This window comes from Calonectris borealis, chromosome 2 (genome assembly GCF_964195595.1).
Source record: "Calonectris borealis chromosome 2, bCalBor7.hap1.2, whole genome shotgun sequence".
NCBI lineage: Eukaryota > Metazoa > Chordata > Aves > Procellariiformes > Procellariidae > Calonectris > Calonectris borealis.
Genome location: NC_134313.1, coordinates 128,863,374 through 129,151,731, shown reverse-complemented (window position 1 = coordinate 129,151,731; position 288,358 = coordinate 128,863,374). Strand labels below are relative to the sequence as shown.

Sequence of the window (288,358 nt, the reverse complement as noted above, 5' to 3'; positions counted from 1 at the left end):
TGCCCCTTATTTTAGGGGCACCAAGCTCCCTCCTCGCAGCCGGGTGTGATAGGGACTGGCCGAGCCATGCCCCAGCTGCCCTGCTACAAGTCCCAGCGCAGGGGCACCTTACTGCATGTACCAAGGCAGTGCCTTGTCATCTTATTTACAATTAATTAGTCCAATTGTTTCTGAGCAACAGTAGTTAATTTCTTGACTTCCTTCTATTTTTACTCATGTCTTTGCTAAAATGTATTTACACATCAGCCAGTCTTTGGGGGCTTCTGAAGCATGTCTAGTGGAAGAGCTGACATACCTATAATTCCAGTTGATTTTTTGTTTGTTTGGTTGGTTGTTTTAATGGCATATTCTTGAAATAGAAATTAAAGACCATGTAAGTAGTTTTTTCTTAGTAATTAAGAAATCTTGAGATCAAAAAGGGTTGGTTTTTTTTTGTGTAGGGAACTAAAATGAGAAGGCTTTGCAGTCTTTCAGTACAATTCATCAAGTAACAGTTTCTTCAAAGCAACGATGCTCACCGGTCTCTTTCTTGAAGGCTGCAGTTGTATCTTTATTACCCTTCTTTGTTATCAGTGAAGCAAAATGCCATAGCTACATTTGAAGCAAAAGAAATTCCCTTTGTGAGAGGCAATGATTTCCAGCAGATCCTGAACACCTTTGTGCTTGACTTCAAGGAAGTAAAGGTGGTCAGCGTTCTCTGACAAGTCTGTGTATTACAACGTCGTAGAAATATGGGCTGTTTGAGGTAATTCCTGCTCAAAAATAATTCACATACATACACGCAAAGAAAGAAGGAAAAAAAAAAGAAAGAAAGAAAAAAAAAGATCACAAAAAACAGGAGCGCAAATGACACCCTGAAAAACGAATGGGTAGGAGCAAATTTGTCCTAGGGTCAGATCCATGCAACTCCAATAAATATTGCATACATGTATCATCCCAGAGCAGCACTGGCCAGCCTGCCTTTTATTGATGATTTCTACCTGCTTTGCAGAGGGAGGGAGAACCTAACTGGACAGCACTCAGCCCCTCGTACTTATAGGCAGATGAAGCTGATGAAGCTCTCTCACATGCATAAACATGCACATACCACACACAGAAACATCCTCTGTTACAAAAAAGGTCTTATCAAAATGAAAGCATGTAAAGAAAATATTTTTTCTGAAATTGTCTATATTTTTCCTCAAAATAGAAATGAAATATTTTCAGTGGGGGGAAAAAATAAACCAAACATGTTTAAATAAGTGGGTTTTTTTCTTTCTTTTTTTCTTTTTTTTTATTCTTCTCCCCTTTTTCTTCCCTTGAGCAAAAAAGGAAAAACAAAGAAGACCTTTTGGTGGGAAAAATCAATCCCTTCACTGATGGGCTGGCTGTCTCCCTGTCTGCACAGGCTGATGCTCCTTTGTTCCCAGCCCTGTTCCCTGGCCTTCCAGCTGAGCTGGTGCCTCGGAGGATGCTTCCTGGCTCCCTCCCACAGAGCACAGCCCGGGAAGGCAGCTCACTGCCCACCCTTCTTACCCCTGTTGTGACTAAGGCCTAAAACCTCTCTTGCCACAGACACAAAGCTGGCAGAAGCGGGACTTTCCAAAACACTCGTATTCCCCTTTCCCTTCCCTCCCCACTAGAAAAATATCGAAGCGAGCATTTTGTTATTATTTCAGGGCATTTTTTCCTCCCTATTACAGCCCATTTACAATGCAGTGTGGAAGCACTGCCAGGGTGGCAGGCAAGAGATGAGTCTTCCTCACCAAAAGATTTTCAATGGCAACTTCTGTTTTGGATAAAAGCTTGAGGCATATGACAGCAGCAAGGCCGAAGGTAGAAAGTTATTTTGTGTGGGCAAGAGTGTGTAGGTCACCAAAGAGAGCTGTGGGGTAATAGGGACCATTCAACCAGGAGGCAGCTGGATGTCGGGCTAAAGCTTGCACTGTCCCTACCACAGCTCGTGGCAGCTCCAAACTGCCTATCTCCCTAGCACAGCCTCAGCAGCGTTGGACTCAATGCAGTCCCCTCAGGGCTATTCACTCATTTTCAACCCTAATCTAGTCTCCACCCTTCTGAGTCTGTCCCACACAAGCTGGCATGGGATGCCGTGGGGCTGGGGCACACTGCTGCAGCTGGAGGTCACTCCACATGGTGCCCAGGGCCACCCCACACGGCGCCCGGGCACAGGGGCCAGCATGTCCATCAGTCACGGGCACTCACACCCCCCCCCCGGATCTCCTCCCATATAATTACACCACTTCTTTTCAAGCCCAAAGTGAATTTTCTGCTAGCACAGCTGTACAGCTGAAAGCCCTCTCAGATACCTCAATGGAAACGATGGTCAGCAGAGCCAACTTCTCTGTAAGCACACCCAAAGCCGCATTAAACAGCCCAGGAAAGGCATAGAGAGGCACAAAAAAAAAAACAAAACACCACACACAAGAAAACCCACCACACAAAAAAAAAAACAAAACAAAACACAACCCACACCACAAAAAAAACTAGCCTCCCTCCACTGCTCTGCTTGCACGAAAAAACAGGTTACAGCCTAGAGGTGCAGTGCAACAGCTTGCCCTCTGCCATCCAAAGAAGTCACAGAAGTTAATACAAATGCCGTCAGGATATTTTTAGGGCGTGCATTCATAGCTGCACAGATGAACAATAGGATTTTGTATTTAAAAGAAAAGACAAAAAAAAGGAGGAATTCCCACTAAGTGCTTCAGCCTGGGTGTTTAGGCGGCTTGGGAATCCCTCCTCAATTTGTGATACACATTTTGTCACTTACATTCAAAGATCTACAAATAGTGAGAATAAAAAGAGCAGACAGACAGAAACACCAGGCAAAATCATTCCCTACCTCTAAACCAAATACCATCTGTAAAATATCTTTATATACAAGTGAGAAGAAATAAAATAGCAATTTATTCAATGGTTATGAGGGCAAGATCTGTATCAACTACACATTTGGTCAATTCCAAGTCATCAGAAGCCATAAGCTCTCCCCTCCTTTCCTCAAAATCATGAGCAATCTTCAAAAATGACAGAAGATACTACACATGAACTGTTTTCAATCACATTTCCAGATGAATAGATCACCCTGTTACTTTAAAAACCACTCTGCATCACTGGAAAGACAGACAGCTGGTGAAGAGAAAATGGAAACCAGCGTTTGTGTGGCAAGGAAAAGAGGAGGAGAAAAAAATCCCTAGATAATTATGGGGACCATTCTTCAGGCTTCGTCACTTGGACTTACTCAGCTACAAGTCACTGAGCCTTCCCCCCCAGAAAAAGCATTTTTCCTTCACTGGAAAAAGAAGCAGCGTTACATGTAACCGGTGCTACACGCCAGGCTCACTGACATCAAAGTGTAGTTATGTGAGGTAACATTGGTGCAATACACTTGATCAACAATTAAATTACCCCTACATGAAAAAATGCACAGGTGAAGGAGACAAGGAACTTGAGGAGAAACCCAGTAAACCAACACCATCGATCAGAGGCAAACAGGGACTCCCAAAGCTCACAGCGAGAAGGGAAATTTGAGGAACAGGCAGAGAAGCAGCAATTACACCAAACGCTTCTCACGGGGGTCCATCAGGGCAGGGCCCAGCAGCCAGGGCCCGTCCCACCGCCCCAGCCAGGAGCGGGGCACCCAGGGCAGCCCCAGGCATCAGGCACCTCCCTGGGGACGGGCCTAAACTGGGCCAGGCTGTGGGCCCGCGGGTGGGCCCAGCTCGGCGGCGCCCATGGCCAGGCCAGGTCGTGGGCAGCTGGAGACCGGCCCTGCTGCAGTGTCGCTGGGGCAGGGACTGATGGCCTGGGGGGGCTGGCATGGGGTCCTGGGCAGGGTAGGGGGGAGCCCTAGGGGGCCAGCCAGGGACATTGGGGCTGCTGGTGGCCCCAGAGCCCTGAGACCCGGAGTCTCCCGGCTGTGGCCAGCTGAAAGCAGCATATAAACTCCTCTTGCAGAGTCAGTAGTTGCTCATGATGTTGGGTATAATGGATTACTTACATTAAAATCTATTGCAAAATAAAATTATTAAGCAAAAAAAGGTAACATGAATCTCCAGTGATGGCACTTCTGGGTGAATTGCCGGGTGATGGCACTTCATCAAAGAAGACCTGAGATGTTAGTCAGGCAACAGATTTTAAGAGGTGAATCTCCTAAAGAGAGTTCAGAAAAATAACTCATAGTGACTGAGGACCAAATTCTCTACTTATGTCCAAATACGGAAGTTTAACTGGATTTTGGGAAAGTTGCAGGGAAGCACTTGAGAGCTAAACTCAGTCCCAAGAGTACAAGACTCAAAAAATGCGCACAAATAGGGTGCTTTTGTTTTTTGTTTAAAGTACCAAATTAAAGGCTGCAAATAAACCCAGAGTAAGATTAGTTGGAAATCAGACATTGGACCTGTTACCATAAAGTTCTATTCAATATGACTAATATGCCTGTGTTATTAATAAAAGCCTGTGGTAGTCATTAAAAAAATGCAGAAAGAATGCGCTAAGCAATTCTTAGAAAAGAACCGCAGAACCAGTTTTGGAGTGAGAAAGGGTAACACTAAATATCAGGCTTTAGGGGGGAAAATAAAACCTGCTCTCAGTCAGATACCAACAGACACATTCTCAGAAACTACAGTCAGAAAAAAAAGTAATTGTTATCCCTACTGTCTGTCCAAATGCCATTTGTGAAATAACACATGCACACACACACAAGTCTTGGGAGGTTGATGGAGGAAAGGAGAAACTTAGCTACTTTCCTACAAAGCAAAGAGAACAGATGTCCTATTCCATGAATATCCGAGACTCTTTATTATGAGGAAGAAAATATAATGAAAGAAAATACCCCTGTTCACCCTTACAAGACGCACAGTCTCCACCTTTGCTGCTCTCCTGCGTCTGCCACGCCAAACCAACACGCACACCATCCATACGTGTGCATTGCAGGATTCAGCTGTGAAAACAAGAAAAGAAACAAAATGCTGCTTGGAGGAACATGTACCTGCAGAATTGCCAGTAGGAGGTGAGACCCAGTACCAGGTCTGGCTGCCATCATTCCCAGTCACCTCTATTTGAAGGTACTCAAATTTTTGTTGTGGATTCCTGCTGAGGACAAGCAGAGTACCAAGGCTCAGCAGAGCTGGTCTCAGGGATAAGCCAGCAGGAATTTAAAAAGGATGGGAAACTATTCTGTAGAAGGCAGGCAAATCTATGGCAGACTGATTTCTAGGGATTTGTCAGCATGCCAGACAAAGGCTGGAAGTTTGTTGGCCCGCTGGAAAAGTAGAGTAGGCAGCTTTAAGCCAGGTAAGCACGGACTGTCACTGCAAACACACACACAAAAAAAAGACTGTCCCTTTTCCCCAGTTTTTCAAGAATTTGTGTAACCTTCCTAAAATTCACCTGAAAGGAGAGCAAAATTCTCCTCAAAAGCTCCTGGAGACCTAAATCTAATTATATGCCTTGGGGATCAATTTGGACACCAGTTACTGGGCAATACCTGATATTGCTTCCAGTTTAGCACAGACCTTGAAAGTCAGCTGTAGAAGAGAAAAAATCATACTTTTGGGAGTATCGCAGCAACAATTTACACAACTATTTCATATGAAAATAAGAAAGTATAATCCAGAGAGACTTCTCGATCATTAAAATCTGATATACAGTGAATGTAGTTGTTTAAGTCGAGTACAAAATCATTGGGAAATAATGAGAGGGAGGAAGACTTACGTTGCTCAGCTCAGGCACACACAGATATTTTTTAGACCTTCAGCATAAACCAGAATTGCTGCTGTAAGATGGCTCTAAATACGTGCCGTTGTGCTGTTATCCTGCAACGTCAACTCCTCCAGCACAGCGCCTGGAACAGTTTCTGCATAACGTGTCACCGCAGCTGGGGCTGTATATTTGGCTTGAAGTTCCACCTCTAGGGAAACCCATGCCAAACTATTTATAATAATGGGCTGCAATTTACGTGAAATGATTTTGCACCCTTGCTACATGAGAAAGATTCAACATACCAGTCCATTCATTAATGCCTCATTAGTTTAAAGGGGTCCTTTATAAAGCAGTAATACGGATACTTCGCTTCTCTATGGTGTCTTTCTGCAAAGAATGTCAAAGTGTTTTCCAAATGTAACCAAATATTTAACAGCCTCCAAAATCAATGTGGAAGATGGGGAAAGAGGATTATGTCTGTAGCTAGTATACCTTCACATTACTGAAAGAAGGAAGCATTCACAAGTCAAAAGACTGTGAGTTCCTGCCAGGCCTCTCTGTCCTGGGCTTCATGTTACACTACTCCTGGAAAGAAGAGGGAGAAAGGCATGTCACAAGCAGAGCTGTAACACAGGGTCAGGAAGAAAAGCTCACCCTGTCGGGGGAATCAGGCTTCCTGGTGTAAAAGCTGTGTGAAATGCTCTACCTTGTGTGTGGGTTGTACAGTTAAGGTTTTATCTGTGTAGTTGATGAATGGCTTGCAAAATATTACAAGAAAGTTACAACCAAATCTCAAAAAGAACCACAGGCTCAAGTCTACAAAGCACTTAAGCAAGAGATTAAGCTTTCAGCATGGGAGTAATTGAAAACAATGCAATGTAACCTGTTTTGCCAAGTCAGGGCCTAAAGTAAGAATTTGCTGTCTCCTTTAATATCTGGTGGGGGTCAGTGAAGGCTGGCACACAGATACACAATCCTTCCACAAAGTTCGCTGTTCGCTATATTAGCTACCTCAAAGTGGCCAGATTTAGACTCTCTCTCAGCTATGAACTCTGTTCTCAGATAGAGGTCATCCCCAGCTTCACAGTTTTGAATGCTGATGTGGTTTGAATGTTGCCAATTTTCCTGAAAGCAAAGAACAAATTGCTCTCTGCACTGCCCATCTCTTTCAGCATTTTCCTCCAAGGGATAGTGGAGACTGATAATAGGAACTTCTGGATGCAAGCAAGTAGGGAGTATAGCAAATCTCCACTCTTCTCCCCAAAGCCAGTCCCATTACTTACATTGCTTATTTTTATTCACGCTAAAATAAAGTGGACCACTAAGTAACCTAGTTTCTGTGAGCCAGACACCCCTGCCGAGCAAACTCACAGCTATCTAATTCAAATCACATATTTTCTCAGAGCCTGCCTGTGACCTCCTACGGAAGCTACAGAATATGTTGGTTCATCTTTGTCTCAAACTAACAGTGATAACTCAAGCTGAGCACATGGTCATCTTTCCTGGTCAGGAGATTTCCTACCAAATTCCTTCAGCTCACATATCTAAGCCACTTTTTACTCTTTCATTCAGAACATCTTGAGTTCTCTCTTTCTGAACACAATGACATTTACATCCGTAACGTCCTTGGCATCTTCTGGAATGAGATAAGCGATCGTCTATGTTTTGTTGTTGTAGTGTATCTAATTAGCTGGCAGACAAAAAAAAAAACACCACAAAAAACCCAAAACAAAACCAAACCAAAACAGCAACCCTACCTCCACAATAGTTTCGCTCTTTCCTATGCAATTTACCTCTCTCTCTTACACCCACTCAAATTTACCCCATTTAGGGTGAATGATTGAAATGATTAATCCAGTGCTTAAGCTAAAGGTATGAGAAGGAGACCTGGGCCATCTGTAAAGATCACCAGGACTCTGCTGCAAGCCTACATTTTGACAACACGCATGTTCCTGACAGCTTAGATAATTGAACACTCTGCATACAGGCATCTTCCCTAGGGGGTATGCTGCAGAAAGGAAAAATACAACCCCAGACTGTAAACCCTGCCAAGTACAAAGTACTCCGCTCATCCATTACTCCACCTTGTTCAATTCCCTACCTCCTCCTCACAGGCAGAGGAGAGAGAAAAATCCTAGGAGGAATATTAAAATCCACAGCTTAAATCTGAGTCATTATCCAAGGATTTATTTGCCTAAATATATTACATTTTTGAAAATTACGCTGTTCCTGGTCAATAAACATGCAACACATTGCCTGTGACCACCACTGACGACACAACACTCCATCACACAGCAATTTCATGACGGCAGTCAGAAGTTTGATCTTCTGTGTAGTAAAGTCTCCAAATCATCACAGCCCCTCAATAGCAGAATACAGTTTAAAGGATTATGCTCACAGTACAAAAATGCAGTTAGTTTTTCCAGTTAGCCAACTTTCCTGTGAGTAGTATGTCACATTTTCGTAAAGTTGTCCACAAGTCATTCTCAGACCCCAACTCAGTAAGTTTTATAAAACATATGTTAAGTCCCATTAATTTTACTGAAGTAATCCTATGCTTTCTGTTGGCAATATTGACAAATGCAGGTATTCAAAAAATCTTGAGTCAAGATTTATGTTCCAAAGTAATGGGGCAGTATTTTCTTTAAGATATTATTTTGCCTTGGACTCATATTTTCAAGCTGTAGTCCAGAACCACAAGGACTACAGAATTGGGTTTTAATTTAAAGCTGAGCATTTGAATCTCAGTTCCCACGGCTAAAGCCTTAAGATCAACACAAAACATATGAGAGATGGCAATACCGAGTTAGATAGGCACATGCTTAAATGATTTGTTTTGTTCCCTTCTCGAAGGGAAGGGGTTTGGAGGAGAGAAGAGTCAGAACTTTAACCTCCAACCCTTTCACCTTTGAATCCTTACTCAAAGGCTTCCAGGAAGGAAAAAGGACTTTGCAGCATGTCTGGGAGTTTAACAAATCCAGGCTCTGGTTAATCAAATAGAGAAGCCCTAGGGCTGTACTAATTCCTAGACCCAATGAGGCCCCTCGGAATAGAAGGAAACTGTGAGCATAATAGGTAGTAGAGCTGTTTGAGTTCATTTACATGACATATCCCTGGCTCCTAACCTTTTCTAATGCTTCTGACTGAATACACAAAAGGAGGTTTCCCCACCCAAAACACTGATCTGGTCCACTCAGGGCACAGCTGACTACCGTGACCCCTGGATTTCATGCACTACAAAGCGCAGTATATATTATGGGGTGAGTGAGACTCCAGGAAATTCTCTTTTGAGGAAGCTAGGATTATATCTACGAAGTGTGCTAGCAGATAGATGTGTGTACCAGATCTGACACTGCCTGTACAAAGACAGAGATTCAGCAAAATAACAAACAAAGTAGAAAAAGCTAGACTACTGATTATAGAAGAACAGACACTTCACAAACGTTTTCTTGCAGTCAGGTTTTCTTCCTGCTCTCTCAAAGGCAAGCTTTTCTATTATTTCATAGCAAACTCAGTTATAACTAACTAGCCATCATGCTTTACATCAAGATCTCTCTGGTGGCTGGGAGTTAGAGTTTGATGCAAGGCATCCAGAATTTAGAAAGCAATTTAAGGATCAAATGATTCAGTGTAATGTTTCTGCAACCTGTAATTTAAAGGGCTAAAAGTCTTTCTGCAGCCACCAATGCTTTCAGGGTCATGAGTTTATTTTTACTCTGTTATTTCACTTGGTAAATGGACTGTAGGTGTTTAAGGGGATGACTGATCCTAAAACAGGAGCTCAGCCTTTAAAAACTGTTCATCATGCATAGTACTTTGGTTTGCAGAATAAAAAAAGAGGGGGGAAGCCTAACTCAGTTTTTACTATTGCCAATTTCACGTAAGTAAAAAAGAAATTTCTCTAATTACTAACAGGCAATCTGCACTAGAGAGTGTAGCAATATTTTTAAAAAATGACATGATTAAGGTTCACAGACTTTGCAACAGAGATGAAGTTTCAAGTCTGCAATTTTCTGTAATTTATCTAAAACAGATCCTTTCTTACCTCATAACAAAAAAAAACCCAAAATTAACTAAGTTCTTTACTTCTCTTCAGAAATGTAAGTAGCCCAAACTCAGAAATTGAACTGAGAAAAATGAGAAGCTGATTGGACTCATTATTGTAGGACAGTTCAGTTAAGTATTACGCTATGTACATAGATTATTTTCTTAGTTTTTAGTAAATAGCTCACTAGTCAATCTTGACCCTCATTAATGCCTCTCAATTGCAGATTTGCTATATATTCCCAGTTAATAATTTTCAGCCCATTGTTTATTGCGAGTATCTAGGATTTGATAAACTTTTCATATAAATATCTGGAAAAAGAACCGTAACACTACAATAACAAAAAGTACCTTGCAATTAACTTTTGGGCAATATTTTTGCCACACTTGCTGAAGTTCTTTCATAGTCTGGAATATAATGAACCCCTGAACAAAAGCAAACCAGATCCATGCTTTAGTTTGCAAGAAGAAAATTAGACTTAGTGAGGACAAAGGCTACTTAAAAAAAAAAACCAACCAGATTTTAATTCAGGCATTCAGTAATTTTGCTAACAGAAAGAAAGTCCGAGTAGCTCAGAGTTTGGTAATGATACGAGATGACATCATTAAGTTGTTAGTTCAACTTCAACCCACATTATAGCTAATGAAATTTATTGCAGGCAGTGGCTGCTTGATCAACCTAAGTATGCAAAGCAGCCTTTTGGTTTTAAACCTGTTCCTAGGTGCTCAAAACTTGCATGAAAATCAATATGATAGCTATTATTAATTGCTCTACTGCAACCTAGGCAAAGGAAATTGTGAGTGAAGTCCTCTAAGTGAAGGGAGAGACCCTGCTAGCACAGTTTTTTCCCAAAGCCATATTGTACACTATCATAATTTATTTAAAAAAAAAAACTCACAAACAAAAACCACAACAAAAAAAACCACTATGAAGCAGCAATTAGAAAGATGAGGGAGGGGGGTAGCAAAAGCTTACAAAACCAACTTTCACCTCAATCTCAGTTCTGTCAGATTTCAGACATTTCAAAACCTTCCTGACACTTTATTTCCATGCTGACTAAGAAGACACGTGAGTGCTAGAACAGCTAAGTCATTAATTTCTCTATCATCATCTGATTAATTCTAATTTCCCACCTCTAGCTTAAAGCTTTCTGGATGTTTCTGCTCTTTAGAGCAGAAGTTGCTTAGTTAGATTTCTTGCAACACACACAGATATGTAATCATTTGGATGACAGATTAACTCACCCAATGGACGTGGACGTAGCACATTGTGGGACACATAGCCACATGGGGAACTGCCAGATTTATCACTTTACGTAGACCCCTTCCAACACCATTATATGTGCATGAAGTCCTAAAAATACATAAAGAGAAACAAAATTCTGGAGAGTGATCAAGATGCCTTGAGAATATTCTGTTCATACTTATTAATTAGAATTGTTAGTACTTTAAAGGGTTTTTTAATTGTTTATACATTGTCAACATGAAAATAAATATATCTTCAATTTACAAAATGCGACAAGCATTTGGGAACCCATAGAAACAATAAAGCACAGATTCCATGTAAAAGGGAAAACAAATGAGGGCTAATTACAGGCCTTAGATCCACCCACCAATTCTAGCAAGAAATATCAGAAATGAGGCTTAAATTTCTTGAACAATTACCTGTTTCCCTTCTTTTCAAATGAAGGAGAGAATGAACCAGCTCACAGAGCTTTCCTTTCCCTTCCCTTCCCCTTGGAAAGAGCAACAGGTTTTTTTCCTTCTTCAGACAGTAACAGCTCCTACTGCTACCAGGGCTGGGATTTTACTTCAGCCAGCAGCTGAACTGGTTCTGAGCCATTTCCCACCAGTGGAAGTTAATATGTCACACCCGTCAATTATCACATTTCCTGGCGTGGGCTGCCATGTGCTTAAATAATAACATGATAGTGCATGCATATGCTTCTGTATGCAAACAGCAAATTTACACTTGCATGCTGAATGATTTATTTTGGATGAAGGGGAAAAAGACTAGAGTGGGGAAAAAGTAAATCATTCTGTGTTGCCTTCGTAACACACAGTATCAAACCCTCACTCACAAAATGGCACCTATCCCTACAGACAGTAAGGACTCTGAAATTTAAAGGTCTGATATGCAGAAGAGAAAATCCCAACATTTACACACTAGTCACACCTTTATTCTATGATACCAAACAATATTTGAGAGTGTTGTTACTTCTTTTAAATATGCCAAGAGCAATCACCTCTGTTGCGTCTGCGCTTGGTGCTGTGCCAGGCTATAAGGGGCACCTGAGCCACTCTGGCGTACAGCTTTAACCACAGCATCCGTGGGTAGCTACAGGCCATCACTATTTCGTGAAAGACAGCTGAAAATACTTCCTTAGTTGCTAGCAACATACAGCTGGAGCAAGGAATGGAGTGAGACTGGATATAAATTGTAAATAAAACTCACTCACCGATACCCTGAGGTTTTCTCTCGGCTTAAGACGTGCACGTGTACACACACACACACATACACACACTCACATACAAAGAAAGCCAGGAAAGGCCAATATGATATTTTATTCTGATTTTCAATTAACTTCAGTGAAAAAATAATAAAATCATTTCAGTTTACACAGAAGGCCAAGTTCTCACATGTAAGACAGAGTACTCCTTCAATATACCTGTGAAAAGCACTGGCTCATCTACAAACTAATGATCATTTTCCTACCTTACTATTCTCACACATTAATTACTTTGATTTTATGACACACTGACTGCTGAGAGGTCCTGCTTTTGTGGCACAGGGAAAAGCCCAGCCTGCCAGCCTTCATCCCACCCTCAGTCAGAAAAGGGGGGGGTGAAACCAAACTCAGTTACCCACCAAAGGGGGAACAAGAATTGGCTGTGAAAGCCCTTGGTTTTTTAGTTTTTCCTTTCAAGGGAAAGCTGAGATAGCTCTGCTTTTATTTGCCCTCATATATGAAGCTTGTGCAGAAAGGAGAGCTGCCCTAGACTCAAGCTTCTCACCTCAGATGGGAAATGACAGGGGTCAGGAAGGGGGAAGGACCGAGCTGCTGTATTGGGTTTGCATGGCAAGGTTTTAGTAGATGTGGGGCTACAGGGGTGGCCTCTGTAAGAAGCTGCTAGAAGTTTCCCCCATGTCCGATAGAGCCAATGCCAGCTGGCTCCAAGATGGACCCACCTCTGGCCAAGGCCGAGCCCTTCAGTGGCGGTGGTAGCACCTCTGGGATAACATATTGAAGAAGGGGAAAAACACTGCTGCGCAACAGCAGCAGAGAGAGGAGTGAGAATCTGTGAGAGAAACAGCCCTGCAGACACCAAGGTCGGTGAAGAAGGAGGGGGAGGAGGTGCTCCAGGTGCCAGAGCAGAGATTCCCTGCAGCCCATGGTGAAGACCATGGTGAGGCAGGCTGTCCCCCTGCAGCCCATGGAGGTCCACGGTGGAGCAGATATCCACCTGCAGCCCATGGAGGACCCCATGCCGGAGCAGGTGGATGCGCCCGAAGGAGGCTGTGACCCCATGGGAAACCCACACTGGAGCAGGCTCCTGGCAGGACCTATGGACCTGTGGAGAGAAAGGAGCCCACGCTGGAGCAGGTTTGCTGGCAGGACTTGTGACCCCGTGGGGGACCCACGCTGGAGCAGTTCATGAAGAACTGCAGCCCATGGGAACGACCCACATTGGAGAAGTTCATGGAGGACTATCTCCCGTGGGTGGGACCTCAGGCTGGAGCAGGGGAAGAGTGTGAGGAGTCCTCCCCTGAGGAGGAAGGAGCAGCAGAGACAACGTGTGATGAACTGACCACAACTCCCGTTCCCCGTCCCCCGGCAGCGCTGAGGGGGAGGAGGTAGAGAATTCAGGAGTGAAGTTGAGCCCGGGAAGAAGGGAGGGTTGCGGGGAAGGTGTTTTAAGGTTTGGTTTTATTTATTACCCTACTTGATTTTGATTGGTAATAAATCAAACTAATTTCCTCAAGTCGAGTCTGTTTTGCCCGTGATGGTAATTGGTGAGTGATCTCTCCCTTATCTCAACCCACGAGCCTTTTGTCATAGTTTTTTCTCCCCCTGTCCAGCTGAGGAGGGGAGTGATAGAGCAGCTTGGTGGGCACCTGGCATCCAGCCAAGGTCAACCCACCACAGCTGCAGTAGATATTTGGAAGCGGAGGAGGTGTATTTTGTTTAAGGAGGGGAAGTTAAGATCTCCTTCCTGTCTTCCACATCTCATTGAGGCATAAAAAAAAGGTAAGAGCCACACAAATGAAAGAATTTGGGATGTGGGATCCCATGGGAAATAAGAGAAGCAAGTAAAACATGAGCTATAGAAGCCTGGGCTCTGATGGTTTGGCAAAAGCACTTCTCTTTTGGAGGGAGCTATGGTTCCTAAATATACTGCTGTTGGCCTTTTCCATAGCTTTTCTGAGCTGGTAACTGTCAGCAGCCTGTTCTGCTCTCTCCCCTATCTCGCACTGGAGGCTTCAGCCAGCTATCTTGACTAATATAATTTAAAACAGAAAATGTCTATTCTCATAAAACTTTACTAGAATGAAATTACACATTATTGAGCTCCTTTATCAGAAAATATATTTTAAAATAAAGAACAGCTTTTTTATATTAAGTTAAAAACCTATTAAATGAGTTATTTTTAATATGCTAGCCAATTTATATGGAGACTATGAGTGTCTTCTCATGCTTCTGAGGCCTCCACTGAATCCAGGAATGTGTTGAAAAAATGGGTGAATACGTTATCTTTCAAATGCTATACAGAATAATAATGTAGAGAAACAATTATATGTTATAATTATGTGCTATTTAGAGTCCTTAGCTAGGTAGACAGTCACAGTGAGGAGCTATAGATAGTACTGTTATTTTCAGTGTAAGATCATCATCTCATTCAGCTTCTATCTGATGTGATTTTGATCATGTCTCAGAAACCTGATTTGTTGGAGGTTTTTATATCACGTTTCCCTATCAAAGTTATATTTTTTGTTACTAAGATGATACTTACTATTCAAGAGGTCTGTAAACTTCCCAGATCAAATTAATCAACTGAGCAGCTCCCGGAATTTTAAATATGGTCCCTATGGCAATAAATAGGTTTCACTGCTGATTTTGATTTACAAGAAATAAAGTAGATACTTACTTCATTCTACAAATTGATCATGACAGCCAAACTTCACAACATGGCATTTTGGTGCTGTCCTGTGGCTCTTGTGAATGAAAAACATATCACATATGATGTACCTTCTAAGAAGTTAATGTCTTTGCTATATAATGTTGCATTGAAATATAATGGTGTGCAGACCAGAGCACAAAACGGCTTGGATTAAATATCTGGGAAATGAAATCCCTTTGGGTGACTGTCAGGACTAGTCTGCCTCCATTATCCCAAGACACAAGCTGGCACATTATCATTTTTATCCATAGTTAAATACCCAGACTCTGATTTCATTAATCATTCAGTTAGGGCTGCAAACTCATGAGGCAGAGGGCATTCCCTGTCTTCACATGAAATGCTATTTACTAAAATACTATAGAAGTATTGCATAATATAAATGTCTGATATTTTAGCAATAATAATTGCACTTGAATCAAAGGTGGTTTTTCCCTTCAGTCCCCCTGTAGCCTGCATACATTTTAATTTCTGCAACTCCTACTCCTCTAACAGATTCATAGAGGCTTTCTTAGACCAAATTAGATCAAAAAAAGATTTATTTATTTTTGAGCACTTCACACCACTTTAACCACAGGAACCTCCAGAAGTGCAGAGTTTTGTCTCTATCACACGTCAAAGAACCAGTCCTATTTCCTTAAAAGCCAAGAAAGAAATAAATATCCATTATCTGCAGAATAAGCTGGATTAGCCTCCAAAAGATGATGCCAGAGGATTAGAACCTCCTGTCTTGCAAAATGGATCCACTTTCACAACACTGGAGACCCCGCCTGTCTCAAGCCAAGACCATGGTCGCACCACAACTCTTCTGTAAGCTGACTAAGCAGATGCACAAGTGGTCTACTCAGCAACACTCATTCTCCATTCAGCATAAAACTGCGCTCTGAAATTTGCCAGTTGAGTCATTATCAGTCTCATATTTATAACATAAACTGTGATTCATTCCCAGTTTTTCTCTTGTTCTCGGACTTCATGCCAGGACCAACTGGAAGAGTTATGCCCTTCCAAGATGTATTGCAAGGGGTTAGAAAGAATTTTGGTGCCCTGTGTAAGCACTGTACCATTATGCAGGGTTGATACTTCGTATGTGACTATTGCGGCATTGTAATATTTTCCATTACTAGACAATGAAATAACTTGTACACTATTTCAGGCAAATTTTCAAAACACAGGCCCATTTTCATTTGCATTCTTTATGCAAAAAAAAGGTAGATGCAAGTCTGCACTACAAAATTAAGTCATCGCAGGTATAAGTCCTTTATGTGTACAATCAGATACTTTAATGTTTAAATTAAAAGAGAAAAATAATTACAGATAATTAGTATCATCTGGCAGGCGTATTTTGTGAGATCTCTTTCTTGATAGCCAAACTACCATCCAAACTTGGGAAGAAATATTGAACTGCTACTACATATAAGTTTTGGGGTAAGTTAGTTTATTATTTTAAAACTGTTTCCTGTAAAGGAAATAATCATTGTACCCGACTCTATACTTTGACCAGGGTCGACCCTTGTGATTTTCAGGAAACTAGATCCTGGAGCTATGCTAAGATGCCAATCATAACAAAAATACTTTTTTTTTTTTAAAGTTCGATCTAGACTATACACACTGTTATCCCAGTCTGCATCTGCTATTGTTAAGCAGACACATGATGCTTTCCTCCAAACTGGATGAAGAAACAGCTATCACTGGTAATCACTACATGCAGGCATGGAGTTATGGTTTAAGGCGGGTCTGAAAAATGAGCCTTACCATACAGGAGCTCAAGCTGTTGATTATTTTCTAATTCCCACTGAGATTCTCCCACTCTTCTTTCCTTGGCGTTCAGTCTCCTTGTTCAAGAGGAATCAGCGATCCATAAAATTAAATAACATATTGCAGCCAAATTCTGCTTAAACAATGGCGCTATTCAGGAAAGTAAGGCAAACAGGATTTGGCCCTAGCTGTGAGTGCAATATTGATCCTGGATTGTGCATATCTTAACAGGCTAAGGCTTTTGTATGCAGTCTCTAAAAAGGGCTCAGACAGAGCAGTGAGGTATGAAAATGTGTTATTTTGCTATCACTGGAGGTACACACTAGCAGCATTCTCCCTCGACCCTCTCTCTTTCTTCTTCCAGTTTACTGGATGTCCTCTCCCACTAGTACAGTTTTTTTCATCCAGTCATCTCCACCTCCTTTTGAACATTTCCTTCTGTGATCACTTAGCCCAGTTAATCGTTTCCTGACTTTTCTTCCAATCCTTTCTCATCTGTTCTTCTTTTCTAAATCCTAGCACAACATAATCTTTTTTTGGATTCATTTCCATGCTGTTGCCAGATAAGCTACTCGAGATTATCCCCGTTCTACAGCATCACAGAGCAGGCCCTGTTCACCAGGGCGTACAGCTTGGAGGTGGGACACTAGGACCTCCAGGAATTCATTCATGTTACAGTGAAATTAAATAAGGGTGTTAAAAAAAAAAAAAAAAAAGCAGTTTGCAGACAAAACTTTCCTCAGCAAATACCATTAAGAGTATTGTGTTCTAGCTCCAGATATATTTCTCTCATAAACGTGACTGTCAGTCCCTTGGTTGATTTGTAAAGTAATCATATCAAACCTGCCAGGGGTAAGTCATTTTTATTCATAGCAAGTAACACTCAAGCAAGTTTTCTGCTTAATGATGATCCAGAAACATTTTGTAAAACATCTTGTAGCAGCCTACATTGAACATGTCAGTGCTGGATCCCTGATTTTGCGCTAAGAATCCTGTTCATCCTTCCTACAGTCCCATTGAAATCCCTCTTGGCGGGACCGTGAGGTACTCCATATGCTGCAAAGACATACCACTTTAAAAGAAACAAACATTTGAAATAGTGGAATCTTACTACTCTTAAAATGTCTGAGCTTTGTATATCCCCAGGGTCTCTCTGCTTGCATCTCCTTAAACAATACAAGCCATTATTAAGAACATGAATAATGTGGCATGCTATCATATTAGGATATAATTAAAAACAAGACAGCTAAGCCTCAAAGCTGTACTGAACATACCACACATATTGTGGTCTTCTGCATTTGTTCTGAATTAAAATCCCACTTCTTACTTGAAACCTCACCTCTGTTTTCCTCACACAGCAGCTAGTGCCTATTTGGACAACATTCACTTTTGGTAAAAAAGCTGCACCCACAGCTGGGGACGGTGGGGGGCACCCACCTGCCTCCCCGAGCACCCTCCCTCTCCGGCTGTCGGGGAGGGCTCAGGTAGCCGTGGGAGCAGGAAAACCTCACTCCCCGCAGAGCACCCGTGACGTGGTCGGACCGACATCGCGCTGGAAAACCCAGCCCTGCCAGCCTCCCCCGTGGAGGCAGCGTATCTGCCCCCTCACTCCCTGAGGTGGCAGCTTCCAGTCGGCAGGAATTTCGTGGAGGCCTCTCCCACAGCAGAAGGACTAAATGTGCAACTGTGATCATAGCCAGGACTTCCTTAGGACCATGGGGACCCGTATAAAACCAAATCAGGGCACCCACGCCTTCTTCCATCAAGCACTTAGTTCTCAGAGACAGTTTTCTCTCGCTAATCTATTTACCTAACCTCAAATTTTATGTTAAAAGCCAAGAGCATGTTGACTCAAGAACATGTTGGCAGGTGACCTAATTTTACCCAGCTATCAGCTGACTCAGGGCCAGGAGTGATGCCAGGCAAGCACAGCCTGCTGTAGGAGCCAGCGCTTCACGGTAACTCCTCTTTCCCCCTTCCCCTGCTGTTGCAGCTGGTTGCCACTGCAGAGAACGGCGAGCAGAGGGCCTCTGTGAGTGGCCAATATGCTCTGCCTGCTGACTGTAACTTGCAATTCCTCCCTCCCCGCCATCTTGAAGAGTAACCAGACTATCATCTGCCTTAACCACTGTCCATATTGCCAACCTAAAACTCCATAATCTCCTCAAGTTTGTCAGACTGTGAAGAAAAGAGCAGGGCTTTGTTGGCCTGGAAAAACGGAGGCCCTCAAGGATAAGTAGGAGCTCTAGGAATTTTTCAGAGAAGAACCTGGTGGCTGCAATTCTTCAGCCAGGAACAGGGGAGTTCAGAGGCTTTGGGGATGACTGATACAACTATTTGTTGTATTCATTCCAGAAATATGTCTGGAAAAGGTCTTCCCAGACCTGCCTGGGATCGTTTCCAAAGCCAGCTATGGACTCATACCAGACCTGAAACACTGGAAACCTGCTGAGCAAGGATGGAAGCTATAAACAATTTAGGTGCTTTGATGAGTGTTTGGTGTCTAGCTTTTCTTTTGCGGTCTCATCTGAAGAGGTGAGCGAGCTGATGTAGTTCTTTCCAGATAAAGTGGCTCAGCACACAACCCTTTATCTAGTCTGAAGGCTAACCTTCACACAATGACCTATTGCCCCCTTTGACAGGATTCAGAGCTGTTTAAAACGAAATGCTGTTGGAGTAGAGGTACAAGTAATACTGGGGACACCCAATAAAAGGGTTTCTAATGCCTTTGCTTGCATTCATGGACTCTTTTAGTTTAAGGACCAGGCAGTGAAGCTCTATCTCTTCTTTAAGTGCTAGGTTACCCCAAATATAGCCAGAAGATCAGAACTCAGTCAGGACCATTGAGCGGCTTCTGGAGGAGTATCAGACCATCAGAAAGCCTTCCCCCACGCACCATGACCTGTATCAGTGAGATGGGTTTTGGAAGGGGGGGGGTTGGTTTGTTTTGGGGAGTGGTTTTTGTTCTTTCTTAGTCATGGAACCATTAGACTTCTCAGGAATAAAATATATGGCAATTGATGAATTTGTTTTGTCTCCTGTCATGCTGTTCTTAGCATGAACTGCAGCTCGGATTTCAAATCTGTCAACCTGTGCCGTGGCCTTTTGGATTCTTGCCAACTCTGATGAACCCGTGAGCTCTAGCTGAGGAATACTTAGTCCTTTCCTTATGAAGCAGAGAGACCATGGGCACAGTGATATATTCTCACGCCGGGATCCAGGAGAAGAGACATGCCAAGCTGCCCATTCAAGCAGAGAGGAGGCCTGTTTTCAGATATGAGTTTTCAGATGCGGGTAGAGACAGTCTCTGACAGAGCAGTAAACACTGTCAAGATCAGCTCTTGACAAAGCTTTCTCCGAAATCTGGGATGCTGCTACAGAGTTCATCCTCGGAAGCAGGCTCAGTGTCTCTTTTCCAGAGCTTTCAGGGTCTGCCACTGGAAAGCAAAGCGATCTTTAAATTTTTTCGTGTTGCCTGACCTGTTGCTCTATACATTGTTCCTGCCACACCAGGGCAACAGCTTGGTTACTATCTGTATTGGTTCAGCTAATTATTCTATTAATGATTCAGCTAATATAGTTTAATACAGGAAATGTAGATGTCACATCATTAAACAATTATTTATGTATCCTAGACCTTTACCATAATCCATCTTGAGATGTGTTAATTTATTTCTCCCCTGGTGTTTATAAGGTATGACATCCTGCAAGCAACTAATTCTGGATCTCTGTTCTCTTTGAGATTTAATCAGCATTTGAGACTTATACCTGGTATTATGCCAGGATAACTAGAAAGCAATGACGAGCAAGCTTTCAAGCATTTGGCAGTTCCTTTCAGACAAGCAGAATTTTACAAGTTGATGTAAAACATATAAAAAACTTTCAGAAACTAGCAGTTCTTTCTCACTTTCGGAAAAAAACCCTAAAATAAATAAACCCATTGCTTATACAAGCTCAATTGAAATAGCGCTTAAAAGTTCATTAACAAGCCACACACTTATATTCTAGTTTCTCTCAAATAAAAGGAAAGCTAAGTGAAACTAATTGCTCTCAGTAGCACAATGCAACTGTGGATCAGTGTGTCCTGGATAGCTTAAAATACAGATCCAGGGGAAACAGTCACAGATTCCTTTGACTGAGAAAAGGAGCTTGTCATTTTACATCTCCAGATAACCAAGGCCATGAAAGCGTCATGGATGATGTGGCAGAGAGACTGACTTCATTATTCATATTTTCTTATCTATTTTATTAGTCATATTAATTAACATCAAGTTGAATAGTACCTTAGACTTTGAAATTTATGTGTGACTCAGTTCAATTATTTACAGAATAATTACGGATTAAATAATGTACTTCATTTAGAAATAGACACATCTGTAAGGGCAGGTAGTTGCCACTTTACAATGAAATCCTCTTTTAAATTTGAGCGACAAAAAAAATGAAAGTGAAAAAAGAGGAGAAGAAACATCAAGGGGGAGACATGGCTTGGAGAGACACAAATATTCCAGCTGAAGCCAAGCAACGCTGAGTGCAGGTTTCGTAAGCTTCTCTGGTTGAGCTTCTGCTAATAGGATTGGCCTTCACACTCCAGCCTTAAATCGTTAGATCCTTTACCTGACAGTAGAGAAGAATTCATTTGGGTATCACAGCTCATAGAGCCACCCTGCTCCTTTGAACCTCCACACAAAAAGTGTTAATTCAGAGGTCTCCTACCCGGAGCTTCCGGATTTGGGCCTGCAGCTCCAGGCTTGGTTTAGCTACGTGACCTACCCCATTATGTGTCTTGGTTCACTTCACCCCCCTTGGGAAGTAAGCTAAATAGGCCACAGGTAGCAGAGGATCCCTCAACGGACCAACCACCACATTGAAACCATTTATATACACACACATATATATACACACACACACACATATGTCATATAAAAAGGGATCACGGAGCTGGAGCGTGGGAGATGTGAAGAGAGGGTGGAAGGCTGGAAACATTTTAGAAACTTCAGGTGTTAGAGAGGCCACAAGAGAAAGAGGGAGAATGAGGTGGTGGGTACCGGGTTAGGGAGGATAGCAGTAGCAGGGACAGTGTCTCTGGAGGTCAGGAGGAGGAGGAGAAAATCATGGTTTGTGCAGGATCTGAAGTTGTCCTAGTGGAGATAGAAGAGACAGGAAAGTGGAGGGAAAAGGAGGATACTGAACCATCAAAGAGGAAGCAAAACAGATCCGGAAGCAGGCACAGGACCAGAGCTAAAGCAGTTTAAAGTTGTGATTGAGACGGGGGCTGTGGTAAGAGTGAGTGGTTGGTGGCTGGTAACCATAACAACGACAAAATTCTTTGAAAAATAGTGTAAAAGTACAGCCCCAGCAGGGCCCTCTGCAGCTGGGAGAGCATCACCACACCTGCAAGGGAGCAGAGACGGTAACTCAAAGCTTCCCAGTGAGCCCTTCTGTGCTTAGGTAAGCTTTTCTATGAAATATAAGGCATTTGATTGCCACATAAAAGCTTCACCTAAGTCTGATAGTTACGATTCTGGATAATTACATCTCAGACAGCTGGCCAAGAAAAAAAAGAAGTAGATTTAGCATAAGCAGGAAAACAAAAGAGGGTCTGTAAGTGTGCTCTACTTGCATATCTGTTCCAGGTAATTTACTAAGGAACAGGACTTCCGTGGATCTTTTCAAGACCTACTTAAGAGAGTAAGCATTAAAATATCAGAGGTACAATCAGAGTACTACACAACTGCAACATAAAAATTGTAGACACAGATAAAAATCACACAAACTGCTATTTTACTGTGCAATTGTAACTGGTCAGATGCAGTAGGGCATGACAGTAGATGACAGTAATCAAGGCGCTCTGAAAGCAATTACAGTTATAGGATAAGGTAATATGCAAAGTACATTTAAACCTTAGTAAAATTCAGCATGAAGCAGAAAGCCTTCAACAGTTATCCTATGCAAAGAACAGAATAAAAAAGTCAGCACACAGGAGCACAGAAACTTCATTTTGTTTCAAAAAAACCTCAACAGAATCCAACCATTCTCCAAAACAGGAATTTTATGCTAATTACCAGTGTGAAAATGAGAGTACAAAGCAGGTACTTTATTCCTATAAGCAATCTAATATGCCACCAGACTCTTTTTTTTTCAAACTGGATTTACCTGGCTTAGTGTGAAACAACACATACATTTCATTACTAGCTGTGCTTTATTTGCATATCAATGCAGACATGAACCAGAATACATTGTTGGCCCACTTTTTTCTAGCACCTGCTCAAACCTATGCAGCCAACCCTTCTGCATCCTATCACTTGCTAAAACACCAAATGCACAAGCACACCAGTCAGAGGGGAGCAGAAATAGCTATGGGTATGATAGCTTTGGTTTCTTTGTTAGTTAGCACAATGCAAACACTCAACACATGTGACTCAGTTGTGTTTGCAAGTCCTCTCTTCCCACCCACATTTAGGTCAGATGTGCCTGTCCCAAATAGCCATCCCCAGATACAATGTCAAACATAAGCATTTTTTCTTTAAGGGGCACAAAATTCACTGCTTTTCTGACTTCAAGGCATTTCTTTGAAATAGGAACTGGAGTAGCTCTATTCCTTCACAGTCTTTCCTGACCTTAAAATTCATCAAGGACTTATTTGGATGGGGATTTTAAGGCATAATACTCTATCTTGATCAAATAAACACCTTCAAAAAGCTTGGACAAAAGTAAAAGTCAAATTTTACCAGTTATTGAAATGGCTCATGTGAAGCTTTGATTCCACCCTATGGCTTCAGAAGTTTATTATCCTCACTTTGTTTTAATTAGAGCTTCAAACCAGCACTATTTAGGCTGAGCAAGCTGGGTCTGGTCCAGCTGGGCCACAACTAGCACACAGGTTGTTCCCATTGCGCGGCTGGGGCAGGCAGTACTGCCTTGCTTGCTGGGCTGGCAGCAGGGATGAGGGACCCACTGCAGCCTGAGAAGAAGGCGGCAGCAGCAGCTCTTTGCCTGGTCATCCTCTTCCCTCCTCAGCCTCATCTGCAGCAGCAGCAGCTGCTCTTTTGGTCCTGAGCCCTACTGACTGTGCTCCTTAGAGGATTGTTGCTGCAGCTGTAAACGCCAGAGGTGCAGAGCAGGGAGACTTAGCAGCAGTGAAATAGCAACCCCACAGCAGATCAAACGGGCCTGTGTACTCTTCTGCCAAGGATGAGACAAAAATTAAACATCCTCCAAGGGAGGGTTTGCAAATCCCCCTGAAAGGCCTGCGGCATTTATCCTTCCTTCCCTGGCTTGCAACCTCAGAGGGACTGGAGCACTTCATGCTCCTTCACATCCTGTATTCCTGCATCAGCCCACAAGCATTCCCTGAAACCACCATCCTGCCTGCAGCAACAAGAAACTGAGACCACCTGGGACTAGTCAGCACCCTCTGTCACTCCAAACTTTAGGCTCAACATGGTTTAAAACTGTTACTCTGTCCTCCAAAAATACTGAGCACACAAAACAGCTCCAGAACCCATCCCTAGAAGTAGCAGCCTGACTGCTCTCCAGCACCGTAAATCTTCTTCATCCTAATCCTGCCCTACAAGATGTTCACACCTATGGAAATTACGTGTTGTGGAGATTACACAAATCTGCCTGAGGGGTGGCCTATCTTAAGTACAGCAAGACTGTCTAAGTGTAGTGGTACGTCTTCTGTAGCATACTTTGTTCCACCCTTATTTTTTTTAAGTGACTCAAATCCTTTGACAATTTAAAAAGAACAGGAAAAACATAGCCTTATGAGCGCTTTCACTCAGACTGCAGCAATTTAATAATGTATAAAATAATAATAATGTAGTAAAGCAGTCTCAGTTTTTCTAGGCTCCTTTTTACCACAGTCTGCAGTGCTCCCGCTGCAGGTTGTGAACTCATTGGCTTTCACAGGGTAATCATGAACAGGTTGAGTTGGTATTTGGATAGGAAATCCACGGGGAAACCATAGCAGTCGTTTAGATTATTCAGTTACGGAAAGAACACTTTTCTCTTTGTATTTATAAGAATTCTTCCACATATCTTGCGAGACAGCCCTGTCTCTCAGATAAAGATTATCCAAGAAGCTATAGGCCAATGATTCTCAATTTTGTGGCTCTACATTTTTTTTTTCCTGTGGAGGTGTACAGCTCTGTGTAATGAATGGAAGTCTACAGACAGAAGGCTTGCTAAGTCAGCTTTCATAGATCTCTTAGTATTCCACAAAAACAAAGGTGTTTATGGACTGAAAGTTACCCCCAAAAAATCACCATTTCAAGACTCTTGAGTTTGTCAGTGTTCATTTCAATCTTGGTATCTGAGTCAAATTCAGCTGTCGAAAACTACATTTTGAAAACTTCCAAGAGCTGTCAATAAAATGCTGTGTTCTTTGCCCTCTGTGTGTGTGTATTATGGGATAGGATAGCATTGTTAAGTCTGATTAAACCACTGCCATTTATTTCCCAATGTAGATATCCCCAGAATAGGCTGCATTTCAATCATCAGGGCTGCCTACCTTTTTTGAGAGTTCAGAATCAAAAGCACAAGAAAGAGGAAAAATGCAAATCTCAAATGGCTACCCTATTCAAGGTTTCCATTCACCTGATGGAAATCTGGAGAGACAGCAGGTAAGTAAAAAGCATTGGGCTGTTTCTACTCTCTTTACCCAGAGTTACCTGGCTACCAGGCTGGGCCTCTGAACAAGTCATAACTTTGCCAGTCGGCCTCTTCATTGCTTGAGAATGCTGCTATAATTTACCCCAGCTGCCAATAGCAGGCCAGCAGGTAGAAACAAACCCTAATGCAAAGGTATTTTGGTCATACCCTTTTTTCTGAAGCCAAAACTCCTACACTGGTAACCAGGATAAAGGAATAAAGTAGCTGCCACCGTGTAACTCAAGAATCTACTAGGTGCCAATGGCTGCATCTGCCTATTTTAGGGTTGCTTTCTTCTAAAGGAGCAGAGCAGAGCAGACACAGCAGAGCAGAGAATGAGAACCAGTTAATTTCAAATATCATTAATATAGAATATTCAGGAAAGCAAATGATGCAAAACGCAAAGGAGTTATTTGCCTGGGTTTGGTACAGTGCTGAATGAAAATAAAATTCTCACACTCATTCGTCAGTGAAATGAACAATCACTGTCAATTAATTCTTGCATTCAATACTTAATAAAATTATTTTACAGTACTCTGTCTTCAACATTACTACTAGTCTTATTTTGTTTAATCTCATTCAAATTCTGCCACTTCTGTTAAGTGCTTTTTATGAGTTATTGATGCTCCATTGTTTTGCATGTACTTCATTCTTTACCATCTGTGACAAGATTTTTAATCTTTATACACAAGAAACCAGGCTCAAGCAAGAATGACCTGTCAAGAATACTTATGGCTTTGTGGTTAACTCTCTCCTGAGTGCAATTTAATCGACGTGGTGCTGCCTGACAACATACAAGATTCAGCAACGTAAAATCTAGATGTTAACCATTTGAGACCATCAAAGAGGAAGGTATAAAGGTTTGAGGATTTGCAACAGCACAAAAACGGGGTCATCTGGGATGTCCAACTTTCTTCTTTAACAGTTTCAAGTGGGTTTGAACTGTGTTTTAGATGGGGCAACTGCAAGTTCACATTTTAATGCTGCTTGATACTTATATTGGTATTATAACAGACTGTGGACAGCAACGACAAAGATTTCCAGGTGCAGTTCTGTCACTGGGCCTAATCTTTATATGAAACAATCACTCCAGAAGTCAGATCAATTTAAACCATCTTTTCAGGCAGTCTTTGACCTCACTGTTGAGCAAACACGGCACTTGCTGCAATGCTCATTTACCCCGTATGAACTGAACCAATGCCACTAAACCATATATAACCTAGAAGACAGCATTCGGACACTGCTCTGATAGATATTTCAGGACAGACACTGTAGGAAGGAAACTCAGGGAGGCTATCAATGTGGAGCCGTGATAGGAAGAGAGATGGGCTACTGTAGTGATGAGGAATAGGCGACTTGGGACTAGGTAAGAAACCTTCTGCAGTGCTTATGGAGTAATCTTCTCCCGACCTTTCATTCTGCTCCAGTGGTTAAACACTCATCCAGGCTTGGCTGCTTTATCACTGAAAGCTACCTGCCTCCCGTCAGTCTGGTCCACCTGGCAATGGGACCATGCTCTCCCTAACACACTGGTGCCGACCTCGCTAAGTCAGCTGAAACACTTCAGTCATTTAAGTCCATTTTAAATCAGTCCACTAGCTCTCCTTTATCCGCCACATTAGATTTAGACCTTCTGCTCTCACCTTCAGCGTACCGCATAACTGTGCACTTTCTGTGTGTACAGGTTTGCTCCTTCCACTTACCATTGACATCAGTCTTGATGTCCCACTTATCTACCTCTCCTGCAAGCTCTTCTGTGTCATTCTGTCCTGTTTGTGAGATGCAATGCTGATTCTGGTTCACTGAATTTGAACTTTTCATTCAAATCCCTCCTTTTAAGTTCATTTTGGTGGTGCCTACAATTAGTAGCTCACTGATCATAATTATTTTAAATAAACCATTTAGTTAAGCAATCGAGGTGTTTACAAGCCCCAACAGCTTAACAGCTTGATCTTACTGCTGTAATGCGCGAGGTAATTCCTCACTCCATCTTCTCCTGCTGTTTATTACTCTCTTTCTAATCTAAAGTTAGATGGTAAATTCTTCAGGGAAGTGATTATATCTTTCTTTTTGTTCAGTGTAGTGCCTGTCATGTTTTAGGGCACAATAAAATGTGGTACAGAATGTGCACAAACTGATACCTGTAATCCAACGCAGACTCAAACCTGTTAATACAATTAAGAAAAGGTACGTCTTAAAACTCAAATGTCACAGTATGCGTTCTGTGACCAGTAAAAATAGCAGAAATCCATAAGAGTATAACCGTCTTAAGTGAAAGGCTTAATTTCCAAGTCTCCCTAAAGAAGCAATGCCACACTTCAGGAAAATCGGAAAAATGTTCAGCTGAATAGTTCTACAGAGGTGCTTAAAACTCAGTAGATTGAATGAATGTGAGCTGCCTATTTTAGTCTATGTAAGCAGCCAAGAATGTCTGTCTAGAAACAGTTTTCCAGGACACAGCTGTCACATGCTTCAGATGAATGCTGTGCTTACTTCTAGTAGAGCTGAAGTCTGTGACTTAATCTTATCTGTTTAACATCCAAGAATCCAGTTTTAGATTTTTGGCAGCTAGCATATGCTCCCCCTGTGGCAACTGCATAATAACATAATATAGTTAAAAAAATCCAGATCCTTTAAGGCTCAATTACCTCATGAAACTATTTTAAAATTCAGGGTGAACAAAACTGCAGTATTTCAGTTTACAAGCATCATTTTAGTTTACAGCTGTTTTAAAGGACCCATTCTAATGTTTTATGTCTTTCACCACCTGCAGAACTGAATGAAAATATTTATTCTATTTTGCAGAGGGCTACCAGAACCAAGAAAGCAGAACTGAGTGAAAAAGAATAAAGTATTTTAAAATAAAGATAAGATCCAGGATAGCTGACTTTATTACCACTCTTAACACTGAAAATCTTGCAAAGCCAGAATAAAAATAACCTATAGGCAAGTAACAATCTTTAAAATGGCCTGTTGCCTAAATGAGTATTTATATTAGTACTTATAATCCTCATACAACCAAATTAGATTCTTAATATTTTTAATTACTGTTTTAAAAAAAATATATGTACATAAAAGGATCGGTCTGTTTAAGCTGTGGAATTAATTCGCTTACATTCTAAATTCTTTGGGTAGGAAGTCTCTTTTCAGTGATTATCAATACCAACTGGAGGCTTCGTTGAAATATAAAATAAAGAATAAGAACAGGAGGGTAGAATAAGCCAGACCTTGAAAGAGCACTGCCTGGGGCCAGGAGAGGCAACCTCCTCCCCAAAATAGAAAAGGCTAAAGAGAAAGGAAATCAATCACGAAGAGGAAAAAAGAAGCAAGTAAAAGAACAAGGTGAGGGCTGCAGCAGGGGAATAGTGGAGAGGGGAGGCAGGAAAGACAACAGAGTTGAAAGGAATCGGTCTCTTTGGATTGGGGTTAACTAAAGGGTTAACTAAAGGGATTATGTTAGCACTAGAGGAAAGGGAGTTGAAGGTTTAAATAAATGTCCTGGACTGGGACACCAGGGAGAAACCCCAGGCAGTGCCAGCTTCTCTGCAAAAGAGTCAAAGGATGTGGTGAGCCATGCCCAAAGAAGCTCTGCCCAGATGCAGGAGAGAATTAGGGATGGAAACAGTGGGTCTCCCTCCCCATCTTTCTTTTTGTGAGCAGTTAAGGGATGCTAAAAGGTACTACGTGCTAGCTTTGTTCTGCCAGCACAGCAGGTACAGGTGTTGCCCTTCACACCAGAAAGTTCATGCTGTTCTATTAATGTCTATTAACGGCAGCTCATACCAGAGGGGCCAATTCGAGTACAAAGTGAGCAGGCAAGCGTCCATGTCCTTTTCACCTCTTTGCAAAGATAGCCCTAAGATGGACCACTTGCAGTTTCATCACCAGTGTACCTATTTACTAGGAACCAATACGAGACCATAAATACACCTCATTCAGAACAGCTGTCTGGCTGCAAGGCTTTCAGCAGAGCTGGGAAAATGATGGGCAGGGGGGAGGGAAATTCTCTATGAATTATGGAGCTGGTCAAACACCAGAAAAACTGGTGTGTCAAATAAATGATTTGAGGAAAAACAGCCACATTCACGGAACAGTGAAGAGTTTCTTCACGTTAGAGCATATCCATCTGAATTTCCAAGCTGATTCTGAACCAGACATAATTTCCATTCCTTCATGTCTCTTCATGGCAGGCACTGATAATCTTTTCATAAATAGTTTTAGACCAAGAATTATTATGTGAGGAAATGTATGAATAACTTTGAATTACAAGTAAGTTAAAGAGTTTCACAGTCTGTCCATGAACCATGTGCTAGTGAGGAAAAGCAGCTATCTTCACTGAATAAATAATTTGTTCAAAATTATTTGCTCAGTCCAGACTTACAGACTTACCAATTTGGCCTGGATTCAAACCAGTCATTAAGTGAAAAACTGCTTCCTGAAACTTATCCAACAAAAAGGTCAATTTTCATAAAACTTATATGTATTTAGCCGCTTTAGATAAAACATGATTTTTTGTAAATAGCTCATCAGCACCATAGGTCTGAGCAGTGACGTCTGCCTGCATCTGCAGACAGTCTGGATCATTAACTTTGGGAAACGTGAAGTGCGCTATGAATCTCAATAGTGTGTTAACAAAGTGCTCCCGGGATCCTGTCAACAGCCCCTCGGGAGGAGCGTGTATGTGACGAGCACTGTGGCAGGTCCAAGCCGGTCGCCTCAGAGAAGGTAAAGACTGGGAGGCTTATCTACAACCTCCCCTCCTTCCAGGTGCTTTTCTCCAGGGAGAAGGCTGCTGCTACAGCAAAGAGCCCTCCTATCAATCCTGCAGGAGCCGAGAAAGGAGCCTGTTGGTACTCCTGTTTCACACAAGTGAAGAGGGATCCCCTTGCCACTGGCACTCCAGTTGGGAGCAAGGCCACGGGTATGGACGTCGAACGTGTTATTTTGTAACTGAAGCCCATTTCTTTTGGCAGCTATGCCAACTTAGGTAATTCCTGCTTCTTGATCCTGTAGCAATGCCTCGGTTGGGTCGATGCAAAGGCTGTATGGTGAACCAGATCAGGGACTGACCAGGAGCTAATATAACCTTGTAAATAAAAGTTATTTTTAACCAAGATCGGAGGGAATGGGGCAAAAGAGCTTGCAGTTACCAATAGCTTATTGCCTGGCCTCTGGAGTTAGCGAGAAACCAGCATCCACATCCTTCCAGTGCCCACTGAAACGTACGCAGGGGTGCACTATGGTGAAACCATCCTCAGAAGCACAAAGACAGGGACAGAGGCCAGTCAGTCCGTCTCCACCCACCTCCCCAACTCCCTCCCGCACCTTTTATCCATGCTGGAGATCCAGTTCATTGGTTGAGTTTCATATAAGTGTGCTTGACTGGTTTTCTCTTTTTTTTTTTTATTCTCCATTTAGTTATGTGTTTGCTCAACAATTTAAGAAGGTTATTTAAAGCATATTTTTATTTACATATGAACTGTAAAATATTCAGTACAACTATGCTTAAATAACTTGAGGCAAAGTGATAAGAAAATCAAGTATGTGTTTGACAGCTGTGGAAAAGGGACAATGTTAGAGCTACATTTTAGCAAAAACAGTGTTAATGTTTTATATCTTCATTATACCCTGTAAACACTTACACACTTTATAAACCTACTCCTACTTAAACCAAGGAAGCTACTCACATGCAGAAAGTAAAAGGATACATAAGAACATGGTGGATTAGGCCTAAGTTGGCACAGAATGTAATAACACATCCCACTTTAATAGATTTACCCAACCAAGGGCTCTGAGTGGAAAAATAATATTATCATCAGAATGATAAACATTCCACTAATTAACTCCAGTTTTAGATTATCCCTAGATATATCTCATAAAGAGACCGTGAGATTTCGCAAGTCTCTCAGAAATACAAAAAGGCCTCCACAGCATTTTAAAAAGAGATTATAATCTTCAGGTTTTTTTAAAAAAAGGTTGTACAACTAGCAAAGAGACCTGCTAATAATTATGTAAATTATTTGACTCCGTATGAACTTATTTGTTTAATATGTACCATGCTGTTATGCATATGATAAGATTTAATATTGAAGTGTTGAAGCAATAGGAAAAAATCCAATTTCTTAATGAATCTGAACACTGCCATTCACTGACCTGATTTCTTAATGATTCTGAACAATACCACACTGACCAAAGATAACTAAGTTTCAATGCAAAGCTGCATAGATAGAGGAGTTTAAAATACGATTCACTGACTGTGGCCCTATATGAAGTCAACTTTAAATGACTGTGTCAATAAAACTGAAGGGCTAGCATGAATGAAACTGCAATACTTTTACATAAAAAAAAAGAAGGACCAAGCTTCAGATATATGCATTTTCCCGAAGTGAGCTACCATCCAGCTGTCATCAACAGAAGTTTGTGTGAGGTGCTTGTTGCCCTTATCACCAGCAGGAAGACTAGAACAGATACAGTGCAATTCCTCATCCTCTGCTCCCCATACACAGACCACAAATGTGGCCCTGGAGACTGAAGGATAGGACAGCAGATGACAGTGATACTGCGTAAACCTGTTGCAGGATAAACAGAAGAAACAGCGGAGAATAGGAAGATTTGCCAGTCTTAATTCCACTATAACTTCACTACACACCAACTGCTAAGGCCAGAGAGCACGACAAATTAACAGGATATTTTAAAGACCACTGTGCTGTTTCCACAAACCATCACTGTAGGATGCAGAAATACAGACAGCTTTCCTCCAGGACTCATCTCCCTCCCATGTGGTAGTCATTTCTGCACAACATAGTTTCGTTCCAGTAGTAATAGCAGCATAGGAGTATTCCAGTATTCCCTGCCTGGTCCCTTTCCATAGCCTCTAACTACGTTACCAGCTATTGACTTATGTCAGCTCTGAGCTATGTCATAAATTTATAGGCAGGAATAAAAAGCAGTCAATCGAAAGCAATCCTTCGCATGACACTGCCTTTTTCATGTAAGAAATATGTATATTTTAAAAATAATTGGAATAAAGCATATCACAATCCCTCAGCTTGGCATGTAGTTTTCAAGAGAATGGAAGGAGCATTATTACAAAAATTCTAGGTCTTCCTGGAAGAAATAGTACACGCCTGAAGGTAGGGAAGGTGAAAATCTCTGAACCAGCCAGTTGAGATGATACATTGAAAATCCACACTGAGCTCTGGGAACTCAAAAGACACTCTGAACTCCTTGCAAATTCACATTTTCATGGATTTTTTTTTGTGAATCGTTGTGTTGGTATAGCAGCCTCCTTAAATCAAAGTCATGAGTACTGACTCAACTACAGCAAACGTAAATTTTTGCAAACCATGAGATAGGATTCTGTCAATGAAATCCTGGCCTCTTTCCAGCACTTCCCTGTGTCATGTAAAACAGCCTCTAGTGAGGAGTCACCCTAAGTCACCCCTGCATTTAGGGGTTAACTGAACAGATGCAAAACAGAGCTAAATAAAAGACATTGCAAAAGAAGAAACAGGTTTTTGCCTACAAACTTCGATTTAACCTTAGACCCAAATCCTCCTAAATAGGCCTAGGGCAGTAGCCATAGTAACACAACTTGTTACCCCTCTTTCTTCAAGGTCTATATAAATCTGAGATTCTCCCCACAGTCTCAGAACATCTGGAGCTGATGACTTCAGGAAAGCACTAAACAGCACTAAAAATGTTAATACTCAGACTGCCAGCTTGGCTCTGCAATGCTACCAGCAGAAATCTTCTTTTGGGGCTGCAGGGAACTCGGTTGAGCAGCAGAGCAGCATGGCAGGAATTCCTGCAGGCAGCAGAGGAAGAGGAGAAGTGAAAGGAGATGGAGCTCCTCTTAGCACCTCCTGGCAAAGCACACACATCATTGCCTGTGTGACAAAGGATGGTTATGCTGCTCCGTGTCCTCCTTTCATGTATTTTGCACCAATATTTGGTTCTGGCTTGAAAAGCTTCAATGTTTCAAATCTGGCTAAATTGAGTGCCCTGTGAAATTTAGCTGGCAGCGATGTTTCCTGTCTGATTTACAACCAAATGGATATCACTAGACAAAAGTGACAAGAAGGCTGAGGCAGGTGAGATAAAGATGGGCTGGGTGCAGTTTTACAGTGGTAACTGAAGTGGATTTTAAGAGGGTTGTATCTCATTTGGCCATATTCTCTGTCCCAGTCCTCATGACTGATTCCTACAGTCATGGTCCAGCATCTGTGGTAAGTGTCTCCAGAAAGAAGTTTGGCAACCCTCAACTGTCGGATTTGTTCTGCTTTTAAAACAAACCTTTCTGATAAAATCATTGCCCATTTTTCAGGTTTTATTAGTATTTTATAATGGCTTTCCTCAATACAGATTTTTTGGGTATTGCAGGTTGAAAATCACATGGCATTTGGCAAGTGTGACAAGCTGTTTTAAATCTACATATTTCAGTCCATACGACTCCAGTGGTGTTGGCTCAGCCACGCTCATTCCTGTAGGAAATGTAGCATTCCTGAAGAGCAGTTCTCTCAGACACTAGAGAGAGAGAGATGGGAGGGAACAAAAGCAGCAAGTGGGTGCGCATCGATTTCCCACCGACCTCCTACATTATATTTTAATTTTCTGCTTCTTTCCGTATGTTTCTCCTTCCCTCCATATCCCTCTTCCTGCAGTTGGATCCCAAATTAGCAAGGGACCACCGGTTAGCTTCCAGTTACAAAAGCAGTCCTAGAGAGTGGTGAGAAAGTAAGAGCGCACAGCTTTTGGGCAGGGGGCTTCTGGCGTGGACTAGGGGACCTAGATAAACTGCTGAGCATAGAGCCTTCCACAGGGCAGGTGAACCTCCTTACCTCCTAAGAGCAATAAGGAAGCACACAGGAGAACAAATCTCTGTGTTATGCCCTAAAATAACCCTGAGCGGCGCTTTCTAGTGGGTTTTAGGACGAGGCAATCAGTCCCATTATTATTTTACTGCCATAAGGGAGCTCTCTTCAAATGTATGGTGATAGAGCAATAATCTACAATGTACATCCTTATCATCACTCGTAAGTGAATCATATAAAACTCCTCCATTATCATACACCATAAAAAGATTAAGCCACATGCACATCTTAAAAGGTAATTATTACATTTAAAGAAATGAAACCGCATTCTGAATGATCTCAGTACCCTATTTAGCACAAGAGACTGCACCAATTTTTTTTTCTATTAAAGCAGTTTTTCACAATTCCTTTTTGTTAGAAAATAAAAGCTTAAAGCCAAGCACAGCTGCTCAAAAGCATTAATGAAACCTGTGTCTGCATAGCAGAATCAAAGCAGTAGGAGAGGTGGCAGCTAGCCACAGAAAAGGGCAGATGAGATAGGGAAAGCAGTAACAAGGGAGGCATGAGATAGTAGGAGATAGCAAAGATTTACAAGTGAGTTACTTGTTGCCATCCATCTGCATCAGGGAAAAATGTAGTTTAGAGGATTCACAGTTTTGAAAATGTCAGTGCATTATGATAATATCAAAACTGAACACCAAAATCTTCAGCGTGACTTACAAGCGCATTACATAGAGCAGGGTATACGGGATCTGGTTAAATCCAAATGAACATGCATTTGGAAACTGTCGTTTATGTGATTGGGTACTTTCTCAAAGGCATATGTATAGACTGTTTTTAATCTTTGGAAATAAACTGTTTCTTACAAATACAAATTAATATACTACATTTTACATTTCCAAATTAAGTTATATAAAAAAATGCATCCTTTCAATCAAGGTAATGCAAGCTGACATGTGCTTTCCTTTGTGAAACAGATGTTTTAATTGTTAGATAAGTGTCTAATAGTTTGCTTTTTTTGAAAGGAAAACAAAAGTATATGAATGACCTCTCCTTCCCCATGGCTTTCAGAACAGCTACTTTTCTTGAAGATTAGGAGTCTCTTGGACTCAAGCCCTAACTCCTCTTGTATCTGCAAACTACAGTCTGAATTAGTTTTCTCCTTTAACAAAAACTCCTGCTGTGCTGGAGAATCTCTTAATTACTTTTCAAGCTTCTCCTGTTATTGTGGAACTCTATGAAAATCTGATTACAGTGCTAATAAAATGAGTGAATAGCATTTTTTTCTGTTTCCTCTGAAGGCTTCAAAATACAAAGATACACGAAGTCACATAACAAGATTGCATTATAAAATGCATAAATACATGAATGGTGCCAAATGAGAACCTTATGACATGAAAATGTAACTGAGGGAACTATTCAATCCACATCCGATAATGTGAAGTACTAAGGAACAAAATTTGACAATTCAGGTGTTCAGAATTCTTTATCGAGGTAGTTTGTAAGACGGAAGTTTTGTCCCCTCTGAGAGCTAAGAAAAAACAGTGCATTTCCCACAACCTTTAGCAAAAAAAAAAGGGGATGGAGGGAAATCTAAGGTCCAAGAACCCCCAACCGGTTTGAACTTCTACAGCTGATAGCGGTGCTTCAAAGGCCACCAGCAGCTTCCAGTCTGCCACCAGACATAAAGATTCTGAACACACAGTCAGAGTTGCTTCAGTGGGAGCTGCTGTCTTTTTGATAGCAAACACAGACTTAAAAATTTGCCCAGCCAAAATTATATAGTACAAGGCTGAAAAGGAAAACAGAACTCTACAGCAGGGAATTGCAAATCTGTTATGATTTAGCGGGTACTTGAATAAATCTTCATCTCTTCTGTATTAGACATCTTTATCCTGGGCTAAAAATTTCTATATCCCATACCAATGGAAGAGAAATTCACAAGCCTCCAAACCACAACCGAGGCAACCTGACTTGAACAGTGGGCCAGGATAGAAGTGTTTCTTTTTTTAAAGATACTGATGTGTCTGTGGGGGAGTTGAAGAAAGCTCCTGCAGGAACAGCCCCAGATGATGAGACCCTTCACCACCTCATTGGTTTTGTCTGTGAGGGAGCTCCTTCCCCATTACTTTCTTTTTAAACTCTGCCTCCTCGAGTCAATTTGGGATGTGCATTCCTCCAACATTTCTTGCTTCCATGGTAATTCATCCTTTGAGGTGAGTAGCTGGATATACAGGAAGACTTATGCTAGTCAATATTGGAAATCAGTGGGGAGACTATAGAGAGCCTCACCTTAAAAATACATGTGCCGAATCATCATAAAAGCATAACAGCAAAAGGGTGTTATGCCAGATTTTGGAATCGATGATGCTGACATAAAACCAGAGAAACATGGTTGAATTCTATAGGGTTTTTACTTTATTTTTAGAGAAAGTAAAGTGAAGGGATGGTGCTTCAATAGGGATAGGGTTCTGGGCCTACATGGTGTCTGTCAAACCAGGCTGCTCTGCACTGCCTGCAGGAATTCAGCAGGAGCTGAAGCCATTGCCTTGTTGGGAGCAGCTGATCAGCTGCACCCTGCCTCCGGGCTGAGCTCCTGCAGGCACTCCTGCAGAAGCCAGACATCTGCCTTCAAAAACGGCACTTCAGTGTTATTCAAAATAAAGGAATGAAGGCAAGGCATATCACTCTCTTCAAGCACCGGGTATCTGCATATATACGGTGCCTGCACTCTCACACTAGTCCCATGAGTTTTATGCCAGCATTCAGCCACTGCTCCCCTGGTACTGAGAGATACCTAGGTGCACAGGCTGCTACATGCAAATTGGTACTGCTTGGAAGAGCAGTAGCTTCCTATGCCTCCCCATGGAGAACTGGGCAGCTTTTCAGGGGCGTTATACTGACTTTGGCTTCTTGCATTTCTGTACTGACGGAGCCCTTCTTCCCTGCCTGTGAGCCCCAGGTACAAGAAGCCATTGTTGTCACAAGGTATCACATCATAGCCCTCTCTCCTGCCGCATGGCATCTGCAGGCACTCTTTATATGAAGTCACTTGTGATACGGCTCCGCAGTCCTCAGTACACAAGCCAAGGCAGCAAGGGGCTCCCAGATATTGTTGTTTAGTTCTGAAGATGAAGTGGAAAACATGTGTAAACACTAGTGTTTTGTTAACATTTAAATCTGTCTGCTAAAGCTAATGTGCCAGAAGAGGGGAAAAAAAAAGTAAAACAAAGGCTGGTTGCTGTGCTGGCTGTTTGTCCTCAGGAGACTGATTTCCTGACGTCACCGGCACCAACACGGGCAGGGCAGAGCACAGCGTTCCTCTTTTGGTTCTTTTGCTGCCGTTCAGATCGGCAGTTCACTGCTCAATACGCTGCTGCAACAAATGGGAGGCAGAGCACTTTTTTTTTTTCTCCTGTAAATTCAGAGTAAATTAGATTTGGTGCTCTGCCAAGAACAAAATACTGTCTACTATTGTAAGGATTGTTATGGGCCAGATCTTCAAATCTTTACTACTGGCAAAGTGTGTTTGTCCAACTATTGAGTTAGTAAAGATATCTGATTTGGCCCAGTATCTTTTACATCTATGCCTTTAACTTCCTTTCCTCCCAGAACATGTAAGTGAATACAGTCTTTATAATAGAAAAAAATTGGATCCGCTTAAATAAGCAGTTCAGGATTCTCTACTATAACTATACCTGGCCTGGCTGATTAGAGATCTTTGTTTTAAACAGTGCACTTAATTTCTATAACATATAAATATGAGCTCTGATGATCCCAACATTATTTGCATGGGTGGAATAAAACAAATCCAATGTGAGCACCCAAGAGGAGAATGGAGGTCTAAATAATGTAATATCTAGCGGCCACAATAATAACTGCCATGTGGAAAGTTGGAAATGACTTCTGTTTTCCTTGCTGCTTTTTCTAATGCTTTTAATTTTTTGGCTCCAAAGCATCTTAAAGTCTAAATAAAAGAATACTTATGACATTTGTTAAAATTTCAAAGTGGATCTGTCCACAAGTCTTTCATGTTGGCTTTCTGTAAACACTGCGCATTTCTAGCCAAAATCTCTCCTTTTGCACTTCACAAAGGGGAAGAGCAGACAACTTAATCTAATCCCAAAAGTGCAAATTTCAGACTAATTTATTTTTTGATGAGTCTCACAAATAATTTTAAATAATTCCAAAATAGCTTATACATGTGTGATATATGTCCAGACACTAAAATCCAACAAGAAGAATTCAGTAAACAAAAGTTTCATTATAATTGATTTTCCTATCTCTGTCTCACAAAATTTTCCCAGCGTTGTCTGGATGCAATGATGGCTGCTGTCATGAATACGAATTACATGGTTTAATATCTTCTCTTTGCTGTGAAAAAGTGATTGAAATAGAATTTTAAATGGAATCAGTTTATAAAAAGGATACAAGTTATTAAAGAAAATGTATTTTTACTCTGGAATTATTTTTAAATGACAGGATATGGGATGGAGAGGCATTCTAGAAGGACCAGAGAGTGGTGGAGGAATTCCATTATTTTCATGTGAAAAACCTGGTGCTTTAGTAATAGTCTTCTTCGATAATGAGATTTGTTTTAATTAATAGTCTATTTAACATGTGCATTCCATTATCAGGAATTATTGTGCTTCAGAGACCTCTCAGTGGAAGTAAAGACACAGTGGAGGGCAGTGTAAAGATGTTTGAGGTAGAGGAAGCCACACTGGTTCCACAGCTGGGAGGAACAGATTCATATTATCATGGTGCTGTGAACGACAACTTCTGCCAAGGAGCGATTTAGCTTGGAGATAGAGTCTCTACACAAATGGGATCACCCGTGCCAGGCAAACATTACCCACTATAAGATACGGACAAACCCATTTTCAACCAGAGTAGAAAATAATTTGGAATCATGTTGCACAGTAATATAGATGACCAAATCCACAATGGCCCGGTTGAACTGGGTAGCAGCTAAGAGTAAAAAGTTGTTGAATTGTTTGTTTGTATAAAAGTGATAGAAAACAAGAAATATTACTTTCTTCTTTTTCATACCCTTTCTACTCTTACTGCTTCCATAACTGACCTCACAAAATAGTCACACTAGACACTATTTTGCAGCTATTTCTGCTGTCTTAATGCGTTCTGAAGAGACTTGAGGTAAGAAAGGGTCAAAAAAGCTAAGGTTTACCCTACATGAAGGAATAAATATTGGTAACTGATGCCCACTGGAAGCGAAGCTGAGTGCTTCACTCTGGCGGAGGAGATGCCAAAATCACTCTGCTATTTTCTTTACTGAGAGTACCATCCTGGTGTTAACTATGATGTCGTGTATCTCACGGAGTCAGCTAAATTAATCTGGATTTACACTGGTGTAATTGATCGTTATATTCTGCTAGCCTTAGTGATGCCGAGAAGTGTATTACTTTCCTAGGCCCAGATCCCTCCAGAAACCATGCTTAAGAATGTGTCCTTGTACCCACTTTCTAGTACCGTTAATTACAGAGATATGAACTGTCCCTGAGTGATCATGCTAATTTCCTTCAGTAAGTGGATGTAGAAGAGTAGTCAGCCTACTGAAGGTAATGTCAATCCCATCTGAGTTTACTGAGTTTATGTGTTAAATCACTTTGCGACTGCAGAGTATTGACTATAAAAAGATTGAGGCTCTTCTGGGTGATCACCATCTGGGATTGCTGATCTGAGACAAGGGTGTGAAAGCATGCAGTCTGTGTGAATTGTCTGTATCCTCCCAGTTGCTGCTGCTCTGCGTCATTCTTTGAAGTATTCCCCAAGGAATGGCATACAACCCAGCTGAATCAAGCACGGCTAAGGCTTGCCATAATATCACATTTCCAAAACTGGTCTATTTCAGCTTGAAATGAGTTATGTGCCCTTTGTTTGTATATCTCGTTTCTAAACATAAAAATGTTTCTTTTACAGAACAGAAAGTATCCCCCCCGGAAAGTGTGCTGAAGGAGATGTGATAAATCAATTAGCAATAAGATACTTAGGGCTAGCTTGTTCAAACAATTTTCCTCTTGACCTATGCTTACTCTGTGAGTCTTGCTGAAATTTAATTAAAGAATATTCCAAAACACTGATTCTGGAAACATGGTTGGTGTTTTGTGTTTAATCAAACAGATTGTTCTGCATGTAAACTGACTTTAAGAAATCACTTTATTATGGCTCAAAGTTAAAGGAAACTCTTTCTCAGTATTTCACAACGTTTTCCTCCTTAGTAAGACTGATTTATCAAAGCATTCCAGCTCAGCACTAAAAAGGTGCCTTAGATCAAAGCATTTGTGCTAAGCTGTAAAATTACAGCCTGGATAATGGCAGAACACACAGGTATGGCTTGAAGGGCAGTAGAGGAAAAGACCCAGAGAGACAAGCGTCCTCATTATTTTCATTGCCCTAATACTGCTGCCCTGTTCAGTTTGCTGACCAGTACATTGAAGGGAGCAGAGAGTCTCCTAAGAGTTGAGACTCTTCTTGTCTTGGGCAGTGCCCAAGAAAGTAATGAAAAGGTAAGGCAGTTACCTTTGCTTTGGCCCTTCAGATCCGCACAGCTCAGATCAAATGTATAGTTTATGTCAGGCGCATTACCCATGTAATCCCATAATATTATAATTAGTTACAAAAGATCCTCTTCTGACAGTACTATTCTTATTTTAATCAAACTCTTCCCCTTATAGTACTTGTAATATCTTTGGGAATTGCGGCTAATCTAGTAAGGTTTTCCACTTCTGAAATTGGTCATTAATGAGATCTGCTACTACTGTACATAAGAATCCCATCTATAGGTTTCCAGATACATTAAAAGTATCAGTCGAGGCCACCATGAGGTCTTCAGACTAAAAAGGAAGACTGCCTATTTACAAATGCCATATTTTGAGAGGTTGGGGGGCCCTGTATCACTAGATTATTATATGCCTCAATATAGAGAGGGCTGCAATTTCAACTACTGCCTTGGATTTTTAGAAACTCTGACTTTTAGTGTGGATGGCATCTTAGCAGAGTTCATGCAGGGAGCATAAATATCTGCTCTTATTCACATCTGCATAGACCTCTACCCTCATGATGTTAGAACAACATCTACAGTTATGCAGGAAATAATACTAGATAGGTATCTGATGTGCTTTGTCTTTGAAGGTAGTTTAGATACTCAATACCTGGAAGAGTTCTCTCTGATTAACAGGCTCCCGATTCGCCATCAACCAACAGTCTGTGAGTTACTGTTTGCGAAGTGAGGGACTAAGGCACGCACTTACACATCTGGAAGGAAAAAATGCACAACAGATTGGATTGGGGGAGGGAAGATCATCCAGGGACAAAGTCAAGAAAAAGAAAGTGTGCGAAGAGACAATGGAGAAAAATAGAGTGGCTGGAAAAGGAAAGGGAAGAAGGTAGGGAGAAAAATAACAGTTCAAGTACAAAAGCCTTATTCAAAGAAAAACAGGGGGAAAGTAGAAGGTAAAAGTAAGTGACAAAAAAAGTGAAACAAAAGCAAAGACAAAGGCACAGAAATGTGTGAAAAGATAATGGGAGGCTTACTCAAAAAGAATTAGACTATGAGGTGCTCTTATTACTCACCATAGCTTTCTTCTCCCTAGTACAACTCTTCTCCACTTGCTGTAGGGGCCTTTTTTTTTGCTTTAGTTTTGTGGGGTTTTAAAGCTTAAAATACTCAGCTCCATCAGTTTTCTCAAGATAGTTAATGAAAGAGAACTTCATTCCAGATGCCAAAATCTGTTTGCTACTAAATAAATAAATGAATAAGGCCATAAGTTGACAGACAAGTCAAATTTATAATACATTATCATCTGTTCACTGAAGGGATAGAAGGGATAAAATAGTTTATTTGTGCAAAGACACATTTTGCCTTGGCTCACAATCTTTTAAAGCGACATCATGTGGAAAGCAGGCATTATACAGAGCTGCTGTAACAGCCACATTGCCTGCAGAAGGCCAGCTATGAAAGCAATCCCTGTCTTCAAACGATGAAGTGCGAAGCATCGCAAGGAAGCACAGGGGAGTGAGACAGGGCTGCAGCTTTGCTACTAGGGTAACTATGTGAAGAGTCCTCTGAAGCAGAGAGCAGGCTACTTGGTGCTTTGTGTAGCTGGAAAATCTAAAAGAGACTGTGAGCAAAAGAAAAGGAAGGTTTTGCTGAGGCACGTGCCCTCCCAGGGTGCCCTTGGTATCATGAGGCTCTGCAATAGTATGTGGCTTTAGAACATAAACTGTGGCAGAAGTGAGGTTTGGACACAGAGAGATTTCAAAAACCATTGGATTGATAGGAAAGACTGGCAATAAAAAGAAAACAGAAATAGGCTTCATCTGGAACACTGTGATATCCACTATGGACAAAGGTGACAGACCTGTACATGGGACCTGCCAGGCACTCATGCAGAAGGGCAGTATCTGGCAAGCGAAACATGTTTGCAGGTGGTTATTGTTTTGAAATACATCTTTTCCATAATAATTTTTTCCATCAGTAAGTAGTAAAGTTGGCTGGTTGTTGATTAATTCTATCTTTGTCCCTGAGATTCAAAGCCAGACGCTGATCTAAACTGAGACCCCCTGGGATAACACATTGGGGCATGCAGCCATAAATCTTTGCTATGAGCAGCGGGGAACACAGGTCCTAATCTTGATCCCACCTAAAAGAATATTATAGCTAAAGATCTACAGCTTGCGGTAAATAGTGGGAAACTAAACTGAAGGGGTTGAAGTGTTGGCTGCTCTTCTCCCAGGAATCCTTATAGAGGTTACCAGACTTCTCCCAGAGGTTGCCACCTCCTAAGAGGGGGGGGAGCTGAACAGCTCATGAATCAGCTCTAAACCACCGCAGCTTACAGCTTGGCCTATTAAGGTAAACCAACATTGATTTTGGTTTATGCTAAACTGTAAGGTTCAGGAGCTGATTCACGAGCCATTCAGCCACCCCTGCCACAGGGCAAGATGCCTTTGGAAGACAGCAGGGTTGGGGGCAATAATTGTTTCAGCCACTGAGTTGTAAACTGTCATTAGGTGTGCGCCAACATGTTTACGGGGAGTTCCCTGTGGAGAAGACCACAAAAAAACCAACCAAACAGAAAGTTACAGCTTAGTCTGAAACTGTGATAATAATAATTTGTAGTTTCCTTAGGATGCCTGTCTTCCCATATCATTTTTAAAACTGTACATTATTGTTGCTACCAAGAATACAGCTGCGATCTGAGATCTCGGATGTATGTTTCCTTCTATTCCTGGAGTGAAAAATGATACCACAATTCACCTTTACAGCTATGCTGGGGAAAATGAAAGCTCTTGTAGTATTCACTGGTGCTTTCAAGAGTTATGTTAATATTTTGCATCTCAGCCTGAAGGACTCATAAATCTATACAAATATCAGGGGATCTGAGCTTTTTGACATCCATGTGACTGTTATGTATATTTTGTGAAAGGGAAACTGAGGAAAAGTTACTCAGTTTGTGTAGTTAGACAAGTCATCTTAGCTCTCCTCATATAAAGATATTTAACAAAGATATGAAGATATCCCAAGTTTTACCAGAAAAGGCCACTCTTCCTCCAAGACACTCATAACAAAATCTGAAACCACATGAAACTAGGCTGGTTTAGGGTTTTAGAGTAAGTTTAAAACTTAGCCCATTTTTAGAAAAAGCCTCGCCATGAACTTTTGAATGAATCTAGATACCGTTCTGAGCAAACTTGCCTATAGATCTGGTTTGGTGACCAAACTATGTAAAGTACATGAAACCAGATCCCCCAAGCTTTGATGCTTCTCAGTCAGTTTTGGTTTGCATTTCGAGTTTCAGACCAAAGCCATAGTTGAGGGAATGAACTGTTATGAATCAGAATAAAGAAAATGCTTATGTGAGGTTCTCCCTAAAGAAACCCACAGACCTTTGCACAGTTCTCTATTTTCCCTACAAAATTAAATAGTGCTTTAAGCTTTCCTTCAGAAATAAAGTAAGACTAAATTCTCTTGTCAGAGGGCTTACCCTGTTACAGTTTCAAAAAAGATATCCATTTTAAGGAGCACATTCCCTATGGTACATTCAGGACCGCTTTATTAAAATACATACATGGCAAAAAATGTATGGCATCAATAAAAAAGGGTTTATAGTGGCAATTAGGATTTCTTCCAAAGTCGATTAATGTCAATGGGAATGGTTCCACTGATGTCAAAGGAGTTTGAAGTAGGTCCACATCAAAACAGGTGTACACCCGTTTCTAGGCCTATCCTAGTCCGCCCAGGTGAGAGGAAACCTCTGCGTGTTTCACATGCCTCCCTTACCTTCTGGGCTCTCACCAATGGATTTTTAATTACCAGTAATGGCCAGACCATTATATGCAAATTGCCAGCCAATTTCTGGCCCATTGTTTCAGATCTGTGGGCTCTGTGAGCAGATGCCGAGGCAGCTGTGCAGCTCACAGCTTCCGTGGCATTTCACCTCACGGGAGATGCGGCATAGCAAACCGTTTAGCTGGCGTCCCCCGCAGCCGGGAACTCCGGTGCGGTAACACAGCGCAACCCAAGCTGCCGGCGCGCAGGAGTGAAAAGCTATTGTTGAAACTCTTCCAAAACCAAACTATATCTTCCATTGTCTCAAAGGAATAATAAACCCCGGCTGGCTGATTGTGGAATATAATACTCATCTAGCTGAATTAGTGGGCATTCCTGGGAGTGACTGATTTCTGCTTTTCCCAAACAGCATTTTTTTTTCCCAAGATAATAGTTCTTCTTACCTGAAAAACAGGATTTCTCTATACATAACTACATGAAAACTAAAGCTAAGAAATTTAGAAACCGTGAGATTCAGAAGTACGCTCCTTGTGTGTTCATAGTAAAAATAAAATGCTCTTTAGCAAAAATATATGGCTGTTGAAAGAGGTTTCCACTGATGCAGTGTCAGGGCCCTGAGGGCACTCGCCCGCCTGACTGTCCTTGTCCGGCCTCCCCTGGGGATTCCCCCACCCTGCCCAGGGCCCAGGGCCTCTCTCAGCCCCTGCCCCGGCCGTGCCACAGCAGGGCCGGTCTCCAGCTCCCCACAGCCCTGCCCGGCCTGGCCGTGGGCCCTGTGGAGCCAGGCCCACCCGCAGGCCCATGGCCTGGCCCGGCCTCGGCCTGGCCCCGTCCCCCGGGAGGTGGCGATGCCCAGGGCCGGGCAGTCCACGGTACTGAAAGAACTTTCGAACAGGGATGTCTTCACTGAGACCGAGCGCTCGCCTGTCGCATCGGGTCTGTCAGTCCCACTCGCTCTGAACGGGATGCTTGAAAACCTCAGCGCTGCATCAGCGCACAGTTGCACAGCGTGTTTGAATCTGTAACACGCGTTTTGTTACTTCAGTATTTTTTTCCAGGTAATGGTGAATTGTGGCGTGTTCTGGTTTTAAGTCCTATCTTTGGTCTTGCAAGTAGAAACTCAAAGTCTTGACGGCACCGAGCTATTTAACACCTGTTTGTGATCCTGACAACCGTGATTCACAAGCAAAGGATTCTGCTCTCTCGCCTGCGGATGTTGGCCCAGCAGAACAAGCGATCCCGCCTTCACCAAAGCAGAGGCAGAAGCACTTCATCGAAATGTGAAGCAGTTAGACCTTTCACCGAGGGCGTCAGGGACATGGGGAGAAACCACCTGTTTTCCTGAAGGGACACGTTATCTCGGGTTGCTGCCTTGCAAACAGGCAATGGCGTGGGAAGGGGACAGGGGACTTCTTAATCTCTCTTGCTAATGCTGTTCCATTTTGAATGGGATCATTAAATATTAAAAGAGTGAAAGATCAAAAGATAGAGAATGCCTTTTAGCCTGTTTGTTAGGCCTCTCACGTTTGCAGTTCCAATCCAGTGTAGACGTAGGTATTTTTTAGAGAGAAGAAGAGATGCAACGAGAGAGAACAAATAAGCCAAGCTCCAAAATGCTGAAGTGGTTAGGACACGCTTCTGGGAGTTAGAAACTCTGTGGGTTTGTCCTTTCACTCAGCAGACGGAATTAAATTTCCATTTCCCACATTCTCAGTGATGCCTCCATCACCAGAAAATTGAAAGGGCAAGGGTCTTCTGCTAGATCCAGGAGATGGATCTAGGAACCCCAAAGATAGAAGCCCCAACCAGAGACAGGTACTTATATTTGCAAAAGACTCTGAGCTGGTGTCATCTCTCTCCTTGCCACTTCCTAATGACTAAAATCATAGAATCATAGAATCATTAAGGTTGGAAAAGACCTCTAAGATCATCAAGTCCAACAGTCAACCCAACACCACCATGCCCACTAAACCATGTCCCTAAGTGCCTCATCTACACGTCTTTTAAATACTTCCAGGGATGGTGACTCAACCACTTCCCTGGGCAGCCTGTTCCAAGGCCTGACCACTCTTTCAGTACGGAAGTTGTTCCTAATGTCCAATCTAAACCTCCCTTGGTGCAACTTGAGGCCATTTCTTCCAGGTTATGTGGCTCACTCCTCAGCCAAATATTTGTGGATCTCCACTGTCTAAATACCTAGCTCTGCCAACGTATTTCACTTGAAATGTATGCCCTTCCCTGAGAATTGTGAACTTCACTAGCCAATACAGCATCAGTAGTTAGAAATTGCAGTAGAGGTACCAAATTGCCTTTGTGGGCCTAGTCCTCAGCTATGCCTTGGGTTCAAGTTCAAAGAACTCTGCCGAACACAGGAAACTGAGACAAAGAAATGTTTCAAAGAGAAACCGTGGGCTGGATTCTCTAATTACATTTCCAAATTAACTGTAAAATGCAAGAAGCATCCACTTTGCAGAGGTAGAAATGGCTATGCAAGATGCAAAGCTGGTCAAAATAAGGGTCTACTTGGATTAAAACACAGTAATAAATATAGCTAGGTAGGCTCTGAACTTAGTTATAAGGTTAAGCAAAATTCCTGAAAACACTCATGATGATAAGATTAGGATGTCCAAGAGCCCACTTGTGCTGCTCAGGGCTCTGAACTGCGGTAAGGATACTCAGGAAAAACGCCTGCTTACTTAGGAAGTAGACATGTGTTCCTGTGCTGTGCCTTGCAGCTTTTTTAAATGAAGTGTATGCCTCACCTGCGTCCTCCCCACCGCCTCCCCATGACTTTGCAGCCTCAGGAACAGTTCCAGTGTGATTAAGAGTGCCTGTCCCTTCCCTGAAGTTGCTGCTTCCACTGCTTGCCTGCTTCATTTCGGATAGGCGAGGAAGATCAGCATTAGCTGTTCTGTTTCCTGCTCCCTGAGGTTCTGCAGAAGGAGCTTAGGGAAGAGCAGACAGGAGTTTGTCAGGCTCTGCCTAGACCTAAAGCCAAAAGATGCCATTTATTCCCTGCAACAGTTATCGCCAAGGATGAGACAAAAGATGTTTGGTTTTTTTCTTCCTCTGTTTGTCCTTGGACTTAGCCACTGGTAGCTGCTTTGTTGGCACTAGTTGGGTGTAAGGTTCCATAAAGCAGAAGGGATAATTTAGGTTTATCAAACTGCAGACATTCCCCTTTATCCCTTCCAAGCACAGCCTAAATCAGGCTCTTTGGCCAGGATCTTCAGGAAAGAAGTGCAAAACATGACTAGTCTGACTTACTGCTGCAGGGGACTTCCATTTCACTGGGGGAATCCCCCACAGAGAACATGCGGTAGTTTCCACTCTGTACAAGGCAGACAATCTGCTTCAGACTGATTGTGATCCCTTGGGTTCCTGAAATATATTTGGTCATTCATATTGAAAGGACTGAACAAGCCTGCTATACGGGGTTTGGTTTGCTGTGGTGGATGCAGTAGCCTACTCCTTAATCATACATTAAGCATAGACGACATTAGCCCACATTCTTCTGGAACCTTAACTTTATTAAAAGGCAACATGAGTGCCCATGGCTTCTCTTTCTGTGTAAACATGTAACTTTCCCTACAGAACCACAAGAGATGCTCAGAATTTTACCCATCTTTAATCAGAAAACCAAGTTCTGATCCTGTGAATTAAGATGTTATGAAACCAACAGAAAATAATAGGAATGCGGAGGTGCTGAAGAGCATGTGGAAATAACACCTAAAAACCCCCAATTTTCTTTTCTAACCTATCTTCACTTTTCAACATTATCTCCCACGTATGGTGATGAATTAAGACAGGCAATGCAGGGAATTCTTCCAGTTACAGGTCACTACATTACAATAGCTTTGGAAACAAAGATTCTTCCCCTCAGCCCATACAAGATGAGATTTTTAAAGCAGTAGCTTAAAAGTGGATTTCTGTCTAGAAACTATCAGAGAATTATCCTGTGCAATTATCTTAAGTTGGGCTCTAAACCAGCACATAGAAACAAACCTCTATTCCAGACACTATGCAGTGATTTATTCCCGATCTTAAAGAAAAGCCAGGCTTTCATTAAGGACACAGAAGCAAGTTATTACCTCTCTCCCACCCATCCCTAATATGTTTTATCTTTATTCTTTACAATCCTGGATAGCGAAGCAGCTGAGAACCATAAGGATCTCTGATGCCACACGGTTATTGTCCCAGCTGTTTCTTCTGGTTCCAGCTGAATGATAGTGGGAGCTGTTCTGCTTCTGAGCAAAGGGGAGGAGGAAAAGCTGCAAATTCTTGGGTTTTGTAGGTTAGAGTGAAAGAGATCTTAAAAGTTGTTTGCCTCACAACTTACAAGTTTTTTCATATTTAATGGCTTGAAAAGATTTGGGTGAATAAATTTAATGATTTGGGGGTTTACTCTGTTGTAGAGCAAATAAAGTAGTCAGGCTAGTAATAACTTGTCTCTGTGCCCACACAACCATTTTACTTCAGAATGCCATGAAAATTCTTTAAACAGATTTCTGCCAAGGCACTATTTGAATAATAGGCTTATCTGGTGTTCAGGATTCAAACATGTTTTCCTTGATATAGGATGTCATTTTTTAAGGGATGAGGACATACGCAATTAGCTGAAAACTCTAATGAAATTTCTGCTGCAGATACCTTCCTTGCTACTCCACTTCATTCTACATGCTGATAGCAGGAAAACATAATGAACATGAAGAATCTTGATCTCTGAATCACTCAAATGCTGTGTCTTCAGACACAGCTGGTGCTTCAGAGATCAGGGTACCTGTGAATTTCAGTTTACACTTGCCAACATACAGAGCGGGATTCATCCAAGTGGCAACAAAAGCAAAGCAAGATTGTAGAAAAAAAATAAATCAGATGCAGTGTGTGAATAAACTATCTACAAATGGGAGGAAGAGAACTATCAAAGAGGGAAAAAGAGCAGAGAACAGGCCAGATCCTCTGGACTACCCTTTTGGCTTTGTGCCATCACAATACTATAAGGAATAAGTAAAAAGGAGCAGAATCCCGTAACAGCATAAAGCTACTGCAAAGACTCATGCCGTTCTGTGTCCCCGCCTCAGCTCAGGATGGAGGACAAGATTGGGAAAGAGAGGGCCTGCTGCTGAGAGCAGCCTGCTATCTGCTCTCCGAACAGTCCCATGGGGCCCAAGACTCAGCAGGGAAGAAATGGGGGAGTGACACAGGCTGGGATAACTCCTGTGGAGCTGAAAAGTGGAATCAGATAAAGACTGAATAGAGGCATCTTTGTCCCCATTCCTCCAATCCTCTGCTGATAATAGTTCAGATGGACAAAATGATCTGGTTCATTATGATTTGGTCGAAAGAGATTGATAGAACAACAGGGCACACCATGGACAACTGAATATTTCCATCTCACTTTTTAATATAAAATATTAAAGTTTTGAAAGTGAGATATGCTATCACAAGAGAGATACTGTTATGTTTTCAGCTGTATCACAGTTGAGATAATTCCTCATCTTTTCTCCACCTCAGAAAAACAATCCCTTTTTATCAGTTATAACTTGACGACAATGTTCATTTAACAACTTAAATAGCAATATTAAAATGACATGTCCTTTTGAATGGGAATGAACAAATAATTCATAAATAGAAATGCAGAAGAAACCTCAAAGTTGCATTTTCCTATTTCTTATCTTGACGTGTAACAATAATTTAATTTCCCTGTTTTTTAACTGAACAGAAATGGATAAAACTTGCCATAAACGAGATCTCAGTACAGCTAAGTAAGTCTAAAAATCTAAATTGATCCAATACCTCTTTAAATTAAACACTCTTAAATGGAAACTTGGCTCAAGTTTCTCCAACTTCATGGATTTTGATTGACATATCTGTCCTTAGACACTCTAAATCAAGAGGCCTTAACAGAAGTGTCCTCAACTATAACAGTCTTAAAGCGTGACTGTCTGTGCCAGGTGAGCCAAACTCAGCGTGTCTCTCCGAGGAAGCTGCAAGCTTCTGTGAGAGTAAAGAACTCGGGTTGTTTTGGATGCGTCTGGTGTTGTAAATAGTGTCAGCTTTTAGAAATCGCATAAAACTAAGCAGGGGGGGGGAAAAGTGTAATGCGTGTGCCTTAGCACTCCAGCATGGGTGAAATCTAACACTGGAGTATTGGCACTCACTTCCAAAGGGTCAGGATTTCACCCTACATGATCCAAACTTAGAAAAGTCTTCCAAAGGATTTTAAATAATACAATATTATGCATTCTTTAACATCCAAGGGCCAAATACGTTATTCTGAAAGGTCAAAAGGATAAAACTGGGAGCAGTTGACTACCCTGCCCTACTCTCTTTACACCGCATAGGTAGGGCTCATTCAAAATCTCCACTTTTAAAATCACAGGGCACACCTCAGTGTGCATGTTCTATTCATAAGGCAGTACAAACCTTCTCCCTAGTTTAGTTGTTCTTCATTTCAGCCATTTAGGGCTTTGAGCCAGAGGTTACACACCAAAAGAAAAATCAGGGCCTGACTCTCGATGACTCAAACCCTTCACTTGGTGCTGGAACACTTCAGCGCTCCCTTGACTTTTTTGGCACCAGGAATTTATGATCCAGATTCTGGGACACTGTATGGTCCCATCCTGCCCCTCTCTGCATTAGGCTGTTCACTGAGCTTCTTCCTCTGTGCTTCCTGCGGATCCTATCAGAAAAGAAGAACTATAATGAAGCACACCGGACTGTCACTGAGGTGAAGTCCTGACACGGGCTGAGGAGTTTCAATAGATGGGGTATTCAAACAGGAAAATCTATGCCCCCTTTAAGGCACCTTTAAGCAATCAGAGCAACACTAAGGAAACATGGTAGACGACTCATTTAGAAGTGAATTTCATCGCTTCCTGGATGGTTTTCAGGAGGTCTGTTTTGGAATGGCTGAAAGGAGAAGGCATGATTTCGGTGATCTTAGAAAAGGGGATCGTGATGTCACGAGCGCGCAATGCAGCCAGCAGCCTTCCAGCACGATGAGAAGCATTACTTGCAGGAGATTTGCATTCTTTAAAGATTTTTACGCATCATATTCTGTTAATTACTTAGTTATTAGTCCTTGTGAGAAGCCAATGCATGCTAGCAGATAGAAACCCACCTACCTGATGTTAGGAGTTTTTCTCCACGAATTCATCAGAAGCAGGAAAGTATCTTGTAAACGCACATGAAATAGGAAGAACTAGCTGACTGCAGTATTTTTAAGTTTAGGTGAAAATGTCACTGGGATTATTTAACAAAGAAATAGGAAGAGACAATAAAGCAAGTTATTTCAAAACAATTACTCAACAAAGAAAAAGATTATTTTTATGCACAGGGAAACTGCAAAAATCACTTCTGTTGTCTGGATGTAACATGCGAGCAGGTGCCAATAATGTTTCTAATCCTTAAATCTCAGCAGTGCTTCAGGTTCTCAATTTCTGTATGTTTGGTTGCACGGACTCCACCTACACCGTAACCATGAGTCAGAAAAAGTACAATACTTCACAGCTCAAGCAGGGAGAAACTTTTCCTTGTACGTGTGGAATGGCGAGAACACATTTTCTTTTTCAATTCCCTTTAGTTGTTAAAAGGGGGAAAATATTTGACTTGCCATTACCCCTTTACCCTTGCCCTGTATATTTCCCTGTTAGATGAAGAAAGGTTTGAGGTGATAGACGTTTACATAATGTAGCTAAGCATAAACTGCATGTTACGTAAAGATTAAAGCAGCAGGGTCAGCACGGGGACATAAGTATCTCAGTTAGGCCAACGCAGCCGGTTACCTGACAGCCAGTTCTCTTAGAGGTTTGTTTTGTTCCAGGTTAGCTAGTTACGTTATTATGTTAGTTATTCATACTCAACATGTAACATTTAAGCGTGGCTCCGTCTTGGCCTCTCCCATTCCTTATTGCGATGCTTGCCACGGAGGTAATGCCTACTTGCGTGGGAGGCGAGATTCATTTACCTGACTACAATCACGCTACAGCACCTATCTCCAACTGGGATGCCGTACGTCACCCCATGTTGTTAGTGGCCGGGGGCTGTTTGTGCCATCAAGCTGTGCTAATGCGACGCAGCAGCCTTGTGGTCGAAACTGCCCCGATAAACACAAAAGTATGACCGTAAAGTACCGGCCTCGGCCCTCTCCCCGCGCCGGAGCAGGCACCCGGTGCCCTCGCACCGCCCCTCGCCAGGTAACGCGCCCCCCCCCGCCCGGCCGCCGCCGGACCCTCCGCTCCCCCGGGGGCACCCGGCGTGTCTCCGGCTGCTCCGTCAGCGGTGGCTTCGCCGAGACAAAGGCCGCGGGGAGGTGCGGGCGGCGGGCCGGCAGCACCGGGGGGGGCGGAGGAGGGGGCGACCGGCGGAGGGAACAAAGAAGCAGAAAAAGACGAGAAGAGCAAAGAAAGTTGATGCCGGCCCTCGCCCGCCCCTGCTGCCGCCGCCACCGCCGCCCCCCCGGCCCCGTCCCGGCCTGCCCGGCCGCCCCCCGCCGCCCCGCTCCCGCCCGCACCGAGGACTTTCGCGGGGGGCCGCGGTGCGAAGGAAGAGGGCCGGGTACCCTAGCCTCCATCCCCCTGCGCTGCGCAGCCCCGCCGCCCCCACCAGACCCCCGGCCGGGGCTCCCGGCTCCCGGCTCCCCGCTCCCCCGTCCCCTCACTGCTCCTTCCTACTCGGCCCCGCTGACCCCGCCCAGCCCCCGCCCCCCCCGTCCTTCCCTTTAACGCGCGCTCCCGCCGGCGGCGCTTCCCCCTCCCCCCGCCCCGGCCCGGCGGCGCGCGGCCTCCGACGGCCCCCGCGGGCGCGCGCGCCCGCGCCCGCGCCCCATCCCCCCCCCCGCCCGCCTGTCACTTTCCCCCTCCCCCCCCCGCCCCCTCGCCGAAAGCGCGCGCGCGCGCCCGCCCACCCCGCCCCTCCCTTGGCGGACTGCGAGCGCCCGGGCTAATTGGCTGGCGGGCGCGCGCGCGGCGCTGGCCGGGCGGGCGGGGGCGCGCGCGCGCGCGGAGGCGGTGGCGGCGGGGGCGCGCGCGCGCGCGCGGCAGCGGCTTCACTTCTCTTCGGGCAGCGGGGGCAGGAGCGGCGGCGGAGGGAGAAGCAGCAGCGGCCGCCGCTGCTGCTCGGGAGAGAGGGGGAAGAAAGAAGAGGACGAGGAGCGCGGGGCAGCGGGCTCATGACTCAGTGAGCGGCTGCAGCCCCTTTCCAGCCCCGCGCCCGGCCGGAGTCGGGGCGACCGCGTCGGATTGTCCCGCAGCCTGTGCCCGGCACCAGCGAGAGAGAGACAGAGAGAGAGAGAGACCTGCGCTCGCCTGCAGGTAGCAGCGGTCCCCCCTTCCGCCCGCCCCGTCCCGTCCCTCCCGAGGTACACCTCTGCCCCGACTTAGGTCCCCGTCTCCCTCCCCTCCCCCCGCCAGGCTCCTACCCCCCCGCCTCCCCTTCCCTCGCCATCCCTCCCTCACGGCAGCCCCCCCCGCTTCCCCCCCCCGGTTTAACTGCAATCCTCGGTCTCTATCCTTCACCTCCCCTCCCCCCTCCGCATCCCCCCGGCGCTGCCCGGTGCCGCCTTCCCCCCCCTTGTCATCCCCGGCCGTGCCCGTTCTTAGCAACAGTCTCGGCCGCCCCCCCGCCGCCCCCTGCCACCTCGGCATCTCTGCCACCGCTCCCCGCTGCCCCCGGCTCCATCCATCCTCCGGTCATCGCTCCAGCCTCCATTGCTCCTCAGCACCCCCACGCCCCTTCAACAACTCTTCCGTGTCCATTTGTCCTGCTTGCCCCGCTGCGGGCGGGAGCAGCGGCCACCCCCGCTCCCCCCACCCCCTCCTCCCGCCCGCCCTGGCCCCCCTCCGCGCCGATCGCGTGGTCCCCCCTGCGCCCCTGGGTCGCTGCAGCGCTGGGGTACCCCCTGCCCCCCGCCATGACCGAGCCTCCCGGGTACAACATCCCCACACCCTCCGCAGCGGTGGGCGTCCCGGGTTGGAGCCCCTCGGGAGGGGCACTACCCCCCCCCCGCCCCGGAGCACCCCGAGGAGCCCCGCAGCCCAACCCCCTCCCTTCCCTCATGTGCCCCCGACGTCTTCCTCTCGCAGTCTCCTCCTCCTCCTCCTCTCCCCGGCTGTCTCCTACTTCTCACCCCGGCCCGGCCGCCGCCTGCCCGGCCGGGGGGGTGCGGTGTGCGTGTGGCGTTTGGGGGTACCCATGCCCCCCTCCCTCCCCCGGTACGGCCCCATGCCGCACGCTGGGTCTCCCCAAGGGGCGGGGGAAGACGGGCGAGTCGCCCGTTGTGCCCACCCGCGGCGGTGGGGCCGTGGGAGCCCGGGGCTGTCGTCCTGTCCCTCCGGCTGCCCCTCTCAGAGGCGGACCCTGCCCGGCCAGGAACCGGGCTCCTTCTGCCTCCCCTCCTGTGATGTTTTGGTCCTTTTGCCCTTTACGGTTTTTAATGAAGATGAAGTAAGGCGGCTCCTGCTGTTGCTGCTCTTCGTGGACCCTGCAGAAATACTCAATTTATCTTGGCTTATAGGAAATTAAGACCGCTTTAGAAAGACATCATCACTAGCTCTGCCGCCCTTGGGACCCAGCTGTTCATTGCCAGGATCTCTCAGTCCCTGACTGCTGGATAATTTTTTTTTTTGAGGGGGGGTGGTGGTTGGTTTTTTTTGTTGTGGTGGTTTTTTTTCCTTTTGAGGAGGGAGGGGAAGGTGCCGGTGGATGTATATGACAGGAGCAGAATCCTTTGGACACTTTTCACTTAGAATTGATAGTTGTAGTTACACTTGTAATCTGTGTCTCTGCTGAATCATCTCACGTTAAGGGAGAGACTTTTAAGTCCCCTTTCACTATTTCCTCTGTCCCCTCTGCTCATTTTTCTCAGCATAACAGCAGGGAGGTTAGCAACCCTCGCCTGAATGTAGAATAGCCTGGCAGCCGGGGACCTGGACATCGTGTGTCTTTCCGTATGACAGTTGCAATGACACTCATGGCTGTCCAGATTCGAGGGGTATCTTGTATTTCTCTGTCTGCGTTCGTGGCAGTGAAATGTTTTCCTAACACTGTCATCCCCTCGGTTGATTTTTTCTTTTTGTTTTTTTTACATTCTTTTATTTGTTCGTGTGTGTTTGTCTTTTAAGTTTGACCATGTCTGAAGTATCTAACTTCAGGCCCTTCAAAACACACTTTTACTGTGATATTGAGCATCCCTCGGACTATGCAAAATTCCTAAAATTGCAGATATCGTGAGGAGAGGGCATGGAAAGAACTGCCTGGATGTCAGGAAGGGGAACAGAGAGAGAAGGAGAGAGGGAAAAAAACCCAAGAAACTAGCCAGACATCAAATGACAGATTTAAGCATTTTCCTGTTGTAAATGCTGGCGTTACATGTTACAGTAATTATATGCTCTGGGCTACTGTTACAGTGTTTGTCTGCTGGATAGTAACCTGAACTTATGAAGTGAATACAGTTGTTTTTGGATAATAGTAATATTTATAGCCAAGATTATTCACAGCAGATGTCCTGTGCATATAGGCTTTATTAAATATGCTTTTAACATGCTGGCCTGCAGTGTTAAAGCCTATGTACATTGTGAAGAGAATTTTTCTCTTTAAAATTAAGCAAAGATCAGAACTAAAATCTAGAGTAAATAAAGGCCATCAAAAGTATTATAAAAAAAGATGAGATTGTATTTTAGCTGTATGTAGAAGCAAAGAAAACAAGTACCTACTATCAAAATTGCATTACAGTTATTAAATGCATATTTTGACTTGTCAGAATATGATACTTTTGTGTTTTATTACCTCTAAATCTTCTGTTGCTTTTATCTTAAATCTGACAATCAGGATGTAAATATCTAAACATTAATCTGTATAAATATATGAATTATGTTAAATATAATGTTGTAGCTATACTGTAGGAAAAATTGTTCTCTAAGAATGAACAATTTTTGTATTTTAATTTTAGGACGCAAACTATGCCTTATTTCAGTTGCTTCAATGAGCAGGCTAGGTGTTGTGTTTTTATATAAATTTATATATGAAAATATATTTATAAAATACTCTTTTCCATAATAAAATCCAAAATGTAGCTTAAGCTGGTTAAGGGAATCCTAGTCCCATATCCATGACTTGCTATTTCTTTCAGCATTTAAACATTTTGAAGGGATCCCATACTTCCAGATTTCCTTTTCAGTAAAGCTTCATAAATTAGACAAAAAAGATCTAATTCCTCCTGCAGTTAGTTGGATTGTGTCGATAATGCCTGAAAAGATTAGTTCTTCCGCTCCATGGTGTGTACTCATTGATAGCATTAGATCTTGGTAAAGCTTTTGCAGAATAGGAGTAAATTTGTTTTCTTACATGCAGCTATAACCAGAACACAAAAAGCATCCTTTTCAACATAACCCTGTTGGCATTGATGTTACTTTACTTTGCTGTCTCTTCCCATAAATATGTGCAGGGAGATGAACTTTGTTTAATCCACTGAATGAGCATGGTTGAATCTGAGCCTGCAATCTCATTATTCTCCCTTGAGAGAGTATTAAAACATGTAATAGTCAAGGTGAATCGTTCTGTTCTTAATTGTGATGGTGTCTGTACATAGGTAAGAGGAAAAGCAAGTCGAAGTTCACAGCAATTTAAAACTCTTTGTGTATGAAAGAGCAAATTCTTGATTCGGACAGATTCGATCAGAAAACCACCCAGATATATGGGGATTGCGTGGGTGTAAGCAAGTAACGTTTGGGCCTGTGTGCTTTGAAGGTGGTTCTTTCATTAAAATCTCTAGGAGAGGAGGATATATAAAATACGTATATAAACTACAGATTTGGAGTTAAAGGAAAGACCTTCTGGGTTTGAGTTTGGGGTTTTTTTTTGTAAAATTTTCTAACAGTCATTGCCACCACATATGCTAATTCAGTAAGAGTTTTTCATGGACATCTGCCCTTCATTAGAACAGTTTGAGAAGTCATGACAGCTGTAACAGTGGGCTTGTAATTCCTCATCTGTCGGCATATTGTTATACTATTTAAAATGAAGGAAGAAATGAAAATAGCTAACTAATATCAGAAGTGTGCGAATAAAGCATTAACTTGACTTCTGAAATGTACTGAGATTTCTTGTCGCTCGTGTTCTCTGACAGCTGTGTTGCCTCACGTTGACTGAACAGAATTTGTCAGGAAAAAACTTCCTTATATCCTCTAGCAGCATGCTTACCGCTCTAGAAGGGTACCGTTTCAGTAAATACAAACAGTCCTGTGTTAGTGCCTTTTGGTTCTGTGAATGTTTCCATCCAGCATGCCAAGATGTGGATTTTGTAATGTGGAAACCCACATTACAGACTTGGAATGAGCCCACAGATTTATTTCATATAGGATAACACAGAGTCTTAAGATAGTAATAGCTCTCAGTTTTTAACAAACCATGCTAGATTTGAACCGGTGGCGTAGTGATGAGATAGCTAACTCTGTGATACTGTCGGGCGGTTGAAAAATGTCATTCATAGTGAATGGTATTATACTTGCAGAATTATGTTTCCCGCTTAACTACAATAGCTTATGCTTTTCATATATATATATAAAAGGGTTTATTATTTATTTGATACGGGATTTAAAGTGACCAACTCCTGAATTATTGTTAAGATGCTTATGACAAAACTCTTCAGTACTAAGATTACTGAAGTACTGTAACACAAGCATTATGTATTAAGACAACGACATAAATCTCGCATGTTATTTCCTTAAGGCATGTAAGAAATACTGTTGGACAGTTTCTTCTGAAAAAGCTAACTTTTGTTGTTTGTTTTTTGTTCAGTGCAGCATCTGCCATGTCTACAGAGGGGCAGAGAGTTGATGATAGTCCAAGCACTAGTGGAGGCAGCTCTGATGGAGATCAGCGTGAAGGTGTTCAGCAGGAACAAGAAAGGGAGCAGGTTCAACCCAAGAAAAAAGAGGGCAAAATATCAAGCAAAACAGCTGCTAAACTGTCAACTAGTGCTAAAAGGTATGGTGTTCTTTCTGGCTGTTTATTTTCCTTTCTCTTTTTTCAGCTGACCATCAGATGTATGTATTGACTCAGTATATTAATTTTCTTATTGTTTTATTATAACACTACTATGTCAGTGTAATAGCCTTTTGGGACTGGTCACAATAATGAGACCTATATACTTTTTTCCTTTCTTTGACAGATTGGCTCTTTCACATGGTTTTAATAGTAGCTTGCATGATAAAAGCTGACATTTTTTTATTGCTAGTAAAACTCAGACAGTTTTGTAGCCTTATAAAATATATCTCTGTATGTGTATGTGTGACTGATGTTGAAACTTGTCAGTGTAACTTACAGTTAATTAACCATAAACATTTCAGACAGTTCAGTAACTCAGCATGTTAGGACTACCGTAATACCTATTGCTGTAAAGTACTGCGTTTCCTTTTCCCAGATGGTCAGGTCAGAAATATTTGAGTGAACACCAAATGCATGTTGGTTTCATTACTTTAAACTGTGGTCTGTTTAAATACCCATTTCTTTCCCTTCTCTTTTCTGCTTGAGAGGAAAGGTGGGTTTGTAGAATAGCTATTTAAATTATTCTATGCTATCATGTCAGTCTCCAGATAACAATTGTCTTGCTTGGACCATACAAGGAATTTACAGCTTAGTTTTGTTCCATTAGTACACGTAGGGGTGTTAGTATAGACAACGGAATTCAAATGGGATGATAGTGATTGAAGTTAAAAAACATTTTAAAATATTTTTAAAATATTTTTAAAATATTTTAAAATAATCTGACAAGAGACCAATTCTGCAGACTGTCCTGATGCAGAGTTCCCAGATCCTGTTTCTTTGCTAATTCAAGGCCGTGTAAACTACAAGAAAAACGACTGGAGTTGTGCTGCTGGGGTAAAGGAGAAGCATCAAGGCCCTATTGCTGTAATTTATAACATATCCATGTAGCAGGAGTCCGTAAATACAAGTATATAACGTCTGTGTACATCTCTTCAGGATTCAAGTCTTTGTCTTGGCTTAATCTGTCCCTTACCATTTGCATACTTTTCTGAACTGAAGTCTTTTCTATCTTTCCAGTGAGGTATTGTCATGTTTTTCTTCTGCCATAGACACCTTCCTTACAGCTAGCCTTTCTTGTTTTTTTTTCTTCCCTGGTGAAATGCTTTCTGAAGACCCATTCCTACTATGACGCTATTAGGAGATTACCTAGCCATATCACTTAAAGGATGGCCAGCAAATCTTGCCCATGTTTCCTTTTATGACTAAAAGGAAAAAAACCCACTAGCTTTCACTTCAAACCATAATGTTGTTCATGTAGTTAATCCTCACAGCCATTATGGTTTCTGGCTTTCTTTTCTTTCGTCTGCTTCCTGCTATTGTTATTTTTTAAATATTAGGAATATTGGACTAGTCATGACTTTTAAGGTCATAAACACCAGTTTTTAACATCTTTAGAAAAGAGTCTGTGTATTCTGAACTTTGTACAATGCCTAATGTAATGATGCCACAATTCTGACAAGGGCCTGTGGACACTATCCTATTAAAAAATTAATAATGATATGTCAGAAATTGGTCTATTAATCTTAGCTTTGTATCTTTAAAGCTTAGAGCTTTTATCAACGTGCATTTCACAGTGATAAAATTACTTAAACCTTTTAAAGTTTAATCATATCTGCTTATGGTTCTGCTGAAACTAATTATGCCAATTGCTGACATCAGTATGTTTGCCAGTTAGACTCTAAAGCCAATTTCATATGTGTACTAATATTGAAGGAAAGCCTTTGATTATGCATTTTAAAAGCTGAGTTGATTTATAAGAGTTCTGTAGATATGTGCACAATAAATAATATTTTTGAAAAAAATGTATTTTAGGAGTGCTGGATGTCAGAGCACTTTGTGGAAGGATCACAGCAACATAGTTTTTATAGTAACAGGGTTTTCTAATAGTATCATAGTATTTTTTCTTTTTTTTCTTTTTCTTTTTTTTTTTTTTTTAAAGTATTCAGTAGTTTGTCACTGTGTTAGAATTGGGATTACATTTCTATAAACATTCTTAATCTGGCCAGGTGTTCACATTACAGCTTTTGTTTCTTTGCTTTTTAATTAAAATCAGTAATGCTTCAAGAAAGGAAAATCAGAAATTAAAGTAGAGGATAAAAAGGAGAGGAGTAACATGAAGGAAGGAAAAATGGCGTAGATTCCTCAATATGTGATAAGTATTACAGAAACTGTCTATATAAAATATCTTCATAGTAATACTATTATTTTTGTTCATTAGAAATGAAAAATAGTGCAGCAATAAGGCTATACTCCTTCAATGGAAATGTTGTTCTTGACCAGGTTAAAAAAGTGATCTTTTAAAAATTGAAATAAATTGAAGTAATTCAGCTGTCCTAGTGAAAAAAGACTGGATATATGCTTAGCAACTTTTTCCTTTTCTAGTTTTTGAATTCTGTGGGTTTGTATGGCATTACTCTACAGTCACAATAATCTTCACTTAAGTGTTTCACTATGCAATTCCCTCTAATAACTGTATTATAGTTAAAGGAGTGACCTCTGCTACAATCAGTAAAAAACCCAAACAACAGAGTGTACTGCAGTTGAGGCTTTGGTCAAGATTCCTTAATTCCTGTTCAGAGTAGAGAACACCAGCAAGTTAACGTAGCACCGGAGCCAAAGTCACAGACTACAGACTTGATTCTAACCTGAGTTTGGAAGTCGTGTTTTCTCACTTGGAAAGCTTTTTCATGCATATGGAATTGTAGTCACAGTATTTTTGGATTACATTATGATACCTACTGTATATCTTGGATTAGAATGAAGATCTGTACATCTGTATTTGGAATACTTATGTTCTGCTTTTTATTTGTATGTTTATGTAGTCAGTTAAAGAATTTTCAGTAGCACTAGGTTTTCTATAAATCAAGATTTAGCAGTGTGCTGACTTTAGCTTGTGTAAAAGTAAACTGCTACCACGTCTTACGTATGAATATACTACTCCTGCAGCTTACTGCTTTCCAAAATGATCTGATTAGGGAGGCTGTATGAAACCACTTGAATTCATATTTGAGTGAGATTTTTGTTTTTAAGATACAGAGTTTCTTCTGTTAGCATTGCTATAGATGGCATCACACGCTGTCCTTCTCTGTTAATACTTTTAGGACTAGCTGCTATACAGGTGTAATAGCTTACAGCATATGTCATACAGCGTACCGGTCCTTCAATTTTCCTCACCCAGAGGGCATCACCTTAAATAGCAACCTTTCTTACCTAACATGTCAAGATTGAGAAACTCGCTGCATATCACAATTACAGTTCAGACACGGAATTGAATTGCTGTCCTTGAAAACAGCAGGCATCTTGTTACCTCTTAAGTAGCAAATCTTAGCGTGACCTTTGGATTGAGAGAAGTGTAACCATTCTTGGCTGACATAGTAGCTCAACAAATAAATGTATTGTTTTGCTTGGCTCCTGAAGTTGATAGTTGAAAATCTGTCAACCTTTGTGTCCAGTCCTGGAATTTTTTTATAAATATCTGTGCCTACAATGAATTGTGAACTTTAAAACTTTAGTTGTAATCTTTTCTTTATTGAAAGAAGTTACAACCTTAAGGAGTAGCAAATAGGTAATGGATTAAATTTGTTTGAAATTCAACAAAATAAAAATGAGCACTTTTTTCCCCTCTCTCTTTTTTCCTCAGAGAAGTTTATCACAGCACGATTTTCAAGGAATCTGGGAATGATATTTAGCATGTTGAAAATGATGGCAAAATATGGAGTGCTTTTTGTTATAAGAAATATCCTTGTCATTTGTTCTGCATCTAGTATGGAGGCAAGAATATTTCCTCCAGCATGAATCTAACCATCTTTAGATCCATTTCCTGCTCAGTCACAGTTTATGTAAGATTGAAATACATACCAGCGATTGCATTTCTTAGTATTTCCTAAATAGCATATTCTTCAGTATGGCGTATTGGTTCACCTGGCTTTTATGGGTGGAGGCATGTATTTTATAAAGGTAGATGTGGTAAAAATAGCTCATTGTCATATAGTCCTTTATTTTGCTTCTTTTCCTATTAATCATATTGGGAGATCCTCTGACGTGTTCAGTTCTCTGTTACCTTTAGAGAACTTTTAACTGTTTCATGAAGGAAACAATACACAGTCCCCCTAGGCTTGCACAGTAGTAAATATATGTCGGTGAGAATTAGTAATATTTGAAATCCACAATGTACTTTCATGCTTCTGAATTTAGGGGTAGATTAACCTTTGCACTATTACTGGAGGGCAACTGTGTTTGTTCTTTTCTGTTAGTAAAATGGAGGGGAAAATATTTTTATATGTATACAGATATATGAGAGAGAGAGGGGTCAAATGGCTTCTTTAAGACCAAACAAAGAGTATCAGATCTGACATTGCAAATTAAATGTCCTATGTGTAGAGCCCAGGGCTTTGATTACCAGCAAGGGCTTCTCCCCCTGCCGTCACCCCGCTCCCCAATATGTAGTAAACAAGTATGTCATTAGTTTAAATATAAACTGGATATATATAATGATTTTAATTGAGAGTCCTTTTTCCTCTCTGACATAGCTAAACGTAACTGTACTGAGGCAGAAAATCTGAAGAAAGAGATGCCAGAAAGGACCCTGCAAAAAACGTTTTGTTGCCAGAGGCCACATATTCTCGCGGTGAACCCTCTGTGGTCAGCGAAGGAAATGAGGCACATCCTCTCCTATGCCAGATTCTGAGGGCAACTCAGTGGAGATATGAAACAAGTGCCAGAGCAGTGGAATAACTCGTGCAGACAAAGGCCAGCTTGCACATTGGAGGTCTCTATCAGTGCAAGGCTCTCTGGGATGTTGTCTGACGATTTAATTGTAACTTTGAATGCTGTGACATGTGAACAAGCTATTGCGTGTCAGCTGCTCTGCAGAAACTGTTTATGAATGTGCTCTCAGCATGAATGCAAGGTAAATTAAGGTTGCAACAAAAGAGGTGTAAGGTGTATATATTAATTTTAGTTTGGGATGCCACAGAGTAGGAGAATAAACACGGACAGCTTGCTGAGGAGCAATTGGTGGACAGTATCATATTAATATGTTGTATCTTGTTTGTATAAAAATAATCATGAATGAAACATCTCTTTATCTTAGATGCTTGCAAAAGCAATTGGGACTTTTGAACATAAATCGAAAGTACCATCTGATCAATTTTTATCATTTGAAGCAGAAAGTTCTTGTTTGCTCAATCACAGGAAAAGCTTGAACAAGGACCGTTTTAGTGCTCTTAGCATTAGAAGTTAGAAATTTGGGGCTGAACTGAAACAGAGGGAGAAAAAGAGAGAACTCTGTACCCTTTTGTTTTCAGAATGGAAGGGACATGGGTTAGGATTTAGGAGGAAGAATATAAGGTTTTTGATCTAGGACTTAAGCTGCACTTGTCAATCTATTCTCGGTGTGTCTCAGACTCATTGTAATGCAATGAAATATTAACTGCTCTTACTACTGTATGTAAAGCAAAGGAATAATCCCCGACTCTATAGAAGTTCAATACTATCATTCTGTAACTTCCCAAAAGGCAGAAAAAGCAAAACAACCCATAAAACATGAAATTGAAGATTCCATGCTACCTAGGTTTTCCGTGATTTGAATTTGTGATAGTATAATTTCAAAAACACAGTAGAAATTTGTCATATGCAGAAGATATATTTTAAGCATCTCCCACACTTATAAGATCTCCCTTCTAAAAGGTGTGAACTGTTAGGATTGTTTAAATGGAGTAACTTTTTTAAAGCAACATGTTTGTTGTGCTTAGACTTCACTAATCAGATTTTCGCTTTTAAAAAATGTGGTGGATTTTCAGTGTTACTACAATGACGTGCTGCAAATATTGATTAAGCAGCCTGTGCCTGTATTTTTACAAGAAAGGAGTGATATTTATTGGGGAAATTCTATATACTGGAGTTGTAAATATTTCAGTGAGTAGAAAAAGCAAATAAACATCGAATTTCCCCCCTTCTGCGGGAGTAACTAGTGTGTGTGTGTGTTGTGTTGGGATGCATAGAGGTTAGAAGAAAAGCTAAGCATCTGAAAGAGTGTTTTTATCTTTTCAATGATATCGGCTGGTCTAATAAACGATTGTTACCTCTACCTACACGTCTTGCCCAATATGTCCTAATTATTTCAGAATGTGGATGATAAAGGATTGGAGTTTCTGGTTCAGGCCAGTTCCTCTACTGCCTTTGGTTCATTTATTCATTATAGCCATAAAATCAACTCATAGTGGCATAAGGGGAATTTTGATAGTGGCTGTGAGACTCCTTAGCATGTAAGATTGTGTTTGGATCGTAACGTTATATAGAGAATTAAACTGCTCATTTTTATGTTATATATGCCAATATACCTGAATGTTTATTTTGATAAACCATTTTGTTTGCCTGTATTTATGTGCAAAATGGGTGGCAGTCATTTTGAACAAGATATGTGTGTACTTCAGGTCAGGCCTGAACTTTTGGGTTGTGGCTTGAGCACGTATCTCAGGAATTTGAGTGGTATTATCGTGCAGGTTTTCTTTCTTGGTGTAGGGAATAACAGGAGTAGCAATCTGCTCCTGTACGTGAAATCCTGTGAAGGAGAAGGGAGGAAGAAAATACTGAGGGTACATTGAATTGTTTTTCTTTTCCTTCCTCCTTCTAAATGTTCCATGTTTTTGCACTGAAGTAGCCTATAAAAAAGCCTTGGGTGTAGTTTATAGGGAGGGTGGCCATCGCAGTCCTGCTTATGGCATCATACTCTGGCAGGTCTTTGGGAACTGTAAACTCCTACAAGTTCCTTTGGGAACTCTGTAAACTCCTACTCTGCATGTTTAAATTTCTTCGGGGGGGATATACTGGCTCTCATGCAGATGCTGATATAATGGAAAAGAGCCCCTATTGACAGATGTGGCAGAGATCAGGGATTCAAGGACTTGGCATGGGAGCGTCAGCCTGGGAATGTCCAGAAATCCTTAACAACGGCGTTGCTCTGCCTGGAGGAAGACCTCCAGCAGGATGCCCGTAACGAGTGCAATGCTGCCAGGATCTGTGCTAGACCTGCCCAGCTTCACGTCTGTAGCAGTGACCTAGAAGATACGGCAGAACGCCCTCTCTCAAGTTTGCAGATGACAAGAAGTTTGGGGGGAGCAGTTGGTACACACAGGGGCAGGGCCACTGCTCAGAGGGACCTCGGCAGGCTGCAAGAGAGGGTTGACGGGGAAACTTGAGAAATTCAGCAAGGACAAATGCAACATCGTGCACGTGGGAAGGACTAAACCGTTGTAGTGATACTGCCTGGGGAGCAGCTCTGCTGAGAAGGACGTGGGGCCCCGGCAGACAGCAAGCTCAATGTGAAGCAGCAACGAAGGCTAACTGCCTCCTGGGCTGTATTAACAGGAGCATAGTCAGTAGGTGGAGGAAAGCGATTTATCTCCCTTTACTCGGCTCTCATTAGACTGCATCTGCAATAATGTGTACCTGGTTTTGGGTCCCCGAGTACAAAGGCGGCACGCATTGGAGCAAGTCCAGCGGCAGGTCCCCAGCCTGCCCAGGGAGCTGAAGCACTTCCCTTTGAGGATAGGCTTCGGGGGGACCTGATAGCAGCCCCTCAATACCTAGGAGGGGGTTATGGAGAAGACCGGGATGGGCTCTTTCCAGGAAGGTGAGAGATAACTATCCTCTGAAGTTGTTTTTTTTGCCCTGCCAGTATGAGATACATAGAGAAGTTAAATATTCTGCAGAGCAAGAGCTATGAGGCATATAAGCAGAGAGGAAATAGAGAAGGAGGGTATCTGAGACATTTAATTGTTGTGTAAGTGAGCAAAGGATCTGAGAACCCTGACCTGTAGAAAAAGTGGGATTTTCTAGGTGGCTGCTCATGGCATAACTTGACCCAGATTGGAGGCTTGTTTTTCAGAAAAGATTTGATTTTTAGTTCAACATTTTCTTGAGCAGTTTCATGAAACCTTATAGCATCAGTTTTCCATCAGAAATTATAAGAATTATATTTTATTATTATTGATTGCTGTAGAAATGTTCATAAAGTTGAAAGAAATATATTGCAAAAAAGTCCTGATAATTTTTTTTTTTCTCTCTTAAGAATTCAGAAAGAACTTGCAGAAATTACATTAGACCCTCCTCCAAACTGTAGGTAAGTTCACCTGGATTTTATTAATTTGGAATATGGAAATGGAATATATGGAATTATGGAAATTGCATAGGGGACTGGAGTAAATTTTAGCTATTCCGCTGTGCTGATTACTTGGTAATTTTGGAATAAAAGCTGGTAGATGATGTTTGCCTACGTACAAGGAATTGATGTGACATACTTCCTGGTAACAAAAGCAATGGTAAAAACTGATGAACTCTACGATGCGTTAATGGATACAGAGTAAAAATAAATCACCCTTCATTTGAGGTATTAAATCAGTAGCATTTTGTTTGATTCTGTAAAATGTGATCTCGGTGGCAGTTGCTGATATGTTTGATTCCTTTTTCTTGCAAATCGTTAACACGCTGTGAATATAATGGAGAAGGAAAAATGTTATAGGCACAAACTGTTATTAATCTTCCGACTGTGTTTCTGGTGGTCAGTTATGATATTCAGTGGAAACTTTCTGCAATAGCGTATATCATTGCATAGCCTTTCTAATAATGACTTTGTGTTGTGTTTTGGTTTGGTTTGGTTTTTTTTTTCCTCAGGTACGTTTACTTTCGGTGTGCTTAAAATTGGCTTTGAAATGAGTAATGAGGTCGGCCTAGAAACCCTTGCTGCCTGTTGGCCCGGGCGGTATACAGTTGTTTTCAGATGGCTGTCTCCGGCTTCTTATCTGTCGGCTTGACATATGGTCAGTGTTGGAGCTGGGCCAGGGCCGCACAGTGCTGCTTAAAGGAGCCCCTGCCATGCACCTCTCGCGGTGAGAGGTCGGGCTTGGTGCGGGGGAATAGCTTCCACCCGGTCCTGCCAACCCGTTTCAACTGATGTGGTTAGTAGGATTCATTCTATTAGTGCAGTAAAAAGAAAGACTGATAGAAATGGCTGATTGCATGCAGCTTTTGTAATGAATCCCAGTACGTTTCAGTATCGAATTAACGAAGCAACTGATTGTAAAAATGACAATCAGCTTTATTGTTTTGGTCTGTTGACAAAAGTATGTGTGAGAAAATATCCTAACAAGATTTGATGTGGCTGTGCTGGATCTCAAGATATAAGTCAAGTGGCTATGTACTAAAGCGCTGCGTAGTGAAGTAGCCGTGCAGTAATAGCGTTCAAAGAGTATTTCAGTCAATTAGGATGAACAGTTCTTTGCTAGATAAAACATTTTAATAGCTAAGCTGTTCTGTCATACTTACGACTGTGTGCGAGTCTTCAATCACATCAAAGCTGTTTCAAATGGCAGATCTTTACTTAGGTGTTGATGACTGATGCCTATTAGCGGATTGATTTGCTGAGATGAATATAAAACTTCAGTCTGTTGTAGAAGAATGCATAAGTCTTTGAACTGAGTCTAAAAAGCTTATAGTTTTTACAGCAGTGTCATTTGTTCTAGTTTTCTGAATCCTTCCCTTTGTAACAAAGCAGTTGTTTCAGTATACAAGATACTCTTACTTGATTTTCTTTTGCTAGCAAGTGTAAAGCGAGCATTGGCTGTCTTAGTGAAAAGCCCTTTGGTGACTTGCAATTTAAAAAAAAGAAAGTGAGCTGGAAATTTCCTGGGTTTTTTTTTTAATTATTTACACTAATGATAAAATAGCAATAAAGTGCACTGCATGATGCTGTTTTGCAAAATCAAAAAATTACATCTAACTTCGTGTATCTGCTGCTTTAACACAGTTCTTAAGATGCAGAATTATTTCATGTTGTGATCTTGATAGATAACCATTAGTAACTTTACTATTAGCAAATATGTTTTTATAGTCAGTACAGAATCACTTCATTTAGTTTTATGCTCTGTTGACATAGTCTAAACAGTGTTTTCATTTGAACTTCATCTATTTTCTATTATAGTTAAACATTACAAAATAAATACATCAGCCAGACATGATTCTTTAGCAAAATGAAGAAAGCCAAGCTATAGTACAGTATATCTTACCTTAAAGTATTGATACGTGCTTTCTTGTTTTTAGTGAAATTTAGATCATTGTTATAAGAGGTGTTAGATTTTCTATTAAAAAAACAGATTTCATAAAGATAAGTTCCTTACAGATGTAGGCTACTTGAAATGGTTGTGATTCCACCTTACCTTCACTATGTGTCCTCTTTTATGTATAAAATAAATCATGATTGGGCAAAAGGAATGTGATAAATCTTAAAACTAGATGTCACAGAAGATATGGGGGAAAGCTGTATTATTCAAGAATACTCTCTAAGTAGTTATTTAGGAGCTTCTGATAGGCAGGATATTGAGCTGAATTGGAACTTGGGTGGAATATTGCAAGATGTGTTGCAAGACTTTCTGTTAACTACAGCAGGTCAAAGCTTCAGGTTTGTCTCATTCAGAAAAAAACCCAACATGGAACAGTATCGGTAGTTCAGTAGCATCCCTTAATGGCATGCTAGGCTACACAGTCGGTACAAGCTCCACGGGAGTTGCAGCTTCCACTTCTGCAGCAGCTGCAATCTTAACGCTTCCCTCGCCTCATCCCTACGAGGAGAATAGGCTGTACAATCTTCTCATTTGTCTGGAAGACAAAAAAAGTCTTGCTCACACATGTGCCTTCTAATTGGCAGATTATCACTGCTGCGACTTGCAGCATCTTTCCAAGACTGTGGAAAGCTGTGGATTTCAGAGTTCCCAAAAAATCTGTCACGTTTGGCTTTAAAAGAAGATTTAATGTTATAAGAAATAGGAGTTGCCTGCCTCCCTAGGTATTGTTGTATTTCATATTCTGTAGTTGGGGTTCTGGGCAATGGAAAGAGTCCTCTTGACTCCGCAAACTTTGGATCATTCCTCAGGACTGAGAATGTGTAATGTTCTAAGTGTCAAAAAGGCCAGCTGGAGTGTGTGGGGGAGTTGAGCAGTGTAATCATTGCTATTTTTGGAGGAAGGCATGTCATAAAAAAGCCTGTTATACTTCACATTTAACAGAAAGAACTGGATGGGTTTTGGTATGTGTAGTGTCCCATTCCCCCCTACCCTTTTCTTTTGTATAGAGCTGAATTTACTGTCCAGGCGAGTCCTGAATGCTAAGCAGGTACATTCGTATTTTAAATCTGCAGCATTGTGAAATTTTAGTTTGTCAGGAGACAGAATACCTAAATTGTAGATGTTTGCCACTCTTCTCTTTTTTTCCTCCTCATTGAAATACCAAGGCTTGATTGCTAGAAATGTTGCACGTCATACTTTTGAGTAGTGCAGACTATACCTTTTCTCAAAGGTGACAAAAACCTCATCTCTGAGTATCATTTTCATATATTGCCTCGTTGGAAGAGGGGAATAGTCGGGAATTCTTGTGGCTAAAATAATGCCTTTTCAAACTTTCCCATATTTTGGACTGCATCTTGTCCAAGACAATACATTTCATAGAATACAACTTCTATTGTCAGCGTTGTATACTATTTCCCTTCTCACTGGCAAGAGAACAGCATCTCTGTGGCAACTTATACCAATTGCTTACATGGGAAAATAATATTTGGAAAGTATTTAATGTATTTTTAGCTCCTTTCAATGTGAACTTAGCAGCTGGAAACAAGGAGAGCCAGCACAGCAGCTCTCTGTGGACACCACTTGGAGCAACTGCTCAAAATTTTCCTATTAAGTCACTGTTGTTCCTTATCTTCCTCTTTGTGTTTTCTTTTGATGTTCTCTAGCGTATTTGTGACCATTCTTCTCTCTTCTGTGTATTTACTGCAATTCCTTTTATGTGTATACGTTTTATTTCTTTTTCCCTGTAGCAATATGGGTGATGCTTGAGGCTCAGAAATATACTTTAAAGGGCTGCACAGCTTAGTGGGCAAATTGACTGGTTCTCATTCCAAAACAATCAATTTAAAACCCTGCATGTAGTCTTATCTCTTCTATCAGTTTGGAATCATTACATTAATTCCTTGCTGCTTATACTATCTGCTAAATTGATAAACAACCAACATATCTGATCCTAGTCTTTTGCTTGTGAAAACTAATCGCACTGAAAAGACTTAAAACACAGTTGTTTTTTGGGGTGATGTAGAGAAGAGCCAAGTGGAATGGCAAATTACTGAACTCGGCTTAGGGAGGGAGGTCAGCGTGCCTCATGGATGCCTCTTGCACTACTAATGACTGTATGGAGTCTGACATTCCTGTTCAATATTGCTCTGGCTCTGTTTTTGCTGAAATGGTGAGGCCGGGATCTTCACAACTCTAAGGGATTATGTGAATTCCATCAATTTAAGCTGTTGTTCTTGGGGCCATTTGTTTAAACTCTTGCCTAGTGCTACCTTAAAGCTAAGAAGATGGCACAAGTGTCAGGAGCAGAAAACAAATGTTAGCACGATTTCATGGGAAAACTGGGAGGGAGGAGATTGTCAGCCTTGCTCTACGATGCAGAGACAGAAGTGTAGGGCCTTAGAGCAGCAGGTACAGCAAGTATCTATTGTCCTGCCCTGGCCTACTCGAGTCTCCTTCCTTCCCTCTCGCTTGAGGAAGTTGTTAAGGAGGTCTTACCCTCTTCCCTATGCGTGCTCACACACACAAGCACGCGGACACTCGCATAGCTTTCCAATGTGAGCAAAGAGATGCCTTACAGTTTTTTAGATCATGTGCTCACAACATCAGTTTGACTTGGGGGTGGGGGCGTCCCGAATAATCTTGGTTATATATTTTTCCTTAAAATATTTGAGTAAATGTGAAAATATTTGGAGAAAGCAGAGCAATGTCTTCTCCAAATGCAAAATGCAAAAACAATTCCTCTTGGGTGCTGGAAGGATTCTGTTTTTAAAGCAATTTGCTCAACCTAAATTTGCTTCTCTTTTGGTTAGTCTGCTTTAGCTTGCACAGAGAGTTTATGTAATGATTTTGGTAGCACCAAGCGCTTGCTCAGTAACACTGCATCTGCTTAGGTAGTCTCTACTATTTCACTACCTTTAGATGCATGTTGAGTTCTTTTTACTGTTCTGCAGCACGCACAGGCTACTTCAGTGAGGTGCTTCCTTGCTCTGTAACCAAAGAAGGAACTTGAAGGCAGCATAGGCGCAGAACAGCCTGTCTTTGTTTGCTGGTTCCTTCATAAAACTCTGGAAGTGCAAAGGGTGATTGGCATCATACTCATGTTTGTCGTATCACTTAAAAGGAGTATGGGAGTATAGTGGCTCCTCTGGCTAAAGAAAGGCTTACTCCTATTGCTTCTGATAGGGATTTCACCGAAGGAGGACCTAGGCACAAAATTCAAATGGAAGAAAAATCCCCAAGACCTAGCAGCTTAAAAGGAACTGTGGTCAGTGATTTTGATTGCTTGAGTTAGGGATGCGTGAGTCTGTTGCCATAGGCACGTGACTGCGATGCATGTGATGCTAATGTGTGAGCGGGATGAAAACCGGAATAAGGAATGCTTTCTTTGAACGTTTTTCCTCACAAACATTTCCAGCCTCCTTGGTATGAATCTGGGCTCTCTTCGCGTTACTTTACGTTAGCCATGGAGTTCACCTTCTGCCTGTATAGGCTTACTTTGATCTGCTGCTAGTTTTCTGTAACCTTCTAGAGAAAATGTGACACAGAAAATTGTGTATAACTTTGCCTGACCAGGCCTCTTAAGAGTTTACAGTAAATAGCAAAACTTAATCAAAAAGATACACATAGAAGCAGTTGATATTAATGTGCAGAATCCTGTTGTTTTTAAATCTATGATGTATTATCATTCATTTGAGGGTAAGAATGAATGTAAAATGTATTTGAGTGCTCATTGCAACTGCTTTATTTTTTAATTTTGATTCCCTTTCTGCTTCAAAAGCAGCAAGAAACATGTTCCAAAAACATGCAAGTTAACAATTGCACTGGGATTATATTTTATAATAGCAACTATACTATATTTTATCACTTGAATTAGCTTGCCTGTTTTTTATAACTGGTGGGCTTTTTAGATTTATTACCTTGGTACCTTGAAGTACCTCGGATGAAAAGTGGCAGGTTACTTTTTAATATGTAATCTTTTAATTCCTTTAGCTATTTTCTTTTAAGACAGTGCGGGACAGTGTCACTTGTGCTTTAAGGTCTGAAGCATGTAGTTGTACTAAAACATTTCTTTAAAATACCTGTTTGTTTTCACTATAAAAGTGACTCTACACCTTTCAATGTCATATTGTTCACAAAGCATCTGTTTTTTAAAAATAACGCACAGATGTTTCTTTTTGTGGGTCTTCCATGTGTCAAGATGCAGTGTACTTGGAAGGCTATCTAAAATATAGCTGATGTTTCTTTAGTGATCTGATATCTTTGAAAATGTATGTTTGATATGAAAAATTATTAGACAGCGCTGAGCTTTTTTTTTTTCTTCCCACGGAATAAACTGAATTCTGAATATCTACTTGATTCCCTTACTGCTTGCGGTCGTGGGGTGATTTTAGGATTGATTAGATGCAGCACTCAAAAAGCTTCAGGATGTATTGCGGGCGTTGGTGGCTAGAAACCTTCGCAACTTTCATGAAGATGGGAGGGGGAAAAAAAAAGGGCAGTAAAGGGAGCCTGCCACTGGCTGCTTGCCAGGACCGGCAACTTCACTCACTGATGATGAAGTAAGGAACTGGCTGACAGCACTCATTAATACCTCCCAGCATAACAATACCTCCACATGATTTCTGCCAGTTCCCCCAGTTTTCGAATGATGACAACTGCTCTCCCAGGAGGAAAAGAAAAGAGAAAATAGTATTAGAGAAGAATAAGAGTTCTTCAGCGAGCACTGTGTGAGTGCAGATTTGGAAGGTCAGGGGGATGCCAGAGCGCATCCCATGGGACAGCTGAAGCAGGGAAATGCATTGAGATTGGGGCATAAGGAGGGGTCGTGACGATCACACATTCCTTGAAGCAGGAAAGGGCAGAAAAGTGCCCAAAAATGAGCCTGTGATGGACATGGAAGGGATCCTTGATATTTGCAATGTGCTTAGTGTACAAGACTAGTAAAGCTCTAGTTTAAATTGCAAGTGTGTGGGGAAGGTGGAGTGGAGGACTGTAACAAGGGTAAAAAGAAACACTTTGATGCTTTTAGCATGGGGAATTCTGAACAGAGGAATTGTCTTCCAGTGGTTTCATATCGAGTCGCAGCTGGTCTTTGTAAGTCAGTCTCTAGGAAGTACAAGGGCAGTCCCCAATGCTATCTGCTCCAGAATTTTTCAGCCTGCCCTCCATAGACATTTCTTTTGCCCTCTCCTACATAGCTAAACAAAGTCTTGGGGTTTTTTTTTGTTTCCCCTGTGAGCCTGAATTTGGTTTATAACGTAAAATTGATATTATATATGCATGTTTTTGTAATCTCCTCAATACAACCAAGAAAACCTCTCCCCCCACCAAACCCTACTGTAAGTGTGTTAAATAAACAGTCATTGCTTGCCAGTGAGGGAAACAAAACCACCTTGGCTGAGACTTTGCATCATTGTTAAGAGACTTTGCAAAGTAGTATCTAAATGTGTAGCTTTTAAATTTAGTTAGCTATTTCTATGGGGTTTTTCTACTATTTTTTTTCTAAGTGTAGACTAATGTCTTGTATAAAAACTACATAAGGATCAATTTCTTTACAGAAATTTGATAGAGCAGAGTTATTTGAAACCGTGACTGTAGTAGGTACTATTGCACTGAACAAGCAGTCACTGCCATTTCATGATAATCATGTAAGAAACATGCTTTTATTAGCAACTCATTACCCTTTAGTAAATTACTCATTATTGAATAAATGGGGGAAATGGAAGGTACTTTGTCTGTTGGTTGGGACTGACAGCATTACTGATAATGAAGTATTTGTTTCCTTAAATAAATGGCACATCTCAGAAGTGCCTAATGCTGTTGTCTTCAGTACACACACATTTGATCAGAATTTGGACTCTGATCTTCTATGTAATACTTAAAAATTATTTCCTTTTTAAGAAAACTTTAAAAAAGCATTTGACAAATTCATGTTATATCCTGAATGCCATTGTGTACCTCTTATTCCTTCCAAAGAAAAAATAGTGTTTTCCTTTCTCCTTGGAAATCTATTTTAAAAAATCAATCTTTCTCAGTTCCAATACCACAATTCTACAGCTTTTTAACAGCTGTTAACTTACGCACTTTATTCTTTTTTTTTTTTTTTTTTTGCTTTTTGTTGTTGCTGGTTTTGTTTTGTTTTTACGTAGGCATGACAGTCTAAGGCAATGCTGTAATTTATCTTTTACTCTTGGTATAGACGGAATGTGTACAGATTTACACTTAATAGTCTGAATTTAATGAAATTGTTTTCCAAAATCTTCTGGCAGAAAAGCCGCAGTTTAAGACTAAAAAGTCATGAACTAGTAACAGAGCATGCTTTACAGCATTTCGGAAACAAACTATGAAATTGATCTGGGTGCTGTTTTCTTGGTGTGCAATAAAACTTATTTATGCCGTAGTTACACATTTGCAGCTTTGTTACAAGCTTTTTGGGGTATCTAATTGGCTGCAGCTTTGATTCATATCATAACACATGCCAAATGTTGCTAATTACAATTAAGATATCTACTTGAAATAATCTTTGTTTTCATTTTCTCTGACAATTTATTTTTTCACTTATTTACATGCCTTTAATTTTTCATTTTAACAGTTCTTGCAGCACTTTAATTTATTTTTGTTTCAAAGCTGTGGAATTGGATTAAACAGAGGTTTTTTAAACACTTCCATGTTGCTTGGAAAGAAGCCAGTTACTGTGTATCGGCTTAATAGAAACCATGCTTAGCAGTCCCTCACATATGGCAGCTCATGTTTGTGTGGTAAGGCATTATGTATTTTAAATATTACCTTTTATACGATAGTCAAATTTATGCCAGAATCTGAAGTTTCCTCTGATTAATGTTAACAAAAATAGCAGAGAGCCAACTGTTTCTGTTTTTTAGGGAGAAATATGTAATTAAATATATAATTTACTGTCTGCTCTGCACAAAAGCTATATTTATGTGGCCTTTATTAACTTGAGATGCATACTGTGCCTAGAGGAGGCTGTAGGTGAGTGATAATATGCTTTCTTGACACTTTTAGCCTTTTAATGTTGTAAATATTGTGGAGGCCAAGATGGTGACTCTGTAGCTAAGATTGAAATATAAGGGTTTGCGCTTAATTTAGGAGATTGAGTTATATTTGAAGAATAAGCGGTACACAGTTACAGCAATTACTCTTTGAGTAACGCTTGACACAGCTGAGAACTTAAAGCTTAAATTTCTCAAGGTTTTTTCTGGTTTGGGTGTTGGGTTTTTTTTTATTTAAAACTTAGTATAACCTCTCTGAAATTTGGAGCATAGTATAGCCTTTATGAAATTTGAAGCTTTTAAAAGCATTTTGTTCTGTATTGTCTGGCTGTAGTCTTTTTTGTGTAAAATTCAGCAGTGACTCTTCATAATGAAATTTCTTTATTAGAAAATAATATAGTTCTTTAGTGGAGAAATAGCAAATAATTTCATTCTTTCAAAATAAGTGCCTCATTTTTAGTATAGGTTGGTTTTGGGGCAGGAGGGCTTTTTTATTTCTGCAAGGTTAGGTGATGTTCGATTTAACTTTTGTTTGCAAGGTATTGACAGTAATCACCACTGAAAATATAAATCATAAATCTAATAGAAATTATTAGCCTTCTTATTGTAACTTTAAAATTGCCAAAGGAAATTCTTTGCTTTCTATGACACCAGGGCAGTATCTTCTACATCAATCATAATTATATGGGTAATGCATATAAACTTGTAGTAACAAATTGGATTTATTTTACATTTTACATTTACATTGGATTTATTTTACATTTATTTTAGATTTTATTTTACATTTACATTTTACATTTATTTTACATTTTTACATTTACATTACACTAAAATGACAAATAAGTGTTTTATTACACTAATTTATGATTAGTCTGTTTACACATAAGAAGGCAGCATTTAGGACTTTATACTCCTGAGGTAAATAGATTTTTTTTTTTCTTTTTTTTAGATAATTACAATATGCTTAGAATAACTATATGATGTCAACTATAAGGTCATTTTACCATAGATGTGATCCAGAGAATTTAAAAATGCTGTATGCTCTCACTATTTGGTATCTTAGGTAGCCTAAACAGGATAAATATATGTATTACCTATAAAATTAGGCATGTTATAACCCTTCAAAAGAGGATGGATGGAATGTGAGTAATGCATTTAATTTTCAGAGTTTATGATTGAAAAATTAGATGTCTGCCTGGCATGCAATTTCAGATTTGTTGACATAAATAATTGATTGCTAAGCTCATAGCTGTGGCATTTATACTAGGGTTGCAAACCAGTGGGGAAAAAAGTTTCAAATTTGGGGCTTGCAGCCAGGGTGGGTTCACAGGAAAACTGGTTTCAGAACTGCTACGGTTAATGCAGTGCTCGCTTTTGCAGTAACATAAAGTAAGAGTGGATGGGATTTGTGAAGTGTTCTGGGTTAAAGTGTTGGCTGGAGTTAACTGGGCTTGAACGTTGCACAGGAATTTTGACTGAGTCTCTCGCGTGAAAATGGACCATTCCCGTTATTTCAGATTTGGTTGGATAGCTTGAAAAGAAGGGCTTTCTTGACTTGACTTTTTATGGAAGAGTGTCTGGCTTTTGATTACTGGATAAGCGTTAGCCTTGATCCGTGTTGTATTGGAGTAAGTTCATTTTTCTGCAGCAGGCATCATAGGAGACACTCAGGGTCGCTCATTCAAAATACTCTGTGGGAGTGCACTTTTTGGCACTGCACCTCTCCCATCCCGGAGGACTGATTTTGCTGGCTGGGTCAGAAACACAACCATGGCTTCTTGTATCTCCTGCATACAATCTGCCATGTTGCCTGCCAAAAACAATCCTCTGGAGTCGCTTTGTGCCTAGGGTACAAAGAGCAGGTTCTTTGTCTTGCCTCTCCCTTTCCTGAGGTACTTGTATAAGATCTGCCATAGTTTGACTCAGAGAAAATAGCCAGCTCTAGTGGGGGGAAAAAACCAACACCCAGCGTGCCCCCCCGTAATTAGATGTTTGTCTTATTTGTGTTCTGCTACAGATGAAATAAGACCTGTCAGTATACAAAAATATTTCTAAGAGGGCTTGCTTCACTGCCATGTCTTATTCACAGCAATGTCCTGTCGGTAGCAGCAAGAACAGTAAAACACTTTGACGCACGGTGTGCACGTTACAAAAATGAAGTGTCATATCAAAAATGGCTGTAAACATTTTCACAGTCACTTGTCATTGCATGTTTGAAAGTGGGAAATTTTTAGAGAAGATGACTCAATTTTCTTCCTTCCCTCCATGTCTGGGCTGCCTAGAAGGGAAGAAGCATTTACTTAACATGGGATTTCAGTGGGCTGTTGTGGGCGCAACTACTATAATCCTGGTTGTCTGGGTACATTCCTCAACAGTCTATCAACACAGCGATTAGGCATCAATGCAAGAGGACTATTTCCTATTTTGATCCAGCATTAACTGAATTATAGTTTTGGGTTTTGGTGGTTTGTTTTTTTTTTTTAATTTGTAAACTGTAGTCTTCGAAGAGTAAGATCGGGTGATCACGAATATCATTGGGATGGGAAACTGTCTACTGATAGGCATCGCATAATCAACTCAAATCTCACTTGAGTCTGGAATTACTGTAGTGTAAATCAGATTTAAATTCATGATTCAAGTATAATGACCTCCTGCATTACGAACCTCCCTGAGAGATATTTAATTAATAATGTATATTAACTGTGAGTGTTCTGGCATATATGTTTGGCATAGATTTTCAGGTAGCCACAAATACAGCCTCAAAAGCCCACAACGTGGTGGCTGTAGGATGATGCATTTTTAAGATGTTCTGCAACAACCTGCTTTGCTCCTTACTGAATACAAATAGCTGAGGGATGACAGCTATCTCAGTTTCAGTAGAATCTTTATGATTTATATGATAATGATAATTTTATTCTGCTGCCAGTACAGAGCACTTTGCAGACTGATATCAAGGTTAATTGTCACTTTGAGAAGAAGTGAAGCACAGTCTGCCAACCTGATGCTCTGCTCAGCTGAGAAAGATAATTGTTATTCAAGCAGTATTTAAATGAGCCCAAATGCTGATAAATACACAACCAAAATATTTAATTTTTTTCTCTCATGTTCATTCACTGTGCTAGAGAATGAGGTCATCACTGTGTGTAAATATCACTAATGGACGCTGTAGTAAAAACATGCTGAGTATTTACAGAACTTACAAGGAGTGGCTTTCCCCCAGTGTGGGCTGTGGGGAAATACTTTAAACTTGAGTTCCTCTTGTCAACACATCCTAATTCTTTTATGTCTGTGGTTGCTTTTAGCAGTTGTACTGTTACCTTATGGATGACTCCTTATGCACTATGACCTGACCTTATTGATGCATCTGAGAGGTTTACAATTTGTACTATGCCTTGCAAGTTCTTAGGGTTACTCCATGCTCCACATATACTCCATGCTTGCATTGATTCTAAAGATAACTTTCATTTTTTCCCCTCTAGATTTGGGGAATTGTAAGCAGCCCAGTGGCCAGAGAAATAATGCAGAAACATGTAAATATTACTATAAATTAGCAGGTTGGGGTTTTTTTGTATTGTTGGTAGCTGCACAACTTTTTACAGTATGCAACAGTGTAGTCCTATATACCAGGGAGCCACGAGGCTGTCCCAAATTCTGGGACTGGCTTTGTTCAATTTACATAACCTCTTTCACCTTAGGGTCTTCAAAATTAAGATTTTACTGTGTAGCTTTCCCTCTTTTTGAAATATTTTAATTGAATAGAATGCATGCTCTTTGTTCCACCTGCTGCCCCCCCCGGAGCATTTCTTTTTTTTCCTGTGCTGTTTAAAAATTATTAGCTGCAGGGGTCTCTTAGCCTTGAGAATTTTTAATTTATTTTTGTGCAGTGGTAGCTGTGTCTTGATACTTGCACTTGCTATTCTTTTCCGCACTGCCAAACTGACTTTTTCCTTATTCATGTGAAAACTTCTAGTTTTATGTTTAGTGATTTGTTTGTTGCTAATCTTTCAGTGAAGTGGGTTTGTTTGGGGTTTTTTTATTATTTAGAATGTTAATTTGATGCAATTTTTGGACTAAATTAATAACTGATGTAATTCTACTGGACAGACTATATTGTAAATACGTCTAAAATTTGCACGAAGCACAGTAAAATGATAGAATAGTTACTTTTAAGACCTCAAGAAGTAAAGATAAAATAAACTTACCGTAGTGGTTTATGTAAAGGGAATGATTTTTGCCATGACCATCCATAAATTCCTGCTAAGGTGTTTGCATATTATTACTTTTGTAGGAGGACTGTTCATTACTTACTGGTAAGAGACCACTTACTTGTTAATTTAATTCTGTTATTTAATATGCATTATAGTCCTGCGGCTAAGCATAAATTCTTAAATGGATTGTTTTCACTTCTAAACACTTCCATACGTTTTTGTAACATTTTTAGATTCTGTATGGCTTTCCACATGACTAATGAAGATTTTAACAAACAAAATGGAAAAGGGCCAACGTGTAATTGTTAGTGCAGTAGCATAATCAGCCATACACGGTTTGTTTGTTATAGCTCAGCAATAGCACAATGTTTCAAAGAGAAAACACGCAGAGATGATTAGTAAGTACCACAGTGGTGTGAGACTGTCCAACTACAGAAGCAGTCTAGCTGGGTTATTCATATGAATACTTCAGTATATGCTTTCATTTTTCTTATCATAAGGGGCACTGATAATGTCTAATTTTAGTAGCCATTTACACTCAGTTACTAAGAAGAAATAAATGAAAGGTTTTTTTTCTTGGGTAAATGGATGTGTTGTAGAAGTGTAGTGAATGCTACATGTTGTACAAACTACCAAACCGATTGGAGCTTACTTTATGCAAATATGAAAAGGTGAAAAATATCTGTCAGGAAGACAGTTACTTTTAAACAATAAAATGTTTATCAGATGTTTATCAAAGATATAGTTAAATAACTTCAGGATTTATATTGTAGCAATTACAAAGGCTGCAAAATGAGCATCCTTTCTGACTGTGTATTGATTGAAATAAAGAAATGGAATTGAAAATAGCAATGCAGTGTGATAAGTAATGGAGAGAAGACTCAATTGCATAATAGTTGTTGTTGCTGCTTTTCAATCTATTTTTCTGAATTTGTTGGAATCAAGCTTTAAAACGGAAAAACAAAACCCAAAACACAGCCAGTAAATAAAAACCAAAACAAAACCCAAAATTGTTGCTGAGTTTACATAAGAATCCGAACATATTTGATTCATAAAACTGTGCTGTTGCTTGGTCAGTTGAATAAATATAAAACTTCTCATATTTCACTTTCAGAATTTTCATTGTGCCTAACTATTTCAGATATCATTCTGAGTCCTTCTACAGCAAGTTTGAAGATAGCATTCCACCGTAAATTCTTTCTGGCTTCATCTCGATCCTAGAAAGTGGTCATGCTCTTGAGAATTCAGCATCAAATACAGAATGCTTGTATAGTGAATAGAAAAAGGTAAATTTGCTGCTTATCTGTGGAGAGACAATATATTAGTGTCTGTTTTTCAAGAGTAAATGCCATTCAGTCCTAAAATTTCCATTGAGTTTACAGTTTAATTTTGCTCACCGTTTCACTCACCCTTTAGCAAAACAATTGGCTTGCAAGCCTTATGCTGTTTTCTTCCAGCTTCTGCTACGTGTTCTTTCATCCCCTTGATACAGTGACTTGTATCATCAGCGCTATCTAAATATGCAGGCTACGAAAGCTGATGAATTGGTTGAATTAGTTTTAAACTGATTTTAATTAAAAAGTGTCCAGATAGATTTTTGAATTCTTTAGTTTCTGTCTTATTTAGGGTTATATTAAGTCTATTGATTTTTAAACTGAATCAATGTAAACCTAGTTTCTAAATGTTCCTGCAGCTTTTTGACAGATTTAGCTAAAAATAGTCTTAAATCATGTGTTTCTCTTGAACAGTGCAAGTTTATGCATAGGCAAGCCTTCAGCTAGGTGTTCATTTTGCTTCTTTCTTCCTTAGTTCTTCCTGAAGAAAAAACAGAAGGTCCAGGAACTAAGTAGTGAGTTGGAGAAATATCAACTAACTGTAGTTAACTTACTCGCCTTTACAAATTTTATCGGTTTCAATGATTTTATTTGACAGGAGCCTTATTTTAACACAAAAGATACTTTTTGGAGGCAAGGTCAACATATATCATACAAGATAATTTTTTATGGCATCTGCTGTACAGTTTCCGTTAAAACGAAATTCTCTAGAGAAGAGAAGGCTCAGGGGGATCTCATTAAAGTGTATAAATTCCTAGAGGGTGTAAAGAAGACGGAGCCAGGCTCTTTTCAGTGGTGCCCAGTGACAGGACGAGAGGTAGTTGGCACAAACTGAAACACAGGAGGCTCCACATCTGAGCATCTGAAGACACTTTTTCACTGTGAGGGTGACCGAGCACTGGCACAGAGGGGAGGTTGTGGAGTCTCCATCCTTGGAGGTATTCAAAAGCCATCTGGACAGGGTCCTGGGCAACTGGCTGTAGGTGGCCCTGCCCGAGCAGGGAGGTTGGACCAGATGACCTCCAGAGGTGCCTTTCAACCCCAGCCATTCTGCGATTCTGTGATAATTACAATGTAATTTTTTTTTTCGTGCTGAAAAGCTTGAATATTCCAGCATTTTTGAGTTGACAGGTCATTAAAAAAACCTAAGAGTCAGTTTTTTTTTTTTTTTTTTTTTTACTGAAACAATGAAGGTGAGAGGCGGTTTAAAAATAGACTGTGTGTGGTGGTTGGCTCACATTCTGTGAGTTTTTTGGCCTGACATTTAAATTCACTAATTAAATCTTTGACTGAAAATTTTGCAGAACTATTTTATTTGAGCAACATGCAACTACTTTACTGACCTGGATTCTACTATTTTATACTTAGACTTCTAATAAATGGAACTGGCCGGCTGTTGTCTTTTAACAGCGAAGTTTAATGCTGTTAAGTGCTTTCACTTGCTTGTTTCAGTGACGTATACAGTCATGAAGAACTCTGTTCTTTATCCTGAATAATTTTTTTTTCCACACTTGAAAGTAACTGGACTCCTTTGCATTTATTGCATTTCCTTTGGAATCAAAAATGAAGAGCCAGCCAGTTCCTTAAGGCTTTCTAAATCCATGCAGCTGGAATCCCTCTTAAACATGTAACCCATTTCATATACTCAGACACATCTAACTCCAGATAAAGGAAGAATTCGATCAACGACTAACCTCGGAACGATCCTGCAGAATTGCCAACCCCCTGCTACCAGCAGTGGTGTAGCTTCTGGTCTGCATGACGGAGGATCCCTGCCTGCCCTAGCAGTCTCTCCCTGGCATGTCAGAATGGTAGTAAGTGGTTTAAAAAAAGCCCACCCATATTACTCAAAATGTTCTTTTATATCAGAACAGTAAACATTCTAGTCTTTTTATTTGCTTCTAAAAGCAGTAACTAAATAGCTCAGCAAAAAAGGAGTAAATGATATGCTTAAACTTTAATTGCCTAACAATGGTATTCAATCAGCAAAAAAGGCCTTGCTGATGAGACATCTTGTAGGTTATATGAAGAACTGGCATTGAATAAGCAAATGAAAAGCCTGGACCTGTACTGGCTCTGTACAGAGTCATGTCACGTGCCACTGTAATAAGTTTCTGAAGATGATTCTTAAGAGGCAGGAGTGGCATTCCCAAGATGGAAAATAGAAGCATCTTTCACCAAAGACAAGGAAGAAGAAATGATCTGAAGGATGTGTGGAACACTACTGATTTTATAGGGAGAGATTCACCTTCTGAAAGGTTGGGAGACACTCATTTAGCATACAGACTACATTTAAAAAGATACAGTTATGCAATGATTTTTTTGTTAGACAGATAATATGCACACATCCATTTGAAAGACTGTTTCAGATTAATATAATATACGTGTAATTTGGGGGTGAAATTTATTTAAAAGTTTACAAAGCTTACGAAAGTTTAAAAAATGATGGCCATTTATTTTTTTTTAAAACAATGTTTCTTTTGTTTCAGCACTTTTTGTTTTTTTAAAAAAAAAAAACAACCAAACGAACATAATTTTGGTGGGATTTTTTTTTTTTCTTCCTTCAATTTAACTTAACCAAATAAAAACAAAAAATCAGTTGTTCCTTGCAGTCCATTAACTTTATAAACCACTTGGATTTCATTTGTGGACAATTTGGTCCATTCTTGCTACTGCAAAGCTTTGGCTCTCTTAATTTTCAAGGCTTGACAGTTAACAGTTGTGACTCATTTGATTGTCATGCTCCCAGTAATTTTATTATTAAAGTTGGAATTTTATTATTTAATTACAGTTTATGGAGAGCAGACAGAGTAATTTCAACATTATTTTAGATAAGGGTAACACTGGGAGAGGGATGTCCTGTTGCTGACAGTCCAAGTACTGCTTAAAAGAGAGATTTTCCTGAGTTAATCCTGTCTAAAAAGCCACATGATTCCTCATGTAAGAAGTAAAGATTCCTGAAAAAGCTTTTGAAAATAGCTTTTAAATTGCCACCCAATTTGAAGTAACCGATCCAGAGGATAAATTTAACAAGAATAACTTTGCTGCCAATTTGTTCTTGTATAAACATTCATATTGTAAATAGTCATACGTTTAAGCAAGAACTCTATTTAGACCTTGTGGTTAGTGAACCTGTTCATCATTAAAAATGCTAGTAATAGAGCATGTGACATAGCAGTGGCCTTTTCATACCACAGAAACGAAAAGAAACTACGTTCACCAAGTAATACAGCTAGATTTCGAAAATAGAGGGAAAAGTGTGAGTGTATTAGTTGGAACTTCACTTGGTTCTATGGACTTGGCAAGAACTTCAATCTAGATCAACCACTGAATTGTAGATGCATTTAGACCGTAAATTGTCTGCAACAGAATTTGGGAAAAATACCCCTTGTAATGGTAATTCCCTAAAATACCAATGACAATCAGACAGAAAAAGAGATCTTGGGTACCCGAAGCTGAAAGCATCCATCTAATTCTAACAGCTTCTGTTCTTTCTTCCTAAGTACTTGTAAAACTAGCTATTTAACGTCTTTGGTAACATGGTGGCCATCCCTTGTGTTGTTTCATGGTTTATCCTAGCCCCTTCTGTTTACTTATTTATTTATGTTCTCCTACTTCTTGTTACAAAGGGGAAGTGAGCCCTCTGGACTTGTCACTTAGGTTTATATGGGTAAAATGAACAATACCAGAGTGCATTCTTGGACTATAAAACTCAGTTGTTTGTATTACTTAGTTATTAGAACAATCTGGCAGGGCTTTGGACAGCATCAACCAGTATTCTCCTGAACAAATCCTGAGCATGGCTAGGGAGAAGGCAGGCTGAAAGACATTCCCATCCGGCAGTTGCATACTTTGAAGGGTAAGGGAGTACAGACACAGGCTGTGCTGTGCCAGCTGGCCGTAGTGCCAGCAGACAGTCCTGGCATGTTTAATTTACTATTATAGGCACAGTCTTTGTCTTATACACCACCACGCACAGAAATCGTGCGAATCTGGGCACGTTTCCACACTGAGGGCATATATATGAGGGGGTTATATATCATTTGCCTATTAGATTACTTCCAGGTTTCCCCCATACTGCTGGGTGTTGTTGAAAGAGTAACTTTTGAGGCTGTGTTTGGGGTGTATTTACTCAGAGCGAGGGCCACCAGGTGACGCTGGGAAATACCTCGGCGGGCCGTGGTTTTGCATAATTGTCTAGACAGGATGTTTTGGGAATGTAACCCACTCCTCTGAATGCAATGTTGTGTTAGTATTTTGGTATTGCTATGCAGCAATAATATAGTTATTCATGTCTCTTAAAACATGAACTTAATAACACTGACGTTAAAAGGTGATAGAAATGTTATGAAAATGCGTGTAAATTAAAAAGGACCCCATGTGCTGAAAGGGAAGAGGGAATTACGTGCCTGGCTTGTACCGAGAGATCAGAAGTTTGGCGTGTGAAGCCCAGCTGGCTTCCAAGAAATATCACCCATACCCCATTTCATTATTTGGGGCTGTTGGCAGATAACGGTCACTGTTGCTGGCCTTGCAATGTGAAAGAATGTTCCAAGGCTGTCACTTTAGGTATGCCTCTGTCAACTTTTCAGATTACGTCAAAAGGTGATATGAGGGGAAGGGGAGTGAGGGGAGAGTACCGGTATCACACTTTTAGCTTTTGTTGGCCAGAAATACGAGACTTCGCTTTGCAGTAGCAGAAGATGATTCTTTTGCAAGTTTAACTTCTCAGATGTGAAATGCTAGAGAAGAGCTTCCATCCTCTCCCAAAGCAGAGCGGTTGTTAACCTGGTCAAAAGTTACCAAAATGTGCATTATAATTCTTTAAATGGCTGCTCAGTGACTTCTTACATGGGAGCATAATTGATGGTGTCAGTTTTAATAAATAATTCAGTAGTTCTTTCTCTTTGATTGTGTAGCAGGATTTGTGGATAATAGAGGTCTGAGGACTAAGTGTGACTGATGAGAATGGATGGCATATTGCTATCAATCTTGTCACTTTTTACCACATGTAAAAATTGAATTTGAGTTATTGACCATCCCACAGCATATTTGTCCTCTCACTGTGTGTGGACCAAAAACATGCTCAGAAGGCGATTATTAAATTTCATGTGCCTGGAATAACCATTGCTAGTTACACAGCTCTAGTGTTGGCTTTACTGATTTTGTTTATTTATTTGCTGCATGGAGAGTGTGAAACTCGCTTGTTTAATTCTGAATTTCATTGAGTTTAATTTTCTTGTAGTTTAGCTTTAAAGGAAATTTACACATGTATTTATGGTTCTGAAGTCAAACTGTATTTAATCCTTTCACGTATTGAAAAAGAGCTTCTTTGGCTCTGATAATTATAATGAATGCTTTGTAGTAAAATGACATGGTCAATAAATTAAGATGTTATAATAGCACTTATTCTTCTGTGTGTCTTTGCTTGACATAAGGATAACTATCTTTGGCTAAATTTGGCTTATTCTCCCTAACTACCATTTTTTTTTCTTTCTCCCGTTTTTGCCTGAGTTCTAGTTCCTGATTCATCAGCTTGGAGTCTCTTCCACTCTCTATTCATCTTCAGTTTTAATAGGAATTCTGATTGACTGTTCTTGATTCCTAGACATACCTTTGTGCATGGTGATGTCCAGCAATCAAAATATTGTTAGATGTTTCTTTATTTCGGTGTGTGCAGGGAGAGCAAGAGACCATTTCTTTCCACCATATTTCTTGTTTGTTTTTCCTTGGAGATTTTTTTTTTTTATCACTTTCCTTTCAGGGTTCACTGAGCCCTGAATATGGTTGGAACATGGTAAATATTATCTCTGCCCTACCAACCTTTCCCCTAACCTAAAATAGATCAGTCAATGATAATACCATGTAATTGCAAGTAGAACAAACTTTTTCTCCTTTGAGAAAGAATATATTATTACTATTTTTGGGAACTGATTTGATCAGGGAGTATAATAGAAGCTTAACATCCTTTTAGGTATTTTCCCATAAAAGAAAAGAGAAGCTCTGCCTGAAGATGTGGAGTGGAAAGCTTGGCTTCTTCCTTGTTCCAAAAGATTGCACATGGAGTGATTCCCCCCCACCCTCCCCCTCTTCCTATATCAACGCTATTCAATCCAAAAGTTCTCCCTCTCAAAATAAACCTGAACTCTTCTCTACACCAGTTATTCCACTGTGCTGTCTGTCTGTAGCCCAGGGGATACTGCTAGGAACGCTCCAGAGCATGTAGCTCTGCACTTTAGACAGCAGGCTTCAGCCTAACTCCTAAGTCTTGCTTCCAGATCTCTCCCAGACCTTCCTCCATTGTCAATACTCTTAGGACCCATGGGGACTAGTTCCCCCCAAACACTCTCTGGGATACTACACAGGTGCCAAGTCAGGTCTGCTACTTTGGTGCTTAGAAAGCTAGTCATCATACGGCCTACACTGGCATTATCAAACTAGCTGCGTGTTTGATAATTAGCCCCCTGTCCCCTTTCTTTCCCACTGCAAGACCTTTTTTCTCCTGAGCATCAGCAATAGGAAATAATATCCTGGACGTTGATTGCTCTGTGCTGTCCCTGTAACCCTCTTGTTGATGTATCTCTCCGGCTATGTGTGTTTGGTTTTGGGTTTTTTGGTTTGGGGTTTTTTTGTTGAGTTGGTAGTGTTGTTTTTTTTTTCCATTTGGCCAAACTATCTTCAAGGGAGAGTATTTTTATCCCTGGCATCTATAAGCTGCCTGGAACAGGTGCATACATGCTGTACATGTTACACATGCTATATTAACTGAGAAATCTTCAATTGCCAAGTTAGTCTTAAATGATTGTATAATGCCATAGCACGCTCCAGAAATTATTCCTGTTCACAAGTTTAAACTTGTTATGCCTATGTGTGTTCCAGTAGAGGCCAGAAGGTTAGTGCACAGATAATGCATAAATTTTTGTCGTTTGAATGGGTTGATGCTTGATTGCCTCCCTTCACCGTGAGGGATGCAAAGTACTAGGGCATACTACAAAACTTCTGTTAAAGCCAAAACAAGCTTGACTTTAGGATTAGGTTTTGGGTTTTATTAATGAGAAATCTGTGAAGTTGAACTTCACATTTTGATGGGGAAAGGATGGGAAGGCATTTTGGTAGACAGCTGAAGGACCGTTAAAATAATTCAGAACACTGGCACAGATGAATAGACAGTATTGCTAAGTTAATTGCTACATGATGAAACTTTTTCAATTAAATAAAATGCCAAGCATGTGCTGTTTGCATCAGTGGATAAGGAACTGTGTCCTGTTTAAAACAACCAACCTCCCCCACCACCTGTCTACACTCATTCAACTTTGTCTACAAATCCGATGTATGGTTTATATCCTCTTCAGACCAAGTAGCAATAAAGCATAAATATCTTGAATAGAAGTAATCATAATCCATTTCAAATAAGTTCATTTCTAACATGACTATCTGGAGGCTAGAAGCATTTTGTCAGGTATGGACCTCAACACTGTATTATTTTACTTGATGTATTGTTTCATTCACAAAAAAGCATTTGTATTGTTTGCAGACATCCTAGCATAATATTGGGTTTCTAGAAATAGCAAATAAGATTATGTTTTTGTATGTCAGTCATATATGCTCTGTACTATTCTCTGGAAGGATAATGGAATACTACTCTGTGGCTTAAACAGGCTTAGCTTCTGAACTCTTTTAAACCTTCATAGCAGTAAGCTTGTATGCTGTAATATATGCTCATTTCTGTAATGCTAAGCTTACATTTATTAAAGCTCCAGCTTCCAGTAAATATTCCTGTTTGTGAAAGCATCTCCTATAACTTCCCCTTCTTGCCTTTCTGAAGAACAGAAGTACAGTTTTTATGTTATTTTTGTTTACCTTTTAATCTGGTTTTCAACGGCAAAAGATTATACAATCACAGTGTTGTTTCTGAAGTTTTTAGAGAGGAAGCTTAGTGGCTAATTTCAACCAATTTGACAGGAAAGTAGGAGTCTAAAAAATGCTAAATTCCTACAATAAGCCTACACGCCATATGGCCCAGAGCCCACATGTAATCCTTGCAGCTATTGCTTTCGTGTGCCAGTGGCCAGGGGGCAACATGTTCCCTCTCATCACATATTCAACAAATCGCCTGGAAAATGAGAGAGACAATTTCTTCCAACAGCTTCTCTAGTGAAATAAGCTCAGAAGCTACACAAAGGGTCAAAACATGCTTCTCGACTTTTTTTGGATAGGCAGCAGTTCCTGTTTAGGGATGTGGTTAATATTAAGAGGGAACTGGCTTTTGGAAGTACCTCCATCTATGCTCACCACACATAATATTAAGAGGGATATATGGAGAGAGCTGGAGGAGACAATTTCCCTGGTACCTTCTCTCTCACTCTCTGTGCCAAATACCAGGTATTGCGGGAGGACAGTGAGCTGACTGGTATTCTTTTGGTGTTAATGAAGTTCTTTAACTTTATCCTTCAGAGATACGGTAGTGCTGTTATTATGCAGGCAATAGTTTTAAGAAAAGATGGGCTTTTGTGTGGGGCTGCAGACTCCAGGCTGGTTTCTGGTAAGGCAATTGACTGTCAGTGAAGTGCCTGATTCAGGTGAGATTCACAATTCCTTTGGTCAACAAGGATGGGAAGATATTCATTCCTGCAGAACTGTGATCACTCTGTAAGTTCTCTAACTATTTTTTTTTTGACAAAAAGACTTTGCAGTGTCTTTCTGGATCAACAGTTAAGTGACATACCTCTTGGTATGCTGTAGCCAATGAGGTAAAAGGGCCCTCCATCACAATTTTCATACTTTCCAAAAAGCTTGACTGGAATTAATAGTGTACTATCCCTACATTTGAGCATATGTGCAAAACCACATTTGTAACTAATTTAGCTGTCAGGTGTGGAATGAATATTCACCTTCTAAGTCATATAGCTATATCACTTTAGCATAGACCACATTTAATGGTAGAACAGAGAATAAAAAAAATTGTGTTATGTTGTAGTGGTTGGTGCATTCTGGAGAAGGAAGAAGAGCCAGCAAGGTGCTTATTATTATTAAGGAAACTGGAATTTCAGAATATGCTTCCTAGTTAGTCTATCTATTGTGAAGGGAACAGTTTTACTGGTGTTAAACCAGTAGTTAAACACAGTGAGTCTACCTGGACTTCAGTAAAGCCTTTGACACTGTCTCCCACAGCATTCTCCTAGAGAAGCTGGCGGCTCACGGCCTAGGCAGGTACACTCTTCGCTGGGTAAAAAACTGGCTGGACGGCCGAGCCCAGAGAGTTGTGGTCAACGGAGTTAAATCCAGTTGGCGGCCGGTCACGAGCGGTGTTCCCCAGGGCTCAGTACTGGGGCCGGTCTTGTTCAATATCTTTATCAACGATCTGGACGAGGGGATCGAGTGCTCCCTCAGTAAGTTTGCAGACGACACCAAGCTGGGCGGGAGTGTTGATCTGCTGGAGGGTAGGAAGGCTCTGCAGAGGGACCTGGACAGGCTGGATCGATGGGCTGAGGCCAACTGTATGAGGTTCAACAAGGCCAAGTGCTGGGTCCTGCACTTGGGTCACAACCACCCCATGCAACGCTACAGGCTTGGGGAAGAGTGGCTGGAAAGCTGCCCAGAGGAAAAGGACCTGGGGGTGCTGGTTGACAGCCGGCTGAACATGAGCCGGCAGTGTGCCTAGGTGGCCAAGAAGGCCAATGGCATCCTGGCCTGTATCAGAAATAGTGTGGCCAGCAGGACTAGGGAGGTGATCGTGCCCCTGTACTCGGCACTGGTGAGGCCGCACCTCGAATCCTGTGTTCAGTTTTGGGCCCCTCACTACAAGAAGGACATGGAGGTGCTGGAGCATGTCCAGAGGAGGGCAACGAAGCTGGTGAAGGGCCTGGAGCACAAGTCTGATGAGGAGCGGCTGAGGGAACTGGGGTTGTTTAGTCTGGAGAAGAGGAGGCTGAGGGGAGACCTCATCACGCTCTACAACTACCTGAAAGGAGGCTGTAGCAAGGTGGGTGTTGGTCTCTTCTCCCAAGGTACCTAGTGATAGGATGAGAGGAAATGGCCTCAAGTTGCACCAGGGGAGGTTTAGATTGGATATTAGGAAAAACTTCTTTACTGAAAGAGTGGTCAGGCCTTGGAACAGGCTGCCCAGGGAAGTGGTTGAGTCACCATCCCTGGAAGTATTTAAAAGACGTGTAGATGAGGCGCTTAGGGACATGGTGTAGTGGGTATGGTGGGTGTTGGGTTGATGGTTAGACTCGATGATCTTAGAGGTCTTTTCCAACCTTAATGATTCTATGATTCTAAACTAAGGAAGTCCTCAATTCTGGTTTTCTTTTCTTACCTTTGGTCTGTGTGGAGGTGTGAATTTTTAATGTCTTGCTCAGATGATGTGATTTTGGGTAAGTGTTCTTGTGAAATGCAATTTATGCACTTAGTTTGCCTACATATCCCTGTTAATCCTGTCAGCTGCACCTTTCTTCCCAATACTGTCCCCTCCCCCTATCACTGGCCAAATTTCAACCAAAGTTGACAGAGGGAAAGAGGTTTCAGATATATTAAATTCATATGAGGTTCCTGAAAATAAGATGACTGATAAAGAAGAGACTTTTGCCCTGTGGGAATATTAATATGCAGTACAACCCACATTAGACATTAGAGAATCCACATGGGAACTCAGCCCTGAGGCACAAACCCATAATAAACTGTTGCTTACTGGCACTGTCTTGCTTGTTTCCTATTTTTACCAGTTGCTCTCCAGTTTGTTTTTTCTGTGAGAGAAGGGGAGAAAAATGAGGGGAAGAGGATGCTCTGTAAAAATAAAAAATTCTGTTTCACTTCTGTTCCTTTTAAAATTGTAGCAAGTTTTGAAAATGTTGTTGCTGTTTTTTAAGCACTGGCTAAATCTGCCTTTTCTTCTAAAAGGCAGTATGATAAGGATTGGATGTCCCTGATTAAACATAGGTTGCAGTCTTTTCTTTGAAAAATCTTATACTTTAACCTTTCTTTGACAGTTGTAACTGGAAATACCTGTTGCATCTCAGCTCTTGAACTAGAGTTAATCCAGCAGTTAAGCAGCATTGTGATTTATTTCTCTTTTATTCTTAAATGGGGAAAACAAAATAAAAATACTGCAATTAAAGTGCAGCTGAATATTAGGAAACAAACATGGGGCAGAAAAACCTTCTAAAAGAAAAATGGTGGAAAAAGAAATGTTATGCTGCTAAATTCTATGTTTGTGATTTGCAGTTATGGAAAGTGCTGGTTATATGTGTATAAACATATGGATATATTTCAGACTGGTCTGTAATGACTATCTTGCCCTGCACCAAAACTGAGAGCTTCTTCCTAGTCAAGGTATTGTCTTAATGCACAGGGATCTTGAATCTACCAAAGACACATACCACTGTATGTACATTACGTAACACTATCTAAATAATTTCTGCTTCTAGAGGAGCATAGGAAGATGCTGCATAAAATTTTTACCAAACTATAGATACTCAGTCTTTAAGTTTGTGATATAATAGTCTGCCCCGCCCCCATAACAATTTAGGCAGTCTGTTTCGTGACTAGATCTGGCCTACATTTATGATTCTTAGGTGTAGGTGTCCTGCAAGCTACTGATTATTTCATTCTGGATTGAACATTAGCTTGATAGGGGATATCAATAAAATAGATAGCTATATAGAAGGGATAATTGATGTTACTTACAGTGCTGAACCAAGTCAGGAACAGTTCAATAGACTTCATTACAGGTATTTATCTGGGACTCTTGCACTTCAGCTGGGAACCCAGGAAATTATCAGTAGGTAGAACAGGGATCAGCCTCCAACTTCTCTTGGATCGTAAGCCACTAAAGGGATTGCCTTTCCACCAGTTCTAGGAGAGGGGTTTGTCTCAACCTCTCTTTTATGGTAGATGTAATTACTGAATCCTTAGAGTTGCAACTTGTGTTTCATTGGCCACCTTTCTTTTGCCCTTATTTCCCCCCCCCGCCCCCGCACCCCCCTTGCATGTATGCTGTCTGTTGTTCTGAAATAACATGGTGTGTCCTTCTGTCCTCTGCAATTTTTCACACATTTTGCAAAGGAACTGTACTGGGTCAGGTGTTACAAAGCCTTCATCTGTTAAGAAGCTGATTAGCATTAGAGCTAATGATAGAAGTTTTTGTTGATAGTGCTGAAATCCAAAGACTAAATGCAGTTCAGTGTAAATTGATATGACTTTGCTTTTTAATATAATGTAAACAGAAAAGAAGCAGCTCCCTTTGAAAATGCAAATGATTTCAGCATTAGGATGTATTAGTGAAATGGTAGCACAGAAGCAATGTCTGCTGACTTCTGAGTAGGTCAAGTAGTATGTAAGTGTTTTGAAGGCCTGTGTTTTTTGTGCATGAGTATGCCTCAAACTGAGACATAGCTTCTGTAAAATGAATTTATTCTAAAACAAACAGACTTTCTTATTTAGAAACAAGTTTGCATTGATCAGAATGATATATTAAGCTGCACTTTATTGCTCTAAAATTTTAAATTTTTTTGTTATTCCTAAACCCCTAAAATAAATGAAGGTCTCTTGTATTAAGTAGCTGTATTTTAGCAGGAATTAACATACAAATGTTTGAGACTGAAAGTTTATAATGCCTTTTATCCTTTTTATGCTTATCTATTTTAAGTAGCTTCAGTGCTCTGTGAAGACAAAGGGACTGGTGTACATGCCATTGATAATGGACAGTGTGACCGTATCATGTATGCTTCCTTAATGATGTCTGACATTATCAGATTGATTAACTCGGCAGGGGGCCTTAATCAGATTTAACTACTGTTGGCAGCTGTACACTGGCAGAATAGTAATACATCAGGGAGTAATATTGAACTTCTTTTATAAGCTGTATTAAACATGAAACTCAAAAATGTACCATAAAAATTATCATTATTTCTAGTACTAATGCAATGAGAAGTGAAACCTGCACATTGTTCACACAATCTCAGATCTCTTTTAGATCGTGTTTTCCCAGATTTTCTGTTGTCATCAGTTCCAAACACTAATCCTCTTCAGGTTCTCCTTTGGTAGTTAATGGGAGCGTATTTTAAATATAGCTACTTCTTTTAAGATTCAAAGACCAGTAAATCATTTGAGACTCAATGGCTTAAGCAGAAAAATAATAAAAACATTTTGTAGCTACAGGTTTAAGCATGTGTGTATGAGACAAAGGAATGATAGTTGGGTTTTCTGCTTTCTCCTTTTCAAGTCAAATGCCATATTGTGACACAGTGCTTTAGTTTCATTTGATGCAGAGTACTTGTAGTATTAATAAATAAAATGCAGGCCTCAAAGATGTTAATGTAGCATTCATTCATAGATGAATAGGTCAGGCGGGACAACTGTGATCATCAAGTGTGACCTGCCTATCGCATGACATTAAGACTTTTCTGAGTTCATTCCTCTTTGAACTAAAGCATGTCTTCTTGAAAAGATTGACTTCTGGTTGAAGCAAATTAATGAAGGGGACAACCATAGTCCTTGGCTATTTGTCTCAGCAATCAGTTATCCTTCAGGTAAATCACAGTCTGGATTTGTTTAACTTCCAGATACTACATTTCTTTCTAACTTCCTACCACAGTTAAAATACAGTAAAAATATGTTATTTTATAATTAGTTTAGTTAGGTTATAGTGTTCTTGTTCTAAAGTAAGCTTTTTAGGTTTTAACTATTATCATGTAAGGTGCTAGTGTTCAGCTGGTTGTTGTGGCACATTTATGAGTCTTCCTTCCCAAATCAGATTTTCTTGTTATTCTGAAAGTACGGGCTGCATTTTTGTGTCTTCCATGTAAGACTTTGTGTTTTTTTCATATTCCAAATCCTGTTGTTTGCTTGTACTTATCTTATCAAGAAGTTCAGGTTGCCTTACCTAGGCAATTCAGTGTTTTCCATTTCCTCCATCTCTGTTGAAACTGTAATTGTTATCAGTGATCCTTTAGTTTACTTCAGGTCATGAATATAAATGTGAAACCGCAGAGCACCAAGACCTGATCTTGCAGGTTGCTCCTGTTGAGCAGTCCAGTTGAAAGACTCTTTCAATTCCTCCTTTTTCGACAGAGCAAAAAGCCCTGCCATCTTATTTTCTGCATTTCTGATATTGCGAGAGGATTGGAAGAGTACGGCCTTCTCTCTCTTCCTTCCTCTCCTCATAATGTCTTCCAGATTGCGAGTCTTGGATGGTTGACGTCCCATAGCTGATACGCTGGACTGAGCTGCGCTTAAAGAATCATGTCCTCATTAGAATATTTTTTTCAAATTTTGTGGAAAATTATTTATAAATAGCCTTCACATTGCTAAATATATAATTGGAAGAATAAGTTAGTCTCTAATTTGTGGAGTCTTTAGTGGCGTGTCTGGTTTTTTGTTTCTGTCTCAGATTGTGGGTAATAGGTGAGTGAGCTTTATAGAAGAGGGAATGAGGCAATTAACCGTTGCTTGGACAAATCCTTACTGATGTTTCGATAATCTGGCAAATCATCAAATTATGAATGGTTCAAATATACCTGTACTACCATTGCTGAAACAGAACAAAATCATTGGGTTTAAGTTGTGTGAGGAAATTATTAAAAGTGCTCATAAATAATAAAATTGTAAGGAAATGTGTGAATTACTCTATAGAAATCTAATTTAGTTTTTTTTCCAGAATACCAAACTTCTTGCTCCAAATGGTAGTGATGATTGCTGAAGTGATATTGCAACTACTGCAGTGATGCTGAGTTTGATAATGGAAGTGTCTCAGGCAATGACAACTGTGTGCGCTTTATTATATATCACAAAGAAATTCCATTTATATAGTGTAAGCAAGCAAAGAGAAATTGTTTTGAATATATTTGTAATTGCACAGGAAAGCGCTGTCAGAGACCTATAAAACAGATGAGCATTGATCACTATAGCAGAGGTGAAAGAGAATCAATATTAACATACATTCAGACAAATCAAACTAGCATTTGAGCACTTCAAAAATATTGTGATTTCAATAAGATGCAGTAGGAACCGTCAAAAGTGCTGATAGTTCTCCAGTATTTCTGCATACTTGAGGGGGAGGGAGGTGGGAAAGATAGTAAGTTGATGAATATGTCAGGTACAAAGAGGAAATACTTCTGAGAACAAGCAAATGTTTAAGCAGAATGTTACTAACATTGCAGTAGACGTTGGCATCTGGCAGTCATGTAATTTATGACAATGTATATTTAAGTAGCAATTGCCCAGGAAGGCAGCAGATTATGAAATCCCGCATAAATTTTTTTTTTTTTGATTCTTGTTGTGCTTTTGTTGTTGTGGGTTTTTTTCATTTCACATCCATCTTTGTTTGCCAGTTTAGTACCTCTGGGGCTGCCTTGCAGATCATGAAGGTGTTTTGAAACTGCTGTTGGGTGACATCGTTTTACAGATTACTTTCCTTGCATGTGACAGAAAATTATAGTTCCATGGCACTCTTATGATAGATAAAATTGTTACCAATCTGGTGTTCTGGGAGTGTTTATATGTATTTACTGTGAACTAGAGAAAAGGTATTATTTATAGTTCTCATTTGTTGTTTCATGTCTTAATTCTCTGTTTTACTTAAGGCCTAATTAAATTGGTTTGTGGGTCAGACTGAGTCCCCCAAAATAATACAAATAAGTGGCGATTCAAACAAACCTTTTACAGACATATATTTCACATAGTGTCATGTGATTGCTGTACCTAAATCGGTATTTCCAGTTTGTATAGCTACTCATTTGACTTGTCCAGGATAGACTTGAATAGCCCTGACTGTTTAGGGTCTCCTCACTAGTATCTGCACGGTATTGTTATCAGGTCAGACTGATTTCATTTGGCACAGGAAGCTACATTGAAGGGGTTCAGATAATCCAATGCGGTGTAACGTGGATTCAGTTGTCGTCAGGAAGGCAGAAGAAAGAACAGATTCTCTGAAAGGATAGAGGAGGTTCACTCGCTACTTCGTAACGTAATGTATGGGACGCAAAGATCGCTTAGTCACGTTCTGTACTTGCTGGTAGATGTTTTGCACCATGTCCCCATGAGTATCACCTGCTCTGGAGAGAATAAAATAAATTGCATTACCAGGATAAATTTAAAAAAAAACAAGTCAGTAATAAAACAGTAAATTCAGTTATTGCAAAAACAACTTCATGTATGCATCACACCAGCCAAATAACTAACCAGCTGCTTAAAATTACTGAAAGATAATGTATTATCGGTACTAATAGGAGATTTTAGGGAAATGCCCAATTAGAGACTTTCCTTCCTTGCTGCTTAAATTTTTTTTGTAAAGAATTTTTGCCTTTCGTATCAGTCTCTGAATACAAAGTATCTTACGAATTTGAAGCTCCACTTGCCTCTAGCAGCTGGAAGGAACAGGCTGTCCAAAGTATTTTGGAGCCTGTGAGGCTGAATGCTAGGATTAGATTGCTTGCTTCTTTTGCAGCCTGCCTGCTGTTGCTTTAAAAGGGGATTTTTAAAGTCTTTCACACAGTTCCCCAGGGTTATCTGGGTTATCCTGAGTTATCTCTCTTTCCAATGAGTCATTGCTACTACTCATGATAACGTTTTTTTTTCGCCTGGTGAAGTGCAATTCACATACTTATTGCTAGTTTGGTTTTGGCATATGACTGAAGAAAAGAATCACTAAACAATAAAAAAAAAAAGTTAATTTTCATTCTGCTCCTGTGTGCAGCCAGATAGAATTTTCTTTAGGCATGGGAATACAGCCTTACTAGTTTACAGTTGGTTATTAAGTTCATAATTGGAAAATTACATTTTTACCCTAGAAAGAGAGGAAGCTATTTTTGCTGCAAAATGTAATTATTTTTCATAAAAACAATTCTCAAGTTAGATGATAAAGTGGTTATAAACCATTTTCCACTTGTCACTACTATTCAGAAGAGTGGGTTTTTACAGCCCTATTGCCATGGGCCATCAAATTTTGTTCTACGCGGTTGAGTTGGGACTCAAAGATAGGGCAAATAAATCCTGCAAATGTAATCCCAAATAAAAGATCATACACTTTCTAGGAGGATGGAGGGCTCAATTTATTTAGTGTCTTTAAAAAAGCAGAACTTTATATCTGATGACAAAGCTTGTAATTGTCAGAGAAAGCAACAGTAGTCTCTTGTATAAGATCCAGAGAAAAAATAACTGAATATGAAAGGACAAAGAATGAGAGCAAACAGCTCTCATCAATAGATGTGTTATAGTGAACTCAGCATGCTGGTAGATCTGTAGAATAGATCATCGTTCCTCTAAAAAAACTGGCATTTTCACTCCAATACTGAAGCAAACACAATAAGAGATACATTGACAATCTACTTCTTATGGGAGTAGGTCTCGCATCAAAAGAAAAGATTTTCCTTTTGCTATGAATTATATCTCTAAAATAACTAGAAATAATTTCTAATAATTTGGGTCAGATCATTGCAGCAGAATTATTAGTTTTAATATTCTTTTAGAAGTACTTTAATCCACATTAAAGTTGTGAAGCAATGGAGCAGTCGTGACTGTGTCAAACATTGTTCCTCAAGTTTGGGCATTGAACAAAAGTGAAAAAAGTTTCTGCTGTTCTAAGGGGGTGGGGATTACTTTTATTTTAGTAGTATGGCAGTCCTGAAGCTAAAATGCTAATTTTTATTTGGAATAAAGAAGCTGTTAATTGTTTTGTAGAATACTATTGAAAATCCATTAATGTACGGGAGAGCAAAATCGATTATGCATCTGTTCACATGTTTACTGATCCTTGGGAAGAATGTCACCACAGATTAGAAGAGTTCTGTCATGGGATCTAAAAAATCTGTATTCTTCAAGCTTTATTTAAAAAAGGAGAGAGAAGATGGCTGGCAATGTCAGTCAAGACACGCCATAACCATTAACTTTGCAAAAAGGACATTGGAATTATGTTGTATTATCATAAAAAGCGCTAAATTGTTCCTCTCTTGGGAAAATGTATCAAGAATTTGGTGGCATTTTACCTCAACTAAATAATTGATTCCTCCCTTCAGTGGCTAGGAAGCTTACTCGTATAGCTGGCTCTCAGCGAGGGTAAGCTGATCTGATCTCAGCATTGTACAGAATTATGTGTTTGAAAGATTGCAACTGTGGCAAAATACACAGCTAATAGAACTGTGTGGGCGAGAAGATGATTGCAAATGCTTAGGGAGATAGGTAGACATTGAGGACTTCTCTTTATGTGTTTTTATTAACCATCTTGAACTTTGTGAGAGTCCTCATAGAACTAAAAACTGTGTCCATCCAGGAAGGAGTCAACATTTTTATGTAAAGTGATGGAGCTAGACAAGGATTCAGGGAGAGATAGGCATGGGTGCCTGAGTACCACACTGATATCGGTTGCTCCAAATTTACACCAATAAAAGTGCTTTAAGAGAATGAAAATCATAGCAGGAAATGAAAACTGTAGTAGCATGTCTAATATAGGCATCACTTCTGGGTTTTTTGTGTATACCTTTTTAATTCAAATCTCAGCTTGCTTCCCTGCAGCTCCGTGAAGGTCCAGGTCGGCGTTCTAGAGTTCTTGATCGGGATCGTATTTTAATCAACCATTTATCTTAAATGAGCATATTCAATCTTGGACAATTCTAAGTAGCTTACTATATGTAACATTGTTATTATATAATTTTATATTGCAACTATTTATTTAACTTTCAAAGCTCAGCTTTTATATGCTGTTGTTTTAAATACTGAAGAAAATAAACAAAGATTTTAATAATCATCTGAAAATGTTAATGAATTGATTTTTTTTCATACACTGAAAGACACACTAATAAAACCAAAAAGTAACATCTACAGATGCAGGTCTAAGTAGCTTAAACAGTGCTTCAAATAGTTACAGCTTCTAAAAATATACTTTAGCCAAATTCAAGTACTTTTTTCAATTAAACGTTCTAAGCACCAATACTGTATTGTTTGAGGCTTTGAATGTTAAGAATTTCTTATAAATCACATCGTTACCCTTTTTTTTTTTTTTTTTTTTTTTTTTTTTTTTTTACCCAAACCATTGGCAGTATTCAGGGTTGCCAAGATGCCTTTTGGGAAAAATTCGTGTTTCTTTGACACCACTTTATTTACAAATCTTGTAAATAAGCATCTCAACAATGAGGAAAACATTTTCAATAATTACAAGTTTCTCCCTATTTAATTCTCTTCCACAAAATTGTTCTACTTTGACTTTCTAGGCTCCTGTGGCAATCCTAAGAATTGTTATTCTACTCAGTACTGAGGATTGCCCAGGTCTCTCTGGGTCAGCATGCAAATTTAACTAACAGATTCATTAAGAGGGCAGGTTGCATCCCCTGCTGCATTTTGCCTCTTTGTTCAGATGAAAACTGCAAGACAGTGTTGGGATAAATTTTTGTGATGGATATTGTTACTAGGCTTCGGGGGAGGGTGGAGTTGCTTTAGTTTAGTTTTTAAACTTTGATCCTGTTTCAGATGGAATATCAGTGGACAAAAGGATGTCAATTATCTTGTACAAATCAACTTTTCAAGTTTCATCCTTAGGGAGAAGTAACAAAAGCAAGTATTGATTGCCTGGTTAGGCTAGTCAGGGGACTCAGCTATGAAAATAGACCTTGGAAGAAACGGGAGGCAGAAAAAGCATGGACAAAAGAAGGAACAGACAGGAATGTTTTCTTTGCAGATGAGTGCTTGTAATTGCATAACAAATCACAACAAAAACTGGCAGCCGAGAAGAGAGGGGGAGAGAAACAGCAATGTGTATAGACTAGGATCCTGTTTTCTGAACCTTAAAATTATTCCATTAGGAAATAGTGAAACACGTACAGGGAGGTGGGGAAGTGGGTGTTTCACTGCTTTGCCTAGAGCTGTGCATATCCTGTGCTATCTAAAATACAGAGAGAATGATTTCTAGAGGGCTCCGTATAGTACCCAAAATGTCCATTTGCTTAACTTCTGCGTGTACATGTCTCAAGAGAGATGAGCTTTAAATGCAGTGTCTGCAAGGATGAAGCTCTGTGAAAGGGAGATTAGACTGCTGAAGCATCTGTGAGCCAGCACCTAAGGTGGTCTTTTCTCGAAGGATTTTCAGATAGAGCCTGTGTCTCCAGGAAGCATGCCAGAGAGGACAATTCTGTAGGCCAGAGCGCACAGTCCCAGCTGCGCTTTAAGCAAAGAAGTTTCATCAGGACTATGGGAAGCACACTATTTATGCTTTTCTTAGAGTATCCATAGCACCCCGACATTTTCTCTGCCAATGACCACAATATCAATGTCAAACCATGCCTGGATCCTTAAAGGGGCATTCAACCTCCAGCCAAAGCCCATTCAGCTCCACCTCTAGTCAGCTTTTTACAGGCTGTGGTTGAGCCAGTGGTTCATTTTGTTCTCAAATTGCTCACTTCGGGAAGCTTAATTAATTATCTCTTGCATTTATTCCAGGTAAAGAGAGTATGCCTTGCCCACCAGCTCATACAAGATTTCACCCAATTTTTATCATACCAGGATGTCTTCAGAGTATAATAATTAACATAGGCATTATAGTTGAAGGCCACAAAGTAATCTATTTGTCTAGTGATGCAGCAGTGCCTTGAGATGGAAAAAGTTCCTCCTTGCTGCATTAACCTCTTTTCTTACATACGCTAAGGACACTAAAATCAGTTGTTTCAAAAATGAAATGTTAATTTTGATCTTTGTGCAAGTCATACTGCTGATGATTCAACTGGATTTCAAGACAACAAAACAGTAATGGCATCCTAGTTAATGCAATAAACATGCCGCTATAAAAAGCTATGTTCTTGCAATCAATAATTGGAGTTATTCTATTGAGTATACCATGATTTTTCTTGGTTCTTGTTAAGCTTAGACTCAGGTAGGGGTTTAAGCACCCTTGTAAAGTAGCATTCATCTTATGACTCTGTCTTGAATTAAGAGTATTGGAAAAATGAAACAAGGTATAGGGGACAAATGTAGATATTAAAATTACAGTGCCAGTTTTGCAAAGCATTGTTCAAACTCTGAATACACGGTTATATGGTGTCAAAACTAGCATTTATACACTTAGTTTCAAAATGTGATGCAGCAATTGCATGTTTTGTGTTGCAAGCTTTATGCCTGAACTCAACCTATATGTAATGTATATTCTTTAAACGAATGGATTGAGAAACGACTGCCTGAACATACAGGGGTTACAGAATTAGTGCTTTTGAGAGAAGTGATCTAACCAAAGGACTAAAGCCCTTGCTCTCCCATACTTGGGTAATTGGATTCAGTCATACTTTCTGAGACAATATTAAAAGTATAATTGTCTATTTATAATAGCCCTTAGATTTCATTTGTTAAGCACTGATTCAGACCAGCGGGAATGTCATTTCAAAATACCATGTAGTACTACATGTTACTACTGTGTAACAAAAATGGAAAAATGTATATAGGCATGGGCTGCATCAAAAGAAGCGTGGCCAGCAGGTCGAGGGAGGTGATTCTGCCCCTCTGCTCTGCTCTGGTGAGACCCCACCTGGAGTACTGCGTCCAGCTCTGGAGCCCTCAGCTCAAGAAAGACTTGGACCTGCTGGAGCGGGTCCAGGGGAGGGCCACAAAAATGATCGGGGGGGATCTTCTATAAGGGAAGGCTGAGAGAGTTGGGGTTGTTCAGCCTGGAGAAGAGAAGGCTTCGGGGAGATCTTATTGTGGCCTTTCAGTACTTAAAGGGGGCTTATAAGAAAGATGGCGGCAAACTTTTTAGCAGGGCCTGTTGCAACAGGACAAGGGGGAATGGTTTTAAACTAAAAGAGGGTAGATTTAGACTAGATATAAGGAAGATATTTTTTAATATGAGGGTGGTGAAACACTGGAACAGGTTGCCCAGAGAGGTGGTAGATGCCCCGTCCCTGGAAACATTCAAGGTCAGGTTGGACGAGGCTCTGAGCAACCTGATCTGGTTGAAGACGTCGCTGTCCACGGCAGGGGGGTTGGACTAGATGACCTTTAAAGGTCCCTTCCAACCCAAACTATTCTATGATTCTATGATCTCCAACAAAACCCATATTCCTTAAATGTACCAAATATTACCATGTTTATTTTTAAAATAGTAATTAATGCATAGTATTGTACACTGTCGTTATATTTTCACACTGGCTTGCAGTTCAGCTGTTCACCTTGCTTTAGGCTGGGTTAAAAAAGTGTGAATCTTTTTTTTAGTAATGGGTGGGGATTTTTTTGGTACTGCAATTAAAAAGCATACATGATATTGTGAATCTATCCCGCTTAGTACCTTCAGGAAAGTAACACAGAAAAGAAACATCCTGTTTTCAAAAATGGAGTCTGCAAATTCTCTCTAAGGACTTTTTATAACAAAATTACTTAACATATTGTAAGAGTTTAAAAAGGCTTTGGTATTGTGTAAATAAAGTAGATGGCTGGAGTAAACGAACTAGGTTAGCTATGGTTAACTGGCCCAATAAAACAACTTCATGAACTCTAAGCAAATATTTACCTGGCCTTTTGCTCTTCTTTTGTAAATAAAAACTGAAAAATGAACACAAGCAGTGGAAATAAATAATAAACTTTTAAACACTGGTTATTTTCAGGCTGCATAAATGTTCTCCTCAAAGTACTTTGTCATGTGAGAGGAATTGTGTCTTTTATGCATGAATTTAATGAATCATGGACAAACACGTGGATCTGTAATATCACCCATTCTCATGGAAATTACTTTCCCCTTTATACTGATAACTCTGATATTGTGGACTTGCCTAATACCTGGGAAGAAGCCCATTAGCAGCCTCGAGCAAAGAACATGGGAAGCATCTGCTCCGTGTGGGTTTTCCCTCCTTGTGGAGCAGGTACAGCAATGGCTGGTGCCAACCGAGGAGAGAGGCTAGGGCACAAAGTATAGAATTACAAAGGTATATATTTATTCATGCGCATGAGGTGTCCCAGCCAAATTGGGGCACCCCAAATGTACTTTTACACATTCAAATGTTCAGGTACAACATGATTTGACTAATCACTAGCCCTCACACTAATAATAGTATAATTAATCATAATAATGATTAGTAATAATAGTAAAACTTTGCAAAGCAACTTTATTTCTGCAGCGTTCTTGCTGCTTATCTATTGATTCAGACGTCCCTGGATGTCTCAGTCGTGCTAGAGTTACTTATCTATGACACCAGATGACGCTGGGATGTGTTAGAGGGGCTAGGATGGTGGCGTTATCTTGGTTGTCCACAGGTATCCTTTATCCTTCATGGACAGCTCTAAGCTTCCAAGAAGCAAAGTCCTTATTTCCAGAGCCAGGCTGTTCTTTAGTTTGTTTCGCTTTAGCGTGAACAATACCAAAGTCTCCAGTAAAATTCCACTACCTTATTACACGAGAGTGTATAATGTGAACTAATACATATGTTAACAAAGTTAATACACTTTCGTACTATAAAGACTCGTTGATATAATAGTTAGGGAAGGGAATTTTTCATAACACTGGTGTGAAGTAGTTCTCCTTTCTTACCTGAAAGAAGAGTGTACGCACAAGAGCATTTTGAGTGCGGTGGTAGCTTGTGTCACCCCTTCTCACAGAGCCTACAGCTTTCACAAGACCAGGCTGAAACCTGGAAGCAGTCGATCTAAACAAAGGCCAGCAAGCAGAGGAGTCTCACAGACCAGGAGAGCCTCCAACAGCGGACCTAACCTGCTGGGACTGCTGGATCATGTTGTAGTTGTCTGTGCTCTCTCCCTCGTTGTCCTGTGAAAGTATTTAGCTCTTTGGAGTGATTATTTGGATAGTTACCTCTCTTCTGAATTTGTTGCAATTTTTTGGCTTATTGCAGTAGCCTTGCACCTTCTGAAGGCGATGAAGCAGGCCTTTCTAACTTCACCTGTAATTCACAAGTAAAACTGGAGTTGGATCGGACTGTGAATATAAAAGAGATGGCTCACCTGATAAAACAGGTATTCCCTCAGTTTCTGTATGACATTGTTTGCTACTCCAGGCTCTGGCTTTTGCTTAACTAATCCATGAAGATTTTACTTTTTTTAATACCAATCACAAATGTCAGATAATGCACCAAATTTTAACTCTGATTTGAATCACTCCTCAAGTAACAAACAAAAAATGACTGCACATGAAGTGCTGTATGTTTACATAATTTCTCAGTACAGTGTAACTATTTATACTATAGTGATATATATGCATAGTTCTGCAGTAGTGTGTCTGTATAAATGTGGGTTTGTAGCCATTCTTCAATCCCAACAGTAATGAATTTATTTAAAAAAAAATAACTGGGCATTTTGCTTTAAGCCTTCAAATAGACTTTACAAATCTACACTGAAGGTTCTTCGGTTTTATCATTTTCCAATCCAGACATTTATTTTCCTTCCTTTTTTTTTTTTTTTAATAATTTAAGGCAAGATTATTGCCCCTGACACACAAGATCTGGCTTGTTTTGGCTGGCTGCAAATTCTGCCTACCCTGTTAGAGGAAGAAAACTTCATATTCACTTCAAAGCTGCTCCCCCACCCCATGGTGCCTGGGGTGGAAACGTGTCTGCAGTGCTTTTGACCTCTGATTTTAGCTGCCTGCTACAAAAAGAAGGGTGGGGAGAGAAGGGCAGGGGCTTGTCATCTGTTGTAGGTCAGAACAGTTTCCAGACATGTTTTTTGGGCTAGAGAGATGTAGAATAAAGAAGGTACTATTCCAATCTGTGTGCTGCTACTCTGAACAGGTGCATTAGAGAGCTTGTACACTAGTGAATGCCATCATTCCTGGGTGGTATTAAAGGCGTTCATTGGAGTAGGGAACCAAGACTGGTAAAGTCCCTTTCAATGGTCCATTCTGTTGATAATTGCATGCATGTGTATATGTGTACACATATATACACATGTATTTCAGCAGCTCATTTGCTGATGTACTTATTGTACATAGGTAATGAATGCCTTAGCCATAGTTAGTATATTAATTAACCGTAGCTATTAGCTATACTTTGTTACAAAACCTGCTTTGCTAATTCACCTCTGTTTTAATCCACTCTGTTGCAAGTTTCAGGCTTATTTTGTTTGGCTTTATATAACAAAATTATAGTTGGTAGCTTGATTAAATCAAACAACCTAATTTCTTATCAGTTGTCAAGTATTTGTTCAGTTACCTTTTCTGCACGATCATCTTTGAAGATGCTATTTGTCCAGTAGATGCCCTTTGGCAAATAAAAATACAATGATGTGAAGTGGTGTAATTTAAAGATGATGTATTTTTGCCAGACCTGTGACCAGTCATTCAGTCTCTTCCTTCTGTTTGTCACGAAGGCATTAGGGTAGCAAAACCGGGGAACCTCTTTGTATATGTATGTAGGTAGTACTAGTGAAACATCTAATACTTCCTAAATCTCTGATGTGTAAATTCAAGTGATTTAAGGGTATGGTTTTACAGGGTAAATGGTTTCAGAAAAAGATAGCTAGGGTGGAAGTAATTTATTTTCTCTTCTTTTTATCTTTGCTTACGTGGGTATAACTTCAGAATAGAGCTTGTGAATGCTTCTTATAATTTAAAGCGTGTTTTACAAAATTTGCATTTAAAATGCTGTAATATTAATTTACTGTTCTACTTATGATAAGAAAGCAAATCTGTCCTACTTGCCTGGTAGCATGATAGACAATCATTCTGAATCTGAAGTGGACATCCTCTGATTTCTGACAATAAATCTGCTATAATTACCCTGCTTTTCTCAGAGAATTCTTAACAGGTGTTGGTTTAAAAAAAACAAACGCGTGTGCAATCCATCAAAAGAAGAGACCATTTATGGAGATTTATGGCTTTAGTTCCTCTGAAATATTCACACCTTTACACTACATTTTCATAAATCTGTGTTTGGGGACTTCAAGATGCTGGTTTAGACAATTTGGTGAAGTGGACTGTTACAAGGTCGTGGTAGGTGTTTTCTGGCTGGTCCTGCTCACTCTCTGCTCCTCGGGCAGCTCTGGTGGGGCTGCCTGCCCCGCCGCCTGCCCCTGGGCTCCAGCAGGGCTGCGGGGCTTGGTCCCCCTCCCCGGCTGCTTCCCTTGCTGCTCCGGAGCACAGGGGTGGCGATGGGGAGGAGGTGCCCTGCTGCTGGGCCGCGGTCTGCTCCCCTAAAACCAGCTCTGCTTCATGAAAATTAATTGAAATAGCTCTGAGGGAAGAGATGAGTGACCTATCATGGCCTGCATTAGCTTTCCTTTTCTATTTTAGGGGTGGAGGTAGGAATCTGGCTGAGAGAAACCCTTTTACTGGGACTTCATCTTTAACTTTTGCTTTTAGTTACAACTGACAGTGAAAGCCGAGAGGTTGAGGGGGAAAAACAGCCTTGAAAAGGACGTTGCATCCCTCAGGCCCATGGAATTGTACGCATCTTGTCTGACCCGCATCTGGAGAGACGACGGCAGCTTCCCTGCTGCCTCCGGACTCTGACAAATGAGTTCTGGCAGATTGTAGCTCAACAGCTTAAGGTGTTACCATCCCCAGATGCTTCTGATCTCTCTGCTAGCACTTACTACCTGGGAGAGGGCTGCCCTTTGATAAAAATGATTTTTTCACCATGATGCCGTGCTGTAAAATGCAGGAGTCGGTATGTAGACACATGCCCTGTTTTCCTGTGGCACTGACAGGCGGGCAGAGAGCTGGGGATGAGTTTGTCTCAGACTCTTTCTACTACATATACGCAAGTTCATTTGGTAATAGATATGCAGCTAGACCTTCACTAGGAATTTACCTCTGGTCTTCTGTTAGAAGTGGGCACTTACTTGACAGCGCTCATTCACATAAAATGACCTATCTAATTTTCTGGCATTTAGCCGTTTTGTATCATTAGTCCAAAGTCCAAACTTCGTATTTGCAGAAAAATAAATATAAGTTAAGAAATGTATGCGCCTTTGCTGGGATTTTCTTTGCCAAGAACAGAAAATATATTCAAGTAAAGAGAATACCTGCATCCCTCAGAGATGATAGAAGTGTTCTGGTTCACAGTAAACATGGCAGAAGGTTACTAATCAAAATAGGAGAAAAAGAAGTGGCTAGATTGCATAGTTCCAATAATTTCATTTGCTCTGAAAACTTTGCTGTCATGTCGTGGCATTGATGTATGTTCAGGCATACATTTTCTCAACTTCACTACTCCTGGTTCGCTGCATCATAGCACTGTTCCTTCATCTATAATGATAAGCAAGCAAACAAATTTGGAAAACTACTAACGCAAAGCTAGAATGATTCAGACAGTCTGCTACTGCTTTATGGACAACTGGCTTTCTCATTTTGCCCCTGATGGGGAAGTGCATCATTCCTCCACAATGTTCAGTTCTTGTTCCCTTGCTACACTTGGTAGGGTGTCTGCAGCCAAGCCAACATGTCATCAGATCATCTGCTGTCATAATGTTATTAGTTTTTTTAAAAAAATTTAATTCGCAATTGATTGTTTTAATACATAAGAGACTCTTGCTAATATTTTTTTCTCTAACATGCATACTCTTCTGCATATGTGAGTAAGTGTAACCTTTTAGGAGAGAGAGGTTGTTGTGTAGAGTGTACAGCAAGAAAATACATGAACATTTCAAAGCCTAGTTTCAAGAAAGGCAGTTTTAAGTTGGAATAGTGACTACTGCTTATCATGTTAAATTATAAGTGGTATTATTAAAATAAGTTCAGAACATTATATTTAACTTCCTGCTTTTTTCCCCCCAACACAGACAGGATGAAAGACAGGACAAAAGGATAAACTGAAGTGATTAATGCTTCATCTGCAGCCTGTTCTGTTTTTCTGTTATATAATTGCCAGGAAGGTTGCTGTTGACCACCTTTACAGCAGTGGCACATTAAGGTCTACTGAATTAGCCAATTAAGCAATTTATATTTATGTAAAGAATGCAACTGGATATGTAAAATGTAATCAACTGATGTTGTGTGCTGCTTGTCTCTTTGCTTTCTTAATAATTAGGCAACATCCATGCTTTCAGTGCAAAGTGAATAAATAATTGAATAAGGTAAACAGTGAAGCCATTATGCAATTACTCACAGTTTGGGTATATTCTCAGGTTTTTTGCAAGACTATTCACCTACTAGCTGCTGTCTACACCAGTATTAACCCTATATATTCTTCTTTTTATGTCAGTCTCCAGATTTAAAACTTTGCTTCATGTTTTTCATATTCATCAGACAGAGGAATATATCTCGTTTTCTGTGTATTTTGAGAAGTTTTCAAGATTTCAATTTGTCTTGCATTATAGCTTGCATGAAAAAATTTTCATGAAAATGCTACTCATTTTTAACAGATCCACATCAGAGGTCGTGAGCCAAGAGAAGTGAAATGATTTGCTTGTATTAATATTTGGGTTTGTGAGGCTATTTGAAGTGGGTTTCATAATCAGAACTGTGGTCAGAACTGAAAAAGCTTGTTATCCTCTGTCCTCCAGAATTAAATTAATTTAAAGAGACAGGCTGTCATACTAACTTGTGAAATAACAATAATAACTATTTTATTTAATTTTATTATTGGTGCAGGAATAATGAAACTGAAAAAATAATGAAAGGATCATTCAACTTCAGTTCTGTTTCATACACCAAGAAAACTAACACCCCCTTACTTACCATTTTTTGTGTAGTACAGAATTCTATTCTAATCATGTTAAGAGATTTCTGTGATGCCACATCCAATAACTTGCATTGCTATGAATAATCCTCACCCATTTTGGAGTTCAGTTTAATTTCTTTGGCACTAATATAAATTTTACTTGATTCTTTGGAGGATTTAAGAGATTCAAAACTTTGAACATACCAACTGTTAAAATATAACTTTTAACTGTTATTTTAAACTTCGTGTTTCTAGCACTGCAGATGCTCAAATGAGTTTGTGAATTAAGGTCAGATTTCTAAGTTCTCCTAATGTATTCTCGAAAAGTATGGAACAGTTTCCCCCAATTAAACAAGACCTGAATAAGGTTGTTCAGTGTGAAATAAGGACTACCAAAGAGCTGATATGATGGAGTTGTGTAAGATCATACGTTTCATAAGGAGGTAGTCGTTCTCCACATTTGCAGATACAGGAATTAATGAACGTCAAATGAAATTAACAGCTGACTCATTTATGGAGGGTTTCACAGAATACCTATGTAAGCTAGGGAAGTCTTTTCTGACAGTTGCTGTGGATGCTATCACTTCACGTGGAATTGAGGAGAGACTGGAAAAGTGCCCAGAAGATAAATTCTGCTACATCCATGATGTGTGTAGAAACCATGTTTGCCTCAGCTGCAGAAGGTCCCTCGGTTGCAGAATGGGAAGCACTGGAAAACATATTTTATATAGTGACCCTGCTGTGATCTCTTCTGTGGACATCCCTTTTGGCCACTGTCAGAAACAGGATCCTGACCTAGGCTGGCTGCCTTTATGCTTATAGGTAGAGATGAGAGTATATTCAAATATTCACTGGTGCACATTAACACCAGTGGGAGTTCTGTGGATTAAATGGGAAAAAAGGTCACTACTGACCATAGTAGTCTCTACAACTTGAGAGCCATATTCCGCATTTGCTAGATTGCTTTTTGCTAGAAAATACTAACTTTGGTGGATGAAATCAAACTCATAGTTCTGGGATTTTTTTGATTCACGTTTTGGGGGCAGAAACTTTTATGAGCTTATCCTGTGAGGTTTCTGATTCGGCAAACCTTTATTGTGTTGTCTTGCACAGTAGCACATTATCTTGTCATTTAACGTGGAACAAATTGTTAACTTAGGAGGTGTAGTTAAAATAGAAATTGTAGAAAGTATTTGCTTAATTGAGGCCTAGGCCTTGCTTTTTGTTGGCATGAGTGGGAGTAGAGCAAAATCCTGACAGTCCCCGCAAAGTATCCTATTTAAATCCCAGTGACACAAAAAAATGCTAAAATTGACCAGGAGGCATTATGTGTGTATGGATACAGGAGCATGCTTAGACTGTCTCGTACAGCACTTAACGTTGGAGTTTTCCTTCTCTGCCGTATTTCTAGAGGTTTGCAAGCTCCTTTCTTAACCTCCTTGTCGTGGTTTAACCCCAGCCGGCAACTAAGCCCCACGCAGCCGCTCGCTCACTCCCCGGGGTGGGAGGGGGGAGAGAATCGGAAGAGTAAAAGTGAGAAAACTCGTAGGTTGAGATAAAGACAGTTTAATAGGGAAAGCAAAAGCCGCGCACACAAGCGAAGCAAAACAAGGAATTCATTCACTGCTTCCCATCGGCAGGCAGGTGTTCAGCCATCTCCAGGAAAGCAGGGCTCCATCACGCATAACGGTTACTTGGGAAGACAAACGCCATCACTCTGAACGTCCTCCCCTTCCTTCTTCTTCCCCCAGCTTTACATGCTGAGCATGACGTCATATGGTATGGAATATCCCTTTGGTCAGTCGGGGTCAGCTGTCCCAGCCGTGTCCCCTCCCAACTCCTTGTGCACGCCCAGCCTGCTCGCTGGTGGGGTGGGGTGAGAAGCAGAAAAGGCCTTGACTCTGTGTAAGCACTGCTCAGCAGTAATGAAAACATCCCTGTGTTATCAGCACTGTTGCCAGCACAAATCCAAAACACAGCCCCATGCTAGCTACTGTGAAGAAAATTAACTCTATCCCAGCCAAAACCAGCACACACCTGCAAAAGCCACAGCAGCTGAAGCGGGTTTGCATCATCCAAGTGGAATGACCCAGTGCTGTGCAGAGCTCTTCACAGTTGCGTATGTAAATGGGGCTTCTGTGGTTACCAATAGTGCCAGCTTCCAGACATTTGTATGAAAGAGGGATACCTTTTTAGTTTTACTTTTTCATTATTTTTGAGAAGCGAGCTCACTTTAACTGCCAAAAGAAAGAATAATCTGTAAGGAAGTCAGCATAGAAAAACTGGCAAAAGAGAGGATAAGTAAAACACAGAAAGTAGCTCATATCTTAAGCTTACTTTGACCATTTGAATTTCTTTTCTATTATAATTTCTTGCCATCAAAATTTGAAAGTTTTAATGTAGCATCTTGGATGAGTGGCAGAAAGCATAGTTCACAAAATCTCAAAATGCCTAATGAAAATGTTAATGTCAGGTTGATAGCAGTAATAAAATTTAACATCAAGCACACTCACAAGAATTAGTTTAAAGTCTACTGTCATGAAATATCAGAATACAGTGAGGTACTTGATAGCCTGCATGAGCTACTGGTAGGGTATGCAAACATCTTCCCTTAACCAAAAAAAAAATCTATTGAGTAAATTCAACTCCACCGCATCAGTACCAGCAACCACTATTATTTGATGCATTCTAGGAAGACCAACTTTATTTTGGTGATAAATCATCCCGAGTTATTCCACAGTGTTATCATTCACAAAGCATATCCCATGATTTTATATTAATTCATTGTTTGGCTTCACTTTTGTGGTATCTTGCCTGGTTTCCAGCATCTATTTTTACTTGTTCTGTTTTTAACTAAGAACAGAATTTGGCTAGGTTTACAGAATCTGTTGCAAAAATGAAAAGTAGGTGATTTTGCAATTTTTGAAAGTTAAATCCTTCTTTTGCTGTGTTGCCTTTTTTTGCCTTCCTTTTCCTCCCTACCCCTGCCTTCTCAAAATAAAAGCTTTACTGAAATTAGAGCAGGCAACAGTAATCAGAAGAGAGAAAATATTTGGAGAGTTTGGAATTTTCATCTTTCCCCGTTTTCTGCTTCTTAGTTACATTAGATTACATTAGCACCAGAACATCACCTTCTACGTATACAGTAGGTTTTTTATCTCCTCCTCTGCTCTGTAAGGCAACATTTCTTTTTCACATAAGGTATCTTTCCACTTGCCACTTTACATTTAGTTTAGGTGGAATTTTGTATTTAAAGAACACCAAGAATTTACAACCAAATACAGTTTTAACAATGTGTCTTCCCAATTAAATTGATCTTCTGGTAATACGATATTTTCACAGCCAGGGGAAAAATATTTACACGTATGGAGATGCTATGGTTTTGGCAGAGAAAAGACCACGAAACGTATGACAAGTTTGCATGAAGAGAAGGGGCTGCTGTCTGAAATGAGATATCCCATGTCATTTTTTTGGTTTTCAGAAGGAGCAAACGAGGTAATTCAGCAATACCATGGGAACAGTTGTAGATTTGCCACGGTGACAGCATTATAAGCCGTTTTGTATCATTTAAGAAAAACATCAGAACCGAGTATCAGCGAACAATCATTACCAGAGTCTCTCTCATTCCATCTTGTGAAATGAGTTGCTTTGGCCTAGACCTTTCTTTCGAGGGTTTCAGTTCTTCTTCCAGCCAAGCTGCCTCGGCTCGTGCCTCCCGTGGGATGCAGAGGGCCTCCTTTGCATGGCCACGTAACGCACCGAAAGCCAGGCACTGGAACAGGTACTTCCGAAACTATAAATTTAAATAGTGTAGTACTGGACCAGAAAAAGTCGTGTTTTCTTCTCCCACATTTATTCTATACTCTGCTTGTGGATACCTTAATTACTCAATTTTCTCTTCACTGGCATTTGTAACTAGCAGATGCTTATTCCAAGGTGTATGTTGCCTTGTTAGTAAAGCAGAAGCCTCTTTTCCAAGGAAATTCCAAATCTTTCCTACTTTTGTCTGTTTGTCTCTTTTGTCTCATCAGTTTACTCCCTGTGTTGTTCTTTACTATATGTGGTAGCGTATTTTCTACTTCCATTGCCAAAATCTCTCTCTGAAGTGGATCTTGTTCTCAACAAGGACATTTTTCTTGAGGACTTGTATAGTCCTTATTGAAGTAGGAACATTTACATAGGAGAAAAATGGTTGCTTGTCTAATAGTCATGAGGGTTTTAGGTACTCCACTACAAAGCTCCGCTGGCAGATGGCTTGTCAGGTGGACAAAAAGACGACTAGGAAAATGAAAGAAGATGCACAGGGCTATGGTGGTGGTTTTTTATTGCTGTGATGGCCATTCTACTTTGTGGCAGAATGAATGCCTATCATTAGTGAAGAAATGTTTTTATTTAAAAAATTAATATAATGAAGTGTAGTTAGCTAATGTGATTATATTATTTATGATGTAAATCGGGGAAAGAGAGAATCAAAAAGGTCAAATTGATTCTAACAGACCCAAAATTATTTGGTGAGTCTTACAATTACTGGCATATGGAAACTGTAGTGAATAATGTATAGAAAATATTTATGCAATTTGTAATTAGTGCAACTTATATACTACAAATGTGTTCATAATGACAAATACAAAGGGAATATTGCATTGACTACAGATGAGTTTTTTTCAGCTCATTGGTACAAGAAAAGCTTTATAAGGCCTGCTATTATTTCACATTTTTCATAGAAGGGAATAGAGATTAAGTACCATATTAAAAGGCACACATAGCTGAAAAAGACTATAATTATGTGTAATTTCATAAGAAAATATTTTTACAAATCCTGTATTTCATATTTTATGTTCATCCTAATTAGTTCAATAGAGAAATATTAAATACTAATTTTGCCATGCCTGCCGAGATACCTGAAGGGTTATTTTAAAATATATTATTAATGGAACTGGATACAATGTGTGTGGTTCCTTAATGATAATTAATTCACTCAGGAGACAGTCCTAATAAGCAGATGTGAAACCAGAATTTGAGACAGAAACATTCTGTTTGGTTGTGAAGTTCATCTCTTTTCTAATATAAGTTTGCTTCGTAGATAAGTAATTCCAATCAAACTGTTTTGTGTACCTATCAAAAAGTGTTTTATTGGTATGCCTTGAACCATAGGTGAAATTTTATCATGAAAAATTACACATATACTTCATAAATATTCCCAAGATTAAAGCTAATTTTGCTAGGCGCTTGGTATGATCACAGTTCATTTACTTTGATTGCACTTATTTTTTTCACTTTGTACCCAACTATTTCACTGTTATGTCAGCTAGGTAGTATTGATTTCTCACTGCAACAGTACTTAAAAGCTTTTGTGAAAATTAAATGAGTTTTTATACACAGCTGCCAATTTCATTTGGACTATTTTTAAGTGTCTACTAGACTAACAGGAGATAACTTTTATTTCACTGAAAATATTAATTTGGTTTTATTAAAGTTTAGCAGTTTGACAAAAAAGAAGCCTGGAGGATATTGCATTAAATATTAATAGGTTTTCCTATCAGGGTATTGGGGCTTTTGTTTTGCTTTTAAGAAACACCACATCCTTTTAAACTGCTAAATCATTCTTATGGATGCTGTTGTTTTGTCCTCAGTTGAAGTATAAATTCACAGTATCTGTTCTCATTGGCTTATTATGTTACATTATTTCAATAATGATTTCTTTTGTACTTCTGATTTAGCTCTAAAGAAAAATGTAGGTATACAAAATAAAAATAATTGTGTTTGAAAAATAGGCCTATTAAATAACAGTAGCTTTAGTTATCTATTTAACTATCTACTGAAAAATAATTACAGTAATTTTTGAAGGGTTTACAAAAGGGGAAAGAAAGCTCAGTCATACTTGCTGCACTTGTTGTGCCCCAAATGGTAATGCTGAAAAATCTCTGATTCATTCTGTAGATAGCTGCCAGCTTCTCCTACCTAAGACAAAGCAGGAAATTATCCATATTGTTTGTTGTAGCACTGTTAAATCAGCTAAATGGATCCAAGTCTTAGTCTGAAATAAGGTCATACATGAGTTGTCTTTTAGAGCATCTCAACTGTCATGTGCTCACTGTTTATGCCCAAATATGCTATTAACTCTCCTGCCCCTGACAAAAACAACAAAAGCATGTGAACAGAAATGATTAATCCACAGAGTATTCTTTGGCTATGAGATAAATAAGTTTCTTGATTAAAATTTTTGCCCTCATTTTTTAATGCCTTAATTGAAAACAAACCCAGATTTTGGAGTCAGGCAAAATCTGCCCTGATGAAGAAGATAAAATCTTGCAGTGATAATTTCAGAGCTGCCGGCTCTGGAGCCCGTACCAGCTTCTGTTCCACCATGATAGCTGTTTGCCAGCAGGCAGCATCAAATCCCTTAAAGTACCTTCTGGGCTGCTTTCATACTGTGGTTTAAGTAGTTTTGGAATACCAGCAGGTTTTCTCATGGAATGGTGCTTTTCCCAATTCTGAATGTCTTTTTGATGTATTTTTTGTAAGTAAAAGTTAAATAGGGTTCTCTTTTGGATAATTTCTTCATAATGCTAGGAAAGCTGTAGCCTGAGCAGCAATTTTCTGTTATGTTTTAAAACTAACGAGGCATTTTTAATCTGGTTCGATTTGCAAGTTTGTTCCAGACTCCCTCCACTGTGAATGTCTTCACTTGCTGTCCCATGTTTTGTGCCAGTTTTCTTAGTTGCGTTTGCTGAAAAAACTACACGCTTTGTTCTGGTAGAAGTAGATACCTTTGTAGCTAGTGTCACGTCCACTGGGGGCTTTGAAAGTAAGGACACTCGGCCTAAGATTTGGCAAATGAAAACCAGTAGCATCTAATGGAAGATACATAGTTCTGGATTGCTGTGTCGAAAGATGGTCTGGAAAAGTGCTTATATTTGGGACTCGGTATTCACTCTTAAATAAGGTGAATATTTCACAGAATCACAGCCTGACTGGGTTTGGAAGGCACCTCTGAAGATCATCTAGTCCAACTTCTCTCCTCAAAGCAGGATCAGTTAGAGCAGGTTGCCCAGGATTGTGTCCATTTAGGTGAGTGTCCCCAAAGATGGAGACTCCATAGCATCTCTGTGCAACCTGTTGCTGTGTTCGACCACCCTCACAGTAAAAAAAGTATTTTCTTGTGTTCAGATTGAATCAAGGTGAGGCTGACCTGCTTGTAGTTCCTTAGATTCTCCTTCCTGCCCTCCTTCAAGATAGGAGTGCACTTTGCTTTCTTCAGTTGTTCAGTTGTCAGTTGTCAATCACCGTGACTTTTTAAAGACAATTTTGAGAGTGGCCTTGCAACAACATCTGCCAGTTCCCTCTGCACTCTTTGTTGCGTCCCGTCTGGTCCCATGGACTTGTGTGTCTGGTTTAAGTGTTCTTTAACCCGATCATTCTCCACTGAGAGAAAGTCTTCATTGCTCCAGACTTTCCCACAGTTGCAGGGGCTTCAGATTCCTGAAGACCATCTTCCCTTCTTTACCAAGGCAAAGAAGACATTGAGTACCTCCGCCTTTTCTATATCCTTTGTGACCAGGACTCGTGCCCATTCAGCAGCAGGCCCACATTTTCCCTTGTCTTCCTTTTGCTGCTCATGTAGAAGCCCTTTTTGCCCTCCATTTCCCTTCGCCAGACTCAATTCTGTGTTGCTTTATCTTTTCTAGAGTGTCCCCGTATTTCTCCTGGGTCACCTTGACCCTGCTTCCACCTCTTGAACACTTCCTTTTTGTGCTTGAGTTTTGGCAGGAGCTCCTTGTTCATTCATGCAGGCCTCCTGCTGCCTTTGCTTGTGTGAATTGCAATAGTCCAGACTGGAGGTAACAAATGAAAAGATCATTGCAACCATTTCCTTATGCAAAGATGTAAGTCTGAGTGGGGATTATAATGGAGAAAGAAAGTTAAGAGTGAAAGAAGAAGGGATTTTGAGATACTGCTGCAGGCAGTGCAGTAGAATATGCTATGAAAATCTTTAAATAATTCAGTACACATACACTAATAGTTTATTGTAAACATAACCCTCTAGAAGGTTATAAGGTATTATATACAAGATTTAAAAGTGTTTTAAAATATTTTCTGTCCTTTACTATGTGACTTTCAAATTCTTAACTGAAAATAGCTTGTCTTTATTTCAGTTGAAAAGGCTTCATAATAAAAGCAACCAGTGTTGAGGTGGGTGAATGAGCAATATTTAATGAACCCGTCACCAGGTTAGCACAGGCTGTCACCTAACCAAATACAGCATACCTGCCTATGATGCAAAAGAAAATGCGAAGATTTAAATGATCAATGATGATTGCCAGCAGCGGTTGGAATACCAGATTTAAAAAACAAAAGTAGGACATATTTGCCAGGAAATGGGCAAGGTACAGTCAATTTGACTTTTTTTTTTTAATTAGTTTGAGATCTGTTCTATTACATCTGCATGGCAATCCTCAATGGATGCCATAGAACTAACATTATTTATTTTATCACAGTGCTAGGTAAGTGTGAGCATGAACTAGCACCCTAGACAACAGCACTTGGGAATTTTACAAGTGAATGATGGAGGAAGGTAATATTGGCCAGTTGGAGATAAGAGCTGATAAAAATGAGAAATGGTCAAGTGGAAATAGGGCATGAAGTGAAGACAAATAGTTGGTATTTAATAAGATGGAGAAGCAGGTGTTAGTGGGAGGAACTTATAAAGGGGGTTACATGGTGATTCAAAGAGCTTAGGAAACTGATCCTTGCAGGTGCACTCTGAGCAGTTGTGAATGTGGTAAAACTATATTTGCTAAAGAAATGAGAAAGAAAAAGGCCAGAGAAATAGAAGGTGCAATAAAGAAATGTGACATTATCAGATCCCAAATGGGAATATGCTTGGTGAAGGGTGGGAAAATATAAATCGTGCGGCAATGACAAAGAAAGCATTTAGATATGATTCAAATACAAAGAACTGGAAGGAGACCCAAATAAAAAACATCGCCTCAACTATCAGCTTGCATAATAGCAGGGTGAGGATAGCACTTGGAGAGATGAAGGAAGGAGACAGGGCTGGTGGCTAGATATGAACAGGCAGATGTTTAGAGAGATGGAGGTGTATTTTGATTTGGTCGAGAGAATGCAGGATATCTAAAATAATGGCAGATGTCCGAGTGGTCTCTGAGAAGTGGTAGTTGAGTTTGTTTGGTGGTGGCTTTATCCAGGGATAACGTGCAGAGAGTGAAGGGAATTAATTAGGAAAAGACTTGTAGAATGTGTCCTCCCAGCCTGAAGGGCAGCTTCAGTTCTTGAGTCCAGGTGGAGAAGCTCTTCCTAAGGACATTCTTGAATGATTGATTAAAGAAGTAGGAAATCAGGAGATGTGGCAGCTTATGTCATGTGTCACCTGCAGTATTGCGCTGTGATCTCATTTTACATCAGTTCAAAAGACCAAAATGGGAAAGGAGATGAAAGTATTAATATTTCAACAGCCAATCAATCATTTTTTACACTGGTGGAGGCTAGAGGTGATGAAAGGCAGAATGCAAATCTATATGTAAGAGGGGCAGGAAGATTCCTTACTTGTAAGACTTGTCATTTGTCAGTCTATCCTTGTGGAGGAGAGTATTCTGAGGGACAAGCAGATGTGGAAAGGTAAGTTTCTTGCTATACTACTTAATGAAAAATGTGTGACATTTATTTTTTAAGAGAAACAAAGATTAGAAGATGGAGAGGGAGATTGGGGGGGTGGGGGCGCAGGGAGGAAAGTGTGAAAGTGTGGATATACAATTCATCTGTCCATCTTCCCCATCCGTGTTATCTCAACAACCTTGCTTTTCACCATAAATTGGTCTGATAGAGAAAATGGTGAGGTACCAGGAAGATGTAAGTGTATAATTGTCCATGTGTATAAAATAAATGAGAAGGCTGAAGAAGGAAGAGACTGTATTTGGGAGTATATTTTACATAAAAAGAACAGGACCGTGAAGTATTTCATTAGTAACTGTCAGGAAAATCAGCAGCTAAAAGAAATATGCAATTCTTTTAAATGGATTTCTTTACCTTCCTCCTCTTCCCTTCCCCAGCTACAATAAAAAGTGATGCATAGGGAGAATGTTATCACATATATCAGTGAAGCATATATTACAGTGATGCTCATGGTTTGCAGCCTGAGGGTTGAACATACTCCTCTTTTCGAACGGTTAAGAGACCACAGAGTGTATTTTGACATACTTTCTCTGCCACGTTTTGTCTTACTTTTTGCACAAAATATAAAAGGAATGCGAGTTACACCGAAGAGCCCAACAAGGATAGCTAGACCCGCAGTGCAGAGCCAGCACTGCTGAAACCCAGAAGTGGGCAGAACCCCGGGTGCTGTGGGAGGAAAGCATCTCGCTTTTTATCCACAGCTTTCTGATGACCTAAGGTAGAATAATTTCTTCTACGGCCTGACTGGGAAGGAGGAGGGGCAATGCTTTTTGGTTCCCAGATTCCGCACTGGCCTTCTGCTAGGCTGGCTATGTGGTGAAGTAGGAAACAACTCATTGCAGGGAAGCACGTGCTGTAAGCCAGCGGTGCAGGACCCAGCGGGAGTCGCGGGGCTCTGCGAGGCAGCGGAGCAGCTGGGCTCCCCCTCGCCGCTCCACTGCGGCCAGCAGAGCCTGTTGAGCAGCTGCGTTCGGGACAAGGCAGCAGTTGCTCAGATGGGTCAGCCCAGACCCACTGCCTTGTCTATGACGTAAGACGTCTTTCATGCAAGTAATTCCACTTTAGGTAGTGAATTTATACTGCCTCCAGCTGTAGGGTTGAGTTTAAGTTATGAGAAATACTCCAGTGTGCTTGAAACTTGACATTTCTTCCTAAATATTTAGGCATAGCTACTGATTTTGAATAATAAAGTTCGCATTCTTTGGGCTTGCTGTAGATAAACTACTCAGAAGTTGTGACATAGGGTACTGAGCTTAACAATGTCGGCAAACAAAATTGACAGTGTTCTGAGTCATCAGATTCTCAGCTGATGGTATCACTCGGAAAACATATCATTGTTTAGGAGTTTGTTGTTCTACCAAACCAAGACATGGTTGCTATTTTTGTACTGATTCAGAACTTTGTCATCTGTCGTAATCAACAAAAGCTTAAAACTGAAATATTTCCCTGATTTTTTTCGTGCCCTATATTGCCTATATAAGGTTTTGTTGCATCTAGGTTGTGCATGAGAGTTTGGCTGCTGGTGTATTGGTATTTTTTTCAGAGAAAACAGTTGAAGTATTTTGCATTAAGAAACAAGGAAAAATCCGTCAATATGGTCTTTTTTGGATGGATATACTCTAGGGAAGGAAAGTAACAAAATGATGGTGCGTTTATCTTATTTTTCTTCAGTGTTACAAAACATAAATCACCAGTATACACAGCCCTTAAAACTGAGGACAACTTGAAATCCATTAATGAGTTGCTAAGGATCTGGAAATTTTTAGAAAGAATTAAGATGATCTAAATCATCTAGGGTTTCTTTTGAGCTTACAGTGGTGGGGTTTACTAGGTGACAGAGCTCTGTAAATGACAGAATTTCCAAAAGCAGGTGATGTAATGAGGAAAACCTGCAGGTTAATCCCTGCTACCCAGCATCGCTACATCCTAAAAAAACTCTCCAGAATGTAACAGGCTTCTAGTACTTTCTCTAAATAACTCCATTTTCTTTGTATGACCAAGACTGTGCTTTGGACTTTTTCTGTTAGGTGCAGATTAAGTATTTGATGTGGTCAAATAACTCTAAACTCAGTGTTTGAAGTTTTATATAAATTCTGCTTCACTGAATTAAAAAGAGAATCTCTTGCTCTGTTCAGAATCCAAGGCAGGAGAACATCAGCTGTAGGATTTTTAGGTCTTTCTTTTTCTTATTATTCCCTGGCAATAACTTGGACCGATGGTAGACAAAAGCCACAGAAAACATAATGGAAAGGGAGAACAGAGAGTGAATGAGACTGTGCTCCTTAAACTGAATCTTCTCCCAGCTTTTATGATCAGGCCTTGGCCCACTTCAGTTGTTATATGGATCCCTTAGGTGTATTTCCCTATGGGATGAGCGTACACAGGTTAAATTCAAGGTATAAGGCGAACTACTCTACTGCTGCTGCTTCACAGCACAGTGAAGGATGTCCAACATCATCCTTCGGATAAAGGTTGTCTCATCACATTTTGTAAGCATAATAAATACACAGCCAAAGATTTCTTCTTTTCTTGAGAATTTTAGTGCTCTTAGCTGGATAAGATAATCATATAGAGACATTAAAAAATAATATTTTGAGGATTGTTTGATGTGAAATTATCTTTTCATTTTGGTAGTGTTAGAATTATTTAGTGATATTTCAGAGCAGGACATCTCACAGAGGTCTGCTTCCTTAGTTGTCAGAATTCTAAAGGACTTTGTGCCACCAGGATACTGGGTTTTGACCAGCAATACCTTACAGGTACAGTACCCCCACTCAGGCATAAAATAAAATGCTAATTAAAAATCACCATTAGTATAACACAGAATTCAAAATATTTTTTAACCAAACAAACCAAAGAGCAGCATAGGGAATGCTCGGGTGTTGGATTTGTAGGTCTTCATTGTAGACAAAAAAGATAAATAGGTACATCCATCGTCATGGTCTCTGTTGGGGCTCAATGGTCTAGACCTTTTCAGGCAAACTGAGCTGCTGAGCATTCTGTATCTCCCTCTCTTCTGAAGTTTGTAGAAAGGGTTGATTATTTTTTCGTTGTTCAGTCCTGATCGGCAGTTACACTAGCATCTGTTAGTGCACATCTTGTGACACCTCTGTTGCTCATGGCCATTGTTTCCTTCTGAAGAAACACCATTGTTTCCCTACAGCAGCAGCAACTTGCAGGATGCCATCCTGTGCTGATGTTTCTGCTTTGCCTTTTCTGTGGTGTGTATATTTGCAACCCTTCAGTGACTGGAACATCCGTTTCTAATTTAGAATTAATTAATTGCTGTTTTCAGTTTTTGAGAATAAAACAGCAGCAGGTGACAATCTGTACTTCATTACTGCCACTCCATAATTTAACGGCATTGGATTTGCACCAGAGCTGGCCTTTTTTCAGTGAGCACTTTGTTCTTTTGACGCTTCTTGCCATTTACTATTTTAGGGAGAATAGGAAATAGCAGCAACAGTTTTGAACCCATATTTCCTGGCAAACTGGCTAAAATTCATGCACACTGGAACTGTGGCTATTTCTTTTCCTTAGTCTTCGTTTGTGGATTTAGACAGATAAACAAATAGGGAACACAAGTTGATCAGTCCACATATGTGCTGTGAACCAGTGGCAAAAGCAAGGTCTTTCAAGATAATGAAATATGAGTAAACTGATTTGAATTAATCTCACTTTTTCTAAAGTGATTGGAGAGAAAAAAAGAATTTGAAATTTCGGTTGGGATACAAGTTTGTTTGTTTGTTTTCAAAATTAGTTGTTTTCTTTAAAGATTGTAATTATAAATACTTACAAGGAGAACATATGGTTCCTTCTTAAATCATACCAACTTATATTAGTTTCGGCTTCTAAGCTAAGTGAATGTAATACTGGTGGTATAGAAATACAATCTCAGTTGATTAAAAAAGTCATGCTTTCTTCTAAATAGATAGTGGAAGTGCCGTGTGAATGATAAATACTTTACCTGAGACCATCTGGATTCTTGCCAGGAATGCGAGACTGTTATCAAGAGCTTTCTTCCAATTATTTGGAATAAAAATTAATCTAGGATTAAACTGTCTCTTTTAGCAGCACGTAACTGTGATATCAGGAGAATGGGTTCGCCCATTCACACTATTAGATTCTGTAATTTTGCCTGCTTGACAGTAAGCCTCTTTGTATGTTTCCTACTCTTTAGCAGCTGTTAAACTAGGTATATTCGGAGTTTCAAAGGTCATCATTTTAATTTGTGTTTTCTTGAGAGCTCAGTTACTGATAACTTATTTATGATTTAATGAGCAAATCCATCTTCCTTTTGGTTGATGGGATATGCATGTAGGGAACCTTCGTGGTCTACTCATTCCCCAGTGAATTTGCTGAGACAGTTTTTTCTGAGAATGATTCAGGAGAGTTCTCAGGTTCTGTTTCCACAATGTGCCACAAAGATATCTTTATATAATTTTTCCTTAATCTCGTTAGCCTTGATCTGGAGAGTTTTAAAATGTTATGTGTATTTTTACATTTTACTACTCACAGCTTATACTCAGACCTTTGCGGGGGGTACCACATGTCGGGGCAGTTATACCTGAGCCTTAAGTCTTTACCAAGCAGGTAAAAAAGGAACTCTGGGACTGTGGCGATCATAGAATCATAGAATCATACAGGTTGGAAAAGACCTCTAAGATCATCGAGTCCAACCGTCAAACCAACACCACCATGCCCACTACACCATGTCCCTAAGGGCCTCATCTACACGTCTTTTAAATACTTCCAGGGATGGTGACTCAACCACTTCCCTGGGCAGCCTGTTCCAGTGCTTGACCACTCTTTCAGTAAAGAAATTTTTCCTAATGTCCAATCTAAACCTCCCTTCACACAACTTGAGGCCATTTCCTCTCGTCCTATCTCTTGTTACTTGGGAGAAGAGACCAGCACCCACCTCGCTACAGCCTCCTTTCAGGTAGTTGTAGAGTGCGATGAGGTCTCCCCTCAGCCCCCTCTTCTCCAGGCTGAACAACCCCAGTTCCCTCAGCCGCTCCTCATAAGACTTGTGCTCCAGACCCTAAGAAGTAGGGATAGGTGGTAGAATGAGAAATTCTCCAGATGTTAAAAAGACCTGTTATATTTGTGCTAGTGACCACAAAGGTGCCATAAATTTAATCCTGTTGCAGCGAAATAAATTTAATTTGGTTACTGTTCTTGTGTGTTCACATATAAGACTGATATAATTAAGACTGCTAATGCCAGTGTGCCCAGAATAAACATTTTCTGTTAATAGTTGTAGCAGAAGTTGCATGAAAGGGGTTTCAAATTGCGGTAAACATATCTGAGCCTGACTGCTTGCTGTTGATAAGTATTCCCAGTCTACAGGTCAACTTTATGCTAAGGTCCAGTAGAGGCTCCCATTTTACAAATTTGAAATGCTTTCCCAAACATGAATAAATCAATTCTCACAGTATCTGGAAAAGTAAACAGAATTATCCCATTTAAATTGTGGGAAAAGCAATTTAGGCAGATGAAATGATTTGTCACATAAAGAAAAGCTGTATCAGAGCCAGAAATTGAAGCCAGATTTCCTTATGGCATGTCCTGCTTTATTAAACTTCCCTCCCATGGTTGACATATGTCATCACATGCTATTGTCCATCAGTATTTCCACTTTGGATATTATGAACATTGAAATAAGTTATCGGAATACAATGTCTCCCTGAAGGTGACCCTTCAGTCCACCCACTGTAATACTTGAGCTAAAAGAGTGAAACCACAAAGTACAGAAGTGAATTATCAACTATTAGATCAGCCACAGAACTGGGACACAACACACTCTTTGCCAGTGTCTTATTTACTTTTCAAAACCGTTGTTTTCATAAACAGTTTGTGACACTTGTGTATACAGAATAAAAGAGTTCTTTTCAAAGAGTGAATGTATTAAAAATTCATTTATTCAGAATTCATATTTACCTACTTTAATGTATTTGTACAGCGGGGAACCCTTTGTACCTTTTTAATTGTTATTTTCTCTAGATGTTTAAGTCAATTACTGCTGAGCAGTTACACTTTGGTACCTTTTGTTAAGTTTGGAAAGGAAGAATTATGGAACTCAAAGTAAAGCAAGCAGCTTGATCCCTCAGAATTAAACTCCCTTTTCTTATGATGACAGAAGAATGTTCTGATGTCAAGGCTGATCACTTTAAAAATAACTGTTTAAAAATAAACCCTTAAATGATTTTTCTTTTTAAAGCTTTTTTTGGTTGTTGCTTCTGAATAGATGAGCATTTATTTTTGGATGCTGATGCTTAACGTTTAAAGCTTGTTTACAAAGCTCTCACTACTTCTCCATAAAAGCAAGGAGCTGTAAAAGTGGAGTTCTTAGCTGATGTGGTGTTGGATTCTATTAGACACTGTCTCATCTCCTGTCGTCAGAATTCAGAGAGAGAGGTGCTTTCACGAGACAGGGTGTCAAAGATTATAATATAGCTACAATATTTCAAGCCAGGTATATAAAAATAAAATCCAAGTATAAAAAATAAGAATTGTTTATCTTTGTTCCTGGAGTCATGGTTTTCTATACGGCTACTACTGCTATTAAATTTCCTTTGAAATAGTAACAACGGTCAGGCTATTCCACTGAGATTTATAATAATTATAACATTGACTATGGTAGTTGTAGAATCAGCAATATTTACCCTTTAAAAGTGAACTGATAGATATAGATTTCTTTTTTTCTTTCCTAATTTCAGACTGCGGTCAAGTCCAAGTAACGTATTACTAAAAATTGAATAAATAATATCGTCATGCTTAAAATAAAAAGAAAACACATAGTGTGAAAACATCTTTCGTATTCAGACATATAAATTCAGTTCTTCTGGCCATCAGAAGTTGCATCACCAGCAGCTTGACTCCTTACTCATTTTGGATTGGAATTACTCCACTTTGAATTGGCCTCTGACTTGATTTTGTTACAGAAATTGTAGCTCTTTTACAGCATGATGCTGATGGACTCCTCCAACTTTAAATTTTCCTGAGTACCTTCCAGACCCACAAGGGCCATCAGAATGGTTACAGATACCAATGATTCTGAGTTATTCTCTGGTCCTCACATGAATCATGCTACCATGTGCCTGTGCGTATTTGTTCCCAAAACAGAGTGTTGTTATTTGTTAGTTATAAAGCAACAATAAGATGTTAAGTTGTTACAGCAAATACATTACCTAGTTGAAAAAAAATACATAAAACATTTGGAATGCAGAACCTAAAAAGGCTCATTTCCTAAATACCAATCTACAACCATCTACAATATTTGCACATAGTGAATCTGTTTCTCTAATGAAATCTGCATCTACTCAGTTATAACTTGTTCTTGCTTTTTATCATCAGTTTCCCTGTGGGTGTTTTTAAAACTAAACTAAAGTAAATATTTCCTGAACAGATTACATTTTCACCTTCTTAAATGCTTCTGAATGTAAAAAGGGCTGAATTATCTGCTTCTATTAGCTTTTGATTTATACAACTACACTGAATTTCTAAAGCAGATTCTATCTTCCTTTTTACCTAGGTATGTTTAGGTGCAGGTTTTCAAAATATCACTATATTGCGACGAATGCAATAATGATATACTTAGGCCTGCCTATTTTGGGATTCAGTTTGCATGTTTGTAGCCAGCTAAGCCAGGGCTATTTATTCTGGGCTATACCCTAGTGTGCAAAATAGGACTTGCTCCAGCACGTGTCGGCATGGTCTCAATGGGGGCTGGATTTTACAGGTGCAAACTGCCTGCTCCTCTTTCCCAAACCTTACCATATAATGGTTGCAGCTAGCGAATATTGAAGCAGACATGGTTGAAGTTCAAGTTATTAATTAAGCTCTGAGAGTATAACTACAAATTACCTAGTCATTGTCACCAATGCTTTTTAAGTATACTTCTCTAATTATAATTCATTACCTGTGCTGATCAAGCAGTAGGTTCTGCAAATTCTCACTCTTAATTATTGGTATGGGAGCATAGAATCACTAATATAGTCTGGGATTTCATATGCTCTTGTGACAGATTTTCATACTTGGGTTCTACTTGTGCTTCCGTATGAGAAAGTTAACATATCAATAATCCACTCCGATAGCTTCTGGTAACCTTTGCAAAAGAAACTTGTGTGTAGCCTCACCATTAGACAGGAGTGTTCATATTGGAGAAAATATACTATGCCCAGAATTGTTGGAATATCTTTCAGTAATTGTTGGAATATCTTTCATATTCAAGAATTTGAATAGTATTTTAATTCATTGTTTGCATGTGTGTTGTTCTAGTCTTTTTTATTACTTAAACTATTTTCAAAATCATTTGTTCATCTTTCCTTAATTATTGAGGGCATTTATTAGAATTCAGTGCTACCTTTTGTTTTTTAATATGCAAGACTAAGTGCAGCTTTAGCAAGGTACAGCAGAAAATGCTATTGCAGATTTTTATGAACTGTTAAATATTCAACGAAATTTCCTAAATATTCCATATTATTTAGATAGTATTTTTACTGTACTATACTGTAGTTTTAGACAATGCATTGAGAGGAAATTGCTTAAAAACATTTCCAGTGAAATTTAAGTATATGGCAAAAACATTTAGCACAGAATAGTTTTAGAAGGCTAACAAAAAACCTCCCTCTGCATGTTTCTTTACTAAATACGTTTAACTATGCTCTGTCTAACTTTAAAAGACTGGTGTGAATTTACAGAAATAAACTGTTGGTAAAGTCTCTTTAATTAGATTTAATAGTTGCACCCCTAAACATTATGCATATATTTTATTAATTAATTTCTTTAAAATAGAGGAGTTATCCATTGGAACAGCATAATACTTAATGAATATACATTTCAGTTATTTAAAGAGATTTGGTAGCATATTCTAGAATCATTTCATTTTCAGGCTTAATATACCCATCTAGGGATAATCCTAAATCTAGCAACTGTAAGTAGATTTAATGTGTTGTATATAGGCAACAAAACAATAAACACGTTTTACTGTAATAATTAGGATAAACCAATAAATGGATCTCTGTAGAATTTGTGTTATTTTTCATAGCACAATTAAGGTGCGCTGTGCTTTACAAACAAACCCAAACATATTATTTTTGCAAATGAAAATTGAGGCAATGAATGCTAGCAATTGTGTTAATCTCCAAACTGCTGAAGAAAAAGGTATTTAATATTAAACCTGTACTACTTTGCTTCAAAATAAATCCTGATCTTTTAAATTTGTGTGTTTGCAAGTCACAGCCATGCTGTGCAGGTTTCTCAACAAGTATGCCTGCTGCACATCCCAGTGACATGTGGCGTTTAACACTGGGGTATTTAGGACTAGTAGCTTTTATTGCTCTTTTGTTGATTTTAATCAAATAATACTTAGTGTTGCATCTTAATCACAAAGTGTCAACTGGCATTTTATGTCTGGGTAATAAAAAACACTGTTGAAATTCAAATTTCACACCAATTATTAATTGTAACACATCCTCAGGGCTTCAACAAACATGGTATCTGAGGGTTAATAAAAACGATTTTCTAAGAATGCTGTGCAGAAGCTTGCCTCTATAAATAGCCTTTGTGAGTTACAGTACATACATTACCAGCTCTGGAAAGTGTTAAGAAACTACGAATTTAATTCTCTTGTTTGTTTTTTGTTAAAGTATTTATAAAATAGGTTATAGGCACATTGATCTTACACTCTTGCTTGTGATGGTGAATGTGTAGAATAATTGACTTTCTGTCCCATTTATAAAGTATTCAGTCATTATCCCAGTGAATAACGTAATACCGATGTTTAAAGGGCTTTCACAGGAGGAAGAAGTGGCGAGGCTCAGTTTACTGCATTGCCTGTCAGCATTTTATTTGTCTACAGAAGCATATGCCACAGCATTTCAGTTTTACCAAAGAAGCACTGTGTGTTCTTCAGCTATGAGGAAAGCTATAATAGGAAGTAGGTCAGTGTTTGAATGCAAGTCTCCCTCGTTGTTCCTGGATCTTTGCTGATATTTTGAGCCTGTGAACAGTTTTCCTCCTGAAGGTGTTGCTTTATTTAAAAGAAAAGAGAAACCAAGCATGTTTTTCACCTTCTCTGTTAAGCTTTTGGGGAGTAAAAGTGAAAACTCCGAAGTTTTGCACTTAAGGTCTGGTCAGCTAAGGAATGTTAAGTGAACTGTGAACCTTAATCGACATCTTTACTAAATTGCAACCTATTCATTCCAGCAGACCAAAAGGTCTGTTAAGCTGACTCTAAGGTATATATATGAAAAGAAATGCCCTATATCATTGCTGCATCATCTATAAATTCTGAGTGAAGGGGCAGCAGTAAAAATGCTGGAAGAGGGGAGGTGGTGTTTTCTTTGTTGCTTTCACTCGCTATGGTCTGAAACTCAGTTTCTCATACATCACTTCAAACTTGGTTTTCCTAGTCTTCAGCTGAGTATTTTTCCACTGTGTTTCTACCTGGCAAGGAGGGGTGTCTGTGCTAACATTTAACGGCTATTGCCCCTGTTCTAGCAGAGATGAAATGCACCTCTCTGATGAACAAGTTAGGGAATCCAAGAATTCCTTTATCCAGCGCTGATGTAGTAATACCTTTTGCATAAATTTTTAAGTTATGCACAAGCAGTTTTACAGATAAGCCCACCTGCCGTGCATGTGTTATAAAAATAAATGATCTTAGGAATAAGTGTGGTGATTATGTTTGTGTTTGGCTTGTGCACTTTTTTCTCTTCAGTAGATCTGCTTTCTGTTGCACTTTACCATGATTCAAAGTAAGCCTTCAGATTTGTAATGCTTATAATCCCACTCATGCAGAGCTTCTTAAAAAGTCTTCTTTATTCATTTGTACTTCAGCAAAATGCCAGCTTTGTTCTGCTGGCTTTTGTCTTTAGTGAAGCAGTAACTTCATATTCATAAACCTCAAATATAGTTTCCTTCTTTTGCTATAAATTTTCTTAGGGATTAGTAAAAGTTATCCATAGAAGACTGTCCATAGTATTGGAAATGCAAGGCATGATACTTCGTCTTGGGGCTAATTAATGGGAACAGATACCTTCTTGTGTGACTTACATCCATGGGGGGAGAGCAGAGTAGTCATGTTATTAAGAGAAAGGCCATAATGCTACTCTGCTGCTTTGTAGTTTTGGGTACCCAGTTTACCACTTTTACTTCCTTTTTATGGACCCATGCATTGGATCTAGTGGGTCAGCAAGTTACATATCTCTATGTCTCCTGTTCCTGAGAGGGAAAGGAACTGCAGTACTATCCACAAAAACGTGAGTTTCAAAGCATTAGCAGAGTCATAGGGTATTAGGAAGTGGCCAGCTTTTTTTTCCTGCTATCCATTCTTATTACAGCGGAGTGCTTACTGGGCCCATGATGGACTAATAAGTCTCAGGTACAATCAGAAATGAAAGAACAGTCCTTATATTAAAAAGCTGCGAAGTATGAAGAAACAGAGGCAAAGAGATGAAATTGATTAGTCTGACGATGTCAGCACACTTACACTGGTGAGTCTTGTCTACGTATCACAGCAAAGTCTTTATGCCCCTGAAGAAGGAACTTCAGGTCTGTGGACGCAGCAGAAGCTGGAATTCCTTCTCTGGTTTCTGTAGCTGAGTCTTGCTTACCCTCTACCAGCTGCTGCATGTTAGAGGGTACAAAGAGAGGCGGAAGAAGCTGTGCAACAAATTGTAGTACTTTGAAGGTCGTAACTGATCTCTTCTATCCTCTTTGTCCTCTCTTCTGTAAAAGTTGAAGTAGGAGGTTGAAAGATGGGGCAAGAGGTAATGCAGGATTTATTTGCAATTTTGAGAACTAAAAATGTAGGTTGCCACGGTAGTTGTCTGATAGTTAATGTCTTTTCTGTAGAACCCCATTCGGAACATCATCGGAACCAATTTCTGCATGAGCGGCAGGGGGGAAATTCTAGTCAACATTCATGAAGGATTTTGCCTTGAAAGGCTTTGTCCATAGTTCCTCTTTTCCATCAGTCTGCATGTGTCTTTCTCTGGGCAAATTGCAGAACTGGATTCTTGCTCTGTAATGTCTCAATAAAAGTTTTATTTCAAATAAGACATCAAATACCAAAAAAAGAAGGTATATAAATTCTGTCTTGCAAAGTACCTGTGTCACACCAGTACAGCTCTTTATCCTGCTTTTCGTTAAATTGCAAGCACTCTTGATCAGAAAATCAGATGATAACCCAGTAATTTCAGTCTCAAAGGGTGGTTCTGAAAAGACTTTCATAATAACTCAGAAACTCTTAGGATGAAGTATGAAAAGTTGTTTATTTTTGTTCCCTAACTTGCTGCATTCATACTTGACTTCTCTAATTGCAAAACCTTGTGGAAACTAGATTTCAGGCAGGGCCTGTTGCCCAACTCTTAAGAAAAACAGGCAAACTACAGTTTCCATGGTTTCAGACACTGCTGCTCATCCTCTCAAGGCTGTTCTACTCTTGGTAGGAAAAATTCAAGCACTGAGAATGTGTGAAAGGCTAAAAGTGAGATTATTTGTTTCGGGGTTATTTTTTCATTTTCATCTTGTGCTTACTGTAACGGTTAGAGTTTTTCCAGCTTGTCAAAGCTGAAGAAATATTTTTCCCAGCCCAAAAAAGATTTCTCAATGATGTTATGAGTTCTCTTTCTCAAACAAGGCTGTCTTATGAAGTTTTCCTGAAAAAAGTTAGATGTTTCAGTATTCCGATTAGGAGTGTTTCTTTTGGTTTCAGGGATGGGACATTGGTGGGCAGTTGTTTATTTATCTGTAAATATGGCTATTTCAACCAAAATGGATTGGGGTCATTAGCCACAGGCTTCTGTTTCTAAAGGAGTAGTCTCCGGTTTTGGTAGATTATCCCAGTTCTTTAAAGGAAATTGCATTTCCTGGGAAAGAGGAGAGGGAGAGAAGAAGGAGCACTTGTCTCTCTTTTTTGCCTGCCGTTCTTTGCCTTTTTCCAACACAAAACCAGTTAAATGGTTTTCAGAGTGTTTCGTCACCTCTGAAATGGCTGAATGTAGTTCTTCAGGAATGATCATTGCTTGCAAACTAACCTCTCACTTTTTTTTTTGTTTTTTAAATTATTTTTATGGCTCCCTGGTAAGAATCTGAGAGGGGGGGGATTTCTGATTTTCAAAATTTTTGATGTAGTAGGAAACCCACTTGTCCTTTGCTTCAGCTCCCCACGTGGGAAATGAGATCATAGGGGATTGAACAGTTCCAGCTGGCACCTGAGTCCTCCTGATGGTTGTAGAAGTAATGAACATCAAGTATCAGTAGTCCTGGCCCTCCTTGAGAGCTGCTCCACATGTAGCTGGGTCGCAGGGGTCTACACGCAGCCGGAGGTGATAAGTATGCTACAGATGACCCAGTCTGATTCTCATCATCTAGGGTGAGCTTTCCTGGCTCAGTTATCTACGTCAGATTTGTTTGGTTAATATAATTGAAAAACTTCCTGCTACTTTAGCTTGTATCCTTGATAGTTTTGGGAAGATAATAAGCAAAAACAACCAGTAGAAAATAAAAAAAATTTTTTTTTTTTTAAATCCTTCTGGGACTAGAGGGGGATGAGAGAAACTGCTCAGAAGAGACACCCGTAACTGCTAGGCTGTAAGAGAAGCTGTGAAAGCAGCCACTTCTAGTAAAAAATCTTATTCTCAAACCATTGTCCCTGATTAATTAATAGTGAAACTAATGTAATATTCGGTGCATCACTTAATACAGTGTTCTCGTGTGTGTTCTTCTACCATGAGAGTAGAAGCTCTTTAGCTTTTCAAGGCAGGAGATGACAACAATGCTCACGAGAAAAGGGACTCCTTCCTGCGGACTCCTAAGCGTTACCATGCTAAAAGTAATAAAGCTGAGGAATAAGTATTGGAGTTTTTTCCCAATTAGTTTGCATGAAATTTTATTACCTAAAATCTAATAACTATATGAAAAAGCATGTTTTTCCAAAATCTCTCTCTCCTTTCTACTAAATATTAGACTGGGCTTTGTTATGAGAAAACTGCATTACTGGCACATAAATTATGTAAAAATGAACGCTTGCTTACAAGAAAAATGTTCAGTGGCCCACAAGTTTGAAAAAATTCCCTTTGCTCTAGCAGAACCTTAGTGTTATTGGAATGCTACTTTGATCCAGTTGCCTATTATTTATGCAAAGGCAAATTAATTCCTGTAAGTATCTTATTGTACTATTTCCTTCTCGGCTTGTCACCAAATGTCATCTCCCCAAACCTCTATTTAACTGCCGCTTCCCAGCACCATCCCATGAGCTGTTAGAAGCAGTGAACAGCTGCTTTCCCCACTGCCAAGTGCCACTACATGGATAGTTAGCAAAAGATGCTGATTTATGGAGTGATCGGTTTCCTCTGTCCCAGAGGGTGGATGAGTCACTCTGGAAGGAGCCTTGTGCTCATTGTCTCTGCATCTGAGCTCATACTTCCCCTGCCTTCATGTTTCCCACTGCTCGTACAATGAGCCGTTCCCCAGGGAACTCCTTTGCAGGGGGCAACCGTACCCTTTCCAGCACAGCTTAAAAGCCTAAAATAAGTATTTTCTCCTACGCTGGCGAATTGTCTGTTCCAAGTGCTTCTCTGCTTTCAGCACCGCTCACCTCTTCAGAGTTCCCCAGCCACCATTCATTCCCCATCCGCTGCTAACCCTTTGAAGGGTCTTTATGGTTTACAGATGCAAATAAAGTCTTCAGGGGTATATCAGCTCTATGGCAAGAAGAAAAGGAAAATAAACCTACTTTGGAGACTTGGGGATGCTTGGACTAGAAGCGACTGAAAAGAAAGCAAATAGAGGAAAGATTGTGGTACAGGGGAGGGAACCCAGAACTAACAAGCAGAAGGGTGGCAAGTCTGACTATTTTAATTAATGTCAGGAGGCAGTTGCAACTTTGAATTGATAACTGAGCATTTTCTGGGTTTGATTTTGACTTATTTATTGTTGTCAGGGGGGTGAGTCTGCGTAGGAAGCGGTGGGGGAGGGAGCATGCATGCATTGGAAAGCGTGTTAGTGCTCTGACTCAACCTCATAAAGTGTTTCCATTTGCTTTGCTGAAAAGTAATAGTCATCATTTGTTCCTCTTTCACCAGTCTCTGTCCTGACGCAGGGATCTTCTCGGTTTAGGGACTTTCCCCTTGTAAGCGCATCTCATGTGGTAGGCGCTCCCCTGAAAAAGGACGTGAAGCTGAACAGCGGAAGAAGTGAAATGTGGTATAGAGTAAAAACGTTTTCTCTCACTGTTTCTCTGCCGCAACCACTTTCACTAGGCTTTTTAACACTAACGTTCCTCCTCTGAACGTTCTCGTCCTCCACTAAATGATATTTTGTCTGTGTAAGAGGTATGTGTCAGTGATCTGCTTATTTACCCTGTAGAGTCTGAATAAAATTCATAGACACTGTTTTCCCCAGCATCAGGATCAGCATCAACTGGTACTCATTCACCTTCCCCAGTTTCACCAAAAGGAGATGCTTAGTGCTTTCATCCGTAGCAGCGCAGCTCTTCAGTGGGTGAATGTCACAGAAGGCAACAGTCCTGCTCTGGTTTTTTAACTCTTGAGAGACTACTGCCTCATTTTCTATACCGTCACGTAAAAAGCAATAAATGAGCATGGAAGTCTCAAAAATAGTACTATGGAATAACAAGGAGGTAATCAGGTCATCACACCAATCTGCAGCCGCGCAATGAAACAAATACTTAGACAGGACAACTGATGAACATGAACCCCCTGGATTATCTCAAACGTTGGACTGAGCTAAAGTTTAGTTGTAATTTGATTTGAGAACCCCCAGTTTGGGGAGGTGTGAGAAACGGTGCCTCCTTTGGGAACAGCAGAGCTACCAGCCTTATCCTAGGCCTGACCTTTGAGTGCATGTTCATGCTGCCTTGGGGACCTGCACTGGAGTTTGGGCTCGAAGTGCCTGGGAAGTGATATCTGTAGTGTCTTTATGCCTTTAATTATTAGATACCAGCACATATTTTAGGTATGTTAGATAAATGCTGCTATTATCATATGTTCTGAAAACATTCATTGCTCCCCCCCCTAGAAAAAACTTTTCTCTATAGCTTTCTAAGACTAAACACTTTAAAAGAATAGGAATTTGGTATTTTAACAACTCTTTATTAGTGAGAAGCAGTGGTTTCATATTTAGGACTGTTTAGAATATGTTGAAAGCCGATTTAGTGGACAACAAGAAATAAAAGTAATTTATTACTGCTTTTCTGCTGCTAATTAGCTGATACACATTGTGATCTGATTTGTGATGAGATTATAATTTTCCAGTATTTTGTCTCATTAGCTTAATGCTTAAGTAATAACTTGCTTCAGATAATGTATTTAATATTTCAGTGTTTTGTCAGTTCAAATATATGAAGGAAATCATTTTTCTATGTGTTTGTTAGCTGCTGTGATGATATATTGAAAATTATCACTATAAGCAGCAATGTATAAACAGTCAAACCAAGACCTTTCAGTCTGATGAAAATGTGAATATATATTTATAGGCCCCTTCTAAGTTTTCACAAATCTATAGTTATTAAATTAGATGGATTTTACTCCAGTGCTGTCCAACAAGCTGCTTGATACTCATTCTGTTGTCTGAGAATAATTTAGTTACATAGTTTAGAGATTGCTTCTGCAAACCTTTTTTCCATGTAAACAGTTAATACTTAAGTTTGTCCTTCTTGGTGGAAACAGAGACTACTGAGTACAAAAAGAGGCTGAAAGATTTACAGTATCAAATTAAAGCTGTAACATTTTATTCTCTTGCAAATGACCTTTATTTTTTTAAGAAGAAAAAGGAATGGTTTGCTTTAAGTTGTGGGTAGTCACATTTGAGTTTCATATAGGAACTCCAGGATTGCTTGGGCATCTCAGATTGTGCCCAGGCAAACCAGAGGTGCATGAAAACACATCTGGATTAGCCTTTGTTTCTGTATTTGCCAATAAAATACTGATTTCAGATTTGTACTAATTTTGGTATGGCTCATTTTTCATTACATGTTTTTTATGAATAGGTAGAACAGTTTGTGCAAAAATGCATCATTTTCTTTACAGTAGAAATAGGCGAGGTTTTGTTGCAACTGTGTAAAGCAAACAAGTTCAAAGTCACTTAGCTCAGTCCTTTATTTTTTTTCAGACTTAGAGAGTTTGGGGTTGGACAGGGCTGGATGCATCTATGATACAGATGGGGAAATCGCCTAGAGGACACAGGCTGTACTGTACTCCCCTCAGCCTCCCCATCAAATCTGTCCTTGTTTGGAGGACAACTCTTGATGTTTAATTCTGAAGCAAAGCATTAATTTGTGAACAGAGAGCCTTTATCATCTTGCACACAACAGCATTTTCTTAATAGAATTCTATACTTCAAAATATTAAATGATTGCTGTTGATTAGTTATAAATTGAACAAATGAGACTATTGCTGTTATCAAACAGGAACTTACAGTATTATTACAAGAATATTGAATGATTGTCAGTTTTTCTCTCCACGAAGCAATCCTCTTATACTGTTAATGATAAATAGTCTGGGAATTCCCATTTTGATTAGCTAATCATAATTAGCTGAAATAGTACTCAATTCTCTCTCTCTCTCTTTTAAAAAAAAAAAAAAATCTCATGTTTATGGTGTGATTAAGAGGAACATGATGGACGTCACATTATAGCGAATCTGATCTGGAGAAAGCCCAAACCAAGCTTGTAGTAACCCTCTAGTCCTTGGAAATAAGCAAACCACACTTAATGTAGTAATAAGGTTGTGATCCTACAAAAATTTAGGCACTTTACCAACTGTACTTAGTCCTCTTCACTTTTCACAGTGTATACGAGTTTTCAAAACCAGGGTCTAATACCAACTTGTAAGTGCAAAGACTATCTTCTCTCAGTCCTTACACCATTTGCAACAAAGTGTGTATCAAGCTCTACTATGGAAGTATTCTAGCTTTTTATACCCATTTTAACATTGCTGTAAATAAAGTATGAACGAACAGCAGAAGGAGGTAGTAAAATTGAGTAGCAAGAATTCAAGGTATTACAGGGTAGATGGTATAATATGGGAGACATAATTTTGCTAAAATTCACCTTTTCTTGTTCCCTGTCTTGATCTCTGATCCCTCAAATTAAAAAACAATCAGTCTTTTTTAATTGTATAAGGTTAAATTTAATGCTGTTATTATTTTTGTTAGAACATAATTTTAAATCATGTTTCCAGAATTTTTTACCCTTTGGTTAATAATTTTATCAGGACTTGCTGTATGGAGGAGAGAGATGCTCGCCAAGTAAACAAATGGCAACCAGGGTAGGAGGGAAGGGAGAGGAGTAGGGAGAATTTATTTTTAACGGAAACATTTCTTTCCCATTAGTCTGAAGTGGTGTTTTCAGATACATTTGGTTGAAAACATCAGGCAGCGATAAGCTGGTTCTTTTTTAGTCTAGTCTTATTAACGATCTTTTTGCACTCTTCAGTCTTAAAAAAATTGTTTAGTCATCATTCTTTTTGTTCAGCAAGACATGCAATTTAGTATAGTTGTGATGCTTTGAAGACATTTTGGAGCATAACTAATAAGCAGAAGATCCTTTCAATATTAATAGATGGCTGAAAGCAGTGCTTTGACCTGCTTTTTAAATTAAATAAACTGAAATGGTGGCTTAGATTCATTCAGCCAGTCTAAGTCAAGCCAAATACAGCTTTACGTCTAGTACATCCTCTTTGCCATGATAAGACTCTGAACGAAGGAGGACAATCTGCTCACATTCCTTATAATCATATTCTTGTAAGTATTTTCTTCATCTTCTGTTTAACACAACTAGGCCTAATTATTCTTCCTGTGTAGAGGAGTTTCTAGATAATGTGTGTTTTGCATACATGGTTGATTTGAAGGCAGTCTTAAGTTTCTTCAAAGTGGTACCTTATTATTCTAAAGAGTTGTTCAAGAACCTGCATCTAGGTCCTCTCTTCCATGTCCTGGGTGCAACCAAGGCATAACTTGGGAAGTGTACGTGTCAGAATGTGGAGAATTAAAATACAGCATAGATACAGTACTTGCCGTGGGTTGCTTCCTACATGAATCTTGATTTAGAAACCCTATTCATAAAGGCAGGGAAATAAGATTCAGGACTGAGCATTAACAAGACTGACAAAGAAAATGCATTGTGTTCACTTAAAATGAGTAGCTGCACATATGAGTCTTGGTCATTTGAAATTGCTCCACTTCAGCAAACTTTTAATGTTAATGCCATGGGAGTGCTCTGCAAGTTCATGGATGGGGAGACCAGTCGGGCTGCAGTCGAAACTCTTGAAGCCTGACCTTAGAGGTGTTTCTGCTTCCGTGGGAAGAGGGAACTTAAAATAAGTTGTGGTTCTCCCTCCTTCCCCTTTACTCTTCCTGTTTATTCTTTCTTTCCTCCCTCTTCAGACAATTCCCTGCTCCATTTTGGCAAATGCAGCATCAGAAATGACTTTGATAACAATGACCAAAATCTTGCCTTGTATTCCTTGTGTGAGGCATGTCGTAAGTTCTTCGAGAAATGGGGAAACTAGTTCAGAATTAGAAGCTGACGTTCAGAAGTCTTTATTCCAGCAAGCTCTTATTTAGGTCTTTTCCCCCTCTTTTTAATTTAGCTGAAATTCGCTATCTTACTCTTGTCTGTAAGCAAGTATTTAACATTAACAAAAATTGTTGATGTGATTATAGCCTGTCCTTGACATCGTTTCTAGGTGAAGTAATGGGCTGATGCAGGTCGCCATTGATACAAAAGTAAAGGAGAGAGGTGTAACGTATGCCAGTCAATATTCGTTTAACTGTACATCCATCTTTATTAGATTAAAACTTCGGCTGATGAAAGCTAATATTGTTACTATAAGATATACAGAATTCTGTAATGCTTGACATAGTACTGTCTAACATTTTTATTTAAAAATAATGATACAAGATCAATCTGGCGTTCTAACTGGATTAGAAATTGGCAAAGGGATGTCGATACATCTGTAAGCAAGGCACATTTTCTGCTAGGATCTTGTTGGAATCAGTTCTCCACTCTGTATTGCATAACATTTTAATCAATAAGCTGGTAGAAATAAAATTACTTGCACTGTTTGATTCACAAAAGTGATTGGGGGATTGATAGTGAACAACATGGGTTAGTCTTACAGAACAACATAGATAACTGATAAACTGGATGTGAGCAAGTGACGTATTTACATACAGTGCATCATTTTTAAGGGAACAAGCAAAGGACATCTTCTGAACTTGAATTCCTAATTCAATCATTCAGAAAGGCTAACATCCTCATTCCAAGTTACTATATGGTCAGTTTGTAACTTTGATTCATAGTTGAGGTAGTTTTGGTTGGCCTTATTTGTAGGTTTGGGTAATTGTTGGGGATGGTTTAAGTTGATGGGGAAAGATAGTTGAAGTATTGTTAAATTTCAAAAATACATTAGGAATACATTCTGTCTGAGAGATTATTTCTGCAGTCGAACCTTTTAGTATACTCCTTCAGTTAGGCTGATTGCTATTTATCTCTAGAAAAAGCAGCAATTAGGCTTGTATGATGTGAGTGCTAGTGTGTGATTTGGAAGACAAAAGTTCAGTTCCACATTCTTTCATAACACGGCATGTTGCTTAGTCTTGGTGTGTTTTAATTGCCTATGTGTAAAATGGGAATAATTAGTTTTCCTATCTTGCAGCGTGGTTGTAAAGATAAATTTCCTGAAATTTTTCATATGCAATGATGCTAGAACAGTGGAAGCCATATAAATACATTATCTTCCAATAATATTTCATGTAAAAAACATTTTCAAGTACTTCCCTGTCTGCTTTTTAAAGCCTAGATAGCAATTAGACCCTCACAGATTTGGAGTTTTTTATTTGCCATCTTTAAGAAGAGAGTTTGCAAGTAAACAAAACAGCAACTAAAATATTCTACAAGAGTACTTAACAGCAGACTTTAGTGGTCACTAGTATGTGCAAATGTGCAGAAAAATTCCACTACAACTGAAATATGCACTCAATATAATTAAATTTCAGTTAAAATCATTGAATAGACTGGTGTAGTGCAAAATATAGAAAAAGGGTTTTGGAATCTTGAAGCTATTGGGGCTGAAAAATCAAATGCAATGGTAGGAACTTAAAATGACTGAGAGCGCTTTTTTTCCCCTCATTTCCTCAGTTTTCTTCTTGTGCATCTGTTTTGCTGTGGTCTTGTGTGGAGGACGCATCTGAAAAGGAACATTCATGTTATGTAACTGAATCACAAAAGTGGGTTGAACATATGAGAGCCTAATTAGTACAAGCAACTCCTCACTGTAAAAAGCCGTGTTCCCTATTTAAACCACATGTACTTAATAACCCTATCTGAGCTTATGTAGACTTTGTCGACAGAGCAGCGGCGCAACTGTATGCTGTGTGCCCACATACGTTACGGAGCTAAACACCCTGAACTGTAAGGTTAGACCATACTTGTTACCTGGCCCAACTGCATTGTGGGTTCTTAGTGCACAGAAAATATCCTGGTTTATTGTGAAACTAAATTAAAGCCATTGTAGCATTTTCGTTAAAGGCTTTTTGGCTTGGTTATTTAACCCTTTTGTAGCCCAGTGAGGAACTTGCAAAACATTTTAAATGGGTTTCTGACAGATATATTTGGTGGAATAATGCAAGATGGAACAACTCTGAAGCACTGAAACAGCTTTTATTCCTGATAGTGTTTTAAAACTTAAACGAAAAGGTAAGAAATGAAACTAGAATTAAGAACTTCCCCTTATCTAATGTTTGCTGAAGTAATATGGTTTAAATATGTGCCTCAAGAAGGAATGTATGCTAGCTGATGCAAAACATGTTCATTACTAACACAGTGGTAAACGCTGTAGACTTGTGCTTCTAAGCGCATGAGGCTTGACTCACTAAGGCCTGAAGCTACTCCAGGAAAGACATAAGCAAACCCAGTGCTCTTTTCCCTCAAGATTCATCAAAGGATGAGTCATCTGTTAAAAACAGAGTAATCATCAGGCTATTCTGCTTTTCTGCTGACTATTACTATTAGAACAAAGCCTTCGAGCAAAAAAAAAAAAAGAGAGAGCGAAAAAGACGTGGCTTTGATCTCATTCACGGGACTCAGGCTGGTTTATGCTTTCAAGTTCTGCCATTGTGATCGTTTCAGTCATAAGGTGGAAAACACTGTGCCACCACGAGGCGTAGCTCCAATGGCAAAACCTCTTGGTTGAGATGCAGTTAAGACTGTGCGAAAGCAGCTCCCTCTCTGATGAAGTGCTGTGTCCCATCCAAGACACTGGTGTAAGCTCCAGGGCAAGGAAACGCTTTCCCTTCCCTCCTTACAGCTTTCTCTCCTTAAAGCCATAGTTTCTCAAGCATGAATATACTTTACTTCAGATGGTGGCTTTAATAAAGCGATCAACAGTGAAATGATTAGTTTTTACTTGGACAATACCCAAGACAAAGTGTGCGAGAAGTGGGGATGAAGACCCTCTGCCAACACAGTCTCGGTTTGAAATAAACATCCCTGAATAATTACATGAAGCCAGAATCTAAACAGTCTTAGGAAATGTCTGCAAAACCATTCTCTTCAAAAAAGCTTCATCTCACAGAAAAGGCAGCGTTCGTAACAGGGGTCCCCCCTGCCCCAGACCCTTATCCACAAGAAGTCCTCCTGCCTGTCTAACAGGCAAAGGAGGGAATTCATAAGAACGCTCTTGGATAGTGTTTCTCTTACAAAAGGAGAGAAATGTGAGATGATGTTTTGTGAAGTACACTAAGGATTTTGAACATGAGGTACTTCGTGAAGCCAGATACTAAAACTAAGTAATACCATCAAGTTTTCTAATAAAAATTCCATTATTATGAATGAAGGTATTTCACACAATTCTCACAGAATAGGGCTTAGAAAATCTTTTATGATTGCAGGTGATTTTTCAAATCCTATAAACAGACTGATAACCAGGATTAGTATTTCTTTTTTATATACACTTAGGAGGGGTTCAGCATTGTGCTTAATCCATTTACATTTAAATTTGAAGCATAGATTTCAAAAATAAAAGTAGGTGAATGTAACAAGGTGAATGTACTTCTGAAAATTGTATTTATGTAGGTACTATACTTGAACTGTTGTTTAATGCTTTATTCCTAGTATCTGTATCTGGTATTGTAGACATTGAGATTACCCTCAGTTTTACAAAAATAAACCTTGCAGAAAATGGTAATATACCAGAACATTTTCCAGTCTGGTTCCTGAGTGACAGCCGTGGGCTGTCTCTTTGTTAAGTTATAATTTCTCCCTTCCTCAACAAGCCTGTCTCTTTTTCCTTTCATATTACAGTCTTTTGGGTACAAGGAGAGAGATCTAAAATTGTTGTGTTGATCCTAGGTAGGATGGCAAGACTACCATCGCCATAGAATGCTAAATTAAAGTACCATCTCCCTACGTCTGTGTGCTCCCTTTCATCAAATGAACTAATTCTCCCTTCCTTCCTTTTAAAAATTATTTTTATTGTTTTGCACAGTTGATTCTACTGTCCTTTTAATACGTTCTTTACTATGGGAATGTAGACTTTGACATGTCGTTCAGAGTCAAAACTGTCTGCTTTGGGGGAAGATGCAAGAACTTTCTAGGTGTCAAACATTAGATAATTTTCCCTTAATGACATCACATACAAATTTCTAACAGAAATTATTGATTACAATGGCAGTTAACAAAGACCTTAATGTCATTTCTTTCTTTTATGTATGGTACAGGTTATCATCAAACCCTGTACTGATAATGTAAACTAAGTATACAGTGACATGAAACTTCGCATACAGGTAAAGGCAGCATTGTAGTGGCCTGAAGCTTGGATTTCTCCCCAAACAGTAACTTTCATTGAAGCTTAATTATGAACTGAAAATCAAATTCATGTCCGAAATACTTTCTTATTATTCAGTCTTCTCTGTTTTTATCTTGGCAGCACGATTTATTCCAGCCCTTGAAACGGTATACGCGGAAGGATGCTGACTCTGCACGTTCCAAAGCGGTTCTCACTTTAATCTAACCTAGTGATCATATAAAATAGCTAATCAAGTTGTATAGTTTACCAGATTAGTCATTCAGTGGATGTTCTTCGAGGCAGGAAGGAGGGTAAAAAGTCCATGGAAGCATTATAACGTCTCTTTCTTTGTACTGAGAGCAATCGAGAGTCATCACCACTCTCCAACTTGGGCAGCGTTAGTCCGTGAGCTGCCAGGGGGATTAAGGCCAGGACTCGCATTTGAACACTCTCTCCTGAGAAAATGGTCTTGTTTGCACCTCTTTATTTCTTACTTGCACTTTGCTTTACAAACAAGATGCTTTGAAAATATAAGTATTTATTTGACTTAAGTATTTTGCTAAAAATGGTGCAAATCTTAAAATAGCTTTTACCAAACAAAATTCTTCCCTTTGTTCTGTTCCAGGTAACAGTAAGGAAGAAAAAGAGAAAATGTTTGTTCTTTGGTGTCACTTGTGATGAGACAGGATTTCCCAGCATTTTTGTATTTGGGAAAAAGAAGAGTTACAAGGAAAAATCAGTTATCATGTGTCTATTAAAACAGAATTAATGCAGGCCTAATTGTTTAGCAGAACACTAATTATGTATGTATATGTCTATCCGTCTGTCTCTCTCTAGGCAGTTTTGTTGGCATTTTCCAGCTTGGCTTTACATTGCTACTTTATTCTTTAGATGAAATTTGGAAAATGCAGTATATTTCCTGGGTTTTAAAACAACAAACCACTTTTTTCATCTGGTATCTAAATTTCTTAAGGGTTGCAAGCCTTCCGATGCCAAAGTCTAGCCTAATAATTTTCCTGAGGTCAAGGGCTTAATGGTATTCAATATTCCCTGTATGTTTTCAGAAATAAACACAGGCATATACTTTGCCTCTGCTTATGCTGGTTTTAATAGATGAAATTATTTGTTTTAGCAGATGTTTGTTTTAATAGATGAATTGTCTTGTTATAGCAAACAAAAATTAGTATTCAAGCTATTAATAATGCCAGGAACGAGTAAGGATTTGTGAAATTTTTCAGGCAATACCATACTATTTAACTGCCTGGCTAAGAGAGTGCTACACCAGAAGATACTGAGAGCTAGCTAGGATTCTGCACGTGAAAATTATGTTGGTCCTATTAAAAACCATTTTTAGCTCATTTTCATTTAAAATGTTCTGCCTGGGTTTAAAATAAGCCAACGCTTTAAAATTTTAAATGTGATATAATATATTAGTCTTCACTAAAACTTTGGTCAGTGCTGTTTGAATAGTTGTTTAGTTCTTGTTCTAAAGAGTTGGATTTATACTACTTACTGTAGAGCAGGATACTTCTGTATCATGAGCATACATTTCCTAAAGTAAACTGGTATTTTCTTATTAATTAGAATAAAAATGAACCCATTATTTCACTGAGACACACCATTTTGTATTAAAATGTCAGGGACTGTATTTTTATCTGTAACTGTTCTGTCAATATAGATTTAATTTTTGATTTAAAAACAGGCCATCATGAGCCAATTTATATGGGCAATATCTTCTCTGGTTTTATGCCTTGCCATTCAAGTATCTGATTAAAAGATACAATATAAAGGAACGTCTCAATATGCATTAGCTAACAGAGTGATTTCTGTGCTGCTTCATGGTAATTTATAAGCATGTATTTGTCAGCCATTTCACAGTAGTTCATGTTGTTCAGAGTCTTGCCCACCATCAGAATTTTAAGGAATGCCTCCTAGATTTCAGATTTACATCGAAAAAAATCACCGTTAATTTACAGTAGACTAGATTCAGTTACGTTAAGGAAAGGAGGCATTAAACCATTTGTGTAACATCCGCGTTAAGAAGTTTTTTGGTTTTGTTTTTAGTCATGGATTGCAGTTTATTTAGACCTGCACATGAAGGGTTGTAATTACTTCTTGAAATTGTTTCTTACTTTTAGCCTTCAATATTAAACAAGACAGATATACATTATTTTTTACAGCAAAAATGCAATCTGTTGGGGAACAGATCTTCTACATTAACTTTTCTTCTGTCCCCAATTAAGAAGTCCTTTTTTAAAAAGGGTCTTAGGCAGTTGTTCAATTCCCTGCTCACACCAGCTGAAATTAAGAGTTTTTCCTAAATTGGGAGTGTGGGGGGCAATTGCGACTTACCCCCCGCCCCACCCCCCCAAAGGCTTACACAGCCTCTTGCTTATCTTCTGTGTAATTTATACAGTTAATAGTGGTTTCAAAAAAAAGATTGGCTTAGTATTTTGTCTCTCCGGTATTGTCCCTTTTCCTTGCAGAATTCAATGGCAGGAGCTCTCTGAAATAACGACATTGGAACACCTAAGAATCTATGAAATTATCTATGATACTTTCGTAGGTATAAATGCTGTTACTTTAAAACTCTGAGATGTAAAATCTACAAAAGCCCTTGTTCAGTGCCCCACAGAAAAGATGAAAATCACCCATTTGGGGCAATTCCAAATGCCCCTGGGGTGCATGTTTATTAAGCTCCCGAGCTGCATTTTGAAGTCAGGATACTTCAGGGGGATATTAAACATTTATTTAGTCATCTAGTTTCAGGCGTGCGGACTGTGATAATGGGGACCTTGTAGGTAGCAGAACGCTCCTGCGTTTCGTGCTGGAGAGCTCAAGCCTCAGTCCACATTATCATACCTAGTGCTTCTGATACTGGGGCAAGCACAGGTCTCTTCTCATGGGTCTGGCTTGTTCACTAAGGACAAGTTTTGAGAGAGAAATCTTGAAAGCTTTGAAAGTACTCTGCCTTTTTTATAAAAAATCCATATCTGTGCAGAAAAACAAAATGAAACATAGTTCGCACTCCTGACTGACTACTGTAAATGCACGCTTCACTAATTAGCAGCACTATACATGTGATGTGAAAACAAAATTTGGTATTTAGCTGATCCTTAGATAGATGGTTGCATTGCTTTCCATCTCCACCTTGCCTCCTCTCCACCCTGTTGCCTCAGCGGCACGAGGACTTTCCCTGATTGTTTTCCTTTATAAGACACAGGCAAATACTAAATGGCTTTGAAGTGTGAAGCTATAGCATTGTAAGTTTGAATGTAAGTCAGGACAACTAAAGAAATGTGGGTTAGCTGCTATATAAATTATCATGAAATATCGTGATTTTTCTTTTTTTATTATTTATCTGTCGTTATTCATGCACAAAAAGGTAGGGTGGAGTCTTTCTCTGCCGATTTCCTCTTTGTGTTTACAGGTGGCTCTTGGCAACGTGATTTTCTATAATTTCATACAATTTCTGCTGAGTTATAGGTACTCAGATATTCTGATGAAGCCAAACAGCCAAATGATGCAGTGGAGGAGAGGCTGCAGGATATTCTTTTAAACGCATATGCGTTTGAAAGCACACCTCAGATGTTTGTACTTGTCAGTCCCATCCTAACCACAGAGAGAGCTCCGTCTGAGGCAGAAGAATGGGGTGAAGAGAATTTCGATGATGATAAACAGCTTTTTATTGCCCTTCTAGTCAGAAGGAGTCATAACATAATTGTGCCAGGACAGAGATAGGGGTGTTAAACATATCCTTTCTGCAGGGACTATCACCCAAGCACCCCTATGTTGGGCACCAGAGGTCTGTACAAACTGGGGGTGACTTATTCCAAAACTGCAGGCAGTGTAGGTACCTAAACTGAGGAGTCCTAAAAGACACGGCCTATTCGCTTCAGTGTGGCACCACGCTAATGTTAGCTGTGCTGCCTCTTAATCGAAGTTGGAGTCTGTTGTACTATGCGGACCCTGGGTAGGCCAGCGTAGTGTCTGGACGTCCCGTGCAAACATTTCTCGTTGGTTTAGTACTATCTTGTGGCTCTCTTCACCACACCTCATCGTTTGAAGCAGACAGGCTTATCTCTCAATAGAACCCTGTGAACATAAACCAGTGTTGGCATTTCATTTCCCCTACCCTCCACTGCCAAAAAAACCCCCACATTTGCTTACATGGCTCTTCATATGGGAGGCATTAATTTAGCCCAGGGTAAGCGGTGGTGTTCCTGATATTTCCCACCCAACAATTTGAAAGCCTGTAAAAGCAGCCACCAAGATGATGAAGAAAGGGAGTAGCACTGAACTGAGAAAACCGAGTTGACAAGTTACAGAAATAATGCTGCCTGAGGTTGAGCCATTAATGAGCAAAAGAAAACAAACCTCATCTAGAAGACGACCACCTGTCACTTTGAATGTTATGCTATGAATATTTGAATGAAAACATAAAAAAAGACATACCATTTTTCTCTTCTGAAAATCAGAAACTAATAAATTGTGCTGTAGATAAACTATGTAAAAAGATGTCGCAGTTTTGGAGAAGGTGATGTGTTGCTAATTTGAAGGAGAGAAGGACCAAGCGCCGTTGGTGCAGAACTTTGGGGATGGGACAGGAACCCTGGGACAATGAGAAGAACAGCGGTCTTACAAACTTAATTATGATTATTTTCCATAAAATGGGAGAAGAAAGAAGTTCTGTTGCTGGCTGGTCTAGGGAAGCTTTTCTTGCCCCACTTTTTTCCCCCTTGTATGTCTGGCTAGAAATTAATTAACACGACTAACATTACGTGACCGTCTCTGCCTCTCACAAAATAAAAAATGAAAACGTAAAACAAAGACATCTCTGACACTATACTGAACAATTTTGGCAGCTGAAACTGTGTTTAATCTATAAACAGGTTAGTAATATTTAATACTTCAATTTGTATGCTGTGAGATTTTCTTTTGTTCCTAACAATTCTATATTTAAGATTACCAGGGCTTCAGGCAGAAGTATTTGGGTAGTAAAGTGATAAACTGACACCAGAATACTGAGCAGAAAAAAACCCATTACACTAACAGCAGCCAACAGCAGTTAATGGTTTTCAGCTGTTGCAGATCTAATTGATCTTGTTGCTATAACAGAAAGCAGTTCTCTGTGATTCATATGCTTTCTTACTGGAACATATTCTACTCCCTTGCTGTTTTTAAGCCTCACTAACTCTGGTTTTTCCCTTTTCTTAAATGCCATTGCTAACAACACATTCTATTTAAAGCTAATATTAGTCAAATAAAAATTCTGTTAGTTTGCTGAGGCTTAAATTTTCTCTCTTCATTAAAAAGAAAGGCCAAACTACTTAAATTCAGTTGTGCATTTCTTATACTTATTAAACCCCTTCTTTGAAGTGTCGCACCCAGCGCTCATTATTCTTGATTTATATGTACCTTGAAATCCATATCTGCCATGAATGTATCAGATGTGACTAAAATGATGTAAACATTTGCCATCAACTGCAGTCCGATGCCAAAACCTCTTCTCAGTTCTGCATGTGAAGCTTCCATTGATGTCAACAGGATCCAGTGTGTTTTCTGCAGAACATGGTTTGACTGGTACAACGGATATAGCTGCCTGTACCATTTGGATTCTGCATAAAAAAAGGGGAATTTCCAGTAAAAGCCTTAGGAATCTCAGTGGAAATGCACACTCTATATTGCGCAGATTTCATCTTCACTTTGAGAGCTGCCTATGTTCCTAAGCAGGCCGACTGCTCCACAAAATGACTTTACCTGCTAGTTTTGTGTGAAAAAAATCTTGGCTCTCAGCATGTGCTATGGCTGCATTGCTCCCTATATTATTTACGTTAAATACCATGTATTAAGAAAATTGAATCATCTTTCTCTAGAAAAAAAAAGAGTTTTGTAACTGTTTAAGTGTTGGAAAGTCTAATTATACCTCCTGTTCATTTCCTTTGTTCTTGTAAAGGCATCCATTGCTGCAATGGAAGATAATGGAACATTTGCAGACAGGAAAGAAATGGGGAGTTTTTGCTTTCTTCCTTTTTTGTTTCTGTTACTGCATTGTTCTGATTTGGTTTTTTAAAGGTTGACACAGAGCCCCCTGAGAATTTTTAACATATGAGAGTAGATAACCTTGTTCTTTTGTTCACTCATCCCTGCCCTGTGCTTATTGCCTGGGGCTGTTTTCTGAATATTCCATTTCATATCCGTTTAACACTTTCTCCATTCTTCTTTCTGCCTTCATTCATCAGTTCAGAATAATGTTACATCCCATGTATCAGCAGAAAGCATAACAAAGACCTTCAGACATAATCTCATCAGTGCCTCATTGAAGGAAGAGTCGCTAAGAACAAACCAAGGTTCTATAAACGCAGAGGAGAACCCCATTGCAGGAAAATGTGCAGGTTCAAATTTAGCATTTCCTTTAGTCTTTTTGCTTATCAGAGACTTGACACTTCTTAAAAGATTCTGCTGCTTTCACCTATGATGAGCAGCTCTTAACTCCGCATGCTGCCCTCTCTGGTGTCCAACACATTTCTCACAGAACCAGACATCGTCCTGCAGGAAAGTACGGCAACAGATAGCTCAGAGTAAATCTTAGGCTATCAAAAGACTAAGAAACTCCAATATGCATAGATCAACATCAGAAGAAGCTTTCCACTTACTTAAACAGCTGTCTCTCTTTTTAACCAAAAGAACAGCAGCATCTTGTCATCCTGGTTAAAGAAAAGGACTTTTGGTGAAGCTTATAAAGGAGCATCTTGGCTTATGTCAAGAATGAACAAAGCCTCCGAAAATTAATTGACATGAAACACAAATGATTTCTGAAGTCACTCCTAACTGTGGAATAAGTGCAGGCTTAAGAAACACCTTTTTCTGAACAGAATATTTAATTTTTCCATTCAAATACTTTCACAAAGGGGTGTTAATTCAATAATTACAGTGTGGGGCAGAGAAGAGTATCTAGGAAAAGCAATGCAAGTGTGTAAATGAAAATGCCCCATTTTCATGAACAATACACATGTACGATTAGGAAAGGCACGTACACTTTAAAAATCAGGCTACTTTTAGAGTCACATTTTATACACAAGCTTAGGAAAGTAACATATCCCATTTTAACTTTCAATATTAAAACTTCACTGATAGTGTAAAAGACTTCTGTTTCTCAGAGGGAAAACTGAAGTACTTATAAGAAATTAACAGTAAAATAAAAAAATACACAAATTCATCTTCTTTAGGTTGTAGAAAGAGACCAGAAGGCGATAATAAAATAAGGGTTTCAGGAGACATAAAACTTTAACCAAAAAAAGTAAAACTTACCCTGCAAATGACACAACAGCAAATAAAGTGTACACTAGAAACCAAAGCCATCTGGCAGATTAAGTGAAAATTAATGATTAAAGAAAATCTCTCTGTGTTTGTAGTGTATTTTCATCCATCTGTGCCCAATTATAAAAGAGTTGTCAAAGAAAGCAAGCCACCAGTGGTTAATTCTAAACTAATCCAGAAAGCCTGAAAACGTCCATCAATGCTTTTCTTACAGTTTCTAATCTCTGCAGGTTTCTGATAAGAGCAGCATTAAACTACAGTGTCATGAATCTTGGCTCTCACGTCTGAAACTAACAGAGATGTACTACCTGTGATCATTTTAGATTAAGGAAATACCATCTTTCAAAAGCACACTACAGATAGAATTTATAAAGGGAAAAAACTATGTTCAGATCCATTTCTGTCATATGCCGCCAGCACAGCAATTGCAGTTAACAACATCTAGACTCTAAAACCGTCGGCTGTGACCTGTGTAGATAGTGCCGAAGTGCTGTATTACCCTGCCAGGGTAGGCGGTGTTGGAGAGGCGATACTCCTTGCACCGGCTCCATGGCGTGTTGGGTTGACAGGGCGTTGGGGCCCAGGCCCAGTAGCTCAGGTTGTGAATTTGCAAATTTCCTGACACTTCACATTGTACGTGCGCTGCAATTTCACACCCTCAGCTCGCTGCGCAGCCGCCTGCGTGGACTTGCTCAGCGTCCTGCGCTTCACAGAGCAGCCGAAAATTGTTCTCTCTGCGGAGAAAAGGCTGCTCTCTATTTGAAGGGGAAGGAGCCTGTGATTCCTTTACCATTTCTTTGGGCCCTAAGATTATTTTTAAGTGCTAACTGTGACTGCCAATTTGTTGGGAATTCTGACTACGCTTACTCCATTACGGAGCACATGGTGACGTGGTGGGTAGAACTAGTGGATAGCCTTCCTTGGGTAGGCTATCCTTTGGTCTTTCTCTAGAACAACTGAAAAGAGAGATACATCCAAAAGGCAATTTCAGAGAGCAGGTGTCTAAATTAATTGTTCTCTTGAGGTCCTTAACCACTAATTGAAAAGGAAAACTAGTCTCCGTACGCTAAAGTTAACCTTTATGAAATGCCTCCATAATGCAATTTAGACCCAACAGTAGGTGCACACCAGAAGAATTAGTGAGGAACAAGCGTGGAGAAGAGCAAGGAATTCTCTTTGTGTTCTTTATTTCCAGATGAGGATTTGATGTCAGAGAAGTGAGTGACAGAAGGACAATAGGTAGCAACATTAACCAACTCTCTTCTTTGTGTGGATTCTTTAGTACCTGGTAGTAAGGCATGAGCTTGCTTTCCTCTTTCATTTAGTTAGTTTAGTAAAGGGTCAATTTTCTACCCGGCTTCTTGCTCACAAAAGATTTAGGAGAGCGATTTGGAACTGTGATGGGGAAAAAAAGGTGAAAAGTATTGGGAGAGGTGTCATTCTTCTCCAACGCTACGCTCTTCACTGCCAGCCTCCTAGTATTGTCTCTGAAGGCTGGGCGTTTTATTCATTCTCAAAGTCTTTGTACAAGTCCTTGCTGCGGGGGTTCTTCTGGCATGGTCTATATTAGAACTCAGCCAGACTTGAAAAGTTCATATATATAAAACATTTACAGTTGTAAAACTTCAAAACTCAGTGACATCTGCTTTCTCAAATGGGCCCATATGAAGCTGTTGTGCCCACCCCCTTTAAATAATGCACTTGAATTAACCCCTTACACTCTTCTGACAGCAGGCAACATAAATCAATATTATCAGCTAGCTATGTAATCATAACATTTACAGACCTCTCAACATCCTTTACATCTAGTACATTAAAATTGTCTGCTCAAACGAAGACCATAGTTTGACATGTAATTGGTTTTGGCTGCAGTTCAGGCTTTTACAGCCCTTGTAGCTCCTTGGTTGTGTTGGTAGAAGTATTTGTGCAGCCATGCAGTGAACCAGATCAGGGACCTGAGCCAAGTTACCGGGAAAAAAAAAGTAATAAGGTTATTTTTGAGCTAGATCAGTTCCCTGTACTGGCAAACTGGAGGCAGCAACAAAAAAGCAGGGAAAAAATGAGAACGAGTGCCAGCATACCATTGAAATGGAGGCATGTCAGGCCGTGTTTTCAATGTAAACTTCCAGCGAGATGTAAAAGATTGCTCCATCTAAATACCAACATTAAATGGTAATTCAGGAAAGCTCTTTGTTATTGTCAAAGTAGAAATTGCCATCTTGACAAATTGATCTAGAATGCAAAACCCATTTTTTAAACTTGGACTGTCTAATTCTTTAGTAAATGTTATTATTGGGTTGGGGGGTGGTAAATTTATTGTTATGTTTTGTAAATGACTGATAACGCTATTTTAATATTGTAAATTAGTTTCTGCTTCAAATGAAAAACCCAAACTTGGACACAAGGGGCTAGATTATGCCTCAGTTATACCTGTGTATTCCCATTTACTTCAGCGATGCTGATTAAAAAGTAATTTAGGGCAAAATTTTGTCTGAAAAGTTTGTTTAGTCCTTAAATACAAAGCATTCATTATTGCCTATCTTTTAGTATAATTTGCACCATCTATGGCTTCATATATGTATTTTATTTTCAAGCCCTGTAGGGATTTGTGTTGTGTATCACATCCAGTATTTCCATAGACATATGCAGTAGTAAAAGAGGAAATCCTGGTGTGGTGGTTTAGAAGTTCTGATATACGATTTCCTTTCCACTTTTTCTCTTCTGTAGACCAGCCCCATTTTGAATGTTGTAGTGAATGTTGTGTGCACCACATGTGCACACAAAAATTACCTGGCACGTGTTACAATTCATGTAACATCATCTACATGAAGTGGATCTTGATTCTGTGTAACCACACCTCAAAAAATTACGAAGTACTAATATTAAACTTACCCACTGTGCCACAATATTTTGCCCGTGTCTTGTCTGAAGGTTCAGCAAGCAGCGTGTGGCATGACATTGGGATGAAGCATTCACAATGCTGGGGAAATATTGTGGGATTTTAATAATCAGCCTCTAGTAAGCTCTGCTCAGACAAACACTTGCTCAGAAGCTGCAGCTCTCAAGTAATTTAAAGTTGAGGCCAGTTTACATTGGAGGTCCTGGGGTCAGGGAGAGATCTTCTACAAATTCATTTTTCTTTTTCCTATTGAGAATCTTAACAGTGGTAAAGCTCTTAAGAAAACCCTATTTTTGTAAAATAGGGAAAATATTTCTATGATGACTTAAATATTCCTTAAAGACAAGCTTTTCTAAAATAAAGTAATTCTGTCAGGTTTGGCATGGTAATTTCCCATTAGCACACTCTCAGTTTCCAACTTGATGTTGCGAGCCTCAGAAACAAGAGAGCTGCACTATTTCCAAAATAACTCTCACCTATATGGTGTTACAAAGAATATCGCCTGCTGGAAATTCATCCCTTCTCAAAGATGTTCCTTCCAAACCTGTGTGGTGGGAAGGGCTACCAAACGCTATTTTATAATGAAATCACCATCCTTTTAAGACCCATTTTGAAAATCAGGGAAGACGTTAAAAGTTTTGGTTTTCCTTAAAATTATTACAGATACAAAAAAGCTAATGTTCTGTGAAGAAAACCAACACCTGGAAACAGTAGCGACACTTGGCATGGATTCTATGCATCATCCCATTAGATCATTCATATAGAAATGTCAAGTGTGTATATATTCTATTGATTCTAGGATTATATTATATATATATGTATATATACACACACATATATATATACACGTGAAGAGTTTTGTCTTGCATTTCTTTTTCTTTTTGAGGGAGAGGAAGCTAGAACAGATTAGTGCTTCCTGAAAAATTGCTAAAGCAGTCACGGTAAAATCAAGCCACAGGCAAACTTGTATCTTGTACAGTAACATGATATTCTGGTTGTATGCCTGTTTAATATCTTTTAAGCCACCCTTGGGCAGGACCCCACTGTAAACAAGCTGTCGAGTTTGACTTGGAACATCCTTTTAAAAATAACACTAATAAATAAACATTCTGTCTTCACACATTTTGCTGCCAGGGATTCTCCATTTCTAAACTTAGGAGTGTAATGATTTGTAAAGGTTTTGCGTATTAACTGCAATCTCCTTTTTTTTCCATAAATATGAATTCTTCATTTTCCATTTGTTTAATGTTTTAAAATTAAAACTTCAATTTTATTTTATAATTATATACTGTCATTATAATAAAAGCTTTTATTGAAATCAGCTCCATCTGTTAAATTCTCTGTCTGGCAGTGCTATATAAATTGCTAATAGTAATATTAGATAATAATAGAAGAAGAATATTAGTTTCAGATTATTAAGAGCTGAAGTAAAAAGGTGCACAGAGGAAATAATATGCTGTGTACAGCAAGATCCATTGATTCAACAAAAGTGAGTGTGTGGTGTTGAATTCCTTCTATGATACTTTATCTTTGAACCGTTTATCTAAATATATCCTTTAGTTCTTCTTTTTGCTACTCTTCTCCATGTAGCTGCTTACTCTTCCTTGCTAGGTTTCGTTTGCTGCAGCATGTGCTGTCCCGGGGCTGTGCAGGAGGTTTGGGATCTCTCCAGATTCCTTGCAGTGTTGCATGGAAGGTCCTGTGAAGAGGAATCTACAATAAAGAGGTCAAAAAAAAAGGCTTTTGGAGCTGATTAGTAGCACTCCTTGTTCCCCTGAAAAGGCAAATGGAGTATCCCGCGTTCTGTTTTCACAAGTGGCCAAATCTTGCCTCCACTCACGGGTACTTCCATGCAAACAGAGGTCTGCCTGGGCTCTCTCCGTTTTTGTGAGCTCCATGCATAGCTGAGACTGGAATTCTTAATGTGATATTTCACCAGAGCTGACTCTGAATTAAAAACATATTTGAACAGCAAGTCCAAAGAATGTATTCAATTAGATGAACTTGTGAACAACCTGAGACTCTGTTGCCGCAGCGTTTGAGAGGAAGCACATTTGCTGGACTTCAGAAGTGGCAACATTTCACTCCACATTATTTGACACTTGATTTGTTATTGATTTGATCTGGTTTGCTACAACTCCTGAACTTTTTTTTTTTTAACTATTTTTAAGCTCTGCTACTATTTAGCTTCATTATATGTTTTCCCTTTGGAGAAGATGCATGCATGTATACAAAATGTTAACAAATCTTTACGTTTCATTGAGACTGACATACTTCTTGTGTGTGTGCGTGCATGTGCAGAGCTTTAGGCGATATGTACACACGTTAAAAAGTCAGCCTTTGTTTAAGAAGAATAAGATGTCTAATTCCTATGGTTTTGGAGAAAACCAAAAGAACATGTTCCTAGAAGTTAGTAATGAAGTTAAATAATTGGAATCCTGAATACATGTTATTATTTTATCATTTTTATTTGAGTACTTGGAGTTGGCAGTGCGGGGTTGAACATTGTTTGTGTGTTTAAGACTTCTACAAAGTGAGAACAAAAGCGCACTTTAAAACCCATGGAACAACTAGATACATCTCTCTCTCAGTAGCATAGATGACACTGCTGTCAAAATCAATGAAAATTGCAGAAGAATTCAGTGAGTTCTGTGTTGCTGTCACTTCACATAAGTATTACTGGCCCCATAACGCTGTTATTTCTTACCGGGTCACAAAAGACCATGGTAGCATGTAAGATACTCTGCGTATGAATGGTGCAATGACTACAGAGTAGTTTCGTTGAAAGACCTTTCAGTCCTGCTGCTAGAAGTTCAAAGTAATTTCTTTAGCAGTAGCTGGAGGTTCTTTAATAAACATTGTTTCCAAGCTTTTACTGGTTCATTCTGAAAGATACATAAATACTTTTTTAGAATTAATTTTCTCAGCTGTGTTTCTCTGCATGTTGGATGCAAATGCCATGTCAGTGTTGAGTATTGCAGTGTTTTTGAAGGAAACTCAGCACATGGGATATGCTTTGTGCATACATTGTGTGTTTGACAGTGGAATTTTTGTGACAGACTGTGGAACCCTGAGATAAATTTCATTGACAATGCATGTTTGACTGCCTCACCTTCATTCTCATCACTATTCATTTTGATTTGGACTCAGTGTTATGTGGAAGTATCACTCTGTAAAATAGAAACATTTATTTTCCCCTGCACCATATGCATTTTGAAAAAAAAACATCTAAAATGCTTTTGTCTTATTGTGTCTTACTCAGTGGTCTAAGAGCCAATATTTTGTGAGCCTTTAAAAGCTTAATCAATAGAGCTGAAAAGTCTGTTTTCTGGTATCGCAAGACATTCTTTTCAATTCATGGTAGGTTCTCAGTTATTGGATGTTAAAATTGTAGTACCATGACTTATAGGGAATATATTTTAATAATTTTCATAGGTTATTGAAATATATTCATTACCATTTTATTCTCCCTTTAAGGCCTATAAAGTTGAACTCATGATAATAAAATCAAGGGGCTTTACATGTAGATATATAAGAAATATTATCAATAAAAAAGTAAATCTCTTAACACAGATCTAAAGTAGATTGTCTGCAAAATATGTGTTATAAATATGATAAACGGTGGTGCAAAACAGAGGTATTATGAGCACTCCCTTGGGATGATCTACGTTAAAATAAGGCAATATTGCTGGGCTCATATATGGTAAAACCTTAGCCATACAATTCATTGAGGTGAGTGTAACAATTTATAGCCACGAGAGTGTATTACAGTCACGTATGTGTATCTAACTTTTGTTAGATACAAATGTTAGAAAACTTCATTTTCATTCAAGAACTGTTCTGTCTTTAGCCTTCACCACAGCTGCATCAATCATATTAAGCATTTGTTTTACTTTGTTTTTGGTGAAAATCACAGGTGTTGCAACAATTTCATGTTGTTTGGATATAAAATTTGACTTGCAGTTTGAAATGAGGTATTGTTTTTTGAAGAATTGTTGTTTCTTTAGTTCAATTGTTTAATCTTTGCTCAATCTTTGTTCAGTTACTTAATGGTACTCCATTGGAATTTGACATTAACAACAGTGGGGTGGCAACAATGTCATAAGAAACTTGTGTGGATCACATTTGACTTCTAGGTAATTGCTTCAAGATTTTGATTTTCGTATTCTGAAGTGCCATTTCCACCTCCTTACCGCCAGCTTCTGCATTTTACATAAAGTCTGGCTTCAGTACTTAGGATATTAAGAGTATGTATTAATAAACCATGCACCTTTGAAAAGAGTTATGGAATATATTCCCTAAGGGCCAGTGATAACCTTGTGGTTCATGGTCCGCAGATTATTTCAATCCTTCAAGCTTAATAGGTGCTTTCATTCAAAGAGTTAGGTACCCAGACTGCTGAATTAATACATAGCTGCCTAAACGAAGTGGTTACACCTCCATATTTCTCCTCCATGGCTTAATTTATGTATGTTCCTGGATCCAGTAGCGGGAATCGGTAGCTTTGTAGGAACTGTATGGCTGCTTCACTTTATAGATTGATGAACCATTTTTATGTTGTTTTTTATAGGGAGGAAGGGAATTCATATATGTCCATCCAGATGAAAGATGTTAGAAAAAGTTAAAAGGCAGGAAAAGAAAGTAACAGAGAACGAATGGCTTGAAGAAGGTTATTTCAGATGGGGGCTGAACGTGGAAAATCCTCAATAGCATGGAAGGTACAAGTGCTGATCAAAACTAAACTTGAGGAGGAAGAGAGAAGCAGAAATGAGAGACTTCACAAATGGAGAGAAGTCTCACGGAAAAACTAAGTTTCCTAAAGCACTCGATAGCTCACACTTTGTAAGTAGGAGTGGAAATAGGCTGAGCTCAAGCTGAAGAGGCAGACATAGAAGTAGAAAAAGGAACCCTAGCACTCTGGTCTAAAGTGGAGGAACGAGTTGGCAGGATAGACTGCAGAAAAGACGAGTCTAGGTAGCAGCAGAAAGGCAAGCAGAATGAAAGCTTTGATACGGACACAGCAGTCATGAGCGACTCAGAATAGGTGATGATACAGAGTTTTGCAAGATTGAGGAGATAGTGCTGCATTAGATAAGGTAACTTGCATGGAGAAGAGGGTGGAGGTGGAGAAACAGACATATAGTGGTGTGCCCGTCTAAAGAAGACAGGAAAATTCAAAGCCTGCCTCCTTCCTCAGGTGTAAAGGCATGGAAAAGAAAATATGTAAAGAGAGAAGACAGCACTTTCTTTTGTCGAGTTCAAGGGATGCTGAGGCATCATCAAAGTTGGGTTTTGTTGCTCTAGGGAAGTGCAGGGTTAATCTGTACATGGCATCATTTCTTACAGCTGTAAGAACAGTGCACCCAGGTAGTTCTGCTTCACCAAGGGAGAATGGGAAAACTGGGTTACGGACCTTGCTGACTTAATGATGAATACTTTTACTAAAACTTTGATTCAAAACAGTTTCCCACTGTACTCATTGTTCAATCTACATATGCTTTAATATTAAGGGGTAATAAATAACTTACTCAAGTAAAAAATAAAGTACTCAAGTCATCACAATGAATTAATTAGCTGGTTTGCTTGTGGTTTTTGCACATTTGCCCAATGGTTTAAATGGGAATCCTTAGTTTAGCATGCACACTAAATACATGGGTACAGAGTAGAATAAGTGAAAAAAAAGCTTTAGTAGGAAAACAAAATTTACTTTATGATTTAACACTAATCAACCATTGCTAATGTGCTATAAAATACTGCTTAAGGTAGATACTGATTTCCATTATTAAAGTTAATGGTCTTAGTTGCCTCATCTGCCTTATTCCAATATATTAAGCATGCAGACCCCATAATTTAATTATCACCTGTTAATATTGGTTCTAAATTCATTTTTGTGCTTTTGGGCTGAAGCTGCAATGATGAGCCAATTAAAAACCATTATCTGGCTGCTCAAAGCATCACATTTGTAGTTATGCTCAATAGTACATGATTCTACAGGGACTTTCAAGATGGAACATGCTGCCCTAATGCCTTTAGGGATTAGCTAAACAAAAGAAAAAATGTAAAGGAAATTTTAAATATTTTCTCTCCTGCAGGATTTTAATTTTCAGATCTCTGCCCTTGCTGTACATCACAGTTTTCCTTGAAGCTAATTTGCATAGCTGTAAAAGTGTAGCATGTAGCTGAATTACAAGAGAGACTCAAATGAGACCCTGGGTTTTCTTTAAATCCCAGTGGAGGAATTTGGTTCAAGAATGTACATAAGGTACTAATTGCATGGATCGTGTTAGATAGCTACTATTTGAATGAGACTGCTGAACTAATAAAGTACAGCATATCATAACCTCAGAGATTTGATAATGAAAAAAGGAGCATTAATTTATGTAGATGTTCTCAAAGCAACTTGAAAGGACAATAGCCACACATTGTATCAGTTCCATTACATTGTTTATTAACAGGAAAGGCTCCTTTCCTCTTATGTTATCAGGCTTGCTGCGGACACGGAATTTCAAGTGCAGGTGTTACAAGTTGATCTAAATTTGTGCTTTTATAGTGGCTGTCTGAGAAATGGCTGATGTAGACGATGCACCATAAAATTTGTTACTGGAATAGATGCATTTCACATGGAAATATATATTTGTGTTTTGTTTGTCAGTCTGTAATACTGCAATATAAACTTCCCAGCTCTTTGTGTAATGTAGATATATAGTAATCTAGTGGCATAATACAGAAACTAGACTATTTGATCTACTGTAGCTATATTGTACTGCATAAACACAATGGCAGGACTTAAAGTTTCTAGAGGAGTCAGAGAATCTTCCTGTATAGAAGAATCCTCTCTTCTGGAGCACAGCTGACCTAGAAGCTCTTTTAGGGGCCTTGCTTGCCGATGGTATAATGAGGGACTATCCTTTTGCCTCTCTTAATTTGTTTGGGGCACCACTGTTTTAGGGACTTGAACTTGACTCTTCCAGGACCAGTTCCTCAAGTGAATCAAAAGTCATGCCTTGGGCCACTGCAGAGATGCCACTGCATCTGTATGGAAACATCCTGTTATTAGCCACTTAAAACTAACAGAAAGTGGAATTACTGCTGAATGTACCCAGCCAGGTTTTAAATGAGGTTGGAACTTTTCAGAGGAACAGAAAGCTGCCAAAGAAAAAGCTAGCAGCAGCTGAAGTCGGCGAGAGTTCCCCAGCTGATACGTGTGCGTGTTTGGGTGCTGGTTTGCTTTGCTTTGGTTGCTTTCTGCTTATAATTTTTTCACTATTTTATTATAGGCATGTGTTCTTTTGTCAGCGAAAGCTGTTAGGAACAGAGCAGGAACGCTGCTGTGCCTTAAAATCAAAACAGGGGAAAAAAGCTCAGGCATGAGAAGGGAAAAAAATGACCATAGATAGGAAATAAATGTAGATTAAGTTATCAGGGTTAAGTAATTTTGACCACAAATGGCAAAATAAATACAGCATACCATTCTTAGAAATTCTTCTGCTTCTTTGAGTTGGTCTGGACAATTGTAAACTGTGTAGTCTATTTTTCTCATAAAATGAGATGTACACTATTTTGCTGCCTGTCCGTGCGTTCATTAGTCTGTTTTACAAGTTTCATGAAAAGCAACAGTTCAGCAAAGCTGCTGATGAGGTTTTCTCACCACTTCTCACCCTGCTCTTCTGCTTGGGGAAGGTCTGTAGCATAAACTTGAGAAATTCAAGTTAATTTGGCCTTCATTCAATATCTAGCCAATCTGTGCACACACAGATACTCCTGCCCAACATTATTTGGAAGAAAATGGAAAAAAACTGAAAGTTGTAAGCTAGGTGGGCTGAGGAGGAGTGGGGAGATGCTGACAGTATTGCATTGAAGCAGAGAGCAGTTGAGAAGGACATCTGACAGGACATTAGATTATTGTGGCAACAGTTTTGGAGGATATAAGACATATCAGGAAGGGGCAAGTTTTCTTTATATCCACTCTTCACGTAATAACTTGGTTTTGGTAGTCTTTAAATATAAAGGGATCCTTTAATGTAAATTGTAAACTGTAAAATAACATTGTGATAACTCAGTTTCATGAAATTCAACTTGCCTGAAGAGCCAGAGTATTATTTTTTTAAAGGTAAGCAGAACACTGTTAGTATTTTCATCGAACACTATGACAAGTGAATGTATTTTATGTCTTTATTAGTAAGTTGCCAAGACAGTTTGGCAAAACTGTAATGATTATAGGGGTAGCACTCAACCCTTGCAATTGCAAAGTAATTTGGAGTTTAGGGTGAACCTCTGCTACTGTCAGCTCATGGTTTAATTCTATATAGACAGGCATGTATTTGACATGATCCAGTAGTTTCCTTAGTTGAGCAAATCTAGCAAAGTTAATCATATTTTTTCCAATGTATCAGTTTGATCTCATTATGTAAAAGTAAACCGGGTTCTTCAGAATCACAGCCATCTACATGTCCTATGTGTATTATGAAGTGTCACCATATATATAGATTTTTTAATGTATAAAAATATTCATATTTGGCACTGGATTGTATACAAAAATTAGCTGATATGATTTGTCTCCTTTTTTAAGAGACACAGGCCTTGGATCAGATAGTGCTTGAAGGCTTGGTCTATCAAGACATTATATATTATTTAGCTATATTTTTAATATTTGTTTAGTAATTTAGTGTTTTAAAATGTTTTACTGTGTTCTGATGAATGGAAACATTAGCCTTCCCAATAAAAGAGTCACAGGCTGTGTATATGCAGTTCTGTTTTAGGTAAAGCTCCAAATGTGCCTTTAAAGTGTATTCTGAAGCTGTGTGACGTGACTTTGCGTTTTGGAGATACCGACTGGCTTTGACTGAATAGCTTTACTTTACACTTAGAACAGGAATCGAAGTGTTTTGTGCTGTATGAAAAAATGCTGTATCTTCTTCTAACAAAGAGGAATTGCTCTTTGAGTAGAGAATAATTTTGCTGAAAATTTACATTTGGATTAATATTAAGAACTCTAGCTTTTGTGTCATTATTTACTTTATTCTGGCAGGCCTTAATAATGGGATGACAAGCTCTTTCCATGGAGTTAAAATCAGAGTGTTTCCAACAAGCTCTTTTACAAGGAATTATATTGTTGTTGAACTAAATTATTGAGTGCTTATCTTCTCCCGTTGTGTTTATGTAAGTGGTGTGCAGACAGCACAACAGTTCGAACAACTCTTTAGTAAAGCCATGTGTCTTGAGAAATTACTTAGGCTGCTGTGAATTTTCTTTTACATGAGGAGGCAGTTCTCTAATGGTCTCTGAATTTGAACATTGACTAACTGATGCCTTTTAGACATTGCGACATTAACGGTTCACATCTTTAAATACTTAGGAGGTTCAGTCAACATTATGGAAATTGTCATTTAGAAATCTTAATATTACAGGAGGTCGTGAAGTTTCTTTCTCCCTCCCATATTATAACTCATAATTGAGCAAATGACTCCATTTAACAATAGTGTGAAACTATTTCTATCTTGAGATACCATATTTTATCTGGAAGAACTTTTATATAGCAGAAACATAGAAAATCACAAAAAGCGATGTTAGTGAGACAAGAAGGTATAGTACTGGAAATTGGCATTCATCGAATTTTAGTTATATATAGATTGCTTAGCTTGGATTACGAGAACCTGTAAGCGCACCTGCTGTGATTGGTTAAGCAAGAGGAGATTGATGATAATTATTTACAACGGAATTATTGTTTATCATCACGTATCATGCTGGGAGAGTTTCTTTTTTCTCTCACTTTTGCTTTATTTAGGGGCTTTATTTAGTAAACAATTAAATAGAGAATAAATACCCAGAGGTCATTGTCCTAGCTATTAGCATCCTCCCTTTTACAGGTTAAGATGAATTCTCTTTTATGGTCTTAATTTTTCCTGAGATGGGCTGGCTGCTTCAAACAAGATATCAGATTTAAAAGCCCACTGGATGCAGAGCACTTCCGACTTGTACGTTTTAGACGTAGATAGCCTGTGACACCGAATCGGATCTTGAACTGCATGACCGTAATTCTGCTGTAGGTACTGAAAGTATGAGTGCGCAATTGTGCCTCATTAAGGTTTTACTAATGGCTATTTTGAAGTGTAAATATAGTTCAGAATAAAAAAGGCTGTTTAAAATAAATTTAATCACTGTATGGGCTGTGGTGGCTGTGGTGCCTGTATCTGCAAACAGCTCTTTAGAGACATGAGGGCTTTCAGCTAAGCCAATAGAAACATTGGATTTTAAGGGACTTTGGAGGTCACGAAATCCAGTCTTCTGCCGTGGCATGCAACATTATACAGTCTTTTACCTAGGCTGGTTAGATTCCACCTATTAGATTTTCCTTCCCCAATTTCTCCTTTTGGAAGGTTGTTGGAGGACCACACTCCTGTAATGATGATTACAAACCTTCTTCCAGCTTCCATCCTTAATTTATTCATGGCCAGTTTCTACCCATTTGTCCTAACACCAACGTTCTCTCATAGATTTAACAAATATTTTGCCCCCAGTGCATTTACTGCAAGCAATCATCTTTCTTCCTGGGCTTCATATTTCAGCATAAGAAAATCAAGTCCCTTCAGTCTCCTCCCATAAGATAGTTTTATGTTTGATCTCTGTAATAGTCCTGTTCAGCACCTGTTCATATTTGAATTCATCTTTTTTTTTTTAACATGCATAACTGAAATTATACAAAATACTTCAGATGAGGTCTCGGTACAGGCTATACAATGATATGAATACTCCCCCTTCTCTACGAAAATACCTTGCCTTGCCCTTTTCATGGTCAGATTCAATTAAGTGGCTCATAGTCATCCTGTGGCAGACTAAAATAGGCTGCTATTTCCAACTAATGAGCTCCCAGTATGTATCAGGAATTCATGTTATTAGTCCCATGTGCCCTTTGGACTATTACATTCAACCCAGTCCTGTTTCTGGGGTCTTCAAGATCATGCATTTTCCCCCCACAGGACATTCAAATCCTCCTCCTCTAGGAAGACTCTACCTCCTGACTTTGTATCCTCAACAAACTGCATTAGTGCATCTTTATTTTCATCCCAAGGTCATTAACTAAAATGTGGAATAAAATGGGTCCCAGACTATAAACCCAGTATTTTTGGAAGAGATTAATCACCTTCATGAAGTAATGATAGTAATGGCTCCTAAATGACCAATGAGATTATTTTTTTTAATATAATATGGATCACTGTGAATCAATTTTTCATGTTACCTCTGAGCTCAGTATTTTATACCCAAATATTCAGTACTTGAAACTTAAAACTGGTGTTTCAGAAATTGCAAGGTCACGTCTGATACAAAGGTCTTCTCTAAGGGCGTAGCAATCTGTCCAGATTTTCACCAAACACCACACAGGTTAGATAAATGGGCCTCTGTGGATGCAGCATTTGGCAGATTAGATGCCTGTTATCTGTTCTCTCCACTCGCTAACGTATTGCTAATTAGGTTTGAGAGTGAGGTGAAATGATTCATCTTAGCAGAACAGTGAGTGTCTTTAGTAAATCCTTACTCCAGTTCCAATCCACTTGAGAGAGAAAAGAAAATAGAAAGTGAGAAATGCTTCTGAGATTGTGCATGTATTTTTTATGTTTGTTTCTTTCCTATCCTTATCTCTAAAAGTCCTTAGATTATCATTAAGTTGGTGAATATGAGACATTCATGTCAATTAGTAGTAAATGCAGAATAAATTCAGTGGAACCGATAACCATACACTGAAAATGTGAACAAAGAAGTACTTGAGATAATTCTTCTGTGTGTTTGTGTAAATAAAGTGGCGAGACGGGTAGGTCATCTTTATGTAGTACAGAAGACGACTGCACAATGAGTAGAAAATACAAGTGCACAGACAACCATAAATCTGACATTCCCCAACTTTCAAGTGCTTGATTTTTCAAGTTAATTAGGATTCTTTGAACACTGTGTGGTTCTTTCTTGTTTACTTTTGCCTATATATGATACTGTATTACTGAGTTCTTTCTGTAGCATCTCCTGTGCCAGTTCCTCTTCCCTCATTTTCTTCACAGTCGTAATGGTGATGGGTATGTCATATCTAATGATCTGCAGTACTCCAGCTCCTTTCCCCCTGGGATAATCTGGCAGGTGATCTTCCCATACATGTCCTGCAGTTTATGTAAAGAATGGTTCCCCAAACCATGCTATATGTACATATTCCAAGGCTGGTGTTTATAAATGCCTATACCATGCCATTTGTTGTATGTGATACCATTCTGCTATAAGATATTGGAGAGCAAAATAGACAAAGTAAGTAATTACAATATTTGTCTGAGATATGAATGGTTGGATTATACAGATACTACATTTATATTCAACCAGGAGGACAGTGAGATTGATATATTGTTCCTCACTTGCATAATACAGTATGTGCTATAACATTTAAAAACACTCTGTAATTGCTTTAGTCCTTTGTTGATATATAAATGGCATATTTGTATGCATCTGTGTAAGTGCCTCATAGAATTTAAGAAGTTGAAGAAATGTGTGACTAAATGAGTAACATGAATCTTTTCATGGAAAAAATCTGTCTGTTGTAGGGATGTATAACCTCTGATATTTATTGATGCAGAGGATAAGTAGTTAGATAAGCGACCCTTGGTCTGTAGCTTCACTGGTTAAGTATTGTCTGAATACTAATCTGCCAGGTTGTGGTTGTCTCATGCTGAGAAAAACAGCAACGTTCTTGCTGTCAGCAGTAGGTTTGAGCTGCGTGGATCCAGCTGATGCTTTTTCTCCATTCAACTATGTGCAAGGAGCAAAAAATATATCCTGCTCTCTTCTGCTTTGATAAAGAGAGGGGGAAGAGGACTGTGAGCTTTTTCCTATTTGAGCAAATATTGCAGAGCTTGGGGAGGGGGAAGGCAGTTCTCTCCGTCTTGCGTAGCTTTGTGTCCTTGTGACAGAGAGAGATGCTTCAAAGGTTGAGAGTGGTTCCTCCTAAAATTGCGCTTTGCTGTGGGAATTTCAGTCCTGCAATAATGAGACCATTGGTGTCACAAGACCGAGCAACAGATATCCCCGTGAAGCTACTTAGATTAATTTGAGGAGAGTGACACTACCAGCTGCCACCTTTTAAAGAGACTTCTGAAGGTGTGGAAGGGGATTGGAAGTGCTTTCTCAGATCTTTGGATCACAAAGGTAAAAGAAGCGCTGAAGGGAATCGGGGTTAATTAAGGCAGTCTTTAAGACCAGCCATTGCTTCATGGCTCCGTTAATCATGCAAGAGCTGCTGTGAGACTCTCGATGTTGAAGGCAGGGGCAGTGGCAAGGAGTGTCTTTGCGTCTGATAGAGCAATAGTCTGCTCTCCTTGGAAAAAGCAGATTTCCTTAAGCAGATACATATGCAAATGCTAACTTAGTAGTTGAAATCTATCTCCAGTTATAGGTTGTAGGTTTTTTTGTACTTAATCTCTTGCACGTGTACGGCCCCCTGCTTGTGCTCTAGTGGGATTCCCTAGAGCATGGGGATTTGGAATTAACATCCAGAAAGCTGTCGTCTTGGACTTTTTATAGATTTGTGTAAATGTAAATGCATGAAATGCAGCTTCCTTGTAAACGAGGGCCAAAAATTTATTTGGTCATTTAAATGAAAAATAAAGTTCTAAACTTGGAACTCTAGGGCCATGAGCCTTTGGATGAGGCTTATAGTGTTTGTTCTCTACTCTGACATGCAGGGAATGCAACCACTCAAAAATGTTTGATGCTAAAGTTAATACACTGGGAAATCTCGTTGGGAGTCTGTAATTTCACACCTGAATGAAAATATGAGTGGGAGAAGAGAGTTTGGGAAGGCAGAGAGAGAGAAACCTGAAATGCAAGTTTTCAGATTCTTTCAGTTTTCTTCTGATTTCCTTTATTTTTTTCTTTAAAAAATTTCAAATATTTTCAAAATTGGCCTCATGAAATTGTAAGAAAAACAAAAAATGAAGGAGTATATGTATAAAAGCGGAAGAAGGAGAACTGGTGTTATTTCCATCCCTTAAGAGGGAGAAGAGCATCCAGATGCAGGAAAGCCTCGCGCAGTTTCCTTTATGGCCTGAGCAGGCTTGAATCTGCACTTCCCTTTTCCTGTGAAGATGTCTGGGGAAGTCCCGTGCTGTGGCATGTTCCAGGGAGGTGCACTCTTGCTGTATCCCTGGGGTGCTGCGTGGATTTGTATAAATAATCACCCCTTGACTGGAGCAGGAAACGGAGCTTGGGCCTTTCTCTGATTTTGTGTGTGTGTGAATCGACTTGGGGGGGAGAAGAACAGTTCTTGTTCTCTCCCTCTCTCCTCTGTCAGACACCAGAAACTTTATAACCTCAGAGGAATTTCTGTTTCTTCATTCTCATTTCCATACAGGGAGCTCAAGAAGAAGATTCTATGCAGTCAGATTATAACCTGAATACAGATCTTGGTTAATGTTTCGTCACAAACTTATGAAAATTTGTAGAATCGCTGTCCAATTCTTTGTCACAGCACTGTGTTGATAAAGAGAAAGTAGAAATTCTCAAATAATAAATACAAAACATATAAAAGATTTTATTAGCCGTTTAGCACATTACGTTAATCTCCTGCTAGCTAATATTATGAGGAAGTCTGGAGAGAGTAATAGCAAAGATCTTAGGGATAGAAATAATGTCTTTTTAACATCCAAAAGAGGATTCAGAGAGCTAGTTGATTGTTATGAAAACTACTACTCTTAGTGAACACATTAAATTGGCAGAGCATTAATCTGATGAAATGTAAGACATTCTCCCTTAAGAATCTAATTTACAGTGTAGAAAGCTCAATTAAATATATAAAATAAAGCCATGAAAATGGACAGCATTTTTACAAATTAATTATTCTAGTGCATTTGATAGTAAAATTTAATATCTATAGATACATCGCATTACACACTGAATCAGTAAAGTATTAAAGTAACATTTAAAGTATGAAATTCAGTTCATCTGTATTTATTAGCTTTAAGGTATTAGATATTATGAATGATTCTATATTATTTTTAAAATTATTATTTTAAATAATATGTTTTATCTCTTCATGGTAAAAAAAAGTAGGAATTCTCCAGGAAGTAGTCCTGGTTAACAACAGGACTCCAAAGCCTGAATCCTGTAAATCTATAGAAGCATCCTTAAATACTTTTAAAAGCTTCAGATTATGAGTTGGTCTGATATCATCTCCCTTCCTGTACAGTTATGTGCAGCATTTTCTATTTTTTCCTTCCTGACCAAAACCTAATTTTAATGTGCCTTCTCCCGTCTGCTGCTTGGTGTCCACAAGCTGTTGGTTAATGGACTAGAAATTTTGAAAATCTTTCTGTTATTAAAGGAATGACAAGTCAGCAGTGGGAGGGTAGAAAATGGAAGTGCAATTCTTAGGGGTTAATTGCCGCTTTGTTCCCCTTCTACAAATTTTCTCCAAGGTCAGGCTTAGTTTTGTCTGATATTTTCATGGAGAGGGTAAGAGATTTTTCAAGACATCCGTGTTTAAATGGATAGAGAAGCCTAAAACTTAGGAAGTCAGATATGAATGTAATCCTGGCGTAATGATACTGATTTCACTTGACTTAATCAGAGACTTAGTTGGCCTTTGTGGTTTTACAGAAGGCTGTTTGTTAACCACATCGTGTGTATTACATGTGCTGCAGCTTGTCGGCAGTTTGCTTCATCTGTTCGTGTAGTAGGGGGTGCTTAAAACAGCACTTGAAGGACAACGTGCTTAAAAATTAGTATTCAGCAGTTTTGCAAAGACACCATGAGCATAGTAAGGTCAGGTGCATAAGCAAAGCAGGATTTCCAGTTGCCATTTCATAAATTAAAACATCAAATTCGCCCTTGGTTGTTTTTGTTTATATCATGTGCAACTGAAAACATCAACGCGTTCACATGAAGATCAATTTTAAATATTGTTAATGACCTGCTTCATAGTGATAGATGCCCCCAAATTCAAAGTATAGCCCGGAACCATTTTTTAATTCCCTGAAATTCATGTGGTTTTAAGGGATTTTCTGATAGTTCCAAGCCTCAACCCCCTAATTTCTTGTTTTCTGTTATTTGAACCAAGCCCTTATGGGTAATTTACAGCATTTTTCTGGTGATTTGTGGTTGTTGTTTAAGTTTTACTGAAATACTTAACCGTATTTTATACTGCATGTGTTTTAAGTAACGTATCAGTTGTAAAACCTATCTGTCGCACAACGTATATGTATCAACTCATGGAGATTTGAGTCCTAATTTAGCAAAAATCGCCCGTGTAACATTTCAGAGCCCAGAGTTCCTTCTGATTTTGACTTTAATCCAAAATCAATCAAATTACAACTCTCCAACTTGGAATGAAATTAGAATGAAATAGTCATGTTGGGTCCTGCTTTGTGGACGTTCTCCTTGATCTGCAACTGTGCCCTCTGAAAGAAAGTGCTAGGATCCTGTGGTAGGCAAATGTGGATAAAAATCAATGTAGTAGGAGCTAGTAATGGGTTATGCTCAGAATCGTCAAGTTTACAAGCCAATACATTAGGTATCTTCGTTTACTGCTATCTTGCAAATACTTGTGTACACCTGGAGCGTGTGATTTATCTGCGTTGGCTGGTGCACAAGTAACCGTTGCAGATGTTCTCCCACTACGACCGTACTTACCCAGGTCTTTCTTCAACAGTAGCTCCAGCCTCTATCTGCTAAGGTTGCCTTTAATGTTGTCATTGCTATTATTATTGCTTATTGTTTTGTAGCTGTATCAGTTCATCACATAGCTGTATCAAGTAGTTGCACCAGCGTAGGTAAGGAGACTACCAAAACGGGGGCTGCAGGGGATGAGGAGTGCTCCCTCTGAAGGTGCATTCAAGGCTTGATTTTTCCCCAGATCTGTGGAGGATGAGATATGTGTTTTGGATAGGAAGCTTCTGATTTAAATACTATGGATGGTCCACATGAAGGGTGGAAAAGAGAGTGCAGAGTGTGTGTAGTTGCTGTAAGGAGCTTGGAACGATCATAGGGTTGCATTTAGATTTGGGAATATTTTACTTGAAATGGGTTTGTATTTAATGCTTAGTATGTGCTTTACTTCTGCATTTTTATTTTCTGCATTTGTCTAATGGGAGTGGTTTCTTTACGAGTACATGCCAGGTTGAAAGAAGCATGTGGGAGATTTTGTCCGAGTACAGGAAAAGCAGCAGATCGTGCCTAAGTGGCAGGAGGGTTTGGCTGCATTTGACCACAGTATCTTTTCAGAAAATAGCAGCTCTCCTCTCAGGTAGTGTTTGCAATAGGCTGGGTACCTTAAAACACTGCTAATGACCTACCCAGCCTTTGAGCTTCGAGGCATCAGTCTGACTCTTGCCCAGACCAGCCTTTCGCAGCCTGTATACAAGATGAGCCTAATCCCTGTTTATTTCTGACTTCACAAAATCATTGTTATGTTGCTACTAACCTGTGTATTACTCATGGCAAGCACAATCACTTTAAGTATGTTTATAGTGTCTAATTCAATGGGTTTGTCATCTTGTCTGGGTCTAGTTGAAGCCCTGCATCAGAGAGACAGATTTTGACAAAACTTCTGGAAAAGTACAGTCCAAAGATAAGAAATGCAAGTTTTTTTTTTTTTTTTTTGATAATCTTTTCAACTCATTTGTGATTTTTGAACTTCTACTCTTGGCAACCAGTTACTTCTCCCTTCTGGAAGATTTTTTTGACCCAGCTACTTACATATATTCACTCCTGCTACAAACTGATTTTTGAATCGTTGATCTTTGTTGATTTGTTTATTCTATTTTATTTTCCCAAATCCCACAAAAGTAATGGTTTCTACTCACATTTCTATTCTTTGTACTTCAGGAAGACAGCTCTGGGAGCAGATAGTCTCATGATTCTGATCTTGTTAAAAATCATTTGCACTAGTGTATTGGGTTTGCATGGCAAGGTTTTGGTAGCTGGGGGCTACAGGGGTGGCTTCTGTGAGAAGCTGCTAGAAATTTCCCCATGTCCAATAGAGCCAATGCCAGCCGGCTCCAAGATGGACCCACCGCTGGCCATGGCCGAGCCCATCAGCAACGGTGGTAGCACCTCTGGGATAACATATTGAAGAAAGGGAGAAAGTTGCTGCGCAACAGCAACTGCAGCCAGAGAGAGGAGTGAGAATCTGTGAGAGAAACAGCCCTGCGGGCACCAAGGTCGGTGAAGGAGGAGGGGAAGGAGGTGCTCCAGGTGCCAGAGCAGAGATTCCCTGCAGCCCATGGTGAAGACCATGGTGAGGCAGGCTGTCCCCCTGCAGCCCATGGAGGTTAATGGTGGAGCAGGTATCCACCTGCAGCCCGTGGAGGACCCCACACCGGGGCAGGTGGATGCGCCCGAAGGAGGCTGTGACCCCGTGGGAAGCCCGTGCTGGAGCAGGCTCCTGGCAGGACCTGTGGACCCGTAGAGAGAAAGGAGCCCACGCTGGAGCAGGTTTGCTGGCAGGACTTGTGACCCCGTGGGGGACCCACGCTGGAGCAGTCTGTTCCTGAAGGACTGCACCCCGTGGAAGGGCCCCACGCTGGAGCAGTTCGTGAAGAACTGCAGCCATGGGAAGGACTCACATTGGAGAAGTTTGTGGAGGACTGTCTCCCGTGGGAGGGACCCCAGGCTGGAGCAGGGGAAGAGTGTGAGGAGTCCTCCCCCTAAGGAGGAAGGAGCAGCAGAGACAACGTGTGATGAACTGGCCACAACCCCCATTCCCCGACCCCCTGCAGTGCTGAGGGGGAGGAGGTAGAGAATCTGGGAGTGAAGTTGAGCCCGGGAAGAAGGGAGGGTTGCGGGGAAGGTGTTTTAAGATTTAGTTTTTATTTCTCATTATCCTACTCTGATTTGATTGGTAATAAAGTAAATTAATTTTCCCCAAGTCGAGTCTGTTTTGCCCATGACGGTAATTGCTGAGTGATCTCCCTGCCCTTATCTCGACCCAGGAGCCTTCCATTATATTTTCTCTCCCCTGTCCAGCTGAGGAGGGGAGTGATAGAGCAGCTTTGGTGGGCACCTGGCATCCAGCCTGGGTTAACCCACCACAACTAGTAAAAATAAAAATATCTCAATATATCAGAGATTTTTACATATGTGTAAAATAGAAATATGCTTTGGTGCATATACTTAATGTGGTCAGTTTTTAAGAACTGAGAAAATACTTACAACTTCATTAAAAAGTTGCATAATGGAAGAGGAGACTGAAAATCCCCAAAAGTACTTAAAAATTTTAAGTATTCCATCTTTTCTCTGCATTTCTCAGGCATTACTGCTCTTTTCTTGCAGACTCCCCACAGCATGTCCCACACAATTTATTTTGTGAAATACCTGCTGAGTTCAAGCAACCAGTAAGATACGTTTTTAGATCATTATATAACTCAGAAACAAATTCTTGCCACATTTGCCAAGAGTCAACGACTATGCAGCTGTCTGTTGAAGCAGTAGGTAGGTACTCAGTGGGAAAGGTCAGAGGAGGTGGTGGACTGCTCAAAGGTGGATGAGGGTTACGTGAGGGCATGCATCTTCCAGTCAGCCGGACAGTACTGAACAAAGAAACACCCCAGCAGAGCCTACAATAAAGATGGAATTCTATTAATTACCATGCGGAGGTCACCCTGCTCTGTTGAAGCATATGAGAAATGTCTGTATATAACTTTTGTTTGATGGTCAGTGTAAGACATTGCACACGTGAGGAAATAGATTCAGAACTGTAGCTGCAATTATAACTGGCTCCCGAGGGCATCCTGCTCAGAGTTAACTAAAAATAACAATTTATAGTAAAAGATCAGTTACTGAGATGTATTTGCACAGGCAGTGTAAAGTGATGCAATTTTTTTCACATAGCTACAGTCATTTATTACAGAAGTTTTACCAAAGTTGTGGATAGTTAGAGTTCACATACTCCAAAGGTATCCACTCACCTTTTCCTCTTTCTAGTAGTATTTATGCACGTAAAAAGAATTAAGTAAAGAGAGAATCATTCCCAGAGAGGTACAGAATTTTTACAGGAATTCATGAAGAGACAAACTTGGTGTTTTGATGCAGCATGTACCAGGGGGCTCTCAGGCTCTGCTGTATATTAGCTGCAGAAATTGTTTAGTTATGTGTAATGTTTTCTAAGGACTTGTACAACATTCATTTCAAAGGAGTTGTAATTATAGATATGTCTTTTGAGAGAATCTCTTTTCCTCAAAGCCAAACGTTTATTCAGGTAATAAATGTAATCACAGCATTACTGCTCAGGTCATACCTTTATGCATGTGTTAAGCAATTATTTTCTGTTATCATTTTTCGTATTTCATCTTGAAAAATTTTTCCTATGATTTGTAGATACACAAATGAGTCTCCAATGATAAAGGAGGCCAAGTTTTAGTGCCGTTGACATTCTGAGGAATTTCAGTTCCAAACTTCCAGTTTCGTCTCACGACAGTTGTGAAGCTTTCCATTTCTTGTATTCAGACTGTGCAGAAAAGACGGCAGGAGTCATTTGAAGGTTAGAATAAAGGAGCCAAATAAATCAAACCCAGAGATCTTAGTTACATCTAGAAAGTGGAAAGCCCTCTTATCACAGTTATCCCTAAGAAAAAATGTTTTTATTAAGAAAACCTCTCTTTGAATGAGACCTTCACTTTCTTAAAAAAAAACAAAAACAAAAACAAGACAGCACACACAAAACAAAACAATTTCTTTCAGCAGGTGCACCCTCCTCTGCATTTTGACACATCTCAGATGAAGTCATCCCTTTGATCCCCAGTTTGAACCTCTCCTTTCTGCCAGCCTGAGTAAGCCTGAGCAGCGCAGAGCCAATCCCTGTGCCTGTGCTATGCCATTTGAATACTGCAGTCTCAAAAAGGATATAATTTTCTTCTCATCGCTGTGTTTGCCTGACTTTGGTAGGCATAGTAAATTAATGCAGACTTTGGTAGAGCTCCATGTACTCTGAAACAGCCAGTGAGGAAAGAGTCCAACAAGGTTCAAAAATGCCAGCAGCAGAACCTAATCTAGCCCATTATTTAGGATTTATTTTGTCGTTCTCGGTTTTCGGTGTTACTTACACTGTCTTTAATTGCTCAAATATGTTCATGGCTATGAAGCTCACTTTCTGTAGCGGCGTAGTCAAAAGGGTTCATTGTAGCTGCCCTGGCAGATGAATTCAAGCAATCTGAAATGTGTGTTGAAAGGTGGGGTGGAGTAGCAGCCAACCTGAGAGCTTGGGAGTAGGCAAGAAGAGATATGGGATGGATTTTTCTTTTCTTAAACTGGCTGGTTGCATGACCCTAGGGAAGGCAGAGGACCTTGTACTGCTTTGGTTGCCCTCTGCATAATAGTAAGGCACCTCTCAAAAAGCATGGGATCCTTGGTTAAAAATACATGGAAAGCATTACTTTACGAAGAACGGCAGAGACCCAGATCTTTGTTGTCCTTGCTGTTCAAGTGTTGATTAGTCTAGCACTTGAATTTTATTTGTATGCCAACTTGATTCTATTTTTAATTATTAAGATATCTTTAAAGATTTTTAAATACTTGGGTTTTTCCCATCCCATTTTAGCCGTCATCCACAGCATAGGATACTTTATTTCATGCAACTCTTGTTTGTCTTGTTTGAAGGAAAATTAGATATTATTTTGGTTTAGGCAGTGACTATTTTGACACCTCTGTCTTGCAGTCATTACTCAAATCACAGAGTAACACTTTCTGTGTACGCACACAAGCATATTATAAAGGAAAACATGAAAGACTATGGTTATTTCATTACCATTGGATTTTTTCATTGTAGGTGTTACTTGCTCACCCACTGTTAAATTGACCCACTGTAAAATTGATAAAAAGATGGTGTGAAATTGCCCTAATATACATTCAGTTTGAGTTTTCTCTATGCCATTTATAAAAACTAAACAAAGCTACTTTAGTATGCAAAAATACTACTTGCTATTCTTGAATGTTTTTGAAGCAAAGGATACCTATTAAATTTACCTCGAATGTTTAAATAAAAAATTATACAGGCAACTTCATCGGAAGGTTCATTTTAATCTTCAAGTTGAACTTGGTTAGACACAAAAGATTTTTATGCTTTGAGAATTCCAAACTTTTTTTAAAAATTCTCTTTTTTTATGTATGAGGGTTTGCTTTTTTTTCCCTTGAAATCTGGAACACTTTGTTTTAATCAAGAGATCAATTACTGTGCCGAAAATGCAGCTTGACATATTAGCCAGCTTGAAGAGAATGGAAACTTAAACTATCTTCTCTCCCACCATCAGCCAGATGTTCAGATCTTCACCTTTTGATCCCCTGGGCCAGGGTTCAGGAATTCTGAGCTCTCTTGCCAAACTACAATGCAGTGTGCTGACTCTGTAGTAGTAATTTATATATACTCTTAGTATGGCTATATTGTAGCTGTCTTTAGACCCTTCTGTTGATACCCTCATCTTTACCTTTTAAATTTTTAAATAGAAATGAATCTCTTCTGGATATTACCTTTTATTTATATGTAAAGATACTTCTCCAAAACTCTCATTTATGTACCATTATTTCAAAACATAGTAATCTAAAATACTAGAAAGAAAATATCCTCAAGTCTTCACTGTGTGATACTTCTCCACCCCTGTGCGTACTTCAGTGCCCATCCTCACATTCACTGCAAGGGATTCTTGCTCCACAAATTGAAGGACAACAGAGCAGAGCAACTGGTTGAGTTCCTCAGGCCGGTTCCTTTTTTCCTCCATTGCCAAAGCGGGAAAGAGCAGTACAAATCCCCAGGCAGGGAGAGTCTTGAGCCTGATGCATAGATTAAGTCTATAGTTGTTCAACATATGGTTGAGGGCTTGCTTACAAGCGTATGTTCCGAGTACCTTGCTGAAGGGATATCTACTGTAAGTAAAACGATCCACAATCCGGTGTGAGTGTGCTCTGTGCCCAGTCTGCTTGTTCTGAGACACAATTACATATAAGAACAGAATTACTTTTATAAAAGTTACAAAACTAGAATGGTGGAGCATTTAATTGAATGAGATGATAACTCCGAAAAGTGCTGCTTCATCTCTTCGCTGCAAAATGTAACGTGAGTTAGAATCATAGAATCATAGAATCATACAGGTTGGAAAAGACCTCTAAGATCATCGTGTCCAACCGTCAACCCAACACCACCATGCCCACTACACCATGTCCCTAAGGGCCTCATCTACACGTCTTTTAAATACCTCCAGGGATGGTGACTCCACCACTTCCCTGGGCAGCCTGTTCCAAGGCCTGACCACTCTTTCAGTAAAGAAATTTTTCCTAATGTTCAATCTAAACCTCCCTTGGCGCAACTTGAGGCCATTTCCTCTTGTCCTATCACCTGTTACTTGGGAGAAGAGACCAACACCCACCTCGCTACAACCTCCTTTCAGGTAGTTGTAGAGCGTGATGAGGTCTCCCCTCAGCCTCCTCTTCTCCAGGCTAAACAACCCCAGTTCCCTCAGCCGCTCCTCATAAGACTTGTGCTCCAGGCCCTTCACCAGCTTCGTTGCCCTCCTCTGGACGCGCTCCAGCACCTCCATGTCCTTCTTGTAGTGAGGGGCCCAAAACTGAACACAGTATTCGAGGTGCGGCCTCACCAGTGCCAAGTACAGGGGCACGATCACCTCCCTGCTCCTGCTGGCCACACTATTTCTGATACAGGCCAGGATGCCGTTGGCCTTCTTGGCCACCTGAGCACACTGCCGGCTCATGTTCAGCCGGCTGTCAACCAGCACCCCCAGGTCCTTTTCCTCTGGGCAGCTTTCCAGCCACTCTTCCCCAAGCCTGTAGCGTTGCCTGGGGTTGTTGTGGCCGAAGTGCAGGACCCGGCACTTGGCCTTGTTGAATCTCATACAGTTGGCCTCGGCCCATCGATCCAGCCTGTCCAGGTCCCTCTGCAGAGCCTTCCTACCCTCCAGCAGATCAACACTCCCACCCAACTTGGTGTCGTCTGCAAACTTACTGAGGGAGCACTCGATCCCCTCGTTACTTGGCACTGTGGTTCCAGGGTAGCCTGTCTAGATCTTAAGTTGAGTCTGGCTTACACTAGTAATGTTCTTAGTATGTCCATTATATATATATATATATATAAAAAATGATAACCAAAAGAACTGATGGAGAAAAAGCCATTCCCAATTTTATGGATAAGAAACTATAACTTGCAGATGGTTGCAACGTATATGTAAAATAGGAGACAAAAAGAGCCTTGCTGAAGAAATGTGATGCAAGTAGACCACACCACCACCACCACCGCTAGACACACCACACCAGGTAATGGCACTGGTGCTTTTGGTGTATCCTTAGCTCCCCTGTTATCCATGTCCACTGACATCTTTCATCCCATTGAAATTGCAGTTAGAAAAACTTTTGGTTTTAATGTGTGCAAGCTGCATGGTTTGGAATAAAGGTCTTCTGCAGTCCTGCCTGCTCCACCCAGAGTAGTTATCTGGAATACCTGGTCTCAGGTGTGTGTGTAATGCCAGGCTTGAGAGTGTGTGGCTCAGGAGCTGTATCAAATTGAGAGCTTGGCAATAATTAAAAGGCGGGGGGGTGGGGGGGGGAGCATTACAAGTTATACTAACCTGTCACTGTTTGTCTTGCAAAAGGATTTCTGCATAGTAAAGTGGTCTGATTTGCCACGTGTTAACGTTACTGCACTTTGCTTTAAGTTTGATACCTGTCGAAATTCTTTATTTTTACAGTTTTCGTCTGTATTTTCCTTAAGAGACCAGATCTCTTTGAAAGTGTGAAAAATACTGTTAAGTGTGTCATGAGGGGACTGAAGGGAAATCCTAAAGCAGTTATGTTTCATTGAAATGCTTTCACATATTATTTCTATAAAAGCCTCTGAATCAGTGCTGTTTCAAGTACTGAAATTGAATCCTAGAAATATAACTCTCGGGGGTACAATATTTTTGTAAACATTAATATATAATAGAAGGAGAAATAGGATTAAATTTGTCTCTCTAAGTAGAAGAACGCAATGTTGAAGAGGTTGACGAAACCAAATATATTTTATGGTATGTGATATAAAATTAAAACATTCCTGAAAGAAAATGTTTGTCAGTTATAAAACAATGTTATTTATATTTATAGATTTTTAATCTTATTGCTCTGGGCACTGTTTAAATTCTTGTCACACTTTTTTGTTAAAAATTTGAAACTATAATGAAGTTTATTATTTTCAGAGTAAATATCTACATAGTGTATTATAACATCCAGAAATTCCGTGTTCTCTTAGTTTAGGAAACCTTGTTGGCTGGCAGTTGATTTGAGAATCATATTCTTTATTACTACACAGTGGAACAATTTTAATTGCTCCCTTGAACATTACAATACTTCCAAGCATGAAGAAATAGCATAACAGCTATGAGAGTAAGTCTGTGCTATTTCAGTCACTTTTCCCATTTGACAGTGAAAATCATATGTTTAAAAAAAGAGAAGCTGCAGTCATGTAAAAATAATTTTTAAAAGCTACTGCTGACATATTATGGAATAGAAGTAAAGGAATTCCTGTGAGGATATGATCTACTTTGTACTGCAGAAAGAGAAAAATACTAGGCAAAACATCTGAATTAGGAAATCATCCAATAAACTTTTAAAAGCTATCCTGTAAATATCATGGAGTGCATCAGTTACACCAAGTACCAGAGTATGTTCAATAGAAAAAGTAGAGTGTTATCATCAAAATCATCTAAATTACAACTAAACAATGCTTTGTGTTCTGATTAAGAATGTTTTAGGACAAAAATATCCAGCAAAATTGAGAAAGATAATAAAAAGGAATAATCAAATCCTAAACTGTTGAGGATAATTTAGGATGAGGATTGGGATAATTTAGGATTTAGGTCCATAACTTTCAGGACTTAAATAGTTGTTTTTACATTGTCTATTACTCCTGCTGGGAGTAAGAACATTAAAGAAGGGCCTATTTTATCCTAATATTGATTCTTACTAAAAAAAGGCACAGCTTTCCTATTCCTCTATATTGCAATGATACATTTCTTGATGAAATGAGTGTTCTTTTAATGCCTGGGTGCAGGAGCTAGATGGTGAGTGTCCTTTAAGGTACAAATATTGACTTCTCAGCCTGAAACACAGAGAGAAGCATTTCTCCAGTAACATTGTGCCCCAGAGAAGTTATCCAGGAAAGTGAGGCACAGTTTCTCAATGTCCAGAGATTCTTACTACATTCTTTTTCTAAGACTGAAAAAAAAAAGCTAAAATTAAATTAACAATATATTGCTTATGGAGCGCTGCAGCTGTAGCAGATTCAAGTTCAGATTTGTTGCTTGTGTTCATGATGTTGTGTGGATCTCCAAGCTGCTACAAACTGTTAATCCTTGAAGTCATTCTTTGTGCATGTATAGACATCAAGAACACATATGTTACTAAAAAGCAGTCTCAATATCTCTTATGCGAGGTCTTGGCCATTCATCCAAATAGAGAAGCTTCAGTGAAGAATGAAACATGTGCCTGATAATTTACCTGTCTCTTTCCTTCTTATAGAGACAAGCACCTTATCAGCCCTCTTCCTGCTAATGCCCCATCTACTCCCCAAACATTGTATCCCTTTCATTTTGGATGCTCTTGACTGATCAATATATCTAGTTAGAACAGTCATCCCTAATTTGTATTTCCTTTTGAAGATGGCTGCTTCTAATTCAGAACTGAAAAAGGGGCTTAGTGACTGGAAACTTGTCTTTTTTCTCCAGATACATCAGTTGATCTAATAAAATGTATTATCTGTCTTCAGTGACCTTCCATTTTGCATGGCTGAAAAAGAAAAATATTTAGAGGAATCTCATGAATCAACTCGTAAATGTTAATGTCATGTATTTTACGCCAGGGTGGTGATGGTGTGTGTGGCAGGGTTGTTTATTCTTAAATCTGGTTATCCCAATGGGGTCCTGATGTCAATGACTACTTATGGAAATTCCTTCTCTGTTCCTCTATGGAGGTGTTTCACCCAGATGAGGTCCTGAAAGTCCAGTTTAAGGCTGCTTTATCTAAAAATAATGCAAGTTCCTGCTCTTGCTTTGTCACTCAGAAAATTGTTGTGGCTGAAGGTGCATGACTGACTGTACCTGACATTGTCAAAGATACGTGCTGTATTTTGGCCGTCACTGGTGAATGCTGGACCTACTTAGGATGAAACAAAGCATCAGCAATTCCAGTATTCTTTCTGCATGGTTTTTTAGTAACTTTTTAGGAGTTGTTTGGGCAGTGAGGAGTGCCAGGCTTTTGGGGGTTCAACCACTCTTCGTAGTCTAATGGTTCTGCTTCTCTTTTCTAAGCACTCTTACGGACAGAAGTTGACTCCTTCTGTAGTTTGAAAGTGAAACTTCAGTCTTTCCTCTCAGACATGCATCTGAGCCTGTGGAGTGATTACTCCATAGGCTGGATTCAAACTTCATTGTACTCAGCAGGAAGGAATCTGATCTTCAGTGAGCTTTAGATCAGCCTGTTAGGAAGACCACCTGAAAATATAGATGTACTATTTAGGCAAAAGAATTGGCCCAAAATCTGTTGAAGACGGTCCATTTTTTTCCTCTACTAAAGCACTTTAATGGAAGAACTTATTCAGTGTTCTGCTAGTAAGAAAAAAATCCACAGAAATTTTATAAACGTGTTGTGGGTTTTTTTCTTTTTAAAAAGTTAATTTTATTTTTTAAGTCCTGAAATGAATATGGAAATCCATCCCCCTTTCAAAAAAAAAGTCATGTCTAAATTTTGGCGTGTTAATCTGCTGCCTTCAGTTACAGATAAAGTGCTTTTAGGAGAACATCAACATTTCTGATACGCAAATCAGAATGCATCACCTTTAGGGTGAGGTACATGCACTGTTCATCTCACTGTGAATATATATAGTTAAAGTGGCTGTTCCAGCAGCTCAGTAAGAGCTTTATGTCCTTGTGGGAAGAAATGGAACCGTTGTTTGGGCACAGCTTTGAGTTCCACCTACTCCTCTGACTGGCCCGTGGTGTCACGGGGCAGTGGCAGCCCCAGTACCCTCCACCGGCTTGGTCAAAATGGCACCCTGCATCTGAAGACTGTTGTGCAGTGATGTCTCTCCTGCTAATCTGCGTGGTAAAATTGGTGGTCAAAAAAGACATTCGTGAGGTGGTGAGTTTACAAGGCTCATTAACGTGACCGAATTTCTAATGATCATGTACTCAGTACAGGCATATGGAACACTAGTCGTTAGATATGAATCAGAAGAATATTTTTCTAAAAAGACCTTTCTATAATGTGATATCCTCAACAACTTTATCTGAGGTGGCAAACAGGCCTTTCACACAGCCTGCCTAAATAGGACTTCTAATCATATTTCATTTCCTCTCTCACCTCCCGTGTGACATTGCTTACAGATTTTCCGTGTAATTACTGACCTCTGGCTATCAGTGGAAAAAATATCTCACTGCTGTATCTGCCCATTCTTCCTCTCTCTCATTTTGAGTACTTGTTTACCAGTTCTTAGGCAACCTTCACAATGTTATGCACCACTCTGAAATAATTCCCTGGCTCAATGACCAGTTTGAAGTCATGTTCTTTTTCCTGATCTAGCAAATAAATTCTGTATACAATAGTTTCACTGCATCGATGATAGGTCTCAAAATCCCCTGAGTTTGCCTCGTTACCTAAAAATATCAGCCCTAAGTTTCCTATCTCTTCCCATTTTATCAAACTTTACAAATGTTTGTAGAATGTATTCTCAGTCAAAATACAGAAGCCAGCTTCCTACTTTTAGAAGATGTAGTTACCAATTTTAGAACAAAACTTCATTTCTTTTTGTGAGCCTGTCCTATTGATCCATTTCTCTCCAGAGGAAAATGGGATCGATACCTTAAACTGTAACTATTAAATGAAAGGATACAGGAGAATCTTATGCTGTTGTTACCCACTTTTTATTTTTTTTAGATTCATAGGGTTTATGACAGAAGACAAAGAGCCAGGTTAACCTCCTGTTTATCACAGACCCTCATTTCCACCATTTACCTTTACTGCAGGACTGATCTCACACTTGATCCTCCAGAAAGAGATCTTCTCGTGATTGGAAGACATCAAAAGAATCTGCCACTTCCCTTGGTGGTTTATTCCAGTGAATTATCACTTTCACTACTAAAAATTCATGTTTTATTTCCAATTTGAATTAATCTGGCTTCAGTTTTCTCATACGTATTGCACTTTGTTTTGCTAAATAAGCTTTCTTTAGAGTCCAGTATTTAGCAGTTTATATCTTTCACCATAAGGCATTTTTTCCAGACCTTGAGTCTATCTTTCTTCTCCTTACTCTCTCCAGATTTTTCAATATCTCTTGAAAATATGAGCACCAGAATGCTATGTAGTATTCCAGCACCATCTATATAAGTAAAGTTACTTCTCTGTTGACCATATGTCCCTTTTGCCACTGCGTAACACTGAATATTGGTGCAACATTGCTTGTCCAGTGTAATTTTTTAGAACCACAACTTTACAGTCTCCCGTTTTGAAGACCTGGCCTGCATGATGTTTTGTCCCTAAATGTTTTCAGTGTGTTAAAATACACTTTGTCTGATTGGGCTCAGTTTATGATATAATCCAGATTGCTCTGGAGTCGTTTCTACACCACAGATCCAGATACTCTTCAGCTGTGTCTGTATTAGACAACCCCAGGCTGGAGTCCTGTGAGCTGCCTCAATCTAAAAGCAGCATTGCTGGGTCAGCACCAGTGTGCCGTGCCGCTCCGCCACCTGAGCTGTCCAGTCCTCGCCGTGCTGCAAGGTGCTAGGAGTACTTACCAATTCCCATTAGGTTTTCGTGAGCTTTGGGTTCCTCTCTCACTGTCACTGTCACTCGTGGACAAGCCCTGTGTGACTGCAGTGTCCTCTTAACGTTTCACTTTTCACCGATCTTTGTGGCATTCTGTGGTTTTATCAGAAAATGTCATTCAGATCGCTGATGACAATGGTGGAATAGTGTTGATTCTCCTCCTGGAAAAGGATACTAGAAACACCTATTTAATCATGAGCTATTCCTCATTCACGGCCGTTATGTGAATGCAAAACCTTTAGTGGATGTTCTGGGACGTAGTTAAATTAACAGCTGAACCAGAAGTTCACACAGATGTCAGACTCCACCTTCAGCTAATTTATTCAAATATTCTGTTTCAGTGCACTTGCCCATCATTTCCATCCCAAGCTGGTCTACTGATGATCTAGAAACTGTCCAGTGCCTTTTGGGGGAGTGAATCTCCTTTTCTTGTAAAGGTTTATGAATTTATTATTTATTCTGGTTTTGCAAACTGCTGTCCTGGAAGTTCTCCACAGAATTTGTAACAATTCGTAAAGCCTGCAACTGTATCCAATAGTGATTTGAGTACATACAATTTAAAATGGTTCTTACAGGTAGTAACTACTTAAACCAATAATAAGGCATAGTATTTCAATAGGCTGTTAAAGTTTGGAACAAGTTTCTACTACATGCAGAGCATTTTCATTATCCGTTCTGTGGTGCAGTCCTTTGGGCATGTAAATTGTACATAGTAAATCACAGAGGGAGAAGTGAACTGAAGATGTGAAAATGGCATGAGGAGGTTGTTGTCACCAGCAGATGATACAAAAAATTCTAAAATAATCTTTATTGATAAGTAGAACAAGTATTACTTCTGTGTTCTGGATTGCAGACAATTGTGTGGTGTATATTGCAACTTCTCTGACGGAAGAAGCAGTTTATAATGAAATATTAATGCTTGTCACATTTTGCCATGCTGAGGGGAGGAAGGTGTCATCTGAAAGCAGCCTGCATTAATACAAATACCAGTATTTTTTTAAAATATTGACTTTGACATTCTTGCAATAAATTAAGATTCAGTGCCAGGATTATGAGCTTCTTCGTTCTTATGGTTTCTGCTATATGACACCCATTTATCAAACTTAAGTGGCCAAATCAATAGAGTGTTTCCGTAGCAGGTAGTAATTGCTTTAGACTTATTACCTATACTAACAGACTTTGAGTTCTTACCATCATTCTTCACTGGGTATCCCAAGCTGCCTTTTACTAAAAGGGCTGGGATACCACTTTTTTTTCCCTAATACTTGTTAAGTATGTAAGATTGCTCTAAAAGAACTGATAAACTGGTGGGTTATTTAAACCGACTGTTCCACAATGTATGTACTTACGCAGTAGCCGCAGTCTCCAGTTGTTTATGTTTAGTCAATACTGTGAGTTCTCTCGCAGTTAATTTTACATTTTTGTTCATTAGAAGAAAAATTGTCCTAGATAATACTTTCATTGTGGTTACCTTTAACAAGCACTGTACATTTTCAGATTAACTGAAAGGTTTATTGGTACTGATATTAGAAAAATTTAGCTTTTATGGCCAGTAAAATGTGTTTTTTTCTCTCCTGAGATAATGACTTGTACACCTGGCACTTTTATGGCATCCAGTGGATTTTATTTTTTTTAAAGAGCTTTAATTAAGCTTCTGATATCACGTGATACAAGCAAGCAATGGGTTTTTTTTCCTTATCTCACAAATCAAGATATTAAAATGGATTAATTAATAGATAACTATGGCCTTGAGATCTTATTAGTAGACTAAATATTTCGTAGATTAGGAACTGGATTATAGGAAGCTGTAAACTGCAGATATTATAGCATCTTACGTACACTGAGTTCAGTTGATGCTTTCACAGATATTTGGTGAACTTTTCTTTTATGACTACAGACGTAAATTGCCCTTTTTTTTTTCATATACCTCATATACTTGCTTTTGATTGGTGCTGCTGTAGAAAAGCAAAGAGAAAGATCCATCCTGCAAGGATAGGCAGGTCATCTAAAAACTAAAAAGCTGGACTGCTTCTTTACTGACATTTTCCTTATTCCTGTTGCTGTCTCTTTGCAGAGGGAGAAATCCCAGGGTGACCTTGTCCAAATTGCACCGTACAGTAATAGCAACAAATATTGGGGGGGGGGGTGGAGGCAGTTTGGTTTGTTTTGTTTTTAAGGAAGTCTTACTCTACTCAACAAAAGTGGTATTATGCATTCCCAGCTTTCTATCCAAATTTATTTAAGATTATCTGCCGCAAGGGACAGAGGGAAATATAAGTGAAGGAAAGAAAATCACATGTGGATATGTAATATTCATATGGACTAGCAGAACATAATGCTTTGTGCCCAAACCATTGGGAGAAAATGTGTGTATTTCTTAACCCTGAGGAGAAAAGGCAAAGCCTTAAAAGTCCAATCAAGTAATAAACAAAATATTTAAATAATATAGCAATGACAGTAAATATTATTGGAGGAATGTTTTCATTTTCATAGCTGTTGAAATTTTAATGCCTATTTCATTTGAGCTGATACTTTTTGCATAAGGACCAGAAAGACCATCCATTAATTGCAAATTGCAGCCATAAACTCCCTGGAAGAGGAAGCAATTCATCCTGTCTGTGTGCACAGCATCTGCCACAGTGGATTTCCAAGTCAATCTCCAGATATTATCATGTAGTAAAAAATGAGTGAAAATAATACAGATTCGTGAACTTGGTGAGCCCCTTGCTATCACAGTAGTATTTAAAATCTTTGAGGGCACTTATTCTGCCTATCTAATCCTGCTGCATATTTTAGAAAGCATATAAGCAGCTAAACTGGGAGGCCAGTGCTTTGCATTGAAAGATGCATGAAAAAAGGCACAAGACGACTAACAACAGACAAATCAGGTTTCCCTTCATCTCTATGCATCTACTTTTTTTAAGCCTGTGAAGCATTACATTTCCTTGATCTCTGAAAAACTGAGATCTGTAAGTTAATTCTTGTGTAGAAATAAATGTGTCATTTATCTACCGTTTTTTATGTTGTCGTTTCTCATTAAATTGAATGTTTCTATGTTATTTATAGAATTTCAGCTTTAAAAGCTTACCCGTGCAGCCTGAACATTTGCCAGATTTACACTGCCAGTCTGTCTCAGTGACGGCCAAAGGAGAGAAAAACATCTTAGGATAGCCTAATAAAATAAAGTTTGAAAAGGCAGGAAAGGAGCAGAGGGGTGTATGTGTATTGTCATTCTAGTTAGCATTTAAAAGCAGATCACTGACCTGTCAGCAAATTAGACTGGGAGTCCAAGGAGGAGAAAAACTGATGAAAAATACTACAAATTAAATTTAAGATACCTTTAGAAAATGAATCAACATGATCGGAAGTAGTTTAGCATTGTTTAGTCTGCTCTGAATCACTCATGGTCAATTTAATAAAAATGTTATATTTTGAAAAGTACTACCAAAAAAGCTGAGCTATCTCTTTGCACAAAATATTTATTAATATTGTGAAAACCAGTACCACCAAAAAAAGCTGTGACATTCTATGGGTATGTCAGTTTTGCCGTGGTGGTTGAAAACGTAAAAAAGCAGTATTCTAAAAATTCAGAATGGCCAACTTTTACTTATTTAGAAAATAGCATAGCCAGTTGATAAACAAAAAGGTAATTCTTACATTTACTACACCCTTCTTGGGGAGATTCTCATTTCACTTTAAGTGTTTCTGTGGGATGTAGCAGAGAAGATAATAACACTTAAAAGCACTCTCCTCACCTTCAGATTTCCTAGTTCAAAGACATATTGGGGGATGGTTGCCACCTACTTGTTAAAATGTGAGGTGATAATAGTTACCGCTCCCTGTCTCTCACACCTGTGCTGATGCTGCAGCACCCATGAATAAAGTGCAGTAAAAAGACACTAGTTTTGCTGCAAAACTCAACAGATTGTGAACTCATTCAGAGAGTAAAACTGCTGAGAAAAAAGATTGTTGTTTTTACTTAGTCATTTGTCCAACCACAATTGTATCATAACAGCTATCTTCTTTTGCTGGTTAACAGTTGTTTCATTAAGCAGGTTGAGAAATACTTTCATAGCTTCGTAGACTCATAAAAATACGACTTGTGGTAAGTGTTTGTGTCTAATCAAGTTCCACCAACGTGGTCAAGGGAAACCACAAAAAGTCCAGTTTCTTTAAAATTTGGGAAAGAAAAAGGCCCATGCCTATGATGTTGAATTTCGGTTATATATTGGGAAAAGGAAATCATAATTATATCAGATGTGGTAGTCTCAATTAAAGTAGCAAATGAACAGTGTGATGTTTCATCTGTTTGCCAAGATCTGTCGCCTCTTTACCAAAGGCAAGAAATTACCATAATGAGAGCCTCAGAGGCACCAGAGTAACTGTTGTTTAGGAGGAATACAATATGGTCAGAAAAAACTAGTCCCTTTGATATGTGTATCATTGTGTTTCTTCTACAGATGTCGTGTGTAGTGGATAAGACCTTTTAAAGATTGTCAGAGCAATCCTGCAACTCTTAATGTGTTACCTCTTTCAGTTTAATGGGCACGTGTAAGGTAGTGCTTAAAATACATTTGATATAGTTCCCGTAATCAAAAACCAGCTTCATTTGCCTGAAACGTGGTCTGCCGTGCTGAATGGCAACCCTGTCCAGAAGGAGAGCTCTGAACTCTCATGGTCACTCGCTTTCTCCACTGGCTGACTTCCTACAGTGCCCTGCTCTGTCTGCCCTATGTCTGTGGAGGAGATCCCTGATAAATTGCAATTGCCTTGCCCTGCGGTAAGTGTGTGTGCGTAGATGAAAGAAGAGCACATATATCTAAAAGCATGCCTTTCCCTCCACCTGCATCAGTTGATCTAATGAAAGAAATTCATTCTTCCTTGAAATTGCATTTGCCTATGTGTACACTGGCTTCTTTGAATTAGTTTACATTAAGATTTATTCAGATTAGTATGATTCACTACTCCTTTTTTTAGAAAAATACTGTATTATCTTTTTGGACTGGGACTGTGTTTTCATTGACTGTATTACCTAAAGGGACCTTGACCTTTGATTCGGACCTCTTGTCCTTGCTATATGAAAAATAATAAGCAGCTCTCGTGGATTTGGTGAGATCAGTATGTTTAGCCCTAGTTACTGGGCAGATGAGGTACTAAACCTATTTGACTACCCTGTGATAAGTCGGTGTTAGCAAAAAGATATATGTCGTATAAATATTTAGAGTTAGAATTGCAAAGATGTCAGTCAAGTTTACTTAGTAGGATGCTTGAGAAAAAAAATCATTCTCAGTAGCACAGATTTTGAAAGCCGAGGGGAACTAAGCTTCTGGGTATCCAATGACTATAAAGACATTGTCCATCTCTGCAGCTTTGTGTGCTTGCCTACAGTGAGCAGGTAAAATACATAACCAAACAGCAATTACGACTTCCATAACAGCTGCATTTATTAAGAAGTATTGGAAAAAGCAAGAAAAATAATTTGTTAAGGGGATAGGGAAGCATAGGCACTAAATCTCGGCATCTTGAACAATTATTTTCTTCAGTGTTTATGCATGCAGGAGTTTTCTTTTGTGTGGTTGTTCATCTTGTTCCTTGTTATGGCTACACAATTTCTTAAGCCATACAGTCTGAACTGTGTTGTTCAGATATTGTAATCCTTTCTCTGAAGTAAGCCATCATGTTTTGAAAGTATTTTGTCCTGCTTTTTTTTAGCCTTGATAACTTTTTATACAGTATTTTAGCAATGAAGGTTTGTAACGTTCAGTGAGGTTAGGCTTGTGTCATTTTTTACATATTTTTAATTTCTGCGTGTGTCTTTTTTGAAAACAAAACTTTGTTACTGAAATTATCTTGGCCATCAACACCTGAATATCTTTAAAAATCCAGACCGAAGAGCCCTAGTGCTTTAATAGCCTGAAAATGGAGCTCTGCGGGCTCTGCTTCAATTGCAACTACTACTAAAAGCTTTAGGAAGCTATTGCCTTCATCAGTAGGATGTAGACTATCTAAATCTCACAAAACAGAATTTAAGTTTCTGCCAAAATGGTATTTTGAAGCAATTTCATTTAATAAAGCTCCTTTCTGCAGAAAAATCTTTAGTATAACTGTTTAAGCTTACTCATGAGGATCGTTATGTAAAGAAGTTTCTGAGTATCAGGAGAGTAAAGATGATGTGTTTACAGGAGCAAGCAGGAAATATGTAGAGAACGTGTGAAATAAATACTTTTACAAGAGAAAAAATTGATATTGAGCTCTGCATTTCTGATCTGTTTAATTGAATGTATTTACCCATAAGCACTAAATGCAGTAAGAAATATGTACCTAGAACTCTGCATTTTGTTCTTTGGACAGTCGCTCGATTGGTTTCTCACTCCAGAAGTATTTCAGTTGTCACAGTCAGATATTACAGAAAAAATTGTAAATTTCTTAAATGTATTTATTTACTACGTTTGATGTTTCTCATCATTACAGAGAAAGATAAAGACCATTTCCCAAGATATTTAATAAAATCCGATCTTCAAAATTATTGCCCAATTAAGTGCAAACAAAATAAAAGTTAACAATTTTAGCTGTCAGTAATTTTGACATATTTCAACCTTTATGCTGATTTAATACTTTCAAGAGCATAACTGCCATTTGGGGAAACACTCGGAATATGTTTAGCGTAACATGGCGTGGGTTAAATATTCAGCTTTGTTATTTATATTTTGAGTTCTTTGACCATGTCTGATAGAGATGTAGTCAAGGACCTACCCAAGGATCATGCACACTTAGGTACTGAATGATGTACTAAGAAAGGCTTTTTGAGTGCTGCATCATTGAGTCCCTGCTATAGTGAAAAGCAAGCTTATGCTAATGTAGGGTTTCTATGAATTTTTAAAGCAAATGTGAGGTTGTACAATATTATAATGACTGTGTTAATGTCTCCAAGTGCCAATTTGGTCACATTCAAATCAATACTTGGTATTACTTTGCAAATGCTACTTTAATTGTTAAAATATGCTTAGCAATATACAAATGAGATTAAAGAGTTAGCACTTGTCTAAACATAGATCTTCATTTTACAATACCTGCATTGTTCAGGCCTTGAAACATGAGTTAATAAATCATATACTTGCAAAAATAGGGGTTCATGTAACCTAATGTTTTGTTAAGAAAATTTACCTTCAGTGGCATGTTTCATTTTTCAGATTACAACACATTTTTATGATTTATGATCATTAAGGAAATTAGGGTACTTCTCCTCATGCTTACTTTATGGATGGATGTAAAACTGATTAGCATACCTAATACAGAGATACCTTTTATTAATGAAAATTACAGTCTTTTCTGAAATAATGTTGAGATTCAGTTCCCCCAGTTGATACAGATGCTGTACTTGAGTATCAGCATCACTATTTCTTAATGCCTTGGGAAAAATAGGAAAACAAATATATATAATATCAGTTTATTTGAAAATCCAGTTCTGTACATACATTCTGAAGATACCATGATCAATTTAATTACGATTGTTACCTTTTCAATTATATAAATTAAGAATGAGGAAAAGAGAAAAAATACAAACATTTCATAACAAATTCTAGTACAGAGTCATCAGAAGTAAGCAGTGTCAATAGTTCAGACTAACCACAACTGATTTGGTAACTTGGCATTACAAGAAATGAAGAAAAGCACAATTACAATAATACAGAAGTCAGCTGCTTTTTAGTTTTATAATACCACTGAAACAACCACAAAGGAAATTTAAATAGCTCCCTTTAAAGAATTGTAAGCTTGTGCCACAAATGACAAGGAGCACAAGAAGTTTAAATTGCTGCTTTTTTTAAGTGACCTTAAAGTATTTAGGAGAAAAAGTGCAGGATATCATAGAAGGTACAAATAAATAATTTAATCCTTTAAGGCTAGGTAATTATCAGGCAGCAAATATTTCATTTAGTCTGATATCCAGGGTACTACATGAAAAACATCTTCATGCAACAAAAAGTGAGGGGGGTTTTATGGTAAACTAACTGAAGAAAGAAACTGCTGCTTCATTCAAGAAAATGCCACTCTGTAACTTAAATCTTGAGTACAATTTTGTTTTGTGCAAAAATCATTTTATTCCTGAGAAGCCTGTTTATCCAGACAAAAAATGATAAAAGAGATATACGTCAAGTGGTTGATGGAAAAGAGCAGTCTTCAGCCAAACTTGAGCAATGGGCCTCTCGCTGCCTACTGTTTGTTAACAGAGTGCTTGGAAGTCCCCAGAACTTAGCTGAAGATGAGTCAAAAATTTTAAAAATGTGTTTCTTTTTGGCCGTGTAGTTTTCTTTTGTTTGTTTGTTTATTCCTGGACCATTTTAAAATATTTTGGGGTGAAAGAAAGGATATAAGCTAGAAAAAATGCTTAACAAATAGACTGAAAGAGGCAGAGAAAAAATAAAATGAGATGTAAATAAGACACTTTCCAGGTACAGTTTTTAATTACCTTGTTTCCTGTAATGAATTATCATTCTATATTAATATAATCATGAGAAACAGTAGATCAGTACATAAAAGCTTATATAAAAATCTTATATAAAAGTTACATAAATCATATACAATTTGTTATAAATCAGTGGTTTGGGCTTAGGAATTTTAATTTAATTTTACACATTTTTCAGTTGCAAGAGTCTAGAGCCTTACTGTTGAAATTTCTATTTCACAGACAAATAAACTGCTATCTTTGTTCTTTAGCTCAGCGGTTTTGTTTTGCTGATCACTGAATCCACATACGTGAATATGTTTGAGCCTCTCATGATCCAAACAGAATAAAATCATTCATATTCATGAAGGTAATGCCCCGTAGTTAGAAAAGAGTAAGCAACTAATTCCACCCCTCACTCCCAATACTCTCTCACGGTATATCACTTTTAGGGGCTGACTTTGAGATCTTCTTATTTCCAGTTTTGTACGTTGATATATGTAATGTTACAGGACTCTATTGAAAATATCGTCATGCTGAACGAACTCCAGAAAATTTCATCAAATTGAAAACAGGCCCCCAGACTGTTAATGATGAAATGCTTGCAGTGTTCCAAATGGACATCGCCACTCGTGAGCAGCTGGCTTTGATCCCTACTAACATGCATTGAAAGATGATTAAAAACACATATATGCTTCCCTAAGACATTGTCTATTTTCCAAAAGCTGCAGCAATGTCCGCGTGGGTGTTACGCATCTCAGTAGATGAGGACATAGGCTGGTTCCCACTGATGCACGATGCAGGCTTTCCTCACTGTGGTGTGTTTGGTTAGAGAAGGTCCGTATTACAGACGGATTTGAGAAGTTCCTAGCAAGATTCTTTCACAGTAATAGCTGTCCTCACCGGGTTTACCTCCCCCTTCCTCCCCCTTCCCGTACCTGTACCCTGACCCCATTCAGGGACTGACTGCAGACCTCTACTCAGTCACCTAACACAAGCTAGAGCTCCGCGTTCTGCCTTCACAGCCTGCCTCCGGTGTGATAGAGACTCCTCAGGAATATTCTCTGTACTTGCCTGGTGGTTATAACTCAGTTCAGGACACATAAATAATACCGTTTCTGTTACACTTTAAATCACAGGGTTATCATTGTTCTCTGAGGATTTGTGTAAATAACAAGTTTGGGTTGATTACACTGAGTATCATCTGTTCTCCAGGAAAAATGGAGATGATAAAAAGAGATAGTAATTCGTTTTCATTGAGATAAATGCATATAAAAATGTGTGATGGTGGAAACCTGGGGACTGGTATTTAGATTAACACAGTCTTAATCTGTTTTCTACTATCTGGACTGATTTTTGTAACCTTGTGTTATCATTAACAGAAGTTCCTTAGCCCAAGGCAGTGTTTCAATTAAAACTACAGGAGCAAAGTAAATGAACTAAAGCACTGTAGGTTTTTCTAAACTGTGAAAAAACAGAAACAAGATATCATACTCCTCCATGGAGGAAAGACATTGTAATGACAGTCTCATGTAACTAGCTGGAAGGATTTGGGGAGATTTCTGAAGATACTCAGTTTAATTCTAAATATTATGATAAAATCCTTGTTGCCTTGGCAAATCCTAAGAAATGGGCTTTATGCAGGTGACCTACTTGGAGTTGGTGGGAATAGACTTATATCTGATGAGTCCCTGCACAGTTTGAGCTGTTACTGGAGCCATGGCTCAGATGGGAGGAAATAAGTCATATTTACCTGAGTTTAGTGCAGTTGGGATGTTACATAAATGTAATTGTTGTCAAATTAGCAATTTGTATTATAATTGCATTGGATATAGTACAATTATTCTTAAACTTGCAAATAAATCATATATATAAAAATAGACTTAGAGTGTATGGTATGCTAAAACCATATAATATATGTATATAAAATAATGAAATCAATTAAATGTTGTACAGGTCATCAAAAACTAATAGATAATTAAAGATTCCAAACTGTGATCGCTAAGAGCAAGTTCTTAGTCAGATAGGTATGATCATTTCAGATCAGTTTTGCAAGAGTTACAAAAACAGACTGTTGATAATTTTTAATAAGGAGAACACTACATAATAATACCACGTTCCTAATATTTTTGTCATAAAGGTCTTTATCCCATAGATTCCAAGATCAGCCCAAAACTGATCTGCTCTTAGACAAATTGTTCTCCCACTTGACAGAACTGTCTGGGGCTTTTTTTTTAAATGCTATATTTATGTTCAGGAGGGCTCAGTTTTGTTTGTTAATTTTTTTCACATAACACATGTAATCCATGGAGTTAATAGTTTAAGTGGATTGGAAATCTGTCTGTGATTTGTCCGGGGTAAATCATACTGAAATAATCTCATGTCTCATAATGTGGAGACCGGGAAATGAATCTGAATGCAGGATGTTATATTTGCTAGATCTATGAATAAAAGATAATGAGTTTTTTTTCCATATGTTTTTATAACAAAACAAGTTTGTCATTATTTATTCCTTCACTTAACTAGAATGGGTTTTTGCTTCAGTTTAATGCTTAATTTGACACGAATTGTTTTATTTTACTGAATCACTATAGATGGCAAGAATCCCTGTTTCAATTTCCAAAGGCTTGATTAAAACATTTGAGTAGCATTTTTAATTTTTTTTTTCACTGTACTGAACTACATCACTTTTCTTAAGTTTTACCTTACTATTCTTTTGGAAATACAGAACTAAGTTCACTAACATATCTTGTCTAACTCCTATTTCACTTGTCTAGACCCAGGAATATCATTACCAGATGTGTGCAAATAAAACAGTGTTTTCTTCTTTTGAAGGTAGTTAATAATAGTCTATTCCCAAATAAACTGGTACACAGTCAGCATGGAAAGGAGTCTACTTTCGTTTGTTGGAAAGGGGAGGGTGAAAAAACCTTGGCAACATGAAACCATCTTTGGGAGTGTTGAAAATAGTTCATGAATAGCCTGAAAATTGGCAGTGTTAAACAAAAATGAGGAACTTTTTATAGGGACGGTTTCATTAGCTTTGCTAGTTTATGTTGGTTTCTGTGTACCAGGGAAATTTTAATCCAGTTTTTAAAATACCTGCTTCAGATCAGTACACCACTTTCAAATTTGTATTAGCCTTACATATGGTGTCAAAGTTTCATTTGAGTCCAAATCCCTAGAAAAAAGTCTAAATGATAATACTTTTTTTCCTTTAATCAGGATACTTTAGGCCATCTTTTAAAATCGTGATTTTCAGTGAGAATACTCCACATTTAATCTAGAGCTAGCTAAAATAAGAATCTGCTTTATTACTTACAGTCGTGGAGGAAGGAGAATTAATAACATATTGGAATTAGAAAAACAAGATGTGTGTGTAGTTCAAATTATCTATATCCTTGAAGACATTTTCGCAAAACATTCTGATTCACCATTTCAACTGTATGTTTAAGTGATTTGGAATATTTTATAAAAAGCCTGCAATTGATTTAATAACTAGCAGAAGCTTCACTGAGTTGATTGCTGACTATTATTGAAATCTTTGTTATTTTTTCCTTCGTGTATTTTATTGGCTTTAACTAAGAGAAATTTCGACCTGTATAATGAATATTCACAGACCCCATCCAGAGAATCTTTTGAATGTGGAGAGCTACTTTATTTCACTTTCTCTTTTTAGACTTTATTTTCCACAGTTTATAAATGTGTATTTCACATTATTGGATCCTGCAACATCAGAAGTATTACGTGGTTCTGATTGCCTTTGTATCTGAAGCTGCATTTTTTTTAAATAACAATGTGATTGAAGGATAGGATAATATGACAAATGATAAGACAGTCCTACAGCCTAGAGAAAACTCAGTAGGATGGAAGGAAGGGACCCAATTATCTTCTATAAATACTTTCAGAGTAACTGTAGATGAAGGAAGAAATTATTCCCAGTCTGGGAAGATATCAAGACAAAGAATAATGGCCTGAAGCTATTAGAAGCAGTTTTTAACAATGGGCTACAATTGTCAACTGATGCAGACGGTAAATCCCTGCTGAAGTCAAACCAAGGAGCTCTTGGTCGGTGCAATCACTGGAACCAGTCATTCCCAGTTTGCTGATTCTGTCAGTTTTGCAGACAAGTCTTAGCTCGCTTATTTGAGAGTGAGGTTTTGCCTGGTTTAAATAGAATCGGCTGGGTGGATATCTGATATCTTTCTCCCACACTTCTTACGGCCCGCTGCCTTCCCCCTGTGTTAGTCCTGGTGGTCTCTGTGTTTTTTCTTAATCTTCCCATACTCGCTCTTAACTACCAAGCCACTCCAGTCTGGCCCCGTTGTCTCCGGGCTATAACTGGCATCAGCGGGGCCTTCATCAGCAAGGTGGGAATGATCCTCACCTCACTCAGGGAAATGAGAAAATCACATCAGAGTGAAGCAAATTAAACTTCACCTCAGATCTACAGGCCATTCACAGTTTCTTTATCGAGTATTGCCATTTTTACAAATAAAAGAGCTACCCAGGGAGAGCTCCACAGGGGCCGGCCGGCGTGCCTAGCCCACATGCCAGGACCGAGCTCGAAAGCAGCAGCCGCAGGGATGCCCTGGACCACCTGCCGGGCTCGGCAGAGTTCGGTGAAATAAACGACTGCGTGTTGATTAAGGCAAGTTACAGCGCACCACCCACAGTTTGGACCCAAAGCAGTGACACACGTCCACTTCTCTCTTCACTCCCGTGGTACCGTGGGTGGCTGGGGCGGGGGGTGCGGGGCATCGCCGTGCCTTGCAGCGGGGCAGGCAGCGCCGAGCCCGCCGCGGGCAGAGGGTGCCGCCTTGGGCGTGGAGGTGAGCGGGAGCGCTGCCGGAGAAGAGGGCAGGGATGAAGGCTGGTATTCGGAGGAGAAGGGGGAGAGGAATGAAGGTGGTGTGTATTTGGAGGAGAAAGGGAAAAGCCGTTGTGTAAGGATGTGTGAGGTGCATGGAGGGCTGATCTGATGCCCACCTGGCTGGTCCCTGCGGTGATCAAATCAGTCAAAAGAGAAGAAACTCGCTCTCAAATGAAAGATGCGGTGGTGTTCTTCCCACGCTGTCTGGCACTCCAGATTCTTGCCGAGAAAGAAAGTTGCCACCTGTTGAATTATCAAGACCTTCTGAAGTGCCATGATTCTTTCTACAGGTCTTCCCTCCTCTTCTAGAATCAGCTGTGTTTACTCAGCCAGATAGGAAGATCACAGCTTTAACAGTTTGGAGTATGTGTTATTTTGCAGGGCTGCAGAAACATAAAGCAAGTTCACGTAGGGAGGGGAAACCTGCACAAAAATGCACGAGGTATGCAGATGGATTACCAGAACACAAAAAAATTAGTGGGATGATGTGCACTGAAGAGCTATAGTTATGTGTGTTGGTTTATATTATTTTTTTTCTACATAAATACAGTTTAATCAGTCAAATGGCATATGGTGAATAAAGGTAAGAGACAGAGTTACTCCTGCCATCTGCTGCTCCAGAGATCATTGCCAGTGTATTACAACTCCCTTCCTGCAAGACTCTCATACAGCTTCAAATCTCAGGCTTTCAGTTTCTTAAAGAATTATGTTCTGATTTATAAGCCTGAAGGTTGGTTTTTAATAAAAAATGGGTTTAAAGATTTATGGAATGATTGGTTGAAAAAGCTGCAAGTTGTTTTGTTTTATCTTTTTATCATTTTATTAAATCCTTCAATGCATTCAGCTATTTCATCTGATATGAATTTCACCTCTAAAACATTATCCATAGTTTTGTATTCCAAAATATGGAAACTCTAGGAAGAACAGAACCAGTCATCTGTTCAACTGCTCTTCTCAGAAACAAAATGAGTAAACAAAATTACTAATTGGACCAAAATATCAGAGAAGTTGCTTTCATTTTAAAAGTCATTATAGAGTGCACTTTGGGTAGAATTAATTGAATAGATTATTTGTAAATCCTTTTGACTGCTATTCAGTCCAATTTAAGTCTGTTAGGTGAAGAAAGAGGAAAAAACCCATGAGAAGACTTTTTAAAATAAGATTGAGGTTTTCACTGAGTATTCAAATGTTCACCTTCTGCTAGTCAGGATAGGTGACTTCAAACACTTTTAGTTATTTCAGTTTTAAAGGAAAAGTCTTAAACTTGTCCTCCCAGCTTTAGGACTCCCGCAGTGTCCTAAACATCACTTGAGCTCTAGTTCTTGTGTTACTCTTCATCAGCCTGTGTGCTATTTACAGGAGGAATATTTCATTGTGGTAAGATGTCTAGAGGACTGTGTAGTTTTTTCCCTTTGGTAAACCACCTGTGTTTTGGAATCGTGTATTTCCATTGGGATGAACAGATATTTTGTTGACAGTCAGGGATTTGAAGCAAATTGGTTTGTTGGCTCTAATTGGTCTGTTCCACTTGCTCTTTTGGTAGCAAGATGAGACTTAAATGGCAGCTTTTTTAGGACTGAAATAATTCTCTTCTAATATTTGAAGTCAGAAGAATAGAGCTTGCAGGGCAGAATCACCTGGCTATCTATGATGTTTAAGTGAGGAAGAAGGTAACCAGCAGTATTTTCTGTATTTTTATACCCGAGTGATGAGGTATTTTCTGAAAAAGAAGAGCACCATAACAAAAAGAAGTGGAAAAGAAATCATTTCTTGTAATAGTTATTCCAAGGGACACACATCCTGGCTTTACACCAAAGTCTGTTTCCCAAAAAGAAAGGAAAATCCTCAGTAGCTTCCCTAAAAGATGCGTTTTCAAGAGTTTTTCTGTTGTTGTTGTTGAAAAGTTGGTATTTGAGCCTGTGACAGTTTGACACCAGCACGGGGATGTGGCAGGGTTTACACCTGCTATGAGACAGCATGCCCGCTTGCGTGACAGTGCACCCCTGCAGCTCGGTCCAAACCCAAAACCACAGCCACGTGTGAAACAGAGCTTGCTGGATGCCGGATGCCGGTCGTCGCCTGAGGATGTGTAAAATTAAGACACAGTTTGACAGTTTTTACCATTTTAGTCTTTAGTATTTTTACTGTTTGTCACATAACAGTACCTCAGGACTAAACACAGTCATCTTTAATACTACTGCTAACAGAAAATGCTATGAAAACTCGGCATTTTTCCTATGTCAGGTACTTAGAGCCCAGTAGAACACCTAGTAAAATAAGAGGGGTTTATTCTCTCTCCTTCTCCCTCTCCCTCCCTCCGTCCCCCCTTCCCTCCCTCCCTCTCTCCTGCCCCTTAATTTTCTTTTCTTCCACCCCACCCCCCCCAACTTGAGAGGTTTTTGAATAGCCCTGTAAGGAGAAGAAATATGCTTTAAGGAGAGATGCGTGTAGGTCTCCAGAGTACAATAGGAGCATAAAACCTGTCTCAGAGGCTTAATTAGGTTTGCAATTAATTAATATTTGCAAACCACTTTGAGAATCTGGCTGCAAATTATTATTATTATTTTCATTATGTCGCTGCTGAGACATATGAACAGGAAGTAGAAACAAAAGGATAATCAGTAAATTCTTGAAGAGCTTCCACTGCCGCATTAGGATCATTAACAATTGCTTCTTCTTATGTATCGTTTTTATCGAATATTAGTTTTCCCACTCCGGTGAAGGGAAGAGTACAAGAGCACAAAATTTATGAAGTCTCACTAGCTAATGAGACAGAAAATACAATAAAAAGTGAGAGGTGGAGGAAAAAAGATTTTTTTCAATGATTTTGAATATCGGGTGGGGAACAGGGAAGAGTCATTTGTACGACTAGTATGTAATTTCATAATTTTTTATTATTATTATTTGTTTACACCTGGTAAAATCTTAAGTGCTGTCCCCACACAATTTCCTAATTTTGTGAAACAATTTTGTTTTAATACATATGGGCAGAAAGGCTTTAGATAGTCCCCAACTGATTTTCACTGTCTGATAATAATATATTGGACAAAATAGCATTGCTGTTTGTGTGGGAGTTAATGCTTTTGAAAACAGCTAATACACTTAACTACAGTGTATTAACAGTGGGCGTTCTGCTTATTTTTATTGCAAGCTTTAGCACTGTGCAATTTTCCTGCAACATGTTAACAATAATCCACTTCATGCTGGCACTTAAGTATTTATTGAGCATTACAGTAAAAAAGTTATGGGAAAAAATGGATATAAAAAAAGCCAAATTACATCTTGGTATGGCATGGTGTCCATAAAAGAAAACAGTGATGAGGAAGTTCAGTTGGTTTTAAGATTAGTAAAGACTATTCCAAAAAAGTGTTATAGACATACGGCATGTTTTTTGCACTACCCTTACAAAAGAAAGAATGCTTCGATTAAGAAATGAAGTCCACAAATTCACACCAAAAGTTTCGTTGCAATCCCTGGTTAGCACCAAGCTGAACATCATGGAGAAAGCCGTAAAAAATCCTGGGAACACAGAAGAGACCACAGCAAGACGTAACACACTGGCCCGCACAAACCCTCTCGCACAGTACGGTGCCTCCCCGGGGTCCCATGGACCGGGTCCACCTGCTTGGCAATACGGAGGTCCACCTCCAGCAATACCTGCTTGGAGGATGAAGGGTCGTGGCGATATGCCCCTCAACCCCCGGGTGAGGGATCATCCCGGGTGAGGGAGAGGAGAGGTGATCACCCTTTGAGGGTGATGGCTATTCTCGGCACCCTGGGGAGGGAGAGATCTTCATGAACTACTGAGATTGTAAGTGTCTTTCTGTAGTTAAGTATTTGTGCCCGCACGTGCTAATGGGGTTGGTCCTGATACGCTATGGGATGAAGCTGATTGCCAGCACCTTCATGCAAAGGGATGATAATGGCCACAGCAATATCTAAAATGGCCTTCTTAAATAATTGGTTTGAAAAATGTGTTTTTAAGAAGCTAAATACTGTTACAAGTTCTAGGAAGGAGTGAATCCTTACAGCTGGAAAGGGCTCTGCACGTAGGCTTCTGAATACAAAATTACGCGGCTTGGCTGTAGTTTTGGAAGTGTGCACAGAAGGTAGTGGGAAGCAGTATCACAAAGGGTGTCCTCCGTAAAGAGCTTCCCAATTCACACAGCAGCCATTCATACTAGCCTACAAAAAGATGTTCTACAAGAACAGTGCAAATGAGCAAGTCTGCATAAAACCACACAAGCATGGTAAGACAACGGGGAAGCAATGCTCAGGAGTCAAATGTCCTTCAGAACAGCTAAACGCGAGGAAGCTTAGGAAGTGCTTGTTTCATTTTGAGTAATACCAGAGAGCCCAGATACAGGGGGGCAGTGCTCTGGGAAATAAGACCCTATGTCACTGCCTCTGGATGTTCAAGGGGAATCCATCCAACTCCCTACACCTAAACGAAGGGTGTAGAATAAGTAGGTTATATTTTAACTGCACATTTGGTAGCACAGGTCTGTAAAGGAGAACGTCCTACAGCCATCTGCCATAATTTGAGCTTTTGAAACAACTGAATTCCCTAGGAAAGCCATACTAATTTATCTGTAAACTTGACTGATTATCAGTGTGTTTGTTTATGCAGTTATTCCGATCATCAGCATTCCTTCTAGTGTCCTTGTTGGGTTGTAAAACAGGACTGTAAAACATCTCTCCGTAATCAGCTTCTTCCTTGTCCTCTGCAAGTTTTTTAGACACTGATTTTTTTTCTCAGGCGTTACTGCTGGGCAGGGCTCTGCAAAACATTTTCATCTTAACACGGTTAACTTAATTTTTACAGGGAATACCAAAAGTCTGAATGTTCGCCTAGGCTGATTTATCCTTTTGTGTGCCATAAAGAAATTTGGAGCTTTCATGTAAAATTTCTTTTGGAAGGCGATTAAGTAACCATGCAACTTTTTGTTTTCCTTTGAGTAAAGCAGGAAACCTGGCTTACACTTGTCACTCATTTTTTATGTCATAGAAAAAACTCCTCCTTGTAATAATAACACAATTTTTTTGTCTCACAAATGTTTCCTTTATGCTTCACTTAGTTTTATTCAAGTGAAGATGCCTCCACAAGTAAGACAAGATAAATCTCTGTGCCCCCTACTTTCCAGGGTTCCTTGAAAGATTTATAGCAGGTGTTTACAGTTAAATACCTGCATTGTCCTTCACTAAATTTTGTTTAATGATTTATATGCATCAGTAGTCCCTTTGTTACATGACAAAAATTATAAACATCAGAGAGCAGAAAAACTGAAAGCCTTTTACCAATCCAGATGCTCCTAAAAAAACCCTCACAAAAGATGAACCTTAGAGAGATAACTGCACAAACATGGAGAGAAATCATTATCAAACACTGTACTACATTGCTTCCTGAGGGTTCTTTCAGTGTTATGTAACTCTTGGAAAAAGCAAGACTTTTGCTTGAAAATGTAGCAAAATGGCTGGTCCCCATATGCGCATGTGCAGAGTGATTTATGCAACCTGGAGTCCAGCCTCTCAGTGTATCCCACTTTGAAACGAGGGCCCAAGTCTATGGTCCCATGAGCCCATCCCTTAAGACGTCTCGGTGTACAATAGCTGTTTAAAATATTCCTTTAACATGTTTGACATATTTACACATACGTTTCATGTCATCTGCCTTCAAAGAGCACTTAAGTAACACAATACATATAATCAAACATTTTTTTTCCTAGATGATTGATTATCATATGCTTTAAGCGCAAGTTTCTTTAAATCTCATCTTTTTCCTGGTCCAAATTAAGGCTTACATTTGAAAGGTATGGAAATGTATAGTATTTATATGGTAATCATCTTTTGCTGTCACCGTATCAAGTCACCTTCCAGACAAAAGAAATATTAGCTGCTGAACGATCTGCTGGCTCCATAATTAACACAGGATTGATCACTCTTCCCCTATTGCCTACATCATAGGCTGCAATGCCCAGCCTGGTTATGTCTCACACACACGTAACACCACAATTTCTGTCCTCCCACCAGATGCTATTCAGTTTTCCGTGTAACTGGGTATATCCCTCTAACACATGTGGAAAGCAAGCCAGCTTCTCTTTCTGCACTTAGCAGGGCTTCTCAAAAGAGCAAACAAATCTTGCTTTTCCCACACAGAACCTGGCACCCGGTTTGTGTGGCAGGCCTGGTCCCCAGATTCTGACCATCTTGAAAGCGTAAGAAGGACTACCTTAAGAGACTGCAGAAGAAAAACTTGGTCCCAATTCTGGCTTCATCAAAACTGAGGTGAAGACCTTCTGTGTGGGGATGATGGCTGGGAAATACAATCCAGGAGTGTTATTAGCAGTAACTGTTAGGGATAGAGAGATCATCTGTATCTTCTTCTTAATAATTGTCACAGATCAAGCTCTGTGGTTTTTCTTTATGGCTTTTAGAAGAATTATAATTTTCTCTTTTATAAAAATGTTATATTGGTGAAGTGAAAGTGGAAATTTATGCAAAAATGGTTAGTAATGATTCAATCACAATTCATATTATTCATACTCATGCCATAATTGATGCTGATAAGAAAGCGGAAGCCTTTTGTTCCATCCCTCAATGCTTAGAACAATGCAATCATGCATTTTATTTTAAACTTTGTAAATTATCTATTTTCTGAAATTGCAAATGATCCATTTCTAAACATAAGCATTCCGTGTTGTAATCCCTTGGTTTTATTTTAATGTGAACAATGCCATTCACTGGCTCCAAGCATATAACTAAAGATTTTAAATTTTAACAATGAATATATTCAATGTTTAATACTTACAAAGATATTCAATTATATACAGTTATTTATTAAGTGGAGAACTAATTGAATGTCACTGCTAAGCAGTGTGTCCCTGGAATTAAAGTAGAAGTGTGAAGAATCCCAAGAGACTGTCGCATACCAAGGGAATAAGAATATGAAAGTAACGGGTAATATAATCTAAAAAGCAATAGACTTCGGACTTTTGTCCAAAAAGCAACAGAGTACTGTAAACTACCTTTTGCTTTAACTAAATAAATTGCCTTCATTGCGGTACTGGCACAATTTAGGCAGAAAGGGGCCAGTGACCCCTTCCTCTCTCCCACCCCTGGTTTTTCCCCAGCGTAATGGGGTTGGAACATTCTGCTGAGAAGTGTAGGTTAGAACCAGGGCAGGCTAGAGAAGAAATTAAACCAGGAATTAATCCCACATCTGACCCTACAATAGTATTTAAAGAGTAGGCACCTATCGTGTTTTGGTTGTGAAAGGAGGAAGCGAGGCACCTGAACAAGTTAGGGTGGATTTGGGGCTTTGAAACCCTATCTGACACAGGCACTGCCTTGCGGGCCATAAAAAAGATACCTAAACTGCAAAAGGAGAAGAATTTGAGGCACACCCTTCCCTTAGTGTTTCTCTTGGCTAGTTTCAACAGCTCCCAGCTCAGCCTTACTGTCTGCTCCGAATTCCTTTCTGAGGCATCCAGTTCTCCCACGGGCAGGGACCTCAGGCACCTAACCCAGTCCTCAGCAGCTCGGTCTGGATGCCAGGCGCTCAGGATGAGAAGTAATGACCCTCAGTACTGCTGGACCCAAATCCCTTCCCACATTTAACGCCAAACCCATGCTAATCTCCTGCTGCTGCAGAAAGCATCCCCAGTCGCTCGGTAATAAACTGGCCACAGGCTGTACGCGGTGCTGTGTATATCGTAAGAGGAAAAACAGGCAAGAGAGATGTTAGCCCATCCATTAAAAATAGATATAGTGTTCGGTTAGATAATAATGTAGACTTCATAGATGTGTAGTGCGGTGGTAAAGATCTAAACAAAGTTACAGTAGTCATGCCTTAAAAAGGATGTGATGTATAGATTGCAAACCGTGGGCTCTGATTGATGTGAAACAATCAAAACAGAGCACTGAAAGTGCAGTATTTGTATGAAGTGCTTCACCGTCAGGAAAAACAGAAGCAATTGTAATTGAAATAGCACGTGGTTTTACTGCCTGTTTTTATTATTTCGTTACAGTGTAAATTATGGCTGGTTATCAGTGATTGTTTTTGTGTTGTTTACATTATAAAATGTTACTACTTTAATTAAATCCATACATGTATTTAAAACAGTTGCCATCATGTGGTTCACTTACACAGATACAGAGGTTCCTTATGTTTGTGTATTTTTTGCTTTAGCAAAGGAAATAACTACACTGCTACACGTATCAATAAAGCCCTATACTTATATGCTCACTAAGCCTTTTCCAAGTAGAAATGTCTTGGTACCAAAATAATGCACATGTGAGTAAATTCATTGCACGGGAAGAATTCTCAGGTATGAACCAGGCCAGACTCCCAGGCTTACAAATGATGCCAGCAAACTTTCTGAAAAATACTGAGCTCGCATCCCGAGTTTTGAATACCAGTGATAGACCAAGGGGTGCTCCCTGTGGAACAGGAGAGCTGCTCAGCTCAGTATTTCACATGGTCCCATTCTTCCTTCAAGGTTGTGATCAGCCAGGCAGAGGGCACTGGAGCACAAGCGAGATCAGCCTTTGGGCTGCTCCCCCTTGCTTCGGTCACTGCACTGAAATAACCCTCAGCCATTCCCTTCACGTGGGTGTTCCAGCTCAAAATGCTCTTTTGCACCTGGCTCTGTACCTGCAATGTTTGGGAAATGTAATTTTTTTGGCACTCGGTGTTTTAGTTCTTGCATAAACCTCTTTTTACATCCCTATTATTGCTGAGAAAACCAAACATATTTGTCTCTTCCAGCTTAACAGTGTACCTGAGAACCAAATAAATATACAGGCTGAGTCTCCTTAGATTCCTATCTTGGAGTTATTATTGTGTTCAGTGAGTTTGTGGTTTGATATACTGATAGTTAAATGAAAAGATTACTGTCATTACTAGTAATTTACAGCTTCTGTGTTTGATCTGTCAAATGTTCTTTCAAAGATTAAACATGGTCTGTTAGTTGTACAATTACCTCAAACTTTTTAGGCTGCAAATTCAAAAAATAGGAGCTGCTCTTTTCCTTTAAACTCCTGTCCTTCCCTCCCAGCCTCTGAATCTGTGAGATGTTACCTTCTACCCTTGTAAAGGTGTTACTCTGAATTCAGATAGCTGGAGGCATTTTAGAAGGTAATCTTACAGCTGTGCTTTCTGTCTCTTATGAAGAGTAATAATTATCATATTTCTTGGATGTGTGTCTCAATCATCTCCCAGGCTGCATAACGTGAATGGGAGCTCCACAGGCAAAATTAAAAAATATTTCGTTAGCAGGCCACGATTTTCAGACATCTCTTTTTGCAGAGAGCTAAATTGGCGGTGTGGTGTTTTGTTCACCTGGACTAGGGCTTCCTTTGAAAATACACTGCGTGCCTACTTTTTTGGTTTTTAACCAAAAGGTTTTCCATCGTACTATAAATTTAACAGCAAATGGTATAGTAAGTAATAAAAGCTGCACCAAAGTCTTAACCTGGATTTTAGTAACCCGTTCAAGTATTTACAGTGGTAACATTCAAAAAAATTAAAACACTATTTTTAAAAACATTTTTATTTTTACATTAGGAGAATGAATTACAACTCTCGGACGTGTTTACAAACACTACTAGCTGAAACAAAACTGTTGTAACAGCTCGGTTTGTTGATAGTCTAAATAGCAATACTGGGCTTTGTGGCAGGGCTTGTTTGGTTTTTTTACAGCTAAGTAAGTTAACCAGGTGAATTCATACAATAAAAATGGGAAAAGTGTAGGAAGTATGTTAATTCAACTGTGTTCACCTCAGCCCTATTCTGATACTCATGATGCAGAGAGATTCCAGGGTTTTTTTTTTTTAATATCCTTTAGTTTGCTATGTTTCAGAGCATAGTCTAGTCTTCCAGTTACCCTTAATTCCAGGAAAGTTGTTTGTGATCTGCCAGGTCACCAGCCCAATTTATAGAAACGACTGCCTGACAGGAGCCATTCAAAGGCTCCTAAAACCTTCGGCTGCTGCCGAGCACAGCAGTTAGGGATGCAAGGAGAGGAGGAGGCAAAGCTGAGCTGGCTGCCTGGTCACCGGCCGCCAGCCCGGGGCCGCCAGGGTGGGGAGGCCGGCTTCCTTGCCGCGTCGGGGGGAAAGCCGCAAGCACCAGATGAAAACTAGCACCCATCCGTAGTTGCCAGGCAGCCGAGATGGCTGTCACAGAGCTATCGGCGCTGGAAGACCATCAATTTAGGGGTCACGGGAGCTGCGAGGGAAGTGTGATGTATGGAGGGTTTGCTCTCTGTCCGTATCAGCTTCTGTAGCAGGCCTGGAGTCCCTGAGCTGTAGGAGGAGTTGCTGGGTGAGGTCTAAGACGAGCACACGGGTTGTGGAGGGAGTCAGCTAATTTCCTTCCCGTTACCGAACAGCCCACACCGACCCGTTCAGCAACAGCACAAAACGTTATCTATTTCATTTTGTGGAAGTGGTCATTCATTAAAGTGTTAAAAACAATAAGCTGGCAAACATCTCTTAGGCCTTCATGCAAAGACTTCATGCCTTCATGTTTTGCTTGAGAACTCTTAAAATAATAAAAATAAAATTAGTGTAGGGACAGTACTTACAACAAGAGCCTCGGCTCACTCAAGGGCACTGGTTTATAATGGAATAGGGAGGGATAGGGATGGAAAACATTGTTCAGATTCATGTTTAATCAGACCGAGTGCTTTTAATTAGCTGGAGAAGAAGATTGTGGATATTTCTATTTAAGTAAGTGTTACTGCTCAGAGAAATACTTTCATCATAAGAAAATGATCAGCTCACTTGGCATAAATGAAGAACTCATTCTTGGTGTCTTTTAACATACGATGTCTTTTAACATTGCATATTCGAAGTAATAACAAGGAAGATGAGGCACCTGATAACTTTAAGCTTTTCTCCTTCTCTTTCTGTATTTTTTTAAAGCTTGGGTAATAATTGAAGTATAATTAGAGAACTTTCCTAAGATCTGGATCTATTTAATTGATTTAAACATGACTACACAGAAGATTCATTTCAGTTGTTGATGTTTTTAAATCACATGAAGACATTGTTCTTACTCTGTTATTTTTAAGCTGCTCATAAAAGAGTATTAGAAATGTAATCAACACAAGACTGAAGTATCAACGTGGTATTGATATCATTAAAAACTAAAGTTGAGGATATTACTGAATTATGTTTTGACTTTCAATGAAATGATTATTTCTACAACAGTTCTGTTGCAAAATATTTTCTAAATCTGCAAAGAATATGCAGCTAATGTCCCTATAGACACTAAGTTCTTTTTTTAAGTTCTCACCAGAGTCTGAGAAATGAAAGTTTTATCTAGGACCAAACATCTATTATCAAAATTGAATTTTAGGAAAAGTAAGTTTTTTCAAAATGAAGTATGAGATTATCCTAATTATGTTAGTATTTGTATTAAAATCGATACTCTGTCAAAAATGCATAGAAGGGAAAAATGTTAGGAGTGCTGTAATTGTAATGCTGGGTATCCCTTGTATTTAGATTGTTACTTTTAGAACGTTTCTGTATTTCCCTGGACAAGTTATCTTGTATGGACTGAAAACATTTATATTTTGTAATTAAAACATTTTTATGATCCCTTTTACTGCATTAATTCTGAGTCAAATAAATCTTTTCCCAACATTATTTGCAGACTTAAAATACTGAGTTGTCATATATTTTCTGCTAAGTAGAAAATGCGTATTACCGAAAGGGACATAAGCCCAGCAGATGCGATGCTGTGGCGGTGACTGGCCATGACCAGAGTCTGTCCCATGGTAACTGCAATGTCGCTTACCTCTGTTTTATTCCAGGCCAAATTGTCTTGAATAGCTTTGCATTTCCTATGCATGCACAGATAGTATCTGTGGGAAGTAACTTGTTAGCCTTCTGTCTGTGCAAAGATGCTCTCCCCCACCAAAGATATAAAAGGATCCTCTGGCCAGTGGGGATAAGGCTGAGGAAGTGGTTTCATGATGGATTTAAGCCTATTTAAATCCCCGGGGTCACTGAAAGAGGCTGTCCCTCCCTCTGCTTTATCCTTCAGCCATTCATTGCTGCCCCTCTCTGTGTCAGCACAGGGCTTGTCAGTTCAGGGAGCTGCTTCAGCTGAAAAAAAAACCTTTTTTTTTCTGTGGTCAGATTAATTTTCAGTCCAGCTGCACAGCTGCCCAAGCACTGATGCCAGCACAAACAAGGGAGCTGGAGCACACAGTCACGGACAACGGGGAGGGCACTGCTGGTGCTCTCAGTAGCAGTAAATAAGGTGAAGTTACTCGTGAAACCGCAGCCTGTGTGTGAGACAAAGTCTAAATCGAGATTACAGATTTATTTTTTCAAATTCTTGAATTTGTGGCTAATCCTAAGTGAGCAGAACTGGGTGAAATTTGCCATTTGTTCCTTTTTTTTTTAACTGAAAATATTTTTTCCATAAACCAGGTTGTTTTGCTGGAAAATATATAGATATACTGATTTCTTTTGTTTCTCTTAATGAGTTAAGAGCATTATTTTTTTTTCTGAAAGTGTATTAACTTGGTGTTATGGAAGGATTTCATTTACTCATTCTTAAATATTTTCGTAAGTGCTTGTTCCCCCCTTCCCCCCCCCCCATAAAGGAGCTTTATGTCTTTATATTACCACTGGAAATGAGACATAGTGAAATTAATTGACTCTTCTGCCCTGTTCGATGACCCAGGAGCCTGTGACAGTCAGGAACTGAACCCAGATCTCTCGGATTTCAATCCAGACTGGTATGAATACAGCCAGGGACCCTAAAGCCAGAACACATCCTTTGAACGGCTCGCCCTCAGCTTTTTCCAGAAACTATAATGTAAACCTTTTGCAGCGAACTGTCCACGGTTCTCCCCATTGCTTTAGTTACAGCGGAGGTAGATGTTCCTCCGCCCAGCGTTGACCCCGGGAGTTTGTTAGGCAGCAGCGCTCCTGGGCTCCAAACATGCTTCTCTTGGGTTTCCCTCGCTTGGGAGAATTACGGTCTGTATTAGAAAAATTAATTAACGATTTGAGAGGAAATTTCAAATTTAGATGTTACCCACAGTGAGGAGAACAAAATTAACTCATTTAATGTCAGGCCTTCCATTAATTATATAATTAGCCTCCTGGCACTTGAAAATAATTTAATATGGATATACATTTTAGGTCCCGAAAATTGCGTGACCTTTTGCTGGGCGAAGTGGGGCCTTCTGTCTTTGTTTTTCATCCTCTCCTGGGTAGCATGTGAGCTGCAAGGTGCAGTTTACTAGAGGCGAGAAGGATTGTCTGAGAGTATTGCAATTACGAAAGATTAAAGGAAGATGGAGTAACTGGGGAGATTAAGAGAGTCACTCAGGCAGGACTTGTGTCTGTTCAGCCCAGTGTGAGAAAATAAATAATTCTGTTCTTTACTGCAGCGTTGTCTCCTGTTTCTTTCTTTCTTTCCTTCTTCCTCTGGTTTCTCTGAGGATAAAGTAGACTTGAGTTTTATAAGCCTTTACCTGGGTAATGGCTGTGCAATGTACACTGGACAAAGACTCCCTCCTATGGACAAAATTATTTCTAAGTATGTTTGGATCGCTGTGGTTGACAATTGTCCCATGCGTGTGTGGCCTGTAAGAAGAACCACCTCTTGGGATTATCTTGAACATCGTTAATGGAGATACAGTGAACTAGGTAGCACGGGTACACTTGGAGTTGTTTCTTTAACTGATAGATGCCTATGTTACATGCACAAAATTGATGTATATAAACCCCCCTACATTTACGTGAATAGAACAGATGTGCATGATTGCCCATCTAATACTGGTTTTAATCATACAAATCCAGTGGCCGCAACAGAGCTAATGCTGTCCCCTTTAACTTCATTTGAAGCCATGGGCTGTAAGACTCACCACTAGAATTTATTTCACTTTTGCAGCATAGGAATAGCTTGACATATATTATCAGGGTATCATGCCTTTTAAACATGAATTGCTCTGGTCTGTAACAAAGCATTTCAACTTTCTAAGACATTGTAGCAGGTTATTTTATCTTGAACTACACCGCAGTTGGCATCTGAGAATATATGGGTATTTCTCTGAAGTGTTACAAAGCTTCTGCAGAATTCAAAACTGACCAGGCGTCCTTCTGGACACGCTCTGCAAGGCATGCTTCACTTACTGGGCTGGAGCAAACTCAAAAAGGGTTTCCTGCGTTGGGTGCCGCCGTTTCCGGAGTCTGACTTTGAAGGTCAGAATAACACATACGCATTTGGGTTAGTAATTAAGCAGATATTAAAGAGCTTTCTTGAATCATGACCTAATAGTCTAATTTGGGAAGTGCTGGGCAACCACACCTTGGCCTCAAAGGTATTTGTGAGGTCTTCACATAAAAATGTCTAATATAGTTACTCAAAACCCCAGGCCTCTTAAATGAGAGATCGGTTTGGTAGTTTGAGTCTGAACTTGCTTGTTAGTGACAGCGCGTATATTTGTCAACATTCTTGAAGCATATTTTTGGAAATCTGAAAAATTTTCTTTTGCTAGTTGCTGTTGGTTTGATGGCAGCCAGGAATTCTGTAACATAAAAACACATCTTCTGTCTGTCTTTGAGGTGTGCTCCATTTTCTGAGACGGAATTTTCTTCACCAGAATTTGCTGTTACCAATGAGGACATAGCAAAGTGTCGTACAACTGTTCCAGTTCAACTAGATTGGACTCACATAATGGTATTAAGTTTTTTACCCGTCATTTCTCAAGGAGAATACATCAACATCTTATTTTGCTGTAATGCAGAAACTCATTGAATTACATGATGCTTGGGTTTATTCCTGGAATTTTTAACATGAAAAATTTCTGTATTCAAAATAAGTAGGATATGTACACTGTTGAGATAAAATACTTAACAGAAGAGGTTTCAGTGTGAAATCAATTGAAGATACTTGTGATTTTTTCTGTCTTTTGGTTGGCTTATATTAAACTGCTAGAAGCTTGAAATTAATCATTATTTTCCTACCGCTTTTTTCTTTTGCATTCCGGAAGCCCTTCTCCCCTTGCAGCTCCTCCTTCTAAAGTCATGTAAACTTGCACAGCTTTCCTGTTTACCTCTCCTTCATATTGTCCTCAGTTGTGACAGCCCCTTCTAGGAAGAGAAACGGTTGAGCTATACCCCCTCTACTGGCAAGCATGTATGTGCATTCAACTAAACAAAATACAAAACTGTACTTGGGAAGAGCTTAATTTTTATTGAAATCAGTACAAAGTTCTTTCCAGTCTTGTTAAAGCAGGACTGGGACAAATGGTGAACGTTTTTAATCTCTAAGAGGAAAATCTGAATCCCAGAATATGTTCCAAACATCATACAGTTTACCAGGAGCCTGTGCTGCCAACTTGCCTGCATTCAACAGGAATAATATTCAACCTATCGCTGGCATAATGGGCTTTGTAAGAGAAATTTTGCTGCCATTTTTTTATCACCATAGCCCTAGGTTTCATATTGCAGCCTGTAACACAAGAGGAAGAGCTGGAGAACTCGTGCATACCTGAACTCTCTCCCCTGTTTCACGCCTTTATTTTTCCCCCAGATCCAGGCAGAAAATCCTGGGTAGAGCTAACTGGTGCAGTAATCGCTGAAGCGTAAGGTCTGAATAAGCCTTCCTCCGTATGGGTAGAATTTGAGTCCACACTTACACAGAATGAGGAAATGAGTTTAATTTAAGTGATCAAATGGTACATAACTAAAGGTTTCTTACATTCAGTGTTTCATTTTTTGTGCTTCTTATTGTTAGGCACCTGAGAGACAATGTCTGAGCACACAAATCAGTTTGTATCAGCATAGGAAGAGTTTCAAGCTCTTTCTAGAACTTGTATTTCGAGGGATGAGTTTCCAAATAGTATGAAGGAAGTTCAGAGTTTGATGACTTTTGACACAGCAATTATCAATAGCATGAAACTGGTAAGATTTAGAGTGTATTTCAATTTCAAGTTCTCAGATGTTTGCTTTGATACACTTTGTCAGTTTGAAGGTAAAATCTGAGATCTTAGTTAAACATAATGTAATTGGAACATATATATAAAACCATTCCACAAGAGGATAGCGGTTTAAAAGTGGAGCATATTTGGGAAGTCAAGGACTTGGCAGTGTTCCTTTCACAGAGTTAGGACTATGACACATACACACAAAAATCATGAAACTGCAAAGTCAGCATTAATCAGCTCTAACAACTGCATTTCCTGATTTGATACGGCTCTGTGGATATGTGACAAACTTACTATATTTCAGATGCAAGTTTTTTGTGCTTTAAAGGTCAAATGTTTCAAATATATTGCATTCCTAATCAACATTGCATTCCATTTGCCAGCTGGAAATTTACTTTGACTTTGTATGTTAGAGAAGGGAAATGGCTGTGAGCTGTTTTTTGGCACCATACCATAGTTAGGAACAAGTAAAGTAAGGAAGAAGAATGAACTGAGTCATTTCTTGCTTCACAAAATTATTAAGTAAGGACAAGAAGATTGTGTTTGTCAACTCCTCTGTGTATGTGACAAATGCTAAACACATTAAGTCAGCAAATACACACTTTCAACGAATAGGTAATTCTAGCTGCTGATGCCTATGTCATGTGTTTGCTTGTCAGCAAGCAGAAACCATTGAAGAGGTAACATGAAATCTTAAATAAAAACAGGTGCATCTTCTTTTACAGCCTTTTCTTTTTGCTTAAAAGGGTGGCTGTCACAGCATCTGCTTGGTCGCCAGTCCTGCTCGCTCTAGAGGTTGCATTAATGTAGTGGAGCCAATTGGCCATGCTGAAGAAAACCATCAGGGTACAGAAAACCAACTTATCTGAAAAGGAGTCTGAGGGTACATCTGTTCTGAAGAGGTGAGGCATATAGAAGGCAAAAAATAGTTGTACTAATTTTAGAAACAATACAGGGAAGAAGCTCTCCCTCCATAGCCACAGGTCTGACATTTGCCTTACTATCAGTGGATGTGCATGACGGTCTGATGTAGAACAGGAGACAGTACGGTTTTATTTCTCAAATGCCCAGTTCAAATGGGAGAGAGGCTCCAGAGTTTTAAAGTACAGAATGAAAATTTTAAAAGTTTTCTTCAAGATACATATTTTTAAGGAAGTTAACATAATTTAAAAAATAGCAAATTCTGTCTGCAGCCTAGTCTGAGCATATAATCCATATATGGATCTTGCTGGTATGCATACTTAGCTAAGAGTGAATGAATATCATACTTCAAAATCTCATTTAGGCTAGTGAATAAACTCCTATTTCCTATTCACATACCAAGTTATTCTTGATGAATGTGAACGTGAATATATGTTACCAGGACAAATTCAGCTGCCCCTGTATGTTTAGACATGTCATTCTCTTTAGTTGCTTCTTGTGCTGATACAGAGCTATATTGCAACTTCTTAGTATTGATCTCTGAATAGCAAATTATTTGGAAAACTGAATGAAACCTCCAGGCCATAAAGAAGGTGTCATCTCCTCATAACTTTTTAATATGACATTGCCGACAATTTTTTAGAAATCCTGCCTCACTATACTTTAGCTCTGCTGTGCGCAGAGCTGCAGAGCAGTGGCAATAGTAGCATTCAGTGGTCGCCATCTTCAGCTATGTCAGGCAATTAGGCGAGAGTCAACGTGACACCAGTGTGACATACCAGTTGCTTAAATAAGGCTTTTTCCTCTTGACTTTGAGAAACTCCATAGCAATCACCCTCATGGTAGGTGTATTTGGTTCTGTGAGAGACAGGATAAATGGTGCCAAGTATCTGCTGAGCTGAATAGATCAGTACACAAGCCATTTCTTGGCAATTTATGAGGTCAGAAAAATCTTTTGCTTTCTGCAGATTGATAAAGTGCAGACCCGAGGTGTTTGCTGAGATATAAATAAGTGAGTTGACTGATTTTGATGAGCTATGTCTTTTTCCTCATCTTGTAATGAAACATTTTCATTTTCTAACTTTGAATAATGTTTGGAGATGCAGAGGTTTTACCTGTCACTTTTCATTCCCTTCCATTCTGTTGCCTTATCTGAAGAGCAGAAGCCTTTTATAAGGTTTTCTCTGAGGGGAAAATGTCTTTTCCATTGGACCTGTGAGAAATTATTTTATTCTTAGTTTTGTGCTAGTATATGTGTGTTTCTTTACATCAGATCACATTCTGACAAGATTGGTCTGGGAACCCATACAGAATTTTGTGTAATTATCTTTATCCTGCTATTTACATTTTTAGTCCATTGTGGTCTTACACAATCCACTTCCATGATTTCAAAAAATTGTTTCTGCAGTCCTTTATTTTCCTAATGATCTTACTAAGCCAAGTTTAATCCTTAAGTAAGCTAGTACAACTCCACTGAAGTCAGTGAATTGTATCATGATAATGTTTGGCCCATTAATTTATGAGGGTTTTTTTACATATGCATGTATTAGAAGCAGATTTTTTCATTCTGCTACAAGCAGCTCTAGTTGGTACTGGTAAACTCTTGAAAGAGTACATATTCTGATAAGAACAGTCTGGGAAACATAAAGAAAAGTAGGTGTTTATTCTAGTGAAAATGAAATCTTGGAAATGTGTATATCCTCATAGAGTATGATGTATTATGATTGTCCAGTTTATTTTTTAATATAGAGCAACATGATACAATCATAGAAAAACAGAATGGTTTGGATTGGAAGGGACCTTTAAAGATCATCTAATCCAACCCTTGGACTAGGGGACATGGGCAGGGACATCTTTTACCAGATCAGGTTGCTCAAAGCCCCATCTAACCTGACCTTGACCACTTCCAGGGATGGAGCATCCACAGCTCCTCTGGACAACCTATTCCAGTGTCTCACCACCCTCATAAAAAAATTTTTTTCCTTATATCCAATCTACATCTATCTTCTTTCAGTTTAAAACCGTTGCCCCTTGTCCTCTCACTACAGGCCCTAGTAAAAAATATCTCTCCACCTTTCTTATAAGTCCCCTTTAAGTATTGAAAGGTCGCAAAGGTCTCCCCAGAGCCTTCTCTTCTCCAGGCTGAACAACCCCAACTCTCTCAGCCTTTATTCAAAACAGAGATGTTCCAGCCCTCTGCTCATTTTTGTGGCCCTCCCCTGGACCTGCTCTAACAGGTCCATGTCTTTCTTGTACTGTGGACCCCAGAGCTGGACGCAGTACTCCAGGTGAGGTCTCACGAGAGCAAAGGGGCAGAATCACCTCCCTCGACCTGCTGGCCACGCTGCTTTTGATGCAGCCCAGGAGACGGTTGGCCTTCTGGGCTGTGAGTGCACTTTGCTGGCTCATGTCCAATTTTGGATCCACCAATATCCCCAACTTCTTCTCTGCAGGGCTACTCTCAATCCGTTCATACCCAATCTGTATTACTATTGGGGATTGCCACAACCTAGGTGCAGGACCTTGTACTCGGCCTTGTTGAACTTAATGAGGTTCCCAAGGGCCCACTCCTCGAGCCTGTCAAGGTCCCTCTGGATGGCTTCCCTTCCCTCAAGCATATCAACTGCACCAGTCAGCTTGGTGCCATCCGCAGACTTGCTGAGGGTGTGCTCAATCCCACTGTCTATGTCATTGATAAGATGCTGAATGGTATTGGTCCCAGTACAGACCCTTGAGGGATAGGTACTGCCCAATTTAAGTGAAGAACAGAGCATATAAAAGCCTTTTTAAAAGATAAAGAATTAAAACTTTCTTCAGCTGAGACTTTCCAGTTACCTTAAACTGTATAGTATAGCTACCAACAAAACTCACCTTATCAACACCCAGCGGTTTTCTGTGAGAGTATATTCCAGCTCCTGGATGCACCCAGTCAACTGGACTTCATCATTTACCTTTTCCCTGGAGCAGATTAAATTTGTGCAGAACTCCTTCAGCTGTCCCTTTGAAAGACAGCCTCAGTGACATTTTGGTATTGTCAATCTGTCTAGTCTGCAAGCCTCGGTGTAGCCTACAAAATCATACGCAATTCTTCTTTGTTGACTGAACCTCCTGGCCATACCTTCATGCAGAAGAAACGTAAGTGTAAACACAGTTTCTAAACAGTCAGGTTTCTGACTACTATTCAAAAAAGGTTTTTTCCTTAATTTATGTGAAATTACTCTTAATTCATATTTTACTTCCATCTGTTCTGAAGAAAAGATGTTGATTTTAAGTATGTGGGTGTTTCTTGCTCTGGTTGCATTCATGTGGTTATAAAAGACAAATGTGATTCCTGTGATAATGGATGTATTAATCTAAGCTCTGTTATTAAGAGAATTTATTCTGTGCATCAGTGTTCATATCTCTTAATATAGGGACAAAAAATCACAGAGCTGCAGAATCCTCGTATGAAAGATGTTATATTATTCATTAAGGGAAAATTGCAAATTTAAGCATATTACAAATGGTTCCACTCCTCCCATTGTTTATTCTACCCATTGACAGAGATTTTGCTCGCCCAGCTTAGAGTAAATAGATGCTTTATAATCAGTGAGTCTGACTGAATATGGGCTGAAGTATTCTACTCATTAGAGGTACCACAGTGTGTTTTCTCGTTTTCCTCTCCCTGCAGGATATATTGCAATGAGGCTGAACCTATTTCTATAGTTAAAAAAGTCAATTACAACAGACAGCCCCTAGCACACCAAAGTGTTGCGGTGAAGAGGTCGGGTCCCTTCACCCCGAGCTCTAGAACATGTCTCCCACTGTTGCGTGGTACGGCAGATGCAGATGTCCCACACAGGACACCCCAGTTTTGAACTTCTGCTGAACAGATGAAAACCTGACGGTAACATTCCCCTGAGCTGACAACAAGCCTTGTGTTCTGTGCCTGCTGTGGGTACTGATCTCATGCTCTATACCCACAAGAAGCAACAACACCCCCTGAAAATCCAACATGAAACTCTTAGGACGTGTTCTGAAATATTCCATCCTTGGATAATTGCGTTTATTCATTGCCCAGCAGAACTAAATAGGCCTTGCTTATTAGTGCCTCCTGGTAGTGTACTGGCTGAAGAATAATGCTATGAAAGAAATGTATTTCAATTCCTGGAATGCAGCTTTTCACTTTGCTGTCAAAACCAGCAAGCTGCAGCTGGGAAGCGTGAGTCCTGAAGAGCTTGTGTCCTTAAGTAGCTTTATATGCACAAAACGTTGTTCACATCCATATGTATTTTTGGTACTAAGTCCTAACATTTTGTAACACCTGAAGATAATTAATGACTCCTCTTTATAGTACTGTGAATATTTTCATTGGCGTCACCGGTAGAAAGTATTTGCAGCAACATGTTATTAAGTTTTACATATTGTAGAGCAATGACTGCAAGCTGTGCTATGTGTGACTGCAGAGAAGTAATTTTATAAAATTATCCCCCAACACCCAGAGTCCAGGTCTTCTCCTTGGTGGTGGTGGGAAGCCCACAGCAAAGGACTGGGTATTGCTCCGAACCTTTCTCTTTTTTCTTCTGTGTGCCAGTAATAAGTAATGTTATCGAATGAATGAAGAAGGTCTTAAGCGTGGGTTGTCAAAGGGTTTGAAAATCTATTCGGCGAGGGAAGGGCTGCCCGGCCCCACTCCCCAGTCAGGAGTTTCTGGTTCTGGGTCAGTCTCTGCTGAGGAGATCTGGTGCAAAGTGTTTTAACGAAGCAAAGTCTTTTGTTTAAAATGCTAAAAAAATAATTTTGGATGTATATCTGGATATGCATTTTTTGGATCTTTATTTTTGGGCATCTGTGGTGGCTAGCATAACAGAAACCCCCTTAAAAAACAGTATCAATGGTCACGTAAATACATTTTCTAAAATTTGGAAGTAATTATAAACCAGAGAGCAAGAATATTATGGTGAGTTTCACTACAACTGCCTGAACATGGAGTGAGAGTTACAAGGCCACTTCTGCTCATGATGTGATTACGGGGATAATAAGTTAAAGTGTCAGTTGAAGCCCCAAACCACTCGAATTTTATTTGATTCATTAGTAGTGTATTAAACTGAGAAATGTATTTTGGTATTGAAATGTACACTAGGTAGCTATAACAAGTATGCCAATGCCATATGTAATGAATAACTGTAATGTTTTATAGCCCACAAATGAAAAATACTTGTGGCTATTATAGGGAAACAGAGATGAAAAGAGATGAAAAAAGTATCTGATTTTTTGGACAAGAGATATGTCAATACAAAACTTTTAATTAACATTGTTGGGAAATCCTAATTTGCCTAAATTGATAATCATAAATTGAAATTGTATTTGTGGCAGTGCCATCTAACTTGCACTAAATCTCTCCTGTCATTTTTTGGAAATACATTAAAGTTCAGACATAAAATTATTTATACAATAAGATGTGTGGGCTTCTGAGTGTTACAATATTTTAGATAAATTCTCCAAAGCTTGCAAAGAGAAAAAGTTGCTTTTTGCAGGCTTTCCTCAATTTGTGAAGTAAAATATATTTGTTGGTTTTATGCAGTTAAAGTAAGAGGAATAAAATAAGACAGCAACGTCAATACAAGAGTTGTAGCTGTTGATGTTGCTAATGTTGCTTCATTTGCAAAAAATAAAATTATTTTTAAACCACTTTTACTTCCCACTGTTTATGCTGGTTTGTTTATGACAAAAAAACCACTGGACAACGGCAGACAGATTTTGAAAGACATGCTGTGTGTAATTTCTATTGGTAAATATTATGATTCTGTATTTAAAAGCAGTATTTACGGTCACGTCGGAGGAGGCAGCTGGCCGCTCACATTTGTGAACACCTCTTATTCACACATTCATGTTTTTGAGGCAGATAAATTTAATTTACCTGTCACTCTGCCAGGACCTCAGGTTTCTGATTTTCAATGGAACGGGTATTTCTTTGCTCCAGATTTTTTAGGAGGGAGTGGCCGGAGCAGGGGTGGGTTTCTGAAAGGGGCTGGGATGTTTAGACATTGTTTCTATTTATGTAGTTTCGCTGTGGCAGCACAGCAAGCCAGAGCACTGGATTGGCGTACTGTTAAAAGTTTAAAAAAAAAAATACTACAATAAATAACAGAAAGTTAACCTTGAAGCCAGACTGATTATCTTTCTTTCAGTTTACTAATTCATTTTATCGTGTCTAGTGCTACTAATTTAACCTTTTACCTCTGCAGAGAAAATATTCATGTAAAAGTGTTCCAATTTTTTTAAATTGTAGTAAGATTTGAGTCCTGAACACAACAATAATCCCTATTAGTGATAAAATTACTTGAAAATAAGTGTAAAAATGCAAATGAAAATAGAAATACTCTTTAAATAGAGAATATTAGCTTATGAAGGACCATATGCCAAAAATGTCATAAGTCTAGTTTTGTCAAACAAGTTAATAGACTTCCCAAATTACTGTGCTCTCTTATTTCACATGTGAAATGACATTTCAGTTCTGAATTTCAGAGAATTGTACTTAAATTGTTCTGCACAATCTCAGACCCTTGTAGAAGTGATAGGAATGGAAGTCAACCGACAGGTTTGGTTCATATTTTTGCGTGATTCTAAAATATTGCTGTAACAGAAAAACCTCGATTAAAGCTTGGTGGTTGCGGGGACCAACCTTTTTTGATTTTGAAGGTTTGAGGTGGGTTTTTTTTGATCATCTGAGAATAAGTTTCGTAACATGATAAACTGAAAACGATTTAAAGTAGATCAACGTAAATTTGAATGAACAATTGCACACACAAGACTTCTTTTTTAACAAGACTCTCTAAAAGTAGGAGATTTTAAAATTGCAAGCAGAACTGCACGCACATTTTATGTGCTTACAAGTGGCTCATAAGTGCTCTTTTTTGTGCATTTCAACGTATTGAAGTCAGTGGGAGTTTTATCACTGGCATCACTGAACACCGGATCAACTTTTGAGTGCACAGGACTGAGCCTTTGCTTCCCAGGAAGGTTGACTGTCACTCACAGCTTCCCTGCGCTGGGGTTGAATATACCTAGTTAGATAAAGAAACTTGTAAATCACTTCGGTATCTTTAGGAAAAGCTAAGTAATGTATCCCATAAGGGAAACAGTGCTCATGTATTAAATACTGCTGTGTTGACTACTTTATTGTGTACATCATGTCTTGAGGTAATTCAGGATCAGGTGTGGACCCTGTGGTATCTCTATTACACAAGAGTGTCTCTTGACATGAGTTAAAATCTAGAGGAAATTTCAGTATTCTGACATTTTCCCTGTCATATTTGCCACATTTCACAGGGACATTTGTTGGCGTGCCTGAGTGCCTTCGGGTGGGTGAGGGAGGTGCTCTCCAGAGCGCAGCTCCAGTCCTCCATATGCTATATATTTAGCTTTAAATACAGCATTTATGTATTTCGAGGGAACTGCACTAACTTGATAGTGTTGCCTGGGGGAGAAAGAAATGCTTTCATGCAAAGATTGTCAGGGGCATGGAGTGATAGCTGAAAGTAGCTGGCCTTATTAAGCAAAGTTCCTGGAGGTGTTTACATGTTTATGTAGCTGTAAAATAGCCTTTCCTCAGTCCTGGGTTTTCTTCCCTCTTTCTCCCAGTTCTGTGTTTCAAGTTAATATATGTATTGTTATATGCGAGCTTCTGTCTAGAAAAAGATTAGGAGCAAAGACTAAATCCCATTTGTGTTACTCATGTGGTTAGCTCGGTTGCTTTCAGTGTGTCTACTTGAACAAGTAAAATAAAAACAGATTTAATTCCAAATCCTTTTACTAACCGGCAGGGAAGAGTACTCATTGACCATAATAATATCTTAGCTGAGTACTAGATGTCATCTATAAATTATACACATTTTTTAGTCATTAAGTCACATTAAGCAGTACCAAGTTTTGCCCTCAGCATAAGCAGTCTCTTGCAATTGCATCTGTCTCTTCAGTATGCAGAGAACATGAAAGGAAAATTGTGTTTTACCCTATTATCTAAGAAATTGCGAAGCTATGAAAAACAGATTACTATTAATAAACAAAATTTTCTTCAAAAGGCTATGCGTACAGTTGTGAGGAAACAGCTGCTCTCCCTTCCAGAATATACAACTGGCAAGTACGTTAATTTTAAAAAAGATTATTTTGAAGGCATCAAAAGCAGTAGAAGTGCAGAAACTGTGACAAGAATACATACGCACGCTGTTGTGATTCAATATGATCTGACAGAGGAACACTTTTTCCCCTTAATACATAAAGTGGTATATTTAAATCTTTCTCAGGGGGCTAGATTTCTGCTAAATTATCACAAGCAGTACAGGTGAGCCATTGCTGATTTTGATCATATCCAAGTTATTTAAACAGTAATATGGCTTGAAATATCTCCACCGTGCCTTCCCTCTGCATTAGGAAAAAAGTAGGAAATTTTCCTGTTAAAACTATTGCACCGAATATGGTGTTTGTGAAGAGTACCTAACTGATCGTTACAGCGATTAGTACAGATACATTCGTAATTAACCTGTGAATAGCCGGTAAAGACAGGCAGCTGTCCGGCATGTGTTCCCACAGCATCCTCGGGGCCTCAACCAAGAGCTAGCACGTGCAGCCAAAGCGTTTTTCCTCCTCCATCCAGTCCATTGCCAGCGAGGCTGCAATCAGCAATGATACTCTTTTGACTTGGGACATTTGTCCACTAAGAAATGGATTTGTAAAAAACCTATTCATTAGATGCAGACCACCAAAGAGCCTCGAAGTACGAACAATTTGGACAGAAGCCATCTAGGCTAGCACTGAACCAGAGACCGCAAGATGAACATTTCTGTAGCTCATAGCCATTTGCTCCAGCTGCTTGCTTTGACTACACAAGACTTAAACAAGCGTGATTAGGCTAATAAAGATAAGCAGTAATGCATGATAAAGATAAGTAATATAACTCTAGCGTTCATAGGTTAAGCTACATGTTGTTTTCACGTTGTGAATTTCAGCACGACTAGTGTAGCGTTCTGTGGTTCTCCTCGTGGTGGTAGCTCTGACTCAAAGACTGGTTGTTTGTCACTTAATGCACTCAACCAGTCATATTGGCAGTGAATAAACAATGATGAGAGAAGGTATCACCGGCAGCTGAACCAGGGAGATGAGCTGGAACTGAAAATGGGAAAGAAAATAACAGAAATGTAATTTTTATCATGCAAAAAACATCTGCGTGAGTAAGGATTCCAAGTTGTTGTTTGCCAAGGAAATTATAATGGCAATTTCAACTGTTGTTGGTGTTATATCTTGATGTAGGGAACATACGCTGTCGTTATAAAAAAAAACAGGTCCTATATATGTGAAGTTTAATTCTTCCGTGACAGAGTTGTTGATTACGACTTACAGATTAGAATGCTGGTTCTCCCTTACTAATTAGAAATGTTGATTCTTCATTAGACAAGGCATCATTTCTGGAGTAGATCACATGTGAGGCCTGCAGCAGTGGAAGTGTTGCTTAAAACCTTGAGAGAGATTTTGCGGAGATCTGAGTTCCCCAACTCCAGCTCTAAGGTGAAGACTGCTTTCACAAGCAGGTACCTGCACACTGCTTGTTTGCCTTCCCACCCTGAGAACGCAGGCTGAGGACTTCTCCTTCCAGCCGTACGCTTTCATTATGGCTTTCAAATGACAAGCGAGCGACCTTCTTTTCTTGAACTGATTTTGCCATCATCCTTCCCAGGACCACTTCCCGTCTTTCCATCCTAATGCTTTTGAATAAAGCAAGGGATGAAACTAAGGCATTTATAGGGAAGGGTTTTCTAATCAGAAGTCCTAATCCTGGGAGCACAGTGGAGGTCTGTGTACTGAAAAGAATGGAGCCTCAGTTGTCCCAAATAAGTTCACCTTTACTGAAAAACACATTGGAACGACCCTGTTCTTATTGTGAAGTCTGTGGCATAACCAGTTTCTGGAACTGTTTTAGCAAGTTCACTTGGTATCTACAGGTCTGACTTTGAGAGGATTTCCAGCAACCTCAGAGCAGAAAGCTCGGTCCTACGTAAGCCCATTCCTAACCTCAGCCCCAGAGACTCTCCCAAAAGATCCTAGGAGAAAATTATCCTGATAGAAATATGAGAAATGTCTGTGTATTTTATTTTCTGTTTACCCTGTCATGGATGCAGATAAGCCTCCCACCCCAGGGAAGGAGTACATTAAAAAGTCTTAACAATATTCTACTGCAGTAGACGAAGCTACATTACCAGGTCCCAGTCTCATGTAAACACTCCCCAAGAATCTGCCAGATCCTGGTTTATTTGGACTAGCCAGTCAAGTGGTGTAAATTGCTCAGTTCTCACAGACACTGCAAAGAAAATAGCCTATAAATGATGTTTTCTTCTGATAAGTCAGAATGTGGTCTGCAATGGGGGCAATCAGTCTCAATCAAAAGTTGAGACATTTTAAAGTTTCTTTCACCTTGGACCTATGGCTGGTCTCCATATTTGAAGTAAGAGAATAATTTCAAATGAACAACAAATGTTGTGAAAGCATGTCTGTTTGCCAGCAATTTCCAAGTGTGTTTTCTTCTGTTTACCAGAGATCTGGAGAAATAAGACAGCCTCTTAACTAAATTGACTAAATAAAAGGAATCTGCTTTTGAAGTATATGGATTTCAGAATCAAATTTCCTTTTTCTGTGCCTGTTGGCTTTATAGGCTTGTTTACTCAGGAGGAAATGACTTGTTTTATAATGTGTTTAACATCATGTTAGTTAATCTATGCCATAATATAGAGTTGTTCCTTGTGTAAGCAAGCATTTCATGTGTAAGCATGTGTGAATCTCTCGCTGAAACGAGGGGAGTCTGTATTCAAGCCTGTTCCTCTGTTTACAGGAGGGACAGAAGAGCAGACTGGTTGGTTACACAGCTGTATTGTATATTTGAGATATCTCTCTCTCTGTAAATACTAACTTCTTTAATTCTTCTTCTCATTGCTCTCCCTCATTAATATTTTGGGACAGTTTTGCAAGCAGCTTATATAAAGAAACTAAAGTCTTTAAAACATCACAAAAGGAAATCTCAGAATCAGGCCACTTCAGGAGAAAAGCTACAAAATTATTCTTGTTGCATAAGGTTTCAAAATTTCCACGTTGCTATTTAGACAACTGCCTGTGGATGGGATTATTAAAGATGACAGTCTTGAGTAAATCAAACCTCTTTATAGGCAGTTTGATAAATCATTTCCAAGGAGGGGAAAGATACAATGACTAGTAGTTATACAGAACCAGTTTCCTGAGGAACAGAGAATATACAGTCATTGAAAAATATTACTTGCTTATAGTATTCATAATAATCAGAAAATGTGTGTGTACATGTATTAGAAATAATCCTGTATAAATCATTCTCAATTACTGAAATGGCTGACTGCTGCAGAATATCTTTACACTAATATTTCTTAAAGTAAGATACTGTAGAGATCTTTTTTGGAGAAGACTTAAAAAAATTCTTACATGAAATCATCAGTCCATCATCAGAAAGTGAAGGAGACAGTAGCCGAAGTTGATCCATTCATCGCTAATGCATTGCGCATGATTTTTTGGTTTGGTTTTTTTTTTCGTTTTTCATCATTTCTGATGAAGAGTAGGAGTTTGGAATCATTTTTTATAAGTGATCAAATCAACATATTAAATGGATTTCAAATCCAAAGCTTTCAGTACATTGCACCCATTCATGGTACGTCTTTCTAGTCTGTGCTGGTCTGCTTTTAGCCCTGTCTACCTCTCTGTCCTGCGTTGCCTCTAAGGTTTCCACAGAAACTAAAAAGTCAGTGCTGTTTTAAAGAATGCTTTCTTCCCTACTACACCTCTTAAATCTTCCAGCTGCTGTGGGGTTTCTGTGCTATCTGTCTGCACTCAGTCACCTCATCCTTTTAAATTAGATTTAGAATTTAAAAATATAGTGCCTGATGGTGCCACCCCACTGTTGTGTGTCATGGTTTCTGTTTAACTTAGAAAAGATAGAATGGTAAGTTACAGCTGTTGTGGATAAGGGGAAATGTTGTGAAATTAAAAAGCAGTTACATTTTGAAAAATAAATGGTAATCCTGGGAAAGAAAAAACCTCAAGGAAAAGCAAATTGGGAGTAACATGGAAATAATATCACTTGGCAAGTTGCGAAGTTGAAGGTCACATCAGAAGGTCCCAGGAATGTCTATTCATATTCTTGTAATGTTTTTCCTCTTTTGCTAAAATATGGCTACAAATGATGCTTACTATAATTTACCATAGAGGCAAATCAGGATGATAAATATTTTATCTGATTTAAAATATACTGTCCATTTCTGGTGGTATAGAAGAGCTAGAACTATAGTTAGTGGTATTACTTTAAAAGAAAAAGAAACAAAAGATGAGGCAAAAGGGACTCGAGCCCATAGATGTGTAATAGGAGGCAAATGATTGTTTCCGGCGCTGAACAAGGAAAGCCTTCTGTGAAGGGTTTTATGTAATTTTGTTCAGCTGAACAAAGTGGAGAATACTTAACAAAATTGCCATTTTTAAAATCTCATTGTGAATACTCAGCATGCTGTGATCATACACTGTGTAATGGTGTTTGCAATGAATAAATTGCTGTAGATACTATAATAAAAATAACTGTTTTGTGCATTAAGAAGCAGTTCTCTTCATGATGGTTTCTATCTCAGGAATGCTCTGAAGACAGGACTTTAGAGAATAAAAACATCAAAGTACTCTTTGAATAATACCAGTCTGCTAAAGTGCTAGGATACTTTTAATAATTTTTAGTGCTATTATTTAGAAGTGAATAATAAAATCAACTAAGTGATATTCGCTTTGGTCTTAATCTATTTGTTATTTTTACTCTGGCCAAAACTTATTAATTTTAAACCCAACACAGCTTCAGCAGCTTCAGCCAATAATTTTTAATGGCTCCAGTGACAGGAGGGCAGAGAAAGTTAATCACAAGAAAAAAACAATTTGCCTCATACAGACTTTCGGCACACTGACCTGGTGTGCTGCGGGTTTGTTGCAAGAAAGAAAGTGGCAGGAAGCCTCAAAGTTGAACTTCATATCGTTTTGGGTGATAAATGGACCTCTAGAAACACCTTGCTGAAACTAGAGAAGATTGACAATGAAAAAATGCCGTACTGTACTGAATTCAAGTGCTCTCAATAAGCATATGAAGCAATATCTGGTTATCCTGTAATACATTACTGCTCCTTTGACAGCTCATTGAGATCAGTTTTCCTAGATATTCTTCCAATTGCATTTACCACAAACATATTGGTTCCAAAGTGTAGATGAAAATGGTAACTGGCTTCAATAAAAAGCACTTGATAAAAGAAGGATATAACCACTATGAAGAAATTGTAGCATGAGTTAGAAAAATGTCTTAATATCCTCCTTCTCTTACTGCTTGCCTAAAAGTACTTTTTTTTTTTTAAGTTTCTTATGGAAAGATGGTCTCAATCAGAAAACTGGAAGAACTGGAAGAAAGTCTGATCCAAATTTTTCAGCTGAATTCTCTTGCTGTAATGGAAACTAAGTGGTGTAAGGGATTTGTCTGAAGTTTCTCTTTCTGCCAAAGCCTTTCTGAGTGACAAGTAGCCCAGTCACTTCACCCTTGGTTTCCATTATGAATAATTAAGTCTAATGAAAGATATCTACCCAAAAATCGTGCTTACCTCATCTAATTATGTTGATATTCCAAACCATAAATTCCCAGTAATATTGCAGGGCGACCAAAAATACTGGATCTAGCCAAGCTTTTTCTCTACATACAGTGTCTAGTTAAGGTAAAATGAACACCTCTTTAAAAATGTATATATACTGCTAATTTTCTTAGAGTAATTCAGATCTCTTGGGCCTCAAATTTAATGCTGAAAAATTTCTACCTTTGGTCTAGATAAGAACTAGTAAGAACAATGAGTATCTTCCGGTATTTTGATAATGGCACTTTTTGCACCGTCTAGATGATGGAATTGAGATGAGGATAAATCTAAAAAAAAAAAAAAAAAGAAGGAAAGAAGATCTTAGGAGTTTTCAGCAGATTTTCAGGAAAAAAGAAATGAAGAAAAGGTTATGCATTCCAAAGGTACAAATTTGGGGAGGGTTTATTTCTTGATGAGACTTTAAGTCATCAATATTATAGCTGAACTAAGCACTTATCTCTGTTCTGAAGGGGTTTATTTCTTTAATTGTTCTTTGATTTTACTGCTTGGAGACTAGCCTGCTAATTTTATTCATAGCAGAGGTGTTATTAACTATACAACTGTGCCCATTGCCACAGGCAGTCTCAGTGCTCACTGCTATCTCTTTGTTTTTGTTTTGTAGAAATGTATTCCTTTGGCTGCTGTGGCAACTGTTTATTACATACATTTATAAAAGTACCTACTGATATCACTGTAGCATCTGGGTAGGCAGCTGTGACTCCCTTCCCTACGCCACTGTTGCTGCAGCACCCGCTCTGCTTGCTCTTCATTTTCTACGTCTCAGAAGAAGGGCAACAGGGAAGGAAAGAAACAAACTGAGTAACTGCTGTACTGTAATAAAATCCCCCTGCACCATTTTTCACCCCCTCCTCCTTTCTGGAGAAAGATGAAGAATAGCAGGATGTGTTGTTGATGGCTGTTGATGAGAGAAAGAGAAATGGGTTGTTAGGGGGAGGGGGATCTGCATGTACCTGAAGGGAGGAAGGACCCACCATGATGAAGGCGCAATGAGTTATCGCCATCCAGAGAAGGGTTGGGAGAAACACCACCCTCAAGCAGAAAATAGAAAATACAGGTTCTATGAAGAAGAATTGTCACTAAGAAGGGAAGAGAAAGGGTGAAGGCTTGAGAGGTGGTGGATCAGGTGGACTTGCAGAATGGAGAGGAGAGAGAATTGGGAGAAGAGCAGAAATTCAACAGATAACTGGTGCTGCTGGCACTGTCTCTACCCATTCCAAAGCTAAAGACACACCGCAGTGGGAAAGCAGGGCTGAGAACTACGGTTGTTCATGGGGCTGTGATGCCAATGCCCCTCAATGGCACTATTTCGCGTTTTGTTGAACGGGGCTGGACTGGGTGCGCAGGTGGGTCTGAGTCACCCGGTGATGTTAGTGTCAGCATAGCTCCTGTTGACTTACTCCTTCCCAGGCTGAGATTATCCAGCAACCACTTTGCCAGCACAGCCCCACTGCTCGTCTCGGGGGTGTCCCCAGGCACAGGTACAGCCCCCAGCTGTGCTACAGACCAAAGCAATGGCACCATGTTCAAAACAGAGAGCAGAGGTATGTACTCGGTTTATTTTAATGAGGCTTCTTAAGAGCTTCTCAAGAGGCGTATCTCACTGAAAGCTGAATCTGCAATTTATCTTCTGCTTTGTCACTCCATCCTCTTCCCTTACCAGCTGTGCTCTTAAATTATTTTGCTAATCTTCCAATACTTTTGTATCCACTTTGCCCTCTGGGCAACTGGCTTCCCAGAAGCATTCACGGAGGGCAGCTAGAGGCAGGATCTGCTCCAGCATAACTGTTAGATGTGCAAGAAACAGGATTGCAAGAAAAAATGTTGTACGTCTTATAAATGGAGATAATTCTGTGGTGAGCTTCTCTCCTCAGAGGGAAATCTCTTAAATAGTAAAGTCCAGGCTCCATGTAATAAAAGAAAAGGAAGAGGAAGAGACTTGAGTGTATCCCTCTTCTTTCTGCGGTCATATGTCACCGAAGATAGTTGAGAGGGTCTGCATCTTCCATGGACTGCACCTGGTGCAGGGGAACTCCAGTTCTGATGTGTGTTTCTGTGTGCTGAGGCAATTTAGATTAGATAAGGCAGTAATAAGACTTAATTGCCATAGACAATGCCATGGAAAGTGAGTTCATGGACAAAATTAGTATAATATCCTGGTCCTGCTTTATTCTACCCTGTTACAAAGGATGAGAATAAAAGTAAACTTAAACTCACCTAGTCCAGAAGAATCTTTCCATTTCTTTCTGAGTCCTGAGGAATGGGAAGGCCTCCCAGCCATCTCGCTTTCCTGTTTTATTTGGCCTGATCACTTCCCCCCACACACCGTTAGCGTGTCGGAACTAGAAGGCAATTTAAGTTACAATTCCATTTCTTACTTCTTTGTTTTGTGCTATAGGCTTGCCTTTCCCTTGTGTTAAAGAGTACAGTTACACTTTAAAAGTAGATACCAGCAAGATACAGAGACCAAGAATGGAAGGGAAGACATTGAACTAGTCCTCATTTTCTACAGTATACGCTACCTCCAATTATAGATGCTGGGGAAGTAGGGGGTCCCTCATCAAGAAACATAAGTTAGATTAGAAAATGATAATATTATTTTCACTAATTTATTCCATACAACTATTTAATAAATGTGGGATACTGTGATTTCTTTGAATTTCTGTATTTTTACTTTTTTAAGTTATTCTCTGGTAATTGAGTAAATTTGTATACAAATCACAGCTCCAATAAAACTAAAAATCAACTGTACTTTCATAACTTCTCCAGATAGGTTTTCATCTGGTATGTCTCATAGATGCTGTTGTTTTCATACAACTCTCCTAATACATCACTTTAAATTTAATATTTCAGGATATTCTGAATGCAGGGAAGGCTTGGTGGATTGTACTGGACAAGCAGTTTTTAGCAGCACTACTTTCAAATGAGTGCCTGCCTAAAACACGTTGAGGGAATAGAAAATACTCAGTGCATTAAGCGTATTTATAGCAAAATGAATTCAGTTATAGTAGCATTTAAAGTATTTTGCTACTAACTGTAACCGATGTGCATACATTTCACCTGCAAGTATGTATGTGGGAAGCAGTGGCAGAACTAAAGTATGTAAGGAGAGGCAAAGGAGTGTGAAATACAAGGGAGACCATTTTACATCTTTTGACTTCTTTGTCCTGAATTTCATACACCCATACTGCTGTCATTCTGGAAGAGGAAGAAGGCCGGCTCCATGTCCTCAGCCCTTCCAGTGAGCAAAGCCTCCCCAGCGGGTAAACCAGGCAATATTCTGTGCGGCGTCTCATCAGCTGTAAGGGAGTAATGACAGCAGAGAGCTAGCTCTTGACAAGCCATTGGTAACATCAGGTCTCCAGGGCCTTAATGCTCAGCTGCACCTCCTCGGTCCTACGTTACAAATTCCACCTGGGAGAAAACACTGGAAGCGGTGGGAGTGCCAGCTCCAGAGTCACACCGCTGGGCTCCTCGATTGCCTTGTGCTGCAGGTTGGCTAGGGTTTCAGCGTCAGGGCTCAAACTGGGAGGCTGCGCTGCTGGTCTGACAGCAGACCTGTCCTTCTCCTAACCACCTGATCCTTATAGTTCAGCCACTTCCACCTGGAGCTGCCACAGCCACCGTTATTTCTTCCCTGAAGCTGACTGATGTAGCAGCGGGTTAGTCGCGGGCAGCATGCGTGTGCTCTGGCCCTGGGTCAGCTGAGTTCAAGACAGATTTAGTCTGCCCTTTGCCGAGCGGGTGCACATCTGAATCTGTCCTTCCAAAGATAACAGAACTTCAGGCACTGAGATGTTTGGTTTGCTTTCTTTGAGATCTGTGGTTTGGTTGCCAGTGACATTAATAGAGCTGGAATATAAATCATACTGAATGTAAAACATTTGGGCTTCAGTGTGCCGGGCAGATATCCATGTAGAGAGAAGGGCAATTAAATCCTCTAGCATTATAAACCTTATAGAATAAGGCTCTGGCTGAGGTCTTGCACATATGGGAATTTTCTCTGGTGAAGCCTGATGAGTCGTCGTTCTGGTTGCCAATAATGTGGATAAATAAAAGGCTTAACAATTAGGAACGAAGGAAAACAAAGATAATACACCTGTCAAACTTTTTGTATTATTAATGTGCAAGTGAAAAAACGTTATGCTTGTGCATGCTGCTGCCCTTAACACCAGCTGTTGCCTGTGCCCATGGATCGGTATTTTACATCGGCTGAACAGCCTTGCTGCCAGCAAGCACTCTAACAGGCAACGTCGATAACAGCAGTCTTCCCACACTCCATACAATTCAAGCTATTCTTCAAATTAATAATAATACTTAATAAAGCTTCATCTCTCATTTGCAAAGAAAACCTTCAATTAATGTTAATCAGCATCCTCAGAATGTGATCAGGCTGGGCTTGTAGCTGGACGTGCCGAAACAGTTCAACTGGCAGATGGAGCATTTTCCAACTATTCTAATTAATGACTGCTCATTTCAAATGTTAATGCAATTAAATAAATAGGCAAAACAAATAAAAATAATATACGTTATGAAAATGCCACTATCAGAGAGAGTTCTGATCAAAAAAAGTGAGCCTCGCTCAAACCCAGAAAGGGCCCAGCCATCTCCTCCTGGCTAAATAAGGTCTAAAAAAGACAGGGCTTGCTTTTTTCACTTGCTGTTTCCAACCATTTCTCTGGGATTGACATTTGTATCACTTCCATTTTAACCTGCTGGCATCAACTGAGTCATTGCTTCTCCAAGTATTAGAACATTTTTCTGCAAAAATGGGAAAGGATTTCCTTCACATATTACGGGCTTTTTTTCATGTAAGATTTAGACTGCCCCTGCTTCTTGCCTTTTCTAGTTGAACTAATTGCCTGATTTTTTTTTTTTAAGGGTTTTACTTTCTGTGAACCTTGTATATCATAGCACTGATGTAGGACCACATTCGTTTGGGCTTATAAAGAGTTCAATTAGCCCCTTAATGCCTAGTTCAGTCACAATTAAACCTTCCCTGTTGACTCGGGATTGGTCTTTCTAAAGGCAGTGGAGGTGTTTTTAATTATTCATTCTCTGGTTTGTTTCTTACAGCAGTCTCAGCTGTGCTTTATTATTCAAAGGTTAATGCAAACTGAGAACTGGGTAAATTAAATTTGTTTGGCAGCTAGCAACCTGATGTATTATAGACACTGTGAAATATGGATGGCAACGCTTCTGCTATTGTGACACTTAAAAAGCCAGATTTTATCTTTAAAACAATTGCTAGTTTTGTTACTATGGCTGATAGAAAAAGAATGTTCCATAATGTTACAGTCTCTGTAACCCATTTTTGTTAAGAAAGCACGTAGTTTAGAAAGCCAAGAAGTATTAACAGCTATTATAGAAAATTGATGCAGGTACCATGACTAATGAAGTACACCGCGCAGTACTAAGTCACGCGGTTGTATGCAGGGAATCATGCAGTCAGAAGTTTTAATGAAGGGAGCCCAAGGAATTTCAGGTGAAAGAGGGTTTTATTAACTTTCAGTGAACAAAATGAATAGTTGAGCAGTGAACATGACATGATGTCGTATAATAATTGTATGCCTTGGGTACATTGTGAGGCATGGAGCATAGCCAAGAGCTTTCATCTGTTCTACACACAGGGTTATTTCACAAACCCCTGCATGCTGTGGAAATCTTTATTGCAAACATAACAAGAATTGTTTCACAAGAAATGCCTTAAGACAATAGCACGTCACTTATGTGAAATATCTACCAGCACTGCCTTCCTCTAAAAAATATTCATCAGCTATCTAGAAGTCACCATCCCAATTGATCCTAATTAAAATTCAGGTCCTTTATCAGTGACTGGTATCAGCAGGCTGTGAACCAAAAAGAAGTCTTCATATTCCTTAAGAGGCCACCCTGAGTAAAATATGTATTTCTATGGACAAGCATTATGTTGTATGAAAGGAGGCTGTGTTGGCTTTTGGAAGAGTCACGCCCAAGAACTTTTATTAGTTTTTAATTTAATTTTTTCAGGAATTGACCGTGTGGGTGAGAGATTTTTCTTGTTTCACATAGAGGATTACGTTTTGTACATTTTAAATATTGTTTCAGTACTGTGTTTTTAAACGAGGACTTTGAATTAACATAATCCAACTGTTTAAGCCGCTTCCTGTATATAATATTTTTAAGATAGGGCAACGATTGCAGAGTCAAGCAGCCTTCTGTACTAGTGACTGGAGACCTTAGGTTAGTAACTTAGAAAGTGCAGCTGCAAGGTCGTTTGTACCCTGCTCAGTCTTGAGTACAGTCTGTGCTGTATAATAATGTGTGTAATTACACAGCTACTGACTGATGAGGTAGGTGATGAGGAGGTAGGTGAAAATAGGATGACTTGTGAGGCAAGGCGGTGCCAAGGCATCTCAGCAAAGTCTCTGTATCCTTGCACTGTAAATACTTCACATCTGCCCACTAAAATATTTGAGATAAGGCAATCGGGAATTTTTCTGTGCTTATTTGAATAATTTATAATGTGATTTTAATACTTCTTCCTGGCTGAATATATCACTTCACTGACAGAGCTTAGGACACCAGTTATATGTTTTATCCAGGACTAACTTAACGAATGTGATACACGATTTTAACTTGTAGTGTTATTGCAAAATCAGCGGTACTGCTAGTAGAGTATAACTGATGCAGTATATTCTTGATTGTATGTGGTTATTATGTTATATTTTTGTTTTCTATTTTAGTGCTGGACCCAAAGGAGACAACATTTATGAATGGAGGTCAACTATACTGGGGCCTCCAGGGTCTGTATATGAAGGTGGAGTTTTCTTCCTTGACATTACCTTTTCACCGGACTATCCTTTTAAACCACCTAAGGTTAGTAGGAGGATATTAAAAGTCTGATAGGAGTCCTCTCCTTGTGATATATTTTTATGTGTATGTTGGTATATCATTGTAGGATGAAACATAAAACTTTCAAGGCAATAATTAATATTTAAACTGAGTATTTTGATGGAAAGAATTTAAATAACTGCCTAAAATTTGCCTGCATGTTGCCAGTATAGCTGGATGGATATGGATTTATTTAGCAAATGGTTGCATAATTTCCAGCAGTTATTTGTTTGATTTGGATTTGTTTCTAAGACGAAAGCATTTGTTTTTGAGTTGCACCCTTTATAAGCAGCTGAAGATACTTAATCTTTCCTGTTGACCTATATCATTCGCCAGGGGTCTGTGGCAGTCTGACAAAAATATGCACCTTTTGCACTACCCCATATAATTCACTTCTGCAGATGCAAGATACGCTATTGTTCCTGAAGTTATAAGTAATTGCTTTACATCAGTTTTCTGAAGGAATGTGGAAATATGGCAACAAAGGCAAGAAACTGGAGTGAAAGACAGAGATTTACAGAATTCCTTACGGATTCATTTTATAATGCTGTCAATAATGGCACTAACCACAAAAGCAGAACTGTACCAATAACATGAAGATGGCAGATCATTACCGTGATTGAGTAGGCTTGGAATGTCAAACAGGAAAAATCTAGTGATCATGAAGACTGGAAAAACAGAAATGGGATGAAATGCAGTAGTGCAGAGTGTCATCGATAACCAGTAGTAATAATCGCTGAGGGAGGGTGTGAAAATGGGGCTCTATTGGGTGATCACAGGATTGTTACAAACCACCTGTCTAATGCATCAATAAAAAAGCAAATACACTCCTAAGATGCATCCTCTGGTATTGCCTGTAGAGATAAGGAATTACCAATGTCATGTACAAGACACTTGTAAGACCTTATCCGGAAGACTGAGTGCAATTCTTAACACACATGTTCATTAACAGGAACAGAAACCGGGAAAATTTACCCCGCAGGACTGTTAATAGAATCAAAGAAATTGACGGGCCTGTCTTTTATGAAACAAAGCGAAAAGGGGTAAATTGTTCACCCTGCCAGTGTGGAGAGCGAGAGGCTGGAACAGCTCCCCAGGAGGAGCTATGGGAGCAAAAAATATTTACCTTCTTTTTGACACATTTGTGAAAGGGTTGGTATGCCACGTTGGTCTGTAATAGAAGGGTATTGCATTAAAAGAGAGAGTAGCTGATTCCTGTTTGATTACTATGAGTACATCATTGAAAGAGAAGTGTTTATAAACAGAATTTTAATGCCACAGTAGTAATGTTTATAGTAGTTAATGATATTATCAGGAAAAGTTTTTAAAAAGAACGAGAGATGTGATTTCAAAGTACTTGTCATTCTGTAAATTGGACTTTCCCAGCCAGTGACCTAAAGATGAGTCAGTATAGCAGTATTAGAGGGCGTCTAACTTTGTTTCCCACTTTTAGTGTTCCAGTTCAGGGAAGCTTTGAGGTCACTGACAGGTCTTACAGGGGTTGTACACCTTGCTGACTGCACATTTTCTGATTTAGATAACTGTGATTACACAATGAAGAAAGAATTTGAAACTTTATAACTCCTCCTTCAGTTAGGTAAAGCTTTGGGAACACTGAGCTGGGGCGATGCCCCTGTTCTTCCCGCCTCCCTCCCAGCCCAGCCCAGCCCAGCCCAGACTTCGTACTTGCTATACAAGGTCCGTCTTAACAGGCCCCTTTTGTTTGCTTCTCTGCTGGGCTTGGTCTGTTTGTAGTAGCTGTAATGCAACCGTTACATTCAGTCCCCCAGCAAATTAAGATTCTATTATTAAGGGGATATTGGCATATCCACTAAATGGATTTCTTGACTATAAAAGAGAGCTTGAAGTTCTTTCAGAGATCCAAACCTAATATGTAAAGAAGTAGATCTGAAAGACAAGTTGGAGGGATATCTTTTGTTATTCTCTCCGTGGAATCTGTTGAGTCTTGAGGCAATATATGCAATAGGCATCCTTTCAAAACAGAAGGGGAAGGTCCAGTTTGCTGTTTCACCACGAGGTAAAGACTTTCAATCCACACTCAGTTGTGTCTGGCGACTGTATTATTTTGAGACACAAGTAATGCAGCTGAGCGTTGCTTATTAATGAAATATCAAGCAAAGAGGTGGTTCTTGTCCTGCTTTGTAATAGATTTTTTTGTCTGCCTTTATCTTGATGCCAATTGTCACTGTAAGAAATGTGTGCATATAAATCATATGAAAATGTACTGCTTGGTAAAGTCTGAGAGAGTTGATGATGCCATATTACATTACTAAAAGGCCAGTATTTATAATGAGGGAAATTGTTATCTCTAAAAAAGTAAGGAGTACATGTGCACAGGGGACTAATGTCAGATATAACTGACTATGTCGCTAGCATATTTTGTGCACATGGATTCTTACCCTATTCACTTCGGCCACTGTTGTAAATGACCCTTATTTTCAGTCCTGCTGTAGGATCTCTCAAACTGTTGCTGTTTCATTACACTTCTTTTCCAGACCCTATGAAACTGATTCATAGGTAAAATAGTTTGGGAAATCCCTTGAATAAAGCAGCATGGGAAGATGACTGCTTGTCATAAGGTAGCTGCTGCCAGTCAGTATTGGTGGGAAATGGTGTTTAAATATGTTCTCCACACACTTATTTTTAGCAAAAGAAAAGTAGTGAGTACGTGGAACGTAACATATGGCCTCACGGTACGGTGCTATCTGTGTCACTGGGTGTTGACATCTCTTCTATTGCACTGCAAGATTTGTGATATTTGGTGCTGTTCTCAAAATCATGGGTCCGAGGGTTATGGGAATAGATCATCTTAGATTTTTTTTTCTAAGTATAGTCCCACTCCTTATGGCTCTATCATGTTAAAAAATCTAGAGATAAAGTACAAGACTGTGGAATGTAGTAAGAAAGACATAAAATGTATTCCTGAGTGTTGGCAAGATTACCTTCCTGTAAGTACATAGAAGAAAGGGTCTAATTCACATTTCTCGCTATGATTGAATTCATACGTTCCTCCTGAGATTTCTATGGGCCATTTTCATCCTTCTTTTACTATGAAGTAAGGAAACATTTAAATGAGTACTGTCAAAATTGATCTTCCAAAAATGTGACCACAAAAGACCTGGGAAGAAAAAGAAGCTGTATTTCTCAGATGCAATTACTTGACCCAGCCTGAGGTTCCAAAGGCAAATGCCCATGTCACATAACATAGTTACTGTTAAAGGGCCTAATCAAAAGTGTATTAAAATCTGCAGAAAGATTTCCACAGTCCCTTTTCCTTATCTATTCTCAGATGTTGTGCACTCTGTTGCCATGCCTGTGTATGTTGCACATGGATGTTGGGAAGGGTAACATATTTTTTAAAATAAGAAAAATATATTGAAAGTGGATTCTGGATAAATATCTTTTATTTTTATTATCATAATTAAAATACATTTGTAGTGTAACCATTGTTTGGTTGTATTATACAAAGTTCTCGGTATTTTCTAAAGGATCCAGATTCCTTCTATAAATACTGTTGATTCCTATTCTGATCATTGGGCACCCTGCTGCATATTGCAAAACATTAATTAAAATAAAATTAAACATCTGAGAGTACATTTGCACATGAAGAAAAGATGTTTGACCTATATTTTGGGTTTTTTTCTAACAAATGTATAAAGTAATTTGTATTTGTTCTTCTAGATAGTTAAGGTGCTTTCCCACGTTGTCTTTAGCACGTAAGAGAAACTGAATCACTGATTCGTTCAGGTTTTGTTTAAACAAAGAAAAAGTATCTATCCAAAACTTTCATTTTTATGTATTTCTTCAGTTTTTACACCTTTGTAGCCTTCAACATCACATGCTCTTAAGATTTTAAAGTTCTATCTCTGTTCTTTACATCCTTTAATTATACTGTGTGGTCCAGTTCATGTTCTTAGTTTTGCATAGCCAAGCATCACTGCCATCAGGTTTCCCTTCCAGTCTGCACCAACCAGTCTTTCCCCTACAGGTCCATAGTTTTCTTTTTGTCTGTCCTTACCTGGCAGTATCTCTCTAAAGCCAAGCCATAAACATAATACCAAATTAAGTTATTCTTCACCAAAATAGAATATACCATGTGGTAAGTCAGAGTATAATTTGCTCTCACGATATTAATTTTTTCCCCTTTTGAAGTCAGTCTATTTCAGTCTTTCAACTTTGTCTCATGCCTTGAAACTGGACTCCAGATTTTCCGAGCCGGAGGTCACTGACCCTTTCAGCTCTGCTTTCCTTTTAAATCAATGGCATTTGGCTTCACTCACAACTGCAGCACACTCATGCAGAGGAGGGAGTTGTTCTTCCCCAAAAAGGTTTATTGTGCGTGACTGATGCAGCCTGAATAGGAGTGATGGAGGGCCATCCCAGCCTAACTCCGATTTATCTCTACAACCAGAGAACACGATTTTTAGAACAGCTCATCTGAGAACTGACAAATTAGCTTTGGCTTTCTGGGAGGCTCTAATCAATTAAAAATATTTCCTCGCCTCCACTGTGAGGAAGCTTCTGTAGCACTGCGGAAATTAGCTGAGCACCCAGTTGGCTGAGTCAGCAAGAAAGCAGGCAGCCTGCAGAATCGCCGTGCTCTTTTCAGCTGCATCCTACGTATCGCGTTGGTTTTATGAGATGCCAGGCGGGAGGAAGGTATGGAGACAAAGCGAGGCATAGATGTGGACGTGATCTCACCTTCTGCTAAAGGCCAGGTATTGATGAGGCTTCAGTCTTGGTCACAAGGTGAGGTTTCACTTCAGCCCCAAAATACAGCATCTCCCTCGTAGTGCAGTGGGCTGAAGAATAGAGAAAGCTGTGCCCTGTTCAGAGCAGCCACTTAAAGAAATGAATAAAAATACTTAGATGGCCTGCCAAGGAAATAACCTTACATTTCTCCGCTGCCTTAATGACCCCTCAACTTTTTTTAGAAACACCTTTGAGATTTCTTTTTCCTGCTAACTATCTTCCTTTCATCCTTAATGGATTCAGACAGTTCGCCCCTTGGCTTTAACAAAGGAAAGCTCGCTCTCTTGCTCTGTCTTTTTCTTTGGGGTATTGCATGGGAGATATAGCTACGCATAGATAGATGTCTCTTGTGTGTAAGGGGTGTGTGTATCTGTGGGTGTATGTGTGTATATATATATACGTGTATATGAATAGGAGGTATCACATCTTTCAGTCAGCCTAATCTGAGAGAAAGAATTTCAGCTCAATTTCTGTCCTCGGTCCACATAAGAAATCAGTGAATTCCCCAAGTATGCAAACTTTTCTGATCTGAGATCCTCCAAAGTTTAGCCATTATGACAAATTAACACTGCATCTTTATGTACACTATAGTTATTGAAGGAAGGGCGGTAATTTCACTATCTGCATACTGTCCCTCTGGAGCAGGAAGCCTTGACAGATCAGGAAGCCATACCAGGGTCTCTCATACAGGTGTTTGTAGAAAAATGAATGCTCTTCAAGAGAACTCTCCCCCCAGGAATTGTCACTGCAGTGGTGTCTGCATTTTCATCAAGAATAATCTTTATTAATAACTTCTACTCTCATATTTGACTGTGTTCAGTCTATTACAGTGTCAATTCAATTTAGCTGTAGCTGATACAATATGGATATATCTATCATTATCCTAGTACTCTGCTAGCTTTATTTTTGAATTTGAGTGATTTATAAAATCTCTTAATCCCAACTCTACAATTAATCTTGCTAGGGACTTTAATCTCAGCTGACTGAAAAATGATTCGCAGGACTTGAAAGCTGCAATATGCTAAATCACCTCTAAATCAAAATTAAAATAACAGAAAACTCCATTTCCTCCTTGTAAATCTCATATGTCTATCGACTGACTGAAAAATTGTTCTTAGCATTTGAAAGCTTAGCTGTTTTAAATCAACTGCTCGACTGCAAGGAGGGTCTTTTTCCTTTGTAAATATAACGCACAGTGTCTATAGAATGTGATCTCAATGGCAATATTAAGCATCTCTTCAATTTTTTATATGTAATTGTCATATAACGCTAATCTCTATGCACTAAATATTATTATGTGGAATTCTTTTCCTGTGGTACAAACTTTCTACCTATTGCATAAATTCAGCCTCATGTACAAGGGGCAGTTCTTTTTATTCTTGGCTTCTACTCTACTTTTTCGTACTTATTTTATATGTGATTGGCTGTTAAGGACACTTTTATGTGCAGTGTAATAGAAAAACAGTGCTTACAAGAGTAGATGAGAAAAAATAAACATTCCTTGGTATTTCTAACCTAAATTGTTAAAATGAACCTTACAAGGCAGACCCACACTTTAACTTGCATATATTACTATTAACACAATTTACATTTGAAGCTCTCAAACTTGGAGTAACCTTAAGTACAGTCTATTTGATCATCTATTTACCATCTCTGCAACCCTGGTGCAGGCAGGGTTTCAACCTACCTTCAATATTGCCATCGTATGATCAGCCTTCGAATGCAATGGTCTCCTGTCACTCTTATCCCTTACATTCATTTGCCTCGTCATACTTCTCTCGCAGCTTCTATCACATCGCATTAGCTCTCAGTGCCGTGCCGTGCTGCTCACAGCTCTTCTCAGCTGCCTCCTGCCCTCCCCATCCTCCTCCTCCCGATGGTCTGGTGGTCCCTCGCCTGGCGCATTCCCACACCGCTGCCTCCCCCGGCCCCTTCGCTCTGCCTCCACGCTCCCTTGTTCTTCGCCCGGCCTTGCTATTTACGTCTCCTTGCTGAGCGCAGCCTGTGGATCCTTCATCCATGACAATAAATGGAGTTGGCAGGCTTTCCCAGCGAGCGAAGACTTGGGGTGGCTGCAGGCAGAAATCAGATGCCCGTGCATCTGAGTCTTTGAGAGGGAGAAGTGGACAACCTACCAGCAGCGGACCCGCTGTCAGAGCTATAGCGGTATCAGCCCGAGTCCTGCTCTTCTCGGAGCGGCTCTTCCCAGGCGTGCGAACTGCAGCGTGCGGTTCCCACGCTTGCACCACCTGCAGTGAAACTCCGTTCGTTCCGTAGGTCCCATATCTTCAGGTAATGCTGAACCTATAGGGCTCGGGTCAGGTCAAACCCAGGTGGCTCCTTAAACTTGAATGCCTCTCAAAATGACAGAATCATAGAGACATAAGTGGAGGACAGAGATGCAAGCAGAAATATGTCAGGCTGAGGAAAGGATCAATAACTACATCTTAGTGCGAATAAATGCAAAAGTCACACTTTTTGATAGGGCAATATCATGTAAATCTCTGAGATTTCTTTGAATTCAGTGATCTGATAATTCTTCTAGTAATTGCCAAATTGACTTGCCATTTCTTCCAATGAATAGCCTTCTTTTTCACTCTGTTTTTAATATACTGATTTATATCAATAGTTTGTATTGATTTATTTAGTCTTGATGAAGATGTCCCTATCCAACTAAACTCTTCCTGTTTTCCCTCCCCAAAACTTAGGTGGTCCATCATTTCTGCCCATTTCCTATAAATACCTCATACATTAAGCTCCCCAAAAGGGCCTGTAGAGGCATCTTACGGAGAATGTTTCCTGCCTCACAGCAGTGGTTTGCATACTGCTTGTCAAATATATTTTCAAAAGAGGACTTGTGATGTCTGTTGGATGTTTCAGAAACTTCGTAATTCTGCCACATCACACACGTTTTACTGCATAAAATGCATGTGATCTAAAAATACATCATTATCAATGTTCTTCCATGTCCTCTTTTACACACACAGAGATATATACAGATATGAGAGAAAGAATTTTATGTACATTATTACTATAGAATAAGAGCAGATGAACTGATTAGGACAGAAAACTACGGTTTTGAGGTCAGTCTGCCTAGAACTTCTCATGTAGGCAGCACTTAAATACCCAAAGGCTGTTAAAATTGGGCAAGTAAAAAAAACCTAGGTTTCTAAGAATAGAATTTAGGACTTGAAGTGCCTGCCGCAGCCTGCCCGCACGCCCCGCTGGCCGGCAGCCCTGTGCCCGGCGCCCCGTGCCTGCCACGCCTGCCTCTGCCTCCATTCCCCCAGCACACCCGGGAGCTCCCTTCTTACCGACGCACAGCGGAATTAGGAAAAACAGTAAAACGCCAGGTATTGTCTGTCACACGGTGATATACGATTTTTTCACATAAAATAAAGATGTTGCTATGCGCTAGGCTCACTCACGTTTAGGTGAGAAGAGTTGGATTGCGTTAAACCAAACATGAAGGAGCACTTGGCGAACTCAGAGAGGCGTGCATGTAGGACGATAGAACCTGCATGCTTTAAACTACAAAAGGGAGGATTTATTTTATACAAGTTAAATGGCCAGTAAATCTTAAAAAATTTTACCCTTTATAAAAGGACTTTATTGCTGACTTTCCATATGGATTTACTAATTGTTAGAAGGATTATGCTGATTAAATGAAAATTATTTTATGAAAACTCAGATTGACTTTGTCAGAGAAAGCTTTTGAGGCTTTGCATCTTATGATATTGCTTCTATTCTGAACGTCCCTAACCCGAACAGTAATCCATTTCCCTTGTTCTCTCCTGCTCTTCCTTTTTTTTCAGAAAACTTTGTCCGGTTTAGGATAATTTTTTATTTGCCCAATCAGGTTCATCAAAGATTATCAAGGTCCCTTTTTATTTTTTCTGCTATTAAATCTGTGAGCAAAATGAGTACATTTGTATAATGTAGACATTTAATATTGCTGTGCTTATTCAATATTTTTTCCCCTTCAACAGTCTGTTCAAAGAGGCAGTGTGAGTAGTTACTCAGCTTCATAATTACCATGAATATAATGAATAATTAGTCATATTGCATACTGTTTTCAGTAATATTAAAGGTTAACTTGTGTGGATGCTATTATATCCCTTTTAAATTGTTATCACTTTTGGCTAGCTATGTCTCACATGGTGCATTTTGCCACAGAAACCCAGATTACTTTGCATATCAGACTTTTCTGTAGGTCAAGCAAAAGTAATTACAATTTATTATTTCCTGCTAATGCAGATGACATATTTTCCTTTGATAAAATAAACTATAGCTATTCTTTACCAACTAAAATTAGGTGTGAGCAAGTTTTTTAAGAACTGGCTGAAGTTCATTTCTTGGCGTATATTTAAATTGTGCTCTTTAATAGTGAGCATCATGTGGTCGGTCATCTATTATGCACTTCATGTGATAATCCATTAAGTATCTCAACAATTGTTTGTGTGCATGCTACAAATCTGTAGCTACAAACCAGAGAGGGATCACCCTGTCTTAGAAAGGCAGCCTCAGTGCTGGGTATAGATAAAAAGAAGTCCATTCTGTAAGAAATTTTAGGATGCTAATTAATGTAAAGGCTATTGCATGAACATTGTGTCACTCAGAGCTATAGATATTTTTCATTTAGGTTGCTTTATAGTATTTTTCTAATACGACTAAAGAGTGTAGGCCTGATCTTGTTTTTATTATTCTCTCTATTCAAGCAGACAAATCTATTGCTCATAAAGTCTGACAAACTGAGATGGGAACTACTTACTCCCTCCTGAGCTCCATGAACATCATCATAAAGGGCATCATATTTTTTAATATATATATAACCTTTTCTGTATGCAGTACAACTTCTTCCACTTCAGGTAGTGCCACCGCAGTTTTATTAAACCAGAACTCCAGGGGAATATTTGAGGAAGACAGAAGTTTCATCTCAGGCAGGCATGCGGGATTGCACCCTTGTAAGAAATGAAAGAGCTTGAAAGGAACTTGCCAAAACTGCGGGAATGAGAGCCCTGGGATCTCAGCCCTGCTTCCAGTGTTGGCCGAGCAAAAGGGGGATGTTTTTGTTTATTCTTCTCTTGACTCTGGGAATCTTTCATCTCTCCCTGCACAGTCACCAGGCTTCAGTGGGAGGAATAAGGAGTGGGAGGTGAGGGTTTGAACCCAAACAGGCTGAAGAAAGCAATTCCTGAGTGCACGCTGTAACCCCTTGTGTGCTAATATCCAAAACCGGAGAATCATTTCTTCCTCCTGATACGTTTTTAAAGAGAATTACGACTGAATTCAGTGGAGTCTGAAAATGCATGAGATGTATTTCTGGGACCAGCCCTTTCAGAGCTGCGGTGCCGTTACGTGTCTGTCTCTGAATCTCCCAGCGACGGTTAAACAAGTCACACACATAGATGCCAATGCCTCAGTGGCTGCTTGGGTTTGGACCTAACATAGGAACATTTGGTGCAAAAGAGAGATAGTGAGTGATTTTAGGACTACATCATGCTGGAAAACTGGTGTTCAAAATCACTCTGAGGTCCAGGAGTGATTTATCTTGCCTACAAGCAGTTGCCTCCAATCACTCAACTGAAATCCATCTTAATTCACTCTTCCCAGGTTTTATAAACAGCCTTTTTTCAGTCCTAAAACTTATTCAATGAACAGCCAGCCATAGCTTTACGTGTACTTCTTTTCTGTCTAATCATTTTTTCTTCCCCTGTTGAATAGATAACCACATTTTCTTCTTAAAGACTATACAAAGGGGTTTTTTATTTGTTTAATTCTGTTTTACAGTATTCAGAAGGGTTTGGCATTCAACAGTAAATAAACAGATGAGTTTATTATTTTTACTTCCAAAACTGATTGAATATAAATTCCTTATCATTGCTTTTCAAAAGCTTGTTTATAGTACTCTTACAGTTTTCAGAAGATAGTCCCATTTTTCCCTATTTCCCGTAGTTCGCATTTTTCTGACCTGCACTTTTATTCAACCAAAATGAGATACCCTCTTAAAACTGCAGAATCAAAGGGAGTAAATCCATAGAGGGCACTTATTGTTCAAAAAAAAAGATAAATTACTCCTCTACCATTCAATTGTCTGAAGATAACTTCTCCTCTACACCCACACACTCCCTTGAGCCCCTGCATGGGATTGTTTAGGTGTTTTCATTAGGGGATAAATAGAATTAGAGTGCATCGTTTATAGGAACTATTTAAGTGGCATCAGAGGTAAAAATATGACGATAATAAAGAAAATTTAGTTCCCCTGGAATGGTATTATCACTTGGTTTCTCTCTACACATATAATAGGAACGACCCTGCATAACTTTAAAATGTGGGTATGGTAAACACAACATCCAGAAAGTTACATGTCAGCATTTCCCACATTAGCTGCAATTTGAGGCAAGCAGTATGTCATCCCAGTTGTACTGTATGCTGCTTTGGGATGAGAACGCTGTTGCCTGCCACCGTCAGCCCACAGTTCCTTAATAAAGGCTGTCAATAATGCAGCTTCTTTTGAAATTCTGAAAGCTTTGATTTTTTGTCATTAAAATGTCTCTGTGTACTTAGGCAGGCATTTGAAAGTGCACTGGCGTGTTTGGCGAGTCGGTGACATATTTGTCAATGATAAGCAGTAAGACTTATCTTGTGAGTGGGTGCCTTCCTCAGTGTCACAGGTTTAAGATAGGAAAAAATGCTACATTTCAGGTCTAAGTATTTGCTAAAAGTAGCCTTCCAACTGCAAACGGGTGTAGTCCCATGTGCATTTACCCACCAGATCGCCTAAGATGGCAATGGAGTGTTGAACAGTTTATGAAAGATATGAACTAGCTCCATTCATCCCAGTGGCTCTCTGAATCCTGCCAAATTCCCAGTGTCCCTACTTCAAAAGCAACTAAGTCAGGGGAATGTGTGGCAACGTGTCTGTCCTCTCAGCTGACGGCAAAATAGTTACACATTAAAATACAGGCTCAAATTGATGGCCTTCTCTTAAGCAGGTTACAAGCTCAGACTGACCCGTCTAGAAATAATTTAGAGGGTATAATTTAATCTGCGCAATGGATTCAGTGTGTTTCTCCCACATTCGGTGAGACCACATATATCTTATTACTCAGTGTATTCAGGTATCACTGAATAAAGGCCTCAAATTTTTCATCATGGAAGCATAGGAAAGCACCTTTGTTCGGGAAAAATAATTAAGCAAAAACTTTATTCCAACAATGTACTGAGAAGTAAGCGTACAATACTTAAACTTGAGCAGGTGCTAAAGTGTTTGCCCGAGTCATGGGACGACATCCTGCTAGGAAGCATTCCCTGATTCACTTATATCTCAAGTATAAGAGTGCCTGGAGTTAATTTATCCAGGGACTTAATGAACACTGATGAGCATTCACAGGGTGCTCCTCCACACCAGCTCCCATTGTGGACGCTTTTGACATGCAGTTTGTGTAAGGTAGTTTAGCACTTTTGTGTATTTGTAACCTTCCAAAACAGCTTCCCTTTGTAGAAGAACATCTAATTTTATCACTGAATACTATTTTCTTGATCTTGCAGAAGACTTCCTTCACTCCAAACATTGAATGTGCCTGGACTCCTAATCAGAGGAAAAAAATAGATCATCTGGCTATAGTGTTTGGATTAATTGAGCTCATTGTGCCAGAAATATTTTTAATTCTCATAAAAGTCCTGGAAGTGAAGCACTTCGACTGGAAAACAATAATCAGAACCACAACTGTAGGGGGGGGGGAAGGAAAGAACCTACAAATACGTAGGGTATGGAGTGGCAAACTATTAAATTATCCTATTAATTGGCAATATCTTTAGACATAGATGCATTTAAAAACTGATGAACTTGCTTTGTGGAGATCTTTGTTACAGATCTCACCAGTGCATGACACTGGGCCCAGAAGTGCTTTCCCAGATTTATGTGGAAAAGTACTTAAGAAAAGAAGTATTTCTTGTTGAATCTAGTGTTTCCATACCAGAAATCTGCTACCTCTTCTTTCCATTATTTTGTCAAAGCTGCTTGATTTAATCCAAAGGGGCAGAATTCTTCAGTGTGTTAGAGAATGGTTTTTTTTAATAGAAGTAAACCAGGTACCAGGTTAGTTCATTTGTATCCTCTCTTCTGCTCACTGATAAGTAGCCTGATCTCAATCCCGCTGAGGTCACTGAGATTGCTGATACTGAATAAAATCAGAACAGGAGCATGCCTGTCATCAGTTTCCATTACTCTCCAGAAGCAGGTTTGTCTCTGTGGTAGAGCAGGGATAGCTGCCTAAGCACTCCCAGTTATAAGCCCTGTTCAATTCTGGTGAGAAGTACAGCTTTCTTAAATTGGGGTGTGCTTTGCCTGCTGTCGTCTCCTGCCTAATCAGCCCCTCTGTTGGCAGGGTTATTGCTGATGAGGTAGACCACTGAAATTGTACATCTTAATTTTAGATGTTATGAACATGTCATTAAAACCATCTGGTTTGGCTTGTCATTTGGGTAGAACTGATGGAGAAATTAGTCCTTGATGGAGACCCCCAAGGGGTAGTTTTTTATATTGTCCCTTCTTATCCGGTAGCCCCAGTATTCGTTCTGAACTACAAAGTGGACTTTCATAGCTGAACTTCTTTTAAAATAAAAGGCCTATATCTTCAGCTCGAAGCAGAGGCACATCATCCTAGGCTAAAAGGAGTGATCTCCTCCTTGGTTTGTTACATACAGGATCACCTGGGAGACAATATAAAACGGATACAGAAATCTTCAAAATCAATTACAAAAAAAAACCCAGAAGGTGTTTGTAAGCAATTCTACTGATTCAACTGTAACTTAAAATTTGGAAATAAAGCATTTTATTTGAGCAACCTTTCACTTTACTTTTTCCAGGAGTCACTGATATGATGCCTCCACATTTTTTTTCTAGCTTAATCTATTGGGTCAAACGGTGAACAGATGAAGACAGCAGAAGAATCTGTCTTCTTCTGCCTCCCTTCAAAGCGTGAAGTAGCTGTGGGCCTGAGTTATGAACGTTGTCCATATCAGGGGCTGGAATAGCTTTTTTTGGCCCCATACAAAAATAATGAGATCGGTGAGACCAAGGCAAGAGGAAGCTCGGGAAACGTGTCCCATTCTCACCTTGCACAAACCAGTTCCACTGCTGGCTACAGGTGGAAGAGGCAGGCTTTATTTTCTTTATTTTCTTATGAATATTCCTATCTTGCCCAGCCTTTAACTGACAGTTATTCCAACCAGGAAAGCAGAATGTTAGTTTGTATAATTTTTTAATTGCTTAACAATCGTGTAATTATTGGCTTGAACACTGTTGTACTTAGACACGCTGTCTTTTCTAGGTAACATTTCGGACAAGAATCTACCACTGTAATATTAACAGCCAAGGCGTCATCTGCCTGGACATTTTAAAAGACAACTGGAGCCCAGCATTAACCATTTCTAAAGTTCTCCTCTCCATCTGCTCCCTCCTCACAGACTGCAACCCAGGTAAGACGAATTAACTTTCACATTCACGTTCATTCACAGTTCATCTTCAGTCAGCTACTAGGGCATGGTCAGTGCACTGTTGTACTGCTACCTACTAAAAAAAGACAAAAATGTAAATTTTAAATGCCATTCATTTAAATTAAGACATAGTGTAGAAAGCAAGCACAATTTCAGGAGCTCGAGTGCATTTTTAGTACTTGAGAATAAAAATCTTTTAATTCAAAAAGTCTTATCAGTAGAAAATACCTTGTAGTAGACACTAATTTGGATATTACAACCAGGATATTAGTACCGAGAAATATTAATGAGTTAATAAATATTGAAAAGGAAAGCTTTCATTTAAATATGCTGATAATATGGTCTCTGAAAAGAATATTAATAGTACTGACAATGATAGATATCTAACACAGACTCTACAAATAATGAAAATTAATTTAAATGAGGTTTATTCAATATCCTGGACAGCCAGTATGAGTATTCAAAGCAAGCTGTCATTCTTATTAACTAGCATAGCACTTAACCTCTTCCCTCAGCTCTTTTAGATTTGTTTTCTGCCATTGACCACTAGATCTGTAATTTCCAGTTTCTTTTACCATATTTACCAACGAATGATTCTGACTGCAGCCTTGGAAAGTCATAGTATATAGAAATTATTAAAGAATCATTACAGAAAAATTAAGTAAGTGATCTGTTTACACATTGTGAGGGTTGTTACTGGTTTATTTTTTATTGTACACTTCAATTTTTTTTTTAATTTGCCATCTAGTTTTTAAACCTTTATGTTTCCTGTTTTTAAACTTTTCTCCCCAACCAAACGGCTAAAAATTGCTTTGCAAAGGGCAGAATGTGAGATTCTTGTGTAATCAAGGGCTGAGTCAAAAGCTGTAACAGAAGACTGAATTATTTCCAAGATCAAAATAAGGTGAAAGTGGACAAAAATGCAATTGATATCGTTTTTATTTTCATGTGGGTTTGTCACTGTATATAGCATTAAAACCCATGGCGTTCCTTCCAGCTAAGAGCTGGGGTGGTAAAGGAGCCCTGTGTTACCATTTCAGGCACATTTATTTCAGGTGTTTGGGATGCTCTCTGCTTACGTCTCTGAAAGATTGGCTCCTGCTAGCGTCTACCCCAAAATACGCAGAGATGACAGGAAGTCAGGTGGATGGATGACAGAAGCGTAAAGAAAAGCAAATGAATATTTGCTCATGTGTCTTAGGGACCAGGTAAAGAGCTAGAGACACTGCAAAGCTGTTGGGATTGAGAAGCTGGCAATAAGTATGTGCTCATTTGTGGTCACCTCTCTTTGGAGGGATACAGTCAACTTGAAAGCTGGCCACTTTCCAGTAGTGATTTGAAATTCAGAAATTTACTACCTCTGCCCTCTCAATCTTTTTCTTTCCCTTAGACTGTTTTACAGATGCTGCAAACAACAGTTTTAGCTGACCAAGTGTGTAAGAGGAACACTGAAAACAGTTACCCGTAATATATTATCATATGCAACAAGTTAACATACTAAAACCAGGAGGTTATTCTTCCCTTCAGTTTCTTTCAGTTAGCAGCCATAAGCGTCAACATGACCGTAGTAAATCAAACAATTTTATGACGTTTCATTTTCAAACGTTCTCTTTAATTACAAAGTAGTTTTGGATTTTGATACTGCTTCATGTTAAAATTTTCCTATGGTTTTTTGAGGAATGAATATAATTTCTTAATTTGTATTGTGAATTCCCCTCTTAGGAGGAGCTGATGGCAGGTCGATATGAACCACGGAGTCATTTTTGCCTTCCTTTGAGATTGCCTGTTTCATGTTAGATACTTTTTTATAAGAAGTGAACTTTGAATGTTAGTGATGTACAACAGAAGGCTTGCAAAAACTTACAAGTTCTTAGTTTTCAGTGTATTGCCTAATGTGCTACAGCCTGTTCTGGTTGTACTGCTTGTCCCATTAATTTTTTATGACGTTTTATCATTAAGAAATTACTGGTTCCATGACATCCAGATTGAACATGATAAATAGATAGGCAGACAGACAGACAGATAGATAGATAGATGATAGACAGATAGAGATATACACCATTGATATATATATCTCTGAGATACCTATCACTGAAATACATCACATATATATGTACGTATATAGATACAGAAACATGCACGTATGTATTTTCCTCTCTGTCAGCTGGGAGTAATTTTCTAATCCCTCGGTCCTCCCTTCATCTAACTAGCCTGCCCCTTTCTAAAGGCAGAAACCCAACAGGGGTCTCGATTTGATAAGCAACTCTGAACTCTTTGTTCGCCATTCATCAGCCAGAAGCAGATCAGGTCAGATGGAAAGGCAACACTGAATCTCCCACAAACATAAACACTTGGGATGGGCGAGTTTTCCACCCCCAGCCTCTCTGAAGGGAAAAATCAAGTATCAGTTACCCCCTAGTCCTACATTTATGCAAATCTTCGTTAGAACAACAAATAGCAGTAAGAATGGCAGCTAATTAACCCTCAGTCATACACAGTGATTAAACGGAGCTGGAGCACAGCTGCAGCTTCATTGGCAAGCGCTGCTATTCTTCTCCAGCAGGCTGAGCAAATGAAAAGAGGTATTTGCTCCTGCCGCTCCTGTCATTCACACAGTAATCTACAAAAGCCACGGAGAGAGTCTCTTTCCTCCCCGGTTATACATCACCGCCCTTTGTTCCCTATCACTCCAGGCAGGAGCGAGTTTGTCCTTTTTAAACAACTAATACAATCCTTTACTCATAAGCTGTCTCAGACCCTTCAGTCCTGATTATTATTAATTGTCTCTATTTTGCTTGGCAGTATCAGCCAGTAAACTGTGTTAATGAAATGTCTGAATTTTGTAACAGCTGGCTGACTTTTTCGTGGGGGGAAGGGGTGCTGTAGGGTTTGTGTATGAGTGAACATGTGTGAATTATCTGGGAGTGCGAGAGAGCCAACTGGAATGGTGTCAGAGAGATGGGAGAGACGATGGGATACACTAGCATTCAATGCGGGGATTCGTATTTTCCTTTAAGATGGTACTCTGGGGCACAGCACGCATCCCCTGCTACAAAGCAGGGCCCCAGTCCTGTAAATATTTCGGCATGTGCAAAAGCAACCCTACAAAACCTGACAGATACGTTCATCTGTGAAACCAAGTATGTGAGTAAGTGCTCGTAGGCTCTGTGCTTGAGCGTTGAAAATATTTACTTCCAGCGTTAGCTGTTAGGGCTTGCCTACGTGGACAGTTAGTTATTTCAGAGTAACTCCATGTGTGGACACTCCCCTCTTTGAAAATGTATTAAGTCAAGTCACGAAAAACTGTCTTACTTGGAGTAAAAGTCAACTGTACTTTAAGTATTCAAGCAGAGCCCGGGGAGTGTAAATTCCCACACTGCCTCGATCCAAAGGAGCTTTCAAGTGTGGATGGCCCCCGAGGTTTTGTATTTTTACTGAGCTCCAAGTATGAAAACAAATGAATTATTTTTATATTTGGAGAGCTGGTGATGCTGATCTGGGTTGAAATGCTTACTGTTCTCAGTTGGTCATTGCCACCTCAGCCCTGCCAAAGGTTCTCAAGCCCCAGGAAAATTCTCATTTGCAAATGCTTCAGAGAAAATAAATTGAAACACCGACGAGACTGTGCTGCAACTTTTTTCTTCACGTGGCCTCCTTTTTCACACATTCAAAGTCTGAACTTGGCTGACCTCATTATCCCCGATGTCTGAACACTCTTAACGTCTAATCATGTCTGCTTAATAACACGTGGTTAAGCCTTGATTAGGACATCAGAACAAAACCTGCTACATCTCCCTCACACCAGCCTCTTCACTTCTGGTGTCATCCTCCGCCTCTAGCTCCTTGCCATTTTTCACACACACAAGTTCCACGGCCAGTAGGGCCGATTTTATCCCTCGGTCGTACCATTGACATTCCCGAACCGAATGCTTCGGCGCTGCTCCTGCCCCTTTCCCCGTGCAGCAGGCCGTGCCCGGCCACGAGCTCCTGCGATGGGGATGTGCACGGTGGTGTGGACGGAGGAGGAGAGGGGGGAACAGCCGCAGCATTGCTTTCCCACCAATGCGCCCGGGTAGGCTGAACACTTGGCTGGCTGCTGTAACCAAAAAAACTGTTGAGGGGCTCTACAGAGCCTCGCTTGCTGTGCTCTTTAGAAACTGCTGCCTGATTTCTAGCCTGAACTGACTCACGGGAATTTTATACCCACTTGTTTTTAAGCAACTCTTATCCTATAGTTTAAGTTCCTGTTTTTCATTCCCGATGTATTAATGAAGAACCATCCTCTTTCCTCCTGGTCTTTATTTGCTGGACTAACCAGACCTGTGTCTATTAGCCTCCTTCCGTAAGAGAGGCTTTCCGTTCCCCTGCTCGTCCTCGCAGCCCCCTCCTGCCCCTCCATCGCGCTGCAGTCATCCGTCCTCAACGTGCCTGACTCGTGTGGAGTTCGTCGGGGCCTGAGGCACGGCTAGACAGACTAACCCGCTCATCATCACCATCATCCAGGTTGAAATATTTACTGCTCCCTGTTGGGTGTCCCTATCTCACTGGCAGCCCTGTCAAAGGGTATTTCTTTCTTAGCCCTGTCATTTTCACTGTTTGTCTGCTTTCTAACCCAATTTAGTGAAATGATGGAGAAAGGAAAAGGAAAAGGAAAAGAAAAAGGAAAAAAGGGAAAAGGAAAAGAAGGAAAAGGAAAAGGAAAAGGAAAAGGAAAAGGAAAAGGAAAAGGAAAAGGAAAAGGAAAAGGAAAAGGAAAAGGAAAAGGAGAAGGAGAAGGAGAAGGAGAAGGAAAAGGACAAGAAGGAAAAGGAAAAGGAAAAGGAAAAGGAAAAGGAAAAAAAGGAAGGAAGAGAGAGCAAAAGAAAGAAAAAGCTTTTGCTGGAAAAGGGCATTAACCTCTGGCTAAAGAAATGCACAAACAACTGACAGCAGTAACCACTCCACCCGGGTCAGCACTGGCCAGGTTAGTTGGTCTGACTCTGCTCTCAGATACTTCAGTGGCATACTATATTATACTAGCAGTATAAAGCTGCTTGTCTCTTGTTATCCTTTAAACCTACCAGAAAGTGTGAGACAGTTTGTGCAGTGTTACATGTAAAGTTTGCTGTGAACAAAGTTTGAGATTGAAGTGTATGTGTCCTCACAGTAAATGTACTTACAAGAGTAAATGAGTTGGACAGATACCGCTACATTGCTTTGGTGTGAGCCCCATCAATTTTTATAGAAGTTGCAGTTGCTCAGCACGCCTGAAAAGTAGACTGCTTATGTTAAAAAGCTTTGCAACGCATATTGTGGTTTTCAAATATAATATACCTCGGTTAGAAGTGTATGTGCTGGTTTTTTACAAGTACTGCCATGAATCATTAATTTACTAGATGGTTTCATACTCTGTTAACCCACTGTCGCGGTTTAATCCCAGCCAGCAACTAAGCCCCACGCGGCCGCTCGCTCACTCACCCTGGTGGGATGGGGGAGAGAATCGGAAGAGTAAAAGTGAGAAAACTCGTAGGTTGAGATAAAGACAGTTTAATAGGGAAAGCAAAAGCTGCGCACGCAAGCGAAGCAAAACAAGGAATTCATTCACTGCTTCCCATCGGCAGGCAGGTGTTCAGCCATCTCCAGGAAAGCAGGGCTCCATCACACGTAACGGTTACTTGGGAAGACAAACGCCATCACTCCGAACATCCCCCCCTTCCTTCTTCTTCATCCAGCTTTATATGCTGAGCATGATGTCATATGGTATGGAATATCCCTTTGGTCAGTTGGGGTCAGCTGTCCCAGCTGTGTCCCCTCCCAACTCCTTCTGCACCCCCAGCCTGCTCGCTGGTGGGGTGGGGTGAGAAGCAGAAAAGGCCTTGGCTCTGTGTCAGCACTGCTCAGCAGTAACGAAAACATCCCTGTGTTATCCACACTGTTTGCAGCACAAATCCAAAACACAGCCCCATACTAGCTACTGTGAAGAAAATTAACTCTACCCCAGCCAAAACCAGCACACCCACATTCAGTAATGTGGCTGTGCATTTCAATGACTTACATTTACCTAAGCATAGATAAACAAAGTCAAACAAGATCTTAAGATTATGGGGATCTTTACTTGTCTCACTAAGGGACACAAAACATGCTTTCAAGCTTTCTTTATATGAGTCATCCTTATGTTTTGGCTTTATCTTCCCCAGAAACTTCATTGTTTTCATCACAGAGTAGGTATAACTGGCAATTTTGGATAAGATACTATTGTTGTTTTTCTATTGCAATTACTAGTTATCCATGTGGTTTGGCATGATTTAGGTTCGCCTAAATTTTCTGCCAAAAAAATGTTAACACCCTTACCTGCACCTGCATGAGGGTGCTGGTATTTAGGAAACTTTAGAGATGGGATGCAGTTATTACAAAATTCTTTTTCCTTTTTCTTTTTTTTTTTCCCATGTTATTTTCCTAAAGGTTTGTAAGGTTCTGCACTCTTATTGCTGAAAGTATAAAATCCCAGTTCTGTCATCCTTTGCAGAAAAGGATTCAATAGTGTAATTTAATGCGTATCTTTGATCCTCAACAGGATCTGAAACAGCACTTTGGAGAGTGACTTTTCAACATAAGCATAAAAGCCCTAAAAGCCTGAACGGTATTTGCCCTGCTGTAAAGCTGCTAGAATTGCTGCTGTATGTTTCCAGGACCTTTGCAAAACAGGAGTAGGTGGGGAGATTTAAGTCAGACAACACGCGAGGGGAAGAATTGAATTAGCGTACTGTCTTGATTTCTCATCCCGTTTCCCCTTCAGCCAGCAGCGTACTCTTTCGGAGGGAAGTTGGTGTCCTGCTGCAATGCCACTGCCCCATCCCTCGGCAGGTTTGCCTTCAGCAGCCTTCCCCAAAGCTCGCTGTGGGAGTCGCTGCGGCCAGGGTGCATACCTGCATGCCTAGCAGGAGGGCCCAGGGTACGGGCAGAAGTGCAACGTGGATGGATCTGGTGTTTAGAAAGTTTTGAGCGTCTCCACATTTTGAATTTTTGTTAGCATTTGGGAAATTTAAACTTCATCCACATGCTTTTTTGTAGCAATTCCTTAATACCTACCAATTTTTATAAGATATTGACAGGTAAATCGAGATAGGCCAGTTAAGGAAGTCCCTTGCCTCTCTTGCCGCTCTGCCAGGAGCTCCTGCCCCCTGCACCACCCATGGAATTGTCTTCTGCACACCCCAGGCAAAGGGAAGTAGGATCATTTGAACCCTTTCAGGAAAACCCATCTCCCACCGGGAGCTGGAGCAAGGCTGCCAGCCTTCAATGGGACGCTCACCGACACGCTCCATTCTCCTGACTCTGCATTGGAGTGATCATCTCTGGCGCGGGGGCATTTAACATCCAAAATCGCCAGGGCCACTTGCAAAGCGAGCATGTGTCGACACGTTAGGTTCCACGGGACTAGCTCTGTTTTTTCAGCCGAGAAGCTCCAGCCATACCGGCATGCATTTTAATACACTAATAGATGTCCACTGTATCAATAAAAAATATCTATTTTCAGAATTACTGCGAGATCTGAAAGCGCTAGCCTGTCCAAAAAAAAAAAAGGTTTAAAAATAAATCTAAGGCAGCTTAATAAAGGAAAATGTAACATAGCTGTAAAAATAAAATCTGTTCCATGCTGGAGCATTTGGCTCCGAGTGAGGATTTGGCTGACTTGCGGTCACGGTTCTGCTGTTTGGCTTCCATGTTCGAACTTTAAAAAGGCTACCCAGCCCCGGGTAATGAAGAACAGGTCCGTGCCCCTCGCCACTCAGCAGACTGGATGTATCTTTTTTCTCTCTGTTCTTCTATATATCTCGATCTAACAGGAAGCATGTATGATGTTTCTCCTCATCTGGTGCTTCTCCATAGCAGAGGCTGCTTTCTGTCAGTGGCGGTTCACGTCAGATGTTCCTTCTGCAATTTTTTAGACTTCCCAATTATCATTCCTTCTTTTCCCCTTACCCCCGCTTGTGAAGTGAATTTAGAAACTCTGGATGACAGCAAGTTCAAGGGATGAGCCACTTCTCATTTTCCTCGTTCTTGTAATTTTTTTCCTTAAAGCCATTATCTGCACATTTTGCTACTATCAAAAAACTTTGCTTCAGAGTCCAATCTGATATTTTCCTTGCCATTTAGCAGCTTAACAGCTTTGTTCAGTTTATCAAAAAGGACTCCTAGTCTTTCCTGTGCCCAAATATATTCTGTACCGGTTTGTAATGAAATTTTGTTTCCTTTTAGAACATTTTTGTCAAGACATATAGAAGACAGGAAAATCATAAATGCTCCTTCTGTAATAATGCAGAACATATTGGAGTAGATTTGTCAAATGTGATAAATATTCTGGAAAATGACTGAAATACTTAGAAGTCGGCAAAGTAATATTTACTTTGCCCAATTTTATGAGGCTGGCTAACCCCTGCTACTTGGATTCTTCCCCAGCACCCACAGGCTACCAGGTGCAACATCACAGCACAGTACTATCAGACATACAACAAAATAACCTCATTTTGCCATATATCCTTTTTGTAAGCAGCAGAGGGTCGTGTAAACAATGAGATTGCTCTGTTATCTGAGATTATTTATATTCTTTAGCTTGGAGCTGTTTTTCCCTTTTCTTCAGAGTTTGTATACTGTGCTCTGTCAGGAAACGGGCAGCTTTCTGGGCTCTTTCAGCACAATGGAAAATGCTCTCTTTGTATCTGGAGCAGGAAAATACTCTATGCCGTGTCACTCAAGCATGGCAACCAGTAAGAGATGGTAAACAAACGTTAGAGCGGCGAGGAATCAATTAATGTAGTAATGTTTTTTGGTTTGTTCTAAGTTGCAACGTAACCTTTCTATCCCTTTTAAAATCTCTGCCTTGGATTGTCTCCAAATGAAGTGAGCTCACTCCGGAGGCTTTTGCTTAGCAAATGCAAAATGTAGCGTGTGGTTGCTCTGCTGTCTTGGTGCTGCTGGACTGGGAGCAGAGTGGATGGGTGCATGTGGCTGACTGTTTTACAGAAAGGCCATCATAATAAGCTGTCCAAAAGGATCACGAAAGGAAAATGCAGCACAAAACTGATGGGTTTTGTTCTGCTCTCAGTGAGTGTAGAATGATAACGTCCGGGGCAGGATTGCCTTGGGAAAAACCCGTTACCATCAACTCATTCATATGAGCAAAACGATCCCATCAATTGCAACAAAATTCTTTTTGCCAGAAAGTACCTATTTGTCTTAATACTGTATGTTCCCCTGCCAGTTCTGCAGAACCTGCTATATATTTATTGAAGTAATACGTCCATATGTGAACTGATCGTATCATATATTCTACAGCTGATATTTACAAATCTGTGCTAGTCTATCAGTGGTTTCTCTTTCCATTCCTTTTAAAATATACTGTACTATACTATCTGCACCGTACTATAGTATGTATACTATACTAATTGCTATTCAATGGTTTGAATCACAGCTTCTCATATTCTGAGCAGGACACACAGTACCAATATGTTAAAGGCATTTAGGCACCTAAAGATGCTGGCAGACAGCCAGCAGAGGTTTCAGTACTTGCCATGGGATTTAGGCATCCAAAGTCCCACTAGGAGCCTCTCTGCACTGCCAGGAAGAGACTTGCTATACATCTGGTCTTTAAAGATTTGCAGACACATACACCTATATGTGTTAAACTCTGTGGACATGATCTATAAACATGAAATTAAACATATGTAAAAGCAAGCGATGCAGCAGCACATTATGAGAATTACGCATAGATAAGCATTGAAAGAGAATTAATTTGCTTTGCCATAAAAAGCTGATGAAAATGTTACAAGATTTTGTTCTTATCAATTGACTAAGTCCCCTCAACATGAACCCATGACTGTGGGGATTATTATAACAGCAGGAAAAACATTTGTGAACTGTCATCCCTTTAGTAGTTCTCAGGAAAATATGTCTTGGAATATCTCCTAATTATGTGTGCAGGGGGAGGAGGCTTGGATCGGGATTACTATTTATGTTGGCCTAAATCTTTGCTCTTTTCAGTTGCACATTGACAACACCTTATGGGTAGAAGAGTGTTGTTTGTGAGCATAGAGGCATTTCGTGTGTTTAGATTCAAAACTCACAAGACATCATTAAAAAGATTAACACAACTGTAGAAGTAAGGTTGTTTTAAACCCCTTATTATGGTTTCAGAAGTCTACTGTCTATTTAAATAATTTTTCCTCTGAGAAGCGTCTGGGGTTATTTACATAAGAATATTGGTGGATTTATGTAATTTAGAAAGTGAATGGTACAGAATACTTCTTAAAAATAAAATGTGCAGTCTGGATTTTGTGGTATCCAAGGCATAAAGCAGTCCCTAGCTATAGCTCCAGATACCAGTCACGCACACACTTACCCTATTCTTGTTTTATCTGATGTATCTGTAACTCTACAAAGAATGATCACCAGAAGGAGGAGTGTAGTCATTCTCAAGCAGAAAACCAGCACTACTTGGTTCAGTCAGGTACGTTGCCTGTAACTGCTCATTGTTCAGTGGTTCGGTGAAAAGTGTAAAATTCCCTCAAAGCACTTTACTCATACAGTAATATACTGGAAAGGAAATTCCCTCCTAACCACAGCTAACGATCAGATTATGTGTTGAAGCATGAGCAGTAATAGCCTTTGCAATGGTAACTTAGGTGGTGCCATGACTAGTGTTTTCTAATTCTTTTTTAATTTTCCTAAATTACCTTCTAATATTCCTACACTATATTCTTGGATGTGTTTAACTATTTGGTGTATGAAGCATCTACTTCCTTTTAACTTTTGCTAAATGTGTTGGGTTTTTGTTTGTGTTCTTTTCTTACTGCAGAAAAGATAAGCAAGACCACTTTTTTTTATAATCTTCTTTACAAAATTACCTGTCACATCTTATGTTGTCTTTTTTTTCCAGAAGAAATAAGCTTAGATTTCAACATTCCTTGAATGGGAAAGGTTTAACCATGCTGCTAATGATTTCTTGTCCTTTTCAATAGGTTTTCTACTCCTATTTTGTTTTTATTTAAGACAAGGTGATAAAAATTGAACTTCAGACATAGTAATACCGAACCATCAGTTTATTAAATGGCATTTGATTAAATCAGAGATTGAGTAAAATCCAAATCAGTAAAGAGGCTTTGTACATCTGTGTCAAGAAATAAATGTAAAGGGATGTAATTGGCACTCATGAGAGAAGAGAGTCTTGTGGCTACCCTTAACTGTTCCTAATTTTTGTTATTCCTTCTAGATCATACAAAATTCAGTCTTATCACAAAATGGAAGTAAAGCTGGAAAAAAATACACCTGGCATTTTGATTTTTTTTTTTACATAAAGCTTATAAAAGCTGTTACATACAGTGGTTTTAACAGTTTGTGCACTTCTGCTCAAGAAACATGGGGTTTCTATGAGCTTTACCTTAACCGTCATTAAATTAAAAGTACTTGAGAAAATGCATGAATGATGGATGCTACAAATACAAAAGGTTACAATTCATTTTCCTTCCAAAAAACATGTGTAATTTAAAATAGTACCAGTGGAGGTTTCCTATGCCCATTACCTCAGAGAGAAGACAGGTTATTTAATGCATACACATAATAAATCTTTGTGTGAACTGAGACCAAAATAAGTCATCAATGTTAAATGTTTAACAATGTGAAGTATTTAAATAAAGCTATTAATTATTTCTCATATATAAAATATAGAATCCTAGCTTAATTTGAATGAATTCCAAGATACAAAATAAACTGCCTTTTACTTTCAAAATACACTCCAATCATTTACAGTCATTACATGTATTTTCTTTGTTTCATGCAAGTTTTGTCTAGCCAATGCAGACATGTCCTTAATTACATTGGAATCTTTTGAACAAAGTAGATACAACACTTTTGGGCTTAACCAATTCTACTGGATATATTTTCTCACTAATAGAACTGCATATATTTAAGGGAAAAATAATTAAAACTAAAAAATCAATAAACTTAGACATCATATTTACCTGTATTCCTACACTTAATTCTATAATCTCATAATATTTTAATCTAATATTCATTATTCCCAGTTAGTACAAATAGCTCAAATCTCAGCTGGAATAAACCGGCATCAGTCCCGCTGAATTTTTGTACCCCAGATTTTTCATTTAGACTTTGTTCCGTTGTACTAAGTGGGGGGTTTGGGGCTTATTTTTTACCCTCTGTACCTTTTTTAACATGAAGGCACGGACAGATTTTGAAATTTCTTGCCATATGTTTCTAACTGCCTATGAACCACCTTCAGGACCCTGATTAGCACAACTATTTTTAAGGCTGCTTCTTCCTGTTCTTAAAATACAATTATTCTTGTTTCACCGTAGAAAGCACGCTGCTCCACATTCTTTAAGCTCCTGCAAAGAAGCCTGCTACATTTGGCTCTCTAACAGATTCGCAACAAGAATGTAGAGTCAGTCCTGAAAAGCAAAATTTATAATCCTGGATATAAGTATGTTAGCTATTAAATCATTTAGTCTCTCACTTTCTTGAGTAAGATTTCAGAAATTAGTATTCCTGAGTCGTTCAGATTCTACCTTCAGAGATGATTTACGCTACTGCAAGACATGTCTCTTTTCTTTTGCATGGCTAATTTTCTACATTATTCAGCAGGGGAGGAGGAAACAGTTGTTTTTTATGGTTTTGCAGATCTATCAAAGGCAACAAATAAAACAAATTATATGCAGTCTGTGTTGCAGAATCCCTATTTTCACAGCAAATTAAGTTCAGGTGCATTAACTGGAGTAGCAGACAGTTACTTAAATAGCAAAATGTATGCTGTAATTGTCCCAAATTTAAGGATGGGCTGTACTGTAAGATTTCACATTCATGTGGGATACAGAAATGGAGCTCTGATTAGTAAATTGTTTGTAGAATTTTCCATCTTAGAAAAAGGCCCTTCTATGGAGTGGAGCATTTGCAACTTCAGGATGAATTAGATTTCAGAAAATTCTCAAGGGCTGGAATCCTCATTGCTTGGGTCTTTATAATACCAATTAGATAAAGTGGCATGAATGTAGAAATTACTGTAAGACACAATATTATACTAGCAGAAGGAATGCCTTCATGACCTTCCATGTCTTTTCCATCTCTACCTTGTATAGCTTTTTTCTACGGCTCAATCTTAGGACTTTTTATGCCAACACTGAAATCATTTGACAAAGTGATTACCATTTATTCAGGCATGACAACGGAGTCAATGTGACCCCTCACGGAGGAAAGATAGGATTTCCAAATAAAGTTATTTTACCTGTTACTAAATATGAAATTATCGCTGTAAATATCATAAATTCAATCTTTATTCAGCGTTGCCATGTAACTTCATTGCGACTAATCCAGGAGCTAAACCTGCCTACATGATGAATGCTAATTATTTTGTTTAACCTGTTTTTCCTTCTAGTCCTATTAGAACCTGTTTGTAATTAAGCCTAATTATATTCATGTTCTGAAGTTAATTTAGAAGTGGAGAGTCCATTTGGTTACTAAAATGAGGTTATTTTCTCACTGACCTGCTGATTCCTTTGTTTCCGAGTCATTGCCAGAGCTCTCACCACCCTGCTCCCTTCATATGATATCCCATGTCACCTCAGCGATCAGCCCCCAGAAATCCTGCCGTAACTGGCCTGTACCGATCTTCAGGGCAGGGTGGCACTCTGGTTTTCATACTTCCTTGAGCCACTGTGTGTTGGTACAAGCATCTTCCTTGGGTGCCTCTTTTGGTAGGGCAGTATTGCTGCAAATTCTGCAGCACTCGAGGGATCAGAATTCACCACTCTGGACTGTCAGAAACCTGTCGAGTGTACACGTAGCAGAGAGACTGACTCCAGAGGTCCCTGTCCCATACTCTGCTGAGATGGCACCTATTTCCTACATTTATAGAGCAGTAACATTTTGGGACACCTCCTCCAGAATCGTATGGACCACAGTATGGACTCTGAGGCATAGTCCCAACATGCGATCATACAACCAGGCTCAGCGACCCATGGCTGCAGTCCAGAAAAACCCCAAGAAGCCAGCCCCATCAAAGAGAGTATCTGGGCCATACCAACAAAAATCCCAAACAAATGAGTTTCCAGGCATTTTCCTTCCACTGCCTCTTGATGCAGATATGAACTTAAGACATGTCTGAGCCAGATACAGCCTGCGACTTCCTTCCACATGTTCCCTGGGAGAAAGGGAAGTATAGAGAGGGAATGGAGAGGCCTGACTATATTTTAAGTTATTATTGGGTAACAGTAAGAGGTGTGTTAATGCAAGGCACACCTAAGTTCTTATTCCTGTTCCAAGGGATGTTCAACTTGCTAAGGGATTTCAGGCCCTGGCCTATGAAAATGAGTCCTGTTGGCCTTTAGTAGGGATAAAATTCTTCACCAGCCCCCGCTTTTGTAAAAGCCTGTTGTATTCTTTTGACATTTTGTATGGGATTCCTAATAACAGTTTTGGATTTAAATGCGTCAAATTAATAATGAGATTTAATAGAGCGAGAAGGAGAAAATCAGATTAAACCAAAATAAGCAGCATTCATAACACATGTAGGCTTTTCTAGTTACTCCAAGGATTAATTGCAATAAAGGAACAAAGGGATAGATCCAAGAGCAGGATTCGAATGACTCCTGCATCTGACCTAAAATGATGTTGATATGTTTAAGTTGAAGATTTTGGTATTGCTCACATTCAAACCCTTCTCCTAAAAGTGAAGATGGCTTTTAGGACTCGTTTTTCTCACAGTGTCGAAATGCCACCAAAGACCAGACCATGCAGTAACACTTCCTCCCCTTCCTGTCCCCTGGGAATCCACATGGTAAGTGGATCCTATTGGACCTGCTGGTTTTCTTGCAGAGTAATCTACCTTTGGTACATGTGATTGTAGGATGTCTAACACTGCACAAAGCATGGTCACAGGGAATGCCTTTACCTCCAGTTGCTTTGGAATTAAACTGTTCATTCGGGATGTGTAAGACCCATAGGTCACTCCTTTGCCTGGAGATGGTGATTAGTGGGAAGTGAGAAGAGACAAATCCAGAAAAAAACTGGCTGGTTTTTTGTTTAAATGAAACAAATGCTAAACACGCTGGAATTCCTATAGAATAGCTATTCCTCCCTTAGTAAATCTTCAGACAAAAAAAACATGCAGAGTGTTTTTCTGAAAATATAGTTACGACCCTGTGGATACATGCCAGTTACATTATGGATCTTAGCATTTTGGTTGCTTGACAGCATTTTAAGATCCGAGTGCTGCGATTTCCTTATTATCCACTCAGATTCATCTTCCACAAGGTAAATTCATATTGCTGTAAATTTTTCTGCAAATTTTATCAAGCCACATGCCATGTAATGTCTTTCATATCAAGTTCTTATTTACTAACACCTTTTTATTAAATTTGTTTTAATAACAATGACTGTTTCTCAATTGAGTTCATTATTATTGCTAATGTATCTCTGCTTTTAATTTTGAGACGCATCCAAGCATCAAAGTGTGTTATTTCAGAACTTTAATTGTTCCAGCATGCTGGCACTTCTAATAGGTGCGTGTTCTTCCTTAATTAAAGACAACTCTTCAAGATCAGTACACTGTGCCTCGTTGATCCGTGATTGCCTCAGCTAACTCCCAGTCAGCCAGTGAAGTTTATAGAAATCCTGCTAAAAACTGAAGACTGAAAAAAACCTTACTCTTTAAAGAAGAATGATTTCCCTTGGCAAGATACAGAGATGAATCACTGCCAATGCTTTCCTTTAAGAGCCATGTTAATAAAATTGGGCCAGATAATACTTGTTATTTCTGAAACATCTTTTTCTTAGGCAGCCTCATATTTCACACAGATCTGTGGTAGGTAGCCTGACAGCAATCAAATGCAAGTCTAGAGAGAGGAATGAATTTCTCCTTCCATGTACCTAAAATGGGTATTTTAGTAAATGGATGTTTTCTAAACTGGATTTGCAGAGCTCTCTTATTTTTGAAGATAGGTAACATTTTTCTCCAGACAACAGTTTGGAAATTGGAATCAAGTCACACATGCCTTAGTATTTGTGTAACTTCAATCATTGTACGAACTAACAGAAGTCAAATGTGTTTCTGACAATTCTACAGAGCTCAAAATTTAGAGTCAAGTCATGGATATCAGTCTCTTTACGATACATGTCTATACAGCCACATTTACCACAGTATCCAGATACCTCGCAATTTTTAGCATATTTATTCTCAGAATATCCTGGGTGGTGGAGAAGCATTAGTCCAGTTTTACAGATGGGAAACTAAGGCACCACTGTAAGACCACTTAACTTTCTTGGAGCCATCATGACTACTTGCAAACCATGAAGACCAAGAAGCACTCCGGAGTTTCACCTCTGGCGAGCAGTATGACATGACCACTTCCCTGCTTACCTGCCCAAACGTGCACCCTGGCTACACCTTGGTTGTACAACAGAATGAGACCTCAGGGTCTTCCGTGCTTTATCTCACCCTCCCTTTCTCCTTATGCACCTGCTCTGATTTCTCCCAGGAAAAAGACTTTAGGTGTATAGCTAGAGAGATAGCCGAGGGCTGGATGATTGAGTGACCAGGGCTATGGGATGTACTGGTGAACACAACTGCGTAGGAAGCCTGGTGCAAAACTGTAAGTCTCCTTTAGCCCTGCACAGTGACCACTAGGTTGGCTTTCCTATGTGGGGACAAAAAATTTAGGCAAACTTTTGGCTTTAAAATTACACAGTCTCCAAGCTACAATATCTATCACAGTTTTCACTTAGTTCTCTAGATGCAGAGGTGGTTAGTGTAAACATTCAGATCCATTTCCAAAGATTGTGTCTCAAGTTCTCATGCATCTACCCTGTATTTCCTTATTTCCCATGCTATACCTGGAAAGACAATCCTGGGTTTTATCTGAAACTGAGAAGTGACATAACAAAGTCGGCCTTTGTTTCTTCTGACTCCAACACATTCAATCACCTTGTATCTAAGAAAGCTATGTCAAAGGATATCTTACTGAACCCTTGTTATTTTACTTTGGTGGGAACAATGTTTTAAGGTCATATGGTTGTCCACTTTGTCCAATCCATATCAACCATACCAGCCAGCCTAATGAGGTACATGAGCTCTAAGGAAATTTCAGCAGGCATATTTTGGTGTTTTAGCTACGCTGGTGTAGCCTATATATATTAGAATTTTTCTATTGAATATTAAGATGTGACCAACCAAATCTGCAAAACTAGTTCCTGAAACGAGTTCAGGAGAGAGTTCATTGTACTCCATATCATATGATTTCTGCTATAAACTGTAATTGCTAAAATGGATATTAACTTCACTGACTTCTTTCCTAGTAGACATTAGATGTTTCTAGAATTTGTTCCTTTCTCTTCTAAGGATTACCTTTTTTCTTTACGGAAACAATTCATTTTATTTGTTCCCCTTTTCTTTACACAGTGTTTATTGATCACTTTATCATTCTCCCGTACAGTTTTCAAAGAGCCTCGTAGGTAGATAAATACATTCTATATGGATAGTTGGAACTGTGATTTTATGAAAGTCAGAAATAAATTGTAGTTCAGCTTGTAGGGTGTGTGAAGTAATTCAGAGCCCTGCTACCGCCCTTTGTTCTGACTTGAATCACTCTGTTGTTCCAGTTCGTACGCGTGTGTTGATCAGACTTCCAGCCGCAAGGCTAGTTTTATTGCCGCACAAACAGGGATTAGTGCTGTGCTGCACTCGTTTTCACTTGTGCCCCGATTTTGAGCACTCTTTTCAAAGGTGAAAGGTTAGTGGAGTAATTCAGTGTGTCACTTCACCTGCCTCTGCCTCCAAAGAATTACTTAGTCTGTGCATTATTATTAATGATAGCAAAAGACAGCAACACTGCTGCTGTACAATCACTGAAGGATACTGTGATGCATTTCACATACCTCATTTTCCACATCAAGACTCACAGTATCCTTGACATGGTCTTCTAGGAGTTCATTAAGTTTAAAACAGGTGACATGTGGCAAACTATGGAAACTTCCTGAGGCAAAGTGACACTATAAATAAAATTACTCACAAACAATTCATCTTCTCTTAATCCCTTCCTCTCGGAGTACTAAATTGTTCTATGACATATTTGGTATAGCATGTCTGACACTGCTTTTGTCTGCAGTTTTCACTGACCAGTCTTCTTGTAACGCTAGCCCGAATGCCACTGAAAACAACATAATAAAATACAATTAGAAACAAAATAATTTTTTAAAATTAAGTTTAAGGAAGTTTTTGGTGTGCATCAAGCTGTCAGCATTTCCTGTTAGGAAAACCGGTGTTTCAGTGAATTATTAGTTTCTGCTTTTTTCCTTCAATCTTAATTTTTTTTTTACTGGGCCTTTTGGGACCTATTTCTTAAAGGTTGGTACAATATTAAAAACCACAAAAATTGGATTCAGAAAACTTGGCTTTCACTGCAAGCCAATATGGGAATATAAACTGTCCTGCACTGCTATTTGCACTGAAATCACCAAACAAAATGTAGTTATTGAAAATATGAACTTTTGTTTTGGGGAGGTTTAATTTCGGGGTAACCAATCCTGCCTGTGCTGCTGTATAAAGATGACTCCAAGGCAGCTATCCTATAGACGACATACAGAGCACCTGGACTTTCCCTTAAAAAAAAAGCTCAAAAAACCCAAGCACTCCCAATTTTTTAATTCAAAAAGCAATACAGCAGAATATTTGCAAAGAGACACAGGCCTAAAAAGAAATTTGTATTCCATAAACCAAAAACTCTTCTAAAAGTGTAACTGAGGTCCAAATAACTAAAAAATGACTTGTTTGTTTTCTTCTGCATTTCACAAAGCCTGTCCAAAGAAAGGAAAGCAGATTTAATTTTTGGTGACTGATGTTTCAAAACAGGTAGTTCCATAGAGCTTCTCAATGGGATGCCTCTCACAGCTATGCGACAGGAGTCGTTTATAGCTTAGGAGACAGAGTAAGTTCTCAGTTTGCATCTAACCTTTGGAAATTCTTCCAGTTTAATTCTGCTTCTTCAGCTGGAGGCCAGCTCTTCCGAATTCCCCCTGATACAGAGCTGAATCTAAACCTGGACAAAAAAGAAATAGTAGTACATTGTAAATATTTGGCTGAAAAAACTGTGAGATTTTTCTAGGGCTGTGGTTTTTTTTAGTTTTAAGGTGCTCCAGAAATCTTTCTGAGAACCCACTTGTGATAGTGTAATAACTGGCTCCATCAGCTGTTCTCTATTAAAACTGTAAAATACTGCAATAGAAATATAATTCTACTTTATGAATGCTCATAAAAATATATATAATGCATACAAACACCCACAATGTACATTTTAAGTCTAAATGTGTGTCTCTTTAACCATGTTGGTATTACCAATTGGAATTTCATTGCATGTCATGTGGCTGATGGAGAAGGCACATTGAAATCAAGCTGTTAAACACACCATCTCCATTTTTTATTTCACTAGAGTATGTTTGCTGTATTTTTAAAAGAGCATTGAAAAGCCCAGGAGATGAATTCTGCTCTGAAATTGCTATTTGCTGACATAGAAATAGCTGTAAAAATACAAGCGGAGAAAAATACAGTATAGCAATATATTTTCATTTATTTGGGGGAAAAGTAGTTTTAAAGAAGAATTATAGTCTGTCTTCTGAATGATAAAGCAGTATAACTAGCATTAAACACAGCTGAAATTTTGTAATGACCAAACCTCAGCTCATCCAAATCCCCAATAGCATTAACTCCCTAGAATTGGGCTGTAAATTTGATTAGCCTTACAACAGACATGAGACACAAATGTTCTTCCTTATACAGTCATATTAAAAGTGGCTGCAAAAGAAGATGACAAGGCATTGCAGAGCAGCGCATTCAACCGTTTTAAGCCAGGCAGGAGCTCCAGCTCACCCAGCTTTCAAAACTACATTTAAATACAGGGCAATTTCATGAATTCTGATATAACATGAGGATTACATATGGTGAGGTGAGGGGGGATTTAGCAGCTACAGTCTTCCTATAAATCATCCAGAAGCTTTTCTTCATACTTTAGTTCTCTTGATTAACATTTTCCATGTAAGCTACATTGCTGAACCTTAGCTTCTGTCCATGCTTGTTTAATTTGGTGCTTTTTTAATGTATTTTCATTACGTTTGCACTGTTCTTTAACATGAAATTTGATGCTGTAACTCCTGGTGTCCTCCAATTTTGCATGGAACTAATCCGACTATTGGGTAAAGATTTTTCTTTAAACAAGCTGAAGGTTATAGAGGCGTCCTAGGGCAGATTTCTAGAAGTGAGAGTCAAGGACTAGAAGGAACAGTAAATTATGAGACCTTAAAGTTTTCCAGGTCCACAGAGCTGCAGCAGCTTCTCTGGTGAGCTGATGGTGTGCACCACGGCACGACGCCCCACGCTCCCCACGCGTGGCTGTCGCAGCCAGCACCACCCGCAGCGCTGCTCCCAGGTTTCGGTGCTGCCGAGTGCGGCACACGATCGCTCCGCCTCGTCCCGGCCTCTCCAGCCGCCGGCGCCCTGAGGGATGGGGTGCCCGGGGCTCTCAGGGCAGGCACCATCCATCTGGTGATGCGAGAGGTCCCAAAGTACTCACCTCCTGGCAGGCCAGGAGTTGCAGGCTTTTGCTGTTACTGTTATTAGTTTATTGTGGATTTATTTCCATTTCTTTCACTAGGTTGTTCTGATAACATATTTCTGGCGTAGCTTTATATTCTGATCCCCTGGTTTTCATCGTCGTTTGGACACAGTCCCATTTGGAGTGAATTTCTGAAATGAACCCTGATTCACTGATGAATCACGCTACTTCTAAAGCAAAAATAAAAGAAAAAGCTAGAGCGGTTTACTAGTTATGGAAACAAATTTCTAACATCGAGAATAAAACCACAGATATATACAAATGGAAAATAAGAAACAGTTTTATGGTAATGAGAAATGGAAACATGGGAGAAGTACCGTTACAAATTTTGAGATCCAGTATTCCTTTTTATCTCTTAATTAGACAGTTTACACAGCAGTTGTTTTATAAATACATATTTGGCCCTACTAATGGAGATTTCACAATACTCCTTAGTGCAGCCCGGCTGAGAACCAGGTGGTGCTCAGCCATGTGCTACTTAGCTTAGGGGGTAAATGGCAACTATTGTTTCTTCCTCAATACTTGGTATTTTGTAGGACTTGGACACTATAACCAAGGCTCGTGCATCGAGAATCGAATCTTTTAATTGTTTTAATTAAGATGCTTCAACTTGTCTTGTAATCTCCATTTGATGGCCTGTCCCGGTGAACTGCATAGCAATGGTGACTCATGACACATTAAGTGCTGAGAGATCTGTCTCCTTGGGCCTGCCGACCGGCTCCCTCCTCCACCAGGGACAATGTGGCTTGGCCTTGAAGCTGCCCATGCAGGTGCCGAAAGAGACTGTTTGCATTTCTGGAGTTCCCACACCATCCTTTCGTCCTCCGGCACAAATGCAGTGTGCTGCATCGAATTGGCCAGCGTGCCGCTGGTTGGGTGGCTCTGATCTGAAGCTAAAATTTCCCTCCTCCCCAGCTGTCCCGACTTCCCAAACAAAGCAGTTGTGCCTCCTGATGGTTTTAGGGCTTCACAGGAACTGCTAAAATAAGCCAGGTCTTCAAACACCTGTTGAAGAGTCCTTATTAAAGTCCTCGTAAATCATGACATATAATGACAACACACCTCCAGACCCTCTGACAGGGATGTGAAATAGCTGGGCCCCTCTGGCAATAACTGTTTCTTCACCTTGGAGTCTCAAACAAGCAAGTGCCTTTGCCAAACTGTGGGTTTGTTCTTTTATTCAATATTGTTATAACCAATAAAATGTATAGCCAAACTGCCAAATTGCAAAGAACGATGTTATTACTGTTATTACCGAAAGCACCTTTTAGTAGAGTCCGCTCGGCAGCTGGCTGTGGGTGCAGCTGGTCCTGCTCGTGCCTCGGCAGGCAAGGACCTCTCTTTGCTTCAGCAGTCCTGCTTCGCACGGGCAGACACCGATGGGGGAAGGCACTGACTTGAGAGAAGCACCCCGAGATGATAGTTGATTCACAGGTCACTCTCTCGGTGGGAATTTACACACCTACAACAAAAGCTATGTAGACTTCAGACATCTTGCAGGCCGTCACCTCCACTTTTTCCCCAACTGCCGAACAAAACACTGCAAAGACAAAGGTTTGAACATATGGATAAATAAACAGCCCAGTTCCCTACATTACTGGACTTCAACAGATTTCCCCACTTTCTTCTCAAGATCTCCTCTCACTGATTCCCCCACCCCACATAGCAGAAAGCAGACACCTTCCCATGCTGGGAGGAGCTGAGAGGAGGAGTCTGTACCTTCCAAATCCTTCCAAAGAAGTATGTTGTTGAAATACTTCCTTGCTCCCAAAAGGAGATATAGATGGAAACCCACACTAGGAAACTGAACATTGTAATCTATCATCCAGGATTGGGAATGATGATATGATCCTCAGTACCCTTTCAGTATATCAAGAACATTGATTTACAGCTCTCAACGTGAAGGACACATTTTCACAGAACCATTCATCCCGCACATAAAAGACTTTCAGATTTGAACTGGGTAAACTTTTACTACAGCACATCACTTTTCACTGACTCACATAAGGTTTTATAAAGGCCTTAGCGGCAGCACTTTTAAGTACGCACTAAACCTCATTAAGCACTTACCGCGTTCCAGATGATAATGCCATGATATTCTTGCAACCCGTCAGAGCCAGATGCCTCAGAGGCCAAACCCCACCTTTCCCAACAGCATGAAAACCAGCACATTCATGGAATGTTGCTCCAAGGATTCTTTTCAAGTTCAACCCTTAGTCTCCATTTCTCCTTGGGTCCGTGAAAGTGTTTCTTCGCACAGTGGTGTCGCATCCAAGGAGGGTGTGGGAATTCGCAGCAGTGCTGTCAGGCTCATCCCCGAGCTACGTTACACTATGACAAGGTTTCCCTGTGGCTACTCCCTAAATTTTTTGCCGAGAGAAATTTTGCCCTTTCCCACTGCCCAAGTTCCCCATTTACCCTGCAGTGCTTCTCAAACAGCCATGAACAACTTTGCACTCCTTAAATACCTGTAGACTGTTAGGCTCCTATTTGCACAGAACAAAATCCTTCCAGTAATCCCCTATCTAGTTCTTCTCCTTGGCTGAGGAGTTAAAGGTGATGTACTTTCTAGTCTGAAGCTTTTAAAAAGGATCTTAGATCAGATATGCTTCTTTGACACTCATGCATGTAAAAACAGCAAAGCCCAGGTCTCGGTGACCTCCTCTGGGTATATGAAGATATTAAAGGTAAGCATATGCAGTGTTTGCAGGACTGAGACTACAGGGACTTAGTACACCACAGTCACAGTAATAACTTGCCTTCCTAATTTAGTACATGCAAACTTAAGATTCAAATCATGGGCTCTTCCTGAAAGTAGCAAAAGATTTTTTCATTAGATATTGTTCAGTAATATTCAGTAATGTTGGCAGTAAGCCAATCAATTGATTTTTGGCTAAACCAACATTTTTCTCCTATCATAAACTCTTATCGTCAACAAACAAACAAAAAAGCCCAGATTTACTCTGCTTTGTGGAAGGCCTGACATCTAGTCCCAGGAATTTCAGTGGTTAATAATGCAACCGCCACACTCAGATTACGACGGTACTGGGGAAGCCGAGATTCATATTGTTCAATGGCACCATCTTCAGTCAACTACAAAGCTGATTGTTAACTGGCTTTAATAAGAAGTCATGTTCGTCTGTCCTAAGTCAGGAAAAAACATGGTATCGGTGCTTCTGAACTTGCACGATGTGGTGGTACAATCTCAGGAAATTTACTGTTGCAGGAGAAATATCAAGAGTACAGGTAACCCCAAAAAAGGGAAAATCTCTATACGTGTTGTCTGGTTTAAACTGAGAAGAGAAAAATGTGATGGCATACAGTCACTTCTGGGAAAGTCTTGTCTGAGTTTATTTTTCTTAGAGGGCTGATTGGTTTTGTTTAATTATTTGTGTAGTAATTTGTAGGTCCAGATAAATGTAAAAATACTTTTTCAGGTTTTTTCTTCATTTTGGAAATATAGAAATAGCTTGAGAAGACCAAATCGTGCAGTATTCTGGCCATATAAATGCTCAGAAAGTTCCCATAAATTAAATACCAATTCCCAAAGTTTGGAATTGACTTTTGCTGCTTTGAAAATAGTACTTACTGCCCTAATTCCTGATCTTTCTTTACGCTTCAAAACTAAAAGTATTCAAAAAAACATTTAACCTGATAAAAGAATTAAAGTCCATCCTCTTCCTAGGTGATAGTATAGATATTTGTGGATGTCTAATACCGTAAATAAATGACGTAGTATGTTTATTCTTATCCCCTGAAAGCGACTCAAAATAAAATTATCGGAACATTTGTTTGTGAGGCAGAATTTTGGAAAATGGTTTTAGTTATATGTTTACCAGAAATGTATAGCTAATTGCCAGCCAACTCCTCCCCATCTTCTTCTTCCTTCCTTCTGTATGCATGCGTGCTTTCAAAATGGGACTAGTACATGTAGGCACCTTGTTCTTACAGTTAAACGTAAGAGAACTGAATGAATCTGGATCTAAGAATAGCTTTTTCGTCTTTCCAAGGCTGACGAGTATTTCCCGGTTTGTGTTTCCTTTTCAGCTGACCCCCTGGTTGGAAGTATTGCCACTCAGTATATGACTAACAGAGCAGAGCACGACAGAATGGCCAGACAGTGGACCAAGCGATATGCCACATAGGAACCTACTCTAGGATTTGCTGGACCTGTGCAAGCACATTCACTAAGTGCATCAATAGCCCTTCCCTTCATTCTTATTTTTTATTAAATTTTGAACCATTTTGTGACAAAAGGTTGTCCCTACTTTCTTTTTGGTTTTATTTTTATTTTTATTTGTTTTGGGTTTTTTTGTTCTGTTAACTTGAAAGTTGTTTCCCTCAAATGTAGACAGGGAATTTTGGTTATCAGTGCAAAGAATGTTGGATCTGTAATAGTATAGAGCTTTGTCACAAAGCTTTGTATTAATGTGTGGGGTTTTTTTCTTTCATGTGGTTTTTGGGAAAACAAACAAATTCAGAATTATATCTCGTTTCTACTTAAATGTAGTGTTTAGGGTTATTTTTTTGTACTGAAGTCTTTAATGGTGGGTGCATGCTACTGGGAACAAGTTTTGTATAAAAGCTTAAAATCAAGAATCACTGTGCATTACTAAGACTGTGTTTATCACTAGCCTTCTGTTTCCCACACAAAAGGCTATTGCGTTGAACAAATTAATATGTATTTTGATTTACTTAAAAAAAAAAAAGTGCTTGTAAATTTCTTAGGGACCTGCCACTTTTGACTGTGGATCAGTTGATGTACACTTGTATTATTAAAGCACTCAATAAAACACTGTGGCTGATAAATGCACTTCTTGCAAGACGGTGCTTTTGCGTTTGTGCAGTATACGCTGCATAGTCCACATAATACAACTGCAGGTTAAGCAACTATTTTAGACCTAAACTATTCATTTCTTCTCGACAATGCATTTCTTAACTTAGAATTCTTCATTGTGTGTATATCTTTCATACACAAACGTCTTCCAAATTTTAAGGCCTTTCTTTCGCATGCCGGTGCTCAGCTCAGCTATTCTGAAGCCTCTTGCTGCATCTTTTATACTATGGCTTCACTATATCCATCTTGTTACATTTAAAATAGTTGGCTATAAAAATAGCCTTGCAGTGAAAGCGGAATATTGATGATGATTTTATACAGCAGGCCTCGTTTTGCCTTTCTCCAAGCTCTTTAATTGTAAAAGCAACTGTTATTTAAAAAAACAAATGAAGGTTTTCGATGGGAAAATTGAGCCCATTGCACCAATCATTCCCAGCATGTTCAACAGCAAGGGTATTTCTATTCAGATTTGACCTTCAGGCTAATTTTAGATATGCAGCCATAGAAGGAAAACTTCTACTTGGCTAAGGAAATGTGTTGGTGTTGTGATTTAGAAAATATATACTGTGATGCTGATATCTAAATGTTCTTTGTGTTGCAAGGCATATTGGAAAATCCCTGTCTCATATAATTAAACATTACAGATGCTATATACAGTGCTCGCCTGCCCTCTCCCCTCTCTCCTTGCCTCTTATGTTTAAAGAAGATCCTATCTTAAGGAAGATACATTACAATAGGGACAGTATAAAGATACAGGGAGACCCAATCCCATTACACTCCAACCCAATCCAACCGTTCTGAAAACTAAAGCAGTCAAGGTGACACCATAGGGCCTCTACGCCAACCACTGCGCTGCTCAGCATTTCCAGGCTGATTTGTTTTTCTCTCAGCCGTTTGCTAATAACTGAACAGACGTACAGCTTGAATCTACTGGTGAGTTGTCCTCTGTGTGAAGAGAAGCTGAACGTTGACTTTGTCGTAAGTAGTATATAACTAATGGTGACTTTGTTGTAGGTAGTATATAACTACCTCCCTAAGAACCACGGGGATCTCAAAGAAATAATCAGTCTCTCTTGATCAAAGCAAATGGAGAGTCTTCTGGTGTCTGTAGAAGCCAACTGTTTACAACCCCAGCCATACAACATTTTGAGGCCAACAGATCCTAAATACAGATGTGAAAGAACAATAACAGTTCAAAAAAAAACCAAAACCAAACAAAACCCAAAAACCAGTTTCTCTGAGCCAGAACACGTTTTCAAGACAATTGTTGTATGTGGTTCCCTTGGAAGCTGCTTCCACCATACAACTTGCTGCAAAGTACCTCCACATCTGAAGGGAACCTTCCTGCTGTAAAAATACAGCAAAGAGGTAAAAGGATTAAAATCTTGCCCACTACAGTAACTGCATTACTTCTCCTATCCCATCTGCTGAAGAGATTCCTGCCATAAAAGACCTGTATCCCCTGAGACAGCAATTAATGGGCAATTTCAGATTTCTTATGAATTACTTTAAGCGTCTGCCACTCTGCAGCGTTTATTTATACTCAGCTGAGCAGAATGCAGTAATTTCCCAGGTATATTTTAAACCTACTTGAAAAAGAAGTCTTTAATTCCTACTATTATCTTTTTTTTTTTTGCCAAAATATAAAGAAGACATTATAAACAGAAGAGCCTATTGTACCTCTAATGAAGATGTAACTGAAAGACACCTGAGATACCTTGGAGGGGGAATCACAGAATTCTTAATAAATGTCTATTCTCAGTTCATCAGCTCTCACTTGCCTTCCTTACTGATCACAAGCTGCGCAGTTTGAATTTGCAGGTAAGTTGCCCTCTGTGTGAAGCTGAACAGTGGCTTTGTCCTAGATAATATAAAACTACTGCCTTAAGAACCACGGGGATCTCAAGAAATAATCAGAAAGGATCAACCCACGTTGATTAAAGCAGATGCAGAGTCTTCTGGCGTCTGCAGAAGCCAAATGTTTGCAAGTCTGGCCATAAAACATTCTCCTCTATTTGCAAATCTGCTCTATTTGCCTCCCAAATAATTCTTTTTCTTCATCTGCTAAACCTGGGAAATACAAAGCGTTATTTGAAACCTGCTGTTGTAGCTGAGGAGAAGTGATCCATCCCCAACAGAATTCAGTCTGCCAGCAGAGCCCCACTGAACAATAATGCATCAGCATAGTCTCTTTTTCTTCTTTTCTTCTTCCTACATCTAGAATATATTGCACGTTATTCTGTCCCACCTTTGCTCTTCAGATCCTCTGCAAATTCAGCTGATTCCTGCCTCCTCTTTTATGCCAAATCATCTTTCTAACGTCTTCTAGATGGTGAAGTCCATGTGCTGCCCTCCAACTGGGTACAAAGATTATTCAAACGATTCATGCATAGTAAAACATATTTGATAGCATACAGTTGTCCTAAAACAGCATATAAAGGCCATCACTTCAACAAATCTCATTATTTTCTCAGGGACACACAAATGCTAAAACTGGGTTTCGTTCTTTAAAGACATCTCACAACTTTTCTGAATTCAAGATCAAGTAAACAATATTTAATTTCCTGTTACCCCAGGTAAATGTCAGTGTCCCACACCCTTTGAGTTCAACTCAGATGAAGCAGAAGTCAGGGAACTCTCCAAACTGTGTTAACTCATTCACTAATTATTGAGGTGGCCTTCATGTCCCCCTGTCCAACTCACCAGCTGATTTCCCTCTCCAGAAAATTACAGAACAACATAGCTTAAATTAAGGTCCCCAAAAAAACCTGTATTTCCAGAGACAGGATTTCCAGACTCCTCCAGGAGTGAGTTTTAGCAGCTCATAACCCTTTTGATTACACGCTTTGTGGGTGATTGCAGGCAAACAGTTAAAATCCATTAAAACCAGCTGCTGTGCCATGAATAAGGCAGGAATAATTCCTCTTCAAAGATCTTTCTTCAGGTTTTCATATTGTGAGCTGTGGACGGATACACAGTCATGCCCAAAGAACGGGCAGCAACTCACAGCCCTTCTTCCCTGCTACCCTGTGCAATGATACCATGTAAGTATAAAAGACCAGAGATTTCGGGCCCCAAAATTGGGCCCCTCTTCAAGGCTCTCTCAACCTTTTAAATTCTGGCCTATTGCATGCTTTAGGTGCGGTACATGCTCTGAGCTGCTCTTTCAGCATGTTGTTACAAGCATGGTCCCCCTCTGGCTGTCTTATCTCCATCATTAATCCCTCCGACTTACACCTCCTTCTCATTCACCCTTTCCTTCTCTCTGGCTGCTTTCTTCTGCTTGACCGATTCATTACTCGCCGCTGAGAGGCCACCCAAGATACTGATCCCAGTTCAAATAGCTCTTCCCGAAGTTGCCTGAGCATAGTATTTTCTTTGTCCCCCAAAGTACATGCCCAAAATGTGCCCCCAGGCCCCCACCTGCTCCCTCTTGCCTGAGGCAGTGCCTACTGCAGCAGGAAAAGCAGAGGCAGCTCTGCTGGAGTACGAAGATGCCATGCGATGGTTCAGACAGTGCAGCAACTCCCAGTTACTCCATCCCCAGCATTATCCTGGGGTCCCTTTTCTCCTTTCCAGTTCTCAGAAACTTCTCTTGTCTCTGAAGTTGGACACCTTGCCCCAGGCCCAATGCACTTGCCTGCATTTTGAGTTGGACAGACTAAAACAAGGAGTCAGAGTAAAAATTCTGACACCTCCAAAGTCCGACTGTCCAGCCTTGGCACCCATGATTCCTGCAGAGCCAGCTCTGCCTGCTGGTTTTCCATCCTCGGTTTCTCTTTCTTCTCTTCTCCTTTTCATTCCCTTTCATTTCTCTTCCTATCCTTTCCTCCACGACGTCAATACTAAATCTTGAAGCTTCCTTCTCCCCCCTTCCCTCACCTCAGTCACGGCTCTCTCTTCCCCCCGTGCTACGAGACCATGTCACCTAACACTGGGCCTCCCGGAGCTGCGTGGAATCCCCTGGGTTTTAGGGCCTAGAAGCAAGAAAGAGCTTTGTACAAATTAAGTACTTCCTCATTGTGCCACGCCTGGCACTGGCTATAAACTAAATCACTTCTCCCACACACGTCATTAGCAGTAATGAAATCCGGGCTGGCCTGCCTCCTTAGCGTGACATCCATATGCAAATGCATTTCCTCAGCTTAAACGATCTGCAGAGCTAATGCATGGCTGCTTGGGATGCCTCCAGCAGCCTCTCTCAGGTCACAACTGGAATATATTTGGGGGCTACTATTTACCGGGAAGAGTTTTATGATACCTTTAAATCCATCATTGTGCACCCTAATTCCATCATGAACTTTAATAGGGACCTGCAGCACTTAGGGATAATGAAAAGGGCAAAGCAAAAGATCCCTTTCATGTCTACTTTGATTGTGAAAGTGTCCTGGTTTCGGCTGGGATAGCGTTAAAGGGCTAGTGGAAGGTTGAAATAAAGACAAGGCTACTAAGCCATCCTAATCCCTTGCCAGTCCTAAATTAGAAAAATCCCACTTCATGTAACAGCTAAGTAAAAGCTGTATTTACTTCTGTAGGTTTTGCGGAACTGAATCAAAAAAAACCCCACTGTCCAGGTGTTCCAATAGTAAACGTGGATGGTCAGATCATGCATTTCAGGAGAGGCTTCATAGGGAAATACTTCCACTGGGAAGAGCTTCCCAGCACCCTCATCCCCTCCACCTCTGTCCGGCTCCACGCAGGACTCCCCCTTTGGCAGTCCCTTGGGAAACAAGGGCTGGAAACAAGCACCTCGGGTCATTCCTTATTGTCACCACTCCTCAAATACACTCACTCACAACAGGCGTTTGTTGCTGCAGAATCGGCGCTGGGGTCCCCTTTTGTGTCGCTGAGGACCTCAGGGTCAAGAAAAACAACGGGTCACACTTCAGTTTCTGTGAAATGCCTCCTTTCTTTGCAGTTGACTCATAGCCTTTGTAAGGCCTTGAATGGAGTCTCTTGACATGAATGGAGCTCCTACCACACAGATTTCAATGCAGCCCCACTCCTTTCTCCACTTGTCATAAACGGGGCAAAGAAAGTGCCCATCGCGCTTTGGAAACACCTTGCTTGTAGCAAAGCCGAACTGCGCTCTTGCCCATCTTCAAACTCTTCCCATTTACATTTCTCAGACACCTCTCAATTATAAGAGCCTTTCTCTAGCAATCACTCCTCAACACCAAGGACCTGCAAAAATCCTGCCTCCTTCTTCGGACCACATGCAACCTTCATCCCTGCTCCTTCCCTGCTGCTCCCCAGTTCCTAAATCTGTTTCTTCGCTCAGGCTTCAGCGACACAACCCCCTTGCTAAGCCTACCAACACACCAAACACCAAGGTCACCTCTGCTTCAGGCTCCTCGCAGCCCATCGCTGTCTCACCACGGTGCGCCAACATCTCACTGAGGAAGGGAAAGCCCACCCCCGCGCCTGAAATTGCTGCCATCTTCACAAAAAGAGGGACGAAAACCTACTTCATGCTCATTCATTTGAAAGAGCAGCCAATGCTCTCGGTGCTCAGCACTTACTCTAAGGCACAAACACTCTCTGCAGATCTCCTGGTGTCAGAGTTCACAACAGCACTCTCCGTTGGTCTTCCAGGAGGAGTATTGTAAGTACTAGCAAAATGGTTTGTATTAAATGCCCTGAATGTTACTTATCTAATAAATTGAATGAAGGTTTCCCAAAAATCTGTGTGCGGTGGGAACTTCATCATCTTTTACGCAGGAAAATAATTGTGTGAATTAAAGTCTCTCCTCTTTCCTGTTCTGCTTCATTATGTATTGTCCACCCACTACCTCTTGCTGCAGTTTGAAAATAAAATCTTCCTGAAATCTACTTAGAATTTAAATCCTTATTGCAAAGCAGCAAAGAATAATCAAAACGTGCTCTGTCTTATCAAAGTAATCTAATCAGAAAGGCTCATGGAATTATTTATACACATACATTTTTATGATAATTTAATAATTGATAGGCTTAAAGGAATAATCTCATTCTCTTCTATTTCATAATATACATCATGAAATACTGTATTTCATTACTGTGTAAACTTGCCATTTTATCTATTTAAAATAAATACAGATTTGAATAACTTTAACCAATAGTTTTCCAGTGGAAGAAGAAGACTCTATTACTTGTATAGTATAGTACTGTGTAGACTTATCTTAAAAAAACATAATCCTATTTGTAACTTTTTTCTTTCAATTGTTATGAAAGATTGAGAAAAGTCTGCAAACGAAAAATGACAGCAGTCACTTGAGCCCTGCTAATGTGCCGGCTGGAGCTGTTAGTCGTAATAACTCTGTCTAATTTTCAAAGAGTGGCACTGAAACTCTGGAGGCAGAAGGACAAGAGCTGCAGTCAAACCCCAAGAGGAAACGAAAAGAAAAATAATTACAGAAAGAAACGCTGCACTCGTGCGCTACAAATTTCCTCCAGCAATCTATACATGCTGCAGCATCCCCCTTAGCTCAAAATGCACTCAGCTAGCTGCAGGGTGCCGAACCGTTTGAGCAAACATACTGCTGCACCTCTTCCAGATCCGACAGCTTCACGTGGGTCTCTCTCAGTGCCAGGCTCCTGGTCGTGAACGGGAACAAGCAACCCCGGGGAGTCAGCGTGTTAAACGGCAAAGCCAAGGGAGTTGTGCCTTCTTCTTCCTTGCTCCTGGTCCCGCAAGAGCAACCCCCTAACAGGGGGGCTTCCCTCTCCTCCTCCTAATCTCACTCATCAGACGCTGTTGGGCATCTGTTTCACCTGCCCGGCGAAATTCAGCAGCGGTTCTTCCAGCTTGCAGCTCACTCGGGACAGAGCCCCCCGCTTGCCCCCCCTGCAGAAACCCCTGCTCCCAGGGGCGGGGGGGGGACCAGCCTCCCTCCTCTCCTCCCCCACCCACATCCAGCCCCGCTGCCGCTGCTCAGACCCCCGGGAGGTACCACCATGCCTCTGGCATCTTCAAATTCAACCTAACGCAGCGCCAAAAGGATTTTTCCAGAATTCAGAAGCCACGCATAGAGCCAAAACTGCCGGTAGGTAATGCTCTCCCATATGACAGATCCTCACTCAAGGACAGGACTATCACCCCTCCACCCCAGCAGCACCGCTTCATGTTCACAGCACAGCTTTGGCAATCGTGGGCCTTGAGAAGCAATGTTAGGAAATTCTTCCTGGGTTTTTTTGGTGCAAAGGGTTTTCTTGTCTTTTTCAAAAAAAAACCATGTGGCACGCTGTCTCTGCGCACGTCCTTTCCTCTCCTCTTCCCACCCACCCTGCCTCCCCCCTGCCATGCCCCCAGGAGCCCCGCGGGCTGAGCCTGGGAGCCTGCATGTGGATCGAGAACTGGTTTTCTTGAAGAAGTAGGCAAGATGTAATCAGTAGCAAGAAAAATATTGAGAAGCAGAAAACTTCTTCCCTCCGGAGCCTGCCCAATGTGTGCAATGACTGCAGCGGCGTTAGCTGAGGCAACGCGACACTTACCCCGGTGGCTGGACCTTATTTGTGGAGGACATACCCTGCCTTTTCTTAGGTTATATCAAGCCAATGGATGAATGTATTTTGAAGGGTAATGCTGCATGTGTTCTTATTTATAAATCCTTCTCCTATATTATTTTAAGCCAGGCTTGGAGTGGCAGGAGAGGGAACAACTGCTGGCTGCAGCCCTGTGACCTTCAGCCCAGGAACTTCTTCATCCCACGGCTGCCTCCAGGACTTGTATGCAGAGCAATGCGGCGCCGGAGGAGAGGCAATACAGAAAACTCACAATCATGAGACCCACCTTAAAAATCAGGCACCAGCCCACCTGAAGGTGTATTTTACATATATATATAAAAATTTTTATATAGAGAATTTTTTATATATATATATATATATGATATACGTGTATTGATGCATGTTTTATACATATACATGTGCCTGCTTTGGACACACACTGGCACCTCCAGGACTAAAGAGGGTTTTTGGTTCAACCTCCAAGTGCCCTCAGCGATGTGGTGGTGGGTGCGAGCACGACTGCTCATGGTGCCACCCACGACAGTGGTTCCAGCACTGCAGAAGGTAAAATAAAATAACATTAACAGGAACTGATGGTGAGGCACTTAGTAATTAAAAAAAAGGGGGGGGAATGTCAGTGGAAACCTTCTGTAGATCTAGCAGAAGTAAACTTCTCCAAATGAGTGAATTAAGGATCAAAATGTCACCTTACACTCATAAATGAATATCCCAATGTACAGAGCAGCTTTTCCCTGCCTAGCATTGCACTACACCTTGGTGAAACAGGAAGGAGCCACTTCCACTAGACACATAGTACACAGCCCTGAAATGTATGGATTGCCTTGTTCCAGCAGGGAGGGGAGGTGGCGACCTATTAAAATGTTAGTTGCTTATGGACAACTAATTCATTCATGTTATTACACAGCCTAATTAGAATTATTAGAAATATTTAAAGCTGCTAAACTAAAATCACTCCCCATGCTGAACCCCTTAACACCAAATACTTTTCTTTTAAAGGTCTGTTCCTCCAAATAAGCATTCCTGCTCCCAGAAAGCACCAAAGGCCATCAGAAATGGAGAAAAAAAAATATCTCCAGATCTTTATTAAATCCTTTGGGAAAAGTAAAATATATTAAAGTCAATAATTCTCTAGGGAAGTGGTAAGGTTGAGATGTCTTCCCTTACTCCCTACAGCAGCTCTCACACTGCTCCACCTTGCCTGAGCAGGAGGGACAGTCCACAAGACCCATGCAGAGCCTCAACCGACCTGTCCCATGGTTAAATTAACGCACTGTGAATTGTACACCATTTGTAGATCTGCATGACTGCCCTTGATCCACAAAGCTGAGCACGTGAAGACTTTTTTCAGAATCAAGACCTTTTATATGGTAGATAGCTTTGCCCGGGGGGAAGATTTCAGCAGTATTTTGTATGAAATCTAATGTGAAACTCAGCAGAAAAAAAAATATTAATAACTATTTATCTGTGTCACCAATCCTCCAAATATTTATACATGTAACTGTATTTCTTGCACGTATATGAGATCTCTCTAATGAATCTGCTTCAGTTGGCCAATTAACTTTTCTCCAGGATATTGTTTTTCCTTCATATTTATTTGTTTTTAAAGTATTTTGCTTGTTAAAGTGCCTACCCTCAGTATGGGTCTGCTTTAATTTCATAGAAGTACTTAAAAAATAGTCCTCCACGGATTTGCCACTCAAATGTTGCAGCACTGAAAATCTGAATACAAAACACCGTATAAACGTAAATGAAATTGCCCTTCAGGAATTGATTTTTATTGTCTCAGCTGATAGAAAAACAAAATGTAAGAAGCATACTGAAAAGTAAATTCAGTTAAGTGCTAGTAATCTGAGGTGTCATTAGTAGCATAAGCAAAGAGAGGTTTTGATTTACTACGTGTTGTGTTCAGCCTAGCTCTGGTGCTCTGAGCAGCTCCGTTCTGCCAGGAGGAAGTGAGCTCCAGACATTTTCAGTGGCCCGCCCTCAAGGGCCGATGGCCACCACAGGCATCCCCCAAGCTGGGAGCTGGAGTGGGAGCGGGTAGAGGGTAAGGCATCCTGCGCTGACCAGGTCAGGCATAGGAGACTACCTAAAAAGCCGGGTGCTGGAGCAACAGTTAGAGCCAAGGTAAGTAGGACTTTTACTTGAGGTTAAGGAAAGCTGCCTAATGGCATGATTCCCTTTCTATTTATTGGAATCTGGCTGTAAGAAGCTCCTTTTTAATCTTTTTTCTTTCTTTCTTTCTTTAGACTGTCTCTCTGAGCTTAAATGCGTGCTTGTTCTTCCCAAGTTGGCTCCAATTAAAACCGTGTATTCTCGATGTGTGTTTAGGCGACAGTGTCACCGGTGGTTGCGGGCTTGCCAGGCCACCTTAGAGGGCATGGTGCGGAAGGAGGGATGCCTTTTGCCGCTCGGGAGATGCTGCAGCTCCCTAGCTGCTGGGGGATGTCTTCCTGCTGAGAGGTGGCCGCAGGAGGGGCAGCCAGCTTGGCTTCCTCCTGCGCTTGTCTGGGAGTGCCTTATCTCATGTGGTGGAGGGGAAAAAAGAGAAAGCTTTTTGTGTATGAGCCTTTTTGCAAAATCAAAAGCTGTTTTGTTCCAGTAACCGAAGCCTCGGGAGGTGCCTCAGCTCTTAGGTGACAGTTGATAAAACCATAAGATGTATTTTCTGCTTCAGGTGAAAGCTGATGGTAGGTAGGAGGGATTTAGTGCAGCTTAAAGGACACCCCCAGAAAGTGTGAGAGACCTGTAAAGCACCGTAGGTTTTAAATCTGAATTAAAAGAGAGATGACCATTGGGAGATAATGGTGGCCTTGAATCAACTTCAGTTCTTGTGTAAATGATCCTCTGCCTCGACACTTCTCACTCAATTATGGTGAACTCATTAACAGATGGACCACACTGTCAGTTGTGTAACAACTTTACTTTTCTGATCTCTTCCATATAGGTCATACTTAATTGTTTTGTTGGACTCCAGAAATAAAGTATACCATCACAGTTGTGGAGGTATATACATTGTTAATGTTAAAGATACTTTTTTTTTTTCCTGACAAGCCAAAAAAAAAAGAAACGCTTTGGATAAAACCAGAAAAAGCATCTTCTCGATTAACTTGTGGCATCCAGTGAGAGCTTTCAGACCAAGCAGTAAAAGCTGACAAAGTGAAGCAAGTGATAATATAGTATTAAAATGAAAAGTGTTGCACAACTTCAATAGGGGATGCTGCCTACCTGGCCTTGAAACGCCTGTATGTGATATTTCTATCTCGGAGGAACTGATTCATTACTATTCTTTCTTTCTCCATACACTGCTTCCACAATGAATCAGGCACTGCTCAAAACTATACTATTTTCAAAGCTGATGCAAATTAACTGAAGTTGATTAAAATAGCAAACTTGGAGGCTTTAACTTTACTCTTGGTAAAGTCAAAGCAAGTTTTGCTACTTGATTGAGCCCTAATGGGGTGAGAAAGGGAATTGATATTTATAGATCTTGTGGTTTTCCATGTAGCCCTGGCTAGCTCAGATCTAGTTTGGTCTTTTCATGACTGACCTCTGAGTTTTACTATTAAATCAAGTTGTGGAGAGAACTAGAAAGTGGCCCTGATGCTGAGCAGAGTGGAGCCTCCTTTGGGCTCTGTACTGCTCGACCCTTCCTAGTGAAAATAGCAAGCAAGTTCCTGGGAGGCTGCGACCGAACTGCCCACGTCTCCCAAAAGGCAAGTCAAAACATGCTCTTGACCCAAAGTAATGGGCTCTGTGGGAAATCTGCTAGAGCCAAGAATTAAACCTCAATTTCCCCGTCCCCTAGACATGGCATTGATTTTTCCTATCAAAAGGCTTGTCTATTCAGTATGGTCTCCTGGCTTAGCCTATGATAAACAACAATTTTCTTTCCGTTTAATTAAAACACTTATTGTTTGCTAGGATGCCATCGAATCTATCTTTAATTGTATTGCCAGTCATGGCTCATTAGCTCCATAGGCACATAGGCACAGTGGTCAGGATGAAATACTAAACAAAAAAAAACACTGATGAGAACAAGTCGTGAAGATATTTCATCAGTTCATACAATGTGTAAGAATGAAAAAGAATTTTCTTCTTTTTTTGAAGAAAAAAAAAGGAAAAAACACAACAATGCAAAGGTGATACATTCTGAAAGAGATCAACAATTCTAGCCCCGACCTCCCATCTCTTGCAGAGAGTCTGGGCTCAACTCTGGCTTTGGCCTCAGCATTGCAGGAATCCCCTGTCTGCCATCTTCCTCCTAGCACTGCCCAGCAGACCTGCCCTGGCCTGTTTATTCTGCTTCTCCCTACTTTTTCCATGCCCCTTTGTGCAATACTTTGGTTTTAAGCATGCAAGGATTCTTTTTGGTCTTTTGTTAAGTGTCATGCCACAAACCCATCGGTTTACTGTCTCTTCGATCATCATTTTGCTTTTCCACATGTTTTGGACTATTTAACAGCACTGGTTTGCCTGAAGCTGACTTACCAGGGCCCTGCGAAGTTTGTATGCTCTGGCGGAGCACACCACTTCCTTTGCTCGTTTCTCTCCTTTACCACATCATCAGAGGTTGTAATATATGATAATGCACATGAGGCATCATTTCTTTTTATAGGTACAGACAGCTGATATATGAAGTGTGGAAGAGACAGTGCTACATAATGTATGCAGAAAACTTCATTACAGATGAGCACTTATCCTCATATTCAAGAGTCTGCCTATGTCACAAAAACACAGGTAGATCGGCACTGCGGGAAGGATATCCTGTCGGAAATCTCAGTTGTCTTCCTGCTGTAGGGCTTTGCTTTTTTCTTCCCCTTTCCATTTATTTTTATTAGGTTCTGGCTACTTCAGTGTCTTTGAATTTCCTTTAAATTGACCTACACGTCTTCCTGAAAGATCTAACTTAATCCTTAGTATCCTCATCTTAAAACAGGGCTATTAGAATGACCAGGTAGGATGGCTGCTGCAAGGAGGAGTAGTAAAAGGTTGCTGGAGCCTGCGCAGGGAAGAGTGGTTATTGCTCAGCTCCTCGCCTTGCTCTCTTCAGTGTAAAGCTTTGTCTCCAATTCTGTAGCCCGGGCCCCAGGGTAACAGGGACTCAAATGCATGCAGAAGCCTGAGGGTACGGCTTGACAACACCACGTAGCTGATCTAATGGCTCCCTGGTGTTGAAAGGGAGCAGCCCTTCTCACCTCCAGTCATGCATTTCCATGCTGGTAAGGACTCTTGCTGAGCTGAGTCAATTTACTGACCTTACAGAAATCAAGAGAGTGTGTGTGTGTGCGGAGGGAGGTTAGGCTTTGGATAACTCATCAAGGGATGGGATTAAATGGCATGGGCGGAGGTGGAGGGAGCAGGACCACAGCAATGAGCTGCCAGATTTCTGAACTCATGTCCGAACCTATGTCTGAACGTCATGGGCCCACCCTGCCTCAACTGAGCGATTCCAGCCCTTTCTTTACACTGGTTCCAGAGTGCATCTGACCTGTGATGTGTCACTTCAGCATGATAAATTGGTAGAAAACGGGTGGGTTTTTGGGTGTCGAGGGTGTATGTCTGGCTTGCATTCCCAAATGGCTCAGAGCAGGGTTAGACGAGCACGAGAGCTGGCGTAAGGAAGGAGACATGGAATGTGCAACCAGGGGTGGGAAGGCGGGTGGGATTGCAGCAGACAGCAATTAAATTGGTTTAAGCTGTTGTTTTGTGGCAGCCTGAGCCAATTTTAGGAGCGGCTTAAGCCCAAGTGTAAGGATACAGTTAAGTACTCTACCAAATGAAAGCATTTTCCTCAGTAAGTCTAAATATGAGCATTGTGAAGCTGTTTTTTTTTGATTTCACAAATACTCACGTGAAGAATTTTTAAATGTTGTATATATTTATAGCCAAGGAGGCAGCTCTTTAAGAACTGTATCCATTATCTGCTAGTCACTCCTGTGGCTGCGGGAGCCGTGCCTCTGATAAGAGGTTTCTGCTAAAAGCCCTTTGATTGCCTCCCCGTTTGGAGCAGGGTAATGCCAGAAAGGAGAGCGTGTCTTCTGAAGAGCTGGCAATGGAAGCAGAGTTTTCTCTTACAAGTGTGTATCGGTAATATTTTTTGGCACTAGCTTTGCTCTCTGTGTTGCTTTGTATGTTCCCAGTTCCCAGAAAGGAGGAATCGCCCCCTAACCGCATCCGAGTGTCGGTGTCCATCAGCTCTCTGCAGAGCCTGGAGCAGGACGACTGCGATAGCGCTTCTGAGCTGCGTATACCAGGGAATGCTCAAAAATACTGCACCCTTCTGTGGCTCTGCACTGGCCCTCAGAGCGTGCCTGGCTGCTGTAATCTCTGAAGCCCAGCATCAGGGTCCCCTCTTATCTCTCATGCCAGTGTGGATTGATCTCCGGGCAGATCTGCAAATGAATGGCCGCAGATGGGAAAAGCGACAGGGGATAAGTGCTTCCTTTGTGCCTGTAACTACCACAAGTGCCATTAAGGAACATGCCAAGACCTTAATGAAACAGTGCTGGGTACTTTCTCCCTGTCGCTGGGGCAAGCCAAAGAGGATGGGAGCATGATGCCTTGCCTTGTTTCATCCAGGGTCTCCATCCAAATAACAGCCATTCCCTCCTTACACAGCGTTCCAAAACCAGTGGAAATGGCCTCAGCAGCCTGCCAGGTCATTTTGCCTAGGAATCTGCTGGCCCACAAAAGCTGCTAAACATAATTATGAAGTCCCCAAACCAAACATTGATAAAGGAAGCAGCAGTATCTGAGGCACTTCATTTAGGGGCTGATTAAAAATCAAAATCCAAAAACGTCAGCGGGAATGTTTTATTGCTTTCAGTATGCTTTGCATCAGGCCACGGGCCCAGGTGTTGCCACGTGTTGTGGAAACGATGCACATGACTTCAGAGCTGCATGCAGCAGCAGTGCACAGGGAAGTCTGGAGTATTTGGGGCTCTTGTGACAGCAGGAGGAAAGCAGTGTTGCAGGAATGAAAGCAATCCTTTTCCTGGCTACTCACAAATATATGCCATACAT

The 288,358-nt window shown here is 39.8% G+C and overlaps 1 protein-coding gene across 1 annotated transcript; it reads left to right on the top strand.

Annotated features, from left to right (window-relative positions):
- The first annotated feature begins 53,524 nt into the window (after positions 1–53,524).
- Positions 53,525–274,487, top strand: LOC142079357 (ubiquitin-conjugating enzyme E2 E2). The gene is made up of 6 exons (XM_075143420.1): positions 53,525–53,765; positions 58,249–58,437; positions 66,569–66,619; positions 233,923–234,055; positions 248,179–248,326; positions 273,040–274,487. Exons 2-6 carry the CDS (start codon positions 58,262–58,264, stop codon positions 273,135–273,137), a joined length of 606 nt encoding a protein of 201 aa, XP_074999521.1. The 5' UTR covers positions 53,525–53,765; positions 58,249–58,261; the 3' UTR covers positions 273,138–274,487.
- Positions 274,488–288,358: the final 13,871 nt, after the last annotated feature.

Bases quoted from the DNA above. Each gene is read 5' to 3' on its own strand.
- LOC142079357 (XM_075143420.1), top strand. From the start codon at position 58,262: ATGTCTACAGAGGGGCAGAGAGTTGATGATAGTCCAAGCACTAGTGGA. The intron at 58,438-66,568 runs GTATGGTGTTCT...TTCTCTCTTAAG, and splicing joins CTGTCAACTAGTGCTAAAAG to AATTCAGAAAGAACTTGCAG. The intron at 248,327-273,039 runs GTAAGACGAATT...TTTCCTTTTCAG, and splicing joins CCTCACAGACTGCAACCCAG to CTGACCCCCTGGTTGGAAGT.